The 243,793-nt window shown below is 41.5% G+C and overlaps 1 protein-coding gene across 11 annotated transcripts; it reads left to right on the forward strand.

Moving 5' to 3' along the window:
• The first annotated feature begins 14,230 nt into the window (after positions 1-14,230).
• On the forward strand, positions 14,231-239,077 carry HTR2C (5-hydroxytryptamine receptor 2C). 11 transcript variants are annotated; one of them, XM_085060269.1, is made up of 6 exons: positions 18,816-18,856; positions 20,564-20,618; positions 169,014-169,429; positions 200,173-200,813; positions 225,086-225,286; positions 235,433-239,077. In XM_085060269.1, exons 4-6 carry the CDS (start codon positions 200,429-200,431, stop codon positions 236,263-236,265), a joined length of 1,419 nt encoding a protein of 472 aa, XP_084916395.1. In that variant the 5' UTR covers positions 18,816-18,856; positions 20,564-20,618; positions 169,014-169,429; positions 200,173-200,428; the 3' UTR covers positions 236,266-239,077. The 11 variants fall into 11 exon arrangements, with proteins under 11 accessions (XP_084916399.1, XP_084916395.1, XP_084916396.1 ...); XM_085060267.1 differs by lacking the exons at positions 18,816-18,856; positions 20,564-20,618 and adding exons at positions 46,031-46,867; positions 60,585-60,740; XM_085060274.1 differs by lacking the exons at positions 18,816-18,856; positions 20,564-20,618 and adding exons at positions 98,657-98,837; positions 174,040-174,188.
• The last annotated feature ends 4,716 nt before the right edge of the window (positions 239,078-243,793 follow it).

The following is a 243,793-nucleotide window of genomic DNA, read 5'->3' on the forward strand; positions in this document are numbered from 1 at the left end:
TAATTCCCTGATTTGTTATGTTTTCTCACTTTTTTCTCATTCTCTGGTGAGTGAGCAAGTGGCTGTGTGGGGCTGAGTTGCAGGGCAGGGTTAAACCCCAACACCAGTGCACAGAGATCCAGGAATTTCTGTCTTCCATTGCTCCCAGTACAGGGAACAGCTGGAGCCAGAGCAGCTCCTGCACTGCCTGTGAGTCCTTTTTGGCCCCAAAGCACAGTGAGGGGCATGACCTCGAATTTGGGAAGGATATCTCACCCCCTCTCTGAGCTGTGGTCCATAATGCTTAAGAACAAATGGCCCTTGAAACATTTTGGTTTCACTGGGTTGACATTTTCTTCTGAAGACCAGAACATTTCTGGCTCACGGTAGTCCCTACTACAAGCTCAGTTTGCTAACTCTGTGCAAAACAAGTAAGAAACTTGATACCTGCTGCAAATTACTTACCCTCAAATGTAATACAGTGTGTAGTGACATGAATTCATCTCTTAATATGCTCTGCAGTGCTGAAAAATACTTTGGATGCCTGAATATAGCATTGCAGCAAGTTCTGCTGACAAAAACATATTGCTGTTCTCATATTTAATCTAATACTTGCTCTGTGACAGAAGGTTGCTTTTTCAAGCTGTGAATCTTCTTGGTCTGGAAGATACAAAAATAATACTTTTTCTGGTCTCCAAGACCTGCCAATAAATCAGTAATAATTGGATTTTTTTCCTGATACATTTGATCGATGAAGTGGAAAAATCCAAAAGTTTCTGTTTAGAATAAATAATCTTTTCAAAAGCCTGAAAATTCATGAAGTTTCTGTTAAGGATAAACCATCTTTCCAAAAGCCTGACCTTTCTGATGAGAAGATATTTTATCCTATCCAGATTTTCTGTGTAAATTCAGTCCAAGTGTTCTCAATCAATTGCAGTAGTTTTCTAATTTAATAGACCATCACTGTGTCAATGTCACATTTGTAACCATTGCCTGAAGATGTTTCTTCCTCTTGTCAGCAGAGGAAGAAGTTAACTTCATAATATTTACATGGTTTAATATTTTAATTTTTGTTGCAGTAACCCCAGACATTTTACTCCAGAAAAATCTGGGAACGTTATTTTCACTTCTGAGTATGGAGGTCAGGACTAGAGTTTATGAAGTGTTTGAAAATTCTCTGCCAATTGCTACAATATGCCTTGGGCTTTTCGTTTGTTCCAGCAGTCTCTTAGTTTTAATAAATTGGCTAAGACTTTTCACAGCATGACTGGTAGAGTAGCTCCATCTGCAATATATCTTGAAATACCATTGCCCTGGGAATCCCATGTATCCTAAACAACTCCCTTGCAAGCACCCTGGGATGCAGTGCTGCCAGCTGCTCTGGTTTTGCTCTCATGATTATAGGTTTATAATCAGGAGCTTCTCATGGATAGTCCAGGAACTTGGAATAGCAGCAGGAGAATTTCTAGCCCTGCCTAGTACAGATCATTTGTGGCTTACTAATACCAATGGATTTGTCCTTGGAAACAGAAACTTAATATCTATCTTTAATGCATGATTGCATTACTCTTCCAAATCTTATTATCTTATTTTTTTTCAAAAAAACCTCCAACCCAGAATGTGTCTAACAACCCCTCTTAGTGTTTTGTGCTGTTAATTATGGGCAGAGCCATGGTTTATGTAAGTCTCTAGAATGTTTTGATTTTGTGTTTTTGCTGAGAAGGGTCCAACAAAGCATGCCCCCAGATACCCTTTTGTGGCATTCCTTGTGCCACAAAGCCATGTGAATGTCATGTTTTGACACAGAGGAAATGCTGTGGCTATCACCAGGCTGGTTAGCTCAGGTTAGAGGGGCAAAATGTCTTCTAGCTTTGGAGCAGGCTCTTGTCCTGCTGACTCAAATAACTTCACTCTGTAATTGCCATCAAGAAATCCAATTGCAGATTTATTGTGGTCAGAAGACATGAGCGAACTTAAAAACAGGTAAAGATGTGCAACTTGCAGGCAGATGGTATGTGAACTATTTCTAACCCAGGCAGGGCAAAGCCATATTCTGGAGCATTTTAGGGTGTAGAAGAAAATCATGGGTATTCATTGCCACAAAACCAGACACTATTTGGAACTTTAAACCATTTCTTCCCTTCTATTCACCAGCCATGCAAATGCCATTGTCTGTCTGAGATGCCTCAGTGATGCAGATGGACAAATAAAACCAAATGAAGAGGAACAAATGTTCATGTAGCTGGAAGGTGTGGAAGGTCCTGACAGGTTGGAAGGAGGAGGAACAGTGTGATATGAAGTGGGGTATGATCAGACCTTTGGAGATGGAATCCATTTAAGGCAGAGGAATCATTTGCAGCAAGCTGCCACCTCAGTAACTGGGTTCTAAAAGTCTTCCAGTTAATACAAGGTGCCAGAGTGCTTTAAACTTTGGAAATTCAGAGTCCTGGTTAATTTATATTTTCTGTTTCTGAGGGCTGTGGGGTCAAAATACATTATTTTGACAGAAAGAGAGAAGAAAAAATAGTAAAATTAACGTTCAACACGCATATTCACAGTATCTGAGAGCAGATGCTAGATGCTGTGTATACATGTGAAAGCTGGCATCAAGAACTCAGGAATTTAAACTTGAGAAGGACAAGGCTTTATTCAAGCACACAAGTTTGGTTCAGCTTTTTCCTCTGTGCTGAAGTAGTTGGAAGCAGACAGCAGTTAGGATTAGTATCTCCTTTTTCAAAAAATGGAGTGAGAGCAGCTTCCTGTGCCCACCTCTCAAGTTTGCACTGAAAATATAAATAGTCCTGAAGCACTGTTGGGAAAGCACATAAATGAAAAATGCTTTTTCTAGTTGTTTCGCTATTTGGCTTTACGACAGAGAGTGATTTGTTTTGTTAGTAGTATGGATGGATTAGCTACTAATGCTAGAGTTTTGTGTAATTTATAATGAAGAATAATATGAAAATGCAGGCAGCCCTCAAAAAGAAGCAAATGTAATGCTGGGATTTGTAAGGAAAGAGAAAACAAATCAGAAAGCCCTGTGGTCTTAATGTACCTGTATCTTGCATACTGAGTCCTGTACTGATTCCATCTCTGTAAAAAGGATATAAAAAAGAATCTGTCAACAGAAGTTTTTCTCTAAAGAGGAAACTAAATAATGCCTTTCAGGAATGTGATAGGCCTGGGAAAAGACAAGGGAAGAGATATCATAGTTTAATTTTCCCAAGTGTTTTTCTTCTACATGGATCCATAATTTATATTACCATTGCAGGCATTCTCTTAGTGTCCTGTGGTTTTGTTTACTGATTACAGCATGCAAGGATAAACCAGTCTGATCTCAGTTTAAGTGTTCCAGGTTGTGTTCCTAAAGCAATTTACTCTGCTTCTCTTGTCCAGCCTCAGGATTCCCCTTAAAAATCTATTACCTCTTTAGAGTTTGTAATACATTACTTCAGTTCTGCTGTGCTGCATAAACAAATCTCACCCAGGACCTTGCCTAGAAAGAACTGACAGGATATACCAGTGTTAAATTCAATGTCTCATTATGTAACTAATTAGGACTTTTGAATTGGATTTATTGCTTTTACCAAATGTTAAACTTATAAGATATAGCATTTGTTACTTTGCATGAAGTTTTGAATTCAACGTGATATGGCATTAAAGTTCATAAAAATGCTTTGGTTTTATGAATTCCTTTCTTTAGATTGCTGTCCTGCATGTGAAAAGTGTGTATCTTTTTACTACCAAATGTATTATGAACTCCATTGCCTGTTTTATTGTTAGATCAATATAACCCTAAATATAGGTTTTAGGGCTTCTCCTACTATAAAAGAGGGAAATAAGGATATGGAAATATATGCAAGATATGCAAATACAGAGGAAGTGAAGAATGTTGGAGAGCTGTGCTAGCTCTCTGGTAGGCTCTAGAATCCTGTGGAGTTGGCACTGCCAGGGAGCCCATCTTTGTTCCTGAGATCTTGTTGGCAGCTGCCTTATGGGCTGTGGCATTGGTACCTTGCAATAACCTGAGCCATTTGAAAGAAGCTCTGTCTGTGAAAGTTTGGAGAAAAATCTGGGGACTCTTTTGGGCAGCTGATTTCTGAGCAGCAGACTGGTCTTCAAAGGACTGGCCAGCACAACAAAGTCACTGGGAGAGTTGTGGGCCATAAAAGCTCCCAGTCTGGAGGTTGCAAATATCTGATAAGCCAGGTTCTGCTTTCATGTATGCTACAGTAAGGAAGAGATTGCTGTTTATGCTATAAAATGGTGTGTATGCAATAGGAAACTTGTCAGCAGCCACTGCAGAATGCAGCTTCTCACCTCTACCAAGTGCACAGAGCTCTCTGCTCTCATGCTGCTTGTAGGGATGCTTTCATCCCTTCTCTAGGGGTTGTTTATTTGTCTGCCCCCTTATTTCTGCCTTTGAGGCTGTCTTTTTGGACCTACTTTGTGCCATATTTCAGAGCAGACCCAGCCAAAAAGCCTTCCTAGTAACCTGGAGTTGAGAAAAGTTAATTTTCAAAGTTGTAGACACATAGTTATAGAGTCATGTTGGTTGGAAAAAGCCTCCAAGATCATCAAGTCCAACAATTAACCTGGAACTGCCAAGCCCATGGCTAAACCAAGTGCCCAAGTGCCACATCTATGTGTTTTTTAAAGCCCTCCAGGGATGGTGACTCAACCACTTCCCTGGGCAGCCTGTGCCAGTGTTTGACAACTTTTCTGGTGAATACGTATCTTAGAAGCAAACAAATTGCAGTTTGTGATTCATTGGCAGCAGAGATAAGAAAGGAAGAAGCAGTAATAAATTGATAAAGCAGTAATAATTCTGGCTACCTCTGAAATAAGAAAAAGAAAAGTTAGATTTTTTTTTTGGTTGTTTTATTTTGTTCCATTATTGATGTTTTTGTCTGTCTGGCAGTAAATTGTCACTGCAGATCACACCTCTGACTGTGTTTCAGTTGTAAGAAACCTGCAGCTGAAAGAAGTGTGATTATCTGGAGTACTGGAGTGACCTGACTGCAGAATGTGATAGCACTCCCTGTTCTCATTGCTGCAGTCAGACTTTCTAGATTTGTGTGATGCCTTCAGCTATTACATGGACATTAAAGCATTTTCCACTATTTGATAACTTTCCTGGTGGCCAACAAGAAGGACAAGCAGAGCTAGTTCTGCCCACAGGACTGCTATAAAATGTTTGGAACTTTGCTGTACTCCTACTCTCTGTGCTTGAAAAAACTTCTTTGGAGACCTCTTTGCAGAATAAAGTTACAGGTTGGGCTCTGAGCTCAGAATTACTTACTGTTGAGTATTCCTGCACTTGCTTTCTCCTGCTAGAGGCACACAGCTCCTCTGTGTGCAAATGATCCTAGCCAAAATGGTTTTCTTGACTTCATCAAACTATCCCTTTTAATTTTTTTCCAATCTGGAAAGGGCAGTTACTGTTTTAGTGAAAGGAATCTAGAGATGACTCTTGGATTGAATCAGAGGAAGAGGAGAAGAGACTGGAAATGAGCTACAGCAAAAGACAAAAACCCATAGAAGATGTTTGTACTAGGGATGGGCCTGTCATATGCAGATATTTACATCTTCATAAATCCTAACAAATGCCTCTTGCCTGAGAAAGATTACCTATTTATTTCTTCAGTTAACAGGGAGGGAAAGCAGAGATATAAGAGCTTTTAAATACAAGGCAGTTGAGCCTGAGAACACCTCATCTCAAGGACAAATAAGGAATATTTTCTGCTGTTCATGAGGCCTCATCCTGGTAATGTGCCAGGGCTGCAAGAGGAACAACTTTATTGATTAAAGTGCAATTTTGCTGTAGTGAGTGCAAGCAAGAGGTGTCACTGTTGCAATAACAAGGTAAAGAACACAACCACAGCCCTGTTGAGGAACACTGTGGACACTCAGAGTAAATAGAGAGGTATTCAAGCATTGAAACAAAGGGGAAAAGGGAATGAGGAGAAGAAAACAACAGATTGTGCAAGATTCTCTTCTGGGCAAGAAGGGGAAGAAAGTGGGAAAGAAACATTAACTTCAAAAAGCATTTAATGTTAGATTCTGTTATCAAGGGGATTGATTGACTAAATGGACACTGATAGAGGAAAATGTCTCTGGACAAACGTTAGAGGTTTTTGAGCAGAAAGGCAGCTCTGGCATTCCTTGTCAGGACTGTGGCAAATGGTTTTCAGTGATTTGTTTCTGATAGAACTGCAATACATGGTTGATTAGTAGCTTCCTTTAGAGCAATTTTTGGTTCTGCAATATTTTAGAAAATCAAGATAGCTTTATATTGATCCAATCTGAATTCTCATTAGTTTTTCAAGAAAATGCTGTTTTAGGTTTCTTCATCCCTAAAGGTCTTTTGCAGAAAAATTCTTTTGCTTACACAAGCTTCCCATGAAACCCTGGCAGAGTTCCTTCAGCATGTCTGGTGGTGCTGTGGGTCACTGTTGAGACTGCTGTGCTCCAGGTCCAGATCCTGACTCAGTCAAATATAGCCAAAGCTCTGGACACAGCAGAACTGTGAGATGAAGGATGCACTTTTTCCTGGGAGAGCAAAGTGCTTCATTTACTTGAAAAAGCATCTAAGGTTTCCAGAAGATTATTACAATTTTGCTTCTACAGGAAATAAGGCATTTTTAAGCCTTTATTCTGATTCAGAAATCTTTTGAAATATCAGAATTGCTCTCAGAAGAAAGTTACCAGCTTTGTCTGGAAGCTGGTGATATTTATCTATATGCTTTATCTCTCTGCAATTGGTATAGCTTTGAGCTGGATGTATTACTTGATTTTAAATCTTACTATTATAAAAAATATTGCCTTAAAACCTGAAAAATTTCCAGCAGTTCTTTCCAATCAGTCCTTTGCTTAGGCTGGCTTTGTGCTTCTCACAGGACTTCAGCCCTGTACAAACTTAAGTTGCCATAAAAAAGCACCTTCATACTGTTTTGGCCTTGGAGAGGTAGGCTGGTTAGGATATGGTTTGTGGGAAAATCAGTGGAATAAAGGAAGGGTACAATCTGATGTACAATCCTTGAGAAAGGTCATTGGGGGGATGGAAGCACAAGAGGGGCTTTGTCCTGGAAATTTTCTGATTTGTTTTTCAAAAAGAAAAGCTCTAAATGCAAGAAATGCAGCTCCTTGTCACGAACACTTCCTTCCTTGGTAACTGTTTCCAAGCTGAATTGTTGATGAAAACCAAATCAAAACTCACTCTAGTCTTTGAAATCACTTGACAGTTTTTTCTCTTCTGTTTTGATGTCTCTATGGGTGGATCGAACCGGTCTGGTTAAACCTTTGTCTGTAATAACTCCAGGGGCGAGAGGTCTCATGCTGGGGTCAGTGGCTCAAACATGCTGGGGCTCCTTGAGCAGTAAACCTCTGTCAGAGCCCAGACCCCCAGGAGCATCAGGCTGTGGCCATTAATCCAAGAGTTTGCTTCTCGCTGCTGCCCTGTGCCAGTGTCAGCAGCTCCTGCACAGCAGCACCAGAGGAGGTGTTGCACAAATCCCCCAGCAGTGAGTGCAGGGAGATTGTCAGGGTTTTATTTTTGCCTTGCCTGCTTCAGCTCCATCTGTGTTTCCTGTTGGAGATCTGCAGCTGTATGGATGTTTGCAGAGAATTCCTTGGCAGCGTTCAGTCAAACACCAGCCAGGGAAACACACTTTGGATGGAGGAATGATCCCATCTCTCTGAAATTGCTTGTTTTCCTAATCTCATGGTGCTGAATCTGGAAGGACTCTCAGAAGGAGGAAAGATTGGTGGCTAGCAATGTTTCTGCTTTGGTTTAAGTGAAGTGGTTACTAAAAAAATTTTTGTTTGGTTCTGATGTTTTTTTGTATTCAAGTGCTTAAGTACATCTTTTATTTTTCCTATTTCCCAAGTGCATGGGGAAAGCATTTTGAATTTAGTGCAAAACTGTATCTTTTTCTGCTGACATGCAGACATGCACCTGAAAGTGAGGTTTTTGATGTTCCAGAAGGTAAGGTGAGAGCATGTTAAACAAAGAGAAATTGTATTTGACAGTGGATGAGAGAATTTTCCTCAAAGTTACTGTACTGTTTTTAAAACAAATTTCTCTTTTTCTGAAAGCTAGATTTTAGAAAGAACCTTTACCATCTTAGTCTAGTGATCCACATTTGCAGCCAACTCACAGTTATTCCCAAAACAGAGACTCATAGAACAGTCCAGAGACCTTTGCAAGAAGGAGTCAAGAACATGCTTCTGTCCAAATGCAGTTAATACTTGAACTTACTGTTATTAATGGCACAGACGCTGAGTGCCAGGGCTATATAGTAGCAGAATTCTCTGACAGTACCATGGCACAGCAGAAGTCACCACAACCTTCTTCAAAGCTGACTGCAATTTTAACTTCTGACCAATGATTTCTGATGGAAAGGGTGACCCTTGCATCTTGGGAAGTCTCCCATACAAAATGTTGGTTTTTTTTTTTTAGGAGAAATTAGTTTTAACATGATGTAAAGCTATAAATGAAAAAAAAAACCCCAAAACTCAAACAGCGGAATTTGATTAAAAGTGAATGAGGCAATCAAGGCTCAGTCCCTGTGTGCCCAGGGTCTTCTGAGAGCCAGGTTATGTGAATTTTACTGCACACAGAGGGGAAGCTGCTGGTGTTTGAGTTGTGCCATGGCCTCAGCTTTCAAGGAATGTGGGAGCAGGACTTGTGGCAAGCAGTGCCTGAGGCAGGGAGGTCTGACTGTGCTCCACAAAAACTACCTATTGCTCCTGCTGACTGCAAATTCCAGGCAACCACAATTCAAAATGCACATAGACCCCTGAAGCATAGCTGGTACCCACTCTGCAGCCCAAATGTTGTGTTGTTGGGCTCACTGGGAAATGAGTTGTTTGATGTGATGTTCTACTACCCCTGATAAAATCAAACATGGGGAATTCTGTGTTTATGGACTGTCCAGCTTCCCAGAGCTTAAACACTCAGCAGAGAAATCAGGTTAAAGTATTTGTCTCTAATTGTGTTTGTCTTCTGTGTAATTGTGAAGATTAATTCATAATCTGCAATCTCATTAGAGATACTTCATCTGCTGCCTCTGGGCAGCAGGAGTGGGTGATGGAACTTTTGAGTCCCCCCACAATTGTTTCCTATGGTAAGAGCATATGTGATGTCTGTTTTCCTTCTGTGAAAATCCACAAGTCTTTGAAGCTGTAGAGAACAAGGTATTCTGGGATGTCAGCAGTGGATTCAGGACACAGAGATGTGGGGAAATCTTTAACCAAACTGGAGTTTTGCTGGAAACTCCCTAGTGCTCCAAACTGAGGCTTAAACTGACACCAGCATTTTATTGTGGTATGCCATTTGTTTTCCTTGGTGTAGAAAATATATAAAACTGAGGAGGCAAAGCATGGAGAAACAAGTATGATCCTAAATATATTAATACCTACTATAGAAGCAGCTTTCCTTCCTCAGGATTAATTTTGCAGAGAAATGAATGTGAAACACTTGTGAAATGACTCATTCAATTTGTCAGTCCTAAATTAGTTGGCTTAACTTATGAAAGTACATTTTATGTTTACTAATGTAACTACAGCTATGCAGAATGTGGCTAAAGAAGCCTCTGTGATGTTACTGGTGGCTGATTTGGAAAAAAAATTTCTACATGTAACTTCCATCTCTGCTGGGGAGGGGAAATGAAAGCCTGATTGTGCAAACCCATTGTTGTTTTGGCACACTTTTAAGTGGATAGAGGAATATACTCAACTCTGAGAGAAAAATTTCCCAGCTGTGTTCACTAAGCCTAATGTGCTTCCAGTAGCTTCCAAAGTGTTATTTGTTTGGATTATTTAGAGGTACATCACTCATCTTGCTTCCCAGTCAAAAGTGGCCACTTGCACAGAAGTCAAATATGATTGTTTATATATAGTTTTATCTCTTCTGAGATAATCATCAGTGTTGAAGAGACCCTGGCAATAAAAGCTGACCATTGCTGCAGAAGGCCAAGGTCTTTTAGCTCTTTGCACTTTGGAACTGAAGAACTTGATAAAGAGGAAAGGGTGAAAGGGGGCAGTAATGCTGCTGTAGTTTCTCTTTTTCCTGCTCTGGAAGAAAGGGCATCCAAGGTGCTTTCCTTATGGCTTTGGAGTCACAGAGGAAGGGCAGTTTGAGCTGATAATTGATTTTTCTAGAGAACAGAAGGCCAAATAGTGACTCATGGGCTAAATCCTGTTTGCAAAGCAGTCTTCTGAACTGAGGAAATGACAAATGGCTGGTGGCTGTGTGACTTATAAGCTCCTTTGCATAGAGAAGTAGCATTGCTGCCAGTCCAGAATGGTTCACAGTGCTTCTACTCCTGAAATAGGTAAGGTCCAGACTTGGTTAAGCAACCTACTTTCTGGAATGATTGACAGCTACCATGGCATGGAAATAAACTCTTCTGGCATCACTGCAGGTTTTAGTGCAGGTCACAGGTCCTGTAAGGACCTTGTCAATCATTGCACTCAATTGTGCCACAAAGAAAAAATCAAAACAAAAAATTAATTCAGAGTATTATAATTTAAAATGATTGCATGTAACAATCACTTATGCATAGAAACAGAAGCAATAAATCTGCTTTGATATGTTTAAAATAAAACCAAAACCAATAACTGGTAAGAGCAGTGATGGACAGAGCAGGAAGCTGAAGACCAAAAGAGGCTGCAGGTACACCCCAAGCTGAGGAGCACAGTGCTGAGGGGAGGGAAACGTGCAGCAGCAGGCCCAGAATCAAAAACTTCTTGAAGTAAGCTGTCTGCATGTACCTGATTTTACAAGCTCAAGATGTAAGTAACAAAACCAAGATAAGCTCTGTTTGTTATGAATCATTATTGACTAAATGATTAATAGTGAAAGTAGCTTGTGCAAGTAACTGTAAATGCAGGTGATTTTTATATTGCCTTTCTCACTGATTGGAATAAGGTCACTTTGTCTCCATGTGACTTTGGTTTGGATTAATTACAAATTTTCCATATAGTCTTCCAGCCTTGAGACACAGCGTGGTAAGGCTTTTGGAGGTGGAATGATTGACACCAAAGAATAGCAAAGTTAAAGGCAGCTTTTTCATTTCCACCGACAAAATCACACCCTTCCTTGTTCTTCTGCTTGGTTAGTGCATGTGGGTGGCCTGGAGTTTGGGATAACTATTTTAGAATTGAGCAACATCTCAAATATTGATTCTAGACCAGGGTGCTGCTGCTGTGTATTGCTGTGTTTGTTGGGCAGGTGGCAGTGGTATTGCAGAATGGAACAGGAAATTAGAGGACTCAAAGGGCTGGTGCACCAGGTTGTCCATTCCTTCCCACATCTGAATAGCTCCTCTTTTCTTCAGGCCATCTCATCTCCCTACCACAGCAGTATTTAATGAATAGTGGAACTTGAGTCCCTTTAATTTTTTTTTTTCTTTCTAACAAGGGAAAGGAACAAGTCCTTATTTTTGTTCCTGACAACAGCTAAAAAAATTAGAACTTTGGAGATGACTAGAAAAATAGAACAATGCGCCATCATAAAGCACCTTTTTGCAATGCTTCTGTCAAGTCTTGTAGCATCACAATATTTCATCATGTTATTTCCAAAATCAAACTGTTACTTTTTCAGGTTTGGTTCACTGTTTGTTATATGAAAATTCTTTAGCATCAATACACCAAAAAAAAATCCGTGTAAGCCATTCAAGGTATCAGAACTTCTAGAAAGGAAAACTATTACTAATTGTGGACTTTTCCCAACCTACATAAATTCTATTTTTGAATATATTCAACATAATTGCTCATTATGTAAGTATGTTAAAATGTACAACACCCTTACCATGTCTTCCTTCATTGAATGTCACACTGTGAATTACAAATCTGTTAATGTAGAAGTGTAACTTGCACATTCCAAATGCAAAGATCTATTTTCTGTTCCAAGTCTGTTATGAGACCATCTGTGATTGCCAGTTTGTAAGAAGTGGATAGGAGCAATACGAGCTTGCATGCAGGTTGTACATAAACTCTGTACTCTTTTTAACTACTGTAGCATGCAGTTTGTCAGCTTTAGAGAACATCGACCAACTTTTTGTCTTAAGTTATGAAAATTTATGCAGTATTTATGTTCCAAAGCTTTTTCATAACTGCTTTCTGACTAAGAAACCATTAAGAGCCCAAATTATAGAAATCATAATTAACTGGGTATGTGGTATTGCTGTCTAGCAGTGATCTCTCTGTGCAAGAGATGTGGTCTGCCTTACAAATGAGGACTTAGTCATCATCTACACCAGGTTAATACAGAGGAGAGAACCTTTCATTGCAGGTTAATCAGGTGTGATGGGGGCTTTTTGGCACAGGAACTTTCTCAGCAGGCAGTGCAGAGCTGTGCTGCTGTGTGGATTCAGCCAGCACAAACCTGGTTGTGGAGCAGTGGGGTCCTGGGGTGATGGAGAGCTGTGTTCATCCCCTTCTGGGCCTGCAAGGGCTTTGTTGGCTGTCCTGGGACTGCTGCTTTGTGTAACCTACTTGTGCTGCAAGTGTTGTCAGCAGGCACTGCCATCAAACTGCTGAGCCAGCAGAACGTGCAGGGAAACTGGCATTTCTCCTTTGCAGGGCAGAATTACTCTTTTCAGAGTGACCATTGTGGAATGGTTCCCTGAGGTAATCCATGAGTACAAATGTGTTGCTTCTGTCAGTTGGTATTTATTTTATATTTTTTCCCCCTTTCACCAAATGACAAAGTTGCAATGATCCTATGGATTGGCTTGGATTTATGAAAGCCACATCCTTTGCATGTTTTAAAGCCAAGGGTGGTGCAGGCTGGGTCACTGCTGTTGCCCACAGACCAGCATGTGTGTTTCTCAGGGAAGACCAACCAGTTAACATCTTCAGTGCAGCTACACAGAAATATTTGAGTTAAAGTGCATTTTTGCAGAAAGATAAAGTCGGGTGACTGCAGAGCACTTGTTTGACCTGCCAGCTGGTAGAAGCACTGCGTTTCTCCCCAGCATCTCCATTCAGCTGCAAGAGGTCTCTTGTTGCCTATCAGAGTTCTAATTTTGCTGGGAAAAAAAATGAAAAATGTGCGTCAATGGTGCCATAGTCTAAACTATTATGAACTGCAGGGTTTTTTTAGCATTTCTTAGTCAGTGTGGGTTACCACAGATAATAATAGTATCCTCTGCACTGTGCAAGATTGCTCTCAAATTTTAATGGCTGTTTTGAGCTTATCGGGGATTAGTAATGAAACTCATTGGGGGCTAAGTGAGGTAAAGATGAGTTTAGGATGCATTTTATTTGAACATTTCATCAAAACTTCCATTCAACTTTTTTAAGGACTGAAATATCTGACTTACCACCCCCCTAACTATTCTGGACCTTGTCTCATCTGTCCATCCAGCAGTAGCTCTTCTCATCTGTGGCAGCAGTATTTGCTTTGCTGGCACCTCAACAATCCATCAATGTTTGAAGCATTGATACATTTCCCCTGATGTACTAATTTCTTTTTCTTTTTAATAATCAAATTGACTCCTGAGCTCTGCATTGTAGCCTGACAGTGGACCCATGATCAGAAGTAACTATAAATTATGCATCTATTTTAGCCTTGTTTCCTGAGGCAATTAAATTTTTTTTGAGACGTTGTCAGTCTGTCCCTCTGTGTTCACTCAATAACTTTTTAACCTGTTGTCAGATTACTGTAAAACCTGACAGAGAGATGGATATTCAGCTTACAAAATCTGGAGGAATTCCATGAAAGCAGATGGCTAATTAAAGGAAAGCAACTCAATTAGTGTCCATAAGGGAAATGTTTCATCGTGTGCTTAGCACTTGAGTTCTTCCTGGAATTTATATGAAATACAGATATCCCAAATATAACAAAGCTTTCAGTAGTGCCAGCAATGTGTTACACATTACAGAGTCGAACCACAAGGCACAAACCTACCAGTACTGTTAGTTCTGCAACTCAAATTTTCTTGTTGCCATTAACTATTTTAAGGAAAACGAACCAAAGTAGTTTGGAAGTTGATTTAAGATGTGTATTTCTAGACCAACTACTTCTTTTACACCATCATTTTTGTATTATTTTAGTAAAATATGAGGCACAGTGTGACCTGGCAGCCAGGAGCACCAACCGTGTCCAAGCCTATTCGTGATATGGATTATAGCTTGGTTTTTTTAAAATCATAATTAGTCATTATAATTTCTCCCATTTTGTTATATCTTGTTCTTTTTCTTTTTTTCCCCCTCTCCAGCACCTGTGCTTTTTCAGAATGCTTCAGTGAAACTTGTGCAGCAGGGCCACTGCATTTTAAAGGCCTTTGAAGCATCTGTAAAATTACACTTCTGGTGCAGCAGCAACGATCCATTTTGTGTTTGAACCAGTCTCGTGACAGTTCTCTGAGTGCTCCCACACTGATCAAGCTGCCCTCGGCCAGGTTCCAGGTAAGGAGATGTCAAAGATAAATTAGTTCCTCTAATTAGGATGCCCAACCTCGCTGGTGGAGCAGCAGCAGGTAATGCCTGAGGATTGTAAAAGTGTGTACCAGTCTAAGAAACAAGTTTCTTGCTATAACTACAAATTGTTCACATGGCAGGCAGTGAAGCAGAGCCCAGGGAGGATATTTTGGTTCACTTCTGGGCACTCATGGGTTGTTTTGACAAACCAACTCCTAAGACAAGGATGAGCTTTGAAGATGCTCTGTGGAGCTGGGATCACAGTTTTGCTGATCTGATTCATGTTTCTTTGATAATAGGAATAAAATGGTATCAGAAACTATAGTTTACTTCAGTTTTAGAATATATAATTGTATAAGATCATGATGATGCTCTTTATTGCCACTGAAACAAAATGAAGTCTTTTGCAGAATTATGCTTAGCAATTAAATCTCTCCGAGGAGGTTCCCAGAAACATTCACATGCCTGCCATTCATTTACTGGTGTGGATCTTGTTGGGTAAAGGAGGTCTTTGCTATGCTATAGAGAGCTCCATCTTTATATTGCCTTTTCTTTTCAGAAGGCAGGGTCCCAAAAGGCAAATTCTAGGTATTATCAGATCGTATCTCCTGAAATTCACCTGATAGAGTGTCTTTCTAGAACAGCAGTAGACAAAGAGGTCTTGAAGCCTGGGAGATGATATTTTACTGAGTTTACCAATACTCTCTGTTTTAAATCTTGCTGTTCTGGAGATCTTTGCAGTGTCCTGCATCTCTATTTTTAAGCTTCTCATCTAAACGATATCTTGTGATAATGAGTTTCACAATTAATTGCACTTTGAAAAGCAGGATTTTTGTTTATCAAGTTAATAATTCACTTTGAGTGAATGTCACATTTCTCTTGAGCCCTGGGACCTAAAGGAACAGAGGATAGAAGTCAAAAAATACTTTAAATTGGCTAAGGTGATCTAGAAGTCAGGAGGGCAAATCACCACAGGTACATGAATTATTCACCTTCTGAAGTGCTATTCAGGAAAATTTACTTTATTTGAAATTATGCAGATAATGCTTTAGCCAGCATCAGAATTCTTCTGATTATTTTGACTGATGATAACACAGTGATGCCTCTGGGCTAGAATAGGAAAAGCATCTTCCAGCATCCTGTACCTGTCCCTTTCTTCAAGAGCATCAATTGATCTTGACTGTTCTGGCATCAGTAGGATTGTAGATCCTGTGTAAAATCAGAGAGTGGGAAGTTGAAACGCTTTGTTTCTGCTTTGGTTCTTAATTTTTTTTTTTTTTTTAAATTTTCTTTTACCAGCCTGATTACTCAATGAACCAGGGCCAGTTCTCTGCTGTTTTCATGTCCCTGTGCCAAAGGAAAGAAGAAAGTATGAAAGTGGAAGCTGTTCTCTTTCAATTTATAATCCCTTAATTTACACTCTTTGCAAGTTTTGAAGACAAAAAGCTTTAGTGCATGAAAGTATCTTGTTCTAGGTTACTCTCCTTTTTGGGGATTTTATTAAGTAATTATGTTAATCGTCGGTCTCCCGACTTCTAGTTCTGGTTCTTTCTCTTTTGCATCTAGGTAACAATAGTGAAGGAACAAAAAATAAGCACAGGGATAAATTTATTACTCTATTGATCTCTGTTTACCCTGCCATAAACATGTGGAGATTTTTATGACAATTAATTATGGGGATTTTGTTTTTTGGTGATTTTTGTTTTGGTTTTTCATGTCCAATAGGTATTAGCACCCTTGAGTTTGATTCTTTTCTAGATTTTACACTGCCTGTTGCCATTCCCTTCTCTTCTGAAGTATGGTAGTGCAGAAGAATGGGTTAAATTAATCAGAGTTGTTTTTGTAGTTTGAAGTGAGCACACTCTCATGGAGTAATAGCAAGCTGTTATGATGGTGAGATTCTCCTGTCAGGGTGGTTATTTTAACAGAAGCCATGATGGCAAAGTGGACATCCAACAGGTTGGGGAAAAGAATTTCTTGTGAAGTTACTATTGTCATGTATTTTACTCCTAACCTGCCTGTAAAATGTGCTTATTTTTGGTGCTATCTGCAACATGAGCCTCATCAGCTCTGAAATCAGCTCTTCCTCCCTTCAGAAAGCCTGAAAGGCCATTCCCCCCCCCCAGTTAACAATTCTGTTACCTCAAACCATGGGTGCTAACCCCCCTGGCTGTCCCTAGCCCCAGGGCTTTGGGGGCAGTGAGACCTGGAGATGGCTTGGCACAGCTCCTGAGCTATGTGGAACCCCAAATGTGTTGCACCCAAAGCACTGCCTTGCGGGATGAGTGCTAAGGTCCTGAATCCAAGCACATAAAATTTGGCCAATGCCTCCCCCTTGTGCATGTGCATTCGGATACAGCCTGTGTGCTGTGGTCTCCTGCTGTGGCAGTGCCTCTCTCCTTGCTCAGGGACAAGGAACTCCATCTGGGGCTGAACTGGGCTTTTGCAGCACCTGTGGCTGCTGATCCTGACTTTGTGTTGTTGAAGAACTGGGAGGCATCAATGACTGGATTACAGGAGGAAAAGGGAGGATCTCAAACATCTTTTAATCTGAGCTGCAGTTCCACCCAACACCCCATGCTTGTGCTGTTTAACTGCACACTTCCAGTGCACATGTACTTGTGTCATAATGCAGTGGAATGTCTTTAACCAGAAAAGTACTTTGTGGTGCTTATTCCACAGCCACCATAAGAGCTCTCTCTCATGGTCTGGTCAGGTCTGTACACACATTTTTATTCCTTTCCCTTACTTGGTTTGACACCATCACTGATTCTTGATGACCTAGTGATTCAGTGGAATGTTGAATTGTCTATATCAATTCAGAAATCCCATTGTCAATAATCAACTGGCTGCATTCATGCCCAGAAGACGTGTTGCCATGTAGAAATGTGCATTGTCATTCTGACTAGCATAAAATAAGCTTATGAAACTTTAATGCAGACCTATTGCTCAGAGGAAAATCCCTCTGCTTGCATCAGGATGCTGAAATGACACAGCTGTTAGTTTATATAGTCACCTGCTTTCTCCTTTGCCTGATAGAATTGTTGAAATCATGGCTCTGCTCTTTATTCACTATTTCCACTAGTAAATCTTGTGTGACAGGAAAAAACCTAAATGTATTGTGTTGGTGTAGGGAATTAGAGTATTATTTTCTTTTTGTTGTTGTTATCTAGCTAGAGAAATGTATTTCCTGTCACAGCTGTTTCCAAGGAAAACCACATTCCCATTATTTGCTTATGATTTCTATTACTTTTATGTGAACTGTTTGCACTCCCAAATACTTAAAGGACAGTTGGAAATCTTTGGTTCTCAGGTCTGAAATTTCTACATACCTGTCACAAAATTGGAAACTTAGACGTGTTGATAGAAAAATGTGTTGTGAAATATAGATGTACTTTTTGCAGCAAGGCTTTCAGTCAGAGAGTATGCATTCAAGTGTTAAAGATACTTCCTTTTAAAAGCATATTTTATATACCTCTGAAGCACTTTTATCTGAAACTGTCACCACACTCAAAATGAACACAATTTAAATTCCAGAGTACTTAATGTCATTACATAAGTAGAAAGTTCCAAACATGATTGTGTTTATATTGATTCTGTTTTTGTAAGGATTGGATTCACTGCATTAAAACTTTACAGAAGAAATATTGTTTTTTCACTTACAGAGTCTTTTTTAATGACTTTGTTTGCAGTGTGATGTTAAGATGTACTTTCTTAGCTGCTTTTTAAAAGCTGGTTTGTTTTCTCACTCTGATTTCTTCACAAAGATCACTTGGGAAGGGCAAGAGTTAAACTGAAGTACTTGATTTTCAAAAATACAGGACAGACTGAAATAAATCCCTTTGAGCTGTCCCTATCCCTTGTGTGTACCAAAACCCTTCTTTCTTGGGCTGCATAAATCCAGAAAAACACATTACTTATCCCAAACCAGAGCACATGCATGCTCTGCTGTCATTTCTAGTGATGTATCTTATAACTTAAACATGAATTTTAGCTTTATATTTAGCCCATTAAGGGGAAAAGTAGCATTTCATGTAGCTATTAGCTTCTCTAATGCATGGTGACACTGTGGAATTTGCATGCTGAGATGATCAGGGGTATTTTGCAACAGATTTATCTATTCCTATTCCCTCCACTGAACTTTTTTTTTTTTAGATTCTGTTTGGTATTTAGTCTGTTCAGAGCTAAAGAATTGCATAATTTAGGAAAAAGGAACCTTTGTCAAAACTGCATTTCTGAGGCATATATCAGACAAGGTGTTGCTGCCAGATCTTGTCATTAGATAGGAGGAACATTGGCCCAAAAATAAGTCTTTGTACCCCTTGACATCCATGTTAAGAAATATTTATGCAAGAATTAAGCTTCTGCTGCAGTGAATGGAGCTGATGTCTGTGTCTCCATTTATTCAACAGTGGACTTGTGGTGATGCTCATGTCCTTGAGGAGGGCAGGTGAGACTCACCAGCAACTATTCTAACATTGGATTATTGATATCCTGGGGAAAAAATGTAAATGTCATGTAAATCATTCCAGATGGAGCTCAGTCCAGTTACAGTAAGAGGCCTGATTACTTTGTTCTGACCTTTGGTAGTCTCAAATGTGTACATATTTCCAGTAAAATAAAAGGATGCCCACTCAGGCTTTTGGCTGCTTAACATATATTTCCTACTTCAATAGAACTGAAGCGTTGCAAGGACTCTACCCTATTTTTCAAATAAATGGAATTGTCCTTTTTTGTGAGGTTTTTTTTTGTCCTCTAGGCTGAAAACTCATTAATAATAACCATCAGTACTGAGATTTCTTAACTCACCTTGACTAAGAACAAGAGACTCCACAGTCATTAGAAGGTCTGAAATGAAATAAAAATTTGCCAGAAAATGCTTTTTCTAAGCATTAAAAATTGGAGTACAGTTCCCTTTGAATGAAATCTTTCAAATATATAAAATAATATCTCAATGGTTCATGATGTAATTTGGTATTAAAATAGCAGAAATGAGTGAATGTCATTCTTCCTGGGAATTGCTCTTCTAGAACTCAGTAACTCACAGCTAGAAGAATAGCCTTTACACTTTCATTTTAATAATGGTCTACTGGCACTTTTAGCTTAGATGCTGCAAAATGTATTTTCCTGCAACTTGTTAAATGAATTTCTTAAACTGTTCTGGTAAATTTTAGATGTTGTCTGTATCTTGTTTTATGCTCAGGTCTATAGCTTTATTTAGAATCCCATTGTTTTCTGTGATTTTTAACACGTTGTGTCTTCTGTCTCTTATTTTGCCATTTCCAATGTTCTGCTTCCAATATATATCTTTTTCAGTGCTACAATCATATGTCTTCAGTTGATTTGCATTCAACACTTGCCCACTTCTTAACTTTTATAATATCCCTGGCAGTGTTAGGTTTGCAGTTGGACTCTATGGCCTTAAGGTTTTTTTCCAGCCTAAATGATTCTATGATTAATTCTTCATTGTAAGTAAAAGCTTGTTGCTGCTATAGAAAAATGTATTCTACAGAGTTGAAATAATTTAATTGCAGGCAAATTCTCTGATTGTTTGACCTTTTGAGTTTGCAGATACTGTCCTGATTTAACGTTCATTGTGTAGTGCAGGAGAATAAATTATCACATATTCCTCCCTGGCAAAGATATGTTATTTACCAAACCCTACTGAAATTTATGAGACTGAAATCACTTAAGGAATTCAGTGTAGCTACATTTTCAACATTTTTAAAATGAATTTTCATAATTAACTTCTCACCACAAGCTTGAAGGGTAGGAGTGAAATAATCTTGTTGTAACTGCTAGCATGTGCATTTTACAAATATTTTTGCCTTTCTGTGGACTCTCTTTGGAATAGATTCTCTTTTTGGTTGCTCTGATAGCCTCCAACTCTGCAATCATGGGTGTAATGTTAGAAATTCGGGGGTGTCTGTAACACGGCTGAGCTCTATTACCCAACTCCAGTGAGCCAAAATCTTCACGTGGGACTTATGGCAATTAGTTTCAGGTGAGCACCATCTTGTCCTTATGGAAAGCAGCTGGTGTGGAGATCAGAAGCAGCTTGTTTGATTTGTTGTATTTAGTCCTGATGCCCTGGAGATTAAGAAAGAAACCATTTCTGTGCCATAAGGCATCAAATCTTTCTCCTGTGCTTTCACAGACTGTCCCAGCCTGGCACTGCTGGCAGCAGGGAGAGCCTGCTTCACATTCACTGGGTAAGTGCTAGCAGAGATTTGCTCTTTCAGACATAACATATGTTTTGGGGGGTTCAGAGGCAGCCACCTGCATCTTCTTTACCAAGATATGAGTAATAGTGTGGGAATACCTGCCTTCTGCCTGGGTGTTATTAATATTTAGCTTCCTTTTGTGTGGGGATTTCATTTCCTGGGAAACATCCTAGTATGGAGTGACTAAATGGGTCTGAGTACAGGAAGATGCTGCCATACCTGTCCCCAAAGCCTGAGCCTTGGCAAAAACCCTTTGCTAACATGGTCCAGTGTTTCGCTGACTGGAAATCTATGTTGGCAGATGCAAGGGATGTTTCAACCAAGGGCACTTGATGCGACTTTTCTCTTTCCTTGTCTGTTGGCATTGACAGATATGACAGCTTTTGCACTCCTTGCCTATTCCCAGGGGCCTGGCCTGACACAGGGTGTGCTGAGGTGGCTCTCTGAGAGCTGACTCCCACCCAGTGTGGCAGTGTGCAGCCCTGTGTCACTGGAGTGTCACTGCTCCTGCCCAGCCTCCCTGATAATTAGCCCAAGCTGCTGAGCTTGGCCTTACTGAATGCTCCAGCACCTTCAGCAGCTGAGGAGAACAAGAGATCATTAGTGCACATTAGTGGTACTATCAGACCAGGCAGGTCTAGCCAGCCTGTTCATTAACCACCTCTGAGGTTTTCTAAGGGTCATGAGAATTTATCCCGGAAATAGAGGAAGTTAGAACTGAAGGGGAGCTCCCTTAGAGAACACAGTTGCTTTTCCTGAAGCTCATGAAGGTCATTTGGTTCCTGAGGTCTGACCCAGATATTCACAGAATGGTAAGCTTGCAAATCTTGCAAGTGTTTAGGGACAGACAGAGTATTTTTCATCAGAACAGTACATCCGCTTTTAATGAAATTACTTTCATTTATGTATGTGCATAAGTGTCTGCAAGAACTGAAGGTCCTGGGGACTGCATGTACTGCAGAATGCTTGCATCAGCATCTTGCATGTAGTCTCCATATAAAACTTGTGCTATAAAAACTGCCAAAAAAGATCTATAGTGTTTGCTTTGGGTGGGTTCCAGTTTCTGCTCTACCCTCAGAACAAGATTGCAAGAGAGGGAGGGGATAGCATAGCAAATTAGTCCTTGAAATGCAGTGATTTGTAGGTCAGTTTACCACCAGACCATCATAATAAAAAAACTTAGTCCTTTTAAACTATTTGTACCAAGGGATCCAAGCTGTGAGATGCATGTTTTACACAGTACCTCTAACAAAACTGTTTTCAGTGTACTTGACCTTTTCCATAGAAGAGTTCTTCACAGAGCATTTTGTTCTAATAACCATCCAAGTCATGATAATAAGTAAGTAAACTTTGTATGCTTTCTCTGATATTTCATTGTGGCACAAAATAAGCATTCACTGATAATTTTTTTTTCTGGCTATGGACAGAGATATTTAATATGTCTTGGAGAAGTTTAAAAAAAGTAATCTCAAACTGAAATTACAAATTTGTTAGAAGACTCTTTAGGGTTTTAGATACCTACTGGGTATGATATTCCATTTAATTTATAAACCAGAGTAAATGTTACAGCTGGTTAATACTCTTACACTTCTATTGAAACCATCAAATTACCATCTGTGCTTGGGGACAGCAGTGAAAATAATTTTGGTCAGCACAGAAATTTCTTGTTCTGTGTGCAAATAACCCTGTACTACTTTTTGAAAAGTTTGTAAGCAGCAGAGGTCCACATCCAGGAAAACCAGAGGCAGGAACTGTCTAAAGGAAGCTGGCAGTGCTCAGAGTTATACCCCAGCATGGAAATCCAACCTCGAATTTTTAGCCTGCTGGTGTGCCTTTATAACATGTCATAAAAGCCTCTTGACATGATGACTGCTCTCTTTGGTGCCTGTGACCTTTGAGTCTTGGGTTTGTGTTTTCTCAGACTTCCATGTTCTGGATGTTGGCTGTATGGGGTTCTAAGTCATCTGTGACTCTGGGATGCTCAGAATTCAGATTGGCCACAGCCCACAAACATGCTCAGACATCTAATGCCTGTGCTTAAAGCCAATCCACGGCTCTTTGCTTTTGGGAGTGCAGCAGAACAGTCAGAACTTCTTGCCCATGTCACATGTGGAAGGATGCAATTTCACCACTTGCTAGATTCACAGGGAGGAGCATCCTGGTTTTCCTTCAGATGGGGCTTTTCAAACTTATCAGGAGCTGTAGGTTATTTGTAAATCTACATGTGTACCCCAGAAGGCTGCAGTTTTTTGCCATCACATGAAACTTCATAGAGCCAGAGTGGCTGCTGCTGCTGCCAGTGGTTTTTTGCCAGCAAGGGCACCCAAGGAAGCTGAATTTGGGAATCAGTTCTGCAGAGATGTCTCCCCTGCTCCATGCCATAGCATGCTATGTCTTTGACATTGTCTTTTGACAACGGAAGTAAATTCTGACCTTACCTGTAAGTGTTGCTACTGCTGAGTGATTGAGATTGATAATAGGAGCCTGACATTTTTTCACGGTTAATTAGTTTAAAATGAGAATAGCTCTTGTATTCACTGCTGACTATCAGAGGCAATAATTACAAGAGTATGTTGTATGAACAATCCATATCCTGTTACCTTGGGTTGCTACTGCTACCCAGCTAAATGTTTCAGGAAAGAATATTTGCTTTTCATGATGATCAGTAAAAATAGATTAATGGGAGGGTTCTTTTCAAAGGGTAAAAGGAGGACAGGCTCCTCCATGCAGCACTTGTCATGTAAGTGCACGTGCTGAGTGGAGAATGCTGCACACAGACTGGGGGTCACTGCATTTTTGGCTTTGTGAGATGAAGGCTTCCTTTCCAGAAGTGTCTCAGCAATTCCTGGGTGAATCCTTGCCTGTAACAGAAAAAGCCCTTTTTCTCTTAATAAAGTAGATGTTAGACTAGGGCTGCCTTATTTCAGAATAAAACCAAACTTATTAACTGGGTGAAACAACAGATGTCAGACTCTTTACCTGGAAGGGAAAAGGAAATACAGCACAAAATCTAAACGAGAAGGATGCAATTTTCTGTCCAGTCATGCATGCTTCCTATTACCTAATTACTGAGCTATTAAAGCATGCAAATTAAATTAGCTTCATTATGTGCAATGATATACTTGTGAAAGAATGCATACCTTGGGAAGTTGCAATTAAGGTCTGTATAGCAGTGTATTTTAACCAGTTGCTAATAAGTGTCCCAGTGTTGGCATAAAATTAATGTAGATTAGCTAATAATAATAATAATAATATATTTTCTATTCCCTGAAGTGCTTCTGATTTGGTTCCTGTGAGTGGTGGTTCGATAGATAAGGCTGTTGAAGGACATTCTAAAATTAAGTATTCTGGAGGTTATATTTTGGTTCCAAGGGTTGTGAAAGTAACTTCTGATAGAAATGCCATTTTGCACTGGAATAAATATCTTATGTGAACAGCACCATGGAGAGTCAGAAGTTTTAGTTGTCTATATAACTGAAACAAAACTGTCAACTGCTTTTATAATTGTTTTGTTCTCCCAAGTATGGTCAAAAGGCAAAGGAAATGGATGAGGCTTTTTTTCATCGTTGAGTCAGTTTCATCCCTTTGCTGGAATTCATGGAAGAAATGCTCCTTAAACTGTACTTTGTCCTTAAAAAAACCCTGCATTTTGATTTAATCTAGCTTTGTGAGTCTCTGAAAAAAAGGAGGAGCTATTATATATTTGCATGAAATGGTTAGCTTGGAACCATTGACCTTTGAGAAAGGAAGAAAAGGAAATATTTGCTCTCAGTTGTCTTCCATATAATGAGAGCGCGGGGAAAAAGCCAGTGAATTGTAGTCATCAGAGGTGTTTTTCTCAGCACTTGTTGCCTCTCTGAAGAAGGTGTCAATTAGAGTAACTTTGAAAGGAGTCCAGCAGACATGAAATTGTTTTGCTCCAGTTGTGAATTACATCCACTGTTTTCTCAAATTCCCAGTTGCAGACCAAACTGGGATACAAGTTTGATGTAGTTCTGTTCACTTCACAATGATCCCATGGTTGGATTTGACTCATGTTTCAGTTTAAAACAAAAACAATTGTTTAGACTCTATCACTGTCAACTGTGATGATGAATGAGCCTTTCAAAATGTTAATAACCTAATAAATTAATATAGGGGAAGTCAATGCTTTGTTTTTTGTTTTTGGTTTTCTTTTTTTTTTTCTTAAGCACAGTCTTAAGAGAGTTCTCAATTTATTAATATCAGGAGTTGGCAAACAGAAAATTTGTCAGACATGTCTTTTTGGAAGGATCTAAGAATACTTAAATCAATTCGAGATACATTAAAATATACTTGTTCACAGCAGAGCATAATTGATTAGGAATGAAAGTTTGTTGTATTCTCAATTTTCCAGAATTTACATGAGCATTTTGTGGAAAAAAAAAAAAAAATTGATTCAATGTGATGTTGGGAGGTAGGATTGGCTTAGAATTTAAACAGAGCCTCGAAACATGTGTTCTGAAAACCTGTCCTCTGGTGCCCTTTCCACCCCTCAATCTTAGCTGTAGAGAGAAGAGAATCCTTTGGAAATATTATATCTCTCAGACTGTGAAGTGTCCTGTGTATATAATAAAAAACTTCTTAGGAGCTAAACTTCACTTAAAGATGGTGTCTCTGCTGATGAAGCTGGGATTTTTTTAAAGCATGGCAGCAGTTCATTGCATTAAGTAGCAATTTCTCCTTTTAGCCTCTTCATTGAGGTGTTTGATTTCACTCCTGAAAGCCAGAATTAGAGAACACTGACTAGTGGAGATAGGCAGTACCTTTTCTGCAGTGTCAGTTCCTTTTACAATGGGAACAGCTCAAGAATTCCTCTAAACTTTCAGTCTTGGTCATTTATACTTAGGTTTCCACTTCCAGAGCTAGAGAAACTCTGGTATTATGCACTTTAGGCAGTGCTGTATTCACACAGCAAATACATTCAACTGGATGTTATATCACTGCTGATTCTGTTGTCCTGGAGAGGAGCCTCAGTGTGCCTAAATTGCTTGGATTGGAGTAAAAGGTTAACATAAATTGGTCTTCCCCTTATTGGATCCAAAGTAATTATGTGGCAAATCCTCTGGCGAGTGACACATCCTCTTTAAAGGCAGCTGGATGTTTGTCTTGAACACAGCTCTGCTTTCCTGGGACCTGGCTAGTTTCTGAAAATGAGATCCTCCAGAATTTCTTCTTCCCTTTCATAATGAAAAACAGAGATGACTGTAGGGAACGGGGTTTTAAAAAGCTCTTACAGTATCATCTACAGCTGTATCAACAAAAACTCATAATGTACAAATCACATGAGCTTCAGTAGAATCTATTTATCACTCTTGGCTGTTCTGCATCCCCTCAGCTTGCACCCTTCATAATGAGCTGCCTAGATTTCCATGGTGATTTGCATTCTGACTATCTATAAGTAGTGAGGTCAAATCTTTCTCTTAGCTTTATCTTTCAGTTGGATATATTATTGTTGCCTGACTGTAAATGCAAAACCACACAGGTGTGTCTCTAGAGGGAGAATTCAGAATTGAAACACAGCTGTGGGTCAAGGTACATCTTGTTTTGTAATCACTACTGGACATGGAAGGTTTTCAAATGTGTTCTTTTTAATGCAATTTAGGAATCAATAGAATGGAAGAGCTAATTTCTTAGCTGGTGTCTGAAGAGGTAGGAATTTGTGGACAGTGTGACCTAAGGCACTGAGAGGCAGATATGAAAACTCATACTGCATCTGCCTCAAAGTTAATTTTCAGGCATGGAGAGAATCAACTCACCGTGTACCCACTTTGAACAATGCATAGGAAGCCACTTGAGGTGGGACTCATTATTCTGTGGGAAAGCCCTTAATGACACAGAGGGAGCACAGAACATCTCGAGTATTGCCTTTGGGCTAAGATAAACCTTTTCTTTTTGGAAGTCTGATGTTGGAAAGTCTCAAGAAGTATCACTATGTTTAGATGGGCAAATTCATCTCATGACTTCCCTTAATGCTGAGGAAATGCTCCTGATGGGAGCAGGGAGAGTGCCTTTACTGCAGACAAACATGGAATGAGATCATACAGCAGCTACTTGGTTGTTGATCAGCTCCAGACAGAACAAGTGGGTCTGCACCTGCTGAGCTCATGCTTGGCAAGTGTGTCCACGCCTAAGTGGGGGAATGCTTATTTTGTGAAGTCTAAACTTCCAGAATCGGGACTGCAGAGGGTTCACCTGTAGTTATTTTCCAGCTGATGCTTGCAGGGAGGGTTGAAAACGAGATGTGACTTACTGTGCATGACAAACAGCATTGCTTTGTAGGCACAGTATGCTTTGTGGGAATTCAAGCAACCTGACCGGGGTCTTTGGGAGATGAGATTTGGAATGGCTTGAGTGTGAAATTATTCCAATTGCTTATTATGCTTTTATTTTCTTTATTTCACACATGCCTGTTTAGGAGGAATGTATCTTGGAACCAATAAGCAGTGCACAGGTTTATTTAGGTGGCAGCCTGTCATCCTTATTGTCACTGAGAATGTCCATTCTGAGAATGGACAAATTTAATGTCTTTGCTGCTGGTCTGCTATGGAATTTTGTTCCTCATTTCTCAACTGAGACACGAGAAAATCACCTTCCCAAGTCCTGTTATTATCTCAGCCCTCTTGAATCAAGTCAGAGTCAAAGCTTCCCCCCTTTAAGCAGAGAAGGGCATAAATTCCAGCCTTGCTCCTTTGCTTTCTGTCAGTATGGGGGATTAATGTTACTTCTCAGTGACATTAATTACCAGGGACTAAGGAACACACACAGCTGTGCAACAACCATGATAGACAAGACATTTCAAAAGGTGAATATAGCAATTCTTGATTCTTCCCTAGCTAAGAACTTATCTGTCATGCTGGAAGTCCCTTGTCATTTTTAGCCAGCAGGTATGTTAATGAATGACAGGAATAAGTATACTTATTGAGAATTCTTCTAGGGATTTTTTTAAATGAAGTGATTCTGCAAAGTCCAACAGCCACTGCAGCACAAATATGATCGAGTTGGAGCCCAGTTTTGCACAGATTTGTAGTTTCTAGGTTGCTGTGTCCTAAAATTGTAAGGAGTGTTATATACTGCCCTCCCTGCAGTACTCATGTAAGACTTATGCCTGGATCTCCTGCCAATAAAAGTACCTCAGCAACCTCTCTTGGCAGCTGCAGATCTGCATTTCCTCCATCACTCCTCACAAAGGCAAAGTCAGTACTTATCCCCTTGGCAATAAAGAGACTTAAGTAATGAAAGTGTGGCAAGGACTTGAGTCCAGAGCATGTCCAAGCCAGGAGGGTTAATTGTGGACCCTAATGCTTCAGCACAGGTTTGCATATAACACCTGCTAAGCGATTTTAAAAGTATGCATAGAAAGTTTTGTTGGCAAAATACTTGTCTAAACATTATGCCAGCTCTGGAGGAAGATGACCCAGATGTTCAGCTCAGGCCTCCTGTGGCTTTCACTCCTGACACATGTCCTGGGGAGGCTGTAGGTCTTTTAGAGGTCTTGTTTCCTGCAAGCCCCATGCAAATGTCTTGAGTACTATAGGAAGTCTCTTCCAGCACTGGACAAGTGTTGACATTTGAGTTTTGCCTACAAGTTGAGCCAAGGATGTGGAAAGTGTTTCTGGAGCTGGTGGGCTCTCTGCCTTAGCTTTGGAAGCTGTTGGTGGCAGAGATTAGCTGGTGTCAACATTATCACTTGCTAAAAGGGCTTGGATTAAGATTTTTACTAAAACTTGGGTTAAATCCTGTGTCTAGATGATACTGCCAGGGTCTGAAATCTGCTCCCAAGCTGCACACATTCTGCCTCTGTCACAAAAAATCTCCCTTCTGCTCATCTCCTGTTCCTGTTTCACTGCACTGTGTCTCTTAAGATTTATTTGTGGTGCCTTTGGTGGTGACATGTTGTTCTAAGTGTGCATATCTTAGAACAGAATAAGTAGTCATTAAGTAGAAATATCTTTTTTGTATTAGCTAGGGCAGAATAAGCACTTTCATGTCTGGAATCTTGCAGAGAACCTGGCTACAAGGGAAGCAGGGTCAGGAGGGTATCAGTGCCACCTGCCCAGCAGCAAGTGGACAACCTTGACTGTCACCTCCATCATCCTAGCTCTGTGGTCCCTAAATGAGTTTAGTGTTCACACCATTCCTGGTGTCATCTCAGGAAGAATGTAGGATTTGAAAATTTGGGCAGATCAGTGTTGAGAATGATATACCTTCCTCTGCAAAGGCAAAGATTTATGTAAACACAATTATGAATAAATCTGGAAATTGATTACCACAGAAATAACTGAAAGGAAAATGAGGAGTTGGTTAGTTTGTTCATTAGGCTTTATCAGATAACTTTCAGTAAGGAAGTTGAGGAAGATCTCTAAGAAGCTTTAGAAAGATGATTTCAAATTTTAGTAACTGTCTGGAAAGTTAGAAGATCAAGGTTGTTATTTGAACTGCATTTGCAGTGACTATATTTGTGATATGAAAAATCTTTCAGTCTTATACATGTGTCTGGAATTCTGACTGTTACAGTGCTAGCAGTTTTAAAGATGAAAAATTCTTGAAATTTATGTGTATCAGAAAGATTAGATTTTTAGTTCTCACTGCTTCCTCACATACTTCTTTTTCAGTAGAAAGTTATTTTTCTCTAAATTAGGTACTGCTGCTCCTGTTACCTTCACGTATAAAGGATTATCAGATTGAATGTCCAGCAATTCTGTGCTGCACTACAAAAGTTCCTGTACAAAATCTTAACACAATGTATTTCTGATTAGGAAAGTTACTTCTCCTTGTTATCTAATCCTTCAAACTAAATAGCTCCAGCTAAAACCTGTTCTTTAATACCAGGCAGCAGGGTGGCCTGAGCATAAGTGAAATTAGAAAGTCACCTACTATGTATCATGGATCAAGTGCTCTGAAATATCATACCTGAGAATGAATGAGCTGTAGTCACCAAGCCAAATTCATTCTGGGTACAGTGTCACATTAGGCTACTCTCATTCCTAATGGAGCTGTGAATTTGGACCAAACCAAAATCCCCATAAATCAGAAGGAATGGAAAGGACAGATGCTGTGTCTTGAAAGATATACTCCTCTGGAAACTGTAGCTCCTTTTCCTGCCTTTTCATCCCAAGGAAGCAGATGGTTTCTCACTCACCCAGCTATGATGAAAGCACAACGGGTAAAAATAAAAGCAGAGGGTTGGATTCCTTCCTTGGCTGATCTGCCTGTGGTCCCATGAACCCTGGTGGGAATGCAAAAAATGGAAATGAGTGTGAAATGCAACCCAGAGGTCTACAGGAGAATTCCTATAGATTTTACTCTTAGAAGAGTGAGGGAATATGCATCTGCTCAAAAGGAGACACAAATGCACCCCACTCTTACCTTCTCCTGGCCCTGGGAGACTGCTGGCCATGATGAACAATCTTCAGGAAGCTATGATTCTCCAAGTGCTGTTGTTACTCCTCCTCATGAGTAAGCAGGAAGTTCAATAGCTCAGATTTTAATTAATGAGGGACTTAATTAACTTTTTTGGCTCTTTGATGTAATATTCCGGTATCTGTGTACATCCAGTTTGTAGAACAATAGGGGGGAAAAGTCTGCTTAGTCAAAAACCAAGCCAGCAAAGAAGGTCTCTTCTTCCCCATGTCCTTAATTTCTGAAAAGAAATATGAAAGGCATCTGGTAACTGATAGTTCAATGCCAACCAATGCTGAAGGGACCCATTTAATATTTGTAAAATTTGAAAATAAAGAACTATGGAGGCTTTCGTAAATGCTTTCTGTGAGGAAATAAGTTTCTTTTTAACTTAGGCTATTTTTGTTACACTTCTGTGAGAGAGGAAGTAAACATAAAGATCATCATCATCATCGTAATAGTAGAAATAGTAATAACAATAATAATAACAATGAAAATAATAATACAATGATTCATGTAAACTGCTGCCCAGTACATTTTTGCTTTCCTGTTCTTCCCCAAAGCTAAACTAATGAATTTGTTCACATCAAAGGGGGGTACATTATTCATGTCATCCTATGTCACATCACATGCAATCGGATGTGACAACTCAAGGTAATGCATCCATTAGGACGCGGCAGGAGCAGAGATATGTTGATGAAAGAGGAACACACATCCAGCTTTGGGCATGGCTGTTTGGTGTCTCGGGATGACAAGAAGTCTATTTGGAAACTTCAGAGCTGAATTTGGAGATCATGTGCTGTGATTTAGATTGTCTTGCAAAGCCTTCTGTTTGTAAGTATACTAACTGACATACCCTAGTACTCAGACACTCACTGATGTATGACTCAAAGCCTTTTAATGATGCTATCTGCCATTAGTCCTGTTCTGAATGCACTTGGTCACACGCAGGTGATGGGAGTGGGATGGGGCTGAAAGCTGATAAAAGGTGGTGATTTGAGGTTCAGTGTGGGCATGAAATGGGAGTTTGCTCTAGTCTTCATGCTTCTGTTGATCCAAAAAGGATCCAATTTGTTTTGAGCTGCTGGTGACACTCTGTGATATAGTGCCTTGTTTTCATCCTTTTATTAGCTGGTAGTAGTGAGCAAAATGTTAAATCAATAGGTTATTGCTTCCAGGAGGCTAAAGGTTTTTGTATGGCTTTTGTAAGTTATGAATATATGGAACCTTGCATTAAGAGTGAAGCATCAGCCTTCCTTTGGAAGATAGGGTATAAGTCTGGAGAGATTAGGGACCAAGACAAAACCCGACAGTCTGTAGGAATGAAGGGTTTCCAAGAAGAGAAGCTAAATTCTAGCTGAGACCTGGAGGAACAAGAGCAGGGTAAGGAGTGGGGGGCAAGTCCTTGAATGATTTGGAAGCACGGGGGCTCTGCATCTACAGAGATGGTTGAGTGCGCCCTGGGAACTGCATCCAACCTCCTCATTCCCCCTCTCTCCACTCTCTTGGGAGCTGATGTCCCTTTCAGAGGAAGCTGGGGGTCCTTTAGGGCATGGAAACAAGGATTTTTGCCCAAGCTCCCTTTAGCTCTGTTGGTGCTTGGAGCATTTGCTGCTGAGACAGCTGCCACAGCTGGACACACAGCTGGACACACCCTGTCCCTCAGACATACCAACAGCTGTGAGAAGAATGTGTGAATGGAGCGAGAGCTCTGCCTTTCACATCCCCCCATATAAGCCCAAAAGGCTCTCAGCAAGTCAGCACCTGAGCAGGGTCACATGTGATTATATTCTTTCAAACAGAAGTTTTGTTAGCCTAAGGACCTCCGGCAGGGAGTTTCCACAGGGTGCCTAATGGTACTAGATTATTCCTTGTGACAAGGAAGATAGAGTTGGGATGCTAGGTGAAGCTTAGGGAGCTGTAGTAAAGCATCAGAATTTATTGCCCAGGGAAATTTAGAGCCTTCACTGGTGAAGGTCGAGTTAAACACCTCTGGAAGGACAGAGGATTCCTGGGAAAGGGAGCAGCCCCTGACCCTCTGAGCAGTGCCTTCCAACCTGAATTTTGTGTGCTCTCTGTATCAAGCAAGGCCATTTTAGCATCTCCTCTTCCCAATTGTCTTCTCTCCCAGAGCAGCAGCCCACGATTTCCATTCTCTTCCTGGAAAGATAAATATTTTATGTTTCTGGCTGTTTCCTCTGAATTCCTTTCCCTTGGTTCTGGTTCTTTCCTAAGATGAGTAGAATGAAAGGATTTCTTTACACACCTGGTTTCTCTGCACATCTTGAAATCCTTGTCTGGATTTTTTTAAGTAGTATTGCAACACCACTTTGTGATGACCTTGTGCATGGCGATCTTGTGGTCTACACATGCAGAATATAAAATACAAATTTCAGAAATAGTAAGCAGCATACAAAAAGAATCTTATTTGGCTTTTGTGTTTGTGGATTTTTTTCCTTTTTCTGTTTATTTTTTATTACATTTTTTTAAATGCAACAGATGGTTTCTATGCAGGATTAAGTCTAGATAGCAAAGCAATTACACTGTATATGTCAGATTCCCCCCTGGGTATATTTATAGGGATATTTCTGAAGCAGAATGTCTCCAGTCAGAGACATACTTAAAACAAATGAAACAACTTCATTGAGAACTAAGCAGTAGGATTTGTGGACTCACGTGTGTGCAAGAAAATATACACAGAGTATTTTAAGAATGGTTCATATCTCATTTAGGGCTGTATTATCTTTCATGGAGTATCCTGTTGTTTGGCAGCAGTCAGATAAATAAGAAATTAAATAAAACTGCAATGTATGAAATATTCCAGTACTGGTATTGAGGGTTTTATTAGATTCATAGTGCATTTAAAGATCAGTAGAAAACCTCAGGCATTTGCCAATCAAATGAATTTGTGAGAGTGTCACTGCTCTGCTTGTCTCCTTGGAAAATAATGGGGACAAGCAAAGTCAGGTGAGTTACCAACTCCTTGGGAGACCTAAATTTATATTGTAATTCAGAGTTTGGTGCCTGAGGAGAGAAGGCATAAAATTATTTTCTTCAGAATGTTGGCTGGAGGAAGACAGATACAGAAGAGCAATGAAAGATGTGCTCCTATACTTTCAGGAGAAGTGTATTTGAGAGTGAGTGTATTGATTGGCAGACTTTAATAGCAGATTCAGTAATTTTTACTATGTGGCACTGGATTCACTGGATTTTTTCCCCCTTTTCTTTCCCTACTGAGTTACAGAAGCTGTCTGTGTCAGTAGTTAGGCACATTAATATTTCCCAAGACACTCATTTATGCTCTTCATGCCACTGCTTGGTATTCATTTTTCTGTAAGTTTTTCTTTGGGTGTCTTGCTGTGCAGCACAGTGTCTACCTCCCAAATGCTTTTTGGCTGTTTCCATGTTTTGGTTTTTTTTTTTCCTCTTCCCTCTTTCTTTTAGAATTGTGAACTTCTGATACATGTTCAGCCTTCCAAAAGTGGTTTCACTAGTGTGATGAAGGAACTGAATGTGTTCCTGGGCTTCCTTTGGAAGTTGTCTTTCCTCCCTGAGAAAGGAACTTCAGGCAGCCCATGCAGTTGAAGCTGTGAGTGCTCTGCCAGCCTCTTCCATGGTGTCCAGATCCAGCCTCCAGCTGTCTGTCTTGGAGAGAGGGAATGTGCAGTGATGAGCAGATCTGCCTGGTGGGCGGTGCTAATGATTTCAGTGCAGTCTCATATTTGCTCATGGCTTGGAAAGAAACTAAGATGAGAAAAAGAAAACTTTCAGCATTGGTGACAGAAGTTATTTCTGGAAATTCTCTGGTAGTTGAGGTGTCCTCAAGGTTCTGCTAGAGCTGTAGCAAAGGTGTGTGCCTCTTTTGAATATTAAAAAGAGAAAATCCTTTCAAAATACTTCCAACTACTTGGTTGTTATTACAGAAGAAAAGCACTTTTCCCCCAAATGCCATTGTAATTTTCAATTAATTGCATATGGTGCTGTCTGAGTAATAAAGTTATTAAATATTGACTGATTCCCTACTCTCCCACTGCTCGCAGTATATCTATGAAGAGTTTCCCAGAGGAGCTTTTGACAGGCTTTAAACAATCAACCGTGACAGCGTAGAGGAAAAAGTATTGTTTAGCTTGCTAATCTCTTCGCTCTTATGTTTTCAAGGCGATTTTAGTGCTTTTATCAGTGTGTCCTAGTTCCTGTTTCCCTTTTATAATCATTGTGCTAGCTTTGGAGGTTGACAGGCTTTGGCACCTCATGGCTGGATGGTCTGACTTAAAAGCCCTGAGACATCTTGCTCCCTAGACACTCCTCTTGCAGAGAGGTCCCTGCTAGTTTCCCAGGGCCATCCATATGTATGTATGTTTTTGGTTTTTTCCATTATTTTGGTTGGCTGATATTTTTCATGTTCTCATTCTCCTCCTCCTAACAAAAATCTGCCCACATTCCCTTGGAGGTTTGTCTGCCTTCTGTGGGAGGATTTGAATATTAGTTCTTCATCTTTTCTGTGTCCCTCTATTTTTATTGCTCTCTTCTTTCACTGATTTATGGCATATATGGAAGCCAAGATGCAGTAAAGGACATAAGTCATATAAAAAGAATGCACAAAGTTAATAATGTTATTTTTACCTGTCGCCTGTCTAATATTTTGAAATAAATGCAGATATTCCATTGGGTGTTTGACAATGGAAGTATCTGTCTGATCTTTGCAAAAGGTTGCCACATCTTAGCGGAAATAATTATCTTCTCCACATTTATGGTGACAATTATGCTGTTTCAATGAGTGCAATTTTCTTGAAGTTATTGTGCTTAGCAACAGACCTGTTTTCTCTGTTTTCCTAGATTCAGCTGATTCACATTGATCTATTTTTCTTGCAGGGATTAACTTTGGGTGGGAAAAAAAAATCTAACTTGAGATGTTCTACAAATCATGCAGTCAACTTCCGTGTGTGTGGGAAAGCTGCAAGGTCAGAACAGCTAGAGTGTAAGGGTTTGTTCTCACCCTGGGAAAAACAACTTTCTGGGCATGATGTCTGCCCTGCCAGACTGCTGGTTGAGTCAAAAAAGCAGCCATGGAAATATGTAATTCCAGCACTGCTTGTATGCAGTAGGAGTGCTTTATTTTCAGTGTCTTCCCTTCTTCCTGGCTTTAACTGAAAAAAGCCAAAGAAAAGCAAAGGGCACTTTTCTGTTCTTTATTACTTATAGCAACATACAAGAACTTTTTCTGTAGTAAGCTATTGAAATAGAATTTATTTCACAGTTATTTGCTAGCAAAATGTGCTGTTATCTTTAAAATAGCAAGCCTTGGAGGAAGGAGCAAGCCTAAGGAAAAAAAGCAGATCTAAAATATTAACTCTGAGGGTATTAGATAGATCACTGTATGAATGACTGAACAGTCATATGCTGTTCATGGTCAGCTGATCTCTGTTCCATCCATCCTTTTATTAAATGCCTTTTGCTTTGTGCTTCATTTGACAGTAGACGTCTGTGGATGGGATTAGGTAATTGACTGGATGCTGTGTAAACCTGGGCAGTTCAAAGCAAGCACTGCAGAAGGCCTCAAAAGTCTATTCTACCATTTCCATTAGCCTCTGTAAAGTGCTCTGATAAGATCAAGATGCATAAGATATTATATGTTAAATTATGCAGCCAGCTGGCTGACTGTGCTGCTGGAGCCTGGGGAACTGACAAAAGCTATTGTTAGGGCCAGCCAGAGGTGCTCCTTCCAAAACCCTGTTTTCTGTTGCTGCTGTTTGAACTTTGCATATTAAAAGTTTTTCTGTTCAGCCTCTCCCCAAAGGCTGGAATTTAATTTTTTTTTCCACAGGATGATTTCATTGACGGCACAAAACCAATTTAAAATAAAAGAAGCAGAGGCCTGCATTTCTTGAGAATTTTTTTTCTTGGGATTTATGCTTTTGTGGCATCAAACAAGCTGAGTTTTGAAACTCTGTCAGAAGACAGTAATTAACTGGGGCACTAGTTGATAGAATCTTGAAGGAAAAGAAAGAAAGTGCTTATTTGAAATCTGGGTGTTTTAGTAATTTAAGGATAATTGAGAATTTGTAGTGAAAACACCCTTTATCACAGCAGCTCTAAGTGGGTATTTACAAAGAAACTGGCAGTGGAGGAAGAGTATATTAACATGAATGCTGCAAGAAGCAAGGCAATGAGGTGCACGATGAGGTGCACCCTAACACAAATTTATTTTAAGCTGTATTTTGTCCGGTGCAAACTGAGTCCTGACTGCCCTAACATACAAAGGTCACTGACCACTCTTGTTTGGTGCACGGGTTCTTTGCAGCCACAGCCCAGGTCTGCAGCTTCTCTTTGGCACTGCCTCTGGAGAGGAAAGCTTTATTGTCTGGAAGCCACAGTTCCCTTTCTACCTCAATACTTTATTCAGTATCCCACTTGAATGAACCAGTCTGGGAAAAATAAGATTACTTTAATGTAATTTAGTAAAGAATGAGTTTCTAAGGCAGAGTGAACAGAGGGTATATTCAAGAATGTGATGTGGCAAAGGAAGAGCTAAAATTCTTTGAATGAATCTTACTAGTCTGGTCTCGGTGCTAAACCCAGTTCCCTTTGAAGCTTAACCGCATTTGTATTTTCTGCTCTGCTGCTGTTGTACAAAAAGCAATGAAGTCCACTGCTCAGGGTCCTACAGCTTCAGACTGATGCTTCTTTTCCTTGAGGACTGATGCTGTTGTTAGATGCAAATTCCTTCCTGTCCTGCCTGACTCTGTAACCTTGCAGCACATATTTTCCTTTGTTGGCTGCCTACTGGCACCTGGAAAGCAATTATCTGTTCCTGTCCCCTGAGTGCCTACAAGCCCCATGCTTCCCTGCCTCCCATGGTTGACTGCTTTTAAAAGGAGAGTGCTGTGCCCACCAACAGGTGTTAGCAGCATCTGCTATCGGCGTGGCATCGCCCTCCCAGCCGAGCAGCCTCCTGCCAAGGCACTGGCACTCGTTTCATCACTCCCCATCTGTGTGCAGAGTCACTCACCCAACATCTCCTGCCCTGGTGGAACTGGCACATGGCTTGGTGTGAGCTCAGAGCCACCCAGGCACATGGGCTTGGGCTGCCCCAGGTGTGTGCAGCAAAGCCATCCCTGTTTTGTAGAACAGGAGCAGGATTCTCACATAGGAAAGGCAGTGCAGCTTTCAGGCCTGGGCTCGCCTTTTGAATCCCTGTGGGTGGAGTATGCTTTCATCTGTGTTTCTCTGACTCTTTTTGCTGTTATACAGGGCTGTGGCTAAGGTCCATATCAGCTCCTTTTCTTATCTCTGCAGAAAGCCTAATCTTCAAAATGGTTTTTCTATTTTGTTAGGTTTTTTTGGAAATGACAGTATTAAAAGTCTGATTGCTAGGGTATATACAGAGGAGCCTGCTTCCTGAGGGTAATATACTATAAGTGTGAAGGCTTTTGTTGTGTTTCTTCCATGTCTTTGTTGCTGTGTAATTGTAAAAGGTGATGGAGAGATCTTCTTTAGATCCTTTTTCACAAATCCAAGCAACTTCTGCCCATCGTTCTCCCTTTGTCTGCAGGTTTCTCAACAAATTATGTGTTCCTAGAACCTCAGAATGGCCCCTAACCAGGAGTGTTTGAACCCAGAACTGGCCAGGTTTGAGATGTGAGTGTGGAGAGGCTCAGGTTGTTCTGGGAATTCCCCTACTCCACCTCTTACAAAGGGCCATTCCAATCCCACTCAAGTTCTGTGTGTTTGTCATTTAGTGCAGAGAAAGTGTAATGATCCTTCTGATGAGAAAGGCCCTTGGGATTGGACTAAAATCACTTGAATGACAAAGTCCGAAGTCCATGCAAGGATGCGCAAATCTTAAACTTTACACGATCCCTTCAAATCTTCACAGCCTTTTCTGACTTCAGGGAGAAGTCAAAAAAGAATATATCCCAGACAGCACAGTCTGGCCCATACAGCCATTTCAATGGCACTAAAGTTTCTCGTTAAACTTGTGGCCCAAACTTTGGAAAATATCCCCTGAATGATTTATCTTTTGGTTACTTGCATTGTTCAGAAGGGAAATTGTCCCATTAGATGGCACAGTAACCCCTCCTGGATTTCTGCAGGTAAATGCACATCTTACCTCAATGCTTGCCCTTCTCCAAAACCTTTCTGTTTTGTCTGTTGATAAAAATATTGTTTGTTGATTGCCGATTTCTTTTGTTAAGTTTACTGGAGAGCCAATCACAAAAAATTAGGTGGGCTGTAGTAGCATTATGTTTGATTATCTTCCTTTGGAATTAATATTCCAGAAATCCTATTTTAGTGGATTGTACTGCTTAGTGATTGAGCAGAAACTTCTAATGAGATAACAGCACTCCAGTTAGGACCAGCAGGACTTGGAAGGTGTGAGTTTTCAGGCAGATTTGCAAGGGGTGGCCTGAACACTTTTATTGTCCAGACAATTTTGGATGAGTCAGTCAGATTTCTGCACTGACCTGTAAAGTTTTACTTGCATTAAATACCCATCTGAGTTCTGGTAGCATGGTAAATCTGGAGGACTGTAATGGACTTTTAAAATATATGTGATGCATAGCAAAGTGTTGCCTTCCCCCTCAGTTATTTGTAAAATCTTTTGCATACTTAGTAAATGTACCCTTGAGAGATTAGCTGAAGCCCATATTTTTCCTGTGGGAGATGGTGAAAGGAATTAAATAGAAGCATTATTCTGAATTGCAAAAAATAACCAGTTGATCAAATTGAACAAAAGTGGCCATACTTAATCCTGAAGAATTCCCCAGTGCTAGTACAAGCATTCTGTGGGCTAGGTGGAGCTAGCACGACATTTTTAAGGCAGCAATAGAGAAACACAGTCCCACTATAAAAGGACAATGTGTATATATATTTTAGATCATTCACCACTAAAATTAATGATAGGTTTCACCCTTCTGCCAAAGCTTCTTTGTAATTTTCTTTTTAGCCCCAGTTCAGATAAACCTTTTTAGTGCTCCTGGGTTAATGTGCTCAGGCTGAGCAAGCACAATGCACCAGTGAGTGTCCTGCAAAGGAATGGGAGGTGCTGTACCTTCAGCCCACGGCTGGAGCAGCAGCTGTGGCATCCCAGCAGGCAGGGACAGGGTGGGTGTGTGTGCCTGGACAGCAGAGAGCTCAGGACACCGCGTGCTGCATCAGTGCATTGACTGCTGGACTCCTCTGCAGTGTTTCCCCCACCCTCCCTCTGTCACCCACTGGCTAAGGAGTGCGAAAGGGGAGCAGAAGGGAAGACAGGGGATCTCATAAGGTATCAGGGGTACAGAAAGGGACAGTGCCATCTCCCCGTGCTCCAGAAGGCCCCCTGGGGTCATGTGAGCTCTTGGAATTCCTGGGGAAGCTGCAGAGTGTGCAGAGCTGTCCCCAGCTGTCCAAGTTAGGACAATGCTGAGGCAAAGCTTACTGAGCCATTTCAGAACAAGGTTTTGACAGTTGCTGTATGAGAAACTTCCTCTTCAACCCAGCATGTGCAGGTTCTCCTTCTCTGCCGTAGTTTGTCACTTGTGATATCTCACTCCTCTCTCACTTTCTCAGCTGGGGTTTCTGGACCTCACAGGTTTAAATAGCTGACTCTTTTGTGCTCTGACTCCATCAGGTGCTGCCCAAAGCATGGATAACCTCATGCAGCAGCTGAGAAACAGAGGGATGCCTGCAGCATGCAGGTTTCCAAGGCAGTTTTGTGTGAAGAGAAGGCTCACTGCTTCCACAGTCTCCTCATAGCTTTTTGGGGCTTATATTGATTCCCTTTCCACAAGGTCCTCAATGCTAATATGGGAGCACATGGGAAGATCCTGGTATTTAGGACATTGGAGTCCCAGGGAAGGGATGCTGCATCTGGGAGCAGCAGGGCAGGCAACAGCAAGGCAAAGGAAAGGTGGGGATTGTCCTGTGGGTGTATATCAGAGAGATGGTCTCCAGAAGTGGAACAGGAAGGTGGAGGTGAGAATCTACTGGCCCCAGCATGGGCCTGACAGGATTGTTCTGTGTTGCTTCCTGTTGATCTTTGAACAGAAACAATATTATCAAATTCTGGCAAATGTATGGGGTAGAATTCTATTAGAATTCTTCCAAACCTGTATATAAATGACAAATATAAATAGAAAATTGAATTTGGCTATAAAATTAAACATGAAATTTTTGATGAAAGGAAGAATTTCATTACAAAAAAAATCCTCAGAAGGAACATGAGGTGGGGAGGGTGCCAGAAGGAGTCTAATGACTTTGGTGTGTCTCCCTGTGCCACTGGGTGCTCCCCTGGCTTTCCAAGTTCAAGCCTGTGCAGCTCTGGTCACTGCTGAGGCACATGAGGTCCTCATTTGACATTAACTAATTGCAGTGTTTCTTCAAGACCTTTTCTCATAATATTTCCCCAGTATTTGTGTATCCCTGTTGAACATAGAGCTTGCTTATCATGGTTGCCTGGAAAGTTTTTTCTGTTTTTGGAGTATTTTTTGTTGCAGGCAGAGGCTGATGGGGACTAAGCTGTACTGCCGTTTTTCAAAGCACCTCCCAAATATGTATGGAATCTTTAGGGTCACTTTAAAGAATGGGTTATGAACTTAAATAGCCCAAAATAACTCATCAGCCAGCACCAGAGGTGGAGGGAGAGCCCATGCTTCCCAGCTTCCCAGCAGCAATAAGCCTTAGTTCCGTGTTTGCTCAGCAGAGAAAGAAGGACCCTGGCACAGGAAAGTCAAGAGATCTAAAAGTAGCATGTTCTTCCTACGACTTATCAGCTGTTCACAGCACATATGGCCAGAAAGGAAGCTTAAATAATTCAGTCTCACTCCTTTTTATCCCAGCTCAATTTAACCTAGTTGTCCTACAGTAAAGCTATTACCAGTGCTCACCTTCCTAAAATACTTCTAGCTTCAGTTTGCCTGCACCAAGGAACAGAGGATCTACTTCTTGTAGTTTGGGCTCTGTATCGATGTTTAATCATTCTTGCTGCATCTGAATCTTAGGAGAGTTTGTCTTTTAATACCCAGGTGGTCACTTTGCTACAGCCTCTTTTCTCTTTGGCACCTTTTGGGGTTTTTTTTATTCATAGTTGCTACCTTTCTTCATTACTGAATCAGGAAGAAGCACCACCAGCCAGAACCATGGCCCCCAGTTTCTGAATGATGCCTTGGCTTCTTTGAGAGCTCCATTTTTGAATAGATTGATTTGTACTTGTAGATACCAGAGTTGATCGTGGCTGTAGGGTTTGGCCCAGATGTCTCTGACTACGAAGGACATTCAGTAGATATAAGATTATTGTCTGATGAGCTGTTCCTGTGGTCCTATTTCAATGTTCAACTTCTCAAATCCGTTTGAAAATTTCGGCGAAATCAAGGCTGCCTTCTCAGAAGTAGTTCAAGTCGGAAGCCTTGATAAAGGTGAAACAAGCTAACTTGTAAAGGCAGCTGGGGGGACCTTATACTCCCCAGGCTGTCCAAACATGCTCTTTTGACTCTTTGCCAACACATTCATTGAATTCTGCAAACCTCTCTCTCAGTGCAAATACTTCCATTTCTAAATCACAGATACGAGGAGGGCTATGGTATTCTAATGTCTAAATACAATAGAATTGTGGCCAGCACAGGTTTTTCCCACGAGAATTCTTCTTGTATTTTATAAATAAAGATAAAGTTTGGATGTTATTGGAACAGTGTCCCAGAACTTGGACAGTGCAGGCCTGGCCAATCAGGCCTGGGGGAAGGCTTCTGACTGACCAATCTGGGTGACTTTTGAGAACTCTATATATGTGATGAAATCAAAACAATAAAGGTCATTCCTTCTTGCCACTGAGAACTGGTGCCTTCATTACTCTGCTAGCTGCTCAACAGCGACATCGAATATTTTCATGGACAACATAAATACTGATTTTAAAAAAACTCACCAAAAAAACCCAAACAAACAACAGACCCCTCACAAAAAACCATAATACATGCTGGTGTTTTAAAGGTTCATAATCAGTAATATCTGCTTTTAAATAGGTCAAGTCAAAAGAGTGGGTTTTTGTCTTGCAAATAGGGTGTTTGAAAGGGCTTTTAGGCCTCTGATGTCCCTAGCTTTTCCCTGCAGTAAACTCCCATTCTAATCCCCATGCATCTCTTTGGGTAAACACTGCACACTGATCCTATGATGTTTCTCAGTGAAGTGCTGCAGCCTGGCAGTGTGGCTTGCTTGGATGCTAATGCCTCTTTTGAACTTCTGAAGTTTTTCCAATATGAATAAACCTCAGGACTGACGGCTCACCAGGCTAATGTGTGTATGAGTGTTTGAAACTGTATATGCTTTTGTTGCTCCTTTTGTTACTTTGGCTGGGAGGTAGTTTCTGGGCAAGCTGGATATTAAAGCTCAATGCTGTTGCTGTTGCTTCCCAAACTCTGTGCTCTGGCATCTGCTATTGCACCTCTCTTCTGGCTGGGCTCCTCACTGTCAACCCAGGGGTTCTGAACTGCAGACAGGTAAATGCTCAGTAGCTGGTTGTTGGTAGGGGCTGATAAGAAAAACTGGAAAGTGATTGGTGATACTAAATGTTGGGAGCTGCTCTGTGAGGCAGCCTGGAGAACAATTTCAGGGAACCCTGGGGTGGAAAGCTTGGCATATCCCAGAGACTCTGTAATTTATTTGTAGCCAAAGCTTGTGGGGAGTACAGAATCGGAGCTTCTAAAAGCAGGACTCACCATTTGCCACATTCTTTTTCTTGGTCAAAATTTTCAGTTCATGATCTGTGGAGGAGTTGTTCACTGGACTGAGTATGGCTCTTACTGCACGTATCAAAAGTGGATGCAAGGCTCAGAGTGTTCAATCTTCCTGCCCGTTGCTTATCCAGGGTGTCCTGGCTTCTTCCAGTGCTGCTCTTGCCATCGTTATCTGCAGCAGCTCAGGTGCTTGCCTGTGGCAGTGTATGGGTTGGCCCAATGCAGTTGCTTCAGTGCATGAAGTGCACAAGCGAAACTCCAGCCACACCCATCACCCTCCAGAAGGATGAAATGATTGTGCTGACATTGCTTTTCACACTGTACAGAAGCCCTCCCCTCTCACTTGTAAGGATTTTTTACAGGTGACCTGGAGGATGTGCTGACAATAGGTGTACGAATGGTTTACTTGATGTATGAATTGTTTACTTACCTGTTACAAATCAGTGATGATCCTTTGCAATTTGTAACAGCAGTGGACAAACAATTTCTTGGAAGATGGATTACTCTTCATGCACTATATGAATGTAGTAGCAGAATAATTATAAAGAGGTTGGATGTTGAATTTCGAGAGTAGAGCATGGGAATTTTGTAACATGAAGAAGGCTGAATATCCCAGGATTTCTCAGCAGAGATTGCCAGGACATTTACAGGACCCATGCAAGTGGGTACAGTTTCATCCTGCCAAGCCTCCAGCTCTCTTGCTCCTGCCTGGCTTTTTTTTTTTCCAAATTTGCCATTTAAACTAGTGCTGTTACTTTTCTAAGTCCCAGTAGGGTCAGCATGCTGGATGCTCTTGAATGTGCCTGCTGTCTGTTGCTTGTTTTCTGTTTTCTTGTTTTCTGTGCAGGGACACACCACCTGAGAGCTCTGAATTTCAAAACGTTTTAGAGTTGGCTTTGTTATTCCTCAGCTATCATGTAGCAATACATTTGAAAATATATTTCTGAAAGTTGTGAATAGTTATAGTCAAGTTTCTGACTTCCAAGGTTCTCTGTTTATTTCTTTAAAACTCCATTGTAATGGTGGCCATGTTTCTTACAGTTTACATTCATTTATTATGCATTTAAGGTCTTTGAGAAAGGTTGTTTTGCAGTGCTTTTTTTTGTGTGAAGACCTCTGTACTCTAATTAGAATACATATATTTGTTGCAACATGCAGTTTAGTACAATTGTGATGTGGATTTTGGGTCTTGCAGTTGTTTGCAAATATCTTTAATGATTCAGCTTTCTGTAGTATGACACTTCACAACCTGATGGCTTCCTCACACTCATATTTTTAAGAATAAAAAAAATTCTACTCTTGCAAATGTGCATAATTTTTGTGACAGATCTGGTATCCAACAGAAAGATATGACCCTGCTGACCTGAGTTTCTCACGCCAAAACACTCCGTTGTACATGATGGAATAACTCAAATAAGCATTTGATCTTATGAATTTAACAGGCAACCATTTTCCCTGAATTTAAAGTTGTTCCATCAGTCTTGCAGTTTAAAAAAGTAATACTGCCTGTACATAGAATATTCCTATTGAGTGTGTTGCAGAGGAGTGCCCTTTTCAGGACAGATACTTGTAGTCATGTGCTGGTAGTCACTGTGCTGTGTTTGCATACTAATCAATGAGCTCAGGAAGCATTAAACTCAAGAAATCCTCAGCTCTCTTCTGTAGAACAAATTTGATCTTTGATACTCAGGGGAGAAACTTCAGGAGTATAAAGCCTTAAGTGTCTCTGCCTAGCATTTTGATTATTACTTATACATGTTTTGTAGGTCTGGTGTTGAAAAGACTTTCTTTAAGATATGCAGTACTTAATAAAGACCATTTTGAACTAATTCACTATGGTATTTTTGCACAAAGCTGCATGGCCTGTAAGCAGTGAAACATGCATTACACTTGTTTCACAAGGAGAACATGTTTTAATAGCCCCTCTGTATTAGCACTAGAGGAAAGCAGGTATGTATTTTGCTGTGATGCATGCATCAGTGGCAACTCTTTGGTGGCATTGTGTTAATGGTATACAGTCTATACCTTCCCTTTCAGACTATTTTTCAGGAAAGCCTGAAGTTACAGGACGCTAAACTTCCTTTTCACCATAGTAATTTGTTTTGGCAGTGTGTGCTTGGGCTAAAATATCCACACTCCTAATAGCTTCCCTCGCAGTGATGGAGGCAGGTATTGATTGGGTTAATTTTGGTGTCTCCATGGGCCTGGACAATCAAAGGTGTTAACGGGTTGCTGTGTGACGCAGAGCGGCTTAACAAGGTTCAGGGCTTCACACCGCTTTGGCCTGCTCAGAAAAGCATGTTATCTATGGCAACAACCACTGCTGAGAGAAAAGTGAGGATTTTTAATAGGGTAAATCGCCTGTTCTGCAGAGTGTTTCAGATGCCAGCTGTTCGGAGGGCAAGGGAGGGAAAACTTGATGTGGGCTGGGCTTACTGGCATTGTTATTGTGTCTGTCCTGTGACATGGTGAAGGACGAACCAGAGCATCCCAAGGCACTCAGAAGAAGGTATGAGGAGAGACAAAGAGAGAACGTGGCATTCAGCTGCTGCACAGCCTGCTGGCCCAGCCCTGGGGCAGGAGAGAAGTGGCCATGGCACCAGATGCTACAGCCACTGAAGACCTGCTGAACTCATCACAGCTTTAGCATGTATGGCACACTGGATTTCAGTGCTTCTGGCTGTGCAGAAGGAATGTCCTTTCTGTGGAACACCAACGTGAAAAACTGCACCTGCTGCTGTGGTCCTGGCCAGTGTCTCCAGCGGGAACAGTGCCTCTAACCTGACTGTCCTGCCAAGACCAGGAGAGGGACATCATGCTCTGACGGTATACCAGGCCATCCTTGCTCGCTGGAAACAATGGCTGGTGCCGTGTGGGATTCGGTGCAGCACTGGCCAGTCTGGCCTATGTCTGGCTGGGATGCTGGCAGAGGGGCCAGTGACAGGGGTCAGCAGCCTGGCTGGGTGACAGTGGCTCGATCAGGCTCCCGGGACAGTGGTGAGGCTGTGCCAGGCCTCACTCTCAGCCCCTGATGTAGGGACTCCTGCTAGCTGCCCCTTCACTTCCTGACTCCTGGGCTTCTCTCCTTCCCCAGACCCGGCCAGGGCTTCTGCCTGGGCTCCTTGGCTGCCTGCAGGTGGGTGAGACGCTGCGACTGAAGCTGTGGGCGTCTGCATCCTCACCAGGCACATGTGAGCAATGTGCCTTTAAGACTAGCAGGAGAGCAGTAGTATCTCCCTCCCTCCTGTTAATTGTAGCATGTTTTCAGCCATGCTTTCCAGTCACATTCGCAGGCTGTGAGAGGGAGCAGCGCTGCCGCTCGCCAGCCGAGTGCCGCCCGGCCAGCGCTGCCCGCCCGCACAGTGGGTGCCCGCAGGTGATGGGGCAGCGCCCGGCACCGCAGAGCTCCGTGCCAGGAGCAGGAGCCCCGCGTGCCTGAGTTTGGGTGACACTGCTGGGCTTGCCACATCACTTGTGCTCCTCTCGTGTCCCTCGCCTGCTTGCCTGCCCGGCCGTGGCCTCCAGCCGCAGGGTCAGACCTCTGGCCACCCCACGCTGGCGGGGGCTCCCGCTTGAGCTGCGAGTGGTGCTTGGCTGGAGCCCGGGGATCTGCAGTGGGTGATGCAGTGGGAACCGTGTGGTGCCTGCCTGGGGATGCTGTGGGCTGCTGTGGGAATGCCTGGCTCCCTGAGCACAAAGTGACTGCAACTAACACGAGCTTGGGACTACTTCTCGGAAGATGCCCTGCGTGTCTTCGGTCATTCCTCTCTGGCCTCACCACAGAATATTTGGAGTTGCTGGCTTTCTTCTGCTGAAGGGGGACAAAGGCATAGGCCTCCAGAGGGTTAAGAGCATCTGCCTTTACGCCAAGTGTTTGAGCAGGAAATAATCTGCAGAGATACATGTGCAGCAATTCAACTGCTGCTGCTCTCTCAGGCTGCCGCTGCTGCAGTTCGGTGTGTGAGAGGAGCCGCGCTGCTCACAGAAGATGCTTTCTTGGTGTGTCCGAAGCTCCAGGCATGGCAGCAGAGCCCCGGCTGTCTGAGCTGGGGTAAATGTCTCCAGCCAAGAAGAATTATGTTGACTTGCTGGCTCTGTCGGCTCGCAGAGGTAGGTGCTGCTGCCTTGATCCCCATATGCCATGATCTTTGCCGGGGGGATACAGTCCTCGTCTCAGTCTGGGCTATAAAATTTTTCAAATTTTTCCATGGGAACAGGGTTTAATTTGCAGCCTGTAATGTCAGACAGAAAATATGTGTGTGATTTCTGTGCGTGCAGCAGGGAGGAGAGGGCAAAAGGTACCTGAGTGATACCTTTTGTGATTGGCAATAAAGTTGTTGCACTTAATTGAAACAAACTACCCTCTGTCTCAGTGAAATGCACCTGGGAGCTTTCACTTCTTCCTGGTATATGACCTTCCGATGGGGTTGGCTGCAGTATGCTGGGTTATGCTTCGGTTCGGAAACTGGAACACAGTGCACTCTACAGGTCCCTTCATTCTGCTCCTGTGGACGTGGGGAGGACAGAGGGCAGCCACACAGAGAGGAAAAATGCTGCTGACGGGGAGGTAGTGCTCTTTTTTGAGGAGTGGAATTGCACTAAGAGGAAGAAAACAGGTGCTTTTCCCTGAGGAAGAAGGAATGTTGAGTTTCCTAAGGGTTGATATTGGTGGTCCGAAATAGAGAAGGAAATTTGTTTTAGAAGCTGCCTGTGTATGAATCTGGGGTTTGTGTTTTGCTTTCCCAGCTTTGTGGAGAGGAGTTTTGTTCAACTCTAACTACTTTACCACCCAGAATCTTTGCCTGGGGATTTTTTGCACCAATACCTGGGAGAAAAAAAATCTGTCAGTGCCATCAAATTTACTTAGGCTTGTTTAGAAAGTTGCCTTCTTGACAAATACCTAACAAAATCAACAGCAGCTAATCCTGTTACCTTCTCACTATCAGGGCATGCTTTTTTGGTTTGTCTTGAGACCTCCAGTGGGAGCTTTATCTCATAAAGATTAAGCTGAAAGGAAAGTTTCCAGTTTCCCTGGAAAAGCTGAGTGGTGGGCATTGGATACCTTTTTGATTCTGTTGGCCTGGTTGACCCACAAATTCAGGTTTGCCTGTTGCCTCCTGAGCACAGACCCTGCCAAGGAACCCTGGGTGTGCAGAAGAGGAAGGTGCTGCCTGGATTACACACCTGCATCACACCGAGAGTGGTTTGTGTTTGTTTCTGGCATTGCAGAGCTATTGAGATAGCACAGCCAACAGTGCCATTGCTGTGTAACAGTTTCAGAAGTGTTTCTGTGGCATCCTGGTAGAACAAATGTGTCATTCATAACTGCACTCTTCAGGTAAAAGAGCAGCACTGTCATCTGCCCTGTAAATGTCTTTAGTCACTTGTGTTTTCTTTGCTCAGGTAGCAACACATTCTTAACCAGAACGTGTTGCTACCTGAGCGTTTTTGTCAGAGCATTTGTAATTGCCTCTTCAGTTTCCCCAGGGCTGTTGAGCTATGTTTGACTCAGCACTGACATATCTCATAGGCAAGTCTGGAGTAGAATCCCCCCCCCCCCCTTTTTTTTTTTTTTCTTTTTTTTTCTGTAGTTTGGGCCCAAATGTAGACAAGAAAACGTTTCCTTATTTTTTTGGAAGGACAGGACACTTGTGCATCCTCCTCTGGGATACTGTAGAGAAGACCTCTTCTGCTCTGCAGGACCTCTGTGTTGGAGGAGGAGAAGCAGCAGTGGGTCTGGTGGATTTGTTGTTGCGTATGAATCAAGGAGCCACAATCCCTGCCAGGGATGGAGGCTGTGGTGATGATACCTGGGAAGTAGATGCTCCTCTCTGTCCTGAGAAAGAGGATTCCTTCTTACCCACATACTAGGAAGATCTCCAGTGCTCCATAGCAACACTTATTTCTCCCACAAAGAGAAATCTCCTGGCTTCACTTGGAGTGGTGAAAACACAGATGTATGAACATTTGGTGGAGTCTCATCAGAGTAGAACTGGTGTGAGGTCGTCTGAATGACTTCTTTCTAGAACAGCACTCATAAAAGGTGGTGAGCGTTAAGTAACACCATTGTCTGTGCTGGAAACACATATATTAGTCATTCCCACTTACTGCTGTTTGCACACAGAATGGTGATTAGAACTGGCTGCATGAAAGCAAAATGGTTCTCAAACAAGATTTCAAAATTCAGAATTAGTTTGGACGCTTTCTGGCCAGCAACTATTTTGGTCATCTCTGTGCCTCTATTTCAGCAAGTGTCTTTTTCAAAAGGTTCTTTTACAAAACCAGCAAAGTGTTTGGGCATATTTCCACATGATGCATTCTGAAGAAGTGGATAGGAATATGTTCCTTACAGCCATACTCATGCCCGCTCAGGAAATCAAACCAGTACTTTCGAACCACTGACTATTCCTGAGCAGCCTTTCTGGGCAGTAATAAAGTTTTGCATTAAACTCTAAGGATGTGGAAGTTAAAAGCTATTTGTTAGAGTTAATAATAGTAATTTTTAAAATGGTAATTTATGAAATGGGGACTGGTCAGCATTTTGTGTCACACAGGCTATACTGATCACCTTCCTCTGCCTGGCAGTAACATTTTTCCCACCATGGAGAGTGAGGGCAAGAACTCCTTGCTGTGCCCCTCTGCAAAAATGGGCTAAACTTCATGTTCTTATGGGCCCAGGGGTGACCTGGCAGCGGTGATGCTGGGATCTCTGTGGGGTTTGCCCTTTTGGAGACAGATGCCTGGCCACATCCATTAGGTCCCGTGCCTGCTGAGCCATGCTGGGATAACTGGCCAGTCATGTGCTGCTCTTCAGCCACTGGTGGTGCAGGGGGTGGATAACAGACAGGGCAAAGGAAATAACTATTTGCTAGACAGTGATTTCCCTGGTTTCTGTAGGGACTTAAACAAGGGCCTGTTTTTATGTACCTGCACTCTTTCAGCAACCATTGCATTTTTATGGTTTGGATACTGCTTGTGAACAGCTACAGGTGAGTAAAGCCTGTGGTCCAGAAACTGTTGAGTTGGAGATAAAACTGTTCCTTTCTGATAGTGCCTTGAGTGTCTTTGACAGACTGTGCTACTGCACTTGAAATCTATCTGGCTTTTTACCACTTATAAAATGCATTCACAGTAGGTGGTGGCATCAGTCTCCTCTTAGTGAATGCAGATATTTATATTATGCAAAGGGTTTTTTCACTTTGCTGCATTCAGATGATGACTGGAGATACCATTCTTGTTAGATAAAAAACTGAGTCTGACTTTAGAGGTGAATTCAAAGAGCAATATCTATTTAATATATATAGCAACAAATAGGAACAAAGCTGCTTAAAGAGTACTTTAATGATGAATCATTATATTGCTCTCACCAGTCTGAAAGGCAATAAAAGTAAAAATGGAGTGCTAGGATTTAGTTGCTTAGAAAATGTACAGAAAGGGACCTGTATTGTAGAGTGGGTTTTACACCACCTCAAAGAAATGTTTTGAGGTGCAAAATTATCAAGTGATTTTCCACCCCAAAGATGAGGCAGCTGCTATCTATTGTTTATTGTTCCAGAAGGTCATCTTCTTTGGTTGTTAGTCACTTTTAATAATTTATTGCTTTTTTTTAAAACCCTGACTGATTCCCCCACCCCCGTATCAGGACAGATGCTGTCATAATGCTTCTTCAATGCTATAATTTTTATTACCAATCCTAATTAAATGCTGTAACTTCTGAAAATCAGATTAATTTGAACCATCAGCCCAGTGTAAATGCTGCTATCATCAGAGATCATAAAATGTTCCAGGCGCCATAATTCTACTACATAGCTGCAGTGGCAAGTGTCCAAGGATCTGGCTACCTTCGTTCAGCTGACATGGACTGAAATGTGAGCGCTTCTGAGCAGTGCAGCATGAATAGAAATGATACGTTCCTCAGCTGTTGAATTGCACATTCTAGCCATAAGTCAACAAACATTAGAGGAATGACATCACCTCCCCCATCACTATAATACTCCTTCCGTGCTATAAATATTGTATGAATTCTGTGGTTTCTGCACAGAAATCGATAAAGGGGAAAATAGAGGGGGGAGGTTGTTGCTCAGCAAAACTGGTGAGCCAGGATGTGATACAGGTTAGCCCCACTGTCAGCCAAGATTTTTCCACCATTGGGCCACAGTGCCTGAATTCAAGTTGCACAGTAACTACTTCAGCCAATTTGCTCTACAGCCAGGACACACGCTGATCATCACTTTGGTCTTCTGGACAGCAGGACTGGTTCTGGTAATTTGGTTCCTTTATGACCAATTTCTGTATTTCAATTATTTTTTTTCCCTCCAAAGATATTAAGTAGAAAGTAATAAATTTTGATTCCAACTCAGGCAGTGACAAAGTTGGTCTCCCTGCTCTGTCCCAGCTTTGTTTCTTAGGTGTGACAGTATGGAAGATCTCACTGGTCATTACAGATATAATTACCTGGCACTGACAGAGAACGGGGCATTAATCTGATACTGCAAACATTTATATGTTTAGATTTTCTTTGCAGCAGAGAAAAAAGCACTCTGAGGGCACAATTACCCTTGTCTACAGCAAGAGGAGATGAACTGCAGGCTAGAAATGCCTGGTCCTCTCTAGTGCCATGGATGGAGCCTGCCTGACTGGCTTGGGGCTGAGTGTGTGGGTGGTGGCAGCAGTGCTGGGTGAGATGAACCCCAGCCTGCAACAGCAGCTGGTCTCAGTCCACCTTCAGCAAACCACCAACCCCAGCTGGGGTGCTCCAGGCACCTTTGAGGGGTTTGGTGAAGGATCCAACCCTGCAGGTTGAACTCTGCCTTGCTGAACTTGCCATTTTGCCAGTCCATGTTATGGCGTGGGCTGTGAAGTGTGTGCTGCTGTTTGCTTCTGAGCATCCCGAGAGCAGATGCCATTTTGTTTCTGCTCACTGGGACCTGATATTGTCACTTGATTCCATAAACCATCTCTTTGATTGGCACTGCAACTCGTGCTTTCCCCTCTCCTGTTAAATAGCAGCTCTATCTACCAGACTTGTATGTTCCAGGCTTTATGGGGAAACTGAAGTGGGAAAATCTGTGTCAGTTTAGAGACTGATGTGGATCATGTTTGTGTCAGTGGGTGTTGTGGATCTTCTGCTCCTGCCCACTTCCCAACACCTTGATTGCATGCAGGCACTTACTGCTGCAGAGAGAAGACCAGCAGTGTGAGATTTGTCCCATAAGGGATTTTATATTTGAGATTTATCCAGGGGGCTCGTTTCAGCCAAAATGCAGACTTTTGAGCGTGTTTTCATGCCAAGAGTTGCAGCATTTGACCACAAATGCCTAGCTCCATTCTTTTTCAGCATATGTGACATTCAGGGAGCTCTGGGCAGACATGTATGATTTTAGAACAGCTATTGCTTGCAAACAAAAAAAAAAAATTAAAATGTTGAAGCATATTAATTATCCATACTTTAATATATATAGTGGTTTGTACACAGTTATTGTGGACATTGTTATCTGGAAGACTGTAATCTTAATGTTTCTAATGGGGGCTATTGTAGGTCTACTGAAACTCTTACAGTTATGGATTAAATTTAATATACACTCCCTTTGAAAAAGCTTGTATTTTTAGATTTTATGGTACCCACTGCTATGTGCTTGGCTTACGACAATAAAATAGCTGAATGCTGGAATAAATGTACCAAACAGCTCTCTTGTCTCAATAACTTACCTGTTTTTAAATGTTAATCTTCACATTCTGTATTTTCTACAACTGTGTGCAAATATAAAACCTCATGTAAGCAAGTCAGTCTGAGCATTGTAGTGTGAATATGGCAAATAATCTCTGGTAGTCCTCAGCTCTGAAATGCACACATGACCCTTGGGATCATCCTGATGACACAGGCTATAGAAAATTTCACCCAGCATTCTCCTTGCCTTTCAGAAGAATATTCAGGCTTATTTAAAGAGTGCAGATAACTGCATTTCAAAGGTGTCCTCAGGGTAGTTGTTTTGGTGAGTAATTATTTCTGGTGATTTATAAAAGAATAAATCAAATCTGTTTATTTTCTTGCTCCACAAGTTGAATCATCTTCGTCCTTTGTCTGCTTAATTAAGGAGCCTGCTGGTAATGCAAATAATGTCCCATGATGTGGACAAATCATCATTCAGCCTCCTTTTTGCTGAAGAGATCATATAATTTAAACTCTTTCCACACAATCTGTTTTCCAGCTCTTAAATTCTGTGCATTTCTCCCTGGTTTTCAGTATCTTTTTGAGTTGTGGACATTACAGGTGGCTACTCTGGGACAGCAGAATGCCAGATTTTACTAATGCTCTCACTAGCACTGTGCACAGAAACATCACCTTTCTAACCTTGCCTCTCCTGAAACATCTAAACGTGTCATTAGATCTTGTAGCTCCAACACAGCCCTGGGACCCTGTGTTCCATTTATCTGCCCTGACTCCCATATATATTTTTAATTATCCAACTTTCAACATAACAGTTCCCCCTTCTGTGAGTGGAGTAGATAATTCCCCACTGCATTCATTGATCCTAGCCAAGAATAATTATGTTTTTCTGTGTTACAGGGTCTGATCTTTGATAGGGCTGGGCATATGAAGGAGACTGAGTAGTTTGACTGTGCTTGTCTAAGTTTGGCAATATTTATCACTTAAGCCAGTTCTGAGTTGCATTGAGCTGCAAAACTTGTCTCTGTAGGCCCAGTTAAAAGCACTTCCATTCACTGATGGTTCCTCATTAAAATTACATCTTGTCAATTATCAGTGATTTTTTAAAGTGTGCTGTAGTAATTTCAGGTAATGATATTCTTACAGTCAGTGAATGGTGTGTCACCGAGCTGTTTGCAAAAACCAAGTTTACAGTGCTGGCACAGCTGCTATTCCCACCCTTTATTAAGTAGATTAAAAAAATTCGGGATTATTCAAAAGGTGGTTGAGGTTCCCATCACATGCAGGTACAGGGGGTGCAGTCACAATGATTTCTGTTGCTTTCAGGTTCAGCTTCCTGGTGGCCACTGGGTCAGGTTTCCCAGCAGAGACTGAACAGGTTTCTGTTGCTGTTGAGGTATTCATAAAATCCATGGCAAAGATGAAGCAAATTACAAATTTGGGTTTTGAGCACTTGTTTCCCCATACTTTTTGTTGGGGAAACCACCAGCAGTTCTGGGGTTTCTGCTGGTGTTTAATTACTTGTTTCTTTTATTCCTTAGGAGTTCAGTCCTCTAGCAATTGGTCTGCAGTGCTGCTTTGGGTCCCACATCCAGGTGACCACTTACAATTGCTGGGCTAATGTTTGTGGCCCATCCAAAACTCTCCTGTCTAGCTCCTTGCCTCATCTGTGCCTTTTCCTTAGCTTGATCATCTTTTTCTATTGTTCTGCCCTTGAGGTAGTTCCCTTCTAGCAGGAATACGGAGTAAAACCTTTCTTCTTTCAGTCACTGGGGTGTTGTTTTCTATATTTTATCCCCTCAGTGCTCACCCTAGTATTTATTTGGCACGCCTTGACCTCATCTCTGGGATTCTATGATTCCACCTTGATTACTTCTTTCTCTCTCTTTTTGCCACCTTCATTTTTTTTTTTTTCAGTTTTTTCTTGAACAGTCCATTTGTTTCCTTGACATTAACAATTACTGACAGCCTGGTATCCTGTCTCCAACAGTGGCAAATAGCAGATGCTTAGAGAATAATGTAAAAAGCAGGGTGAGAATATAATAATCCTAATATACCCTGGCAGCAGTGATCAACATCACGTCTGCCTGACTGTTGTGAATGTGTTTAAGCTCAGCCCAGTGGGAGCTATGCCTAACACCATGTGGGTGAGGAGAGGATAATTTTACAAGATGGCAAATTTTCTTGCATAACTGCCTCTTTCCAAAAGTGTTGGCCTTTCCTTGTGCCACTGCTTTTCTTAGCTTAGCACAAGTAGCCACATACTTGTTTCTGAGCCAGTCCTGAGGTTTATTTGCAGGACTCCTTGTGCCTGATTGAGTAGGAACTTGTGTTCTCTGCCTTGAGTCTCCTTGAGGTGGTTGCGGTGTGGCAAGATGAAGGCAGAAGTCCTTGTTTGGATATGAGCCCTTACAGGATTGTGCTGCTTGACAGATTCCTCTGGCTGTCAAGCTCTGAGTGGTTGCAATGCAATCTGAGAAGTGTGATGTTGAAAACCTCATGATGAAAATCACGGCCATGTAGGGAAGGGAGAGACCCAAAGCAGTAGGAGGAGGTATGTGGAGGGTCTGGGGGTTTTTCTCTCTGCATCTTTATGGTAACTTTGGGGTTCATTGTTTATTTGTAGATTGTTTGTTTTCTCCAGTATTTCTTCAAATCTGAAACAATGTCTGAGCTGTGTGAAGGAGGTAGAAAACCATATTTCAATTTTTTAAATGCTAGGTTTGAAGTTGCATTGAACAATACCTTTGTTAGCATGTAGAAGATATTATCCAGGGCACTGAGCAGCTAAACAAGATGAGTGAAGTTGCAAGTGTTAGGCCTCTAGCTCCTTGTCCTTCCTCTGTTACCGTCCCTGCGCTGGTATCCAACATCACAGTTTGATTTATCCTCGCCTCATGGTCAGCTTGACTGATAGAATTATTTTTTTCAGAGTTGTATTTTCTTTTGTGGTTGTTGCTTTGTACGTTATTATCTGCAAAATTGTTGGAGGAGTCCTTGGAACTTCCCTAGGACAGCACAGAAAGGACCAATGGGAAGACAGAAGCACTTTATTAGCATGACTGTCCATCAGCACCTGGTTGTCCACTGTTTATGTTTATGAGAAGGGTTTTCCCTTTTCATGTAGTGAGTCCGTAAGTCCTGACAGCTCTAACCACTCCAGTGCATGCCACGTGGGTGTTGAAGAGGACTGGACATGATTCTTCATGTCTGTTTTTCCCCTCTCCTCCCAGAAGCAGAGGAGGGCCTCTAGTGAGCTGTGCCAAGTGATGCCTGCGGTGGCTGTAGAGGATGTTCAGAACAGGGTGAGGCACAGAGTGTGCCTTTCCCAGATGGAGGATTCCAACTTTGCTCAAAGTTGTGCATGCCAGAGCTCAGGAGTGTGTGCATATGCAAATTATCTTGTTAGAAATTCAGGGCAGAAAGGCACAGAGCTCCTTTGCTGCCACAGGGAACTGTATCTAGAGACTCAGGGTGGAAATATGCCTCCTGATACATGTTTTAGTTCAGAATAAATCATCTGTAAGTATAGCTCACTCTATTCATTTAGCTGGTGACAGTGTTATTTAGGGGTGATACGAAACAGTCACAAAGTAATAAGGACTGTCTGAGAAGAAAATATGTGCTAAAGCTCTTAGGTGTAATGCTAATTTAAATAAAACATGGGCTCTATTGGGGCTGAAGAATATTTCTCCTAGAAATCTTAATAATATTTAAGCCATGGATGCTTAAAAGTTGGTTTTCTTCAAAATGAAGATGCCACGATTATTTAAGAATGTTTAGACTCCTTTTTAGGTTGAGTTGATTCATTCTGTTCTTAAAAGAATATTTTATGGGTATCTTAGCAGTAGGGACACCTGTGTTCATCTAATGTATGCAAATGCAGCCCAGCAGCCTATAGCCCTAAACAGGATGGAAAGCACAGAGAGGAGCTGCTCATCACACTGCCAAGTCAGACCATGCTTCGAGTTAGGCTGATAGTACTTTAATGATTGTTAATGCAGGTATGGTGCATGGGAAAAGAATGTGACTCTTTGCAAAAGCTGAATAAAAAGAAATGTTGCCAAAATTTACATAAAAGCAAATTATAAATATGCTGAAGGTGACAGCCATCCTACCTGGGAGATGTTTATTACCCCCTCTCTTTATTTCTCTGAAGGTTATTAACTGTGTGGATATTATGCTGTAAAATCCTTTGCTGAAGTGATAACCTTGTGCTACTTGCAAACAAAATTTAGTTAAATTGGAGTCATTACTGCTATCTTGCAGTGCAGATGCTTTCTAGGTATGGTGTAAAAATTAGAAGAAACAAGTCTTACTACCTTTAAGTACTCATTTATAAAAAAAGATAAGTGTGCATTTTTAATGTTATATTATTAAAATTTGTGTTGGAGCATAGTTACAAGAAAAGGTTGATTTCACTTTCCTGACAGAGTTGAAGCTGGAAGAAATGAAGTCGCCTGCCTGTAAGACAAACAAATACTTAAATTTTTGTGGAATGCTTTCCCATGGATCTCTTATTAAGCCTTTACAAGCTTGGCTAGCCATGTAGCTTTAATGCTCTGTTTGTCATCTGACTATTAGCTGTGGCTGAAGGAAGAACTAACTCCAGACTCTAAATGAAGGACTCTCAGTATATCTGTCATAAACAAGCAAAGAAACAACCTCCAATCTCTTCTTAATCTCTAAATAGTGTTGCTCTACAGCTGCATCAATGTTTTCTTGTATAGGCTACATCCTGGGCTATTCCAGAAGATAATTTTGATCAGGAAATGACTACCAGCCACATCACTGCCCCAAGCAATGATGAATTCACAACCCTTTATAGAGTTTGCAATGTCGTCTGACATTGATGCAGAAGACTGCATCTCCCAGAGCTGAGGAAAAAGCTCACTGAAAACACTTTGTGAATAATAATTATAGAGTTATATTCACCTCTGATTTCTTTCTTGAGACCTCTGTGAGAAAACTGGATACTGAGATATATAGAATTTTCTCTTTTGCTCTGTGTTGCTCAGGGACTTCTTTTTTTGCTTCTGGCTGACTGAGGAAAAATGAGAAAACGCTGAAATTGAACACTAGACTTCCTAATAGTATGAAAAGCATCCTAAGGGGCTTGGATGTATGCTGTAATGGCAGTGATTTCTTTGATGATGGGTAGCTAAGAGGTCAAGCTTGAAAATCTTGATATAATTTTCTAAGATAGTTCAGTTTTGTCAGGATGACAGATTTTTTGATTGGAGATGGAATATAAGAAATGAGGGTTGTGGTTTTTTTTCCTAAAGATGATAGGAACAGGTAGCTCTATTTGCACAATAGACCCTGTTATCCTTTTCTTGTTTTGCACAAATGTGGATGCTGAATCTAGAAAAGATGAAGATCCAAGGACAAAATATTGCCTGGAGCAGTCGATGCCATCTTTTATATTAGCTGTTGCTGTACTGCTATATAAAAATCCATTGCAATGGCAGTGTTGGAGCACATGTAATTCTGGAAACCCATTCAGCTTTTAGTGAGTTCTAAGGCAAAATTACTTGTTTGTTAGCAATTCCTTCACTATCAGAAAAGCTTTTGAGAGGACTCTGTTTACAGATTCAGTAATCTGTTTTCTGGGGTTTGGGGCAGTTACTGCTTGTGGTAAAGTTCTGCATGTGCAAAGGGTTGGCTTTTGGGTGATATGGTTAATTTCTGTGCAATCTCTGAGGCCTGACAACTCTAAATTAAACATTTTCTCAAGTTAGTGACTTTTATGTGGATGGTGATTCCAAGCAAACTGGGAAGGATATTAAAAAGAGAAGTTTTATGAGGATGTCATGAATAAAAACTACATATTTACATAGTACATTACATGGTAGCCACATCCTGTTAAATGCCTTTGAATATCGTGTAACAACATCTCTGAAAATACTGACTACTGTTTCACTGTACCTGCAGTGGTTGAGGTGAACTTTGAGTCTCAAAGTGCTGGAAGGTTCCTTAAATCAAGACATTGGGTCTTTCAGAATGAATATTTTACTGCTCAGGTTTACACTGAGTGATTATGAACAGCATTGAGTAAATGTGTGAAATCCTGGAAGCTGTGTGCAGTATCTTACCCAGAAAGGTCCCTGGTAGCTGTGAAAAGTGTGCTGGCAATCAGCAAGGGGTTACATCCTCAGGAGCCACAGTCTCCTACGCATTATGTGAAGAGGAGGAAGGAGAGAAGGGTGCTGACCCTCAGTGCAGGAACTTCTCAAGCTTGCAGTTGAATATCTGCCAGAACTGAATGGAGAAATATCGCTTTTGTCTCAATTTTACTGAAAATGTCCCTCAAAACAGCTTTAGCCCATACTGCCCTTCACCCAAAACAAAGATGATAACTTTGTTTTTTGTCTTCTCATTGCACTCAGTGAAACACACAAATGCTGCCAGAATGCGAATGGGTATCGTGCTCTGAATATGCAGTAGTCTTTTTTTTTCTCAGAGGCTTTATTTTATGATTTAATTATTGCATGACAAGGGTTTGTTTGAAGAATAAGAAGGCAATTTAATTGGATTTTCTATTTTATAGGTAGGATCTAAAGAATTACTAGAAGGTGCTTCTCATAATGTTTACAACTCTCCTTTTATAACATATTTACACGCATTTCAGGGCTGACACAGATGCACGTACAGAAATAGTACGTATTTATAGACTAAGCCTATAGTTTAAGGCAAATAAGCAGGCCTTGCCTTTAGTAGAATATTTTCCTGCATAAGGACTCTGATTTTAAATAGTGTGGATAATGGTGTCTTTGCTATCCGAGTAGTGTATGGTTATGACTCATGGTGTCATAAATACTATGGCTATTACAGTGAGCATCCAAGTGAAATTACACAAAATTATATATTTGCCAGGGTTCTTTTCTCTAACGGCCAAACTTCAAAATAGAAAGCTTTATTATTCATTTTGATGCGTCTGAACTACTGAATGTTCTTGCTGGCCCACTAGACAGTTTAATAGGGCTCCTGAACATCATCAATAATTCATGCGTCTCTTAAACAGGGATGTGGTACTTGTTGTTCAACTATAATCTGGGTGTACTAAATGGTGAGCTGCTCTAGAGTGATCAGAGACATGCTAAGTGCTGGGCCTAGACCTTATAGATGTGCAAGGCTCTTGGATGAGAACACCCTGTGTGTAGTGCCCCCAAACAGGGACCTGTCCTCTCTACTCTCCCCACAACTGTTGCTTTTCCTGAAAGGCAGAGAGGAGTTAGCCAAGGATGTCATGAATGCCCTTCAGTGTGATCTGCGTGATGGAAATAGTGTAAATCCTACCCAGTGTGTGACTGTCAGTGCTGGCTGGCTGGGAAGCTGATGGTCCTGGTGGAGGGGTGTGGGGGAAGCCTGGTTTAGGGTGTCTGAGGGTTCAGGTGGCATCAGCAAAAGTGAAAGTGAGTGTTAAACTGGAAGGGACTGTTCCAGTTCAAAACAGAGCTAAAAACCCAGTGATTGTTGTAGGATGTGTTAGCTGCTATTTATGAAGAAACCTAATGGAATGTGTTTTTCTTTCTTCTGAGCTATGTCTTTGATTTCATTGGTTTTTTTCTTATTTTATATGTCACTCACACTGTGACATCCCTTGTTGTGCTAAATACCATACCCAGATAGAAGGTTTTAGAATCAAAGAGGATGAGAAAGGCCAAGGGTGAGTACAAGCAAGGCTATCCCTGGGGGCCTCAGGGAGGTCTGCTGGTAACATTGGCTGTCTTTGATCTCCTTTTACCAGTGCAGAATCGAGACATGCACAGCACTGAGGCACAACACGTCTAGGATGGGCACCTCGGCAGAGCTGAGAAATCACTGAGTGCCCTGCATAGCAATCCAGGCTTTTTCTGCAAAAACCTTCCTCTTTTAGACTTGTCACACTTGAGCCATGCTCATGTCTCAACAGGCATTGAGTAAGAAGTTACAAAGAGCTCAGAAATCAAGGGTGTATTGTCTTGTGCAGGTATTTCTGAAAAACTGCAGGCAGTGTTATTTTTGAATAAGAATTTGTTGCACGAAGAGCAGTAACTTGTCAGATAAGTGCAAGAAAACAGTACATATAACCATTCAACTGAGAGTTTTACTGTAGGTGGAATGAGTCTAAAGTCAAGACCTTCTTCTTCTCTATTTGAGCTTTTTGTCCTTTATCAGGCTTCTAAGAAAAGTCTCATGCTGACTTGTTGAGTTCTGCTTTGCTATCTGGATAAGAGTCAAACTGTGCCCCATCTTTGTTCAGGATGCAGAAGACTGTGAAGGACTCCATATCTATGCAGCTTTCAGGAGCCAAGCTACAAACCCCAGGCAAATGTGAGTTGTGCTGGTTTGAAAATAGCTTCTCTGTAGCTAACTTGGGGGCTGGTAATGCAGCACAGAGTTGCACTCTGCCAGTGTGATGTCTGTGTTGAGCTGAGGAGCAGAAGGAGGCTCTGTCCCAGCCTGACATTACTTAAGGCTTGGGGAGATGAAATTTCACTGCACGCTGGCTCAGTGTGCCTTATGCATAGGATTTCTAGCAAAAATGGGCTGGAGCTCCCATTTTTCTATCCAGACTGCAATGAGGTTAATCCTAACATGCAGCTCCTCCTGGATATAGTTTTTAGGTTGTGGGTGTGTTTGAAAAGAAAGATGATGGTTCTTCACTTGCTTTTGGCTGTAATGAAGGCATGAAGATTTCAGCATTTCTCTCCTGACTGCTGCATTTCAGTGAACCTTTTGCTCTGTCTGGGTGCAGTGTTTGGGTCAAATGGAAATTCCGGCTCTGTGGTGAAAGAGCAGATGATGGCAGTGGCTGACAGCAATTATCAATCATCTTGGACTTCCACCTTGGAGTGCTGGCTGGTGGAAAAGGGCTGATTGTTCCACACCAGAGGTTACTGTGCTTGCTCATGTGGGAAAAACCCAGTTTCCCATGAGCTGTCAGCAGGGCATCTGAGATCGTAGCTCATGGACCATATTGGATAGGGGAAGCTGGAACTACCAGCATTTGAACCTGTTCCCAAGGCATTTGATTCTGACCTGGGAGGGCTCTGAGTCCCCACTGATGGTGCCTGAGCTTTGAGCACTGCTGCCTCCTTTGCCTATTGCACGCCTGGAGCTGCTGCTGATGCAGTGGTACAGGTTGTACTGCTTCTGCCCAAACTGCTCATCACCAATGAAATAGCTCTGAAATGTGACAGGATGAAACCATTTCATAAGGAATTATTTTATTCCTATTTTCCTCTCTCGTTGCTGTGACAAGCACTGGAGTTCCTCCAGACTGTCAGTGGGCTACAGCCTGGGACCCTCAATCCAAATCTGTTTTCTGCTTTATTTCTTAGTGTCATCTTTTGTTTCCATGGAAACTCTCCAACCTAACTCAAGTTATAATACTGTCAGGTGAATGAACAATGCTGTCATTAAAGAGCATCCTCAGCTCCGGATGTTTGCTTGTTGTGTGTCCTGCTAGGCAGGAATCTGGTGTCAGGAGAGGCTACATGGTCACCAAGACTTAATGGGAGGCTGGAGGCTTTGGAAGAGCTGGTGAAGCCAGCTGTTTCACCTCTGGAGAGGAGTTTCCTTTGGCTGCTGTTCCTTAAAGCTGTTAAGCCCACAGCAATTCTATTCATAGGAAAGGAGGAGTATTTTGCCATTTTCAAAAGAATGAGCTTGGGCTACGTGCAAAAGCCTGTCAGCGAAATTCATATTGAAAAGAACAGATTTACAACAGTAGCAAAGAAAGTTAAACAGAAAATGTGTTGTTTCTGGGAAAATCAGATTAACTCCAAACTGTACCTTAGAGTGAAGGGCTGACTTCTGTCACTGAGTTTGGAAGTATGCAAGGCAATTTTTGTGTGCTGTGATGAATAAGAGTGGCTGATTAGCATCAGTATTTCCCACTCTGCTTGCGCCCTGGAATCTGCTCATGGCAATATCTTCCTTCTTTCAGCCTCATCCCTACTGTTGTCACTGAAGAACATCAGTATGAGAAAAAAGCTTATTTGATTGAAGTGGAGGCAAAAGTACAGTACCTAAAAGAATAGTTTCCCCTTTCCCCTGCGAAGCTTTACAGATGCTGTTATATTGGTAACCACATTTTCTAAGTGCCACATTAGCAGGACAAAAAACCAGTACACAAGAAAATCTGCAACCCTTTAAGGAAGAGCCATTAGGCTGTGAGATAGAATGTGGCTCTGCATCTCTAAAAATACTATATTTGCATCTCTATAAGAACTTCAATTTTGGTAGCCAGGAATAGTCTAGGCATCTTCATTGTAATTATTAAGAATTACTAGCTTGCACAATTACTGCTTTGAGAGAGATGTGAATGTACATGGTATTTTAGAGGATGGGGAGAAGTGAAGAATTTATTGCTATTTAAAAAGCTGAAGTTTACTTGTTTGCTGTCAAACAGGGTAGGAATTAAAGAACTGTCAAGGTGGAGAAGGCTGTGGGTTCATCTTGTTTGTTGTCTCTGATAGACACTAAGATGTTCAGAGAAAGGAGGAAACCTTGTCTTATCAGAGGTGAGAGAATTTCTCCTGCCAGTGAAAACTAGGAGTTGGAAGAGGGATGACAGCAGAGATACAGAGAACAGCTTTTTTGTTTTTTTTAATGGCTGAGATTTTACATTTGAAAAACCCTAAAGGAAAATAATCAGTTTGGAAAGTGGTCAGTACCAGGAAGTTCTTTCACACAAATTTGCAGCTTCCCTGGTTTAGGAACACAACATTTTGGTGCTCAGAAACTCCTATCTACATTGTCAGTTATATCCGTAGCCTGAGGACTGCCACAGAGCCCCTGTACTCAAGGAGAAGGCATCTCATTATTCGTTGGATCTTGGATCATGTTCACACAGTGGAACTGGGCCTCCAAGGCCTGCACTGGACGGTAGGAACAGCAGGAGTTTCTGCAGTGTGGAGTGGGGTGATCAGGCCATGGACTTACTGATTGGCTGCTTATATGATGCACAAATAGTAACCTTTTCTAATTTCTAATAACCTTTTCTAATTCTGGAACTAGTGCAAAATGCCCACAGCTCTGCACCTTACAACGGGTTTCACATACCAAGTAAAACTATTTCCCATTTTTTATTCTTTAAAACTGTATCTGAGCACTGTTTCATAATGGGATGGAATCTTTCCATTCAGCGGTGTAGATCAGCTCTGCTGGCTTTTTGTTTCCCATTAGCTTATTGCATTGATTAAAATAGATGAGCTAGGATGTGCTTCTTGCATGAACACTGCCAGAGCTGGCAGCCCTCCACAGGGCTGTACTAGCAGGTGCAGGTACTCCTTGTCAACACATAGGTGTCACCTCACCATTCTTGACTGCTTCTCTCATGGGTTGGGGTGGGAATGCTCCTACATTCCTGGTGCAGACCAGCATTTGGATATTGTTTTGACCTCCATAAGTATCTCCTGCTGCAGTATACTGTTGTAATAAACTCTTAACATGCCTGTCTTCTGGTCCTCCAAAAGCCCCATTTTTCACAGCACATTTTCTTTTGAAGTCTGATTCAAAGCCCATTGTAATTGGTGTAGTCTCCTATGCATTCTAATGCTGCCAAATCAATGGTCAGGCATTTAGGAACGAAGAAAATTGCTTGCATCTGCAGGGTGGGAGGATTCAATCTTAGAGTGCCATGATGTTTGAAAGGGTCTTGGATGTCAGGCTGAAATCCAGCCACGTGTGAGCTCCAGCTTTGTGTGGCTGAATGCAGCCCTTGGCTGTACCTGTGGGGGACGGATTGTTGCTCCCATACACCCTGCTGATGACACGGGTCCTTAGACATTCAGCCCCTCTCTGATATCAACACGTGTTAAAAAAGGATTATAGAAATTCATCAAGGGCTCAGGAAAGTTCTGCAAAAATGACTGGGTGTCTGTAAAACATTCGTTTTTAATGAGAGGCTCAGTCTAGTTAAAATAAGGTTAAGAGGATACTTATCGGAACTGTATAAACACTGCAGCAGGAGATTTATGGTTGCAGGAGACTTTTTAAACTAATAGGCAAAAGTGGAACTGTATAAATCAGTGGATGGAAACGAAAATGAAGCTAATACATGTTGGAGGAAGCGTAACCCAAAAAAAATCTTGCCTAAGAACAGAGTGAGTCTTTATCACTACAAGTCCTTAGGAACATATCCATTTTGAAGGTCAGCACATTACTGACTTCCAGGGTAGCTGCAGGAGACTCTCATTAAAGATTTCTGGGTTATACTATGTGTAAGACACATTAAATATTTAGATTCCCTACTCTTGGCCTTAAAACCTAAGCATTTGGCAGTCCCTGAAGTGAGGGAGCTTTGGAGAAAATCCTTCCAAAGTTTTAGATTGAATGTTAGGAAAAAATCTCTAACAGAAAGGTTGTCAAGCACTCAAAAAGGCTGTCCAGGGAGGTGGTAGATTCACCATCACTGGAGGTACTTAGGTATGGCACCTGGGGGTGTGGTTTAGTGGTGGGCTTGGCAATGTTAGATTTACAGTTGGACTCGATGATTGTAGGGAGCTCATTGCACTGTTATTACTAATTTCCATAAGGATCCAGACTCCATTGGCCAGAATTTCTCCAGGTTCCAATGACTTAAAATAAAAAAATAATTCTTTTCTATTCTGATTTTTTTTTTTATTAGTAACTTCAAATTGATATTTCTTAGCATATAGTTTTTGCTGGAGAAGCTTTTAGATGTAATGTTTTTAGCTATATATAAAATTACCTCACTGATGCTTATGAATGTTTTATCCCAAGAGCAAAATCTGTAACTAAATATTCTGGGCAAGTAATGAAACTGTCTTTAAAGAAACCCTTTGAAATGTACATATTAAGTAAGTGAAGAAAGGAACAATCAATGATTTTTTTTTATTTTATTTGCAGCTTTAAGCTGTAGGGATCTTAGATGTTGCTCACAGATTTAATAGGTATAAAAAAACAAAGAGAGTTTCTTTTTCCCAGTTTTTATTTTCCTTTAAACAACTGTCATCATATTTACTGGTCACTATGTATGTTGCAAATAGGATTTTATACCAAGATCACAGTTTTGAGATTGCAGCTACTTTTTGTTTTTTTATAAAACATTTATTAAGGTAGAACTGAATAAATGTCCTGTGCATCAATGCCCTTTGAGAAGCACTCTCCATTTGTGAGTTATGTCAATACAAACTAATAATTTATTACTATAATAATTTATTATTTTAACAGTATTTTACATTTGATCTGCTTTAAAATGTTTCATTTGCCTTAATAAAGCCTTGGGATGCTCTTGTGTGGCTGATGCTATCAATATTGAAGACCAGTGCTTTTAACAGTAGTAAGGTTTTTTGAAGTGAAGCATATAGATATAATAGGAGTAAGAATAATATACATTTAACTAAACTGGCTTAATGTGCCCCATCCTGCTGGGGAAAAAAACCCAACAAGCCAAAAATGAGAAGGAGCCCAAGCTGTGTGAGTGAATGAACCAGTGAGCAGAACTTCCTGCACTTCTGTTGAGGGTGTTTGGCTATTTCCCTTTCCAGCTTCCATCCTTAAACTTTTCACTGTGTTTGGGTAAAACCTGCTCTTTCCTTGACAAATGTTTGTTCCTTAGGTTTGCCTTGACTTGTTTCATAGCTGTTATCACTCATGCTGTTCTCTCTCAAGTATTTGTTGCAGGTGCACTTCAGGGGTTGTGTTGTTTGGGAATTCTTTTGATGCTGAAGAGCTCTTTCTAATGTTTGCCTGCATTTAATGTGCTAAAATCTTGGGAGCTGTTTTTTCCCTGAGATTTTGGATGGAAACGGTAGCTTTTGCAAATATCATCTGCCATTTATCTGGTTCTGTTTAAAATCTGACTTTTTCAAGATTTTTATAATTTAAAATTGGAAGTTTCTAAAGTACAGAATTTTGGTGGCTGTTTTTCTTCACAAAATTCTACCTTTTTCTACTTTGCAAAGCTGGCATAGCCTTCTGGGAAGGTAATCTTTGTGTGCCTAGAATTGATAATATGTGATTCCTAGCAAATTTCAGCTCCACTTCAAACAGAAATCCCTTTGATTCGGGGTGCCTCTGTAGGGTTGTATGGTGCTTAATCTCTAGGGTTATCTGTATTGCAGACACTCTGCAAACATTTATTTAGTTTAGTACTAATGTGTATATTGTTCTTTTGCTGAAATCTTCGTGCACATCTTGTAACCAAAGCATCTGTGTGAAGCCTTTGCTGCAGGAGAGAGCAGTGTAACAGTTTGTGCAATATCCTTCCATTGTTCTGTTCTTACTGAGTCCACAGCTTTTATTTGTCCTTCATGTTTTGTTTTTACCAAAATATGAGGCATTTCTTAGCCTCCAGACTTAGTGCAGCTGTGGTTCTTTGACTGCTGTTTTGTCCAAGAGACTGTAACACAAAGTGTGTTTCTAGTGTTAAAAAATATGAATGTGTTTTTACCCTCATTCACTGATATAGTTTGCCTTGTTCCAGGAAGTATATAATACAGCAATTGGAGTCTTTACTTTGGGGTGACAGTTGCTGTGCTGAGTGTATTTTGACTTCAGGCAGTGCATTTTGCAATTGAGGAAGGAAAAGCTTCTTGATTATGAATGTTAATAAGTAAAGATATAGGATACCACAATTTTGAAAGCCTTTTCCTTAGAAAGAAAAGTTTTTTCAGGTGAAAAATCCATTGTGTGTAGCATTATTATCATTATACTGTATGCAATATTGTTGACTTGTGGGTTTCTAATTTTTTGGAAAAATATGAGAGCCAATGGTCAAACGGCCATTTCCTATAAATACAAATAAAATACATCTGAAGAGGGCTGTCCTAGACAGTACAGTCTGGACCTTAATCTGAAGTGAAGGAAAAATGTGATTTCCCAAACCATTACTGTTTTTCTGGCACTCTGTTTTATTCTTATTGAGATGTTCTTAAACTGATAATCTCTCAAATGATTCCTTATATTGATTCGAGCAAATCACTGCTGTTGTGGGACTTAATTGCTGGATAATCGATGTGTAACACTGCTCCTTGTTTTGTGTGTTGTCTTTAAATACCACAACCCCCACCTCCCTGTGAACAGCTGACTTTCTGGCTGTCCCCTGCCAGCCTGGCTGGGGCACAGGGGTGTGGTGGTCACCCTTGGAGCTGGACACTGCCTCCCTGGTGCTGCTGCACTCGCTGAGGCTCTGGCGACAACTCGCCAAGGACGCGGATTAACGGAAATGATTCCCGAGGTTTTGAGTCTATTTATAACTGGGGGGGAAAGTGCTTTTTAAAGGCAAAAGTTGCATGAAATGTCTCCTGTCAAAATCTCACTCATCAATGTCAAATTCTCATGACATTGACAAAATAGCTATTTCTGCATGGAAAATGTGACAAAACTGAGTTTTGAATTCGCTGCTGACTTTTGTGTTTGCTGCTTTCCTTGGAATTAGCTCGTTTCTCTGGGAAGGTGTTAATTTTAAGCTAGCAACTCTAAAAATGGGTGACTCTTCTGCTCAAAGTAGTCTTGATGTTGAGTTTTTATTATAAGTAGTTTACTCTTTATGAAATACACGTCTCGGGAGGCAGGAGAATTGTGCATAGCAAATTGTGCAGGCAGATATCAAAGCACTGCATTTATGGCTAGATCTGTGACTCTGAGCTGGAGCCCCTAAAGATGTTCTCACCACACCAATGCAGCAGAAGGGCAAAGCTGCTGCCCTATGCTCTTCTGAGGGGTAAGGCTCTCAGTTTGTCATGACAATGTTGCCCAACACATGATATGTTTGTACTTAATAGACTTATTACTCGTTAGATTCATTGGACTTATTATGTACTTAAAAATCTTATGAAAATTTTCATTCGTCTTGCTCGATGGTAGGTAAGAATGAGTGTGAAGGACAGTGGAAACCGAGTATGTATGAATGTTCTGTGGATGTGACCCCACTCTGGATTTATATTGACAAAAGAATATAAAGGTAGCTGATAATCCTGACAGACAGTAAATTACAGGTAGGCATTTGTTTCTGAGCCCAATGGCTTTTGCATTTCATTTCATATCCTAAGGGAACATCTCTACAGCAGATAAAAAATGTTTAGGAGTTAATGGCCCCTCATCTGCAACATCATTTCCCTTTTAACCACACACTGAAAGCTGCCCCTTTACTATGTTACTTCCTCAGCATCTGTTTCAGAAGTCACTAAGTCCAGGTCCGGTTTATTGGAAAAAGGAATATCTCACACAATTTTCTTCTCTGCTTCCCTCCCAGGTTTGCTGGAATCAGCTGCTCCTGGCTAGTGTTCCTCCCAGGAGAGGCTGGACCTGCCAGGAAGCTGTTTGGAGGCTTTCCCATGCTCTCTCTGAGGCTGACTTTTATCCTTCCTTTGCAGATGCCTGTCCTGCTTGCTTGTCTCTTAGGTCCTATTCAGAAGCCTGATTTATTTGCATTTATGTTTGGTTTTCTTTCAATGCAGTCCTTGCAGCCTGGATCAGTGGTGCTCTGGGTTTCTGTTTTATATTCTCCATCTCTTGGCAGCAAGCCCCTCTTTTGGTGAAAAGAGCGCTTGGTTAATATTTGTGATGTAGATTGAGCAGGCTGGGAGTTGAGAAAGGTGGCTAAACATCCCCTCTTCTCCCCAGGAAGTGTGCTGGTGTAGGCTTTGCAGGCTCAGTGTTGTGGGCTGATGTACGGCTCCAAATGGAGCTGTAGGTATGCCGCTGGGCCACCAAAATCCACTAAGGATCACAGTGATGATATAGGAGTAATAATTCAAAAATCTATGACCCTGAACATATTGTCAGGGTGTGGTGAAAGCCAAGGGAAGCTCCGTTTTGGTGCCAGCGTTGCTAAGTTGGCTTGTCTTGTCCTCCAGTCTGTGAGCAGAGTAGGATGGAGTGGGAAGGTGGTGGAGGAGCACGGAAAAGACTGCTGCTAGCATGGCATTAGCTGCTTCCAGAAGGAGATACATGGAAATTAATTCCTGGAGTGTAGGTTTGATAAGCATCTTGAATCCTCCTGGGCTTGACTGGGAGCTGGTGATATTTAAGTATACGACTGAGAGGTTCAAATAAAGGTTGTCCCTTACACAGCCTTGCTGCTACTCAGATATCTGTGGTTTTTGGCTATCAGTGGGAAGAAGCAAAGTAAGCAGATGATGCTGAATTATACAGGCAGTAATGCATTATCATATTTTTTCATTCATGGTGGAGGTGGATGACATGTCTGTAGAGATATATTTGAAGTCCTCCCTAAATATTTTTATTAAAATCATGACTTGCTGGTTTCAAAGCAATTGGTTTCTCAATCTGTTTGTTTACTTGTGGAAATCAGGATGTTTTCAACATAAAAGACTGATTACAAGTTTTGTATCTCCAAGCTTTATTGTAAGGAGCATAAAAACCATCAGACATCTTAGTATGGGAATTAAGATGCAATCCTTCTTTCTGCATACCATCCTTTACTTTTTAATTTCATTTAGATAAGAAAATCCAATCTGCTGCAGAACACTGAATCCCAGTAGTAATAAGTCTTGTACACATCTGTACATCCAGCATCAGTTGCAAAGCAACCTATAGATTTTTTTATGCTGTGATAAAAGCAACTTTAAAAAAAGAGGAAAAGCCAAATCCTGTAATCCTTTGTTCATCTTGAAGTGAAATTCTTGTGTGCTCTGTGCATGGGAGAGTGACAGCTGCTCCACAACACACTAAAGCTTCCTGTGTTTCAAAGGAAGAAACACAGAGTAAATATTTGTGGCTGTCAGTGCAGTCCTGTTGTTGGTGTGCAAACATTTGACCCCGGACCTTCCCTGCTCATTTTGAAACTTTTGGGCTGCGTGGATCCCATGTGCCTAGCTGAAATATTCCCTGAGAACAACATAAGCTAACCTCTCATTTTTGAGGTCCACCGTATTTGTTGTCAATTGAATACATTGTATATATAACTACTTTAAATCTCTTGTCATCTTCAAGATAACTGCTCTTTTTCTGCTATCACTTTTGATAGCTTTGTAATGTCAGGTTGTCCCCTCATTTGGGGTAACTCAGCTGCCACACAGAACTTATAGTGATGTTTGAAATATGTTTCCCCCCTGAGTCCCCAAACTAATTTGGTACAACCCGGACTCCAAAATAACTTCTCTGAATGCTGTGGACTTGAGCCTGTATAAGCCAAACTTTTATAACTGCTAGAGCAATAAAAAAACACAGCTAAAACCCTGTAATAGAAGTCATCCTCATGACAGAGTGGTAAAACTTGCTAGGACTTCTCCCACTGATGACTATATTTATCTGGTGTGCCAGTGCTGGGCACTGAAGTGCTGCCAGGGCTGGGTATGGAGGAGTTCAGCTCTAAGTATAAAGTTTCATCCACTCTGGTATTCAGTTATCCATTGAAAATCAGATTATAATTAATCTACATTGGGACTGATTTTTAGTTTGAGTTATGTTTCTAAGAAGGGAAATAATCACATCCAATATGTATCAGTGCAGTTCATCTGTTGCTGTTTCCATTTAAGCCCTAATCTTTTCAGCGCAGAAATATTTAGCTGCCTAAGAATGTGTCCATGCCTCCAGCACCAAAATCCTTTATTTTCCCATACTTACAGAGGATAAACATTTACAGATCCTCCTGAAAGATATTTCCATGTTGTAGAATGCTGTGATAATGCCTGTGAAAATGTGTGTTTGGATTCTTTGTGATGACCAGTTTGAAAATGAAATTACTCATCTCTTTAGGGAAGAAGCCTTGATAAATTATTTAAGCATTTTAAAAATCAGTGTGTAATAAATACTGGCATATTCTTTTATGAAGTTCATTCTCTTATCTAAGGTTAAACTATAAAAGGATATAAGCCTTGAACCAGAGTAGAACTGATGCATTCATAATGTCCACTTTAAATGCTAGCTCAAATTTGTTCAAGCTATTGTGCAAAATATGCTAATTTCCCATGAAAGTTGCTCTGAATTGGTAGCAGCAGCATTACAAAAGCTTGCAGACCCACAGGATTAATACCACCAGGGTAAAATGAACATTTAGCAATCAGCCCATAAAACTAGGTAGGGTCCACTCTCTATACTTGTATGGTTTCTTAAACTATTGGAGGCTATTGTGTCCTGTCTTTGAGCCAGGAATCCCTGTATTTGAAAATGTCAGCATTAGGAGAATTTGGTGCTTGTTTGAGAGTTGGTCTCTGACTGGTTATGAGATTTGTGTGGGAGGGAATTCCATCAGGCTGGAGGTGCATGTTTAAATCCATGTACTTGTCAATGCTTCAGTGCTGAGCCAGGCTCAGACTGCCCAACAGCAATGGAATAAATGGGAATAAATAGAATAAATAATAATAATAATGGAATAAATGGAATAAAATGAATAATAAATGGAATAAAATGGGTTTGGGCCAAAAAATGGAAATGAGGAAATGAATACAGGAGTGTGGAAGAGCAGGGCAGGGAGAGCTGCAGCATGTGTGGAAAACCAGGTCTCTGTCAAATCTGCATTCCCAGTCATGGGTAGCCAACAAATCTGCATAGCTGCAGGACAGGCTGGGCGTGAGAAAGATGAGATTGGGAGCACTCAGGAGTCAGGGGATGGAGCACAGCCCTGCCTTGGGCTCTGTCCCAAAGTGGCTTCAACCATCAGATTTTGGACTGAACATCTGGAAACAACAGACTCCAAACATGGTAAACTCAAGACTGAGGACTAAGAGACTGCTGACTCCAGTTCACTTATGTAACTCAAAGTCTTCATTCTCAGCGTATCATGTTCAATGTTTTGCCTTCTTAAATATCTGTGGAATAACTGGGCAAATACTGCCTGTGTGCTATTCTTTGTGTACTTCTCTACCAGGATTGGTTTTGTTCAGGTGTCCTTGCACTTCTGCTCCATAATTAACAACTGAGTGTGGACAATTGAAAGAAATAGATTCCAGTATGCTGGATGTAGAAGAGAAAGTATTTGCAATGGTTATGGGACTTGAATTGTATTAATATCCCCTTTCCATCCTTCCCTTTTCTTTGTTTAGATACTTTGTATGTGGACTGCCAGTCTTTGGGGAATACTTGTTCCCCATGCACAGTGAAAGGAACTGCCAGTGTGGTTTAGGGCATGAGCAGTTTTCCTGCAGCTACTGGCAGTGTCCTGCCTTCATCACACTGGAGACATGCTTTTGCTTTTGTTTTAGTAGCTGCACTGTGCCACACTGCTGACTCTCCTTCATGTGGATGTTCTGTCAGTCATGGCTCACCTGTGATCGATCTGACTGAAATAATGAAAATTCCTGATAATCTGGGATTGCAGTGTTTGGAATGGTTTCTGTTCCATGACTGGTGGCATCCCAATCATCAGAAGGTATAGTGCAGAATTTGTATGTATTTTGCTTTATTATTTTTCAGATCATTACCTTCTTATTAAATTCCTTGGTGAAGAGTCTCCTCTTCTTGATTTTAACATAAATTAGCAGACTAATAAAGGGAAAAAAATGCCAGCTTGGAATGTCTACCATCTATTTTAAATTGTATTTCATTCCTCCTTTCTTTCATAGGATTCTCTTTCTCTCCAACCATTGTAATACATTGAAAAATCCAATGAATATAAGCAACTGCATCCAGCACTGCACTGAATACATCCTGATAATAGAAATGCTGTTTTTCAGATGAAAAATAAAACAGTGAGCCACAGGCTTCTGTGAGGTATTAAATTCTTGAAATGCTTGATTTTTTTCTCTGTTTAAAATATGTCACTTTCTGTGGTATGCTGAGGAATCTCTTTCCATCTCATTCTGCAAAAGGAACTTGGGGAATAAAGTTAAGAGTTTATCAAATACTGATTTTTAGTTGCTTATGTTCTTCTGTTTAGTCTGCTACAAAAGTGCTTGGCCTTGCTAGCAAGAAACCTACATTTTGGGGAAGTTTTGTCAAGTTATAGTGATGCTGAGGTGTATGGCTATACACAGCAAAAGATGTTTGCTGAGGAGTTCATGATATCTTTGAAGTGGTGCAATAACTCTTAAACAACTACTAAGTTTGGTTTTTTTTTTGGATTGCTAATGAGGGTTGTATTGACATGACCTATAACTTATTAGCATTTTGTTTTATTGTTATGCATCTTGTTTACTAGACAAATTATTTTCGTTTTAGATTGCTCAGCAATAACTGTTTTTTATTTAATTAAATGGATTTTTTATTGTCTCTACTTATTGTGTTCAACTGGAAAATAGAACAGCTGAAATGTACTAATCAGATATTCTTTGAGAGCTGAAAATGTCTTTATTTTGGCTGAAAACAAGTTTTATAAAATCACTTAGGACTTCATCAGAGAAATATAGTAAGTGTGCACTTTCAATTTGTCCTCTTTACTCCGTTTGTGAGGGATAATATTAGCACAGAAAGAGTTTGTATATTTTTTTTTCCTCCTCAATCCTTCTGGCCTTTCCACTTCCATCTAGACCTCAAAGCTCTGAGGTTCAGACTCAATAGATGTTCTCAATAGCTATTGTTCCTTTATTTGCTGCTAAGTTTCCTTCTGATGTTTCTGACGTGTTTAGGTGGTGACTGTGCAAAATAAAGCTTCAGGGTAGGAGCAGCCTGTCAGGTGCTGCCAGTGGATCTGGGATCTCCACTCCACAAGGAGCAATGGGGGACACTGTAATTCTGCATAAAATGCTTTCCTCACTGCATCTTGAGGTTATTTACTGAAATAGAGATTATGCATAGATGTAGTAGGATCAGTAAGTTCATCTGAACAGGTTGTAGCAACCAAGTCCGCCCGGAGCCATCCCCATGTAAAATCAACTTGCTCATCTTTACAGTTATATTAGCTCTACAGCAGCCTTGCAGCTCTGTTGAGAAACAAACAAGGTAATGTGTCAGTGTCTGGAGTAGTGTGAGTGTTCCTGTAGTTTATCTGAAGCTGGATCATTAGGAATCAATTTATCTAGTGGAATAAATAGCCCCAGTGCTTCCTGGAGTATACCCTAGGCTCCTCTCCACAGGTTATTAAAAATAAAATGAAAGGTGGGAAAATATATTAATGCAGCATCTTGTTTGTGAAGGCAGAGAAATTCTTTAGAGGGACCTAAATCCTATATTGATGTGGCAGCCTTGCAGAAGACCTGGTTAAATGCAAATAAAAGGGACAATTTCCAAAAGAACAGGTAAGTACTGAGAGACTGATGCTATGAGTTTGGACATGTACTGCTTTGCCTTGATATATATTATGTTGATATATTTTAATAAAACCTCAGTTTTCCTCCACTCTTACCAGCAAAGATCCAACACCATCATGGTTTTAGTATCAGGACCAGAGTGATTTGACTCTTTCTGGGGCCAGGTGCCCACCTAAGCTGCTGTCACTTCCCTCTTCAGATGCACAGGGGAGAAAAAATATACCAAAAGGCTCTTGGGTCAGGGTAAAGACAGGGAGATCACTCAGCACTTACTGTCATGGGCAAAACACTCGGCTTGGGGACATTAGTTTAATTTATTCCAAATCAAACCAAACTAGGGTAATAAGCAGTGAGACAAAATGACACAACACCTCCACCCCAACCCTTCCCTTCCTCATGGGCTCTGCTTCACTCCCAGTTCTCTGTCCCTCCTCCCCTCCAGTGCTGCTGATGGGCTCAGCCTTGGTCAGGCGTTGGCTCTGTTGGACATGGGGGAAGCTTCTGGCAGCTTTCAGAGAAGCCACATTTATGGTCTCCTCCCCCTCCCCGCCACCTCCTGCTACTGAAATCTGACCACATAAACCCAATAATTCTGCCCCTCCTAAGTTTAATGTTAATTTATATGAATACTATACATTTTCTGAGACAGAGCCCTTGCTTACTCTTTCAATAATATCCCCTAGACACACCTGGACTAAGTCCTACAGTAGTTCTTGAATGTACTCATGCCTTGAATGAGGGAAGTATTCCCCCAGCATTGCTTGTACTTGGCAGAATTGTTCACCTCTTACTGCTTTGCCAACAGGCAATTGCCTTTCCTTAATTTAGGGAGGTGACTGAGCTGTGCCTGATCCTGAGTTTTCCACTGGAACAAAGGGGCTGCTGCTGGAGCAGTGCAAATGTGTTCGTTTGCTCTCTGTGCTTGTACAAATGAGAATGCACAGCAGCATTCCCAGGGGCAGGCAGATAATCCAGCTCTGATTCATCATCTGCAAGGAGGAGAATTCCCAGTTTGGTTTATTCTAAGGAAGATACATGAAAATAGTCTGGCTATACCGCCAGATACATTGCTACTGCCTCATCACAAGATCATTGTCTGTTTATGGAACTTCTAGAGAAAATATTAGCACAAAACAGAAATTTCCAATATGAGCTTCTACGTACCTGCAAAAATATGTAACTTTTACGTATTGTACCCCTCATTTATGTTTTCTAGGAGAAGTAACACATGAAGTAGATAAATTCCTGTGCAGTACAAATTTGCTTTCCTTCTCACTGAGCCTGTTATTTATTTAGCAATTTACCAGTTTTTGGTGACAATGAACACATTCTATAGTACGGATAATTTTACTGTCACTGTATTAAGTTTTAATAATACTTCAAAACGAACAGTTTTTATGACACATATAATTTCAGTGTCCCATAAAAACAGTCAGGAGAATAGAACAAATTAATGGTGCTTACCAATAATGGATCTTTTCAAAATTAATTTTAAAATAACAAAGATCATAGTAATTAATTGCAATGGGTTTCTTGAGTCAACCACTTTCTGTGCATTTTACATTTGATAAGAATGACAATTGTTCATCAGAACCTGTCTTGTGATCCTGACTAAATTTCAGCTTTATTTACCCAGATAAACATGAATGCAAGGCCATAAAACCAGTGGATAAAGCTTACAAAGTGCAATAGCTGCAATGCTTGTATAACAATTCAACCCACCTATTAACAGGAATATTTTTTAAAAATCAATTAAGAGTCATCCCAGGAGCAAAAAGCTGAGATTTACACTCTATTGATTATTGAGCTGAGATTTTGACATTGATTCTCAGACTCGCTTGCTTTGCCAAAAGCACAAGTTGTGAATGCAGTGTGTTGAAACCCAAGGGATATCTGTTCTTACTGTTATTGCTGCAGATGCCGCACTGGGCTCTGCAAACAGAGTGCAGGGGATGCAGGATGTGAGTGTGCAGGGTGACTGCTGGCTCTGGCAGCCCCTTGAATCCTGACTCTCAGGGCTCAGGACAGCTGCTGCGATGAGCAGCTAACGTGGTGTAAATCAGCAACTTGATTTATGTTGCACCAATTTACTACGTGCTTGCTGATTTATGCTCTAGGCACAAAAGAAATGCAGACTGTGTTGACCCAGTCTACAAGCCAAGCTCAGAATGTTACATCCTCCCCACTGCTGATCTCTTGTTCACTGTGTGTTGTTGGGCAGGTGCTTCCCAACTTGAGAAGGTATCTAAAAGGCCTATTTACAAACCCCTAGTTTCAAAGTTGTTGAGCATCTTTTTTTCTCCTTAATTAATTGCCTATAATAAGTAAATGCCAGAATCAAGCTTGCATTTCCTAAATCATACAGTCCCCACATTCTTTGTATTATGGACACTTCATTTTTTAGGGAGGAAGAGTGACTAATAACCAGCCCAGCACAGAGGCAGCTGTGCCCCATGGCACTGGAGGTCTGATGCTGTCATTCAGGGATGCTGCCTGACTTGGGGGCTTGCTTACATTTCCTCCTCCTAGGTACAGCACTGGAAGCTCAAGGGAAATTCCTCCTTCCCAGGAAATTCCTTTTATGCCAATCAAGCAATGCTTTGTTCTTTGTGCTTCCTGTAGAAGAAAAGGTGTTTAAATCTCGTATTTCATACAGCAGCTGGTTAGTAGTAAATAAACTTGCAGCATTTTGCATGGGGCATGTATTTCACTGTAAGTAGTAAGGATACTTCTCTACTGTAGATCCTGAAAGAGAAAAGTCTCTTGAATTAGGAAAAACAGGGTAGTTCTAATGGGAAGAAACTTGGGTGCTGCCCCACAGCACCTGGCATCCTCCTGGCATCACAGCATTGCTGGTCATGTCTCCAGAGCTTGTACAGGAAACTTGGAGAGTATCGAGCATGAGTGTGTTATTGAATGTTGGATATTTTTCATTACAGAGTTACCTGGACTGTAATTTTGATAAGGTGAGCAGGTGCTGTTGCCACCCAGCGTGCATTGACTGCGCCCAGAGCTCTGCTCCTCGGGGGCTCTGTGGGGAACTCCCCACTGGGGAGCTGCTGTGTAGGGAAAAGGATGTGATGGGAAGTTGGAGGCAGGTACTGGGAAAGGCTTGCACCTGCTGAGACATTCATTGTTGCTGATCCGTTGTTGCAATTATTGTTTTTTTGGCCGCAGATTAAAAATTACAGTTTGGAGTAACAGGAAACTAAATTCTTAGAGTGTTTGAGGCAGTGAGAACAAACCAACTGTATCACCTTGCAGAAATGCAGATATTTGTCCACATGTCACACTTTAAGACGTTTTAAACTGAATGCATTATGTCTTATAACTTCTGGAGGACTAATCTAACCACATCATCTATTTCATAAGGCTGGTGTTTAAACTTTAAATCACTGTTTTCAGGAGTTGTTTGTTTGGCCTTATAAATTCAAATACATCTGAAACTTGTCATGCAAAATTCTAGTCAGAAAGCAATTCTCTGCATTGAAGTCTCAAGAAAAAAAAAGAGGTAAGTAATTTTCTTGTGAGATGTTTACTATGAAGAGAACAGCTTGTTGCTATAGAATCAAAAATACGTTTTTCAGATTTGATTTTTGAATGTCTTATCTGTTGCACTTAAAACTGTGGAATGAATTATATTTGAGATTGGAATATGCTGGAGGAGCAATGAATCTGAACTACCTCTTTTGGAAATGAATAGGTAGTGTATTAATGCACGTATTGGGTCAATCTCTTCTTGTCTGCCACAGTAATTGGTACACATTACCTCCCCCTGAATGGCACAATTTCTGTGTACTGTGTGACACCCAGCAGGAAAATGAGCCTGTCTTCTTGCAGAGACCTGGTACATCCTGGCTGCAGGCTTGGAGTAAAAAAGGAGGCTTTGAGGAAGGCTGGAGGGTGCTGGAGCTCGTGGCTCAGCCTCAAGGAGCTGTGCCTGGGCTGCACTGATGATCTGGGGGAAGCAGCAAGGGCCCCCTGGCACAGAGGTGTCACATGCTGGAGGCAGAGCTCTCTCCTGTGGAAGACATCTAAACCTGAGACCCCAGCACTGGATAGTTGTCACAGCTTTTGTGATATTCTCTGGTGGTATTACCCAAGCTGTTATTTAAACCCTGATAGTAATGTGCTAATATGAGTACTCTTGCTAAGTTCTAGCCTGCTTCATTATATTCTTCTTAGCTGTTTTCCCAGTGATGGAGTTTTATTCTGCATTTCTTACACTATTTTGTTGTATTGCACAAGATCTTGTAGCAGACTCTGAGTATTCAACCTGTCTTGAGAAATATAATGTGAGATGAATAGGGATTCTTCTCCTGTAAGGAGATGCTGGACAGAAACATAAGGTTTTGCTGTAAGAAAATTCATGGAAATTTATGACAAAGCAACATTTTACTTCCTCTGATGCTCTGAAAATTCATTGTAGCAGATGGCCTCGTGCTCAGTGATTTCCACTGTTAGCTTTGATGCTGTTTACATATCTAATTACATCATGCTCAGTGCCTCCTACTCTTAGCTTTGTTGCTGTTTACATATACAATCTTTAATACCTACAGAAAACAAAAGTCCATGGCATTCTGTGCTAAGATGTAGAAGAATGCGTGAAGTATACTGATAAATGAGTTATTGGTGTGCCAGCTGATCCTAAAAGCATCATCACTTACATCTTCAAGATAGAAATCACAGTAAGAAAAGAGATGAATACTTGAGAAAATACTAAAAAAGAGCCTAGTGATCAATGAATGCTGTCAGAGCTCTTGAGAAGCTTAATAATTTGTCAAAAACATCTTAAAGGAAATTCTTTTCTAAGACTCTTTTATATCTACTCCATAATAAATGAACAAGGGGTTCATGAAACAAATAAGTCTATCTACAATAAACTAGTTTGTCTAGCCCTGTATATTTTGAAAAGATCTGAGCTGTCTGATGTAGGGCTTAGACACATGGAACAGCACCCTTTTAGCCCTGTTTTTGGATATGCAGGTGCTTTTCCCACTGGCTTTGCTATGAGAGGGTAGAGTTTAAACATTTGTATGGCTCTGCAAGGATAATATTCTTTTTCACCAGTTCTCTGCATCAGTACTCAGGTCCTGCCAGCAGTGAGCCCCTGCTGCAGTTTGCTTTCTGCAAGAGGTGGCACTGTGCCTTGGCCAGCACTGATAGCCCCAGGTTGCCACCCAGGCTGGCACTGATGGGAGGAATCCTGTGCCCAGAGATGGTGTGAACAGTCTGGGTCACCACTGTGCTGGGAAAGTCTTAGAGAGGAAGGTCCCATGATGTCTGCATTAGAGTTTTCTTGCAGAAGTGTTTAATAGAGGAGGAATGAAATAAAATAGCACTGTCTAGGTGGATCTTGACATTATAGATTCTGTTCCTGTTAGTGTTTCCAACTCTAAGTGTTGCTTTCCGATAATTAATTAATTATCTCATACTGGTAAAGCTGCAAACAAGGCAAATAACCCAGTGCAATTAAAGCACTGATGAGACCTGAATTTGTGGCTCTCTTTATGGGATCATGTTCTTTTTAGTTTGAATCTTTCAGACTGATTGTCTGAAATTCAGAAGGAGCTTAGCATTCCTGTGCAAGATGTCAGGGACACGGTGATCCTTCCTAAGGGCAAGAGCTGCCAAAGAGTTTGGCAGCTGGGCAGCTTTAGCCTGACAGCTGTGAGCAGATGTTAGGTGAGTCCAGAGAAGCCCATAGAGCTATTCAGAGGGCTGGAGCTCCTCTCCTGTGAGGACAAGCTGAGAATGGGGACTGTTCAGCCTGGAAAAGAGAAGACTCCAGGAAGACCTTACAGCACCTGCCAGTGCCTAATGGGGTTCTGAGTGAACTGGAGAGGGACTTTTGACAAGGGCATCGAGTGACAGCAAAGGGGGAATGGTTTTAAGCTGATAGAGAACAGGTTTAGATGTTAGGAATAAACTCCTCACTGTGAGGGTGGTGGGGCCAGGAACAGGCTGACCAAATAAAATGAGGATGTCCCACCTCTAGAAGTGTTCAAGCCCAGGTTGGATGGGGCCCTGAGAAACCTGGTCTACTAGAAGGTGTCCCTGCCCCACAGCAGGGGAGTTGACATGAGAGGATTTTTAAGGTTGCTGCCAACCCAAACCATGCTGTGACTCTGTGGTTCTGAGGGTTTCTACTTTTAGATATTTATTTAACAGCAGGCAGGAACTTGAATTATGAAGTAGCAAGCTGGATTTGGATAGGCATGGGAAGAAATTTAGTGGGGACTTTGCTGCACTTTGGGCCTTTGCAGGTCCTGGACCCACTGAATTTTTTGTAAAGCACATCCTGCAGCTCATACACTCCACGGTGTGTCTGCAGAGAGTAGGATTTGTTGCTTAAAGGAGTGGGTATGTAGTACTGTTAAGAAAGTTGGGGTGCCCCACCCTGTAGTGTCCCATGCCAGAGATCAGCAGGTGAGGCTCATTTGGAAGGGAAATCTGTCTGCACAGGCAGAGACTGGATTGATGCCCTGCTGCTGGCTCGGGAATTCACAGACTCCTAGAATCCTTAAGACTGGAAAAGACCTCTAACATCATCAAGTCCTGCTGTTGATGTCCTCTGGGGTCAGAGTCAGAAATGCCTGGCTTGAGGCACTGTGCCAAGGGGATAAAGCTTGCAAGAGAAGAAGCTTGTGATTAGTGAACTGTAAACTGGGAACAAGGACAGTTGTCGTGGCTTGTGTTTATAAACTGCTTTTTGAACTGGAGCCCTAGTACATGTTGGTGACTGAGGTGCTGTGGTGGTATAGATCTGTACTGAGAAACATGATGAATGTGGGAGTTCATGATTATGACTAATTATGGCAATATAACAGCATTTCCTATGACACTTTAAATGTTCTTGGATGAGTGTTTGGTTATGTATTTTAGTTTCTCCTTGGTTAAAGGGAGTCCTTGAATAAGTAGTGATATTTAAAGCATAATTTACAAGAAGGAAAAAAAACCCACCATCACTCTAGGGAATTTTACCCATTTAGCCCATTTACAGATTCAATTGTGCAGCAAAATAAGTGCCCTCAACTTAAAGATGCTGAAATGTGTGAGGAAGCTTTGCCACTGTGGAGTCGCAATGCGCAGAGCTGTGATCTCTCACCTGCAGGGCACTTGGGGCATACACAATTCCACTGAAATGTAAGGGTAACTTTTCCTCTTCTGAGTGAAGCTGTTGTTGGTGCTGCAATCTTTGGTGTTCCTGTTTTGCAGGCTAACACAATACAGGTGGTTTTTGTCTTTTGGGGGATAGAAGAATTCCCTTCAGTTGGAAGCCTGTTTGACTGAGCATCAGTCAGGACTATTGGAGAATTGTTTCCCACTACTCTAGAAAATGGTGGAGTGTATTGATAGTTTTTTCCACTTGTTCCTTTTCTAAGCCTTTCTTTCCTGCTTGTATGTACAAGAATACACTTTATTCTGTGTTTTGATCTTGCTGCTAGATCCAGTTTACTGTGTCCAAAATTTCCTGGGAGATACTGCATTTTTCTGAATACTGACAAACTTCTGACTTTCATTTGTGTTTTTATCCCCTAATGGAAAAACATGAAATACCTCAGTGAGACTTCATTGCTTTTCATTTTAAAAAACCTTTTTCAGTATGTTTCCTCTATGGGAATAAACAAAAAAAAAAACCATGAAACTACCTCAGCAATTGCTCATGATGTGCAAATGTATTTGCATGCTCTTTTTTAAACCTTGTTTTTAAGCCTATTCTTAAAACATCTAATTTCCACAGGAATGAAAGAAAAGTTTAAAAATATTGAAAGAGGAGGTAGAAATGCAGTTGCTTTTCTTTTTTGCCAAGGCAAGATTTCATTTCTCTGAAGACAGAGAGTAGGCGATGGTGAGGACAGCTGTGAATCATTCATCGTGTAGACCTTCAGCTGCTTGAGGAGATGCACATCTCAGCTCATGGCTGATCTTATGCCCCAAATCTCCAAGCTCTGGAGCAGTCTGTACCTTGGGAATGGGAAAAAGGAGTAGATTCTTGAGGGAGAAAAACAGCAAAAAAAAAAAAAGCATCTAGTGCAGGTTATCTGTGTCAGACCTGAGCCACCAAGCTCTCTGAGAGAAAGATAGCATCTAGCAGATTTCTTGTCTTAAAAAATGGAAAAAATAGGCCAAGACATTTATTTTTTTATTTTTAAAAGAGTACTTATGTGAGTTGGCAGAAACCCAGAGTGTCTGCCAGTTTGCACATAGCACGGAGAGTCCGGCATTTACCAAGTCTTTTTTTTTTTTTTTTTTTTTGGCAGTTTTCTGATTTGTATCTGAGTCTGATCTGCCTTAGTGTCTGAAATGGCAAAAATGCATCTGACTAATCGATGACATTGGGGTGACTTTCTTGTGCTTATAAGCATACCAAGGGACTTCATCTCCCTGGCCTTGAGATCTGCCTGTTCTCCACTGTGCTGGGAGCCTCACTGTTTCACCATATTGTGGAGCTGTTCCAGTGCCCACAGGAAGCATCAGAATTGTAAATTCTTCAGCTTGAAAGGTATCTTAAAAAATGCCACCAACCAACCAACTAAAGCACAAGAGTAACAATGTGATTTTTTTAACCAGGACAGAAGAAAGCAATCAGACCCTTTGACCCATTGCTTTTGCTGTTTGTGTTCTCCCATACTGTTCTCTCCACTGTGCTCTCCAAAGAGCCTGTCCAGGGGCAGCTGCAGAGGCTTTGTGCTGCCTCCTCACTCCTTGGGCTGCTGGAATTGGGAACATTTTGGACAGTGCTGTGCAGATCAGACCATCCATGTGGAGCATCCCAGGCACCATGAAGTGCTATTGCTGAAAGTGGGATAGCAGCATCTCTGCCTGGATGGCCCTTGCTCCTGCAGCTACTTGTGCTGCTGAGAGACTGAGGGGCAGAGCACTCCTTAGGGGGACAGTGCAGGCTCTCAGCATCTCCAGAGTCCATATTTACACTTCAGGAGTCTGACCACCTTTGTGGGAAATCCCCACCAAAGCCAATAATCAGTCTGCAAGGTGAGGCTGACAGTGATAGGCATTTATCCAGCACAGTGCTCCCCACTGCTCACACTTCCCAGCCTGGCTCTGTAATGGCAGCAAGCTGTCAGGTCTGCTGCTCAGAAACTCCCAGGAAATATTTCCTGATTAAGGCAAGAGGAGCCATGCAGGCTCACACGACCTGCAGCATATTTTGGGTGAACAGATAAAAATTCCTAAGGGGCTCATTCATCCGATGTTAACATTTTTTCCTGAGGTTGGCCTAACTTAAGTTATTGTGACCGTAAAGCAGCAAAACATTGCAATGCCCTGGAAATGTGACCCTGAACATGTATAAGATTGCTGTGTGTTTGGTTTTTTACATCTGAAAAATCCATTCTGTGCCAAATATGGGGGCTGCCATGTTGAAATGGAGCTCAAGTCTGGCCTGGTGACAGCTGTAGTTAGCTTTAAGGTATAAACCATCTGTATTTTACGTATTTCAGATAAAATTATCGCAGTTATATTTCTGTGTATGTGATCAAAGGCAGATTCCCATCATGTGGTGATGCAATTCCACTGACAGGTACAGAGTTACTGCTGCTGTAACTCCCAATGTAATGAGAGCAGGGCTGGGATCTAAGTGTTCAAGTGAGTGCATGAAAATAAACAAGTTGTGTGTGCCTGAAGTGGCAGGGAGTGGTTTTAATTAATCAAATGACTTCTCTTTTAGGCTGTGTCACCTACTACTGTAGTGTAGGATAAAGCACAGCTGCAAAGGTGTGAAAAAACATAAATCCAAATTTGTGTCTGTGTGGTTACAGGGCATAGCAGATAAGTTACAATATTAGATGTTACTGAGTGGAATATCTGCATCTCTATGAACGGATTACAATCTCCACCAGGCACCAGTGATATTATATGGAGGAGGATGTGCAGACAGGGAGATGACTAAATATAATGTTAAAAGACACATAGCATGAACCAAACTCATAGCGCTACTTACAATTTGAATTTTTGTGCACGATTACCATATGGATTAAACACTCATTCAAATAAGTGTATGATAGATACTTGATAAAAGAAATCATGAAAAGGAGTGCATGGCATCACATATAAACAGAACATTTAAATGTTATAGAGAGAAAGCCTTCTTTGGGTAACAATCTCGGTGGTTTTGCCTTTTGATTAATGGCATCCCAGTTTGATATTGCCCTAACAGGGAAAGCTGGAACCTGCAATGAAGGCAGCTATATATGGTGAGTCTGGAATCAGGATTTTGTAGAATTTAGATGAGCCACTTAAATACCAGCAGCCACTTTGCTACCCATCATGTGAAGGCATTGCACTCTGCTGCACATCACCAACACAGAGACCTGGGTGGGAGAGGGAGGTGGCAGCAGCCTGCTGGGGCAGAAAATCCTGGAAGTGCTGGCTGGCACAAGTCAGGGCTGCACTGATGATATCCCATGTTTTTGTTGCTGTATGTCATCACAAACTAGTTAGCTAGTATTTGCTCTTCCCCCCTCCCCCTTCCTTTTAAGGTCTGACCTAATTCACAGTTTAAGCACTTATGGATGACTGGAGTGTGCTCTGTAAAGTGTTTGTGTATCTGAATTACTTCAGCATTCAGGTCTAGTTTGTTTTATCCTACGCAGATCTCCAATGCTTCCTCACTAGATGTTGTTGGTACATTTTTCTCTTGAGCTGACACTGGAGAGAAAAAGCAGTTCTGGATCTTACTTGTAGCCCAACAGTTTCTTGTCTGCAGTAACCACAAATGCAAATCAGATGGTTTGTCAGTAGCTCACTTGCCATTCTTAATGTCATTGTGCAGATGGCTTCAGGAAAAGGGGGTTTGTATACAAGTGATGCCTACATCTTGATTAATTCTAGATGAGCTCAAACAAAAGCTGCTCACCCTTTAGTAACGCCATGTCTTTGAGCTCACTCAGCAGCACATGCAGGGCTGGGGATGATGTGTGTGTCAGATCTGTGTGTGGCAGCAGCATGAAATGTTTCCCTTCATGGTGGGAGCATATCTGTGCCCTGTAGGACTGTGTTCAGGCACTGGGAGAGTTCTGAACGATGAGATGGATGTGTGGGTGCAGCACAACTCCTGTGGGAGGGCAGAAGTCCCTGGGATAGCTCCTCAGTAAAGTGCATGGGGCAGGGTCCAGCAAGGAGGGGAAAGGGCTAAGAGAAGTCCTGATCCTGACCCTCACCTTGTGTCTCCCAACTCGCTGTGGGCTGATGTCCCATTCTGCCCTGAGCTCATCCCTGTTACCTCACAGGTGCCTGATGCCCTGGGCTGGTGCAGCCCCAAAGGCTGCACTGATCCCTGGCTGGGCTGGTGGGAAGTGCTCAGGCACCCAGGGCCCCCAGCCCTCGCTGCACCCAGACAGAAACTTATTTTAAGCTGTGTTTGTGTCTGTAATTAAAACTCTCAATGACTTCTGGCTCTTCATTAATGCCAGATTTGGAAAAGATGATAAAAACCACAACTTGAGTTTAGTGTGAAACTTTCAGGTCATCTTCCACTAAATGTAAGAGCAGATAGGTTTAAACCTGATTGGTAGCTTTGGAGAAGGAATAGATAAAAGCACCCACCGTTATTTGAAGAAAAAAATGTCATTAAGAAGTTAGATTATGGCCAAGACAAATAAAATTATGGACTGAAACTTTTGTAAGCCAGAGCAGGGGTTTGAATGCCAGAAGCAACCTGCAGTTATGTTTGAGATATTTCTGCAAAGCCATAAGGAAAATATAAAGAGGTGAACTCAAAACAGTGTCAACTGTGTCTGTGAAAACAGGCTTGAAAGAGTGAAAACATTCAAAGGAAAACAAAAACAAGTCAAAGCACTAACCAGTCTGGTATGTAGTGATTGACAAGAGCAGGACAGAAAACCCTATAAACATTTTTTATTTGGGATTATGCTTCATGTGTCCTAGCTGTTGCAAACAAGAATTATTACTGTTGTTTGACAGACTTGCCATGTAGCAAAATATTTCCCAGCATATGAATAAGAGCTAAGCAATATGTTTGTGAATGAACAAATCAAAGTTGATGTGGTGGTAGTTCTCCAGCAAAAGTAAAAAGAATGTTTCTGGAAAACCTATTTAGTTAAAAAAGACATCTTTCTATGTTTTAATTTCTAAAAAAAGCTACCCTAGCAACATGGTTCCCTCTTGTCAAACAGGAAAAATGAAAATAAAAACTCAGTCGCTTGAAAGGAGGAGGCAGGTTTGCTCTCAAGCCGAGGATATACAAGGGAGGGTCACAGCTTTGTGTGCAGGGACACCAGGCCAGATTTAAATGATTCTTTCACAGGACTTCAACTTATCCATTGGGATTGTGCTCCTGCTTCTTACAGCACAAATGTTCAGGTGCTAAATAATTTATGTAATAATAAAAACTGGAGATGAGAAAAGACCTTTTGGTCTTTCTCGTGCTGCATAAAAGGCATATCTGTATGTCAATGGGTTTTTTCCTGCTCTGATTAGGGAGATGATTTAATCATTTCCATTGAGTGGTTTTTCCAGGAATGGGAAGAGATAAACCCCTGTAGCTTGCCTGACATTCATCCCTCTATTCTTCTTTGATTAATTTTCTCCAGTTTTTCTTTGTCTTTTATATATTCTAATTCATTTCTGCAGTCCCCTTTAAACATTTAGCATCCACTGTGTGATTTCTGTGTCCTCACGCATGTGTTCTGCTCTCTTTGCACAGTAATCTCTGCAGCCCCATAATCTCTACGAATGCCTCAACTAAACAACTAATTGTGTTTATCTGCAAACTGCTCTGATGACTTGGTCCACTGAAAAAGAGCATTAAGAGCAGGTGGTGAGCTGTGATTGCTGTTTCTGATTGGAGAAGAATTATGCATGTCTTTATTTTTATTATCTCTTTCCTCTGTCTTCCCACCTGCTCTTGGCTCTGGTTTTAACCCTGCAGCAGGGCCTGCCTTTTTTTCCTTTCCCTGCACTCAGATATGGAGTTAATGCTACAGAGGGGCTCTGGTTCCCAGCTGCTGTATTAATAGCACAATTGACATTGAGGTACCAGGGCAAAATGTTGATTGAGAACCAGGGGAAGACATAATTGAATGAATTAATGATAGAGGGAAGGATTAAGATGATGCTCCTAGCTTGCAGACATGCCAAATATTTTTAAAGCAGTATTTTAACAAGGAGAATGAGAAAACAGCTGAGTAACTGAGATGCTTGAAGGGCTTTGTGGCTGTCTCAAGACTGGATATGCTCCTTCCCTTACAGGGAAACTCAGCTTTTTTGGGCTGGATTTCTAATGTCTTCTGTTCCGAGACTTGAGCAGACAGGGCTCACTGGTCCAGAGATTGCTTGCTGAGATACTCCAAATCCAGAGTGCAGAGTGAAAGCCCCATGCTGCTGAGGTCTGGCTCAGAAGAATCTGCTCCACAGGGCTTTGACCTGGCTGTGCCTGCAGCTCGAGAAAATCACAGCTATCTGTGCACCACCTACGAAGAGCAAGTGGGAATCCTCCAGAAACAGAGCTGTTAAAAGCGAGAAGTTCCTGATGTAGATATAATAGCTAATTGTTATTACATTTCCTTTGTTGTGGAAGCACTGCCTTGTGATCTGGCTCAGCTGGTGGGAGGAAGAGGTCATGGCTGAATTCCTATTGGGTTCCTTACATGGAGAAGGCCCAAAATGTAAAATCTGTGAAGGGCTTTGTACCATGTCCTTGCTTTTAGGCCTTGGTAATGTCACTTTTCTAAAGGCTCTCACCTTACTAGAGCAACTCCTCTGAGCATGTTACATTGTGTAACTGCTGTCACTTGCTAAGTCCCCGGTAAGCTGTGAGCCACAAAACAAAATGACACTTAAGGATTGAAATCTATCTGACTTTCCTTAGGGTTGAGGTGCATGAGGTGCAGCCTCAAGCTACAGTTTTAGCTAGGTCACCAAAATTGATGAACATTTGCATGCCCAAACAGGTTGCCCTGATCTGCACTGTGCATCCAAGTAAGCCCATGACGGCTGTCTGGCATTGTTATCCTCAAGCTTTTTTCTTTGCAAACAATCCAGCTCTGCCTCTGTTCCCAGTCTGAATGCCAAGGACCCAATTCTGGGTTGCTTTCAAATTTTCTCTCTTGTCTGATTTGGATGTAAGTGGAGCAGTTTCTTTTTGGGCAATGAAGCCAAAAATACAGGTGACTTGACTTCATTTTCTCTGCATTCTTTTTCTGAAGTACATTTTTATCTCCAGAAAGAGGGACACGTTGCTGTAAGAGCAATGCAGAACATAGATTCACAGAATAGTTTAGGTTGAAAGGGACCTTTAAACATCATCCTGTCCAAGTGTCCTGCGATGAGCAGGGCCATCAGTCCTGTCTAGTTACAGAACAGATGGCAAGCACTTCAGAGCTGTTTCCTGACTTTTTTTTTTTTTTTGCACAAATATGAAAAAGGAGTACTGAAGAGGATAACAGGTTTTTGTTTTTTTTTTAAAGTATAGAAAAGAATTCCTCTACTGTTTTAAGCTGAGTATTTAAACTCTTTAGTGAGCCCTGGGGAGAGGAAGAGCTTTCTGTTCATAACCACCTGCAGCCACCTTTGGGCTTTTTTCATGAGCTCAGGCAGCTGACAAAAATGCTTCAGTGCTTTCAAAAGGTGAGCCAGAATCCTCCACATTTTTTTGCAGTCTCAGCTTATTTTTGGCTTTCTTTTTTTTTAATAAAGACAAATGTATTCTAAATTAACATGCACTGTAGTGACTATGTTCTTTTGATGAGGGAACAATCAGAAAGTTGCAGATTAAGATAATAAAAAAAAAATAGTGTCTCTTACATACCTTGCAAATCTAATGAAATTAATTTTACTGGTTTCAGTTTAAAAAGGCAGTGAAAGAATAGCTGCAGCAAGGCTATGCTGCACATCAGGAGTAGAGGTGGTGCTAAATCTGAGCTTCAGAAGGGAGCTGCATGTGGCAAAGCATTGCCTTGAGTGGACCAGATATTTATTAAATAGCTGTTTATTCCTTGTACAGCCGTGAATGGGCAGTGATGGCTGGGGGTTGTGCCACAGCAATGGGCCAAGAGATGTCAGCTGGGAGTATTTTGGGAACAACCCAGGAAAAGGCAGGCAATGGGAGAAGAAGGAACTGAACCCCACACTGAGGCCAAGAGAGGGGCAGATTGAGCAGACTGGGAGATGAGATACAGGATAGCTTCTCCTTGAACTGGGAAAAGTCATAATTCCCTGGGATCCCACTGGAGAAAATGACCAAGTGAAAAGCTCCTGAGCAGGTGCAGCTGTTGCTGCTTCTGCTACCATGGTTTGGTTTGGGATGCTGGGTCTTGCCACTGTGTGTGCAGTCACTTTGTATGAATGGGAATCAGAGAAACAGAGGGGCTCTAGTTTCAGAGCCTTTTTTTCCCCACTGACTACCTTTGTTTCGCTCCTGTTTCCATTTGGAGTGTGCAGAGAATGACAGGCAGAGGCAAAGCAGTGACCCTGTGAGGAGTGGCACTGCAGGTGCCCTGGGGACACCCACAGCCCCCCCAGGGGAGTCAAGGGAAGCCTGCAAGTGCTCAGCACTCACAGCATCCAGGAACAGCAGCAGTGAAGGGGCTTTCTGAGTTGGATGATTGTGTGTAATCCTGGTTTGGGACAAAGGGTTGATGTGAGTGCTCTGGGACAGTGAGGTGCTGCTTTTGGGGCATGGGAGCTGCTGAGCTGGCCTGAGCCTTGTCCTGCTCAGTCTTGGAGACCTTTGCTTCAAGGGGAGCAGCAAGAAGCTTGCTGCAGGGAAGGGTGAAACAGGTCTGAACTAATGGTCCCCTGCAAGAAAATCAGGGGCTTGCAGTCACTGGCGAGTCTTGTTCATTGTACTGAAACCTAAATGGTCTTGTCAGCTGCTATCAGTGCTCCATCCTCTTTTAACCCCTGCTTCAGTCTTAGCCTCTTGTGTTTGGCACGAAGTTCCAGTGGATTAGCTGACATTTTATGTTCAGTTTTAAATTGCTGGCCCTTCATCCCTGTGGCTGTTCTCTCATTTCACAGCACAAGAAGAAGGACAAGCCTAGACATTTATGGCCTAGTGTCTGTAGGTTCCTTGCTGCTTTTGGTTTTTTTATTGCTGTAGTTTCTGACATAAAAGTGTCAAAAATGAGATGGACAGCCTGTGCAGATGGGAACAAGCCGAGAATGAAACTGGGCTGAGTAGCAGAATGGAAACCTGGCACCAGAGCTGCCCAAAGAAACCTTCCCAGACCTGCATTGGTGTGAGCTTGGTCCAGCCTCTGGTGCCTGGAATTTTCTCTGTCTAGAATAGTCGTGAGCAGGGAAGATCAGGATTTGAATTCTTGTGGTACCGCCTCTGTTTCCAGAAGGACTCTCAAGAAAAGGCCAGTGATGCTGGCTGTCCCATAAGCTTTTCATTAGTGACTCACTTAGCACTGGGAATAAACAGGGAACTGAATCAAGCTGGGCCTGTCGTGGACTTTTCCCCCGAATCCTATTTTTATCTACAGAAATGCAAATCAGAAGCACTTTGCTGAAAGTAAGGAGGTACTTTATAATTTATTTGTCAAATCGGTGGGAAATTTCTAAAACACATGGTTCCAAAAGTATCTGTTGCTGCTAAATATCCCCTCCCTCTGGACACAGAAGGCTATTCAGATGTGCCTGAGGATGTGATGAGCTGCTGGGAAGGGAATGTCAGTCAGTGAGGCAGGCATGAATGGTCTGGGCTTTCCACGAAATGTGAAGGCAGAAAATATTTAGTATCATTAAAAGAACAAAATTGACATATTAAATAATCAGATTAGTAAAATCCACTTTATAAAGGGTCTGTTTCTGGAAATTAGGTGTTAGCATTTGGTAAAAAAAGGATAAAGCATAAAACACTGCTGTGAATATTATGAAAGAAAATCAAGCAGTGTCTGTAAAGTCAGCTGCAGGCTCTAAGTCTGCTTTGATGCTGAGATAAAATCTTCACATTCTAAAGTTTTCACTTGTGTCCATACTCTATTCCATCCTGTGTGCTCACACAAGCAGCAAACTGAATTGACAAGCTCCTCAAAATCAAAAGTATCTTCCTTTCCCATGGGGGACTTGGTTGGTTTTAGCTTCCTGCTAAAGCTCAGAATGAACCTCATACACTTGGTGCATAACACTGTGTGTTTTCAGAATGCTCTTGGCTTTCTCCTTTCCTGCACAGGTGTACATCATTTTTCTTGGGTGTTTGGCAGCTGCCTGGCACTTGCCAGCAGTGCCTGTACCCAGTGCCCTGTGCTGTTCCTGCCTCCCCAGCTGTGATTCAGAAGCTTTCTCTGAATCTCCGATAGCTTCTCCTCTGGTGGTGAAACACAGCTTGCTCTGGAAAGCAAATTATGCCATGAAATAATACTTCCTAGCAGTCCTCAGTACTAAGCCTTTTACGAGCTGTCAATATTTAGGATTTGTCTCTATGTAGCGGCTTAGTTTTATCTGCGAGTGAGGCCAGATAAGAAGAGAATTTGTGAGCACAAGAGAATGAGTGGGCTGGCTCTGGTGCTCAGAAAGCTCCGCCGTGGCTGTCCCTGCTCCGCTTGCAGCACGTCACCAGGTAAGGCATGAGGCTTTCCCTCTGTCCAAGGTGGTTGGAAAGAGGTTTTGAGGTGGGAGTAGACTGAAAGAGGAGGAAAAACACAGGTTAGTGTGGTGGAGAGTGTAGCAATCACCTGCTCAGGATCTAAATCAGGCAGGGTGTTAGCTCTCTGCCTATGCCTGCATGGTTTTAACATAGGGAATAATTGCTTTTTGGCCTACTGACTCATCTGGGATTTTTGTGCTACATGGCTTGGATTAGGAACAAAGAAAGAGTATAGTGACACATCTCTGTTAGTAATTTCTTCTCTGCAACTGTTTTTATGTCTGTTGCTCTGGTCTTTGAGGTCTTCCATTTTGATGTGTAACCCAGCACAAGGATTACCCATTTTGAAGAGATGTGTGTAGGAATTACACCTCCTGAATTCTGCTCTGTACAGGAACTCAGTTTCTCTGTCTTCATCCCCTGCTGTGGTTTTACAGCCTGTTATAGCACTGTGAGAACCCTGAGCATCACTGGGCTCATGGGGTGGGACATTGCAGCCAGAGTGTGTAGCAGCAGCATCAGTTCTGCTTCCTTCTGAATTAGAAAAAGCCAGTGAAACAAATTCTCTGTGAAAGACTGTGCTCTTAATGTAACTGTTTGAGGGCTAAGACCTCTCCTTCAGAAGATCTATTTCCTTACCTTTGGTTGAGCTTTCTGATCTCTTTAAGGTCAGTCATTGTTTACTGAAGTGTATCTTCACTTCATAACCTTCTATCAGTTATGCTGTATCGTTTCATTCAGGTGCATTTCTGATGGTTATTGTGCTCAGCTGATGCCCTTGCAGTTATTAATTTGGCTCTGTATCTTTCAACATTTCACTGTTTGCTGAAATGCTGATAACTGCCCCCAGCCTGTCCTGTACTGTCCTCTCCTTGCTGCATCCTCAATGTTATTCTTTCTGCCTTTTATATGTATGCCAGTGGCCTTTTGCCAGCCATTGGTACTGTTGCCTGGTGAAACAGGAGAATATAATTACAGTTCTTTGAAATAATAATACCTCTTTTATAGTTCTGATTGTAAAGTACACTTATAGGCAAACATACTAGCACTTTGCTTGCTTATAATTGATAGCTGTACCAATTTTAGCTGGTTTTTATGTGAAAGGGAGAGATTAATTTCTTGTTTGTACAACACAGTTCTGGAGACAGTGGGAGTTACTGGGCTTTAGGGCAAAGCCCAAGCAGGATTAAGCCATGCAGGGTGAAATGTTTCCTGAGGATATATCAAGGGGAGTAAATGTGGAGGTGGGAGGGGTAGGTAAGAGTGGAAAGATGCACAAAAAGTTTCTCATGGATTGGTCATCTGCACACATCCTGTCTCCCCTTTTGGTTTGTCACTGAGGTGTGGGCTTAAGAAAGGACATGCTGTAGCAAAGAGCTGTGGGGCTGCATCTGCAAAACTCAGGGTGGAGAGAAATCCACTTAGAAGTGTAAAGGCATGGCTGTGTGTGCTGCACCTTGGGGAAAGGCTGTCAGTTTTGAGGTAAAGTATCTGTCAGAGGAAAAGCTGAAGCAAAACTAGAAAACTGTCCAACCTGTCTGGATGCAGCCCTACAGAAAAAACCAAAATAAGTGTGTACTGTTGTTAACAAGCACTTTTGTGACAGGAAGGGAAGGTTGATTAACAGCAGAACATCTGGACAAAGACCATAGACAGGAGTGCTGCTTCCCATGGTTTGCAGAGGACAGCTGAGGCCTGAAAATGCTTACAGAGGTCTGGAGATGCACAACAAGCTTGGCATGGTGGAGATATAAAAATGGATTAATTTATTTTCATAATAATAAGTCTTGCTTTATTGAAAAAAAAGTCTGAAATTTTGTTAATTGCAAGGTTACGTGTTATGAGATGTGCCAATGTTACATCAGGGGTGCAACATCTGCATTGACAGCTTTGACAGGTGACAAGGGCTGCCTACACTGATCTCCTGTCTGAATAGTTTGTGTTGGAGTGGGTAAAGCAGCACTGAGTGAGCTCAGGTAATAAAAGGGGGATTATCAGAGCTAAGCAAGCTCATTTTTGCTGGGACAGTTTAAGGACTATTCATGCAAACACCTCAAATGCATGGAGAGGAATATAATCTCTGGTGGGACACATGGTGACAAGCTGTTGAGGCAGTGCTGGGCCACAGCTTCAGGTGGAAAAGGCATCCCTGTCCATCAGAGAAACTGGATAATTGGTTACCCTTCCTTTATCCACCCACCCTGCCAACAGCAGTCCTGCTGCTGTTGAGATGACTGTTCATCACCATGCTGTTAGTGGGTCCTGGATGCAATTCTGGAGCTCCAGCAGAGATTGGAGTCTTTTTTTTGTATTGCACTTTTAAGTAGAAGCCCCTTGTAAGCCATATACCCCCATGACATTAATTTCATTGCTTTTTTTTAATGCTCCTTGAGAGTAGTCATTTTTATTTTGCATGGTGTGTTGTAGTTGGAGTATAAATATCTATATCAGTCTATGTGGTTGCAGGAAAAAAAGCTGAGCTGTAGTACCTCTGGGGGAACACAACTCCGTAGGGACTCAGGGTAAATATTTTTTGAAGCCCATTAAGGTTATTTCACTGCTTTTATGCTGGCTTGTGGAAGGAGGTAAGAGTCTGCTGATGCTGCTGGCTGATGGTTATTCCTTCTGTACAAGGGAGCCTACATCTGTTTCTGTGTTGAATGAGAAGAAACTGCTGCATGTGCACAGCTGAGGGTGGATAGAGTAAAACAATTTTAGTTAAACCTGCAGGTGTAAACCTGGGGCAGACAATGGGTATGGCCACTGTTTTCAGAGCTGCCACCGAAATAAGTTTCCTTCTTGGATTTCAACTGGATTTGCACAGCTGTCTGCAAGTGTGTCATGTTTGAACTGGGTGGGCTATGGCCACAAAACTTCATAATGCAGCTCTGTATGGCTGGATGAACTTTACATGGTTAGGACTGGCTTAGCTTTCTGTAGGAAGTGTTTTAGGAGTATCCTAGAGTTTACCATAGGTCACAATCTGATGTGGAAGCCATCTCCAGGGTGAGGTGCAATGTTTGTCTGAGGCTTCTGTGATGTTGTTTTGGAATAGAAAGACTCACGCTTTGGCTTATAGTACTGCATAAGCCACAAGGGGAAAGAAATAGAACATGTGGGGAGCTGCAGGAGAAAGTGAGAGAATCACATACTTGAGTAATTCATTAGGTGATTCATCCTGTGATAGTTCTTTGGATCTGTTATAAGAATTAGTGCTTCTCCTTATGCAGTGGAGGAAAAAAATAATTCAGACTTTCTAGAGCAGCCTAAGAAGTGACTTTGAAGCCCTGTAACTGTTCCTATGATTTAGGGATCCAGTACATGCGGACAGTTTATCAGCCTGGGCCAGCTGAGGGACTGCTTTCAGTGAAACCTTGATCAACACTAAAATCTGCTAGTGACCATCAGACAGAGCTGTGGCTCTGTCCTGTGATATGTATCCTTGTGCCTTTACACTCACATCTTCTCTGGAGAGATGCTGTGTCTCTGTTGGAGGATGGTTTACAGTGCATTATGTGCACCATTATGGTTTTATAATGAAGATGTTGAGATATTAAATACATTACCACTTGAAATGTGTTGTACCTGTTTAGTTTCTGACCTCAGGGAAATTTTCTGAAGATGTTAGCTGTTTGCATAATAAACTTATGATGATAACAATATTTTACCAAGGAGGGAACAGACCTAATATTTGCTGTCTGAGGTTGTAACTTTGAGTGTGACTTGCATGAGAGTTTGGTGCAATTTGATGAGTTTTATGGTGATTCACTTTGCATATGGAAGAGCTGAAAGCAATTCATGTCAACCTGAGTGTGCAGGATGTGAGTCATTGCCTGATGGTCAATGCTTGGTCTGGCTCAGAAGGATATTTTCTATGAACTGAGTCTGTGAATCTTTGAAAATTACCTTTTTACATATTCATGAAACTTTACCTAAATTCATAGCAGCTTTGCAGTGAAAATGAATTGTGTTCTAGGAAGTACCATATGGCCTGTGCTTTTGTATTTGAACAATTACTGCATCAGAAATGTAAAGCCCTGAAACATGTTCTCAAACCATTGGAAGGAAAAAACACTAAATTGCCAGGGTGGCCATGTGAGAGCTGTGTGTGATCCCCTGCAGGCTTCTTGACATCTCTCTTCAGGAGCACATCAGCATGTGGCCCTGAGCTGTTGTCTTTTTAAGGGTTTTTACCTATGTCTAGTGATCCTCCTTGAACACTGGTCTGGATGTAAGGAACAGAGTAGGTCAGCTTGACTTCTGTGGAGAGCCAGAAGGGTGTGTGTGGGGTGTGATATTTAATGATGAACCAATTCTTGGGATGACCTACTCGATGATACTGGAGCTGGTTATTGCACTGCAAACAGTGCCTGAATCTAACCCTTCTGCTTACTCCACACAGTTCTGCTCTACTGACAGGCAGAGATCAATTTTAGCACACCCAGGCCATGGGCAAGAGCCTCTCCAGCCTCTCCTGGCTGTTTGGAGGATTCTCTACAGAGCTTTTTGGAGTCACAGCTGGGTTAACCCTCAGAGAATATTCTGCCTCATGGATGGAGTTGGTCTCCTCCTGACAGGCAAACAGCAATATTTGATGGTAGTGTAACTATAAACCATATCAGTGCTTGGCTGAGAAGTCACCATGATAGATGCTGCTGTATATTCAAATGTGTTTGAATTTTGTCTGGGCCTTGCTGGGGAAATAAACATAATCATCCCTAAGGAGACACTAGACTAGGAAACCAGATTCCCTGAGTGGTTTTAAGGGAGCTAATTTCTTGTTGAATGTCTGTCCCTTTGGCTGACTGGCAGTGGTTGGCCATGGTGCCAGTCAGGGTTTTCAGGGAATAGTGTCTTCAGAGGAAGTGTGGAGCTGGAACAGACCTGCAGGTTCTAAAGTAGCATTCCTGTTCTGTGGTAAAGAAGTGAACATTTTGTAATTGCAGATCAGCATGAGATGGTGCATTTTTGGGGTTTTTTAACATTAAGGAAAAAAATCACATGCCTCTGTGTAAAGAGGATTAATTAGTCACTGGATGCAAGCCATTTGTGTAAGATGCTAAATATTGTTCTTCTGGAGAGTGTATCAGCAAGAACTGGCCAAGTATTGAAGTGTATGTTTGCCTTTTCTCCCATGGACTAATTCATTAAGGTAATTATGATTAGAAATCTCCTACAGAGATGTACATGGAGGAGGAAAAGAGGGCTTTGGCTAAAAATTAGCTTTATGGAAATCTTTTTTCCAGCTGACTCTATTTTCAGTTCTTCCTTCTACTCAGACTTGCTTCTTCCCTTTCACTACTGATACTGGTAAATTGTTCAGTGAAAGCACTAATGTTCTGTCACAGCACAGACAGAAGATAAGAAAAAGGATGTTTCTACCTCTCCCAGGTTATTTCTGCAGTTGTGAGCTAGATAGTTCCTTCCTTGCAGGCATGCAGGGAGCTGAGGGGAGGCAGGAAGGGGAAGCACCACCCGGCATTCCCACGGTGCCCACTCAGCACAGGGTAGGTGGTTTACAGCTCTGAGCAGGGTGTCTCGATGGTTTTTGTTTTCTCCTGTTCTGGCTGAGATGACTCACAGTCACGGCATGGCTCTCCCAGACTCCTGGGAAGCTCTTTCCTCCCCTTGAATTTTGGTAGCCAACTCCCTTTCTCTCCCATCCCTCCTCAGCTTCTGCAGATGTCTCCCCACTAGGTTTGGATGGAATCCTTCCATTCACTTTGAACTGCAGCTTAAAGGATAGAATGACCTTATCATCTCCTTTAAAGGACACAAGAAAACTTTGAGTCACTTTTAGATCCTAAAAACTTTCCACAGAAGGAGCCTGGATGTGGCAGTTGCAGCACTCAGAGGATGGATGGGATGAAGTGTTGTGGCATGAGCAGTGTGACACTGATCTCTGCCACGGGACAGCTGCTGCTGCTGCTGCTGCTGCTTTCTCCCAGGAGTTGCTTTCCCTGTGTGCCACTCAACTTGTGGTGCAGGCTGTGCTTAGAGATATTTAATAGGATCTCAGGCACCAGTTTTTGGTCTGGGCTGCCTCTTAGGCTCAGCTTTTTCACCATTCCTTTTCACACTCCTCCTCCCACCACCGTCCCTGTGCCTGCAGGCCAAGGCAGAGCAGGATCTCTGGTCCTCTCTTCCACATTCTGATTTCAAACCATGGTAAGGGCTGACTTCTGTGCTGTAGGTTTTGCTGTGTCTGTGTGTCTGAACAGCTTTCTGCCTCTCACTCGTCTGCCTCCTTACTCTCGCAGGCACACAGGAGGCTCTCTGCAGGAAGAATACAAAAAGATTATTGTTTCAGCTTAAAAAAACCCCAATTTTTTTTCCCTTCCTGCTTTCATCAGACTGCATCTTCTGTGGGATGCTTACACTGCTGCCTAGACTGCAGCTCGTGTCTGGATTTTCTCCCGCAGCAGCCCCAGCCTGTCCTGTTAGCCGGTCAGTTTGCAGCTTGCTGCTAAGGGTGCTCAGGTGTGAATGCCTTGGGAGGTGATTGGGCAGGTAATTGTATCAGCTGCGAGTTCGGGTTCACTCAAACCAGCTGCAGCTGTGCTGGAAATGCCACTGCTGTGGGACAGAGGGTTAGGAACCTAACGCTGCAAAACTCACAGCGAGACCTGGTTTAGAGCACTTTGGGCATAAGGATTTGTTAACAACCGGCAATTTAGGAAGAAGAGACCTGCAGTAACACTCTCAGTAGCTCAGACAATGGATTCTGAAAAGGTATTTTGATTTGTGTATTTTATTTTCGTGCAGGTGTGTGCATCCCTGGGTGTCTCATAGAGTTTAATATTTAGGGCTGGGGGAGGAAGAGGTTTTGGGTGTCAAGTGTGGGTTAGCAGTGATAACTGCAGCTTCTGTTGCTGCCCCAGCAGTGGTCAGATGTTCTGTGAACAGTTCTGAAATAGCTCTGTTCTGGATGAGCCCAGCTCTGCACTTGGCTCCTGTGTAAATGGTTTTTCTTGTGCAAAACCATATTTTTTTCTTTTTTTCTTCTGTGTGACCATTACTTATTGAGACCATACAGCCTAAACAAGCTAAATCTGTGTCCCACAGTGAATTAAAAAAGTTTAGGGCTTAATGAGTTGGAATAGTGCTAAGATAAGAAAAGCCTGTTGTTGGAGAGACTTGACAGGAATAGTAGCTAAAAATTTCAGTCCCTTCTCAGGTGAGGAATTTACATGAGTATTAATGTGACAGCACAGCAGGGAAGCAGCAAAATACACAAAAGTAAATTGTCATCTTTGCAGCAAGCCCTAGGCAAGAGGTTTTGGTGGTGTGAAGTGCTGGTCCTGTAGGCACCCCAGGCAGCAGCTCCATCAGAATCTGCTGCAGAAATGAGGCATCTCCCCTGACCTGCCATCAGGGTTTCCTGATGGACCTTCCTTGCCCCAGACTTCTGTGCTTGTGGACCCCACAGCATCGTTAAAAAAAAATTTAATCCTGCAGCTATTTTGTACCCTAATCAACTTCTCCTTGCTGCTTGGAGAACAGCAGCTGTGGGGGTTACTCACTGAATGAATCATAGGAAAAATTAGTAGTTGTCTTTATGAATTATCCCTTCACCCGCTTACCAGATTCCTGGTTGGGGTTTTTGTGTTTGTTTTTTCATTTTTTTGTTTTTTGGTTTGGTTTTTTTTCCCACTTTCTTTTAAAATTGTGTTTAACATTAGATTTTAGCTTAATGTGAATGTCTGGGAAGTCCTGGTGATTTAGATACTTGTGTAAATTGGCCCTCCTCTGTGGTACTTCAGCATTTTGTCGAGCTATTGCACAGTGTTTAAATGAAATGTGTTTGGGGGTTTTATGTATGTAATAGCATGTTCTGTGAAAAGAAACATGAGCGCTGCAAACCATTTTTCTTAGTAACACCTCTAATTTTTGCCAAACTGTGGCTGCATCTCTCCTTCACCCTCACTTTTTCCTGCCTGGCAGAGTTGCATTTAGACCTGAAGCATTTCTGTTCCCTCGGAGAGGAATCTCCAGGTGCTTCTCGTTCTGGTTGCAGACTATTCAGCTGCAACTTCCATTTCCTGTGTAGCCACAGGAATGGATATGCCTCCTTTTATTGAATGACAAAGAATTTTGCATTGCTACTGGATTGTTTTTGTTCTTTTTCTTGCTTCACATTTTTTAATGAAATTAATCTTTTTCATTGATTTAATTTTTAAAGTACATTTGAAAGTACTTTTGCCCTTGAATTTTGCTTGCTGAGTGTTGCTGCCCTCCCTTCCCAGATCCATTAGAGCAGTGGCATTTCTGGGTTGAGTTGAGCTGCTGCCATCCCTGTCCTCACTCCCTGCCTTCCCCTGGGATGGCTCAGGCCCTGGCAGAGCTGGGAGCCTGGATGCTGCTCCGTGCTCACTGCAAGAAGCTGACCTGAGGAGACAGCACACACCAGTGGGATTTCCTGGTCACCACCTGCACAGTCTCTTTCAGTGGGTCTTGCCAGTAATGGTTTTATCTGCTGCTGAAATGTTTTCGTTTTCCGATTGTTCTGAGATTCAGTAGGAGGGATGATGGCTCCTGGAAGATGTTAGAGTGTGCCATGCCAAGTTCTGTCCTGGCTGTGTTCAAGGATCAGTTTTGGTTGACCACAGTCTCTCTCAGAGCAAAAGGGATTAACTAAAACGAATTTTTTTTTTCAATATTTGAGCCATATAAATAAACAGTTAATGTAGCTTTTCTGAGAAGTGTGAAGGGATGTATTTACTTTTCCTTGCAATTTTTGAACGTCTGGGATGTGGGGTAGCTCCTTTCACTCAACCCTGAAGCAATACAAGTGCTGCAGGAAATGTTAAAACACTGTAATTGCGGTGAGCTGTGTGTTGCCATTATCCACTGTGGGGGTTTTAAAAAGTGGCTGTCAGAAGTGCTTGTCTTCGTTGCCAGCTGGAAAGATAAATGTAACCTCTTAAATGTTTCTTGGTTTCTTTTGAGTTGATGGATTTTTTTTTCTTCATTTTCTTGTTCCATCATTATTTATTTACTTTTAGCAAGGGAAAAATGATGATGCTAAACTAACTGGTGGTAAATGAATTAGGTTTTCAGGAAGAAACTACACTGCTTTGAATCTCATAATCTTGCAGTAGGATATGAAAGTTTTGTAGATTCTGTTGTACATTGTGCAGTAGGAGACAACTACAGGGAAAGAATATCCAAATGGGACCTAAAACAACACAATAACCAAGAGGGCTCCCTCAAGCCTCAGTGACAGCAATTCAGATTTCCTCTTCATTCTTATCCATGGGACTGCAAACTAGAGGAGCAGAACCGTAGTCTGGGAAACTTTCCAGAATAATTTGCAATCAAATGAGGGATGCAGCCCTGTCTCCTCTGGAGAGGCTCTTTGCCTTTATCCCATTCCCAGTCCTGTGTGTCTCCCAGAGGATGGGCCAGGGCAGTGTCTCAGTGGGGTTTCTCAGCTGTGCATAAAGCATCAAGTCCCTTGACAGATCTGCTGCCTTTTGTTAGGAAGATACTTTCCCCATTTGTCCAGATATTGAATACATTCTTATAGACAATGCTTCTGTATTAGGGCTTTAAATTTTTTTAAAAATTCAGACAAAACAGTGCAAGGTGATTTGTTGCTTCTCAGTGTCCCAGCAGATGGGCAGAGGACAGCACTGCCTCAATGTTTTCCTGGCCTCAGAAATTGTCCTGCCACTGCAGATGCTGTTGTAGATGCCTACATGGTGCACAAACCACAGACACTTATGTGATATTTTGCTTTTCACCTCTTGTCCTGGTCTTGAGTCAAACTAAGTCTATGCAAGAAAGCACTGGATAGGGATAACCATTGAATCTTAATTTTTCAGGTTAAATTTCCAGGCTATGAAGGTAAATAGCTAGGATTTTCTGGTTACACCATTTTCTTTTTTCTTTTTTTTTTCCTTTGAGTGCCTGAGGGCAGAAAAGAAGTGTTCACTGCCTTACAAAATCCTTCTTAAGTGTGAATCACAGTTATGATTTATTTTTAAACACACTGATATGCAGGTTAAGTCAGAATGGGCCTGCTGCTTTTGCCTTTAATGCAAATACTTCTATACTTTTTACAATTCACAATGAATTCTAGAGTAACTTCAAATTTTTGAGTATGGAATGAAATCCCAATGAAGCTTTAACAGAAAAAAAATTGTTTGATCACTTAAGTTTCAATAAAATTCAGATATTTTAAAAGTTTACACATTAAAAAAAAAATAAAAAAGAAGCAGACCTGCAGCGTTTTTAGCACTGGCTTTTCTACATTTGGTCCCACTTTACTTGCTGAATTCACAGAGAGCATAGGACACATCTACAAAGTCTCCAGTCCCAGTGGGTCAAAAAATGTCCAGTTATCTGGGCATAAACCCTTCCCCTGGAAGGACCAGATGCAGGGAGGTTTGGATGCCTGGGCAGCCTCCTTTATTTTTTTTTGTGCAAACCCATGTGCCTGACCTTGAAGAAGCAGCTGAGTCACCTGGTAGCTCATTTCCCATCTGGACACCAGGGATGATAAAAGCTCTGGCCACTAAACCGGGACAGATTGCAGAAGGATGAAAGCTGTTGCAGAAGGCAGGAGATCAGTGTGTTCCACCAGTTTGTGTCTTTGGAAAAATGTTACTAAACATCTTTTAAAACCCAACTGGACAGAGCTGTTGCTTGGGGAGGAACAAGCAGGAAGGCAGGAGACAGCAAGGCAGGCGTGGGGGTGTGAGTTACCCAGGGCTTGGTGTGCTTGGCTGGTTCAGCTGAAGGAGTAAGCAGGAGATGCCTTGGCTTCCTTCCCAAAGCTCTGGTGACCCCCAAATCCAGGTTTGCAAACTCGTGGGTAGGTCAGGGCTGTGCCCTAAGTGCCCTTGTCCCTCCTGCATTAGGGACATGGGGCTGTTGCTGCACATCCTGAGCCAATTTTGTTAGACTTCTCTTGTACTTTTTGCCCATCCTCTGTTTTTGTAATGTGGTACAAGTGTAACCACTCAAAATCCATACAGACAGATTTTGCAGCAATATTGGTCTTTTCTAGTGAAAAGACTGGAAATCATTATTCTTTTTGACAGCCAAACTTCTCCAGAGAGTGAACAGGAAGCATTATTCTTAAGTAATGAGGGGATTAAGTGAAATTTCTCAAAGCAGTAATATATTCAGCTTCAGATTTGAAATGTTCAAAACATTACTCTGTGACTGCAAAAAATTACTTTGGCCGATGTAAAATGCCAGGGAAATTCTACCCTAGATGGTTTTTGATTTGGGGAAAGAACATCTCATCTTATATTGATGCTGCTCTCTCAGAGATATAGATATTACAAAAAAAAAAAAGTGAAATGGAACTACTTTCAGTAGCTGGGAAAACCAAAGAGCTGCCTTGTGATCACTCTTTTTTTCTACAAGTAGCATAAAAAGCAAGCATTAGAGGTTGGTGTTAAAATAGTACTTTGCACCTCTCCTTAAGGATATCAGTCTTTTCTGCTATTCAGAAGAGAAGCAGAACAAAAACATTGTGGGCAATATTTTATAATAGAACAATGAGCCTGGATAGCTAGATTTAAAACCCCCTGTTTCATAAATATTTCAAAGAATCTTCACAGATTTAACCTTAGTTTTTTTATCATTGCTTTCCTTATTATGCATCAGCTTTTAAGTTCCACTATGAAAGAAAACTTCAGAGTGAAGGATGTTATTATCAGTGTGCAGTGGCACTTTTATATACTGATTATAATGAAGCCTCTCCACATCACTTTCCTTCATGATTTTCATTTCTACGCCTAAAGTGAAAAGGAATAAATGCACCTCTTGCTCGGCAAATATTTTTATAAGGTCAGCAATTGATTGCTGAGTGTCAGAGTGCTTCTTCAGGGTTTTTCTGGACATGCCCAGTGATGTGTGGTCACCAGTGGAGAGTCACATCCCTCGGGTTTCAAGCATAAGGGCACCTGTAAGGGCTTTTTGTGATCAAATGCTGCAATGCACAGCTTTCTATGTCACAACATTCCTCATCCTTTCCCATTCATCTTGTGGCAACAGCATTTGTTTCAATGTGGCTACAAGCTCTGATGGTCTGAGACTGCAGTGATCCTGGGAGTTCTTGAGTGGCAGCCTCTAACATTTGTTTAGATAATGCTGAGCAATGTTACAAAAAAAACGGTGAGAGAATATACTGCTGTATATTTTATATGTGTATATATATGTATAAAATAAATACTGTTGAATATCTTCAAAACAGCACACAGTGATCTGCCACTGAATCTTTTATGTGTGCCTTTGCAGAGGCAGTACAGAAATCTGTCTGAGTGGTAGGGGAAGGCTCTGCTGTAGAAAGCTTGCCCAGGTACCCCAGGGTGCAAATAATCCCTTTTGGCGACGTGCTGTAAATGAATGATCTAACCTTGCCTGCACTTGCAATCTGGTTATTTCCTGTTATTTACGATGTTTTTTTAATTGAGTTTTCCTATTAGTAATAAATAATAGCCATATGTTGGCTTTCACAGCTTTATTGTACAGTAGACATTAATGCAGTGTAGCTGGTCAGTGCTTTCACACCTCATGGCATGGAGAATGAAGCTGGAAGAGTTAAAACAGTGATAATTCAGCTCCCCATGCAGTCTTCTGTGTTATAGGAAGATCTCTTTAAAGCTAAAGTGGGGTATTTCTGCAGTTCTAAAACACACCAGGTATTTTCAGGCATCCGTTTTTGGTCTATTGCTAAGAAACAAACTTAATAAATATAAATGAAGTTGAGCTTCATGCTTTTAGCAGATCCAAAGTGCTCCCTCTATGACTATAAAGCTGGTGTTGCCATCCCATATACCCTCATTAGATGGACCAGAAAGGCTGCAGAGTCATCTAGCTTTCAGATTATGACATATCATGCTTCCCTTTGGCAGGCTGGAAATGATAATAAGATATGTTATTTACAGTTTTTATTCTTGGGACAGAGTTGTCCACTTGCCATCAGAACAACCATGAGCATAGGTGTACACTTATTTATCTTATTTTTTTTCTCCTGGTATAATATTTTAATACCAGGATTGTTGGTCCGGTGCGTGATATTTATTTCTCTATCAGTTTCTAATTCTCCTGGCCTGTTTTCTGGGTGGAAAGGGCAGTCTATCAGGCTGGCATGGAGTGTGCTCACAGCATCAGGCCCTGTACTAAAACATCCCAAAGGGACGAGTAGGGAAAGGGGAGTGAAGGGTTATCACCTCAATCCACCTTAGTTGTGCTGCTTTCTTACAGCCACTATAAATACAGCTTTGATTGGCACGGTGGAGGATCGTATTTTTGGTACTGCAGGTACATGCAGGCTGCAGTTTAACATAATCACGTGCTGCTGATTTCCAAGTGCACCATCCTCACCTTGACATTTCGGCTGCAGGAGTGCTGCAGGGCGGGCAGGTGACACCTGCACACTGTCCCCACCACAGGGACGGGCAGCAGCAGGGCAGGTGGGCTCCAGGGGAGGTGTGAACCTGAGAGAGGATGGAAGCCTGGCAGTGTGTGAGGTGGGTGCAGCTCTTGTGGACGGGTGCTTTCCCCACACCTCGCGGCAGATGAGCTCTGGGAACAGGTTCAGAAGTGCTGTTTGCTCAGCTTCACCTCTGTCTCACTCTGTGCCTCCATCTCCTCTCCCGTTTGGTTTGCTAATCTGATTTATCAGCCATCTTCCTGTGAAGTACAGGATTAACTTTGTGTGGTATTTCAAGCACTGTGCTCATATTCAGGATACTTTGTAAGGTAAATAAGGCTTACTCCAATATCAGGGATGCCTTATTAGCCCCTGATGCTTTCACCTCATACCCTTTTCTGTAAAAAATGTTTTCTACTGCAGTTTCAAAAAGACCCTTTATTTTGTACAGCTTTTTACTGTGGTGACTTTCAAGGTCATCTCCATGTGGTTCTGGATTTTATTTGTGGCCATTAAGCTGTGTCTTTGACAAGTTTCTATTGGTTACAATGAGAATGTATTTCTCCACAGACTGAATGGACTGAAACTGTTTCATGTTTCCAGTGGTGCAGATGTGTAACAGTCTGCAGATTGCTTGATAATTCCCTGGTGGGTAAAACTGGAAAGGAAAAAAATTGTGAAATTAAAAGATCATTTAAATGATAGCCCTTTGTTCTACCTTGTTAGTTAACATTCCAAACAATGATGTACAAACTGCATAATTTGTTGTGTGAAAAGTACCCAGTGTGGAGCCATCTGTGTACCAGTTGACACTATTTATATCAAAAGGGACATTGCAATAGCTGGAAGAGCCCCTATTCCCAGCTAACCATTTCCAGTGTGACTCTAAATTATTGATTTACATTCAGTCTGTATTAACCTATTATGAGTTCATCTGCTGCTTTCAGCTCTTGTATCATGTTGATGTACTTCTAATTTTCCAAACTGAATGGTGATTTGCTTCAAAGATGTTGGGATGAATTGTTCTCCAGTGAATATCTGAACGCCTCTTATGCCCCAGATAACCTCTTTGATTTGAAAATATCATTGAGAACTCTAACAAGGCCAGCAGCAATTCCTTGGTAATCCTGGAAATGTCCCTTTTCTTTCTGTTCTTCCCGATCTGCTGAGTACATGCTTGTATTTCCAAAAATAGCATTTATGGGATAATGTGCTCGGTGTCTTTGGATGGAATGACCATTCTGGACTTTGGGCTTTGCCCAAGGTGCTCATGGGCAGTGAGAGTTTGTTTTTATGTCTGTTTAGTAGGGATATTCCATCTGCAAAGTACTTTGAATTTACTGGGTACTGTATATGATGTAATTGCACTTGGTGGCTCTTTTAGTATTACTCTGCTTGAGTGGGTTTTGTTTTGTCCTATAATACATGTTTGCATATTGTGCAACCACTGGGGAAATCACAGAACCATACAGGAATGGAGTTATTGCTAAAAGAGCATTTTCCTGGTTAACTTACATGGTAAAATAAATTCAGAGAATGTTTGAATTGGAAGCTGTGACTTAGAAATAATTTTTGAGAAAATTATAACAGAACAGTTAAGTGGAAGGCAAAAAGTTATGAATTCTATAAGGGAGAGAAATTCTAAATTCTGAAATTTGACTGGTTTTGAAGACTTCTAGTTTGGTTAGTACTGAGTGCAATACAATATTTCACCTTTTCTCTGGAATTATAAAAGTATCACTGTGAGAGTTTGTGTTGTTGGCTCAGTAAAGATGGTTTTAGCAGCACCCATGAAGAATGCAATTAGCAGCTCACAGCGTCTTGTTTTGGACAGCTCTGCATTTCTTTTCCTGTGCTGCCACTGCTGAGTTGGACTCGAGGCTGGTTTAATTTGCTGGTGTGAGGAGACTGATCCAGATTCTCCTGTGCACCTGCACCAGAACTGAAAGTGTTCATATTAAAATGTGCTCCTTCTTTTCTTCCCTACTCCCCAGTCTTCACCCTGATCTCCAGGCTCACCATGTGATGTCCAGATGGTTTTGTGAGTAGTTAAATTGTGAGAAAAGGATCTCTTCCAAGTACTGTAACACCATGTAACCTAACTCAAAGATGTATTATAGCTCAGAGGCACCACCTCGGTTTATTCTATTAAAGTATAATTAATTACCATTCCAATAGGGCTACTAGGTGTATGTACTCATCCAGTGCATTGAAAAATAATAACAAAGCTTCTTATTATCTAATGGATGATGTTATACATTGTGGATGCAACCTATTAATATGGAAATACTGGCACATTCATCCAGGATAATTTGTGTGGTGTGTTTCCCGACCTAATAATGAAAAAAGTAGGTTAGCTTCCAAGTTTTCTGAGATGGGAATTAAAGCTTTGTAGCAAGAAGGTCTTTGATAGTTTTACACAAATGGCTGAAACTTGCAAACCTTGCATATTTAAAATGGTTTATTCCACAATGATGACTTGGAGATATTTCTAATTAATTGTAGTAGTACATCACTGCTGAATTTCCTTGGCTTTCCCATTATCTCACTGTTGTTTGCAATTTAATGGAATTAAAAAGCATTGAAAGATACAGCTTACCAAACATGGTGTAATCTGAGAAAATATGGGTTTATAAAGAGATTTTATAACATGTAGTTTACAGAAGCTTATGCAAAGCAGTTTTCTTCTTCAGGAAGCATTAAATCCGGCATTGAGCATTTCAGGTGCTTTATTGTTGCTGGAGAGTGTATAGTGTGGGGTGCTCATAAATACTGAGCTGTTAGGTGTGAGCCTGGTGAGCATTTTGCCCAAGGTGTATTTGTGAAGTAGCTGTTGTATTTACTGCCATCTCTAAGATGGTTTCAGTGTTTAATCAATATCTGCTCTAGCCGTCAAAATGACGACCTTCCTTTCGGAGCTTTGTTCCCCTGCTAGCATAAATGTGATCTGCTGAGCTGTGTTTCAGGAATACAAAGATTGCCATGTTGCATTAGAGCTGATGTCCATCAAATGGCAGGCTCTTGAGGTGCACCTGCACTGCAGGCAAAGGTGGGACTGCATCAGAGCAGCTCCATCTGCCTCAGCCAAAGGCCCTGGCAGCCACTGTCCATCTCCTCTTCCGTGACCTGTCCCAGTTCCATGCTGCTCTGGCTCTAGTGGGAGGCAGAGGCACCCTGGCAGTGAGGAGGCAGAATGAAAAGACTAAACTTGGCCCGTGTTGTAGGCTGTTTTATGACTCTCGCCCCCAGCCCTTGTGATGTTTGGGGAAAGACAGTGAGTATTTGAGCCTTCACCTCTGAGTGGTGCTTTATGATCTGAAGAAGTTCATTTTTAATGGACTTCTCTGTGTGTTGCTCACTGTCATTTTGTGTTGTTCAGTGAAAACACATCCTTGATCTGTCCTGCTGTGCAGGAATAAATTCTTTTAAAGATTTTGCACTTTTCCAATGCTTTCAGTATCTCTTCAGCTAAATCTCACAGCTGTGGTCTCTCACCCAGCAGGTATCCTGCCCCCAAATGCGTCGATAGTAACTTTTTTAATATAGCACACATTGGTAGTGGCTGGTTGTCAGAACAGTCATGTTCTGTAGAGTATTTTCTGAAAGAATGGTTATTGTGCATATAAAGCTTTCTTTTAGGTTTTCTTGCTGTTTTGCTTTGCCCGTTTGATATTTGACTGTCCTCTACCTGACAGCACACAGGTGTTCTGCTTGAAAAGCAGAGACTTTGCAGACTTTTTTCTGCTTCTGCTCTGTGAAAACTTTGCCTCCTATACTGAAAACAGAGAGTGTTGTATATGCTAAACCTTTTTGCTTTGCCTCATTAACACCTGTGGTCCCCAAGCTATGCTGAAACTGACAGATATATATTTTTTGAGACCAGTAACTTCTGATAGAATCAGAAGATGAGTTCAGAGAGGTGCTGAGCACATTCTACTTCTGCCCTTGTGCATGGTTGTGAAGATGGGAGAAACTCTTTATTGTGGGCCTGTTTGTATTTTAGAATCAGAAATGTTGTTGAAGAAAATTAAATCAGGGTGCGAAGAATATGCTGTTATTGGAAGGAGTGGCAGCTTGTATTTGCTTGGTGATTCTCTGAGGCTTTATAATGGTAATAGCAATGTTGGGGGCTGGATAGGCCTGGTATCTGAGTATTTTAAATATTTATTTTTAAAAGTGGACTCAAATAGATGCTTTGTAGTATGATGAAATTATTTATCTACAAATTACTTTGGTTTTGGTCTGATGAAATCCTAGTAAGAAGACAAAACCTATTAAAGACTTGGCTTGTGTGGAATTTCTAACAAGGCTTGATAGCACAGGAGTTTAAGGGGGAAAAAAAGTTATCTGAAATTCTGTTTACTCACAGTAGTCTGTTCAAATTCCATTGCAGGAATGAGAATTGTTTTAGCATTCCCAGTCCTTGTTTTTTTTAATGTTTGTTTGCAGAAATAAAATTAGATTGATCTCAACATAATCGGTTTTCCTTCTTTTTAATATGACATTATTTTCTATGTGAAATGACATGCTTTCATAAAAGTAAATGTTGGGCTACTCTGAGCCATCCCATCTGGGGGAGAACATGGAAACCTGCTAGGTGTAAGGGTAGGTAAGAGAGCTGCAGAAGGTGGAAAGAGTGCAGCTTCAGGACAAGCTAAATCCCCTCTTTTTTGGGGACAGGTGGCTTGCACTCTGTCCCCAAGCAGACGCCATGGCACAGCCCTCCAAGCAAATCTTGCATTGTTTCAAAGAGGAAAAAAATGCTACCTTAAGCTTTGGAGAGCAAGTGTGTCCACTGGAGTGAGTGACAGGCTGGGCATGACCTCCTCTTCAAAGCTTTGGATTTGGGGATTTCTGTTGCCAGAGTGCTTTAAAGGGTAAGGAGCGTTGCTGCTCATTAATTAGTAAAATTTGAGCTGACTTCAAGTGGTGCTTGGAAACATTAACTATCAGAGTTTGGATTCATGCCCTTGAAGAAAAACGAGTTTTATGTTAGCTTTCCAGTTTTCATTAATAATTCTCCTTCTCCTAAAATAATCCTTCAGTTCAGGAAGTATGAACAGCTTTGGGCAGATGGACCACTCTGAAGGCTGGGGATAAGCAGGAGCCTTTTGGGGACACATGAACATTTCTGGTGGAGGTGCTGGGTCTGGCATGGCCAGCTGGAAGGGAGGGTTTGGAAAACCCTGGGGAGCTCATGTCACTGTCATCGCTGCCCTAGGCAGGAGGTCAGAGTGACCAGCTCTTGATGCTTTTCAAATACACAACAAATACACGCTAACATCCAGCCCACAGTGGGCATCATCAGCTGTGATAACAGCATCCTTCAACACCTTTCTCTTGACCAGGCTGTGTCTTTCTCCCCACATCTCCTCTTTGACCACAGTGAAGAGAGCTCAGCCTTTGCCTGGCTGTCTGAACCCTCACCCTTTTTAGGGGTGCTGGAGCTTTGACTTTCACTCAGTGTTGAGATGTGGATCTGAGATAGCACTTTGGACCTGTCTGTAGCTCAAGGATGTCTCTCCAGTTGCTCAGGGTACAGTTCACTCCCTGACATCTGGAGTTTGAACACAGGAGCCTGACAATGTGCCCATCTCCAGTTTCAAGCTGGTAAGTCTCTGGACACATAGCAGGTGTGTATGGGCACATGTTGACATGCAAAGGGCTGGAAACCTCGCAGGATTTCCCTTGTTCTGTTGAAAAAATGGTCAGTGTCCCTGCACCATTGCTGAAGCTGTCCAGAGACAGAAATTGTGTCACTGCCAAATGCTTTTGTCAGTCTGATCATGTGTGATTGATGAACAGGTCTGAGAGTAACTGAATGGTTAATTTGCCCTGTAGATAGATATGCTTTTTAGATATAATAAGACCTGCCTCTTTTATAAAATTAGAACATGAATGTGCACAGGCATTATATAACTGAGAAGTGAATACTGTATATGGCAACATTTCGGATTAATATATATTGAAGGCTTTGATTGTTCTCCTTTCTGTCCTTCTGGTAGTTTATGGAGACGTGAAAAGTTTTCAAATTACCTTTGAAATTCGCTTGTAACCTACATAGTTTATCACCATTTTCCATTTCCTGAGCCTGTGGTGTTGAAGGATTCATAATTCGGTATTTCAAAAATTGTCAGTGGCTTCCCTATATGAAATTTTAAATATTCTGAATGTACTTCTGGCATTCAGTGGTTGTATTTGTTCATTCAAATGTAATGGATATTCAATAGCACCTATTATCAGCTTGATACAGAGAATATACTTGGTAATTACATATGCCTACACTTGATATAAATTTAAATCATTTTCTGCCAAGAGGTCTGGTAAAAAATAACACAATTTTTTCACATTTTATGAAGATTCAGTTCAGAATTTTTGAATTCATGAAAGAGAGGTTTGTGGGCGAAAGAAGGATCCACCTCCCTGGTACTGGTGCACAAAGCAGGGTGTCAATTCTCTACTTCTAGAAAACCTTTCTTGCTCTTTGAATCATCTTCTGTGTTTTACTGACATGCAGAGATTGCAGCCTCTGTTCATCATGAGCATGTGAGTGTTTTTCTGAAGTGGACACAGGAATGGATGATGTTGATAGTAATCCATTCTTTATGTTTTTTTAAATTTTAAGAGTACATATTTCACCTGCTTAACTGATCTAACATGAAACATTGGCTACCTTGTCCTGCAGAGTGCCATGTCAGTGTGGGGCTCTGGCATTCTGAAGGACGGGTGCTCCCTGGTGTGAGAGCTGAGCAGTGCTGACTGTGGGCTCTGCAGAGAGCTGCTTCTCTCACTCTGCTGACCAGGCAGGCAACTCTAAGGATCAGTAGCTGCTGAAAGGAGGCTCTGTTTGGGTTTTTCTATTTTCTGCAGCCCCAGCCTCTGAGCCAGGAGCGAGCACGGTTCACTGACCTGGTGAAGGATATCAGTGAAGGGAACAGTTTTGCTGAACTCACAGTACGTTTGAGATTGGTTGAAACTCCAGTGAACGTTTTTTTTCCAATGGCCAAGCAGTTCCTTTAGGTCAAGAATGGGAAACTGTGCTTGGTGTGAACAGAAGAATTTTAATCTGACTTTATTTATCATTCTATGAATTAATACCTGGAAAGAAGAATTGCATTTTGGAAACTGCATTCATAGGAACTGCTATAATATATCTTATGCTGCCATAGCAACATAGGAGTGCAATGAGTTAGAAATCTCCCAGTTATTAGAAAACCTGAATTAAGCCAAATATTGAACAAATTGTGTTTGCATAGCACCCAAGGTTCTGCCTTCTCTCATGAGGTTTTGACCTTGTTTCAGGCAAAGGGGTGGCTTTGATTCTCGAGAATCAGGCATGACTGCGAGAAACAGTTTATATTATGATGAAAAGTATGAGAATAGCTGTGCTGTGTTACTGTATGGCAAGTCAGATTTGTGAGCATATATTTAGGCTGCTGACTGTGCTCAAAGCTGTCTTGAAGAATATTTTTAAAGGTTGTGAAGAATGGTAAGGAAAGGAAAACTAAATTCTCTATGTTTCCTTTTTGTGAAACAAAGATGTTTATATTTACTTTTTCTCTGCATAATGACAGATGAAGCAAAAAATTCTATGAAAAAGGAGTTTTCTGGAAGGTGTGAAAATAGCAATCATGAAACATTAGCAAAGACTCTAATGAATTATTTGGTTTCCACCAAATATTTGAGGAGAGTACTGAGGCTGGTTATGAAAATATTCCAGAGGCCAAGGATGCTGTATCGGTATAAATAGATATATTCTCTATTCTATATAATTCTTTCTGTATGAAATACCTCTCCATTAGGATAAAAAAGGAGGATATTTCCTATGGAGTGTTAATGGGAAGAAATTTCTGGAAAATATTTGGGTCAGTTCATTTGGAAAATACCTTGCCATTACACTACTGCCAGGAAGAATCATTCTTTGAGCTCTCACTGCATGTGAAAAAACCTCATCTTTCTTGTGTTGTCAGTGACAAAGTGAGAGATGGAAGGAGGAAATGTGTTGTGGTATTGCTTTATTTTTAATCTTATTTTTGCTGTTGTTTTTTATTTTAAACTTTATTAATGTATCTATTGTAGTTTGATCTTTTGTCAGAGATTGCTAGTATGTCTCCATCCCGTCTTTTCTGCTGTGATTTTATAAGTACCTAGTTGCAATATCCATAAAAAACATCTGTGATGTTTAAAAAAGTTTTATTTGTTATAAACTTTTTTGCCTGAAGCACAAAGTTCTGAAAGTATACTTTTAGCGCTGTTTTTCAAAAGCTTTCGAAATACAGTTGAGGGGATCAGGAAATTTTTTTCCTAATTTTGCAGTGCTCCTAGCAGTTGTCAATAATGTGTTTTTAAAGATCTAGGTAATAGTACTTAAAAAAAAAAAAAAAAGTGGAAGTGCAGCTCTTTCTAAAACTTCTGCTGAAGCACTGATTAATCTGTTGGCTTCCAGTAACACCGCAGTGCCATTAGACTGAAATATTGATAATTGCAATTAAACTGAGATTATTTCCCGTACACTTTCCTCTTACAGTGCCTTGTGATGTGCTCCCTTTCCTTTAACTTACTAGACTTGAAGTAGTTACTCTCTTTCTGCAATTGACTCTTGGGGATTCCAGTTGTCTGCACCAACTCTCTCTCCAGTAGAGACCTTTTCCCAGCAGGGCTTGGGCACCAGACGCTGATTTTCCCTTCTGAAGCAACTCGTGACCTCTCCACTCTGGCTCTATAGTGTCCTCATTGTACATGCTGTGTGTATTTGTCACATACACAGCGCATGCAATGTGGACATAATGGAGCTCAATGGTCGCCTGATCATAGAAAAAATACCTGCAAGAAATGCTGTTGTGGGCTTGGGTATGTTTTGGTTTTTTTGGTTTTTTTTTTTTTTTTTGGTGTTGTAGGATTTTAAAACTTCCTTGGTATGCAAGTATGCTGTTCTTGTGTGAGAGATGGGGCCCAAAATATGTGTTGTAGATACAGGAAAATAAGGCAGGGGAAAGAACTCACAGGGTCATTGCAGCTCTCCAGACCACCATGAAAGAAATCTATTAGCAGCAGTTAAATAACGCAGGAATCTAATTTTGGCTCCTGATAGCAAGGTGATTCACTTTAGGCACATATATTCCATTAGTGTTTTTTTGTTGTGTTTAATTTTTTGCACATTCTGTGCTTTGTACTATCACTGAGAGTTTGGGGAAAAACCTGCCTTTTTCATGTAACAGGAGAATGTTGTATCCTCATCTCAGTGCCTGTCCTGAGCACACATGGATAGAAATGAAGACCTGACATGAGATGACAAAAATTAGCTTCTGATGTTTGGGGGGGACAAAAAAAAAGCGTACCCAGTGCAGAGAGTACCATAAAAGCAGTGCTTTGCTTCCAGGTATTTTTTCTAGAGGAGCTGGGATTTGATCCCTCAAAGCTCAGTCCTGCAGGTGGGAGCTGATGGAGCTCCTCTGACCTCACTCCTCGTGTCCCACTATAGCAAAATTCTCCTTGACGCCTGCGACTCTCCTCTGCCTGGGTAGTTTTGCTCTCACTGGATTATTTTTTATTCCTCCCTATAAATCACTATTTTTGTTAATCCAATTGCTGGAAAAGGATTATAGCCTCAGAATAAAATCCAGTCGTAATTAAAAATGCAAAAGCCGCTTATGTTTTTAGGCCAAAGTTATTAGAGGAAGGTATCAACCTACCAATATTAATACCCCAATCTCAGCTGGGAGGCTGTTATCATGATGAAAGGGCCTGATAATGACCTGGTTACTGAATATTTTATTGTAGATAACTTCTTGTGTTTGCCTCTCATCTATGTGCACCATAAACTATCCCCAGCAGCCTGATTCTCACATGCTTTGTGGGCATCCTGTTTCTTCCACATTTCACGAAAACATTGTTTTTTCTTTTTTTAAAGAAGAGCTAATTGAGCAATATTGCAAAAGCAAGAAGAGTTTGTGACAGACTGTTCAGGGCACAAGGGCTGTGGGAATCACCTCTGTAAGAGGATTGAGGCATATTCCAGTCTTCAACATCTGCATCTTAAGCCATCTTTTCATAATGAATACTCCCATATCAAATATCCTCTCTGTGTTTGTAGTTTCCATCAATGCCCTATCTGGATAAAGAAAAATGGCAAACTGGAACAGCTCTCAGCCATCCCATTATTCATGCCATGTGCCCAGCTTTCAGGCATGCAATTGTCTGGGTATTCAGTTTGCAAGCCTGCTTTGTCACTCTTTTAAAGCAGAGCACTTTTTAATTACCTCTTTATAATTAAATCAATGGAGAGGGCTAGAGTTACCTATTATTATTATTTTTAATCCAAAGATTGAAGCTTTCTTTGACCTTTGGTTTCTTCAAATGGGAGGTGTTTCATTTTGTCCCTGCTGTTTGGAATTAAATGAGTTTTCTGTGAAGGAAAGGATGCTGAAAGACTTATTCCCTGACGGAGGATTTAGATGAAAAATTACGGACCCGAGTGACTCTCAAACTGCATTATTCAGAATCTCCTCCACCCAGGCTGTGCTCAACTTTGCAGACTCAAACATCCTTCACCTGACAGTCCGTGGTGTTTGGTCCTCTGATGGTAAATGAGGTTTGCATCTGAAGCAGTGAATGGAATCGTTTAGAGCATCAGGGCTAAACTGCAAAAGGGATGGAAACAAATTACCTCCAAATGTCAATTTATCAGCCTCTGAGCTACAGCGAGTTTCAATGAAGAAAGCTCTTTCTGATGTTCCTTTCTGGTTTAGGTATGTTTTTTGATGGTTTTTCTTTTTCTTCTTTCCTTGATTTGCTTTCCCAGTTTATTTTCATGAAGACATTTTGATCTTTCCTTTCAGTAATGACATATTTATGATCTTTGTTCTCCTCCAAGTGGCCCCGTGTGGATTGCACCTCTTTTTTGAGGTGTCAGGAGCTTTCTGTTCTCTATCCAATGTTGTTGGTGTCCCAGGCAGGTGCTGAGGTCCTGATTCCTGTTTCCCTTGTCTCCTCTTTCTCTTGCTCCATGCTGGGGTTCGGCTGCTCATGTTCAGCCTGGCAGTGGTGGTTATATTCAGGGGTGCCTGATGGCAGCACCAGCTGCTTGCCCAAGTTATTTCAAAATGTTTATTTACAGAAAATAAATTTAGTCTCTAGGTTGCGCTGAGGAATTCTCTGTATCTCTAGTCTGTTCTAGCAAGAAAGATGCTGTGCCAGAAAAAGAGATTTTATAAGAGGCAGCATTAAAGGACTACATGTTTTTACTGCTGTGCACAGCTGAGGAATTCCAAATTTAGTATTGTCTGCATGTGGTGGAAAAATACAAACTCAAGAGGAAAAAGGGCTAAAAAAAGAGAAATGCAGAGATTCAGCAGAGTGTTCCTTCATGTGTTTCTACTGTAGAAGTCTTGAACCTCAGTGAGGTGCTGATTTTTCCTCTGCTAACAAACTTGCAGCTCTACTGGGTACAACATGAGATTTGTTTCTCGCTGTCAACAGCCTTGCTCAGCTCTTGTTTGTGAGAGCAGGAGTGTTTCACGTGTGCAGGGCTGGTGGAGGGGAACAAGTGCTGGAGACTGAAGCCCGGAGTACAGAGAGAGCTTGAAACTTTGCCTGCTGCCCTAAATAACCAGTTAAGAACAGGACTGCAAATCTGTACCTTCCACATGTTCTGGTGCCCTGCCCTAAAACTGGATGTGGAGAAGGAATCTGAGCTACCAAGCACCTTGTGTTTCCATTACTTGCTCCCCTTGTAAATCATTGTGGCAGGGAGTGAGGATTGCTGCCCTGTGCCCTGGCTCCTGGGCAGCTGCTGGGGCAGGCACAGCTCAACTGCAGCAGCAGGATCTCACTCTCTGGCTGCTCTGCTGCTGCCAGCAAACCCTCTGCAGAGAGGGGACTGCTTCAGCCTGTCTGGGTTTGCCATGCCGAGGGGTTTGGGAGTGTGCACTGGTGGTGGGAGTCCTTCATTCTGCACCCTTCTAATTGTTTTCTCTTGCTGAAGATCAGCTGGATCGGGAGTGCTGAGCAGAGGAAGGTGGGTGTGTGTGAGAAGAGTTTGGTGCTGGTGTGGTGCTGGTTCCTGCCCTGTTGGTGTTTGAGAGAACAACGGTGCTGTGGTGTGCCGGGAGGAGGGGATGCATTTCACCATCATAATGCTGGACCTCTTTTTTGACAAAGCCAAGCTCTGGAGTAGATGTAGAATCACAGAAGAATTTAAGGTGGAAAACTCCCTTAAGATCATCGAGTCCGACTGTGTGCTTTAAAACTGAATTCTGCACCACTTCCTGAGCAGTAACTCCTACCTCAGGTACTGCAAAGCCACACTCTGCTGCTGGGTCCTGTCTGCAGCAAGAGAAACATCTGCAGGTTCAGATGTGGCACAGGATCTGCCCAGGGGAATGGCCCTGGCTCCAGTTCTGCCTTCTTGGACCTCAGGCTATAAGGGTGGAAAGAAATGAGCTGCCTCTGGGCAGCTGCTGAGGCTGACCTCGTCTGGCAGTTCTCAACGTGGTCTCTCCTACAGCAATCCTTGCTGGCCCCTTTCCTGCCCTTGTGGGTTGGGATTGACTGGGGCTGCTTGTGAAGGCACATGGCTGAGGGACAGGGTCCAGGGAGAAAGTGCCTTCCAGGGCACATTCCTGCAGCTCTGTAGAGGGCAGAGCCCTGCATTTGTTTCATTCTTGTTTTCAGATACTTTCTTATTATTTTATGTATTTTTCTAACAATCCATGTTCCTTTTTCTGTTTTTCCCTTTCTCCATAATTTTCTTCTCACTCTATAGGATTATGCTTTGCATGAGAAATGTTGTGGTAGGACTACATGATATTTTTGTTCTGAGCTCTTTCCTATCCAGCAATTAGAAAAGCTGTAGGGCTTTTTAATTACTCTGACAATGAGGAACAAAGTTCCTTTTGGTATGTTTTTGTCATGCTTCCTTGAACAACTTTAAAATTGTTATATTCTGACTTTCACTGTGGGCTTTTTTGCATTATGCTGATAAGGTGGATTCGAAGTTGCATAGGTATATCCCCAAAGGCTGAACACAACTGAATTCACTGCTATTGATGAGCATTCAAACTGACAAAAACACTGACACTGAGAGTTACATGTTGAAAAAGGACCTAACACAAATAATTTAAATATTTTTCTCATGTTTGAGTATATTTGTGGTGTCTGATTGAGCTGGTTAGCAAAATAAAGACAGATGGCAATGAATTCATTCCAACACGTTTTCATTACGGTACAGCTATTCCGACTTCTCACAGCCCCTTGTGCAAATTATTTTCTTGTTTAAATTTCTCTTGCTGCTGCTGTCCATACCCTGACCAGGAAATTCAGAGGTTGCGTGATTAGAATATGTGTGGAGAATTGGTCTTTATTTGCAAAATAAAAATGAAAATAACTGAATGAGGAGCTGCCTTTAACCCATATATTCAGTGGTGTAGTGAATAAGAATTTAACTCCTTCTCCTTTAAAGTTCATATCAAAACTTTACCAGGATTAGAATAGAGTTTATCATAACTGAATTTTAGTCAGGCAGGCTTCAAATTTTGAAGATGGCATGGTAGTTTGCAGTCCTGTCTTCATGAAGAGTGAGAACATTGCTGTTAACAGAAGAAATGAGCAGCAGGAGGAGGCACCTGCCCTGTGCATCCCCAGCAGCTCACCTGTTTGTTTGGACACTGCAGGGTGATGGGACCATCATTTCTGTGTGCAGGAATGGTCAACCAATCTGTTCTGATGGAAGGTTTTAACAGTTGATAGGTCCCAGCAGAAAAAAGAAAAAGGGGAGGAAAGGTAATGCCCTGCAAGGACTGTAACCACTTGTAATTGTTGCTTTGTCCAATGGCTCCAGTGTGTTTGGAGTTTCTGCCCTAAATAAATATAATCTTTAGTGTTTTTATCTTAATGCAATAATTGTATTATCTAATAATTTAATCTATGGCTTTAAAGGAATACTTGAATTTCCAAGGATTACACTAACCAGTCAGCATCCCTCCTAATTCCTTTGACGTAATTCAAAAGTGCCCATTAACTTAGTATTTTCCATATGCAGAAGATACTAAAATCCATGAATATTGCTGGAAACACAGTACTTAAGGTCTATGTGAAAAAGCATTCAGAAGACACAATAGTAAAATAGCATTCACTGCAATATAAATGGTTGAGGGTTTTTTGAGACATCTGCACATTATTTGCAGAACTGCTCAATTGGTTTGGTTCTTCTACGTAAGATTTGCCACAGAACTTATAGATACAAGGAAATATATATCTTGAGTATAGATTCAACTTGCTTTCCTTTGCTATTGAGCATCCTGACAGTGACTGTAGTGTGGATGTGCTCTGCCATTATCCCTCCCAGGACACTCCTCTTTTCCCCCCTGCCTGTCATGGGTGTGTGCATGGGCAGAGTGAGGAGGGGACAGGTCGAGCTCAGCACTCCTCACCTTTCCCTCCCTCCTGGGGAAGCTGTGCTGTCTGCTGCTGACAGAAACTGCCAGCCCTGGAAGGGAACAATGCTCACAGGGTATAAACTGTACGAGTACTGCCTTAGTAGGGCTGCTCAAGATCAGGGGTATTGCCCTGTGCCCATCACAAGGCATTGGAGATGTGAGTGAGAAGGCTTTTAAGAAGAAGGATATTTATCTGTCTGTGCTGACAGCCTCCTGCAGCTCGGTGAGGCTGCAATCCTGGCAGGCAGGGTTGGTTTTGCCTGTTCTACTCCTGCTTGTTCCCCCCCTGGCATATCTCTGGGAATGCCTGGAATTTCTACAGCAGCTGCCCTGCAGCCAGGTCTGGCCTGTCACAGTCTGTCCTGAGCCAAAACAGTGCTCAGACTACTTCTGAGCAAAGCTGGCTGTGGGATTGTGGTCAGAAGGCTCCGACTGAGGCAGCTGCAAAATTTAACATTTTCTGACTCCAAATTGACACCATGTCCATTAATGGAAATGTTTTCTCCCTGGAAGTAACAGACCAAACAAAAAGAGAAGCATAAATAGTGAGGTTAAATGCTGCATGCTAAAATTGTAGTGCTGTTCTGTGCTGGAGGTGGTGAGAGGACCAGAAGTGCTTTGATAGAAGAAAAGAGGTGGAAATTTGAGGGAGGAAAAAAAAGTAAGGGCTTGTGCATATGCATCATTCTGTGGAGAGGGTAGGAGGGAGTATATTGACATCTGTAGATGCAAGCTAGGGTTACAAAAAGCCAAGAGAAGCATGCTCAGGCTCCAGCAGGTATTTTGGGAGCGAGGAGCAAAGTAATAGCAGTTCAGGGTGAGGCCAGCCCATCCAGCAGCCCTGTCTATGGGGGTTTCCAATGGGATAGGGTAGGAAAAGCCCCTTGTGACCCCCTTGGGGACAGGGACTGCCAGAGGAACCAACCCCCCTTCTGTGTCCCTTTGCGAATCTGGAGATCAGCCTGATTCTCCAAATGAAACTCTCAGGGAGAGCAGGAGGTAAAAACCACCAGTAAATTCCACCAGAAATCTAAGAGTATGTCAGCCCTTGGAGAGGTGGTGAGTTTGTCATATCTAAACATATTTTAGAGGGAAGAGCTCTTTTTGTGGGACTATGAGGGTCTTCTCAGGGGCTGTGGCTGCCCTGAGGGCTCTGTGGCAGGGCTGCATTGTTGGTTATGCACAGGCTCTGTCCTGAGGGCACTTTGTCCAGCTGTGTGCCTGCAGGCAGCTCCTGACCAGGTCACCCTCTTCACAAGTGCTGCTTGTTCAGCCTGTGCCTCTCCCAGTGCTGAGTGCTGGGAAAAGGCACTCATGGAACCAGCATGATGATGGCAGGCTGGAAATGTGCTCCCTGTTCCTCTGCAGAGCACTGCCATGGCTCAGGGGTGCCAACCCTTTTAACTCTGACAAAAGAAAGAGTTTATCACAATTTATTGCAAGCCCAGTTTATGGAAGAAGTGAGTTTTTCTTGTTTTGTTTGCCACCAAAATACTACGCAACTGAGGGGAACGCGCTGTATGGTTTGTGTCTGTCACATATTTTGGTATTTGCTGTAGTGCTGTAGCACGTTCAGGATGTGGTGTAGGCTCATTCAGTCCCATCTCCTTTGCATTTCCTACAGTGAAGTGCTATCCTTCCCTCTTTCTCTCTCTCTCTCTCTCTCTCTCTCTCTCTCTCCCCCTTCCTGTGTTCCTGCCTTGCTTTCCATTCCATACACCCATTCTTAGGACCTTTTGAGGGAAGGCTTTCACAGAGGTGTGTCCTGCATTTTGGTTTGAATTTATTTAGCTCTTGTCACATCCTGACTCACAGGAAGAAATTGCTAGGTCCTAGCACTGACAGCATGAGAGAACATTTTCTCAGGATCGAGATAGGAGTGTGTCTAAGGCAAATAAAACCTGCTTTAGACTTGTTCATATGTACTCAACAGAGTAGCAGAGCCACATTTTGCCATGTGAAGAAAACCAAGCCTGTGCTCCACCACTGTGCTCATGCAATAGCAAAAATCCAGGAGATTAGGCATCTCCCATTGCACTCTGTCACTACAGTGCTGCCTTTACCTGACATTTGCCCTGTTAAAGCTCATCTGGGGCTGCCAAAAAGTGCCACTCTCGTGATTCTCTTAGTGCAGGTGGCTCTGATTCCTGTGTCTCTTTGCTTATTGCCATTTTTGTAAATGGAGTGGGGATTCTCAAGTCGTTTAACCATGACCTCTGAAATGTCATTGCTAATTTATTCTCCCTCCATCACTGATAATGGAAAGACTTGGCCATGTGTTCTTTTAACTCATTTATTTGTAAGTTCACAGATCATGATATTTCTAGCTTCCCCTGAATACCATCTGCTTTTAGGGCAGTTTTATGTTAATATAACATTCCTAAGCTGGTATTGCCCTGGTTCATGTGACTCTGTTGTAATACTGTGAGTTAGTCTGAGAAATGTTCTTACAGCTTCATCTGGGGAGAAATATCAGATATTTCAAACTATCTTAGCTGTGCTGCATTATTTCCCTCACCAAGGTTATGTGTTTTAGTTGAGTGTTTGAGTGTTTACTTGGAACGTGTGCAAGATTTCAGAGAAGCACGACCTTGCTGTGCGGCAGATTTCTCAGTGGAAGTGCTTTCACACTGAACAGCACAGACAAGAACTTTGTCTGGGGGCCAAAAGTGTGATTCATACCATTAAGGTGAAGTTGGGCACTTCATATCATCATCTCATGTCTGAGAATGAGCTTATGCCTCTTCTTTAGAGACATGATTTACTTTTTTTCCTGGCCTTTTCATCGACCTGCTGGCCAAAGATTCCTGATGCTGCTGAGGGCTGATGGGGATGTACTGAGGAAAAAACCCCAGAGCTGTCATGTCACCCTCGGGTGGCTGTGGCCTTTGAGGGCAATAGGAACTAGAGCCAAAACTTGTGCCTGACAAGGTTTGCTTTTGCCTTCATTTCTTCCTCTCCCAGTCTTTCTATATTTGATCTTTTGAGGGGGTGGGCTGGAGCACGAGGAGAATGGGATGTCTGATTAGAAGTGTGATTTTAGAATATTATGTATGATAAAAGTAAAGGCTAGGGGATACAAATGCAAAGGGTGCAAAGGTATGTCCTACTGAGCTGCTTGTACAGGAGAGAGCCTGTAAAGGGTTATGCTCAAGATCTTGGGTCTTCAGCCACTTTTGAAGGGATGAAATCTTGGTGCCTTAAGGAAGCAAAGCGAATATTCTTTTTATACCCAATGATTGGAGCTGAGGGAAGCTGTAGCAAATTTGCCATCACTGGCATGTTTTCAATGAAATTTCACATTTTAATAGGTGGATGTTTCTGAGAAATCTTATTTTTCTTCATATTGATGCAACTCTGAACTAGAACAGACAAAAGAGTATTTTTGTAGAAATGCTTACAAAAATACTGCTCTGTGTCTGGACCAGATCTATGTAGCAGTTGCTAGGAGCCAAAAATGAGTGTGGCACTTCAGAATCTGACTTGATGTGTGGGAACTAATTTTTATTTAGAAAAAAATAAGATCACATGGATGCACAGATATTTTCTTCGCTTTTTTCCCCCAGTTCACCTTGCCAACTTGGGCTGAAATTAGAACCATGTAAGTCACTAAATAGCTTCAAGAAACCCTGTTTTTTAATAGCTCTGACTTAGCAACCTAGAATTAAAGTTCATGTGTATCAGATGGCATCTAAATTATTGAGGATAGTTTTTTTTTTTTCTTCAGCAAAACTAAAGTTCTCATTTTCAGGGCAGCCTGTTGCTCCCACTTGTGTGTGTGTTATTTTTGCTGGCTGGTGCTTGCCTGGAGTAGCAGACTTTTCAGCAGTTTTCTTTCCTGCTTTCCCTCTGAAGGTAACCGATTACACTTTGCTCCAAAATTGGGGAAATCAACTGCTCTGAATTTCAGGATTAAATTACAGAATGTGCAAACTGTTTATTCTTTATCACCAGATGTGGTATTGAGCGCTCACACTTTCCTTGTGCATGTCAGAACATGTAATTTTTTTATTATGGATTGCTTAATTAACCATGGTAATTGTTTTTCTGAGTTGTAAGAGACATTATGTTTTAGATTCTTCTGGAGAAGAGCTGTTGCTTGCTTGGAGAATTGTATTTTTGATGGGAATTTGTAATGACTGTGACTGCATGGGGGAGGCCCTGCTTTCCCCTTGATTCAGTGGGGTTATTTTGGGATGGCAGTGGGCACAGCAGCACTGAGGGATGCTGTGCTAGCAAGGTCATTTGGTCTGCTCTCTCTGGAGGTAGGGGGTGCAGATCCACGGGGCTGAAAAGGTTATTGATGTGTTAAAATCCACAGATACACCTGAGAATGTCACACTTATGTCTTCTCCCCCTCCCAAAAATGTGGCAGGATCAGGAGGCCAACTGAAGCTCCCCTGCACCAAGGCACACAGCATGGGCAACAAAGAGCAGGGTGTGAAAGCAGGAAAACTATGGAACTCAGGATAAAAAGAGAATTTATGGCTTTTGGAGGAAGAGGTGGGCAACTCAGGGGACTACAAGGATGTGATGGGCTGCTTGACTGAAAGCAGGCAACTGTGATGCCCATCTACAGGAAGGGCTGGAAGGAGCATCTGGAGAGCTACAAGCCCTTTGTAAGAGGGATTGTTCCATGAAATGATAAAAATTTTCTGTGTGATCCCAGTTTTGTTTTTCCTTCAAGAGTAATTTCTAGCTGCTGATCTTTGTTGAGCTCTCTGCCTCAAGGGTTTGTATTCCTGGGCTTCTCACATCTGTGCACCAAACTTCAGAGCACCAGAGGCCATTTCCAGAACTACAGCCGGGCAGTGGGATCCCAGAGAGGAAATGCTGGCCCATTAGGATTACAGTGGGACTATTTATCCCAGTCCACTCCAGCAGTGAGTGCTGAGGGCTGCATGTGTTGAGCTACACCCACATTACAACTTTTTGGCAGTGGATCCCCTCTAGCTGGCAGTGCTGCTGGTGCAGTAAGTTCACATCCCTTGAGGATTCATTCCTCCTTCTGGACTAAACAAACCCATGGCCCTCAGCCTCTTGTTACACCAAGAGCAGCACCCTGAGCTGGTTCAGACTCTCCAGGAGCTCCAGAATCTGTATCACTGAAAAGGTGTTTTGCAAGCTAAACGTTGTCAGAAATAGAAATATTTCTTCTAACATTTATACAGGGTTAAAGGATTAGATTTTACTTTTTTAAACTAAAGATGAAAATTCAATTTTCAGAATTTTGAGATGGATCCAGCAAGCCTTTGTGCAGAAGTAAAGTGTTTGGCTTCTCATGAGAAAGATGAGAAGCCTGGCTCAGGCAGGAATGGTAATTGGTAAAGTGATTCAGCATGGCTTTAGCATTTATTTTCATAATGCTTTTTGTATACAAGAGCTGACTGTTGTGTTTTGCCCAAATGGGATATGGAAAAACCCTGGTTTGTGCATTTTATTTCACTGTATCACTGAACCCACTAAGAGCAAGTGCACAAAATGAGTTTACAGGAGCATGCTGCTGATGCAATGACAGCCTCTTAAGTCCTTGTTCCCACAAGTCTGTGTTTTTCATCATGTTGGACCGTCTGGTGGTGTCTTCTGGTATGATGCTTCAATAAAATAAAATAACTTGCTTCTGTGTATTTCAGGCATGCTCAAATATTGTGGGTTTGTTATGAAATCCTTTATAAAGCTTTCAGTTCCACAGAGACTTACACTGGTGAGACCTGTATAAGCACACAGCTTTTGTAGCTCTAATCTTGTTAGTTAAAAGGTGGCATGCTGATAGTTTCATTTCACAGTTGAATTTTTTTAATTATCTCTGAAGATGGATTTTTGGCTTCTCAATTTTGGCCATGAGGTAGTGTAACCTACAACACAGTATGGAGAAAGAAAGCTCAAATTGAATGTGCTTCAGGTCGTTTTTTAGCTCTGAATCTATATTTATCTGCAAAAGAAAGTTTTAACTTGACCTAAGGAAAAAAGAACGAATCAATAAATCCAATGAGGGTTTGTAATGTAGCACTGATATAAAATATGATTTATTAAGTCTGTAATCGCAAGAATCTGTTATATACTGCTGCCACTGGGGGAATATAAGAGCTGAATAGTTAAACACCACTTGGTTTAAATGTTTTGTGTTTTGGCTCCACTATAGGTAAAGGATGACATTGGAATTGATATTGAACTGAAATATCCAAGCAGAAACTTTTGTAGATTGTTAAAATACACATACATAGAGACCAATGTCAATATATGCATATATATTTATATTTAAATATGTGATATATATTTTACCATCCACATATAAGTATATAAGTATATATGTATGCAAGTATGTATCCAGTGCTCCTTTTATACCTATCACTGGAGAATTCCTCAAAGACAGACCTTGTCTCCTGGATATTCAAGGCTCCACTCACATTATTTGAGATACTTTTCCATCCACAGATTAGCCCTTAGCAGGACTAAAAGGCTTTTAATTTGACTAATTAGTTTTGACCTCTAAGAACTAAATCATCCTGCAACATTGGAGAATTTCTGCTCTCCTTTGTGTCTTCCTTAGATAGAGATAAATTTTCGTTCTTTTTCATTCCTGCCTCCATAGCCAGCTTGGTCATTCTTGAGAAATTCCTTCTTGACCCTGAAATGGCCCTGGAATGACCCTGGAATTAAAAGCTCTGCACGACTGAGAATTAGTTCTTGTGTTTCTGGGCACAATAAATATGGTGTGCCTGTGCTCTGCCTGGGAAGGATCTGTTGCCAGGCACATTAGGTTATTAGAAATCATGGAAGGGAGAATGCTTTTGGATGGCAAGCTGTGTAGGAATTTTCCACCACACGTCTCTGTGCTTTGAACCAAGTTTCCAAATGGTTCAATAAATGGCTTTCCATGCCATATGTTAATTTAGAAGACCATGGATTTTCCAGAGTGTGCTACATGTTCTCTTTAGTGTTTAATGCCTGTGCACTGTATACAGTGTTTAGGGTTGAGTGCAGAGTTCATGTTGTTGAGTAAATGAGGCATTGAGAGCTCAGAAGAAGTTTCTATATGCTTTGCTGCCTGACCTGAAATGCAGAATATGCAATCCTGTGGCTTTTACATACACTTTGGCTGTTTTTCAACCCCAGGACTGAAACCCTTGCAGTGAAGTCACTTCCACCAATTTACCAGCACTGGCCAGGTACCTGATACCTTATCAGCCAAAGGTGTTCCTGTGCAGCTTTACCCCTATCCCTGCATTTCAGAAAGGGTTCATTCAGTTAAAGCCCCAGCTAAGGGATACAAACTCTTGGCTAAAATTGAATGAAGAAACAGTGTCATTGTTTTTCCTTCAGGATGTAAGGAAGTCTTATTCTAGGTGATATATATATATATATATGTATACATAACAAAGAGCTGTTCAAAGAGGTAGTATATGCCATTCCAGAAACGATGAATCAGGTTGTGATCTCTGGAAATGGCTGGTACCTACAATGTATTATAGAATCATCTAAATCTGAATTTTATGAAATTTTTAAAGACAGCGATCATATGGGTTAGGTTGAATGTGTGGATAAGAGAACATTGTTGAACACACAGTGAGAACAGGGCCATATTTCCAAACTGTTGGTGAGGTTTTTTAATTTTTTTTTTGGCTTTGCATTGTATTTGCCAAATTCTGGGACACTGCTGGGTTTTAGGAATATCTTCCCAGAACAGCAGCGTGACTTTATAGAGATAAGCTGTAAGAAAAGCTGAATAAAAAAATCTGTAGTGGAATGACAACTTGTTCTCTTTGCTGTTCTTCTGTCTGCTCTTTGTCATGTCTCCTTTTCTTCCCTGACTTCACGTCCCACTTACGCAATATGCTGCAGGGGGAAGTACTTGAGCAGCAAATGAACTGGGTAGGCAGAAGCCTGATTTTTCTAGATGTTTATTGCCTTACACCCTACTGGCACTTGACAGCTTGGACTTTCCAAGCTCATGAAAACCATGGCAGTTGCGTTCTCATATCTATTTTTACTGAAATGCTATTTTGCTCCTCATTGTCAGTGTCATGCATGCTTAGGTGAAGTGGGCTGAGAAGTGTGTCTGCTCTGGTTTCCAGACCGCCAGGCTTGGTGTGAGGAGTCAGTAAATAACATTTTCACCTATTAGCTAAACGAGCTTTTGAAGAATTGTGACTGTGCTCTGATTGGTAGGAAAATAATGAGCTGCGTAAATAATACTGAGGAAAGGGTAATGACTCTAAGATGGCAAATAACGAGGAGAAATGAAGTAAACATCAGCACTATGTAGTGCCTGTCATTTGGGATTGTGATTAAAAGAATAGTTTACTATTCAGTAGAACTGAAGTCCAAAATATTTTGGAAAAAATCTGGGAAAATGGCTTTTTGGTGGCTCTTGTAAAAGATGGAAGGCAAACCATGCACTCTGCTATTTCTGATACCTTGTCTGCTGACAGAGGTGTTTAGCTCTTGCTAAACTGGTTTGTCACCAGTACTGTGGGGAGATTTTTTTTGGGAGGGGGTCTTTTCCCCAGTTTTGAGGAGAGAACATAAAAATTCTTTCACATTTAGTTTGCACAAATCTAGTGGTTTCTGGAGTAGTTTGGGGAATCTGAACTTGCAGCATGGTAACATTTGGCTGCAGTTCCATAATCTGTTAATCACCATTCTGACCAGGTGAACAGTGAATGTTTTTAAAGTATTTTTGAGCCACTCTCAATTAGCCCAGATTATTCTAAGATTTTTGTGTGTGTTTGCACCTGCCTTGGTCTATCACTGAAAATAATTTATTATCTTGATGTTCTAATATTCAGAAAGATGTGTTCTGCTCTGTCAGTTATCTTGGATGGTTTCTTGGCTTTGGTTTTAATTTATATATTGTTTACAGTTGCAAGATACTCGCATCTTGGAAATTTTTCAGTTATCTCTGAAAATACATGGCTTTTCCCATCTTCTGGAGTGTCATTTCAAGATGCTCAGCATGTAATAACTACTGCACATTGAACACCATCTTATAGCTTGTGTTTCCTACTGTAATAGTTCATAACTGGTTAAATGGCAAACCTGGAGAATTCCTCAATTATTCCTAAGCAGTTCTAAATATCATTGATATGTACAGAATTAATGACTTAATTAATTAATGTATGCTCTTGAATACTTATGAAACTACCCTCTCGTGACTTACAGGACTGGGCTTTGATAACTGAAATTGATTTGATACAGAGTTATTGTTTTCAATCCTGATCTTACACTTTCCTAAGTTCTGTTTTTCTGTTATTCATTTTCTGGATCAGGGGAATTAAATGCAAAATCATACATCTGAATTTACTGGGAGGGTGTCTGGACAGCTGCCATGGAGTCTGTGAGCACACCTGTAGCTGGCACTAGTGGCCTCCTATGGATTAATATCTATAAAATGCTCCAGCAGCTTCAGCTGTGTGGAAAAGAGGATGTCCTGTTCACTCCTAAGGTGATTTGAAGGGAGTTCCAATAACATCATCTCTTTTTTTCTTTTTTCTTTTCCCCCTCCTGATGCTGCTATGTCCCTTGATGATCTAAAGGAGTGAACAAACAGTGCTGTATCAAAAGTGACAGATTATAGTAAATTAGATGACTCTCTAAATGCCAAGGAAAAAAAAAAATCAAAGGTATCTAGAGACATTCCAAGTGCAGCCAGAAAAACTCCTTTGAGATTCAATCCATGAAAGGACAAGCTAATGAATTTAGGGCTTGTAATCCAAGATAAATAAATCAGAGCTGAGAGGGGGAAGGCCAGTAAAGCTCCAGGAGATGTAAGGGTAATAAAGGACTGACAAATAGGCATGACTGTGTGACATGATGAAGCAGCAGAAATGACAACTATAATAATGTGTCAGTGCTGAGTCCTGGAAGAAAGAAGCAGAAACCACTGCTGTCTGTGATAGCAGGAGTGGATCTGGAATAGCAATTTCATTCAACATTAGAAAAGTGCTAGGGGAGCTATGGGAGTTAAGAGGAGCTGTGATTACTTTGGGACAGAGGCAGTCCTGGTGTTGGCAGGTGTGGGTGTAGGCACTGATAAAGGCAGAGCCAAGGGAAGTGACTTAAACAGCGAGGAAAATGCAGTTTAAAGGATGTAAAAACTATAGCTTGAAAAAAAGTCAATAAAAAATGAGTTGCTTACCAGAAGGCATTCTGACATTTGGAAATCCTTTCAGAAGGTGTAAGAGCAGCTATTTCCTGCCTCAGTACTCAGCTCTGGAAAAATGCTGCATGATAGGATACTCCAATTGGATTGGGATTTGGGAGAAGCATTGACTAGGTGCTCTCGTGGGACTCTTCAGTCCCAGCCAGTGTATCACATAAAAGGCAAGGAAGGAACAAGTGTGAGTGCTGTGGCAATGCGATAGAATTTGCTGTTACCATAGATACCTGGGACTGTACATAAGCACTCAACTGGTGTGGCTTCACTCGGTGTGAAAAGCTGCTGTGGCTTGATTCCCTCTTCATGCAAACCTATTGGAATATCTGGAAATTATTGCGGAGGTACATGTGGATAAGAAATTATCATAATAATCTCATGAAATTAAGGATTGCAGTTGAAAGCAGAATCCCAGAAGAGACAGAGAGCATTTATGCGCTAAAACTAAATATCAGATTTGCCAGGCACATGCAAGGAAAAAATTACTAAAGTAGGCAGCCCTGTGTTCTTGAAATTCCCTGTATTTTACCTCCTCTTGACAGACAAGTCTCTTCTTGTTGAAGAAGAGTTGAATCTATCATTATCTTGTTGATTTGGACCTTTTTTTGTAAACTGCTCTGAAATTAGCTAATGAAGAATGGTAGACAAGAGATTATGAGTTATGTCAAAAAATGTGTGTTACTCCACTTCAGAGCAGCCCAGAATTGCTGATTTTACTGGAGCAGGGTGAGCGGGAGAAAGGTGTCTGATTTAGACTCTGCAAACCATTTTTACAATCTAACCCTTTTTACAATCTAACCCTTTCGTATTTCTGTATTGCTTGTAATCATGGCAGCTTGTCCTCTTGTTCGAGTATGCTTTTGAGGAAAGCGAGCTTTTTCCTTTTCATAGCCATAGCAACGAGTCATTGAGACTGCTGTAATCTCTTTTGGGCCAGAAGATGGACCTGAACTGGCACTGCAAGTCACCTTCCTGACAGTCAGGCCATTTGGTGGCACCTCTGATATTATCTCTCTCTCTCCTCTCCTTAGGTCATTGCTTTTTATTTCTTTTATGTCCTCAGAGATGGCTGCTAATGAGTGGTAGCTGTGCATTATTATCCTCCTTTTCAAAGTACATACTTTGAAAACTGTGCTGCAATTTTAAGAATATAATAGAATATCTTGAGTTGGAAGGAACCCATAGGGATGATTGAAGTCCAGCTGCTGGCCCTGTACAGGACAGTCCCAAGAATCCCACCTGTGCCTGGGAGCATTGTCCTCATGCTGGAGCTCTGTCAGGCTGGTGCTGTGAGCACTGCCCTGGGGAGCTCTTCCAGTGCCCAACCAGCCTCTGGGGGAAGAACCTTTTCCTGATATCCAACCTAAACCTCTCCTCACACAACTTCAGGCCATTCCCTCAGATCCTCTTTCAGCAGCAGAATGTGGATGCTCATGATCATAACTTGGAGCTTCAGTCTAAACTGGCTAAGCACAGGGCAGGTACCAAATTTCTCCTGCCCTTTATTTTACTTATCTGATTCCTGGAGAAGTTATAATCTGATATGGTACATTAACTCTGTTCCAATGAAGAGAATTTTAAAAAAACATACTGGATTTACAGCAGGACAAAGCTTTGTTTCTCACAGCATGACATTTACACTCCTACTCTTCACAGGTTAAACAAGCAGTGCATATTCCCTGACTTTTTCATTGTTTTCTATTTTCTGCTCAGTCCCCTGGGGCTCCCCTTCAGAAGTTCAGACAGATCTGGGCTTTTGTCTTTGGTGATCTGGTGAGAGATGGAGCTTAGACCCCCAGTTTTTCCCTTGGGAAGCCAAACCTGGTTTGCTTTTTTCTAAACAGCTCCATGAAGTTTTACTCAGCTGTTAATAAACACTGATGTCACTAGCTAGAGCCTGTGGAGGAGAAAGGAGTTTGTGGGTTTATGGTTCCAAGTCAAAGAATCTGTTGGAATAATAAATCTAATTTGTGTTTCTGTGTAATAAATATTGAAATGTTCACTCACGCTCTTTATTTAGAAGTTTCACTATGCACACTAATTTTACACTTCAAAAGCTTTTGTTAATATTTCTAATGTCTTGTGAAAATAAGCCCTAAGAATAGAAGGATGGTTATGATACCTAATGTAATACCTGCACTTAAATAAAGAGCACCAAAGAACAACCCAAAACCCAGTAGTAATCAAACTGCAAAGTACAAGCTACTTAAAATTATCACCATTTTGACAAGCTGAAGGGAAACTCATTTAAAAGAAATACCATCTTCATGGCTGTATTTTGATTAGCTTCCAGCTCAGGTGAAATGTTGAGAGTTGCCTTCTCCTTCTCTTGATTCACTATTAGCCCCCCTTTAGCAAAAGAATATGTGTGACACTATTCTCCATGACATTTTTAATGACATTTTTGTAATTAATTTCCTCAGTTTCATGTCAGTTCTTCAACCATTTCATTTTTGCATCTCAACACCATTTGCTTTTCTCTTTTCTACTTCTCAGCCCCATTGGGAAATAGCTGACATGTCAAGGAATTTGCAGAAATTAAGGTGAAAAAGGTGAATGGAAACATGAACCAGTGAAACAAGAAATGGGTATTTTCATTCCCAGGACCATGAGGACCATGGTTCCTCAGCCACCATAAATCCATGAGCCCCACTGGGCTGGTTTTTCTTTCATCCTGCTGAGGCCCAGGTACAACAATTATCCTTTGCTTATTTGCTCAGTTTGGAAGGTAAAGCTTCTTTCAGGCTCCCTGAGACTATTTTCCTTTAGCTCTGAATCAGCCTTGATTTAGAGATGCCAAAAGGTGGCTTATCGCTCTGCACTGCCCATGGATAAGGCTGAGGGTGATGAGCTGCCCTTTTTCAGTGTGTGACTGAGCTTTCTGTGGTGTCTGCATGCTGACTCAATGCTGCAATGAAGAGCATTTCCATCCAGTCATCTCCCAAAATCATTAATCACGTGCTTCAGCTAAAGGAAAAATATGTCCAAAGAGATGCAGGAGCTATGTCAGAACACTCTTCTTGCTGAGCTCCCTGTACTTTATGTGGTTATGATTTTCAAGAAGAATACCCTCAAATCACTTTTGTAACTTTAAGAAGTGTAGAAAAGAGTGAGGTGAGATTTAAGAACTATCTGGCGTGCAGAGCAGCTACCTCTCATTTACTTCCTGCTCTACAGGCCTCAGAACTGTCAGCTGTGTTTAAGAGCTTATAATTTATTTCAGCTGGAAGGTAAGTAATTATATTTTTCGACATGCCACCTTTTACTTCTTCTTGTAACAAGAGGCAGAGTTGGCAGATTAAAGGCCTTTTCTTTAATTTATGTTCATCAACAAGTCTCTCATCAGCTTCTCTATAATTTTCTCCCTTGCACTGATAACTCTGAGCATGCATTGCCCCCTTGGTGAGCAGCAAGGGGACCTAAATCTCTGCAGCATGAGCAGTGCTGGCTCCCTGAGAAGCTCCAGAACTGCTCTGCAGAAATTTGGCCTCTCCTAAACCCAGCAGGTGTGCTTGGAGGGGAGCTGGCTGAAAACTGAGCTGACATTGAGGACAGTCCCATTTCCACTGAAATTTCAGCGTTTTTTCTGAAGGTGTCAAAACATGCACCATGTTTTAAGTACAGGTTTAAGAGGGAGAAGATGATTAGGAAGAGAAGTTGAGTTGGTGTTGACTAAGGAGAGGTAGCCCTGAACACCAATATGTTCAGTGTGCTTATTTTCCCAGACCTTGTTGGCTGCTTTCTTCCTTTGCCTTGTCCTTTGCTTCTGCTTTGTCCCTGGCATGTTTTCAGGTGTGATTTTGCTGTACATGTATGGGTGGTGCGATCTGTGTATATTTTTTAACTGCCAAATATAATCTTGGAAGTGCTTAAGTGCATTATTCAATTCCAGACTGTGGAACTTCTGGTGTGAAAGACAGGTGACACTACCTAATTTTATTGTTTAAAAAATATTGTCTTTCCATATCTTTCCATAAATAAAAGCTTCATAAAACTCACTTGTTGGAATCTCATGAAAAATGAAATCTTCCCAACTGTGCAAACTGCTGACATGAATTTGTTTAGCATGACATTTAAAAAAAATTTTTCCCCTGAAGCTGCCTGGTTTTGTAGCTGAATAATAACTTTAACTGTTTTTAAAGTGACACAGGACCATCTTTCTCCATCCTAGGAATGTCTGCTTTTTACTAGTGCTTCCCATTCCTTTGGATGCTATGGCAACTGTGGGTGTAAATTTTGTGTGTAAACCAGCAAATGAAGCTTCATATAGTCATGTGATGAGGGAACTGTTGTTTCTCCTGTATCTCTATGGATTTAGTGCTAGGATTTTACACCATGGAAATACCTTGTCCTGGGAAGCAAATAACAATGCAAACAGCTTTAATCTACTGAAGTTGTGTTAAAGAAATGTACAGTTTGGAACACCTTTTTATTTTTGCCTAAAATCCCTTAACCTCATTCATTTGAGGATATGTATGTCTGTCTTTGGGAACAGCTATGGCCAGTGGGACTTGGGACTAGTGTGTGCAGGTTGAAGAAGAAGACAATTTTTAACAGAGCTCTGGAATATATGTGTGCATATCTATATATACACAAATTTCTTTTGTGGTATTGTAGATGATCTTACAAATCTGTATCTTAAAATTTATTGAGGGAGAAGGTGCAGTGATGTAATTGGATTCACTGCACCTTAGGGGAGCATCTATAAAGATCTCTATCGTAGCACGCAAGGCTTGGAGTGTCATGAAAATTTTGTGTGCATTAAAAGGAGCTGTAGAAGCAGCAGGAACTCACAGTGGGGAATCTGCCAGTGGCAACCATATCGACTGCCCAGCATGGGGCTCCTCTAAGCAGGGACTGTACTGATTAGAGTGAAAAGCTTTTCGTTTTTAGGTCCATTGACATTATAAATGGTATGCAGACATAAATAAAGTGGCTCATGTTGCCGCTGAAAAGCTTAGAGTGGTGATGGCAAAGGTTTGGGTGTTATCCTAAAGAGGTATATTACATGCTTCATCTTTTGGGAATCTGCAGGCAAATGGAAGTGTTCAAAGGGTGAAAAGAATGGGATACACAATATGTGACTGGTGAGGACAGGCTGAGCAAACTGGGGTTTTTAGACTAAAAAGAGCTCCTGGGACTTTGCAATATATAAAAATTTGTTGTGAAGAAAATTTTCATGAATTATTATCTGGCTTGCAGAAAATAAGGGAAGTGAATAATGAATTTTGACTTAGGAAATACTCTCAAACTACAGACTGTGAAACTTTAGAGCTGGTTGCTTGTGGGAATCATGAAATCTGCTTCACTGATTAATTCACTGTGGGTTAAAGCCCAGTTGGATGATTTATAGTAAAGGCAGATTATATATGCTTTTTATCCTGCCTCAGAACAGGGCAAAGGGAAACAGCCACTTGAAGTCTCTCTCAGCTCTTTCAACTCATCTCCATCTGCATGTTAAGATGAGGAACAGATATTTACAGAGCTGCTGTAGGTTTCATTAACACTACACAGGGTATCATTTTCTTGCCCATCTGTGGGAGAGCACCCAAAGCTGACACCACTGCTGCTCCAGAAAAACAAGTCAGTGTTAAACTTGGTAGTGAATACAGGACAAAATGCCATTCTGCAAACAAGATAGCTGTACTATTATCAGTGATATCCTACAAAGGTTAATGTATTTCTTACCAATAAATGTTCAAAATAGGAGAAAATCAGAGGGTTTCAAGTATGAAGAGCCTGAGAAGTGTATATCAAGCTTCTTTTCTGAATGAAGGAAGAGGTAAATTGGACAGAAACATCCTAGGTGGTGTTGTCCAGTGTTTGGGGACCAGTGCATGTGGTCTCACTGCAAATGCCAATGCCAATGAGTAGATCAAGTTGGGAAGAAAGATTCCAGCTGAGAAGCAGGCTCCAGATATCTTAAGACTTGATATGTTTCCATACTTCCTGAAGGAGCTGGATTCTTAAAGGAGATTAACATTTCACTGTGTTGAATTGCATGGAAATTCTGGAATCCCAGAAGAGGTTGCTCATTTTATCCAGTCCAGACACTGTCCTTGTTGAGCCAGGAAAGGAACAGTGGTGTTGGTCCACCTTTGTCAGGAACTGAGCTGTGTCCCAATGGAGAAGTGTTTTCTGAACTGCTTAAGAGTCTAGAAAAACAAAAGTTATATATTGAACTTGTTTACAGTTTTACAGAAAAGGCAATTGAAATCACTGAGCACTTTAAAGATAATTATATCAACATGAAGAGAGGCTTTACTTTAGGACTTCTTGTTAGAAAAACAAACCAGAACCAACTCCCCAAAAGATTTTTGTTCTACAAATGTAGAATTGTGTATTGCAGCACCAGATAAAATTTTACAGCTGCATTTAAAGATAACCTATTATTTGTGCATTATGTAAGATTACTACAACACTAGTGGCAGGCCTCCAACTATAACACAGGTTGATTCTTTTATAACACACAGGTTAATTCTTCAACGTTTAGTCACGTAGCATGTACTACCCCAAACTGGGGATAATTTCAACAGAGCTGTGGCAGGCGTAAACCTGGTCTTCCTTATGTTGTCCCTGGGACATCTTTTTAAAACCTGAAAAAAAAGAATTAAATAATAAGCAAGGTCTCTTGTTAAAAAAACGACATGTAAGGTTTTATTTCATTTGGAATACCCCTTTCAATCTCACTTTCTCCTGCTAGGTTTGTTTTATATTTGATTAGTTCTAGGAGATGGATTTTGACATTTAAAGTATGTGTAATAGAAAGAGAATAATGACATAGCTGGGATTACAGAAAAATATTTGCCCTTGAAAATGGTAATGCATTGTTAAATACTGGTTGCATCATATCTGAGTATAATAAAATCGAAGTGGAAATGGAATGATTGTGTGGGGAATGAATAGTCTCAGTATGTGAGAGAAGAAGGCAGAAGAGGGGACCCTGGCAATTCTAGCAGTACAGCACAGCTGAAAATGGATTTTCATGAGCATGGACTCATTGGGTTTCCAAACCTGGTGGTCTGTATTTTGTTTTAAGCCCAGCATTAAAAAAAAACCAACATAAAACCAAACCTGTATTTAAAAGGTATTAAAAAGATACCTGTATTAAAAAGATACTTGAATTAAATATAACCAGTGATATTCTAGTCAGTTCAGACCTCACATAAATCCTTGGATAAGCTCCCCCAAATGCCGTGGTGTGTTGATTCCTTAAACGAGGAATGTATTTATCCTGGTGCTGCTGAGTGGTTAAAGGTCAAGTTTTGCTGGGGTTAGGGAATCCTGGAGATCCCCAAACACACATGGGCAGCTGCTTACCTTCCCACTGACTCCCAGACATGTCTGCTCTGCAGGGCTCTTTGTGATTTCCATGGGTGGCCTTTCAGATTTCCAAACATGGTGATCTTCTGGTGTGCTGTGTGCCAGCTCACTTGACTTTAACATACAGAAATGCCCCTTCTTCTTCACCTTTCTCTCCTGTAAAACTTGTGGCTGGTGTCATTCAGCTGTTGAGAATTCTTCAGCAGCTTTCAGTGCTCTTTAAATTCCTGTTTGCACAGGTCTGATATTGAAAAGTTTCTGTTATTTAAACATGCAGGTCTTTGCAGGAAAACTGGCGTTCCTGATTGATGTGAATATTCATTGTTCTGCTCAAGCAGTGTCTTTTTTCCTTGATGGAGAGGAAAAGTCCATAGTTTCAGACGCAATGATTCATTTGCTCCCCAAGTGATCCATCAGTAGTGTGCTGTTACTTGTTTCTGAGACATCTGTCTCAGAGACCTGTTCCAAGGTTGTTGCCTCAGAATTTCTGAGGGAGATTACTGGAGAACTTTAGGCACCTTTGTGGAAATAGTTAGGTTAATATAGATGTATGTGATATATATATATATATGTGCATGTACATGTAACATATTTTCATATGTAAATGTGTTATAAATGTGTGTATTATATACATATATATGTCATGAATACTTGAAGTTAACCTAAGTTAACCTAAGGAATCTGTGGTGGGGTGTGCTCCTAGGAGAGTCAAAAGAATAATCTTTAGAGAACAGGGAACTGGTTGGAAGGTTCTTGAGGGTGTTAGGAAATAAAGACAGTGGGATGGGCTGAGTGGGACAGGAAATTAAACCTCACAGCAACTGAGTGGATGTGATGCCAGAGAAAATCTGAACACTGGAATTAAGTGAATGTGGTCTGCGAGATGGATCTCTCAACAGACACCTTGGAAAACAATAAAGGACAGGTTTAGCATCAGGCAGGGCAAAGAATGCAAAGTGATAGCAACAGCTATATTGGCTAAATGTGGACAAAAAGTATTCTACAGCAGTAAAAGGTGGATTGGTAGAGTAATAAATGAAGGGAGACACCTATAATGGGTTGAATGTGTTAAATATGAATAAGCAAAACAATGTTGGCTCCAGTTTTGTAAATGTTCCAATTCCTCTGGACTGCTTATTTTTGTGTAAGGACTCACACTGGGATGTTAATCAGCATATCCAGCCATTAATCTATTTTATAGGTTCAACATCACTGTTGTTGATGTCAAAGAATACATCTCTAGAAGTGGTAATGAGTCATAGTTGGGATTAAACTGTTACCAGTGGATACTGTTCCATGAGTTCAAAAGACCTCCTGCAAAAAAATCAAATGTTCCTCTAAAGTTGCTGATGATGCTGATATTGGTTTAGAATATGGTGTGGTCAAAGTAATAAAATTGACAAATTTTGCAGGGAAAATACAGACAACTTATTCCCTCATTTCTCACCAGCATACATTCTGTGCTGTACCAAAAATTTATGCAGATGTCACTAATATAGAGAATAATCTGTCCAAAGTAGTTCTAGAATTTTTTTAGGTGAGGTTGGTTACTTTTTGTCCCTTATGGATTCATTTATGCTTGAAAATTCAGGGAAATGAACCACATGCAAGATGACTATAATGTATTTTCTAGATTTGTGCTTTCTTAATGGGTCACAAAGGAGCTGTTCTGCAGAAATCTTGTTCCTAAGAAGTGACTGTTTTTATAAGGCTCTTCAAAAGAAGTTGTGCATCAGAGAAAATATTTCCATTTTCATAATTCTCCCACTCCTGTCCCTTTTCCTCAGTTAATTAAACTTTATTAAATGTTTATAAAACCAAAACCATTTGACTATTTGGAAAATATTTGTTCAAACTATAAAGAGGAACTCGGGGAGGAGAGCTTGGCACAAGCATTAAAGCTGTAGTCCCTGAAACTTGTCCCACTTGTCTTTATCCAGCTTATGTGTTAAAGTGGGTCTGTGTAAGAGAGAGAGAGAGAAAGCAGAATGCAAAATGACAAAAAGGAATAAACTGGCAGTGAACCAGGCTGGATGCTCCAAGAGGGAATAGCTAATTGGGTATCATTAGTACCACTCAGATACCTGTATCCACACACCTGGCTGCCCTGTGCAGCAGTCCTGCCTTGTTCTGCCTCATGTCCTGGTGAAGTGCTTCCTTCTGTCTGAAGCCCAGGTTTGCTTTCAGGCCCATTTCCCACCCAGCAGGGCACTCTTGCTCAGTACTTTGCCATCAGGCACAGAGAGAGCCCTTGCCCTGGACAGTTTAGGTTTGTAAGCAGGCTCTCTGGTTTGCTTAGGTGATTAGTCTGGATTGCTGTAGTGAAAAAATGTCCCTGATACAGAAAATTAATAAAATAATCTTCTGCCATACCAGAGGAACTGTGGGAGAGAGACTGGAGCTAAGAGGAAGGCCTTTGAAGCCAACACTTAATATATTTGTGGCTTTTGAATGCAATGCTGTAGAGTGGGAAAGGGAAAACTGTTTCCCTCTTAGTTTTTCAATAATAAAGGAATAAAATGTCTCCTGTGTGCAGTGAGTATGCTCATATGGGAATCCTAGAGGCTTTGCTGGAGTCTTGCCTGAGTAAGAACAGCAGGCTGAGAGCCCTGAGGAGCAGCACTGATGTGCACTGAAAGAGATAATGGAAGAGTGGAAAGTACCATCAGTTAAAGGACACGTCATGAAGCAGTGTCAGGAGGTGTTTCTACAGATGAAGATAAATTGCCATATGCAGTCATCCCACCAGCCAAGAGGAAAAATAAATTTTACTTCTGAAAAATAATAGACCTGCCTTTGTAGGAATGGTGCAATGCAGAGTGCAATGTGGTCCTGATGGACTTTCCCCAAAGTAGAACATCACTGTGAGTTTTGAGTTTATTAAGGCGGCCAAAAAGATGTGTTGCAATTTCGGTTTCTGTTTTGCAGTTGTTTCACTTTGCTGTACAAAGCAGTCACAATTCAGAGTTGCTGTAAATTTACAAAAAGGGTTGGTCTTCGCTGTTTTTCAACTTCTAATTGTAGTTTTTAAACTTGTTTGTTGAAACGACTTGTTTTTCAACTACTAATTAATTGCCATTTTGGACTTGCAGCACTAAGGTTATTTTAACTGTTGAATATGGCATGATTTCAGCTCTGCCCTCAGCTGAACATCTTTGGGCTCCTGTGCCAGTGCACCTCAGTGGGGCTGGGAAATGAGGAAGATTTTAGAAGTACAGTGTTGCAGGTCTCACCTCCTTGTTTTCCCTTGGTTTTTCTCTGTCATTTCTCCACCTTGGCAGGCACTGCACTTTCTGCTACACCCCACTTCTTTTACTGGCACTGCGCTCTTGTTCTTTAGTCAGTCCTATGAAGAGGGAGTTTTAGAGATGTGGAGAAAGCTCAACTTGAATTTGTACTGGGTCTTAATTTGAATGTTTTTATTATGCCAATGAATGGAAATCTGGGAGCCATTAGAAAAGCAGTGGCACTGAAATGGCCTCAAATTCACCCTTGATCCTGTAATTATGCTTTCCAAGATACCGTCTCATTATCTAAAACTCAACTGTGTCATTAGTTATATCTCATTTTTGTAATTACAAGCTATATATTTGTCATATCTGTGGAAGCAGAAAACATTGCCATTATAAATCTATGGTTTATGCAGCCTCAGCAGGAATTGCTAATGAGCAAATCTTTCTTTCTGTCTCTAATTTTTTTTCCAAAAAGCTTTTCCAAAGCAAACTCCTGCAAATGGAGACTGAGCCTGAAAATTCAAATGGTGAAGTGCCTCCCTTAGGCCTTCTTCTTGCTTTGCTATGAAGATATCTGTCCATATTAATACACCATGATATTAAATTCCCTGAATTTGTGTTGTTTTTCTATTCTTAAAGATATCATCCTTCTTTGTTCCACCAATAATAATGTGAATGCAAATCTCAGAGAAGATTAGTGCAACTGTAAAAGCAGTAATTTTAGCAAGCATCTGTCATAGGAAAACTTTGCATTCTGGAGGAAAGCAAAATTTGAATTCACAGTCTCTCTTCTTGCCTTACAATGTCTGTGCATTTGTAGCCCAGAGAGTTTGCTGAGTGGTCACCAAGCTCAACTGTCCTGGCTGAGAAGTGAAAGCAGAGCATTTAGGATATGCTTTTTCCAGATCAACACCTTGAGTTTGGTGACTTGGTTATATTTCAATTGTGTTCTTCTTTCCCATCTGAATTATATATTATAAAACCACTGTAGGTGTCTCCATGAAACCATAACCAAACTTCAGTGACAAACTTCAGGGAAGTCTTATCATGGCAGATGGCCTTTCTTACCCTAAGAAGGGTTTCTCCATGCTTCTGGTGCTCTCCTAAATTATGTTTTCCCAGTCTTTCCTCTTATCCTATGTCCTCTCTGCGGATTGTTTTCTAGTTTGGCTTTTTTTCCCCCCTCATCTACCCATTGATCTTGATTTCTCTGCTGCTATTTTCAGTTCAATATAATTCTCACTGCTTGCCTGGGTCTCCATGCCCACGATATATTCCCAACTCCCTGCTGGACTTCCATGTAGGACTAATCTTTGTTTTCTACTAGGTCACAATTCTTGTTTAAATCACTTTTCCCTTCTTCCCTCTCAAATGCACAGTAGGACGTTTCTTGTTTATTTGCACTTTTTTCCTTGCTCCTGTTATTGCTAAAAAGCCAGCCAAACAAACAAATATTTGGAGTGGGGCAACTGTATGAAAAGTACTGTTTGAGCTCAGGATACAGTAATGAACTGAAGTACAACACTTCTTTTGCAATTGTGTCAAAACATTCAGCAAACATACACAATACTTTTAAACTACTGCTAAGTATCTATCAGTAGCATAAGAACTGAAATTCAAAATCCTTTTTCTCGAGTTCATGCTGTCTGTGAAGATTAATATTTAGATCACTTTTTATATAAATACAGCACCGACTTTCAAGACTTAGTAGATTTGTTTTTTATGGAAGTGATGATGTGTTTCATTTTTGCTTGGCAAAACAATGATGGCAATTTACTGGATTTGTTGCTTTTATGACCTGTAGATGCAGAGTGTGTGTGTGCCAGCATGCATAATCCCAATTTTATTCCTTTATGCAGTTAGAGTACGAAAAAAGATTTAATGCTGTGATGTCATTCACACTAGGAAGGCTTGCAATGAATGGTAGGAAACAGCTGCAGTCACCTTATGGAAACAAGAAACTTCAATGCAACAGCAATTGCACATGACTGTAGCTTTGTGCTGCTGCAGAGGAGCCTTTTGGGAATGTGCCAGTGGATATCACAGGTCCTGAAGCACAACTTGAGCAGTCATCTGTTGATTTCCTAAGGCACCGTGAAAATACATTGCATTTTGTGGGGGATTTCCATTTCAAGTATTGCCAGAGTCAGTTGGTTATTTCCCTTCCAATCAATCTTTTCTTCTGGCTGACTGAGTAATGACTTTCCATGTCATCATAATCAGTAATGCTGAAGTCAGTGATTTCATTTTGAGGTAATATTTTGTTGTTTTCCCAGCTTACCTTCCAATCTTATTCTGCAGTGTGCATTGTGTATGGAGGGAACACCAATATTATTCCAAGAGAGTTCTAATGAAATGGCAAAACATTTCAGCATTTCTGTTTGCCTGAGGGCAGACAGATTTTCTGTCTTCATAGCATTGCACTTAAGTTTGTATTTGTAGAATTGAACTTAAGTTTGTAGACTTAGACTTAAGTCTAAACCTAAAGTCCTATTCAAGTAATATATTAAATTGTTCCAGATGCACAGTGTTGCTTTGTTGACAACAGATGTCTGTTCTGGAAACAACAATATTGGTGTCTAATTAGAGCTTACATTGTGAAAATTGTGTCTAGACTTTATAGAAGATAATTGTGATTTCTGCAGAAATAGAAAAAAAGACCTAGAGGATTTTGGCACTGCTCCAGAGGGTAGAAAAAAACCCCAGACAGTGTTTTCATTTATAGAGTTATTGAGATTAGTAAAAAACTACAAAAATCATACATTTTATAGTCTGCAGACCCCCACTGGGCTGTGGGTTGTTGCCAGAGTCCTGCCATGCCATGCCAGCTCTCCTGGGGGTTCTTTGATGATGCTCTCACCAGTAGCCAAGGTCTTGGGCTGCTGTCATCTCTTCCCTGTCTTTGTCTTTGTGAAGAGCTGTCTCTCCACGAGGCAAAGGAAGAGCAGAGTCCACTTCCAGCGTGTTTGACCAGGGATGTGCCCTGGCAGATGATCTGTGCCAATGCTGGCACCATCCAGAGCGCTGCAAACCTGGTTTGCTGGTGCACATCCGGAGTGGTTCTCAATCAGAGCTGGTGCTCTGCTGCACGAGGGCTCTGGGGATGAGGATGGGAGCACTGTGCACATCTTCACACATGGGGCCTGAATGCAGAAAAACACGGCAGTCTGTCCATGCCCCTGGGAAAATCAGTGAAAGATTTACTTTGCCAGGCTCATTCACTTTCATTTCTCCCATCTCGTGACTTTTTAGAAAGAAATCTGCTAAAATAACTGTGTAGATCTATAGGGAACAAGGTCATTTTATGAAAATCTTTTTGTATATTTTAATTCAAATTAAATTCATATTTAAACTGTTCTGTTTAGCTAAAATGTAAATTCAGATGCTAAACTGAACCAATCTGTCTGCTGCATATGCTTTATCATTGAACTGACTTGACAACCCTTGTTAACATTTGCATAAACTGTACAGGCTAATAATAATGATGATGATGGAATTAGCCTGTTACTATCTTATTTTTATTGTATAATTTTAATCTCTGTAGGAAGGAAAACCACTATATCTTTTGAATTAGTCAATGATTCTGCTTTACTATTATTAGCTATTTGTATGTATTTGTCTCCCTAGATAGCACAGCAAAGCCTGCTGGTTTCCTTGTGGGGAATCTTGAAAGCTGTCTGTTGTGCTTGTCATCTCAATTATTATATCATTTAATAATAATATTTTAGCATGTTTAACTGACCTTTCTCTGAAATGTATTCAGTGCTGAGTCTGGTTGGCAGTAATTTGCAAAGTAATTGTGGACAACATGATCATGCATCTCATCTGCTCCATATGAATCCTTTAGAAGTCACGTCATGGACTTGTAGGGAGAAGTTGGTGAGTTGGAGTTGAGCTGCTGAGCATTAAGCAGGGCAAGGGAACAGGGACAACATGCATCCTACAGCCTTTGAGGTCCTGAGATTTTTCAATTCCACTAGTCTTGTTCTTTTATAAGATATTTAACTTTGGTGGTTAATATATTTCTTTGCTTTTCTATACTGGTATACAGGTTTCTCCTCCCCATCTGTTTCCTGTATCAGTAATGCATTAGGGCAAATACAGGTAATATTAATATTTTTTATTTTGAGTATGAACAGTTTGAGACCTATAGGATGCAATTGATGATAATTTTTAAAAAGAGATGTAACTGTGTTTGTTAACCGATGAACAAGAAAGAAAAAAAATTAATTTTAAGTGGTTATATGAAATATATACATATACTCAAGAACATACTTTCATCATGTAAAATGTTTTTTTAAGGTAGTTTAACTTTCTATTAGGATTCTCCCATGAGCAATAGCTGCATATAGTTTTGCCAAAACCCCCTCATTTGACTGGTTTGACTTCAGTTTTCATTTCTCTTCTAAACTGATCCTTTTTTAGATAATGTGAGGGAGCAAGACATGTGACTGACTGAAGTTTGAAATATCTGCTTTATAATTATAGCTTTTAAATTATGGGAAAAAGGAGAGATTCCCTTTGATTTTAAACTTTATTTTTATGTGTAGGGAGCAAAAGTTAGTGGTTCCAAAGCACAGAATTATAGCAATATATTACTAATACCAGGATATGGTATGGTCATAGAGAGATTTAAAAAAAGGAGGGCAAAAAAAAATGTTCAAAATGGCCAGTGGAATTTTTCAATGATGTGAAAGAGATTTTCATGCTGTAAATCCTTGCCTACCACCTGGCTGGTTTTGATTTGTGCTCTCAAGGTTGTGTTGGTCATGCTTACACTCATTCTTTTCATCTTTGCCTTTGTTGAGGACCTTCAAAGCAGTGAGCATCTCTCCAGGCAGGAGCTGCCCAACCCACTTCTCCTGCCCCGTGCCCCAGCCTCCAGCTGGCTCCTTTCTGCAAGGAAAGGTTCCTTCCTGCTCCCCTTTTCACATGCTCTGGCGCCAGCCTGTGCACCCAATCCAAAAGCATTGCATAAGGAGTGTGACTTGCACAGAGCACAAGTGGTGTGTGGGTGAAGGCACATCTTGGGGAGAGTGGAGCGATGGGCTGGGTAAAAATAGGCATTGCAGTGCGTGCCAAAATGAGTAAGTTACATTGTCGACTGAACAACGAAACCTAATCCCCCTTCTCCTGCCCACTTTCCTCCCCCAGCTTCTAATAACTGTAATCCAATAGAATAAATGACACGAGCTGAAAGGAAGTAGAAGCTGGCTTATTTTCTGTCACTTGTCAAATATTCAGTCACTTCACCTGATGTGAATTTTTTGAGTTTATAAAACATTTTAATAGGCAGATGGAAAGCACTGGTCAGTTCTCTCTGTGTGTGTATATATATGTATATATATATTTATATATATGTATATATATACATACACAAATTAAAATCTACATGAAAGACCATGTTTCACTGGCTTATTTAAGGATATCATGGAACTTCTTTTAAAAATATATTAAATAGCCAACAGGGTGGAAGTTGCATATAGATTGGTTATCTGTGATGAACTAGTGTCAGAATGTGAGTTTGATGAGTCATTTTATATTAGTTGTAATTATGCAACATTAGTGCAAATAAATCATGAACACTGGGATATACCAAAAGGTAATGTTATTGATTGCACCTGACATTTTGATAATAAGCTCCTGTTGAAATCATACAAAAGGTAATTTTCAATCTTATATCTTTGTCAGAGTTATGGCTTTATGGTCAAAACATTAATTAGTTTTGTCCTACAGCTGTGATGCAGTTTAATTTTGCAGTGTTGGAAAGACAGCTTTATGTATGAGAGGCTAAGTTAAAAATATTTCTCCTGGGCACTGATATGGAAAGTTGCCAAGCTGGACCTTCAGATCCTTCCAGGGCTTTCAGGTGCCAATAGCTACCTGCTAGAATTGGACTGATTGGCAAAATGCCTTTGAAAATCCAGTCATAGGGACTTCCATCTTGCACCAACCTCTAAACCACTGGTCTGTGCTTCAGCTTTGGGATTTGTGACACATTTTCTGTATGCATTTGACTTGGAGCCAAAGGAGAGCTGGGACTTTGCAAACCAGCTCTCGTGTTACCAGCCAGCTTTGGCTCAGCCTTGGAGTTTGTACAGAGAAAGAGGCTGTCGTGTGTCAGAAGTTACCAGAATGAATGTGGGTTGACTGGGAGAAGTTCACAGTGCTAACAACGGGGCAAGGAGTGGTTGTATCCTTAAAAAGGATTATTTGCTATGATGGGTAGCACCATCCCATTAAGGTGCCTGATGGTCCTTGAGTCCTGGGCAGCCCAGAGGAAATCTCTTACTGGATCTGTGATGGAAGAAGTTTATTCTGCCTGAGCAGCACTGATGGGCAGCTGGGCAACATCCTTTGTTTTATAGCTCTGCTTTGCTTTGCCTGTGCAGGGAAGGCTAGGAAGCTTGGAGACAACAAGGCAGCTGAGAGGTCTGAGCTTTCAGCAGCTTGTGAGATATCCCCACCAAAGGAACAATTCAGAGGCAGGTGATAAAGGGATGTGTGATGTGTCCACTTTGTGAAAACAGCTCTGTCAGGTCTGTGCAGTGCTGTTGTGCTGCCTGTGTTCCCTTGGGCTGCCGAACTGCAGGGCTGTTGCTGCGATGGGTGAGCTTTGTTTCTCCAGCAATTAGAGAAATCTGCTATTTACTAATTAGAAGTGCGATAGTAAAAGGTTTGATTTGTTGTTTTTTTTCTGAGACATTTAGCAGTGGAGGTTAATTGTGCTCAATAGACCTGTGTGTGATTATATAAATTATAAATTACTTAAAATGATGCCTATGATTCCATGAGCTTGACTACTGAGCATCTTGTGGGAGGGAGGAAAACTTTTAATTGTTTGCTTGGCACAAAAAAGCTTAACTTGAATGTTTTGCTGTTCATGTTTGTAATGCATTCGTCTTGGTCTCTGTTTGCAAAATCAGAGTCAGTGGGCCAACACTTCAAATCTTTGAGATCCAGGCAAGCTGTTTTTGACTTTCTGAAGTCTTAGCCTGGAAGGGATAAAAGGCTTCTTGTAAACAAATACAGGAGTTATTTAACTGCAGTTTACAGATGGATGGGCAGGCTGGCCAGAGCCCAGCACGCACCTAAAGGCATTAGAGAAAACATCTCATACTAACCTGAACCTGCCAGCAGAGGAGAAAACTCACATGGGGTGTTAGCTCACATGTGACTTCTCATTGTAAATATTGTGGTCATACTGGGATATTTTTTCTTAACTCCTCTCAATGCTGTCTCGGTTAGAAGCACACGACTGACTCATTCCTGCATCTGGGTATTGACGTCATTGTGATGCACTTTTCATTTCTAGCATGAGTGTTCCACTCTCTCCAGTATGGAATTTAAATGAATACATGATGCCCTTTATTATTACTGAGAAGTAAATGAACTAGAAAAATTACATTCATGGGCTCTCCAACTCATTCTCTATTGCACTGAACATATTGGACATCAGAGCCTGTCAACACAGTCATCTGAAACTGTCTCCTTCACTGTTTCACTCCTAAGAGCCTGAATTATTCATCAGAGATTTTACTATGTTAACATATTCTTATGATCACGTTGAATTTAATTCCAGTGCATGAAAAGGCAAGTTTTCTGTTTGCACAAAAACAGATAAATGTATTAGTGCTTTATCAGACACACTTCTAAATCCTTTGTAGCAAGTCAGAGCAGAATGAAGCACAAAGTAATGTCAGATCACATCAAATTAAAGGGTTTATAACAGCCAAGGTGAAATTGTGACGCTAGCTAGAACTACTGAAGAAGTTTCTAGATGTCTGGATGGAGAAAGTTAAAGTGTTTTATTCTGCAGGCTGGGGAGTCTGCAGCAGGATGCCTTCCATGATCAGGTCCTCATGTGCCATCCATGTCACAGCACTGTGACAATGCCCTGGGCAAATTGGAATATTATGAAGGTCTGTAGTTCTGATTGATTTACTGCTTGGTAAAAGGGTGAGAGATTTCTTTTTTCTTCCACCCCCACCTCCTTTGGAGACAAAAAAAAAAAGTATTCTAGAGAGTATCTCTGAGCTGGTGCTCAGGGGTTTCTTTATGAGCAGCACCATGACAAGGGATACAGCAAAAGCAAATTGATCTTTTGGGAGGAGAAATTACATTCTGTTGTGTCAGAGGACAAAAGGGCTCTGATGACTTTTTTGCTGAAACCTTATCAAAAGTATCATAGTTATAGGGCTATTTAGAAGCTTGAAAATAAGTTTTCAGAGTGAATATTTACATGTGTACATAACATGCATAATGAGGCCATGGATTTACTTTTGCCTATGTAAATAAAGGTCAGGATCCTGGAGCAGAGCTCTGAGACAGAGTCCATGCAATTCTGCTTTGAGTGCTCACTTGCAGAGAAAGACAATTGTGGTTTTATGTGTTCAAAATGTTTGTTTTCATGTAGACATAAAGCATCATGAGGGTCATTTCCTTGTCAGCTCAGAATGACAGCTCGTGTCAAGGGGAAGTGTGCTCCTGCTGTGGGAGCTCACAGGGTGATGACAGAGAACAGGAATTGTGTTCCTACTGTTCATGTGCTCTTACACTTGGGGAGAGACCCAGTGCTGTGGACAAAGCTAAATAAACTTAGCATTAACAGAATGCAGTACATGCATTTTGAGTTCCAAGTGCCTTTCAAACAACTGAACATTACTGCTTACCACAAAAAAAATCTGTTAAAAGTACTGGCATCGTTTAAATGCGGTTCTTAGATACTAAATTTAAGCATAAACATAAAGTACACCAAATAGCAGGATAGTGGGTTGTGGTTTTTTGGTTTGGGTTTTGGTTTTGGGTGGTTTCTTTTGTTTCCCTCCCTGATTTCTTTCTTTCTCTTGGGTTTTGGTCCAAGTCAGATTGAAACCTGTTTTTTTAAACTTCCATGATTTGGAATTGTTTAGAAAAGCTTGTTTAAGAAACCCTAGTCCACAGACCTTCTTGAATAAGTTATATACAGTGACTTTGTCACTGCCACTTGAGAAGATGCCACAGAGGGAAGATGGGATGTGTTGAGCACAAGTAGAGTGATGCCATCAGGAGCTTCCCTGGTCATTTTTAGGGGCAGTGATTGTGTGAATGCCACCCACAGACACCATAACCTGGGTAAATTCTGGGATTTTCAGTTCACACACAGCCAGAAGAGAATTTCCTTGGCTGCTGGCTGTCCAGGAGCCATGGGAAAGTAGTACCTGTGTTTCCCCATCTGAAGGCAATGGGGGAACCATGCAAGAGCCTCCAGAAGCTCAGCAAAACTGAACTGTCCATGTTCTCAGGGGGGAAACCCAGGAAGCAGAACAGTGTCTTTTCCCACAGACTTTTGCTAGATGAAGCAAATCAGCAGTCTGGTAATTATAATCTGTCTGTTTTGAAAACTATTACTCTCAAGCACTCAGCAAGCACAGGCTTTTGATATGTATATTGACAATACATGTCTAAAGCACTGCCATTTCATTTGGAATATTAAAGGAAGAACTGTTTTGAAATTCACTGCCTAGGGATATGTATTTTTTGGTATCAGGTACATTTATGTAAAACCAACTTAATTTCCAATAGTCATATTTTGTGAATGTGAATTCAACATATATATTTAACTGTAGTTGGAAAGGAGTCCTGTGTTGTGGTGGTTGGTATTGCATTTCATTGGTAACAAAATCATGACAGGAATGCATGCCTAAAAGTTTGTATGCTGCATATTTTCACCTGAGGTTTGAAAATACCATCCTATCAGATGTTTTGCATAGAAATTGGTAAGTACTGCTGAATTTGACACCCTTTTACTCTACTCCTACATATTTTGCAAGCAGAAAAAAAAGCTAAATTCGGTAACAAAATATTCATTGCTAATTGCTACTTAAACCTCTGTGACCTTAGATTTTCTCTGGTGTTTAGCTTTGAATAAATTACTTTTAAAAGCCCTCAATGCGTGCCTTAAGTTCCTGTTTTTAACACATTTCTGTGAAGTTTTGAGAGCCATGTACAGGCCATGAATGTCTCTGGTGTAGAATAGGTGGAGGGAAGGCGATAGCAGATTTCACAGCGCTGTTCTGGGAGGAAGGCAGGCAGCACTGAAACCTTCATGTCAAAGAGAAGCATCAAAGCTTTGAGCCCTGTGTAGTGTGACTGCTGGCAAAGGAAACATGACAATTCTCAAAACAAAGCAAATCCCCCACCCCCATATGCTCTGGATGTGAATATCACCTTCCTGGTGCATCATGATTTGTGAAGCTCGCTGAGAAACACTCTCTTTTTCATTTCATTGAATGTTGTTTGGCTTTGTGTTTTCTGGTTTTTCGTTTGGAAGTTGTCAGTGTTCAGCTCTGCCCTGTTCACACCTGACTCCTGGTTTGCTCACAGGCTTTCACAGCTTGAACTGCCCTGCCACTCGATCTTTCAGACAGTCAGTTTTCAGAGTGTGGTTTAAAGGCAATTGTTCAGATTAGATCTCGAGCATGAGGATTTGGTCCTTTCCTCTAGAATTTCACGTAGTATGTTCTTGGAAAAGGAGGAGAACCAGCAGTACCTCCCCTTGAGGTCTGCTCATGTTTGCAAGGTGAAGAAATGGGCATCAGCACCCATCCCCTTCCCAAGGGCCAGAGTTTTGCCTTGGGATGGGAAGAGCACTTCAAACAATCTGCATGTGGGGGCACTGAAGGGATGTAAAAGCAAAAAAAGATCAAATCCAGATTCAAAATAAATTAGCAAAATGTCTCCTGTTCTTATCTTTCTTATCAGCATTTTGCTTTCTAGGAACTTCATCTTCTGTACTTTGCTTTGTACAAGAATAAAAAAGTCGTGCAATAGTTTTCCATCATATATTGATTTAAACTGCAAGTTTAATATATAACTAGTGGATAAAATATTCTAGAAATATGGTGTTTTGCTAAAATAAGATTGAGAACTTTAGTTTGATGCATAACATCTATTTAAAGTAGTCACGTAATTTATTGGAGCTGAGCTTGTACTGAAATAGTTCTGCAGTTTCATTATCACTTTTGTAGGCAGACCTCTGATCTAGATAACCAGGGGAATGCTATTTTGGAAGAAAATATTCTGAATGCCTTCCCCTTTTTTGAATTACAAGGGGATAAAAGGAGAATACTTCCCTTGTGAATCAAAGGATGATATTTATTAAGAATTCCAGAGCTTGCTTTTCTTGAAACTTAAAATAGAACATTGAGAGTTCTTCACCTTAACAAAATGCTAGGTTTCTAAAAACTGAAAGGTTTCTGATCCATATATTCTGTCAGTTTTTAAAATGGGGTTATTTTTGCCCAAACCCTGAGCCAGGTTTAGCAGTTCTGAACAAAGTACATGTCTGTAGGCTCTGTGTTGTGGTAGCCCTTCAAATCATCTTGATGCCTTAAAAGCTGAGATCCGTCTCTGAAATACCAAATCATTGAGGTTTTTTTTATAGAGAGACTTTTAGAACTGATTCAAAGTACCATGATTTTGGTAGTTTTTCTTGATAGAGGTTAAAAAACCTTGAACCCTACTAGACCTCTCCTCCTCTTGGTAGCAAAAGGGCAGCTAACCTTTCACATCAGTAAATGCTTTAGCGAAAAATAGTTGGGGAACTTGCCTAGAGCTCCAAGCCATGAGAAAGCTTCATTGGGCAAAACCATCCAGTGTGCATGGGGAAGGAAATAGCTCAGAGAGACCAAGAACAGCTGCAAGTCCAATCCTGATTCTGAATGAAGAAAAAGCTTTCATTGCATGATTTTTTTTTTTTTTTCTCTAGAAAGAAAAGCCTGAATGGTGTTCTCTCTGGCATGCTTCATAAATACCCACTGCATTCATCTGATATGCTGATTTTGGGGAGATATATTCTTAAAAGCTTAATTTTTTTTGCTAACAAATTTTCTGATGAAGACTCTTCTACAGAAAGATTCTTCCTGGTAGTTTTTGCATTGGCGAAGAAGGGAATAATCACTGTATATGGTATTGAAATAAACTGAGAGGGAAAAACAAGCTTGCTGAGAGTTTAAGACCCTCACCATGTTATTGTGAGGACCACAGGGCACTGACCATGAAGCTTTCATGAATCATCACACCAAACCCTTACATCTGGGAATTAAACTAAATATATGTAGGTAGTGCTAGAATTTGCTTTTTTGTTTTTTTTTTTACAAAAAAGCTATTTCTTCATGGTACTGTGGGAGCATTTAATCCCCCCTTTTCTTTCGAGACTTTCCATGCAATAGATGACAATTTATCTATGGTACTTTGTCCAGTAAACTAAATGTTCATTTTGGCTAACTGCTCCAGTGCTGCTAGCTTTGTAGCCTGAGAGAAATTGAAAAGCTAGAGAAGGCTATTCATAACAACCCAGCAGTGCTCTAAATATTTTTATTTCAATAGTAAGATGGGATCTTTTGGACAGTTCTTAGGAAATAAGTCCTGGAGTTTATAGCTGGTTAAAAAGGAGCTAGGAAGGAGAGGGCAGGGAGCTGCAAGGCCATTTGATTGGGCTGTAGGCTTTAATATCTCCCAGGTCTTATTTCAGATACTCAGCGTCACTCTTTGCTTGCTCAGCTAATAGTACACAAAGTGATCATTAATCAAAGTAAATAATGTGGCTGTAGCAGGAAACATAAGGCACTGAATGCAGAGAGAGTTTGCATTGATTCCGGGGGATTTTGGACAGATGGGTATCATCACTGCCATGTAAATAGATGCGGTTTCAGGTTCATGGTTGGTTTTACAGATCACATGAGCTGTGGAAATGGTATATGAGCCATTAGCCTCTGGTAATGTTGCTGGTTTTTAAACATAACTTTAACTATCTTTTCACTTCACTGAAGGCCAAACTCAGGCATTACCACAGCTGGCAATGCTCAGCCCTGGTGGGCTGCAGGGTGTGAGGCTGCTGTGGGTTCAGTGCAGATGGGAAGTGTTCCCAGCAAGAGTCTGTAGAGCCAAGATTGGGAAAGGGAGGTGCTGCCATACAGAGTCTGCACTTGCCAATTTTGCCAGATCATCATCTAGTTTTGTGTCACACTCACGGAAAAATATTAATGAAGAACCTAATGAGATGATCATACATTTAGTATTTTGTACGTGATATGGAAATTTTACCTGTTGTCTTTGGAAGGCTGCAGCAGAAACAGGTGATTTGAAGGAGAGGCTGTGGTAATCAGCCAGCAGTATGAAAATATGTGTGCAGGAGGGCAAGCAGGCTTGCTGTGTGCTGGACCAGGGCAGGGATTGCAGTGCCAGCCACGGGGGAGGAGGAAGCCCTGCTATGCCAGCCTGTTCCACGCTTGAGCTGAGAGCATTGGCACCTTCACAAAGAAATCCTGTTTTACCTCAGTAGCAGCAGTTTTCACTTACCCACAGAGAGAGAGGGCTATGAGCTAGTTGCTTTAGCACTGGAGGAGGAATTTTTTGTTGTTCTGTGTCAACGTTTTGTCATTTCCTCTCTTTACAACTTTGGAAAAAAACAAGTTTGAAGTGATGTAATATTTTTTTTGTCTGGTGATGGAGTTGGTGGAAAATTGCAGCTGCCAGGCACTTCTACTCAAGGCTCTGATGATTCATAAACTTGGGATAGGTGGTCATCTTAACTCTGCAGCTCCTGAGGCAGGAAGCAGGTAGTGCAGTCAGACTGCATGGGCTGGCTCTGCAGCAAGGAGGGGAAGGCAGTGAATGCTGGTGATGGATTACAGGTAGGAAAGCTCTGCTTTGGTACCTGGAGTGGGAAACTCTTTCCCAAGCAAGTTTATAGCATACTTGGATTTAAACCCAGAATCAATAAAGTCCAAGCTCTTGGAGTCATAAACACTCATGAAGCAGCTTACACCAGAGAGGACCTCTGCAGAGCTCTGGTACAACCCCTCCTGCAAGCAGGGCATGACTAGCTGAGCTCTCTCAAGGCCTAATCACTTGAATTTTGGATTATGGCCAAGGCTAGAGGATCTCATCCTTCATGTTTTCATTTTAATATTGTGTAATTAAAGAATCTTCCCTTCCCCAATTGTGGAAGTCACAGAATGTGATTTTACACAAACATCAAAATAACATGGGCAGACTTTGATTATTAAGGAGCAGTTTAACTGGGAAGCTGCCCAAGTAAGTGTCATTTTATTGCCTCAGGATTAAACATCTAATAACTCTGGTATAACTGCCTCTGGTGAGCTGAGCTGCTGACCTGACTGAGGCCTGAGTAGGGCACAAAGTTTTCATTGAATTGCCATGTCTGGGTGCAACTGAAAGAGCACAAATACTGGACTAGATTTGCTTAAAACCATGAATATTTTCCCTTCTGTGAGAGCTCCTTTGGTTGTTGTGGTTTAAAATAAATCACGTTTCCATGCATTCTGACTTCCTCGAGTATTCTGGGAGATAATAAACTGCTTGGTTTGCAGGGTGATATTTCATATGTGGGTGTATGGGACCCTCACATCCATTTTGCAGCTATTTGCTTTATCACTTACTTCATCTGTGCCTGACCCATCTCCATCAGTGTAGCTTGACATGTTCTGTGGAGTTCCTGCTGGCTCTGGTTTGCCGGGAAGATGTATTTCTTCATTAAACTGTAAATATGTGGATGCTATCAGCTTCTCTGCAGTGCCTGTTAGTGCTATAAACACTTCTGGGCTCTTTGATCCCAAAGCACTTGGTGATTCTTGCATGTCTGATGGTGCTTTTAACCAACCCTCAAACCAAGAGGGCAGATGGGATTCCCTCCAAGGTCAGAGAACCTTAAGCATGAGCCCTGTAGAGGCATCCAAGAGGTTTTAGGGTACTTCTTAGTAAGAAGTTGTTTTCCTCAGGGTACGGTGAGAGATATTTCTTTGATATTGTTAACCTCGATGAAACTCTGCAAACTGGTAAATGAAAAGCTTTCTGGGACTTCTAGGGAAAGATACAATTTTAAAATAAAAATTGAAATATTGACAAAAAGACAGCTGATTACAGTTGATTACAATGAATGGTAGCTGCATGCTTTTGTTTGAAGAAGTTATTTATTTAGTTATGCACTCAAAACCAGCTCAATTATAAAAACAAGTCCTATCATAACTTGTTTTTTTTCCTCTGAGTGCTTCAAACTGGGGAACTGCCTGAGTAATTTTCTTCTGAGTACAAGTAATTACTCAGGTTTGCACTCGGTGACTTTCCTTTTATTAAGGTTTAGAAACAATACTGTATTTTGAATCCCATTATTCTTTTCATCCCTAGCATTAAACAGAACATTAGTGATCCAGCTAAGGGGCATAGGGTGAACACAAAGATATTTTCTTTGTTTGGGGAGGAAAATTGTGATTGACATTTATCAGTGGTTAATAAATTCTGTGGCTAAAGTCAGTTCGTAGCAGCAGCAAAGATTGTTTTATAATGCTATTTCCTCAGTAAATGACATTTTAAAATTTCCTTGATTATTCATCTTTCTGGCTTTGAAAATTTCTAATTTATTTTGGAAGCTGGGTCATAATGAGCTTGCAAGCAGCTTATCACATAATTTCCAAGAGGCACCCACACTGGTTTGTGGTTGTGTTTTTGCTTCTGATAGTGTGTGTTTGCTTTATGCTTTGCTAAGCATTAAGATAAAAAATACACTTCATGGTAATTGGGAGCCCTGCCTGTGCTCCTCTGGAGAGAAGATGATGTCAGGGCTATCTTATCTATCAATATGCCCCTGCAAACAGGTGTGGGTGCCTTTTGAAAGCCTTGCAGTGGGAGATGGCAGTGAGGCAGTGACTGTGCAGCTGCTGTGATGATGAATTCCTGTCGGTGGCAGAGGAGCCATCTCCATCCATCCTGCACAGTATTTCTTTTCCCATACCAAATGAGCTTAGAAAGCAACACATTCTCTGATCCTCCAGAGGCTGAGGCTCCATGACCTGAAGAACTGGATTTGGGCCATGAAAATTTGCCTTCTGGGGCACAGGGACTTTCCTTCCTGGGGCCTCAGGCTGATAAATCCAACTCAGCAAGGAAACTGTAGTGGAGACCCTGAGCCTGCACAGCAGGAAATGTGGCCAAGGCTCCCTCAGCTCCAGGAGTTTTCCTCCCTGGCTCTGGGGTTTTGCTGAAGGAAGCCATGGTCTGACCATGGCCGTTCCCTCGGTGCAATGCACTCCCTGTTGCAGCCAATTTGGGTCTCTGCAATTGAATACTTTCAAATGCGTCTCCAGCACCGTTCCCAAATGATGTGTGCTAAATGAAATGCATTGTTTTGTTAACTTGGCTTTTATCTTACAAGCAGGGTTTTCAAATAATCATCCATCAAAGCCCAACTTATTTTGGGAAGCATTGCGCTCAATAGAATAGGCAACTGAAATATCTCCTCTATTCTCACAGCAAGTACACTTAAAATTCAGTTTGTGTTGGGGGGCAAAACAGCAATGAATGCCCAGAGATAGGACTGAGAAAAGATTTTTCCAAGTCAGAAGGATTAATTCCAGCTCTCACAGAAGATTCAGCTCTTTCCATGTGGGATGCAAGCCTTGTGGCTCTGAAAGAATTAGCATGCAGAACACAAACTTAGCATGTGTTTAAGGTGAAACTGGACGTCCTTTAAAAATCGTGATGAATACAAAAATATTATCGTGATAACTTAAGACAAGTAGTGTAACAGCTTATACCCATTTGTTTATGAGCTCATAGAAGAGATACAAAGATGATTACACAGCTCTGCAATTTTAGAGTTGGGATCAGCTGTTAACTTGGCTTCCTTCTAACACAAAATTCTTTACTGTTAACAGCAGATAGCCAATAAATGGACTTTTCCATACACCTGCTTTTGCTGGGGATGAGAGGTGCCCATACAGAGTGGTATCATGCTGAAAGCCAAAGCAGGTGCATTTTTGCCAATATTGAAGCCTGAGGATGTTATGGGTTTCCTTAAGCTTTAAGTCACTGTAGATAAAGAAAAATTTGATTTATTTTTTCTGGATCTTTGCAGAGATTTATTTACATAAATTACATTGAATTACTCATAGCAAATGGACTCTTTTCTCCCCATCTCACCATTTGACGGCTCTGATTTAGGTGGTGAGGACAGCTGCCAGGACTACAGCATCTTCCAGCAGCTTTACAGGAATGGATGCAGTATTGTTCTCCTCTATTTCCCAACTGACAAATAACTTTGAAATAACGGCAAAGAGATCTTCCAGTTACAAAGAGATTAAGAAAGGGGGTCTTTATAGAAATATGCATCTCTATGTAATAAAATATTGAATGTGATGAAGTGAATTCAGCCTCATAAAAGGAATTCAGCCTCATTTTTAGTGCTCTAAAATGATAATGTAGAGGAAAACCTATTCCAGACATTTCTTCAGGCATTGCAGTTACTTCATTAGCCTTTATTTCTTCTCACTTCTGCTCTCTTGACAGCTTTTCAAGTCTCAGGTTCTTCCTTTTTGAAATGCTTTGATGTACTCATCTGTTTGACAAACTGTTTAAGGTCTTGATCTTAATTTAACTTTTGTAGATACCCACAGAGGGTTTTGTTAATGAAGTCTTTAAAATACTAAGTGAAGTTCTAGTTTTCTTCAGGAATAAAGTTTTCTCCTTGACATTATTTTTCCTTTGGAATGATATTCCTATTTAACATGTAGGAAATTTTTAGTCTTACAAAGCAGCAATGGGCTTGTGGGGCTAGGGATTTAATTAAATGAGGATTTTAAATTTCTTTGGGGTGCCTTTTGTTAAAAGAATACATCATAATTGAAAATGTCTGAAGCTTAATTTCGATGACTGAAGCCTTTGATGCCGTAGAGGCATGAGAGTAAGTGGTTGCCCTACCTCAGATCAGGAGTGCTCTTATACATTGATGGATAATACTCTGTTTTGGATGGAAGCCATGGTTTTTGCTAGTTCTTTTGGTGTAAGGTAATTAAATTGAACTGAGGATTACTCATAAACTATATTCATTAATTTTGGGACTACTGACAGTGACAGCAATCTGAGTTCCTAAGTCTGTAATGTGGACTGATGGGAATAATTCATTGCACTGTTGTAGCCGGATGTGGCATTTGAGATCTCCCATACAAGACACAGTGGCTGTAACAGCCTCCTTGAGGCAAAAGAAAGAGCTGGGTGTAAGAGGAAAATGTTGACATGAAGAGGAAGAAAAGGTTTCCAAGAGGTCTGTGAAACTTGCGTGTGTTTTATTGTTAAAATATCCAGGTCAATTTTGGGAGCCCCTCTGTGGTGCTCAGGGACCTGCTGCAGCCCAGAGGGACAGCATTGAGAGGAGCACATCCACACTGCCCTCTGGGACTTCACTGCCTCTGAAAGTGTGTTCTACTTGAATCACACAAAATGCTTCTTTGCTATAGTAATGTTTGCATTAAAAAAAAATTTACAAACTTGGGTAACAGTTTCCTGACCGTGTGAACAACATAAATGTACTGCTGGTTCTAAGGCATTGGCCATGACCTTGGTCACAGCAGAGTGGTCAAAATGTGATCTCTCTTTGAAAAGACAAAACAATCTTCTTGTTTTCAAGGGAAAACGTTAGGGGGAAATTACTTCTGAAATGTGGAATTTGCTAGTTTTTTTTAATCTGCCAACAACTAGCAGAGTTTTGGCTGGTTGGGGTTTTTTTTCCCTTTTCCTTAGTGCCTTCCCTCATAAGTGAAATAATGTAAATAAATTACATACATTATCTAAAATAATGTAAAATAATTCCATTAGCTAATTCCGTTTGGCTAATTTTTAAAAGAAAAATATTTTGCCTCTGGTAAGAGCTAAGGCTCACACAGCCCTGCTGCCTTTAAATGCTTATGCAGGCTCATTCTTTAGATAAGGACCAAGTGATCCTTAGAAGTGAGGAAGCTGCATCAAGAGGTTTGACAAGGCTCATTAAAGTTCAATTAGAAAATTCGTTTTAACACCAGGCATCCTGCCCCTTTTATTTCCCAAGAACAAACAATAAAATTTTCATCACATACAAGTACACACTTAAAATGTGCTAGGAAATAAATAATCTTCATGTTTAATTCATCTTATATCATAATTGATGTCCATTAGGGATTTGGATCAGGCATTAGGTATACAGCTACACAGTGGGGCATTGGACGTGTGATTCCCAGCTGTCCCTACTGGGAAGTTTGTCAAGTGATTTGAAAAATAAAAATTATTTTCAGAAGAGTTATGGTAGATCTTTTCTAAAGAGTTCATCTGTTTTCTGGGCAGTGCAGTCTTGCCACACACTCAGAAAACTTGACTCAGCACCTTTACATTGGGGGATTTCATGGTTCTTTTAACTACTTCTGTAAGTTTTATTCATTTAGCATCATACTATTTTCAGTTGCTGGTTCTCAGCCATGGGGAATAATCTTCTCCTCCTGCCGCCAATGTTACAAAAATTTAAATTTTCACTTGGCTGTTTGACTACAGGATATGAGTTTTGTGAGCCTCATGACGTGCACATTTACAACATCAGTAAATCCAGATGTGAAATTCAAGCATTAGGCAGCTCCCATGTGCTGTGGCTCTTAAGGCTGCTCTTAATTCCTTTTTTGCAGCGATAAACCTGCCAAGAATGCAGTGCTTGTTACGCCGTGATGGATGTCTCGTGGAGTCAGTCCTTGTCCCCAGCGCCTGCCCTTTCCCTGCCTTTGTTTCCTCTGCAGAACTGCTTATCTGTGAGACATTGTGCAGCCTTCTGAAATGGTGCAAACCTTGAAATAAATGTGGTATTTTGGGCTGAATGCAGACACGAGGAGTGGCGCGGTCGCTTTCTGAAGAGCTGGGTTGTGGCTGTTCAAACCCTGCCTTTGAGGAGCGTGTTCTACAGAGTGGGCACTGTCTGCATGTCAAATTGTTCGTTAGAAAATAACTGGGGAAAGGAAATGTGCTCTGTGATGCTTTTTCATTGTGTTTATCGCTTACTTGCATGAATGCAATTAATGTAAAAGTGTTTGGGGAATCTTAAAACACAGAAGGCAAATCACATAGAAGGTAATGACTCATGTCAGGGAAAGAGATGCCCTTTGTGCTGCCCCTGCAAATCTTGGCTGTAATAAGTTTAGGATAGTTTTTAATTCCCAAATTGGTGATCAAAACTTTGCTGACAGTTGCAGCTGTTTGGTTCTTAGTCCTGTGGCACAGGTCATTAGGGACTGCAGCATTTTGGCTGCCCCACAAGACATGTATTGCCATGAGTTTTAAATATTATTCAATGGTACTGACCTTGGAGGAACAGTATGTTCCAGAGGAAACTCAAATATTAAGTCTTCATAATTTTCACTGTAAATCACTTTGGAACCCTGTATTAAAAAGGAAAAACCCTCTTAAGATATTTATTTCCCCACTGTAGTTATAAAAATAATGTTCTAATCGAAAAAATTTAAAATACTCGTAAAAGGGAAAATCCACAGAGAACCCCTTAACATCTAAAGCCAAGCCAGCCGAGTGACTCAGATATTATTAATTGTTATTGCTTGGTGTTCTTAAAGAACCTTCCTTGGTTCTTTTTTGAAATACTAATAACTAATTTAAATAAGATGCACTTTTCCCATCCTAGGTAGGTTAGGTGTTAAAGCTGACAGTGCAAAGCCTAACTTTAGATTTGTTAAACATTAAACAGGCATTTTGCAAAGGCAGTGGCTCTAGCAGAGGCCCTGGTGTGTGTTTCTTCCCCACCTTGTGAGCACTTGGCAGATTATTTTGGTGAGCCCCCCCTTGAAGGGATAGAAAAAACCACACCCCTTTTAGTAGGAATGGCTCAGTAAATTTCAGGTGACAAAATTCACTTGTGACTGTCACCTCTTGGGTAAGCACGCTTGGTCATTCCTAAACACTTGTCTTAACTTCAACCCAAATGTTTCCTGCCGATAGAAATGCCACTTCCTTTGTTTTGCATATATCCAGAATCAGCACCTTATATGATGTCTGTAGCTTGGCCAGTGCATGTCATTCTGTGAGGACAGCAAGCTGACATGGAATTCATCCTTCCCAGCAATACTTTCTGGAGGATCAGCTCTCTTTTCGCTGCCTATACTGCTGTCACCCGGGATTAAAAGCCATAGATACCCCAGGGCTGCAGCGTGGGCTTTCAGTGACTTGGATGAGAAGTGCACAGATGCATCAGAACAGCATGGGCAGCCACTTCTGGGAAGATCATGAAAAACTAAAGTCTTGCTAATGGAGCCCAGTTCCTCTCCCTTCCCTTTTGGCAGTCGTTCATGGTAGCACAAAGTAAGTACAAAGCCTGGCGCCAAGACAAAACGCTACTGATTTGTGCTTTGAGTGTTCCTGAAGGCAAGAGAGATCTTTAAGGGTTTCCCTGAATTGATTCCTGTTTGAAGCAAAGCCAAAGCTTAAGCCAGACTTGGCAGAACTGCTGCTGCCTGCCCCATGGTCATGGCACTGGGGATCTGAGGTCTCAGCCCAGCTTTGTCATAGGCTCTGGGCTGATTTGGGGATGGGGTGAGCCTGCCAGAGGCTGTGTGGGGTGTTGGGCAAGCTCAGCCCTGAGCAGGGGCAGTGCTTTCCTGGCTGAAAAGACAGCCTGGTGTGGGGAGGAATCTTGCTGAGCACCTGCACCCTCTTGGGACCAGCATGGCTAAGGTTTGTGATGCTGAGTAAAGCTGACATGACGAGTTCAGCAGCACAAACAGCACACAGAGGGCTTTCCCACTTTGGCAAGGGGGTCAGTGGGATCCAGAGAAAAACAGAGACTGAAGAAGTGGGTGTCTGAGCCTTGTGATGAGCTGAGATGATGTACCTGACATCCAGCTCAGCCCAGGCGCTGTCTCCTATTTTGGATAAGACCCTTTTGCCCCTGTGAATGTCTTCTGTGGGGGTGCTGGACTACATTTCCTGTCCCATCTGCTTTGGTTCTGATGAGCATTAAGTTTATGAAGCTGCCCTCTGCTCTCTCTTGTTGATGGCATCCTTCAAATCAGTTCCATCTCCACGGAATGTGAAGTCCTGGGGGAAGGGGCAGGCTTGTTGGTGGTTTTGTTTGGGTTGGTTTTGTCTTTTTAACTTAAAATCTTATATGTCTATTTAAAATACACCCCTGCAGAATTAAAATGACATTGCGTAATTTCTATATTAAGATTTAAACCCATCATAATATCTCAAGTTCACATAACCCAAATATTTAATTCTAAGAGGTTTCCTATTAATATATAAAGCAAGCTACAACCCAGGGAATTCTCTGGCTAAACACATGAATTATGCTTAATTGCAAACCACTTTAGTTCATAAAAACAGCAGCTATCATCAATCCTTTCTTACGTAAAGGTGAGGTGAGGTCTTTTCTAATCTTTTGATCACATTATGATTAGCCACAATTGGCTCAACTCACTAATTATGTAGATAATTCTCTTCATGTGATGATTTTTTAAAATGCAAGCTCAATGGTTTCTTTTGTAGCCAGTGCACCTATTGAAATACTTTTCTGCATTGTGAATTGAATTCCAACTTTTATTCAAAAGCATTTTGACAGAAGTTGGAGGTAAAATTAATTATTTAAACAATAAGAAATGTGAAAAATAGGAAAAAGTATAGTTGTTAACATGCTGTGCTATTAGCATAAATAAATTTGAAGTTACTGTAATGCTACAACCAGTGGTAACTGTTACCAGGCAATCAAAATTAATATTTTTCTTTGGGGGAAGATAACTAGGATTACTGGGATAACTGGGACGGTAACTGGGATTATACAATAGGATTAACAACAATTACTTAAACTGAAGTATTTGGGCTACAGTCAGTGGCTCCTAGATCAAACCCCTATTTGGATCATCCTTCTTTTCATGTAGTGTTCCCTCTAATGTTTTCTGCTTTTTGAATACACAAGTTGGGTTTCACACGCATTGCTTTGGAGGTGAAGCAGGGACCTGACATTGCTGTCACCCCTCCTGGCTCCAGAGCAGCAGGAACCCTTCCCTCTGCCCACCCAGGCCCCAGGGCTGGGCTGGTGTGTGGCTCATAAATATCTGCTGGAGGAGAAAGGAGAAGACACCCCCAGCAGTGCACCCCTGCAAGGAGCTTTGTCTTTGGGGCATTTGGCTCCATTCTCAAGGACAGCTTTTTGCTCTGTTAGAGAAGGATCTAGGCTAAGGACACTTGGGGTTCTTAGCTGGCCACAGGGTACAAAAGTGTCAGGGCAGGAAGCACCTCCTGGCTTTGTAAAACGTGGGCAGCCCAGCTCAAAGTCAGTGATGGAAAAGGAACATCTGCTCGGAGGCTTTACAGGACAGGAATGTTGTCTCCTGTTGTTTGAGAAATCCACTCCCTTTCTTATGCAAAGCGTATAGTAACAGTAACAGGAAGCATCATTAACCTTCCTCTCATTTGGGGAGGAGCTGTTTGACTGCACTAAAATTATTATGAGTGATACACTGGATATAAAACAGGAATGCTAATTGGAAATTAAGTCAGAAGAGAGGTGTCTGAGGGACAGAGAGAAAGCTGATGCTAGTACGTGTCTTGTTCTCTGTGTGAAGGGCTGCAGGAAAAAGGAGAATGACAGAGGGCAAAGCTGAAGTCATTAAGAATTGCTTAATGTGTTTGCTGTACCCTACCTTGGTGGCAGAGACCCTGCTGCTATGCACCCAGTGCCAAACTTCCATGAAATGAAAATTCTGCTGTGGTGGAAAAGATTATTGCTGTTTTTTTCTGGCTGCCAAAATTGTGCGCTCTTTGCTTTGCTCTATTCCATTTTCTCTCCTAAGAGTGTTCTAAAATACCTAAATATCCAATATTGTCTATGCTGACTCTTTAGCAGGGAAGGAGCAATGTGCTCATGCCTTGGGGCTTTGGATGTCACCAGCTGAATTGGTAGAACAGATTGAAGTTGGATGGATGGCAGTTTGAAAATCCTCTCTTGGTCTGTGCTGCTCTGAGTTGTTTGGTGTCCACTGGAGAAAATGCAGTTTTGTGTCAACACTGTGCTCTTTCTCATCAAAAGATCAAAACGACAGTTAATCTTCTGCCCTCTTGTGATTGTGTCTGTGGGTGTTGCTCTTTTCTGGGGTGCTGAGTTGGGGTTTTGTGGTGGGAGGTTTATTTCTAGATCAGCAAGTGGCTGTTGGTTATGAGTTAGAGATTTTAAATCAGGTCTCCAGAGAGATGCAGCTATCTTCTTTCATGCCATGGAGCCATTCAAAAGAAAACTGAATGCCATTCTCTGCAAAATACCAACATTCCTTTGCTTTAGGTAGTAATGTTCAGAGTTACTGAAACTGGGTTCAAATGTGATTTTCTTCTGGGGTTTTTTGGGGTTCTATTTGATGGTTCCCAGTTCCATCCCATTTAAGCAGTTGGGGAGCAAGGGGCAGACACAGCCTGTGCCCCTACCTCTGACTCTGTCCCTTAAACCAATCTGCAGAGAAAAACTTGTCCAATACAGCGTCCATGTTGTGGTAAAAATGCAGCTACAATCTATTCAGGCATAATTTCAGAGATTAGAACAAACAGAAGGAATATTTTTACTTGTTGGTGGATTATGAGAGAAAAAGACTTGCAGCTGACTGTGAGATTTATAACCTGAGTGGGTTCCCTGTGCTGGGGATGTGCTCTGAGGTGGGTGTGATACCCTTTGGTCTTCTTGGATTTATTTAGTAGGAGGAGAGCCCATGATGCAGATATTGTAACCCTCACGCAAGGAACAAATCTTTTTCTTAAATAGGATTGTAACTCTCTTGTTTGAAAAGAATAGTGTGAAGTCAGCACAGGTGGCTTTTCTTCCTAAAGCCTTACAAATCTCTGTGAGGCTCCTTTGTTACACCCAGTGGGGTCAGGAAGGGAGTCCTGAAGAAACTGAACTTGAAATAAAAATGGGGGAAAAAACTGAGTAAAACACTCTTCTGTGTCTCAATCACAGCAGTTCAAAATTAAGTTTTCAAATCCTTTGTAGTTTTTTTTTATTTCTTAAAGCGTAAGTCTGAGTAGGTGTGTTGCAGCATCAACTAAATTCAGACTGCAATACACTGAAAAATGTATTAATAATGGTACAGGATCTTAAATGCCCTATCATTATTCTTCTATTGTACTGGCTTTAAACACACTTTCCAAGGGAACAGCAACTTAATTCTAATTAAAATCACTAAGCAAGTGCAGATTATATTTAATTTAAATATTTATTGAATTTGTTTAAGCTTTCAAAATAGATTAGACTTTGAAAAGTGAACCTGCTAATATCTGAATGATAATTTTACTTCTGGCCCAATCAAGAAACTAGTCAGGAATACAGTGAAGAAGTTGATGTGTTTGAAGAAATAATTTAATAAAGTATGCACAGAGCATCTCTAAAAATAAGTGCACTCCAGTAAAGAAAAGTTTTGTTGCACCTGATAGTATTTTAAAATCTTGCATTGTCTCTTTGCTTTCTGGGAGTTGCAGTTCTTCCTGCTGTCCTAAGTACAACTACAAAAAATACAAAATGCACCAAAGACAGCTAAAAATATACCAACATGCCAATCCACTTGCCTTTTATAACACTAAGCATATTAAATTCAAGCCCATGATTATCCCAATTGATATTAACTAGTCAACACATATAAAGTTAAGCATCTATGTAAATGTTTCCAGAGTAGAAATATAAGCCTCACACGAAGAAAATTTTCACTGTTTTATCTGTAAGAAAGATATTTGCATTAAAATATTCCCCCCAGCAGTATTGGGTAAACCAGTCCATCCTTTGGCACAACATTTTCTCCAGCATGGCTCAGCCACAGTTCCAGACCACCAAGGCTTTTTCAGGGACCAGTTCAAATTCTTGGCTTCTCATTCCTGTTTGCCTCTAAGGCAGTTTTATTCCCTGCTATACCCTTTCATTTTGAGAAACAGCATCTCTATTGCATTTATCTCTCACATGCCTAAAGGCCATCAGATCCTTCAAGCTTTACGATGATTTAATGTAACTTGTAGGTTTAATTTTGCAAAAATGCTCACATTGCCCAAATAACACGGTATCTATGAAGTCTTTCAGGACTGAGTTTGAACCTTCTGGAATTCTGTTTGGCAGCGTCTCACATTTTTAAGCATGGCAAAAAGTGCTCCTGAGATTGACAGGCTCATTGTGCATTTCATACAGAGGTTTCAGACTCCCTCACGGTCTTCCCTTGCTTTTTTTTCTCTGTATTATGAAGTCTGTAAGATCTTTTCTGCTTTTTCTTTATAGTGCTTCAAAACATTATGTGAATTGTTTTAGTCTGTGTTTCCTGTCTAATTGTACACTGCTGTTTAGGTTGGAATAGAGCATGTGTTTAATTTTTTCTTGGCCTCATTACATTTCATTCCCTGCTTCATGCATCGTCTGTCTTGTTAGTCCATAAATCTGATCTATTCTAATCACTGTAAATTCTCTGTTTCCCCTAGCTCTGTGTCACCATCAACACCAGTCACTTTGGAAATTGCTTTCCTGAGAGGTCATTTTATAAAAGATAAAGGAGAAGGCATGGTGCAGTGCTGGTGTGTAAGGCTGGGGATTTCACACTCGTTTAAGCCTCAGAGCAGCTGCTGCAGTCTGTCCTCTGTTCCCAGGCTCATCTTAGCAGCTGTCACAAGCTGAGATGGTCACCAAGGGCAGTGCCTTGGGCCTCAAGCAGTAGCATGGCAAAGTCTTCACTGGGGTTTGTGATCTGTGGGCAGTATGAATTGCATCATATTGGCTGAGTGGCCTGGTAAAGGACAGTTACCTGTTCAGAGTCACTTTTGTTGTAAAAAGGACTTTTTAAAGACAGAAATTTTGTGGTACTTAAAACCAGACAGATTCAGAGCCAAAAACCTGCACTGGATGGTCCATCACAGGAACACATTGTGCAAATGTTCTGTGCCTCCTCTTGGCTTCCTCTCCCCTTTGGAGAGCACTCATGGGTTGATATTTGGTATGATATATGACAGTAGGTCTGTGGGTTAGCTGAGATAGGTTACATCAGTAATTTTCCCCTGTTTTTCATGCTTATAGATGTCAGTGCCCCCCCTGTGCTCTTGTTTCTGTGCTGACCCTGCCTTGGGGCTGGTTTGGTGGTGCAGACACTGCTGCAGCCAACACATATCCCATGGTCTTCTTTGTGCTGCTGCTGCTTTTTGTGCTCCTTCCCCTCTCATTTAACACTTCTGTGCTGTGCTGGATATCCCAGGAAACTCTTGGGAAAAGATTTTGATCTTTCTTGGATTCCTGCACAGCCTCTGCATGGAGACTTCCCCAGTGCTGCTCCAAGCTCTGGGGTCTGTGTGAGTGTGTAGGGAGCACTGGGGAATTTGGCCATTTCATTTTCTTAGGCTGTGCAGTAGAGAGGTTTTGGAGCAGGAGCTGTTGAGTTCCCCAAAGTGTCAGGCTTTTCCCTGACCTGAGCTCCTGTGCTGGATGACTGCCCATGCCAGTGATGCTGTGTTTCATGATTTGTGCAGTGGTTTGTGGCTGCAATTCACTTTTGCAGAAGGATGCCATCCACTCTCTTGGATAGATGAGTTTAAGATTCCTGAATTAAAAGAACATGATGACTTTTAAATACTAGTACTTATTTTTCCTGAATCCCCCCAGCTTGTTTTTATTTCCTTCTGAAGTTTCATATAATCAGGGAGAATAAGTGGGGATGGGAACATGCCAACTTTTGGTTGGATTACTGAAGAGCAGATTCCATAGCCACGTGACATTACTACAGCAAAATTCAATTAGGATATTTCATAGAGGTTTTAATTGATTAATGTATTTATTTAATTTTGTGAGGTTTAGTAGCTTTTTAATGACCTTTTGAATGTTTGTGTTTTTTGAGTGACTCACATTACTTGCTTTTCTAGCCCAGGGGTGCTGCAACATCATCTGTCATGCTATACTGGCTTTTTTTATTCCACTGGTGACTGCAGAAGGTATAAATTCTCCCTGTTGCACAGAAATATGCCAATATATTCCCTTCTGCTAATTTTTCAGATATGCTACTTTAATTAACAAAGCTAATGCTTAGGGATCTGATTGCTGAAAAGCTTTGGTGACAGATTAAACCTTCCTGTATAGAGCTGGTTTGTTCTGTTTGCAGAGGAGCCATTCAAACCAGTGCAAGTTTGCATCAGTGGAATCCTGAGAAGGAATTCAGCTGTAAACCAGACTAAATAAACAAGAAAAGTAGAGTGGAGGAGAGTGGCATGAGCTTTTGCTGCTGTTTGTGTGATGAAAGCTGCCTGAATTTGAAGATGTTAATTATGGGCAATTTTTGCTTAGTGTTGTGAGGTTGGAATTACTCAGAACTATGTTTAATGATAAAACACTACAACCAGAACAAATTCTGAGTAAGCCACAGCTGACCAAGCTGTCCAATTAAGAGGATTTTATCTAATGGACTAATTTAATTGGGATGTTTCAAATGTACTCTAGAAAAGCCACAGACATTTAAATTTCAAGGATAAACATTGTTTTTAATTCGTCTCTCTCTCCATCTCTCTTCCCCAAAGGTCTCCCTGGTGTGTTTGAGCCTCCTCCTCAGTGAGCAGCTCAGCTCAGTGCCATCTGCAGGTTCAGAGTGCTTTGAGAACTCCTGAAGACCTGCTGGGAGAGCCCTGAGCCACAGGCACAGAAACCTGCCCAGCTCATCATCCAACACAAGCCTCAAATCTTTGGAGCAGCTACCAGCGGGGCTGAACTTCCCTGTTTCCTGCTGTGCTGCCCAGATCCTGATCCATGTCAGCCCAGGCTGGGGCAAACCTGCATCTTGGTGGTTCTGTGTGAGTGTGGGATCCTCGCCCTGCTGCCCCACAGCCTTGCCCTGCTCCAGCCCCTGCCAGCAGCACTGCAGCACCACCCACCAGATGTGCAAGTGGCTGCAAAGAGCTTCCCTCCCTGAGCACAGGTGCTCTCCTTCAAGAAAAAAGTAAGTGTTGGTCATTGAGTGCTGGGCAAATGTATTGCTGCATGTTCAAATAAAGAAACTGCTACTCCCTGGGGGTGGGCAAGGGGCACAGGGCACTCCAGAAGCCTGGCAGTGCCTGGGGTGGAAAAGTGCCAGTTGCAGCTCAGTGCTCTCAGTTTGCCTGGCAAGGCAGCTCTCCCAGATGAGGTGAGATGTGGTGAAGCCAAAATTCTCTTGAGGAAGGTTTCTTTGGTCTAAAATGCTTTGTTAGCAAATACTGCTTCTGATTTCTTCTAACTTTTAACTAGACTCAGTTCACCTTTGTCTTTATTTTAAATTCAGTGGCACTTTACACAAAGTGTTCTCATCAGCCAAGCCACTGCTGGGCTCGTACACAGAATAGTTTAGTGTTCATCTGTCTCATTTCTTTACTGTCCAAGATGAATCTCAGGGGACTGAAGCTCTGAACCAAGTGGCTTCAGGCTATTCATCTGGAAAACAGAGCCACTTAGACCTTTGTAAAGAAAATAATTTAGTAATCATTGCAAGAGACCTGTCTCTAAGCCAACCCATTTGGAAAAATTGCCAGTGTGGTAACTACAGACATTTCATGACAATAATTCTGATGATGTCCTTGCCATTATTGCCAGAATTTCTTCTTCCCTACAGGTTCAGGGCTGAGTTGGTTTTGCATCATCTTCTATGACCCTCTGCATTAGAAATGCTTTGTAATTTGAGATTGATGCTGCAGAGCTGGACATTGAGATACTGCTTTCCATTTTGAAAATCTTTCTGGCAAACATGAAATCTGGGGTGAAATACTGCATAGAACAAAGCGAAGGGTAGAGTGGTCTGTAGATATAATGTTAATGCAAGGGTTTGGCTGTGTGGATTTTAGTTTTGCTTTTGATTTGATTGCCCAGCTCCCTATCAACAGTTACATGTCATTTGTGGAAAAATTCTGCAGGGATTTGCTATCCTGACTTTTTTTTTTTTTTGCTGTGGGCTTCTATGTGGAAAAGATGTGGGGAAAAACTTGCCACAAAGTGGGAGCAGGGGGACAGACAACATGGGCTCTCCCACTGCAAACCCAGGGAATCTCCAGGCACCACTTCCCCCAGCAGGGCAGTCCAGACTCAGTGCACAGATCAAATCCACTGTTTTGCCATCTTGGTCTCACGTGATAAAGGTTACTGCTGAGTTCAATTAAATACATGGAAAAATAAAGGAAGGAGCAGAAGTGATGTGCCTTGAGGCACAGAAGGCACAGAAGCCTTTATGGTGCCTTTCACAGGCTCAATTACATTGCTGGCAACTCTTTTCAGCAATGTTTTTGAGCAATGTTGGTGAGGAGGGAACAGAAATAAAATAATTCTAAATTGATGTGCCCTAAAGGCTCATCTAGAAGATTTTCACTAGCTTCATAAATGCTCTGTACACTTAATCTAAAAAATTATAGCAAAATTGTTTATCTCCTTTGCATGGTCTTGTCTTTTAACCTCTGGCTTTTTATTGTACTATCCTTGTCCCTTAAAATTCAGAGAAGTGTTTTGAAGTTTACATTCTATAAATTGGTAGTTAGAGGTCTCGAAGGATGTTTTAAGCAGCAGTTCAGCAGGAAGACAAGGTCAAGACCCCAGGGATGTCCCATTGGTGACTGGAGATTCGTGAAGTCTCAGACTGCTGCAGCACATCCTCCTCTGATGGGCTGGAATGATTTGTTGGAATTTGACAAGAAAAAATAACTGAAAACCCATCCTCCTCTGATGGGTTGGAATGATTTGTTGGAATTTGACAAGAAAAAATAACTGAAAATTGAAGAGAAAATAACTTGCTGGTTGGGAGACAGAAAAGCTTTAATATCACTAACCCATCATTGCTTGTGGATTTTAATAGTGAAGAATTCTACTTTTGGAGAGGGTAACGATTCCCATGAAAAATCCATGGTTGCTGTCCAGCAGTAAAAACACTGTGAAAAACCACACAAGTTGTTTGTGGGGGGAGGATTTCTCAGTGACAGCTGCAGAAGACTTGCTCTGTGCTTTTCTCAGGAGAGAATACCTGTGTGCTCCATGTGCAGGATTCACTGACTGCCCTGCTCATCACCTGGGGGATGGAGGTGAGGATGTTGTGCTGTCAGTGTTCAGGGACCAAGGGGAGGGGAAGGCAGCTCCAGCTGGATTTTATACAGAGCTATTTGTTTCTGAAAGTGCCAGCAGATTTAAATTACTGCTGCGGTTGTCAACAAGTTCTCCCTGAATATTCTGCAATGATTAAGGTCCTTGGAGGTTTTGGATTGCTTATGTTTTTCAGTGTAGCTGCAGATTGTGAACATAAGGGTTGCATCAAGTAATTTAAATAATTAATTGAAAGACAGAGGTTCCTTTCCTTCTGTGCACTTTGGGTAGGAACATTCCTGCTGACTCCGCATTTGAATCATGGAATATTCTGAGCTGGAAGGGACCCACAAGGATTGAGTCCAACACTAAAGTGAATGGCCCATACAGGGATCAAACCCTGCCCTGGGTGTTATCAGCACCAGGCTCTGACCAGCTGAGCTGTGCCTGTGTCCTCTTGCTCCTGGAAAGGATAACCTGGGCAGGTAGCTAAATGTTCACTCAAAACCTCCCAGCGACTGCACTTGACACACAGTGGCTCTCAGGAACAGCTGGTGCCTTGCTGCTACCAGCACCAGACTGTTTTGTTTGATGACTAAACCAACATGTTGTTCTATTAGGAATCATTTGTGGATTTGAATACAGATGTAGGATGATAATTTTTGTAATTTAAAATATAAAGTTCATTTCCTCAAATTCAAAACATGCTCATGATGAAACAGCACATGTCCTACTCCTGATTTGCTGTGAAGCCAAGTCCAAGCAGGTTGTGCACCTTCTCTGAGCAATGCAGGGCAGTGAGTTTGCTGTTATTTGACCAAGTCATTCAGAGCATCCAGAAGGTTCAGATTGATAATATACCCAGTGCTCACAGAGCTATATTTCTAAAAAAGAGAGAAAAGGCTGAGTCCTTCTGCTCCATTACAAAGATTGTTGATTTTTATGCTGAGCAGAGATGGGCTTGTTTATTCCACCCCCTGCCCCACTGAATTAATTGAAACTCTTTATTGCTGCATTGAATTAAAATCTTCTTCACCCTATATTTTTATAATATTGCAGGAAGCCATTATCTGGTACATTCCAGAAGAGACTTTTCATCCAGATTTATAATTTGTCTTGTGCTGTTCTTGATTCTAGCTGGTATTAGACACTTCAACAGATCCAGCATATTCAGGTTTTTTGGAAAATATAAAAATGTACATTTAATGTTATTGACCTTTGATTTGGGAGTGCATGTGGGTTAGGTTAAATCTTACAATTTTTTTTCAAAAGGGATCGCAACTTTTTATTTTTGCAAAAATTCAGTTGCAACAAAGTGAAGGTCAGCTTTTCATGTGGTATGACCTTTTATACCTTGGACTTCCTTCTAACCTTGCTATCTGTGGTTTTATATCGCTGCAATTTCACTGTGCTTAGAGTGCATGAGGACTATTATGCTTATTCTGAAGACACTGAGAGCAAGCTTGCTTTGCATGTCTCAAGAGAGTCAACAGTTGGTTTTAAATCCTGCATGTAGAGTTTAAGTATTCATTTAGCTGCTAGACTGCCCTAAAGCTTCAACATTAATCAGGAGATAATCAGTAATCCTGGCTATAACAAACTTTCATAAGTTTACAGAGTTATAGAGCTTTCTCTGGCAAGGAAAGTTCTTGATCTTGTTAACAAGGAAAATAAGAAGCTTAAAGCTGACAAAAACACAGAGTTGTTGTTTGGATTTTGGTTTTTTGTTGTTTTTTTTTTATTTCTGGGGTGTGATCATAGCATGCTTCTTCAGTTTGCAGGCAAGGACATGAAATGTATCTCATCCACAACAACAGATTTGCCACAGCCTCTGCTAGGGAGACTTGATATTCTTAGTCATATTCCTTATCTCCTATCTTTTCTCCCTAGTATCTTCCTGACTAGGACTGCCCAATTGCATCTTAATTGGCTTCTTTTTTTTAATTGACCATCTCTCCTTCTGAATGGCAGTCAGTGCTGACCTGCTTTCTCTGCTGGAGATGCACATTATTGGAGCTCATTTGAGATGGGCTGTTAAAAAAAAAAAAAAAAGAAATTCTAATTTACCTAGCTTGTGGGTAAGCAGGATTTTAAATGCTGCAATTTGCTTCTTAACTCCCTTTAATGAGCAGGAGGGGGCACTTACCTATTTTCTTAAGCATAGCAACTCTTATGTATCCCATATGAATGGGGATGTAACTATTTTTTCTAACATTTTCTGTGCTGGTTTTAACACTTCATGGACAGGTAAATCAGTCACTTTAAGTGCAGTGTGTGATTATCACCTGTGATCATGCACTAGAGGTCACCTAAGGCTGTGTTTTAAGCTGAAGCCAGGCCATGCTCGCTGTACCTTGAGAGATGTTCCTTGCAGCTCACTGCTTAGCAGACCTTTCCAGAGGCTTTTCCTGGTTTATTCTTAGCTTCTCCTGACACCCACAAATGACTGGGGGAAGATGGGTTATCTGCATTGCATAACAGCTGTCAGCAAGCAGGACTCCTTCCCTTCCCCAGGCCAATCCCAGCAGAGCTGACCCGCGCCCGGGTTTATTCCGAGGGATGACGCTGACTCACGGCGCTCTGCAAACTTGTGGGGGACTCTTCCGGAAAAGCAGCAATGGATTAAGAGTAGATGTCATCCCAGAAATAAAGCTGCTGCTCCTGTGAGTTATTTCTGTCCCTTTGGCAGTCTGCTCTCTTCCTCAATCAAACACCACATCGCCCTGGTGTTCCAGCAGATTCATTGCTCCTCAAACCAGGCGTGGAATAAAAACTGCTGTGTTAAAGGAGATGTGTGGCCACGCAATAGGACTGAGGTGCTTATGGAGATGGCTGCTGCAACCTGTTCTTAAACACACTGATTTTATAACTGGTGCTTTGAACAGCCTGGAGAGGCTGGGAACATATTCACCCTGCCTGGCCTCTTCCTAGGTTTGGGAGACTCTTTGACTGAGTGTCTTCAGGGTTCATGCCTTGCTGTTTCCACATGGTAGGAGGAGACATGAGGAGATCATCACTGCTTGATGCCAACGCAGCTGGTAGCTACAAAAGGAATGGCATTAGAAAGCAGCTTGCTATTGTAATGGGAAAGTAGGAAAGGCCCAACCTTCAGACCTTGTAAAACGTCCTTATGTTGGAGTTGTGGAAATAATGAGGTGATATCTGCAGTGATTTTCACTCGGTGATTTGGGCTTTGTATTGCCACTCAGCAGAGAAGTGCTGAGGGCGCCAAGCCAGATCAAGCATATTGTCACTGTGGCCTGGCCAGTGGCTCAGGGACCATCACAGACCAGAGATTTGGCTGAAACTGTGCAGGTAAAACAGCAGTATTTTTGTAGCTTTCCATCCCCCATCACCCTTCTTTGGCTCGCTGTCAGGCCAGTGAGATTTTATGAAAATCTCTGTTGCTATTGTTGTATTTTAGTAGGAAGTAAGATAGGGCTCCTGGGCTAGGGATAGACAACTTTCTATAATATTTGCCATGAGAAGAACACCTCTACTGGAAGTAAAGGGTGCTCAGTACTTAAGGTTGTGTTTAATATCCTGCTCAATGACCTTTTTAAGAGAGCTGAGCGCTAATGGACAGGGTAGTCTGTGAAAGGATATGTGCTTTTAATCAGCTTCCCAATAGTAAGATAATAAAAGCAATAATCCTTTTAGGATTCTGCTTCTATGATCTCTATCTATATTTTCCAAGGTCACTGAAGGAGTAAGTAGAAGGGAAGATAAGCTTCCAAGCAGTTGAACTGTAGAGAAGTGAAAAACATCACACCCACCACATTGTTCTGCTTCCAACTCCCAGCGAGGGAGTCAAACCATGTAGAGAACAGATTGAGTGATCACAACAAATTCCCAGTGTAGCGTGAGCTTCATCTTGCGGTCCCAAGCACTATTTGCTACATTTAGACTGAGGATTTGGACTTCTTCTTCTTAACAAACTATTTGGCTTGGAGGAGGGAAAGAAATTGTTTTTCTACTTGATGACTCCTCTTGGTGGACAGGGTGTGCAGGAGGACAGCCTTGATGTGTTCATGTGTGTGTGCAGAGGTGAGGCAGAAATGAAGAGCAGTGGTAACAGGTTATGGACAGCAGGATTAAATGGTACTTCCTCATGCCAGAAGAACACTTAGGGTCTAATTGGAACTTTTCACATCAAATAAAGTACAAAATTTAATCATTTACTATTCCAGCCTGGGAAACTTTTTCTTTGAGGTGCTGGCCATGTATCTTTTCTCTCTATAGCTTTACTGTCTGTGTTAAAGACCAGTTTTATTGCATACTGTGGCACAGTAATGATTTTTTTTTGGAGTACCATGCTGTGAACCTCCAAGCCAAATTGTTGACAGTCTTAATGTGTTTTGGAGCAAATGCATTTCCTGAGGTACAATGTGTTCCACCTCATCCTTCGGTTAATATATCAATTCTTCTGCCTCTGGCAGAGATAGTTAGGCTCATGTCTCTTGGTTGTTGCTTTTAATTTGAATTCAGTTATGGGCATTGAAGAAACTGTCTCAGACATTACAATTGCTTTAAATTCACAACAGAAATGGCCCATGAGCCATCAGACTGTTTTCAGATGTTCACACTGAGCACTGAAATTCAGGCATCTAATTTAGATGTGTCAGGCATAGGACAGCAATGATATTCAAGTTACATTGTAGTTGAATAAGATGGGTTGAGCTCCTCTGCTCGATTAACTGCTGAGCATTTAGCTGCTCTTAAAAGGAAGGGTCCTGTCCAGGTTTCCCCACCCTGCCTCCACTCGTGGCTCTATGCTCCCAGCACTTCTCTTGCATTAGTTTTTGCCTTCACTGAATCCATTAGTGACTATTTCAATTCATTAATTAGCTGGGATGTTTCCCAGCTGAGAAAAAAGAATAAAATAAAGGCAAAAAAGAAAAAAAACCCCACCCCTGGGCTAGTGAGCTGATACAGCTCACTTCAAAGTGCTGAATTTCAGGCATGATGAATAGCCAGTCCAAAACATGCCCAGAGTCATGTTTTCCCTCAGGTGTCTGATGGAACAGCACTGAAGCATGAAAGTTCTGTGAAATATAGTTGTGACTATCTTAATTTTGTCATCTCCCACTATTCTCTTTCTTTCTGTTACTGCTTCTAGTCTGACAAGCAGAGTGGTTATCAAAGAGTTCCAGTTTGATAGAAGGGCGTGCTTTGCTCTCATGGCTAAGCTAAAAGCTTGAGAACTTTGAGTGTGCACAGTCCAGGATTTCTGGAGTGAGAATCCAGTGATGAACCTGGCAGGGACACAGTGTTTGCTCTACTGCCTCTCCCAAATTTTATTTCCAAGATAGCAGGTCTTGATTTATCTGCTTGTAAATTGGACATAACTGTGTTTATGTGTTGTACAGATACTGTGTGACTGAAAGGCTGTCTGAGAGCCTGAGATAATAGAGAAGCTGTGTAAGAACTTGTAATGAAGGAGTCCTGCTAAATTAGCTGTTAGACTTTCTGTAAAAGTTTTCCTGTGAAGATGGACCAATATATTAGTGTTATAAGGATGCTTTGAAATATTGCCAGGTGAACGAGTTCACCTAAAGAAAGAACATGTCTAAATTGTAGTCCCATTTCTCTCTGTATCTAACACAAGCTGATTTCTGAGATGCAAAGTCAAAAGGAAGTCAGGTTGTAGTGTTTTCCATTTTGCTATTTCTTCCCCATTCATGTTGACAGCTTGCATGGCTTCTGCCACTGGCCAGGTGTGAAAGTAGAAAGCTGGCTGTGCTAGTCACAGGACACCTTCAAGCCTGGCTTAAAGCAAGGCTTGCTGAGGATCTTGTGGGGAGGCTTCTTCACCATGACCCTGCACCCTCTGCACAGGTCACCAGAGCTGCCCTGGTCCTGTTGGGCAGGTCCTGGGGCTGGTGAAAATCCATCAGTGTCATTAAGATGTGGAGCTGAGCTGATTAGTCATGCTGATTTATGGCGATGACTAATGGTTAGTGAACTTCTGGGTGCAATCTGAGTTTTGGGGAAGGCTGTTTGCTCTGTGACACTTCCCTGGTTTTGCTAATGATTGAAAGAGAGTGGCGTTTTATCTGTAGGTGAGGCAATTTTGGCTGCCCTCTGACAGCTTCTCACAAGGATGCTGGGACTTGAGACAAACATGAATCAATTGGCTTCTCAGAAAGATTCTCAGAACTGGCTCTCTGCCACTTTGCCTGGAAATGGGACAAGAGTAATGTCATTGCTTCATTCTCTTTCACTTTTCCGAAAAATTTTCTAGCCAAAATCCTCAGGCTAGAAAAACAGTCCACAAAACAACCACAAAAAAACCCCTCAGCAATGTGTTTTTGCTGTCAACGACGGGATTTAGGGTGACTGAAAAATCCAAAGTACTTGGCTTTCCTTGGTGAACTGAAGCCCAGAAATATGGGTTGAACAGTCAAGTGCTGATCTGCAAAGAGCAAATGGTGTGATTTTGCCTGGGGAAGGAATGAGGGCTGGGTGTGAGGGATGTGCAGCAGGGGGACAGGGCTGGGCACTCTGGAACCAATGGCACCAGCAGCTCCTTCTCACCCCCAGGAGCTTCACTCCCCATCCCTCCCCACAGAAATTCCTCTCTTAGGAAACCTGTGCTTCAAGGAACGTATTTCTTCAAAGACTTGGTTTCAGGTTATTTGTTCTGCCTTACTCTGCACGTGTGAGGGACAGGAAAAGGTCAGGGCAGTGACAAATGCAGCAGGAGCTGTTTGGGAAAACACTCCCAGGGGGTTTAGGGCTGGCACCACACCTGTGGGCAGCAGAGGTTATTCTTTATCAGGGGAGATGATTTACTTTCAGTAATACAAACACACTTTTCAAAAATTTTATGAAGTTCTCAGAATCTGATTAAGAAAGTTTGTGCAATCAGGAGTGGAGCTGGTGTGGCACTTGGTGCAGTGTCACCTGCTGGACTCTAGTGTCAAAGCTGTGACATTCCCAGAGCTGGAGTTAACCTCTGGAAGCTGAAGGTTTGTGTATCTTTCAGCACATTAAATTTTGTCTAATCTATTGGCAGGATTAATATGTTCATATTTCATAACATTTTTGAAGATACAAAACCAGGCTGGTTTCAGCGTTATCGCTGGAATGCAAAAATGCACTCCTGTGATTTTGCAGGATCTTTTATACTCAGTATCAGCATTTAATTTTTCCATTCTTGTTTAATTAATTTTGGATTAAAAGGATATCTCTAAAATGAAATATGTTCTTGCCAGTTAAAAATCACTTATTAATATATTTGGACCTTGAACACAGATTAAATTTTATTTTATAATTTATTTTTAGGTGCTTAACATTTTTAATAGTGACAAAATTCTGCCTTGTGTAACTAAGTCTATAATTCTAAATGAAAGTGATTTAGCTGATCTCATAAATAATTAGTGAAATGGGAAATTAGATAAATGCTGATTCATTAGCATCTGGTTTTAGATTGTGATTGCAAGAAAACATGAATGGGAAGAGGATGCTGGAAGTGTATCTGTTGGTAAGTAATAATTAGAGAGAGTAAAAGTAATTTGTTCAAGATTTAAGATGGCCTTAGCTGACAGTATTCAATTTTTTCCCACAGTGAAACAGTGCTAAGGAAAGATTTCCATTGTAATATAGTGAAAGGCTCACCAAAACTGCTCTGAGGACCATGAACATATTGAATAAACTTAGATGAATCAGAAACTTGTATTGAATAAGAAATAACAAATTTATTTAATCAATTATTCCCTGGATTTTCATCTGGGATTTTGGGGATTGCATTGTAGAAATGGTGAGAGCAAGATGAGGCAAATGAATTGAAACACAGTAAAAACCAAAGGCAAAGCTTGTCCCACCCACTGCAGAGAAGAAACCTCAAAAGTGAGCATTAATTTCTCTTATTTTGGTATCTCTAGTCCAACACACACTGTGGTTGTGTAGCTGTTTGGTATGAGCTGTCATTGGATGCTGCTACACTTTTTCCACATGCAGGGCTTTCTTCAGCTTCTTTGTGGGCAGCTGGTTGCCTGTGAATGATTGGCTGTTGATGTGGCTTCTGATCCTCATTCCTAATCCTGAAAATATTTTAAATACTCCCTTCATCTTACTCTTCTGCGTAGCAAAATTGCCTCAAGGCTAGGATCTCTCTCTGTCCTTAACTCCTGAACCCTTTGTTATATTTTCTCTCCCCTGTCCAGCTGTGGAGGGGAGCAATTGGCCCTGGAGGGTGTCTGGCATCCAGCCAGGGTGAACCCACTGCAGCTCCATCTGTGGAGTGTGGGGATGACAGGATCTATAGCACTGTGCCTGGCAGGGGTCAGTCTGTGCTGCGGAAATGTCTGGGAATCTTACCTGAAACACCAGAAGGAATCCCATTGCTAAAATGATTTTTTAAAAGTTTTGGATTTGCGAGAGGCTCTCTGCAAAGCAGCACCTCTGCTGTTTTTACAGTGCCTCTTTCCCACCCATTGCTGTGTCTTAGCAGAAAAAAGACATTGCTCTCATCAGTTTGGAAACTTCATTCTCATTGCTGGCAGTGGGGTAGATCCCCAGTTATTTCACGTGAGTCTGCCCCACCCTCTCTGTACCCCTAAAAGGTTTTACCTGCACAGTGATTATTCTGTTCTCTGGCTTGTGTTTTGGTGAGCCAACCGAGTTTGTGTTCATGTGGAAGAACTGAGCTTTAGGTACCAAAACAGACTTTGGACAAGCTGAGATGAGTGCACTGCATTGCAGGAGTCTCTGAGCCCAAGCTGTGGGTGAGGGATTGCTGGGTGTTGAGGTGAGAACTCAGCAAGGCATCCTGGAAGTCCTTGAGAAAAGGTGTCAGAGACACCATTGACCCAAGATCTGAGAGTAGTTGTTTTTAGCTCTTGCTCATGATGTTGGCATAAGCTACAGGTGGCTGATTTTTTTGTCCTCTGCTTTGTTCCTAGCACACAATGAGTAGTTTCCTCCATCTGTAGGGAGACAGTGTGCTGTCATTGCAATGATTCATCACCTCACTATTGTTCTCTTCACAATTTGTCAGCCCAAACCCAAATTTTAGAAAATGCCCAGTATGTTTACAGGATGGGAAAAATACTCAATGAAGGAATAAGCTCTGTAGATAATTAAAAACTGTAGTCAGGGCCATAGCTAATACATTAAGGAAATGGCCAGTTCTGTAAATATGTGGGTAAAGTTCAAAAGTACTGAAAAGTAAATTAACAAATCATAATGGTCTAACCATTCAACTGGCCCCAGAGTAGCTCCTAAATCTCTGTGAGCAAATGTTTGTGAGCAGAATTAGCCCATTTGGCTATAGAGGTGATGCATTGTGTACTTGCTCCCATTTGCAGTAAATATGCACAAATCCTAGATATTACAGCACTATATATGCAAATCCAAGCACTAGGACTACAGACTCTTTGGTGATGCAAATGTACCTTGGTGCAGAGGCCAAACTTTAGACTACTTCTTGAAAATGTGACCCAACAAGTGAACTACAAAGCTGTGCTCAAGTTCCACAGTTCTGGTTTTAAAAAGCAAAGTCCCAGCTTTCTCCTTCTCATACCTACTCACTTTTTCAGTGTCCTCATTGCAAAACTGGAAATGTTTGGAAAAACCCAGAACATGCTTTCTTCTTTTATTTTTTTTTATTGGTCCCTTTAAGAGTAACTAAGTACATCATAATGTACTTTCAATGGCCCTCTGGCAGAAGTCATTATTTTTCCTTTCTTGCAAGGCAGGTGGCCTTTATCATGTTTTTCAATATACTCAGGGGAAAAAAAAATTACAAAGTTTCAAAAATCTGAAGCGATGTTGGTTTTCATTTTGCTGATTCCTTCCTGCTCCCATCCTATCTGAAAACCAAGAGAGAGATGAAAAAACCCACGCTTTCCAATTTCAGAAATTTATTTTCTGGATACCAGAAAATGGACCCTACCAGGTCATATTTTCTTCATGTGATTCACACAAGTCAGGTTCCCCAGCTGAGTGTTCTTGAGGATGATCTCTCTGTAGCAGAAAAATCTCAATTATTGCTTTCAGCAAAGGTTAAACAAGTTGCCATCTTGAGCAGCTTGGAGGTAGTAAACTGTTCTGAACTGAGCTCAGCTCCAGGCATGCATCCCACGCAAGGCTCTGGCCCTGGATGCATGCAAACTGTGAGCTAGATTCTTATTGCTCCAGGGACTATTAAGTTAAGAAACATTTCTCTTTGTACAAAAACTTTGTGAGTGATATATGCCAGAATGACACATGGATTGTCACATTTTTGGGCTCTGATGTGTTCTGTTTGCCAGGGAAAGCATCAGAGGCAGAGCGACAGCCTGTGCACCTTGGGAACCAGGGAGTGCAATCCCAGTGCCACCACAGAATGAGGCTCACAGAAAAGCAGCCCCAAATCTGTGCAAGTTAAATAAACTTTTGGGAAGTTCAGAGGACTCTTAGTTGAACCATAACTAACAGCAACACACTGAAAAAAAAATTATCAGGTAATTATTAGAGAACAATAACATTGTTAGGCTGATTGGGCTATGCACCAAAGGGCTGTCAATCATGGTTGTTATGAAAAGCAGAGCATTTAGAGGCTGTCAATCATACCTGTTTGTAAAAGCCGGAGGACTTCAGAAATTGTTACGCCTGAATTTACCAAATGCAGGAATAACAAAAGCACCAGAGTCTCACGCAGACTGATATTACAGTTTATGTAGAAGCTCTTGCGTAAGTTTATGCCTTTATTCATCTGAAAATATCTTATGGCACTGGGAATTGGGAAAGGTTTATTTTTTCAGCTATCTCCTTTATGGCACTGATTGTTGCTTTTTTTAACGGCTGCTTAAGTGTGTCAAATCTGGTAACAAAAAGTAACTTTTGTTACATTTCTCTTCTGTGAAGCAAAAATGTCTGAGTTACTATCCACATAGCAGAGAGCTGGTGCTGAAGTCCTTCAGCTTCATGAGCAGGTTCACACATTACTGTCTATCCAAAACACTGTAGCAAATGACTGCTGGAGAACTTAAAAGGATTCAGGAAATCCTTAACATGAGGTACTCACCCAAAAATGCTATGGGAAATAACCAAAAAAACCCCTATGGAACCTTGCATCTTTACTTTTGAGAAACGTATTGAATGCACAAACTCACCTGGTTTGAACCAAAAGCAGAAGTTAGTTATTTTTTCTCTGTGTTCCCTTCCCTTCCCTTCCCTTCCCTTCCCTTCCCTTCCCTTCCCTTCCCTTCCCTTCCCTTCCCTTCCCTTCCCTTCCCTTCCCTTCCCTTCCCTTCCCTTCCCTTCCCTTTCCCTTCCTTTTCCCTTCCCTTTCCCTTCCCTTTCCCTTCCCTTTTTTCCTTTCCTTTTCCTTCCTTTCCCCTTCCCTTCCCCTCCTTTCCCTTCCCTTCCTTCCCTTCCTTCCCTTCCCTTCCCTTCCCTTCCCTTCCCTTCCCTTCCCTTCCCCTCCCCTTTTAAATTCAAATTGTTGGCCTTTTGTGAGGAAATAGCTTTCTGATGATACATTTCTACATTTGACAACCTGCACTGTGCATCACCCCACTGTGCCCTGGATTTGTAAGTCATCTCATTTTATAACTGAGGCCGGGTGCAAGCATGGTGTCTGCATGTTCAGTGTTCACGACACTGCTTGAAAACCTGTTTCTTACTGAATAAATCATGGGTTCCTACTTCTATGAAACGTTTCCATCAAGGAATCATTGTAATTTGGGTTTATCTCAGAACAGCCAGGGCTTTCAGCAGGTTTCTTGCTGCTCTAGGCCCTGTGGGAGCCCCAGCATGAGTAACTGTGGCATTAAACACTACCTGGGTGGGAATTTATTTATTTTTTCTCATTTTGGGAGCTTCATGTTATCACACCCAGCACCAGGAGCTGAATACTGGTGCCTTCCACCCTTGCCAGCAGTTCTTATTGCAGTGATGACCTCAGTGTCCTTGTGTTGGGCATTTTATTAGGCCTGGAGGGAGTGAGGGAGGAGAACGAGAAGTCACTGCTCGTGGCTTGATTGCCTCAAACAGACGTAGAAAGGAGAAGAGGATAACCTGCCCAAAGCCATCCAGGGAGCTGATGGCAGACCCAGAGGCAGGAACTGCATCTCTGTAACATTCAGAGGAGTTTCTCAGGTGGACATGGCCCACGTCACCTCCCCGGTGGAATGCCCACAGAGCATTGTCCTGCCAAAGCAGTAGCTGCACTCACTCAATGTGTAGTTATTTCAGTGAGTTATTAATGCAAATGTTAACAATTAAACTCAAGTGGTTAATGAGTTTCTAGAGAAAAGATCAAATTATACTCTTCAGATGCAGAGTTAAAATTTTGCCTAATTAGAAGAAATATGTTTTTCCCGTGAGGGGCAGTTGCTGAAGTGACAGTTTGGAGTCTGTTGTGACAGCATTTGCAGAGATGGGTGCCAGCCAAAGAACAGAGCTTTTTTAGTATCTCTGATAGCATAGTAGTTTCTTTCGGAGGCATAATTATGCTGCATTCTTTGCACAGTTCATTAGGGAAAGAAAAACAAAGAACTTGTGTTCCATGTGGTCGATGTTCACACGTTTTTATCTTAGTGTGATAGAAGAAGCTGTTGGATCCAGAGAGTAACATGGTGTCTCTCTCTTTCACTGCTAGCCTAATAACACAACCAGTGCTAGATGGAAAGAGCTCTTCTAGCCCACATCTGTTCTCCACGAGTCCATCTATTTTTTCTCTGAGTGAAATTTCAGAATGTGTAAAAATGTTTAAAGGCTTATGTAAAACATAAATCTCAACAAGAAATAAGTTTTGTGAAACTATTCCCAACCAGCTATGGCAATAATTATTTTCTCCCTTACATCTTACCATTTGCAAGCAAATGTGGTGAGGAAATCTGTGAGCAAGATGCCAGCGTGGTGCTGGCACCCTAAAACACAGCCTGTGTTAGAGGAAAGGTATGTACAAGAGATGCTCCTTTACTGACTCTTGTTTTATGAAATCCTCTGAACCTGTGACATATACTGCAGGGATTTTACGAGGTAATTTCTTAGAAAAGCCCAACCAAACCTTCCTGCAGCTCTCTGTTGGTTTATTCACACTTGCAGAAGCCTTTTCCTGTGCCTAGGGCGAAAAGAAACTCTTCCTGCTGCAGAAGCTGGAGAACTCACCAAAACTAAATATATTCCCCCAAATTTTGTAGAGAAACATATTGTGGGTCTAGTCACTTGCTCCAACCTTTTCAGGCAATTTGCAGCATCCTCCTGCAGCCGAGGAAACTCTTCCAGCATTCAGGAACACATAAGACATCTTCCCTTGTTAAATGTATTTTCTGTCTGTAACTGTAAGCTATGAGCTGTGAAGATAAATCATAGCAGCTGTGCCACATTTGTTTTGGAAAGAACCTAGTGTTACCCCAGGATACAGCTGTCACTGGGAAAAGGAAGGGTTGAAGACACTTTTTTTTACTTTTTTACACATAGGAAAATGGTGCTCAACATTGAATCATTGAATTCTTCCCAAGCCCTATTCCAGGTGGAAAGGTTCTTACACAGATAATGGGGATTTGAGTCAGAGGTTGTGATAAGAAAAATACCCAAACCCAGAAGTGTACTGTTATTCTCATTCCTTTTTTTTTTTTCCTGGGATTTTTTAGGAAAAAAAATATTTATTAATTATTTATTAGTTATTTATTAATGACAAGTGGATTTTATTTATATATATATATTTGTGCACATATATTTACATACCTGTACAGAAAATCTTATTACCTTCTAGCCAGGGCTGGATATTGATAAAGAAATCTTAGTTTCACATGGCAAGGTGTTCTGGGCAAGCAGCGTCTGTTCTTAGATCACAAAAAGCAGTGCAGAGCTTGGTATTCTATGGAGAACCTCAAAAGCACCAAAGCAAAAAGAAACCAAAACCCCAAAAATCAACAACTCATAAAATAATGGATATCCTGGCAGGAGTAATGGAAGAATTCAGGAATTCCCTGATGGTTTGTTGTTATCACTGCATCAGCTCTGCAAGTGAGGCACTCTGAAGCATGGCAGGAAGGGAGGAAGATGGTTAAGTGCACAGCTGTTGTCACTCAGAAATCAGGCTAAAGCTTGTAAAAATCAGCACACCAGGCACACAGGAGTGTATATGGCTTTGCTTTTGATGGCTCTGTGTGAAGTATCACAGAGTAAACATGCTTCTTTTTATCTGTATTGAGAAAGAGATTTTGTAAATAACATCTGAGTAAGAAAATAGGTAAGAAAATGTTTATTAAATTCTTTCAAGTCTTTGGAATTGTTTAGGATTACAGCTTTGCTCATGTATTCTTGGTGTACAGTTTGTATTATTGAGGGCCTTTATTTTCTAACTTCACAAAAAATGTCAGAAAAATAATAATGCAATCAGTAAAGTGTGATGAGGGAGGTGCATGCTGGGATAAAATAGTGCAGTGCTGTTATTTTTCAGTGCAGTATTGGTGGTCCTAAAGTACAGGTGAGGGTCTGGGGGGTTGCCTTTTTTCTGTGTGTACAAATATAATAGTTTTTATTTTGGCTTCTTAAATTCCTGTTTTTGATGCTGACAACAGAGATTAATTTCTTCTCGAGAATGGTTCCAATCTGAGGTCATCTCACTACTAAGGAAACATGTTCAGCTGACTGCTGACACAACATCTGTAGGCAAAAGGCTGGTGAAAGCCAAACACACTCCTCTTTTAGGGGGTATGACCTGTGGGTGTACTCAGGCTGGATGAACTTTGGCTCATATAATGTTTCTGCTATGCTCTGTAAATTTATATATATATATATATATATATAAATAAAAAGTGTTCTGGATGGGGAGCTTTTTAAAAATCTCTCACTGAAGTTGTTGAGTGCAAAGTCACTGGCCTTAAGATAACTTTTAAGAACATGACTCAAGTGCCCAAGAGCAGAAAATTCAGAAGATAACACACCTTGCTTTTATATCTGTATTTTGCTTTCTGTTTCTGAAGCCTTTAGGAGGTGTATTTTTCTTGTTTTGTCTACAGACCTGAGACCTTCTGTCTCTAAGGACTGGGATTTAAAAACCCAAGACACAAGACATGAAAAGACTTGTGAAGAAAACCTATGGCAGTTTGCAGTACTAGACTAGTTTCATTTTTCCCAAAGTAATAGGAACGCAGGAATGGAATAACTCACACTGCTATTAACTCTCATAGCTGGTCTGTGTTTTTGCAGCTTAAAAGGAAGTAAAAAGAATTCATTTGATATTAAATAGTACCAAGTAGGAGCAAGGAATGCTTTAAGTTGTTTACAAGAATTCTTTTTAATCTTTAAAAAATAAATCTATGATTGAAATTCAGCCTTGTCCTGTATTTCAATCATTCCTATAAAAAAGCTTATTCTGTATTTTTCCTGTTATAAAACTCAGATCTGTGAGAGGCTATCTCCATTTCTCTCCTGGGACCAAGCAACATAGAGTATTTGGCTTTGATGTCAGCTTTTGCTTTTCCTTGGTATTTTTTCATATATTTTTAAGTCAGAGTATTATTGTAACAAGCAAGCCACCAAAATAGCTCCAGTTCTCAAGAGCTAGGCCTTGTTTTTCCATGCTGTTCCAGCCTGCCCTCCCAGCTCCACTCCTAGGTGTTGCTGTGAAGCCTCACAGCTCCTCTGGGGCTGGGTGAGAAGTGCCTGTTCCATGAGCTGCCAGGCAGGGTGGTTTTGTCTCCCATCTCTCTGCTGGCAGAGGAGCTGGGGCAGCTCTGATGGGAAGAGCAGCACCTCTGTTTCTGAATGAACCCTGTTTCTGATTCAGAACTGGCTCTCATGTTTCAGGGCTCTGCGCTGCAGCACGAGGAGGGTATTTTTGGCAGAATAAAGTCCTTCTGCATCCAAATGACTACAATGGTGCTTTTATCTGCAAAGCACAAAGTATAATCTACTTCAGTTTTCTAAATGAATTTAATGCTATAGAAGCATCAAAGGGAAAAACTTTTGTTTGGTATTGTGCCTTATGAATCCTCAATGAAGTTACAATCTCTAGGTTTTGGTGGTTGGTTTTTTTGGCTTTCCTCCTCGGTTCTGTGCTTGAACAAATGTCTGTCCTCCCACACAGCTTTGCTGGGGAAGTGAAAGCAGGATTAAGTTAATGTTTCTTTACTTTCAGAGCTCTTCTCTGCCCAGGGCAGAGTTGTCTGTGGGTTTTATGGGGCTCAGGTCCCTGCATTTGGTGAAGTTGCTGTGCCTTAGGTCAGTGTATGCAATGGTAATAATACTTATACCATCCCTTGGTCTTCAGCAAGTGTGAAGTCTCACAACTTGGCAGTAATGAAAGATTTAAGTTAACATGCCGTAATTTGTGCTTGCCATCAGCTCAAACAGGGTCTTCTTGTGTTCTATGTTTATTTTTGATTGATAAAAACTGCTTCAAGAGGATTTCTTGGTTTGCTTCAGCTGTGCATGTGTGACTTTCTCCAGTGTTTCAGAGATGTTTGCTTTCTAACATCATCCATCTCAACAGCTCTCCCAGCCACAGATAAACACTGAGGCTGTAACTAGGTTCAAAACCCTCAGCTTTGCTTAGAAGCTGTAAACTGATATTTTTGCTGTGTTTAATGACTGCTGGCTGCCTGATGCATCCCTGAGGTTTTTAACAGCTTATATGGTGAATGTGTCTGCCTTCATCCAGTCCTCCTTTCTGGTGCAGTGATGGGTGTTGCCAGGTTTTGGTAGTCTTGGTCTGTAAAAATGATCAGGTGTCTGTATTGCCAGATCTTGCTTTCTTTAAAGCTCTTGTGAAGTGTTGTGCAGTAGCTCATCACCACCAGCAGTTTTTGCCATCCACCACTTACTGACAGTGTTCTTGTCCAAAGGGGTTTTCCATCATAAAAAATCATCCTGTTTTCTGTCAGTATCTGTACTGAACTCCTTGGTTTTCTGACAGCTCAGACTTGCAGAACAAAGTGCTCGAGTGAGATCCTATTTTTAAGGCCACTGAGATGTCTGCAGCAGAGCATAAAGCCTAGTTCAGCTTAGGGCAAACTCATGGAAACTTTGACTCTGTACCTGGCTTGTGTCACACTCTGCACAGGAATATTCCTTCAGGAAGGGACAGATGATCAAGTAACCCTGTGTTATGGGCTTCTGCATACCTCCTTCTTCAGCCTCAAGTAAGGGGCACATAGCAAAGGAGTGGATTTGTTCTTACTTTTGGGAGTTCCTGAAACAGTTCAGTAAAGGCCCTGTAAGTCCCAAGTTCCAAACTCTGCACCTCACATCAGCCACAGCACTGGGCCAGTGGCTCTTCCTCCCAGTGGTTAAGGAGACAGCAAGCAGTGGTGGCAGCAGGGCCTTGTGCCATGTCCCCTTGACTGAAGGGTGACATTTCAGCCCCACAGACTGATTCCCACCATCAGCAGGCTGGCACATGTTCCTGCTGACCCATGTGGATGGAGCTGATTTCAGCCTCACTGAGTACTTACTACTTCTAATTTCTATTTGGGCTGCTTTGGCTTAATAAAACTGGGAACTGAGAAATGTTTCTGTATACCTTTTTGCCCTTTATATCCAAATCTTCCCTGAGGGTCAGATGGATGTGGGAGAAAAACAATGCCAGTGTTATTTTTAAATTACATGATGATATTTGTTAGGTCACTGCACAGGGCAGTCTATTATTGCCTGGTAATTAATGGAAGTAATATAACTGTTTCAATTTTAGACTACTACTATTTATCAAAGCATGTTTGTAATGGTTACACTGACTGGTGTAAAGTTGCTTAAAATGTTGTTCCTTGTCTTTAGATATTCTCATGATCATTTGTTTGGAATGGTAGTGGTTTTAGAAAATGAAAATGTGAGATACAGTTTTACTGTCACAGAACTCGAGAGGTGTTAGTGTTATTGCACAAATATATCCAGGCCCTGTTTCTGCAACTCTTCCAAATCTGCTGAAACAGGGGACAAGACCTCCCTTCAGCTGGGATGTGCAGGAAATGTGGCAAAAAGAAAAGGCAACAATACAGGAATAAGGGCTTTGGGCTTTCACCTCTTGGCTTTCCTGTTTGCTGTTAGGTCAACAGGCCAGCATAATTAATTAATCCAGCCTGCAGAGAGGTTGTATTTATTTGTCACAATGCATGTGTGCACTGGAAATCCCAAACTCCCACTGGTGGAGCTCAGCACTGACAGAGCTGACTCCCAGTCACAGCCTGGCTGTGGTGGTGTTATCCTCATCCCCATGCTGACCAGCAAGGTAATTAATGGGCTCAGAGTCCAAAGAGTTTTCTCTGCTGCTGATTCCCTGACTCCCTAACCTCATTTGATATCTCTCCATGCAGTGCTATGTGCTGTAGTTGTACTTATGAACTAAAGCAATTTCTGCCTCAAACTGTCTGAGTGTTTGAACTTTGGCAAGAAAGGGACTCACTCCTTGCTCAAAGACTGCAGATGTTGCCTCCAAACACATTTTTGCTGGACTTACTGGACACAGCAGAACTCTCATTTACTTGTAATCAGTGGTGCCAGCACCCAAATTATTTTGGTTTGGGTGATACTGAAGCTGTTGGAGATGAGAAGCCAGGAATGATGGACTTGCCCTGTTGTTTCTGATGGAGCCTTTCCCTCCTGTGAAGAGCTTGTTGTCAGAGGAACAGAAGCATTTCTCTTTCAATCCTACTTTAAGTGTGTGTGTATGTGTGTTGTTTTTCTCCACTTGACAATTGGTGGTTTGTTACTTCCTCAACTCTGAGCTGTTCACAGAGATATTACGTTGCTGACAAAGTGGGAGCAATTTAGTAATCACTTGCAAGAGAAAATTGACACCATTAGAGTTCAGCTGTCTTTGTTTCAACCATTAAAATGCAGTCACTACCTGATTCATCTATAAATTGCTAGGATAGTTTCATGATCTTTCCTCAGTAGGGTTGAATAAAAGTGTATTTGATGTCCTTCCTTTGATGTAGCCATGCTGGTGTGACGTCTAGAAGGAGGGCATGGTCCCTTTGGGTGTCTGACCCACAACAGCAGCCATCCACAGCCTGTCTGGAAAACACTGCTGATGCACCTGACAGATTTCACCCACATTTTTGGTAAATGTAGGAATGCTCCTTTAGAAAAGGAAGTGGCTGCTTTGGATCCTGTTTGAATTATGTCATTTCTAAATACCAGGACTTTTTTCATTTCTAAATGCAAATTTTCCTTCTTAGACTTTCACTGAGACCAGAGGTGGTTGTTTACAATTTTTTGTTAGCTTTTAGCCTTCAGCCTTCATATTTTCTGCATTTTTATGTTGTTGATTTTGTCTATAGTTTCTCTCCTATTCTTCTCAGTGGCCCTAACCATTTTGTTAAATGCAGTCTGGCACTTGCCTGCTCTTGTCAACACCTCAGGACTGCTCCCTCTGCTGCAGGTTCAGCATGCCTTAGTTGGGATAGAATCCAAATTGTACAAAATCCTTGTTCCATGTGCACACTCCTAAAGAGAAGCAGGTTAATCCAAATCACATCATCTTTTACAGACCTCCTTTGCCTTTCATGTCATGCTGGAAACTGAAGTATTTTCCATTATGTTTTGTCTCCTTCATTTGATTTTCCCTGACTCACGTATTGATGTCAGAGCTGACAGTTTGTGTCAGTGCAATTTGCTCCCATGGAAATGCCTCCTGCACACATGCGCCTGGCGTCCGACTCCTCACTCCTCTGCTCACAGAGTTTGGGAGCTGTCAGAGCTCCACCCCAGCACTGCCCATCTGTCTATTCCCTCAAACTTAATGAGCCTTTTCTTTCTTGCTCCAGGCATATTACGCACCCTGACTTATTCATAGATGATGCCTATTAAAATTGTCAAATGCTTTGAAAATGGAATTATTTCCCTAAATAAAGAGCCTGCTTCTAATCACATTGAAGGTGTTTCAACACAATTGGCCTGTTTTCTAGTGCAAATCAGGAGTAACTATACTGAGCTCTGTCTGGCCCCTAGGCAATTGGGCGTTCTCATTTAATTGAAAATACTCATGATTTACTGTAGTGTAAGAGCTCAGGATATGTTCCCTAAGTTGGTCTGGGAGCAGCATCACAATGCAGAATTTATGTGGAATAAGGCATCCAGATTAAAGTGACCTCTTATGGCATGAAACAGTCAACATGTGATGGGGGTGGAGGCAGGTATTGTTTGCTTTTAGAATGATGGATCATACAGAAATTCCTCATTTGCTATATATAGATTGGATTATATTTGTCTCTTTCATGTCCCACTTGTGCCTACATATGGCTCAGATGCCAAAGTAATTATCTTTGTTTCCAACTGATAAACTCATAGTTTACATCCAAATACTTTTAGTTCATTAATATGAAATAATTATTATATAATAATATATAATATAATTGTTCTAGAAAGATAATATTTCATTATTATTTCATTCATTCAGTCCTCAGTCATTCAGATTTTCCTGTCTTATGTTCCAGCCTTTCCTGATGTGGGTGCTGCATCTTGTATTTAATTATCAATATATTTTATACCCAAAGTATGTTTTGCTTAGGCAGCATTTAAAAAACAAACAAATAAACCAAAACCCCAATTTACTATCAAGATCAAACCTTGCCAACCTCAACAGACACCTTACTTCCAGACCAGGATTTGTTTTTTCAGTCTAATCCATTTTCATCTCCTTTGCAGCCAATACTGTGGCAGTTTCACAATTGCTCTGTTCATCTTCGCTGGAGTTTACATAATAACTTCCCTGGTGACACCATATCAAATGGTTTAATGAAGTGTGAGTAAGTTGGAGACACTGCCTGTTTGTTTTTTTCTCCTAAAGAATGGGGTGTTACAGAACAAATGAGCAAAATCCCAAGACACCAATCCAAGACTTGCAATGTACATCTGGGAAACTCATGTTGCCTTTCATAGCACTTTCCACGCATTTTCTTGTCTCAAATTTTCCTGTTAAATCTGTTCTGAATTTTTGCCTGGTTAGGGTCAAACTAAAAGTTTTATAATTGTGTGGATCATTTTCTATCTTTTAATGAAGGTGTCACAGAGACCCATTGTTTTAACTTTTCCAGTCTTATCTTCTTTGTCCTTTTCCTTTTTTTTTTTATTACCAGTTTTTAAGAGTTTTCTACCTACTTTTATCATTAGAATTTCCCTTAGTTCAGATTTACCACAATATCCAGTTATGATAGATCAGAAAAGTGTTGCCTTTTACAATTTTTACTGTCAGTCATCCCCTTTTGGGTCCATATGGGTCAGTTTTCCAAGAAAAAAAAAAAGAAAAAAATTAAAAGAAAAAAACCCCTGTGAGTAGCTACATTTTCTATGTAATTATTGTATCAACTGTTGCTATGTGAGACATAAAGATAAGTCAATTAACTTATGAATGTTTCAATAATCCCTTCTCTGACACTGTACAGGTAAGTGAAAACACATATTTAATTAAGCTATTCTATTAAAAGCCCTGAGCCATTTTTCAGTCCATTAGGCACACTTTTTATTGTGCTTTGACCGTTGTTTTGCTTTTCCTTGGCTTATTTGATGCTCTGATTTATTCTTTTTAAAGACACTCAGACAGCAAAGACAACAGGAGAGGCACTCTGTAACCTATATTAAGAGTACACAGCCACAATAGGGAGGAGACCTCTATTAAACATCTTATAATTTAAAAATTCAACTCCCTGAGCTTTGAATTAGAGAGTTCTGCAGGTTAAGGTGCATACTGGGAAAATAGATTTAGGGGAGAAGCTGTTTCAGCCATGGGAACCGCACGGTGAGCAGGCACCTCCTGGTGATGTTGCAGGCTGTGCAAGGGCTCAGACTGCCTGAGCTGAGGCTCCAGTGCACACAAAGGGGAGATCTTTCCCTGGATCTCATGTGGGATGTGGTGCAGGACAAGCACCCTGTCTCTGCACCATAAATCTCAGCCTCTTCGCCAGAAAACAAGGGATCCAGTGGCGTGATTTCAGAAGGCACAGAGAGCTGGAACAAAAAGAAAGCTAGGAGGGAAACATCAAGTGATTTCTTGCTTGATTAGGAAGTTTGACTTATTAAGTAATGAATGAGTCAGCAGCGTTGCCCCAAACATGGCACACGTGTTGTGTGTGTGTGGATGCTGCACTGTGACTCAACAGCTGCTCAGTGCTCAAGTTCTTCCTCTCCATGCTGCTCTCTGTTACTATTGCAAAGTGTGCACAGTCATTAAAGAATGTCAGGCTCATTGATACTGGATGTGATATTTCCCCTAAAACATGAATTGAAAATAAGTCACTTAATGATTATTGTGTTTCCCTGTGGTTGCACTTGCAGCTATGAAGTTGTTCAACCACACGTGGGATAGAGCACTGTACGTCAAAAACTGCTGGAAATTGTGGAGTCTTATGGTTTTTCAATAGGCTTGGCTTTAAAACTTGCAAAAAAGTTAGCTAGAGAAAGTAGCAAGTGTTTTTCTTGCTTTGGTTTATTATGTTTAATTATGGGGTAAGTGCTCACTTCCAGACTTTCATGTTGTAAACAAAGAGCTGTTCTGCAAAACATTTGAGAGAAGAGGAAAAATTTCTTTTCTAGTGAACAAGAAAGTTTAGAAAGAGTAAGAAGTTTAACAGTAGTTTACTACAACAGCCCTGAAAAGCTGAGTGTGAAAAAGCTACCACAGATTTTCCCATCAATGTTACACTTGATGTTTACCACATTGTACAGCTGAATTGAAAAGGGACTGAGGGAATGTCACTGCAGTGGAGGCAGAAGTTGGGTCTTTATAACCACAAGAGCTGCCTTCGGAATCCTGCAAACTCTCAAACCTCCAAATCCCAGGGAGCAAATACCCCTGACCGCATTAAGGTTATAAAAGTTTGGCAGGAGATAAATGTCTGTTGTGTTCCAGCTGGTCCTCAGAAATCAGAGGCAGAGCTTGAAGTCAGGTTATAGCAAATTCAGCACTATGGGGCTGGTCAAGCCCAGTAAGAGCTTTCAGGAGCACAAATAGTGCAGTTACCAATGCAGGAAATATGGGTCTCATTGCATTCAATAGGACTTTGCATGATCCAGATTCGTGAATAATGTGATTTATTGAAGCAACAGGAAAGCAGGGTGAGGATTGCCATGATAAAAAAGAAAAAGAAACAAAAAACCAGAGAGACAGTTTGAAATTATATCTACCCATAGAAAATATGAACAACTAGGGTGTAATCATTCCAAGAAGTTAGGATGGTATGTGATGAGATTCAGATTTATTCTGTTACAGCATTTCTGCACGTCTGAGCCAAGAGAGTAAGTTTATCATTGCAGGGAGTGGCAGAGTATCTACATCTTCTTGTGAGGTTCCCAGGTGCTCTTCCACAAAGGGAAAATAAAAAGGATGCTGGTCTTACAGCCAGAAGGTAGATTAAGATCTCTCTGTGTGTTTGTATTGCCTTGAAATGTCAGAAAAAGAAATTAATGCCTTTCTGACTCAGTATGAGGGAAGATACAGAGAGGGAAATTGATGCTATTTGCTTTTGGACAGAATGGAAGTGATTCATTATTATGACCCTACAAAATATCATTACTTCAGCTTGTATCTCAGAAAATCCATTTTCCTCTTGCTAAGAAAAAATGAAATACTCTTTTATTTTAGTTTGCAAGTAATTAAATAGTTATTTTATGTGTCAGAATTAAAAAACAGTGGTGAAAAGCTGTGTTTGTGGAGGTTTCCCTAAGGTTTTATTAAGTGGTTTAACACTGATTTATCTCCAATGCCTTTTGGGAAAACTTCCAGAATTTCTTGCAAAACTAAAGAGGAAGTATCAAATACTTCCTTGGAAAGAAAATCTCTAAACAAAGTGCTAATAATATATTCCCAAGTTCAAGAGTAGCTCAGGAAAATATTGAAATTAGGTATAACCACTTCTCTGGATTGCAACTTCAGTTAACTTTGCAGTGGATGTCTGCAGAATAATCGTTGGGGTTTGATTTTTCTCTCCCCACTGCAGTGACTGTGAAAACGTTGTCTCTGTGTAACAGTGCAGGCATTGCTTTCTAAAGACAAGGAGATTTCCTGGTGCTGAGGAGTGACTACTATGAGTTGGAGCTTTCCAAAATTGCCACTTTTCAGAATATGCTTGAGCTGTCAGACCCTTAGGCACAGGTGACCTCAGCAGGTGTCCACAGGTGAGGAGCTGGCATGGCTGTGTGCATCTCCCTGGTGGGACAGGGCAGGAGTTGGTGCAGCTGCTCCCATCCCATACAGACTGAAGTCTTCACAGCTGCTTTTCCCCACCTGGGCATGCACTTTTATTTCTGGCCTTGAGGAAACCAAAGCTTGTGCTGGTCTGATCCTGAGCAGCAGTAGGGACAAGCATAGGGTATCTATCCAAGGATAGGAGCTCAAAAACATCCCCATGCTGGACAGCTTTGCTCAGAAGCACATTTCTGATCCAATCATCGAATAATTTCAGCTGGAAGGGACCTTTTGAAGGTCTCCAGTCCAACCTCAAGGTGCTCAAGGCAGAACTAACTTCAAGCTAGATGGGATGTTTGAGGGTAGATCCCAGCTGTGTTCTGAACATCTGAAAGCATGGAGATCCCACAGTCTGTGTCCCACTTACCTTGTCTGACCACCTGCACTGAGATTTGTTTGATCTATTTTTTTTTCCTACTTGATACAGGATTTCCTTAGATCTATCACTGTCGCAATTGTTTCTTGTTTTGCTCCCCAGCTTTTTGAAGAGTCTCCCTGTTTCCTCTCTAGGTACCTGCAGGTAGATGTAGGCAGCAAATACATCCCTGCTCCATTTTTTTCCTCTGGGCTGGACCAAACCTGGTGCTGAACCAAGCCCAGTATTTCATGTGCTTCCTCCCACATCACCCTGGTCATCTCCGTTGGGCTTGCTGCATTCTCACACACTGTTTAAAAATAGAACTGCACAGAAATAGAGATGTTTCCTAGTGCTGCTACAAAAAGGAGAAAGATGAGTTCCAAGTGCCCAAAATATAGAACTCTCCTAATATAAAAATATTACTTTATTCAATCACTAAAATGAAGGTGGCCTTTGCAAGTTTGCCATGAAAATCTGTATTTTAAAGCAACCTTCTGTTCCAAAGGAAAATGAAAATTAATTTGGCAATGGATTAAAAAAAATAGAGAAGATGCAAATAGTAAGAAATGCAGGGTTTAGAGTGAAGAATGAAGCCTTAAATCTGCATTTTTGAGCATAAGTTGTGTATTCCATTATATAATTTTAAATTATTTGCCATTTTGAAAAGGGCTTCACGGAGCTATAAAAATTTATGTCATCTGACTATCTGGCTCAGATAGTTGTGAACTATCTGCAACTGTTTTCCTATCAAAAATTGCAGTACTTGCAGTTCAGTTTAGTTGGCTTCAGATTTATTTTTTCCCTGATGTAGGTCTACCATCAACGTCAACGCTGAAGGAAAATTTTTTATTTAAAAATGTTTGTTCTTTAGCAGCTTGTTGGCTTTCCATCTGGTTTTTGGGGTGATGGGAATGTGACTTGGAGAACTGGACACTGCCAATAGTGTGGAAGGGAAAAATCTCTCTTGCACATGGCCTTTTTACCTGTGGTATCACTGGATATTTCTAGTTTTCTCTTGTGGGGAGAGAATTGCTGAAAGTTGTTGCTTTTGATCATTAAGTACTTCTGGGGGTTTTTTACAGCAAGACTCACCATGAATTAATGTATTATTCTCAGTCTGCCTGAAACTTGGATTCTTTTTTTGGGCTAAACTGACAATCCTTGATTTCTTACCCAATCTCAAATGCATGTTGTTAACATTCAGGGTGTGAGTCCCAGAGATTTATTAAATGATTTAGAAGAGCACAGGAGCTCTGCAGTCTGTCCAGGAGAGGCAGGATCCTGGCTGGGGGCCGGGCAATGTCTCAAGTTCTCAGCAGGCAGCTGCTTTTCTCCAGGAAAAAGCGTTCTGAGCTTTGAAGGGTAAAACAACTGAAGATGAATGCATTTAATTCAAAGGAAAAAATAATTGTGTTTATTCCAAGAAAGGGTTTGGGTTTTTTCATTTTAGCAATTGTAATGGTGGTAAATACTCCCAAAGGCATGTGAGCCCCACCAGTGCCCCACCAATACAGACTTGTTAACCATGGTAGCTTTTGTTTCCCTTCAACTTAACCTTCTGGAATATGCAAAAACTTCAGCGTACTTACCTCTGCTTTAAATAATTCATTTGTTTCTTGATAGACAAAAATGTTTTGCTGCCTTCAGTTTATTTTAAACTGGATTTAAAGACTGAAGGGAAAGAATGTGCCAAAAGAACTCATTATTTTGCTTTATCAAAAAGCAGGAGTGGCATAGAAAAGAATTTGGTTTTGCTGAATGTTTAAATTATAATTTTAAGGATTGTCAGTAGTAGACTGAACTGGAATTGATGAATGACCACAAAATTCAGTATGTGTACTTTGACATTAGCTATTGGAAAAAAATTGTGATAGGTACATGTTTCAATTTAAAATTATGGAGATGGTTCTTAAATAAATGCAGAATCCATGAATAAATTGTGAATTACTTTTCTGGTACAGTGGTGTGCTTAGAAGACTGTAGCTGAAGGAATTAGTCATAAAGTTTTACCTTGTGGAGACTGAGGGATGCAGTGAAAAGGAAAACTGAGGACTTTAAGCCAGGATCTGTGTAAAATAATAAGAACAAGAGTATTAGCAAAACAATAGAACAGTTAATTCTGAAGGTGGAGCCCAATCTTGAGAATTCCTGTAGTCAAATTCCCACATATGATTTTTCAAACTGAAAACGCACAATTACTCTACTCACCATTTCAGAATTCAGTCCTGAGCAGTTATATAAAAAATAGACACTTTTAATTCAGAACCCTGATCTTGGAGATGTTTTTTGTGGTGTGGTTTTGTTTGGAGGTTGTTGGTTATTTTTCATGGTTGGTATATTTTCATGTCCTGCCTGTCATCCTTTGCCTGCCCAGTGTCTCCTTCACTGTGGAAAGGTGATTTGGAAAAATTGTCATCACAGCTTTAAAATAAAAGCTGTGTTTTGGAATAATTATTCTGAAGTACTGAGAAACTTTCTAGAGACTTTTTTTTTTTTTTTGAGATCAGCTAAGTTGGAAAAAATAAATGGTCCAGTGGCCACTTGCTCATTCATCTGCATGTGCAGCTGCAAAATTATTTTCTGTGTACATCATGCAAAACTTCTTCCTAAATATGAGGTTTAGAGACCCTCTGGGAGTAATTAACTACAATGCAGAAGCAAATCTGGGTTCGTTGTATGCACTGCTCATTTAAGAAATACTTTTGTGCACAAAGCCCATTAGCAAGTTTCCAAAACCTCCATGAATGCTAAACATTTTATTATGGGACTCTGAGCACTTCCTATTTTACATAAAATCTAATGTAAACTCATGAATTACATCTAGCTTTTGATTCCTGGACAGCAAAGTGCTGTGTCAGATGTGCGCCACAGGGTATTCAAGGGCTAAAATCTGGCTTTTATTTAGTTATTTATTTAACAGTGATAGAACAGCTCTTTCCTGTGGGCTACACAAAAAGGTGAGGATAAGCTCAAAAGAAGTTTCCTGCTATTGATTTTATTCTACTTACTGGACAACTTCCATGTCACTGCTTGACTCAGTGCTTTCCTTCCATGAGTTTAGCCCTGTGCTGCACGTGGTTGTTGGGAGCTTCACTCCAGTTCAGTGGACAAGCAAAGCTAAACTGCTGGTTTTCTTCAGTTGTATTAGATTGGCAATCAAAATTATTGAGTTCCTGAGGACATGACTTAACCAGGATTGGGAATACATTCCCTTAGCTTCAGTGGGTGTAGGCATGTGCCTGAAGTCAAGAGTACATTTAATTTATCAAATTAGCTCAATGCATGAGGCTAAAGGACTTAATGATGTTCTCTGGCCTGGGTAACATGGGCAGTCAGGGGTTGCAATCAGATTTGCACTCACTGTCAGCTGCTTGATGAAGAAGCACAAATCACATGAGACACTCTGAACAAATCTGTCCCTGCACTGTGGTGGGATGAGGGTTTTGGGGCAGGAGTCCTGAGCAGCAGCCTGGTGGGGTTTGGCTTACTGGCCTGGCTGTGTGCTTGTGATCAGCAAGAAGCAGTGGCACCAAAAGAGATGAAGAGCAGAAATAAGTGCTAAGCTTTCATGAAAGTTTGTTGTTTCTTTTCTATTAACTCATTGTTGTCTGTTTGTTCCAGAAGGATCCTGTAATGTTGCCTAGTTGATACTGCACCTTATCCACCATTCATTTCCCAACAGAAACCAAACTACAGCATTTCTTTTTGTAGGGGAGATAATCATTAAGATCTGAGGGTTTTTACCTTAGAATATGTAAAATATATCCAAACCCTTCCATTTAAGGTGATGGATTACCCTGTGCTCAGCTGCACTGTCTGGATTGGTTGGAATTTTGTGCAATTACTATTTTACACAGCAGCAGAGGATCTGTGAAGTAGATATCAATTGAAACATATTTTGCTCTTCAGACTTGCTTTTGCAGGTTTCACAAAACATTTAATTAGTGATAATCAGCTTTTAACCAGCCAGAGCACACTGATGTGATTCTCTCCCTCTCTACCCCATGATTGTAGGCAGAGCCTGTACCCTTCAGATAAATCTCTTGCAGTCTGGAGAACATCCTAGCCAGCAGGAAGGGGAAGAAGATTGTCGGTTGCATGGGGAATAAAGAAGGTGTTGTGAGTACTGTGGTTTCAGTGAAGAATATCCTTTTTCTTTACTTTTTAGAATGGTGAACTTGGAAACCAGTTGGAGATTGCAAAGTCTCCTTTCCCTCGAGGTCGCTGGTCAATGGTCATCATCTACCCCACCCAAGGAAACTAGAAGAGCTCCACGCTAACTTCTGCAAGGTTTACTTCACTATGGAAGATCAAATGATTTTCTGGCTCAGGTTTTCTGATGTTCGGCATCTGCCTTGGACCTGGAATTTGGAAAAGGGATTGTCTCTGAGGCACGGTTAAGAGACAGAAACCAGCCCCAGACAATGAGCACTTTAAGTAGCACTGGAATATTACTCAGCTTAACGACAGTGTCTGTTACACTGGATTTTAGCTTGCATGGTGGTCTGATGGCTTGGTCCTTAAGCAGCAATTTGACTCTGAACCAGAGTTTGCCTACATCTGATCCTCTCAATGCCTCTGAGAAGAGCGAAGTCTCTCGGATGTCCGTGAGGGAGAAGAATTGGCCAGCCCTCCTGATCTTGGTTGTCATCCTGCTGACCATTGGGGGGAACATATTGGTAATTATGGCTGTGTCCTTGGAGAAAAAGTTGCAGAATGCCACAAACTTCTTCCTGATGTCTCTGGCAGTAGCAGACATGCTGGTGGGTATCCTGGTCATGCCCGTGTCGCTCATTGCAGTTCTGTACGGTAAGTGCCTTCCCTCCTTGTTCCAATATTTGCTTTTGCAGGGAGTCCCCAAGGCTGCAGCAATCTGTTGTGCCTGATTTTTCCCTGTGCTGGTAGCTTGGGGAGTGTCAGTGTGTGCTTGGTCATGGCTCTGTGCTGAGGTTCAGCCTCTGCTGGGAGCTGAGGTTGTGTTCATGCTGCCAGGACTGACCTGTGAATATTGTCACACTGTGGGTTCTTACTGCTCAGGCCACCAAGAGGATTTCTGACGGCCAGTCAGCTTTTTACCTGTTGGTTGGACTTCCCCAAAACTGAGCCAAGACACAAGAGATTACAGAAAGGCTGAGCAGTGTGTCCATGATTGACCCAGCTCCAAGCCAGGTCGGGATCTGTCCTTGAGCTCCCACTAATGCAATCAGTGGGATTTGAACAATAATGTGGATAAGAAAGGAGGTTTGCATTAGTAGATTTGGCCTTCAAGTAAAAGCCTTCACTCCTGGCATTTATACCTCAGCTTGCCTTGTGCCCTTCAGGGGGTTGTTTTGCCTTGCTGTGCCTCAGTTTCCCTATCTCTAACCTGAGAATGTACTCTGTCCTAAAGCACCCAGAGACCTGCCTGGTTAGCTGTAAGCATTTATTTCTCCCCATGTTAGAGTCAGTGAGTTCACAGTGAAGTGGGGCATTGCTCCTGCACTCAGGTGTGGAATCACTGTTAGCACTTCAAAGAAGCAAAATATCAAATACATCTAACTTTCATCTGGCTGAGACTCCAAATCCCTTTGTTCAGAGGGGTATTTCATTCTCCTCTGTATTTCGGATCATCTTGTTTGTGTACTCACGTATCAATTTTATAATGTGTGTATTTCATAGATAAAACTTATTAATTTTTGAAGTCTGTTTTCAGATTTTCTTAGAAAGATATTTTAATATTGATATTTCGTGGAAACAAATAATGCTGTTTACTTACAAATTTGATTAGAAATTGGTTTACTGTCCTAGAAAGTAAAATGTAGGGATATTTATTTGACTCCTTCACTTGCCTAAATGATTAAGTCTGGCAGAGATTAATTTCTAAAACACATTGATCAAGCATACATCATTCCAAAGCTTATATAACTTGTCTCCAGTGAGTTAAATCAATATGTGATTTAGGTACAGACCTAGCTATGGAGATCTTATGCACAAAGATCTTTTATTTTGAACTGTCAGGATAGTTCCATCTCTAAATCTTGTGTGTATTACAACATGTGTATTTTATTTTTAGCATTTTACTCTAGCTCCCTGGAGCATATAAATACTGACTTATGTGACTGACTTGCACTTGCATAAATTTGTGTTAGCCAGTGACTCTAAAAAGGTGAATTTATGGAAGTGGTCTTCCTACATACATACTTTCAAGGTCTTTGGAAACGAATAGAAATGGATTTTCTGTTCTGCCTAGAAAATGATTACTTAAGGTAGTTTAAGGGTGTAAAGCATGCCACACTTTTAGCAGCAAGGAAATATCACTGATTTGAAGAGGCATTGTAATTATCCCCCTTTTCTACCAGACAACCAGTATTAGCTGTTGATAGCCCAAACTTCTCCACAGATGAACAGTATTAAATAGATTTTTCAGTAAAAAATTGTAATTTCAGGACAGACCTGGAAGATGTTTGGAAATACTTTGAGAAAGGAGGAGGCTGCTAGGGCAATGGCAGGTGCAGGCACTGCTCCCTTGGGCTGGACCAAAGCAGGCATCTTGCCTTCAGGCTTTGTGAGAGGAGGAGGAGAAGTTCCATTTGGGGAAAAATGAGCCTCAGAGGAACTTGTAGATTGATTTAAGTAGGACCCCAGTGAAATATTTGTTTATATTATTTAAGCTACAAATTGTGGAAGTAAGAAGGGGGAAAATATTCTTACACCAGCAGAATTCTTGTGAGAGTAACTAGGGTGCATGGCCATGGACTGAGCAGGCAAAGTGTTACTGCTTGGAAGCATAACTGTGAATGTTCAGTCATTTTCACTCTGTCTATTTTACCTTGTGCATTCTGTATCCTCTACATAATCTTACACTGGGCTGTTTCAAAAGCTGCCATATGCTGTACTGAGAAGTGTATGCAGCACACCTCTTCCAGATTTGCAGAAGTCACTTTTAATTTATGTAATCAGAGAGGAGCCTTTAAAAGTACATACAACAAATAGAAGAGTGAAGAAATTACTTTTAAGTTTCCACATCAGCTCTCTCAGCCCCAGTGATAAATTCTAGTTGACAGAGTAGGCTCATTTCCTTACTTTTCGGTTAATAAGGTAGATGAAGTAGATTTCACTTCAAGCATAACTAGAAAATTGAATAGACACCCTCCACAAATACTTCTGGTTTTCAGTGTTTTTTTTAATTAAAAGAAGGAAAAATCAAGTTGTAAGTTAATTCAAGAGTCTTATTATAAAAGAAGGGACAGCAGGGTGCAGCATAATGGGTTTTTCACCAATTAATCAGTGCTCGGATATATTTATCAATTAGTCTTTCCTAAGTGTCTTACAGTAATCGATGAGTTGCATTTGACAACTGAGAACATTTTCCCTGGCATGCAGTTCCTAAAGAACTAAGGAAATTTGTATGTTAATTAATGAACATGTGTTGGGGAGAGTAAATGAGAAATGTACACAGCATTTCATCTAAATGGAGAAATTGTCTGATTAATTAAAAATACTGGTGTGATAGGGCATCAAGTATTTTACACGATGGAGCTTCTGACAACAGATGGAGGTTGTCTGCTCACCTCTGAGCACTTTAGGGACAAGCAGCTGTGGGTTCACATCGTGTTTTGTGTTTATGAGCAAGAAAGGGCTGCTCCTCCTCTGGTGAAGGAATGCAAGAGAATCTCATCAGCTGATCTGAGTGGACATTGCAGAAAATATTAATCTCTCTTGGCTCTGTTGCAGAAGGTTCACAGCAGCCCACAAGCTGCCAGTGTGGCCAGCAGAGCCCTCTGTCACCCCCAGTGCAGGCTCTCTCTTCCCTATGTGCTGCTGGGGGCTGATGCAGCTTTCAGGGGTGTTGGATGCTGTGGGATGCAGCATTCATCAGCCCCAGCTGCCAGAGCAGCTTTACAACCACATTATTGTTATTATTGATAATTACCATCATTACGTGTGGTGACAGAGATGTGCTGAGCGCTTGGGCAGACTTTGGTGATGTCTTCCCTGCAGAGGGGGAAGCAGTGCAGTTCAGCACTTTGATATGACATTTGTGTGTCTAGAAACGATCAGGTGTTTTAAAGATCATACAGGTCATGGGCTTAAATGCATCTTGACTACACCAAGTTCCAGCTGACAGTTGCATTACTTTCAGAAATTATTATTTATTCCTGTTAGTTTTAAATTCATAATGTGCTAAGTAACCAGCACATTTTATTCTTCTGCTAGTGTGTGAGTGAATGGAAACGCCTACACTGCTTGCACTATCTATGCCATAAATTCAGAGATGGGATTATTTTTTTTACACTCTGGTGACACCTTGTACCTGGGATGTGTGTAGTGAAACTTATATCCAACAGGACATATTAGTTTGTTATCTTTTGCCATCAGTGGAATCCATAGGCTGCTACACTATGTGCTTACCCAGCAGCATTTATTCTCTTTCCAAGACTCTAAGCTTTCTGGTAACCTCAGCTAACCTAAATACATCTGTGAAATCTAAAAACCCACTACGTCATTATTCACCCTTGTTCCAGATTATGAGATACACAGAAAACTTTAGTTGAGATATTGAGTATCTTGCTACTGAATTTTCTCCACATGAGCAACTGCCTGTTTACCTGATGTGACAAATGGGATTAAGTTGTGGCTGTATCTGTGTTGCTGTTGGGAAAGAAAGCTCTGTGTGATGTGCCCTGAATCCATGGAGCAGCTTCTTTTCTGCTACCCAAAGTTTAAATTGTGCTTAGAGTGAGAGTAGGGGGGGAATACTAAACAGATACTCTCTGTATCTCATTGAATATGGGTGCCTGGTTGTAAAATATCTTGAGGCAGCTAAATGTTAACTTGCAGGATTTTCCAGAGCTACTGAAAATGTAGCACCCTGTGATGATTATCTGCTTGATCACGTTTGGAAACAACATTAGGAACCTACACAGCTTTGGTCTGCATTGATGGAAAACTGGAGGTTTCTGGTCGAGTGAGAGTCAAAGGCCAGCTGCTCTGGGAAGGACACAGTGAAAATTTTCCCGGTTAAGCTTATATCTTGGCTTGCTTTCTGCTGAATTGCTCCTTTTGGGAATGGATTTTGGTTACAAAACTTGCAACCAATGGAACAGTCCATAAATAAATTTTATAAATTCAAGGAAGCAAATCAGGGTAGTCTCTGCTGCCTGCAAACAGACTGTTGTCAATTTGGAGGTTTATTTTAATTACGTTAAAGTATTAATTGGACCCAAATCTGTCTTTTGAACAGTGTCTCAACCTAAATTTGGGTAGAGCAGAAAGAGCTACAGAGTGTACTTGAATGTTCTGGAAAGCAGTTTTTCCTCATTTCTAACACCTGCAGGTGTTAGATCTGTCTGTCTTCAAGCAGATTAAATTATAACAGTGTTCAACACTTGACCTGCCATCACTTCTTTGGGCAGATGGTCATGTACTTATTGGTAACTGAGCTGTTTTTTCTCCTTATGCTGCACCTGCACAGACAGATTTAGAAAGCTTGTCACTTCTAATGTAATAAGAACCAGCCCCATAAAAATTCAGATTTTACTAAAACCTTGGCTTGCACTGTAAATTCCTCCTAAAAAATTCCATGGGACCTGCTGTAAATCTTCTGTGTGGATGCTCTTTCCTCTCCCTCAGGACAAGTCTGTCCCTTCCTTAGTGGGCCTCAGTGCTGCAACAGCAGCTGGTAAATTTGCAGTATTATCATGGGTTTTTGCAGTATTATCAGGGTTTTACCTCAGTATTTTAATAGGATCCAAGGTGCACAGCTCTTCAAAGGTGGAACATGCCAAGATGCATGCCCTGTACAGCACGTATACGATTTTTATGGACTTTGAAAATTAGCATATTTGTCTAGAATTCCCCAATAAGAAACTTAATAAACAAAGTTATATGTCTCTTTATTTGAAAAGATCCCCCTCCAAATGAGGCTACAGCCCAGTTTACAAAATGTTTCAGAGAGAAAGTTTCAACCAAGGTTGAAAACTCGAGTTTTTGATAGCACAGAGTTCTTTGGCCTCCTGCTGTGAATGTTTGATTTTTCTGCCTTGCAGAACCCGAAAACTAAGCTAGAATATCAGACTACAAAAATGACAAGCATGTAGGTTAAGGGTATAGAGGATACGCAGGATGTATAAAAGGTATAAAAGGGTATATAAAAATACAAAAAGGGTATATAACAAAGAAAAGGCAAAAATCATTGGGCATCACCTGCACTGCCATGTGTTACCTGAGGCAGCATGAGCGACCTGGGGATTGATAACTGCATATAATGAGTGCACGTGTCCCTCCAAGGCTCTGTCCTGTCCAGCTATGGACAGCAAGGTGACATGCCACAAGGTGTCCTGCTCTGCTCTTTCCTTCTGGAAATGGATGCTGTTATTCCTCATTAACATGCTCTGGAAGCGACTGCTTTCCCCAGTGCAGCCCTCTGTCCCCTGCAGCTGCTCTGCTGCAGCTCCTGGGAGCCTGGGCTCTGTTTTGCCACACAACACTTGATGTCTTGTGGGAAAGTGGCAAATAAGGGTCTCTCTCTGGCTACTGTTCTGGGGGCGTGCAGCATCTTGAGGAGCATGCCATGGCAAGTAAAGCTGTTGAGAGTGCTTTTGTCTAATTGCGGTTTGGTTGAAGCTGTGCCAGTGTGTCCATGTCTGCAGCACCTCTCCTGGGATGCTGGAAGAGGAATGGGGTTGTTCTCAATGCTGGTGGAGTACTTTGCAGCATGTGGAGTCCAAGTCCCCATTCTGCCAGCTTTATGGTGATCTGTTGCAAAAAATTAAAAATTTAGCCAATAGCACAATAACCACTACGGTGTATCAGACTATATTTTAAGCCATAAACTAGGACTTCTGTCTTGAAAATAAGTATTTTTTAATAGAACTCTCTTCTTGTAAAATCAGATAACTTTCCCATTTATTCTAATGCTGAATGAAAATGAATTTCCAACCCTGCAGCACTGCTGGGAAGCTCAGATTCTGTCCAGCATGTTCAAACAGCAAAACCACTCCAGGGCCGTGAAGCTGTGAGATCCAATCTACAGTTTGCTGGTGTGTGCCACGAACTGGGCAGCTCTCTGGAGCTTCTGTGGTTAGAAAACACCTTCCTGCAAGGGAAGGGCTCTGTGTGTCCATCTGGCAGGGCTGCCAACAGCTCTGCCTGAGCTCCCAGTGTGCACCATCTCATACAGGAGCTGTTCCAACAGCTTCTTGCCTGTTTCTTCAGATTGCTCAGGGTCATTTGCACGTGGCAAGCCTTTTCTTATTTCCAGGAGGAAAGCAGAGGACCCCTTGCCTTAGGGCTCTAATCTTGCTTCCTGTCCTGCTGAGCTCTGGATGATGCAGCAGAGGGTTTGTGGTGCAAAGATAATTTTCACCAGAATAAATCAATGCCAGGCTTCAGAGAGAGTTTCAATGGCACCTTGCTTACTGCTGTGGGCAGGGCCTGGTGGTTTTGTGCCAGGTCCTTGTGACTCATTTGAGCTCAGCTATAATCCACATTGTGGACCATTAGTTTATAGGACTCTGAAGATCAAATTCTGCTGTCAGACAAGGCAGAACAGGTACTATTTAAATTTTTTACCACCTGCCTCTTTCTTTTTATTTCTTCCCTCTGTGCCACCCAGCTCTGACTTTGGTTCTTTTCTTGGAACAGTCAGAGGTATTCTTTACTGCCCTCTCTGTGTTTGCTCTTGTTGACAAGAGGATCTTGTCAATCTGCCAGCATTAGGAGAAAACATGAGAGAACAATATACATTTCAGATTTGTAAACATATTTTTCTGCTCATCTAAGCAGCCTTCTCCTTCACCTGCTGGGGGTTAATGGGGCTTTTGGCCTGATCTGCCAGGGATGATGCTGCTCCCCATGGAGCTCAGGCTGCCCAGGCCAGCACAGATGAGCAGAGCACAAACACTTCCAGCAGCTTCTGCTTCTGGTAGCTTCCACCGTGAGGGCTGGCTGTGGAGAAGGTGGTGTGACTGCTTTCTGTTGGCTGTGTAAATTTACTGATTACATGCATTTTGAATCAGATCGTGCATTAGATTGAACTAAACGCTGCTCCAGAGAGGTGCAGAGGATCCCAAAGGTCCTGGGTGTGCCCTCCAGAGCAGGGTGCCCCTCAGGGAGCAAACAAGGAGTCTGTGCCAGCAGCCTGGCACTGGGCAGGTCAGGTGTGTGTGAGCCACAGCCTTGGCATGTGAGCTGATCCTGCCCTTTGTCAGGAAAATGTGCTTTTAGCCCAGATTTTCACAGCTGGCCAAGGAATATTGCAGAGACTCACTGTTTGCCCCAGGGGTCTGACAGGTTTTTTAGCAGACAGAGGCTCTTGCAGAAAGGCCTGAACAAAACCAGTTATTCTGACCTGCATGGAAGCATGAGACCATATTTCTGAGATTAAAAGTGACATACCAAGTACTTTCTTCCTGCCCACCCAGTATGGAAGAATAAAACACAGGGATGCTACAGAGCATGTTATATTTTATTTTCTATATGGATTGCTCTGCCTTTTTTTGCTCAGTCGCAGCAGGCTACAGGTAAATAACTGACCATGGGGGACCTGGGGAATGGTTCCCTAAAAAATGCATGAGGGGAGATTCTGCCTATGTAAAAGTCAGTGGAAACATTGACAGGACATTCAGAGAGGCTAGGACTTTTGCCAGAGCAATTTTCTGTCTTCTCCAACCTCTTTACTCTCTTCCTGCCTGGTCATGACTGTAGCTCTTGGCATGACTGTGGCAGCGTCCCTCAGCTAGGAGGTTCTGAGATGTTTTGCTGCTCTTCTCTGAGTCTGAGGAAATCTCTTCTGCCACTGCAATGCAGCTCCTTTCATGCCACTGCTCTTCATTAGGTTTCAACACCATCATCCAAAGCACAAGCCAGTCTCCTGTTAGAGCTTTATGGAACATAGAGGTAAGAGAAATGAGCTGGCATTTGTCCAGACAAGGTGACCCAGTGTTGCACAGTGTGGAACATTCAGCTCAGTACTGAAATGTGCTCCTGGTCTGAGCAGGGCCTGATTCTAAAGTGGGTGTCTTTAGATGTGGACATCTATTTGCTTAATGTGGTTTGGCATGAAAAGCTTCTTGTGATTGCCTTTGCATTGGCTTGGTGAGGCTGGTGCTCCCTAAGGCACTTGTGTTTTGCTTTTCCTGCCGCAAAAGGAGTGAACTCCTTCCTGTGTTGGCTGAGACTGTTGAGGTTTTTCTGTTCATTTCGTTGGTTTTTGTTAAATACCAAAAGAAAAAATTCATACAGGAATCAAACTCAACTTAGAGAAACACTGTGCTGAGCTACATAATTCAAACAGGAAAATGAAATCACAAAGATCACAAGAGGAGTTTCCTGATCCCCCAGGAATGCAGGATTGACAAGAACTTTCTGACTTGCTGTGTCCTGTTGTTTGCTACCAAGTATTAGTAGGACACTGAGCTGCTGCAGTCATGTTTTCCATCTTCCAGAGCCTTTTTCCTTTCAGTAGCCTTCTTTTGGGATGTTGAGGACAAAATATGTGTGTTTCAGTGTGTAGCAACAGAAAGCCAGGACATATCTCTGAGCAACTTCTTATGAAATCAAAACCTTTAACTTTCTTGCAAGAAGTGGGTTTTAAATAGAAAATCCTAACACTGCAGTGTGAAGAAAGCAGAGCCTCCAATCACCTTCATACTTCCTAAGAGGCAAATGTGCTTTGAAACTTTCCTTCAAAAGCTGATAAATGGGGCTGCTTTCCCTTTACAGATTTATCCAATGCAACCTGCTATCAGAATGTCCTCTCTTGCAGCTCTGTCAGTGCTCAAGAAATCATCCCTGGGTCAGTTGGGCCACCAGCTCTACACTGTTTGAGGCTGGGGTCTGAAATAAAGCCAGAAGCTCACTGGCAATGAGAGCAGGCTGCAGAGCAGGTTAGGTAACAAAGCTTTGATGTGCTCTTGTGAAGTGAGGATAGGTTTTTTGCAGCTCTCCTAGCTCCACAGCTCAACTGGAGGTGTGGTGTCACCCAAAAACACATCACAGAAGCAGTTCTAGGTAAGCACAAGCCATGAAAACTATCACCCAGGCATCTCAGAGAGGATGTTTCCTTGGGTGCTCTACAAATGTGGCAGAAGAGGCTGGCCAGAGTCCACCTTTGCCCTGCCTGTTCCTGAAAGGTGAAGGGAACTGTTAAAATACTTCAGATTATTTCAGTGAAGTAATTCCTGTTATACTAGTTGAAACATATGGCCTTATATTTTTCTAGTTTACCCACAGCTTGTGTGCTGCATCCAATCAGGGAGCTATTTTTCATATTTTAGACATTAAATTGGATGGGTCTGTCTTGCCTGCTTGGTGAAATTGAGAATTGCCCATCCAAAATAAATCTTTTATGTGCAAGATGACTCATTAGAATAATTTTGAATGGCACTCATTTAGTTGTTGTTATTTAATGCAAATAAAGTTTTAGTCCCAATTATAGTTTTTATTTCATCCTTTTGCTCAAAATTTTTGGAAGATGCAACAGGTTTTAAAACTCACAGGAGCGTAAAGTCCCCAAAATCTGGAGTGTGTATAGTTACATTTCTGTTTTATAAATCCCTGTTTTACTGATGTCAATTTAAATACAGCAGCACTTTTAATGCCGTCAGTGCAATCTTCTCATGCCCAATTTGCTTCTAGATCAGTGAAGCTAAATGTGCTTTAAAATGCATGAATCTTTATTTACTTTTTATGACAATAGCCTGTTAGATCCTGTGGTAGCTGTGTAAGTGCATTGCCTCCTTGTAATTAACTTTTATGAGTTTTGTTGAAAAGAAATATAAACTTACATGCTTTGTAGCAAACCAGAAATTGATACAAGATAATGAGAAAGCCGGAATTATTATGTATAAAAAGAAAGACCCTGCGATGGTAAACTGTTCCAGCAGTAAATTTGGTGCTTTATAAAGGCACCAGGCAGATCGTGGAGATACCAAGAAAATTGAAGACAGGTTATGTGTTTCCCACAGATGGTTTAGCCTTATCTGAAAGGAAGAACAGCACCAGCTCCAGGCACCCAGAGTCCTCCTTGGGAGTGGTTCATCCCCATTCTAAAAGTTTTAAAATCAAGAGAAAGGATTTAACTAGAATTGCAGAAATTTTACTGAGATTGAGTTAATTTTAGTCTGTGTCATTGTACATCCAGATTTACCTGCCTGTTGCCCATCTGGAGAAGGACCCAGTTAAAGTGTTCACTGCCTCCCCAGCCACACCACAAAGCCTCAGCGAGCAAGGGAGCTGCCTGTGCCTGACTGAAAGGGCAGCAACTCCTCTTAATCTTTACCCAAACATTAGTGAAGTGAGGAATGAAATATTCTCCACCTAGAAGCATCATATTTGTGACCCAAAATTTAAAACACAGCTGTGATCACAGGTGAGCTGTGACAGGAGTGCATCTCAATGGCTTCATCCACTCTGCGCATCCTGAACACCCCATGCCAGTTATTGCTTTTACTTCTGTTTTCTCTTACCCACAAATCACTTGTTTTCTTTCCTAGAAGGTGACTGCAGCTAAATCTAGCAACACTTCCATGCACCAAATATCTAAATGTATTATCTCATGCTGAGAACTTGCTCTCCCTTCTTGCTAACCTCAGCAGAGTGAAACTGGGCTGAGGGAATAGTCAGTAGAATGTGTTTCTCCACACTTGTCAAGGAGCAGTTACAATTTCCAGGAAAGGCCCTGCTTGCAGTCTGCTGTAAAGGTTAACTTAGGGCTCATTTTCCTGTGCTGGCTGCTGCTGTAGATAGCAGAGAACTTGAGGGAAAGCCCAGAACTCCAAGGCTGGTCAGCTGTGTTCCTGTTCTGTGTCTGGACTTAACACTGAAAAGCTCTTTCATCCTAGTTCAGTTTGTGCTCTGTTTCCACAGAACCATTCAGGTTGGGAAAAACCTCTGAGATCATCACATCAAACCATTAACCTGATCCTACCAGGGGCACCACTGAACCATGTCCCCAGGCACCTCATCTACAGATCCTCTGAGCTGTTCCAGGGACAGTGACCCCATCACTTCCCTGGCAGCCTTTTGCAATGCTTGACCATCTTTTCAGTGAAGAGATTTTTCCTCTTATCCAATCTAAACCTCCCATGGCACACCTTGATGTTGGTTCCTCTCATCACTCAGGAAATTTGTTGTTGGATGCCTCATCTGCATTTTGCCTTTTGGTGTAGCTGTGTACATCCTACCATATTTAGTGTTACTGTATTGTGTTATGGGAAGTATTTTGTGAAAAGATTTCTTTTTAGTGTGTGATAACTTTATGTGATCAATATAATAATATCATAATTTCTTGCCTTAATGGCTCTACCTGAATGCTGGTGACATGCCAAGGCCTCCTCAAGACACTGCTGTATTTTCACAGGGGATGCACATAGTGGGGCAGCTCAGCCTTTGTGCTCAAAAGTATGGGAGAAAATCACTGCCATTAGGCAGACTAACACATATATAGACAACTGCTTTACACAAGATGGAAAGAAATACAGAGAAGTGAGGTGAAATCTCTAAAAAGCCCTTGAATATGTTGTAAGACAAATATCCCAGTGTAATACATTAGTTTAAATTATGAATGTTTCCAGGATTAGGTCAATTAACTCAGAATTAACTTTTTTGTTCTACTTCCTTTCCCATCCATCAGTTGAATTGATATCATTAAATTCTACTCAGCAAATTATGATTTTACTGTCTCTATCCAATTCACATGACATATTCCTTGAAATTCTGGTTCTAGAGTTGTCTATTATTCATTAAAATACCCTCATAGGTTAGTTCACTTCCCTGAGACATAACAATAAGTGTAGCAATAAGTTCCTACTTCGCGTTTTGTCAGCTTGTGCTGGGAAACAGGCTCTGATGTGATTCATCTGCTTGCATAGAAATTAAATGAAAATTACATAGATGGAAGAGGGGCCACATGCCAATTGCTCTGCCTTGCACTATTTTGCACACTGCCTCATTGAAAAAATACAATGTTTTCCTGAATGGACAATTTACAAGAGAATCAGAATGGATCCTTACTGACTATTCTGCCAAAATTTTCATTAAAGATGCTAATGGCATGAGGGGAAACTGTACATGAGCCTGTCATGGAGCCTAGGCTCTGATTAAAAATACGTGCTATAGCAAAATGTTGATTTCATGCATTAGTTTCAAATATATATTCCATTTTTCCAATCTCCATGTTTTCTTGTTGTAATAAGTTTTACTGTTGGAAAACTTTGCTATTCCTGCAGGCAGTCTGATAAGCACAGTGACAGCAGTGGGTTCAGTGAGTGAATCTCTCCTCCAAGATGCTGTCTTGCTTCCTAGATGAAAAAGGTTCAGGACTAGAAAGTTCAATGAGTAATAAACAAACATGAAGTGCTCCTCTATCAGCTCTTAGGTGTGAGATTTGATGGGTGAGGCAGGATGGTTGATAAGACTCTGTCAATTCATAGTTGTTTTTTGGGTGGTTTGATTTCCATTCCTGGAGCCTCCCTTCTCCAGGTGCGCTGCACTTATCAGGACAGACCAGTTGTTATTCTGACCAATACCTCTCCATCTTCTGATGTGTAATTTGTTTTGCAGAGTGTTTATTTTTGGTAAGTTTTGGGTGTTTCGCTTGTTTTTATAAACGTCTATTTCCATCTTCAATCAGAGGCAGCAGCTGTATGAAAAGGTCTTGGTGTTGTTGAGATATGGAAATTGTGTGACAGGCTTTTACCGTACCTATTTGGCACCCACTGGGATGCAGGAGACTGTAAATGCGTGTCTGACACCCATGAATATTGATGGCTTGTTTTGGGAGGCAGCGGAGCTCTGCCCTTCTGTCTGCACATTTGTTCTGAATGGTAATCACTTCTCACTCCGCTCTTTAAATTTCAGATTTGTTGGGGAAAATTTTGAATTTGCAGTTGGACTTTTGTTGATTCCTTCTGATCAGTCCGTTTGAAATTAACAGAGATTGCCTTTTAACACAGGAGAAGCCAAGAGCAGTGAGTCTACTTGTTCAGATCTGTCTAGCTGTGTCCATCCAAGATGCACAGCAGCAGAACAAGGTTAATTGATTGATGTAACACAGCAAGTTGATGTTGATAAGCATGAAAACAGGGGAAACAACTTTCAAGATTAAGTACTTCAAATATACCTTTTACATTTTACTTCATCTGCTTCCCATAATGACTTTTCCAAGCTTTTTCTAGTCCATATTGGGATAGGTGCCTCTGGTATCTTGGGAGTAGCTAGTTATAGTACAGCACCCATATTATCCATTTGTATTTGTCAAATTTAAGACAACACTTAGCATTTTAGAATCGTAGAATATGCTATGTTGTTGAGTTGGAAAGGACACACAAGGATCATCAAGTCCAACTCCTGGCCCTGCACAGGACACCCCAGAAATCCCACCATGTGCCTGAGAGTGTTGTTCAAATGCTCCTTGAGCTCTCTCAGGTTTGGGGCTGATTACTTCCCTGGGCAGCCTCTTCCAGAGAGTGCCCAACCACCCTCTGTGAGTAGAATTTTCTCCTAACAGCCAACCTAACCCTGCCCTGACTCAGCTTCAGGCCCTTTCCTTGGGTCCTGTCACTGTCACCTCAGAGGAGAGATCATTGTCTGCCCTCCTCTTCCCCTCATGAGGAAGCTGCAGATCTCAGCGAGGGCTGTCCTCAATCTCCTTCTTCTTGTGGCACCCAAAAATGTCCCCAGCACTCGAGGTGAGGCCACCCCGGTGAGAGCAGAGTGGGACAGTCCCTTGACTGGCTGGCAATGCTGTGCCTGATGCACAGCACCCATTTTATTATGTTTTGCTGGATTATTACATTAACACATTATTTTATTATTGTAGTTATCACTGGGTTTGATTTGTAATCAACTGCAAGATTACACTGTAATAATAGTATAACCATGATAATAAAATAATGTTGCACTTGATTACAAAGCAAAAACAAGCCTATCAAAACCCCCAATGGTATAACTTGACTAAATATAATTTCTTTAGTTTCCTTTACCACCTCATGAGACCACTATAATTTTCTGGGTAATAGTATTCTTTCTAATATATCAGTACGCCCACGCTTCATTTATCCATGTTAAATTAAACTTCTACTTCATGTTAATGGAACTTACAATAGGCCTACAATTTCTGCAAAACTCAAAGGAGTACAACTGTACCCAGAGGGTGGTCATGTGTTAAGTTTCACTTTGTCTCTGATGTTACCCACCAGGAATAGGGTCCAAATGCCAAAACCTTGTTATGGGAAATGGAAATGGGATCATCTTATCTTGCACTGCTGTTTTCAACACAGACCTTCTCAGGATTCAAAACTGTGTGTTTGCATCATTTGTCAGTGAGAGACAGAAAAGCAGGAGTGATTCTGCTGCCTGATTGTTTTCTTTTTGTCTGAGGAATGTCACCTGAGTTTCAGGATGCGAGGATGGAGGTACATGTGTTAGCTCAGTCTGAAATGTTTCTAAATTTTGGGATCTGTAGAGAAGAGCTGTGCTGGGTTGACTCTTGTGTATCCTCATGCAACAGTTTGGCAACAATCAGGCATTTTATAGGCTGTAAACACTGCAGTAGGAAAGCACTGTAATCTCAGGTTAAATCACATTCCACCTTCAAGTCTTTTATAGTAGACTCAGGGAAGTGAGCAGTTTTAATTAGTAACAAGTTGTGCACAAAATCACATTATTGCATTTGCAATAATGCAAATCCTTAACATCGTATTATGTGGTTTTACAAGTTTGATTGTCACACCAAATGACATATCTCTTGCTTGGAGTAAAGGGGTGATTTAAAATCACATTTCATTTCTTGTGGAAAATTATTTTTCAGGCCTGTGAGAGCAGCCTCCATGGTTTCCATGGTGTGGCAAAATGAGGAAACATCTAAGTACTATGGGAAAACAGAGGAAGAAGTGAGGAAGGACAGCTGGGTAACTGAGGTTGACTTCAGACTTTGAAACATTGTGTTGGAAGATAAAGGCTACTGAAATAATATTTTTCCAGTATTGTGCACGATTTGAGAAGAGGTCAAGTTGTTAAATAACTTGGTCTAGTTTAGACACACTTGTTTACTGCCTCTCATTTCTACATCTTATTCCTCAGTTAAAAGACAGTTATCAACAAAATCCCCTATAAGTTTTATTCTGGATAACAACACACATCAAGAATCCTAGTGGATACCTGTGTATTTCTGGGTACAAACTAGGCCTATTTTGCACACTTCCATGGCTCAGCAAGTTATTCCTGCAGAGTATAGAACTGATTAGCAATACATGCATTTTCTAGATTGCTATTAGAGTTCTTTAATTAAATGTCTGTCTCTTGTTTACATAGGGGATGAATTGTCCACCACTCCTGTTTCAGAGAATGACAGTGATTCATTCATTCCTTATGTTGCCTTTTAACTGGGGCAGGTTGCACACACACAGATTTCTGTGCTGATTTGGCACATGGTGGTTAACAAACTCCTGGAGAAGTGGTACTTGCTCACATGCTCACACATTTCCTTGGGATTACTGCACATGTAAAGGTGTTCAGGGACTTTCTCAAAGGAAAATTTTGCTAATGAAGGTGCTGTTTCCAGTGTGCTGAGCTCCAGTCTGATGTTTCTGCTGTAACGATGTCTGTTCTTGGTCAGGAGCAGTCTGGGCAGAGGGCAGAAATGCTTTGTAAGTGGGAGGTGTGCATCTAAGATATGCAGGACAGTAGATGGCACTCAAGAACGGGGACCAGAATTTCTAGGCTTCTTAGCAACCCCCAAATAATTGCTTTTGGCAGTGATTTCTGTGGAACACTCTCACACTGGCATTTCTACCTGTATAATCACATAGAATCAGAGATGCCCATTGCCTTGGAGGAACCTAAACATGGAATGTGTTTTGCAAATCCTGCTCTAAGATCAGAAATGAAAATAATTCTCGCTAAGCATGGCCAAAATATGGCTTACTTCCTTTGGTTGAAGTGGTATCTAGCCCATATCAGTCTCACCAAGTGCTTGTGCTGGCTTTTGACCTCATCAGACAAGCAAACCTTGACTCACACTGGCAGGAAGTGCAGCCAGAGCATTAACCCACTGCCCCTAACAGGAAAGCTGATCCACTGAACCACTTCAATATCCCTAAATTCCCTGAAGCACCTGAGTGTGAGTTTCACTGTGCTTTGGCATGGGACTGGTGCAGGTGCAGGGCTGTGCTGGATGGGAGCCAAAATGAGGATCACATCCTGGGCACACCAAGCAGCCTGCAGCAAAAGGGAGGCAAAACCATTGACACTTTTCAAACAGCAGATCTCACATCATGCTTTATATCCCAAGACACAGGAGAAAAACTACTGAGTGGACATGCCAAATATAGCAGACCAAACATCTGCATCTGTATGCTCCAAGCCAGCACTGCTGGTTTGCCAGAAGATGGTTTACAATGAGGATGGAAATTCCTATCAAATTTGTCATCTTCCCGGAATATTTAGTAAAAGCATTGGCTGGTTAAAGATGACAGACCTGTGTTCTCTGAATATGGAACTCCTTATATCAAAAGAAGACAATCCTTATTTTATTGTGAACTCAGGTATTTGATCATGATTTGGTGGCCAGTTTGTCCAGCTGCACTGTCAGGAGGGAGCCCAAGTTGAGAAAGAGGATTAATCCCATGTAGGCTCCAAGGCAGCTGTCAGCATAACACAGACATCTGAATTGCCACCAAGCCAAAAAAACCAAAACCAAAAAAAACCCCCACAAACACAAACAACCACCAAATTCTGCTGAAATAAAACCAAATACCTAAAAAAATGTCCTCTCTATAGTTCTGTGTCCTCTCACTAGCCCCAGAGGCAATCCTAGGATAGAGGCATAGTCTAAGCTTTATTTGATATTAGCAACTCTGGGTTCAAGCAGATGGCTTCTTTGTTCCAGCTAAGGTAACTGCTCAGCTGTCAGCTGTAATTGAATAATGCCACATCATTTTCAGTTCTGAATTTCAGTTCCCTCAAATGATCTGCAGGCTTTGGCAGCTATTTCTTGTGATAATGGATCTTTCTCAATTTCATCAAAACTGGGGGAAAACCACCTGTTGCTGACACGTTTGTGCAATTTGTTACGAGACAGATTTTTTGAAAATATTTATATACTTATGTTTAGAAGTTATTCATGTGAGGTCTGTATTTGCTTGTGGGCTTACTTTCCAGTGTGGTGTTCATTCAACTGTTGCTTTATTAGTTGCTTAAATAACAGGTAAAGGCTGATTTATGAGCTGCATGAAGGAAATTGAAGGAGAGGATGCTGTCCTGATGCTGTGCTGACATACAGAATATCAGTAAATAGAAAATGTTTACTGCTATAAATATTTTATTAGACTGTGGTTTCATTTAGATAAATTATTATGAAGAACATGTAGCTCAGAAGTGTGTGACGAGATCATAGCTCTCTTGGAGTTAAAATGCTGGAAGGAACCCTTTAGATGAACTTGCTGAAACAATTCAATTAATTGTACCATTGCTCCGTTAACTGCCCATATCACTCAATGTAAAAATTCCAGATGCAACTGCAGATGCTTAAACTGAAAGAAGAGAACATCATTGAGTCTGGAAATTTTTCCTCTGGCTTCAAACATAATTTTAGTCTCTGCCAATGAATGAAAAAATCAATATAACACATGGATTTATGGAATGACAAATTGCACCAGAATAGTTTTATATTTCCATAAGAGAAGAGATGCTGACACTGGAATGCAAACAACATTCACTATGTTTACTTCTAAGAAAACATCCCATTTTATTAACAGCGTTGTTTTAAGTATAGTATGTGGAGAGCTGGCTCCTAGCATTTAAAATATTACTTAAAAGGTATTCAAGCAACCTTTCCCTAGCTCAGATAATTATATCTGTTCTAGCTTTAATTTTCCTTCTTTCTTACACATCCTGTCAAGACTGCAAGTCATTGCAGTACTGGATAGAAAGGAGAATCTAAGTTATTTAAAATTCTTATAACAGCATAGTGAGTGCAGTTGTTTTATTCGCAATAAAATACAGTCACATCAATTAATCACTGTAACTTGTGAGACAAGAACTGAAACATCTTTGGAGGCAGATTCAGCTCCTCTGGAGTTTCCCTCAGTGGTTGGGGTTTCCAAAGGCTGCTCCATGCCCATTTCCTGCTGCTCCCTGCATGAGGGACACTTGTGCCACACTGACAGCTCCAGGAGTAGAAAAACAAATACCTCAGAGGAAAACCGAAGCTCAGGAACAGTGTCACAGCCCAGCTGGATTTGAGCAGTGGCACAGACTCAAGTAAATCCGAAAAGTCACTGTCCCACTTTGTATGTAGATTATGTCCCTGTTCTTGGCCAAGCTAGAACATGTGCTGTTAGAGGGATCCAGATAGCTTTAGGACACCCTTTTTTTCCTCTAGAAAAATGAGACTAGAAACTGAAAGATAAGCCTAATTTCTCATGTAACTTGGAGCCCAGGAGTCCAATATGTTGGAGAAAACATTAAATTCCACTCTGTTTATGATAAAATCAAAAGGATTGGCAGTGCTGCCCTTGAGACCAGCTGTTCATTTAGCCAGGGGTCTTGGCTGCATGTGCATGAGCCCTTCTGTGGATGTGCTGGAAACCACTGAGGACTGTGGGGGGTAAAGCAAGACATTCTGTACTTCCTGGGCACGATGGAGATTTTCAGCACCCTTGGGTGTGTGACTCTCAGAGTGATATGGACATCTCTGAGTCATTTGTCTATGTAAATCTGAGAAAAACAAACTAACAGAAAAGAGATAACATAGCTATACACTTCCTGATGTGGTATTTCAGACTAAGAAACTCTTTACTTCCTAGATAAGAGAGAGAGAGAAGGGAATGATTTAAATTCTTTCATTCCCTTGGGAATAATGCAATGCAGTAATGTTAAAACTGTATGTAATTGCTTTCTATTTTTGCAAAGCCTGTGGCAGCTATGAAACTTTAAAGTGAGCACTGGAAAGTCTGGTTTGTACAAAATTCTTCAGTTTCATCAATGGTGCAGTGGGGGGTAAAAAGCAGTGGGAAAGAGTAGGCTTTATTCTACAGCCCACAACAGCGGGTTTTCCTGGAATCTGTGAAAGGATCTTCAAAGGCTGCAAAACCAACCTGCAAGTGGCAGGTTTGGGGTGTGTTTTCGGGTTGCTGTTTGCCTTGTCTGCTGCTGCTCTCAGTGACAGCAAGGAGAAACCCAAATGAGTGCTGTCAGTGCACAGTGCACTCTGCTCCTCTGGGAATTCTCAGGGAATTAGCTGAGCCATCTCCTGGGTCTTTGTCACTGACCTATCCAGGTGTCAGAGCACTGCACAGGGCAGTGGGTCAGTGCATGGCCTGCAACAGATCTGTGGATGATCAAAAGGTGCTTCAAACACACACAGTGTTGCCATTTTAAATTGTGCTTTGTACTGGGATTAAGATTCACTCAAATATAATGATAATATCCTTCCTTTTTTCATTCAAGTCATTCAAGTAGTTAAAAGTGAATTTACTGAATACGCTAAATATCAGAACCCTAAAATGAGAAATATTACATGTATTTTAGTTTTTAGCCAAACCAATGGACAATGTTAAAGGAGGCTTTTGAACACATAAGCATCTTTGGTACTTATTCTGCACCTTTTAGCTTGTTTCTCTATATAAAGAATATATATAGTGTGCATATATATATATGTAAAGGTCATAGTATATATATATATATATATATGTAAAGGTCACAATGAGACAAAATATACCCTTTTTCTTCCTGTGTCATTTTGAAGGATGGTTTTTATCCTTTTATCCATCCCAACAGATACAAAGCACTGGCTCAACACAACAAATTTGTTCTGAATCCTTTTCCAAATTCCTGTTCATGACTGGAAAAGAAATGATTGATGCAGATTGCTGTGAGTTTCCCATTAAAATCTCTGGAAAATACAGAGATGAATTTTACATAATTCTTCGTTTTATTGTGCTGTAAGCAGGTATTTTGTTGCTGTTATTCTAGATTTGTCCTAGGTGTTATACTAGATATTCCCATGAGATATCCTGAAGCAGATTGCACTGTAGAGGTACTGAATATGTACAAGAAACAGATTTTTTTTTTTTCCCCAACACAGCCATTCTCCTAAAATCTGGAGTAATTTTGTTTTGCCATTTGACATAATTAATTTTGTTTCCATTTGCTGTGTTTTGGATTATTCAGTCACCTCCTGCTACAGTAGCTGGTAATTCTGAACAGTACAATGCCTATAACAATGCTAAGCAACACCTTTTACCCATATGCATAAAAACTCTGACAAAAGTGACTCAGTTTCAGAGCTGCCATCTTTCTTGATGGAAAACACAAAAAAAAGTAAGGAACTCTTATCCGACAGCAAATTAACTACACACAGAGATGGTCTGTGACTGTGCCAAAATGCTTTTGAGTTTCTTTATTTTGCTGCCAGCAGTCTGTGCTCATCTCAGCTGTTCAGTGACACACAGGAACTGTGGTTTGCTTTTTCATCCCGGGGCAGGACATGAAATCCCACCTAGGGACCATGGCTGCTGGTTAAATATGAGTGTTTGTCCCATGGGTCCTGCGAGGAATCACAGCATCTCAGATTCCATGAGATGCTATTCAGTGCTGGAAGGTGAAGCAATATTCTGCAGAAGTTTCCCTCCTGGATTTTTTACATGGTTGTTTTATTCTGACCAGAGCTAGAAGATAACACTGATTTCAGAGTAATATCACTGCAGTAGTCTTCTCTATGCTTTTCTCTGTGAATTTGCCCAGTGTAAACTTCTACCACGCACAAAATATCTGGAGGCAAAAAAATCGGCAGTTTGATTACATGCTGAGTGAAGAAATACCAACTTTTGCTCTGATCTGCTACATTCATCTAATTCCCTTCAGCACTCCCTCTCTGGTCTACCAGCCAGTGCATTAAATAATGTGATTTTAAGGGCTCAGATTATTCAAGGTACAAAAATCAGAGTTTCTTACAAAGAATTTGTTTTTTTGCTTACGCAGATGTTTAGCACTGTTTCGTTCTTGGAGCCAGATTTGGACTGAGATGAATGTTTTCCATTGGAAATGCAATTACTACATCTTAGAGGTGCTTGGGTCCAAGAATTCATTTCAGTCATCTGCTCTTCTAAATATAGGGTAATTACTATGCTTTGTAAATGAAATAAGAGGAAAAAAAGAACAAATTAGAGAAATGTTACCTTCTGTAATTAGTGTGTTTCTGAGAATAAAATTGTTTTAAAGGTATAACATCATTAACAGGTTTTTTAATCCTTGTCTGCATCTTGGCACAGTCACAGGGCACATTTCCTATGTTTTGTACATTTATTCAAAACAGAATTAGAATAAAGCTGTTTTTCTTTTTTTACAAATTCCTGGCATTGTGTGCAGGTGTTTCTCAAAGGCACGTGCCATGCTTACTTAAAAATAATTACATTTTGAGATAGAATATGTATTATGCCCTTTCTATCGAGCTACAGTGATGTGTTACAAGCTGCCATTCTACAAATTTCCAGAGTGACATTTTCTGATTGCAGATCATTTTAGGAAACTTCCTGAGAAAGTAAAATGCCTATTCTTACAACTGGCTTTTCAGCTAGAAGCATAATGGAGTGCCGTGGGACAGCAAAGACTAACAGGATTTGGCATTAGGAGAACTCTCATATCACCTTTATCTTCACAAACATGCTGACAGTTCACCTGGGCAGTAGTTCTGGGCAGCATGGCTTGGATCTGTTGGTATCTGTGCTTCCTGCAGTGCCAGGGCTGACAGCAGGTGATATCTGCTCTCCTCACACCACTTTTGCTGCTGATCATTTTTTGGTTGCGATGCTGTGCTGGTTCACATCAATAGCAGGAGTCGTTCCGGGGGGAGTCACTCACTGGAAGTGTTTGGATAGCTTCAAGGAAGAAGTAAGAGAGGCTATTCATCATTCAATAACACTGAAAAGGTGGTTGCTGTAGAAACCTCTCCCAGGTCTAGCAAATGTCAGGAATCAGACTGTACCCACTGCAGCACCACAGATCAGCTTGGAGATGCTCCCACGCACAGGAAGCCTGGAGGGCGGCTGTCTTTTCCTGGAGACACTGGAGGTTTCCTGGCCATCTGCCCGATGTGGGGAGCAGCCATGGATGTCCCTGTTCCCCTCTGCAGAGGCTGCTGCACAGTCATGATCATGCTGCACACATTCCCAGGGACCACTTCCTCCAGCAGGGCACACTCTGGGTCTCTGTGCTCATGGCTCATCTCAGCCTGCAGCACAAAGCTGGCTCTGGCACCTCAGAGGAGAAGGAGTGAGGGATAAAGTGTGCTGAATGTGTTTAGCGTGGGTTGGCAGCCAAAGACTGGGGCTGTACAGGGAGCTCGGCTACCACTTGTGGGATTTCAGACTTGTTCTTCTCCAGAGCATTCACTGAGGCATCATTAAATGCCCAGCAGATCCAAGGTGTGCTTAGCTGCAGCTCTGAGCTCAGTTGCAGGTCGATGGCAGTGATGTCCTCAGTGTTGCAGAGTGTGGAGGGGAGCAGGAGGCACAGAGTTTGATCGCAGTGTCACAAAGGAGCTGAGTCACATTTAATCAACCTCTATTCATTTGTACAGCAGAGGTGCCTTTTAAAGTAAAGATGCTCCAGTCACAAAGTGCTTTACTTAGTTGCCTTTGACAGGGACCTCCTAAACGCTTGCTGCTGTGGATTTCAGTCCACTTACAGCCCATTTAATAGACGTGGTGCAAACCTGCTGAAATGAGTGGCTTATCTCCCCGGAGCTGAGGTCTGGCTGGGTGGGTTTGGTGAGTACTTAGCACTTCATCTGTGGGTTTCCTACTGGTAAAATGAATTAATGTGTCCATCTCGTTCCGCTGTGCTCTTTGTGAAAGGTTCCTGGGCTTCTCTGGGACATTTTATAATAATTTACTCTGGTTCAGTTAATCTCAGGTTTCTGCATGAAGGTATCCTGGGTCTCTCTTGGCTGGGTAATTTGTTTCAAACTATGGTTTCTGGGACTAATGTTTCATGCTTTCCATTTGAGATCAGTAGGATGGAGCTGCACCATTCTTAATATAACATTGATTCTGCAGAGTGATGATTCTGATCCTTGGGGTAAACTTCAAGATTGCTTTAGATATTCACGTTCTGAATGAAGACACAAGAATATCTCATTATACAACTATTAGGAAGCCTCTCATGTTTTTGGCTGCTATAGATACTCTTGATTTGTTTTGATAAGAAGCCCAGAGCTTGGCAGGACATGTTATTGATCTCACACAATCCATTCTGGACATTGACTAGGGGATATCACTCACAAATCGATTTTCTCTGAGCTTTGATTTAAGTATCAGTGGACCTTGAGGATCTTTCTGGGTCGCTCTTATTCTCAAACTGTACTTCAGCACTGAGTGAACAGTTTACTAAGTGCAGACACCCAAATGAGCTGCGTGCCAGCTGCTGTCAGATGTAGCTATCTAGTCTGTTCTGTTTGCTAACATAGTTTCTCTAAAAAATAACATTCTGCTCTACCTTCAAAACAGTTTTTGAATTTCAGCCACTCAATCCCAGCTGCTCTGTATGGAGGCAAGTACTCCTTTGATAACAAGGCACACTGCCTGGGGACAAAAGGTGAAGTAGTGTCGTTTAGCTATGTGTTAGACTGTGCAGAAAAACTGTCTGCTCCCTTTCTCCTCAGCAGACAGAAACTGAGGTGGGCATATCAAGGGAGCTTCAGAAAGGATCTGAGTGAAGTTCATGCAACGAGGTGCTTTGCAATGCATGAAAACAATGTGATGAGCAAGTTATAAAGGAATGCAATATTTGATTTTGTAAAGATATGGAAGAAAGGTTAAGAGTGGGGAACAGAGTTAAAATGGTCACTTGGAGGCAGCGCCACTGGCCACAGAAATCAGATGTGTGATAACTGACTATGGGTGTATGGAGTGTCCAGAGCCAGTAACTGCCTACAGAGAGGTCCCATGAGAGGTTTCTTGTCCACTCCCCATGCACGTGCCCCTTACTGGTGTCACAGAGCTAAAATATCCCAATGGTTTCTCAGAAATGATGGCCTACCTTCCCAAATTATTTCCTTTTCTTTTTTTCCTTTCATTTCTTTTCTCTCTATGTTTCAGATTATGCTTGGCCTTTGCCTAAACAGTTGTGCCCTATATGGATTTCCCTAGATGTGCTCTTTTCAACTGCATCTATTATGCATCTCTGTGCCATCTCTCTTGATCGGTACGTAGCAATTCGCAATCCCATTGAGCACAGCCGCTTCAATTCCCGCACCAAGGCCATTATGAAAATTGCTGCAGTTTGGACCATATCCATAGGTAAGCAACGTGGCTCACGATCTTGACTGTGTCTGAATGAATAATAGTGTTACTCCAATTTTCGTTTAGGATTTTTTTTTTTTCTAAGAGGATACTCAAATTAATTTACCTGGCCTGCATGCCTGAATGGAATAACCGATTGCTGGGAAATGGAAGCCTTTCCTTGCAGCTGGTCGGTGACCAGAGCGAGCAGTGATTTTTCAGAGCAGCACCACTCTCCAGGCTGAAGCAGTGCTGCTGTGTCTGTATCAATATGCAGATAACCACGATAACACAGACAAATGGTGCTGTAAAAACGCTGTGTAAACAAAGCAGAAAACAGCATTGGCTCAGGGAAGAAAACCCGGCCAGCCCAGAGACACGGCTGCACTGCGGGCACTGCAGTTAAACTCTCCCAAGTTCTGGTGATGGTTTAGCTGAAGCAGGACAGGATTGAAGGCAGGAGATCAGCGAGGTATTTACTGCTCTCTGCTGCAGCTGGATTGCTGCTAGGACTGAGCTAGCAGGTTTGAAGCGGTAGTAAATGAGGAGTAAAAGTAAAACAGGACATGTTTGTATTGCTTTGATTAAACACGATAAAGCAGCAGTAAAATAAGGAAGAAAATGCAAAATGATAACAAGATGACTCTGTAATATTGGGAATTACATGAAGAAAACCAGGGTTTTTTTGTGGAACTCTTTCAATGTCCTTTAGAAAAGAGACTTTTGAGGCAGGGGAAGAATTGAATGACCGCTTCCATCTGCTGTATTGCCTTTCGTGCTTGATTAAAATGTAGTCTTACAGATATTTAACATTTAACTTCTATTTTTTAAAGCAGTTTTTGCTTTCAATGCTGTACTGCAAGAAAAAGCATGTTCCAGGTATTTGAATTTCTCTTGAGTTTTTGCGTGTTTTGGAAGTGGAATACAATTCTGGATGTCTGAATGCTACAGGGACTGATTTTGAAGAAGCTTGCCTTGGAAAAAGGCTATGGAAAAAAACAAAAGCTAAAAAAATAAGGGAAATGTACCTTCTCTCCTCATGAATATAACAAGAATATCTATTAGAAACAAATTTTCATGTGTCACAGGCCTGCTACATTTCCCCTGTGTAATACAATCCACAGTGAAATTGGATTTGGTTTAATCAATTCATTTACGATTTAAGTATTGTTATTTTAAACTCTCTGTGCTCTCTCTTTGGCACGGGAAAGAGAGCTGCTGAATTTGATACATAAGCACTCACATGAGAACAACTCCATGTGGGCTTGATTTGCCCAGAGTCAGCCCAGAATTTGTGCTCCACCTTGCCCTGGAAAGCAGAAGGAGCAACTGATAGACACCCCCCAGCAGAGATGTATAAATCCCATTGCAAAACCTGGGCAACAAGACTGTTCTGCTTCCATTTTTGGAGCTAACTTGCAGATCTCTGCCTGTGCTGCCTTAGATGTTGCAGACACATCCTTAGGAATTTTGGCTAGTGCTGAAGGTGGCTGCCTGCCCTAGTGCCTTGAGGACCAAGCTGTGGTTGGGACTCTGGGTCCAAGGGATAAAGTGAGTGCTTCATACATGCTTCTGATGGTTGCAGAGTGCTAAGAAAATCTGCTGCCTGACCAAGCAGGTGTAAAGACACAGGCCTGTCTCTTCATGGAGCTGTTTGGTGGAGATTGGGCTCAGGACAATGGAAAATAGGCACATTGTGACCTCTGCTGTATGCCAAGGAAAAAGGTTTCTGGGCCAGAAGAGGTGACTTTGTGCTGCAAACACCTCACCCCCACCCTTCCTCAGGAGGTCTTTAACCACTCTGTGCCTATGATAGGATATTAAAGAGGTGAAATGATGAAGGTTAAAAGACATAGTTTGGAAAGGAGATGGAATGGCACTTGTCTTTTGCACAAGGCACATGGTTTGTCAGACCTCCACAAGGCAATGGATGTTGCAGTTATTCCCCAGCATCCCAAAGTCTTTCAGGAGAAGCTGTGAACAGTTGCTCAGTGGGATGTCTGCAGTGCTCAGTATTTTGGGGCATTGCCCAGGGCAACACTCCCCTCCCCAGGCTGGGGAGGGACACGAGGAGCAGCTGAGCTGTGTGCCCTCCTGTGCCGAGATCACAGCTGGGAGGTGTGCAGCATGTCTGGGCTGTTTATCTTTTGTTCATTCTCTTTGATGCACATACAGCTGGTCCAGGAGAGTTTTTGCTTGCATCTCTTTGTTTGAAGATGCAGGCAGAATCAATACTCCCCAGAGAGTTTGTTCAGGGCACTGAAATGCTCTTGGATTTCCACCCTCCCCAGTACATATGACAGGGCTTACCCATTTACTTGGGCTTTCTCCAGAAGGCTGCATTAAATGGAGAAAGGAAAGTGCTCTTGGTATGTATCTAGCTTATTGTAGTGTAACTATTTGTACTTAATAAATTAATTTAGAAATGTAGAAAACACAGGAATAAACAGAACATGGAATGAAAGAGAACTCACGCAAAGTGTATTGTTGCTGTTTTCTGGCTCTTAACTACCAGTCACTTGGAAAGGCCTGGTGAAATCTTGTACTAATTTCAAGGGGAGGAAACAGGTTAAGTAAATTCATCCACATTTTGGTATTAAGTGTCATGGAAGAATTTGTGCATTTCTGTTTGTGATTAAGTATCAAATTCAAAGCAGCACTTAAGTACAGACTGCTCAGTTTGCCTTTCCTAAATCCTGTTTCAGTTGAAGAGACTTTCAAATGCATTCCATGCAAAGAATCCTGAATTCAGTTTCTGAATTAGAATTCAAAATAAGAAGTTAAAAAGCATGTAATTTATCTTAATTAACTGTTTTTTCATTCCATTTTTCTGAAATGTTAACAGTGACTGCAAAATATAAAAGAGGTTCTTTGCTCATTGAGCTACAAATTTGTCAAGTTGCACAAGGCTAAACTTATGATTAGGTTTTTAAGTAGGGGAACATAACAGAGTCCTCCTGTCTCTTGACAATTTCTTTGTCAATGAGTCTTCTCCAAAGTCCTCTTTCTTCCAGAGTAAAGTACATCACAGCCCATTGTCCTGCACTCCAGCAAATGTAACTCGAGTAAGACTTTTGTGTTCAGTTAGAGAAAAAGTGGCTGATGTGAAGGGCTGGGCTTGTAAAAACGAGTTTTGTGATAGATAGCACTGTGCTGAGGCTGGAGATAAAAATGCAGGCCACAGAAATATCCTCACAATTGAAAATGAAAATCAATTTTAGGTGTGAGCCTGCTGGCAGAATCTTGGTATTGTTTCAAGATTTCAGACTTTGTGTTGTTTCAAAGTTTTCACAAGTGGACTTGACCATCTCACAGATTCCCTTTTTCCTGCTCAGAGGAAGGTGGCCTTGGGCCACTGTGGCATTGAGTGGAGATCCCCATCAGTGCTCAGCAGCAGTGATGAGGAGCCAGCCAAGCCCTGAGTGCACACTGTGTCATACAGGGGGAAGTGTGAACTGGGTTGTGTTAAAATAAACACAATAGCCCTTTGGACATCTGAATGAAAGAACTTCATTGATGTGGAGGCATACACATGTCACTTCTGATATGGAAATAACTGAAACATTTTGATTCTGAAGCTCCTGGTGACCCAGATATATGCCTGGAAGGGCTTTTCCTCTGCTTCCCAGAATGGTCAAGATTTGGTCATTTACTGTAAAGTACTGAAATTACACATGCTACCAATTTTTCAGCTCACAGTTTTACATCCTCGGTAGCAGTGCAAATTCAATTTAGTCCATAAGTGACTGAGATAAGGCCATCCTTTAAATGTTGCTCTGTGTATCAGTGTCATAGGCAGATGCCACAAATTGTGTGTATGTGCGTGTGTTTGTTTGAAAACATTTTCATTCTTTCTCTGACTCACTAATGAAATTACCATTTTGATTTCAGGTATGTACCTGATGTTTGTGTATATGATAAACCATTCAGATTTAAAAAGGAAATTTAAATCCTCATTTAACTTTCACAGTACTTCATTGTTTCAGTGAGGATATCTATTTATAGAAATATGGAAGAGTATGAAAAGTATAAATGTGTGCTGCAAGGATCAGTAAACAGTCATCTGAGATTAAGTGAATTTAGGCCTAACAGATTCCTGACTACAAGCACTGCTTTGGTAGAAGGACAGTAACAACACACTTTGCTGAGAAAAATGGTTGCATACCAGTAAAGCCAAAGGGTGGGTAGAATTAATATCACTCTATATTTGGGAGAAAATCATATTAATGTATTTTAAATAATTTTTTGCCTTTTTATATTTGAAATTGAATGTCTGACAGTGTATGCTTGACTAAAATTCTCTCATGAGCATGGGGGTGTAGCTGATTGGCATGTAGGCAGAGATGCTGTGGTGGTGGTGATCCTGATAACTTTTATTTGCCACAGTTTTGAGAGCAGAGGTGGCATTAGCATTGCAAGCTGAGCTGCAAGTTGTTTCTGGTGGAGCAGTAGAGCTGGCTTCTGCTCATAAAACTTTTTCAGGCATGTCTTCTGTGGGTGACAGAAACCCTTGCTTTATGAGCTGGAGCAAAACACTAAGGCATCATCTGCCTGTTTCCTGCTGTTTGAGTTGGCTACAAGATAGTTTTATCTAAAGACATTTTTTTGATTGTTTGTTCCATGATTCCCAAGAGAGTCATTATCTCCCTAGAGCAGCAGGAGTTACCCAGGTGAGGAAGACCATATCAGCTGATAACAAGCTGAGTTCATAGCAAGGAAACTAGCTTGGGATTTCAGGTGATGTCAGGGTGCTTGGATTGGTTTGATCTTGTCATTAGACACCAGTGAAAGGTTTCACCCAGGGCAGCAGCAGATGGTGACAGCCTGTGAAGCATTTTGCACAGAAATCAGATTGACCATGCCACCACATCTGTTCCCAAGAGCAAGGGGGATGCTGATGTCTTGTGTCTGAAGTTCTGCTACTGAGCATCAGTCCAGCCACCACTGTTTGATTGCTGGGGAAGCCCAGCCCTGGGTGCAGGTATGGTGTGAGCAGGATCCCACCAGCTTCCTTCAAATGCACAGTTGGAAACACTGGGCAAACCAAGAGAAGTAATTTAGCGAAATAGAAGAGTAGGTGGGAAAATAATTTATTTCTTCTGTCTTACACTGTCATTTGCTGGTATTCCATCTGGGCTCAGGCTGCTCAGCATTCTCCCAAGATTTGAGTAAAGGTCAGCAGCAGCTCGTTCAGCACAGTCAGTAATGACTTTCATCTGTTTGCAGTTGTGCTTCTTGTGGGCAGGGAGATCCTTCAAAGTTCAACTCCTTTTATCTTTGACTTTAAACCAATACAAGGCTGGAACAGTTGTTTTATTGGAATGGTTAGATAAAACTAGACCTAATCCAGCCCTGGAGGTGCATTGTTGCAATATTAGTACATGAAAGGCACTGCAGTTATTCTGCTGAAATATGGGGACAATACGGAATTTTAGTGATTTTGAACACTTCAGAAGACCACATGCTTCAATTTTCCTCTGAAGAGCTTTGCTTCCTGAACCCAGTGCTTTTTCTGCACTCTGTGAGTCAGGAGGTTGCTGGCTGTTGGGGTTTGCTTCTTAATGTCTGAGTTAGAGAACTGTGCAGGCACTTTGTGAGACCTTTCAGTTGAGAAACCAAACAGATTTATTTTAGTTTAAGTATGAGGCTTATTTTTGTTTCTATTTGTTTAAATATGAGGTTAAAGACATGGATTTGAGCGTGTAGTGTTCAGCAGTGTTCTTGGTTTTGCAGAGCTGTATTTGTGGCAGCCACAGACTTGTTTGGCACACAGCTTTCTCTTTGATTTTTTCTTTTCCATTGTCTGTAAATGTCAGGAGGGTGGCAGTGAGGTCCAAAGCCATCTGCGTCAGCAGAGCTCTTGCCATGGACGCAGCAGACTTTGAATTCAGTGCTGACACCAGGAGAGGTGGTCCCTGCCCTTGCCAACCTCATGTACCTGCAGCAAAATGTGACCCCTTTTGTATTCAGCCCTGAGAATTCCACCCATGGAAAAACAGAGAAAACCCAAATGCAGGCCTCTGTTTTCTTCAGTTAGGTGGTTGTCCTTGGAGAAAATATCTTCTTGTAGAAGATTGGAAATTACTCCCTTTTTTTAGTGGAAATAACCATCAAAGACACAGCTATTCAGTGGTCTCTATAATCTCTATCAGTCTCATGGGTTTTCACGGAAGAAAACAAGGTATTAAACACAAAAACTATATTGTTTTTCATTTAAGTCTATATATCTGTGAATGTCAATTTGGACTTTTTAACCAATTTTTCTCTAGTAAATGTCATATAAACCTATATTTGTAGTCATTTGGGTTTTGTTTTATTAATTGAGAATCTGTGAAGAGCATCTGTTACTCTGTGTCCACAGCATAACTTCAGCTCCATTTGGTGAACATTTCTTCTGGCTTAAGAACATTTTTAAAGCTGAAAAGCAGCAGTTAGGACAACACTTGTAATTGGATTTGTAATCCAGAGGATCTCTCTCTGTGTGGCTTCCTGCTGCTCTGTCAAACAGAAGCTAAAGGAAGGCAGAGGAGAAAAATATCACATTCTTCTTCTCTGGTGTGGTGAAAATGAATGTCCTGCTCAGGCTGCTGCCTGGCAGAAGGGTGCTGAGAGCTCCCAGTACTGAGTCCAGCAGGGACTGGTTTGTGGCTTACTGACTGCTAGTGGCTGGTGGTCTCTTCTTGCTGGGGCAAAACCAGCTGCCCCAGGCACTGCTCAGGCTTCAGACAAGAGCACCAGGTTTGCTCTGAAGGGCACTGTGACATGCAATAAGTTTGCAAAACTTTAACCTTGCAACTTTTTGGAGCGGCGCTGCCTCTTTTGGGGAATTTGCTGCCACCTGAGTTAGAAAGGGTTATTTGACACAGCTGGAAAATGCCTCTGAGGCTGGAAACTTCAGTTCACTATGTCAGCCTGATGTTTGTTGATGAAGAGGGTGTCAGGCAGAAGCTCACAGAATGCTCTGCACTGGGGCTCAGAGAGCTGCACTGACAAAAGGCTGTGGAGAGCAGTTGGCTTCAGAGTTGGCTTTCCTGGTTTGAGACTCACCCTCCTTGCACAGCTGTAGGGAGTTCAATATTCTGTGACCAACTGACCTTTGCTCTTAAATTATGGACAGTTAAAACTGCATTGTTAGTGCTGTGGGCTGCTTGAGTCAAGTGGAGCTGAATGCCTTCTCCATTCTTGTTCAAACAGCAGATCTCGAGTCAGGCAGGCACGTATGTTCATCCGTGTTCATCTGTGTTCATCTGTGTTCATCCATCTTCATCCACATTCATCCATGTTCATCCACGTCCAGGAGCCTTGGGAATGCTTAGGGGTGATCAAGGCAGCTCTGCTGAAACAAGAGCCAGGCTGTGAGCTGTGTGGGCAAGCAGGTATTAGTGCATTTGGGATTGTGGTAGCAGCAATTTTGCAGTAATCCCCCACAAAAGAAGCCCCTATGAGGTGTCTGAGACCTTCTACACTTCTCACTGTGAGTTAGTCCCTGTTGCCCAAGGTATGTACAGAATTAGTTCCCTTTCAGACTCAATTGTGCAGTGGATTGGTGATAAATCCTGTATTAAAGAAGGAGTTTCAAAGGAGAGGTGTGAGGTGAAAGGAGGCATTTGAGATGAGGGTGGTGCCGCCCCTTCAGCAGTGCTGAATCCAGCTGACAGCTGAATCAAAGTGTGTTGGCAGCTTATCTGAGGGCATCTTTCTTCCTACTGCTGTTAATGATGGGATTTTCCTAGACTGGAGGAAAGTGCAAATAAAGACTTAGTGCTCTGTCTCTTCTGTGCTGCCTCAGTTTGAAATCCCACTTTGTTATGTGAGAGCTGAGGGACGCTTTTCCATTACAGCAGCTACCCCCTCATTCCCTGTCATTAATGCTGAGCTATCTCGTGCTCATGCAGAGTTTTAGGCTGCCATCAGTGCTCTTGATTTGTATATCCATCATATCCCAGAACTAGGTTATTCTTCATACTTTATGTGTGTCACATAAATGTCAGTTTATGTGTGAAGATATCCCAAAACCTCATCTCATTTCCCTTGGCTAAAGCAATAACACCAACTTAAATCACGACTACTTCATGAGTGAACTTTCATTCATTTTGGAGTTTTATTTCAAAGGATAGGTGTGTTATAGAGGGCACTAAAGCATAAAATTATCCATGTAAATATAATCCCAGTATAAAGCCATTGATCTAATTCAGATTTCTTCTTTGTGTGAAGAGTGCTCAGTCTAACTTCCATCATTTCCCAGCTGTCTGTGGTTTGATGGGGCCAAGGCATTAGGATGATGTCTTTAATGATGGATCTATGGGATGAAGGTTTTTGCAGTTGCAGGGAATTGGCACAAGCAAGATCACAGGTAACATATTGGAAAGGAGGCAACTGCCTTGCCAAGGGTAAACTTATGATCATGTAGAGGGAAAGAAGAGCAAATCCTGGAACTAATCCTGGAGCTAAGAAAACATGTGTTACAGTCACAGAAGGCATTTATAATCGTTAATTTTCAGAAGAAATTCCTTCACTTGATTACTGCCAAATGGTAATCTTCTGGTAATGAGAAATTGCAGATGAATTCTCCAGAATCCTGGAAAACACATAGCTGGAATGGGAAAAATGCCCTGTTTAATCTCTTTAGCATGTTATTCTCCCTGTTTAGAAATTCAGAGTCCCACAGGATTAGCTCTACGACCTGTGATGTTCACAGCAACTCCAAAAAAAGCAATCCAGGCACAACAGTGGCCTCAGTGTTGGCTATTTCTCAGGTGAAGGAGCTAAAGGATGGCATGGCCAGCCACAGACATGTCTGAGGAGTGGTGCTCCATGACAGCCAGATGGCCAGAAGGGAGCACAGAATTCATTCTATTGCTCTCCAACTGCTCAAATGTGCAGGGTTTTTTTTTTTTTCATTTCTTTAAAAGAGCAGAAAGGAACTTTAAAAGAAAGGAAAAAATATAATCAAAGGCATAGAATGAGTTTGGCACGAGGAGAGAGAATGAATAGAGTAGCATTCTTCAGCTCCAAAAGAGATGTCAGACAGGAGAGATGATAACAGGTCTAGAAAATCACTAAGAAGGTGGAAAAGGTGACCAGATAGTGATTATTCACTGCTTCTCACAGTAGAGGAACTGAGGGGAGTCAAAAGAAATTATCAGGCAGCAAATTTAAATGAGCAAGAAACACTTTGTTCAGATGACAAACAGATAGGTTGAGGATCTAAATGCCACTGAGTATTATGGAGTTAGAAATGAGATCAAGGATTCACAGAAGATAAAACTCTCAAATGTTATTTTAAAAATGAGATCTGGATGCAAATTCTTGCTTGGGAATTTTCTAAGATATAATGCTTAAAGCTGCTCCATTTTATACCATGGCCCTAAACTTCTGGTACCTGCCAAAGACACGAGACAGGACAGATGAACCCACAATGCTCTGACTAGATCTGGCCCACCACATGTTTTCTGCATTCTCCTGTACACACAGGTTGTGGTATTCCAAAATATGTTGTTGATTTTGGAAGGTTTTGTGTCTCTCCTGGTGTGGGACTGAGCTTCACAGATCATGGGACGAAGTCTGGATCTCAGTGCACGTGAAAAATATTTGAGTGAGATCTTGCAGAGACTCCTGTCTGTCTGCACTGAGATTGTCCACAAGGGCCCAGACAGCCAGAACTTTACTTCCATGTGTCTGTGATGCCATGGCAAAAGTGGGCATTTTTCTATCAGGATTATTTTAATTACTGTAAGAAACTTGCTTTTAAATCTTCATAGCTGTAATTCTTATATATTTGGAAAATTTTTCTCTTTAAAATTTGCTCCTATCTACCCTGTGTCAGTGATTTCAATCCCACCACAAATTGACAGGTCTGGAGTGGTCAGCTGGAATGCAGCAGAGTGGTGACTGCCTTTTCTACACCCCCAAATTGCAATTAATGCTAAAGTCAGCTGTTGAGCACAGCAAAGCTGCTGTTGTTCCTGGAGGAGGGTGTCACATGCTGGAGCTGTGCTCCCAGGAGTGTTTAATGTTTTGCCTTTCACATGGAAGCAGTGATTGCTCTTTCAAACAAGCTTTAGGCAGTGGGCTGAATGCATGCAGGACCTGCGTCATCTCTGCTGCCTCTTTGGAGCCCCATCTGTCCAGGTAACAGTCTCCTTTTTGGTCTCATTTTTCTAGGGATATCTATGCCTATTCCAGTCATTGGTTTGCAGGATGACTCCAGGGTGTTTGTAAACGGGACCTGCGTCCTTAATGATGAGAACTTCGTCCTCATTGGATCCTTCATGGCTTTCTTCATCCCTCTCATCATCATGGTGATCACGTACTGCCTGACTGTCCAGGTGCTGCAGAGACAGGCAACGGTGTTCATGTGTGGAGAGGTGCCCAAGCAGAGGAGGAGCAGCGTAAACTGCCTCAAGAAGGAAAACAACACTGAGAACATTTCAATGCTTCACAATCACGAGGGGGCATCCCACTTGAACTCCCCTGTAAACAAGGAGGCAGTGCTTTTCCGGAAAGGAACGATGCAGTCCATCAACAACGAGCGAAGAGCCTCCAAGGTCCTGGGCATCGTCTTCTTTTTGTTCCTCATCATGTGGTGCCCGTTCTTCATCACTAATGTCATGTCTGTCCTTTGCAAGGAAGCCTGTGACAAAGACCTGCTGAGTGAGCTCCTGGATGTGTTTGTCTGGGTGGGCTATGTGTGCTCAGGGGTGAACCCCCTGGTGTACACCCTCTTCAATAAAACCTACCGCAGGGCTTTTTCCAATTACATCCGCTGCCAGTACAAGCCCAGTAAAAAATCAGCACTGCGGCAGAATCAGTGTCTGAATGTTGCTTCAACAGCTTTATATGGGAAAGATCTGACTTTAACTAGTTATCGAAATGGCAATGAATTCAATAGCATGGAACTAGATGAAGCTGAGGAGGGCCTCGAAATGCAACCAGGGACTTCAGAGCTCTCCATAAACAGCTGTAATGTTGTAAGTGAAAGAGTGAGCTGTGTGTAAAAGTGACTCACACAGACCTTTGCTACTGTGTATCTGTAGCCAAAATATATTGTGTAAAAATGTAAGTGTCGGTCAAAGGACAATGTAAATATTGCATTCTGAACAAAGCTTTTTTTTTTTTTAAGAGAAAAAGGAGTTGTCTTTCCAGTCCAGTACATAAAATAATATATATTAATATACTGCAGTGAAGTTTAAGGTTCTATATTTACTGTTAATACTAGATCAGAACTATTAGTTACTTTGCATATGTCATGGACAAAATGTTTGAATTCTTCTTCCAGTGCATGAACAAAAATGCTGAATATTTATCTCAGGTGGAATTTGCTGGAGTCCAGAATGGCACGTTAATAGTTATATATCAAATACATGCTATTAGACTTGGTCAGTATAACTTTCTTTTTCAAGTTGACAGTAAATATATACTTTAAATCCTCACCCTTATCTGTGCCGTGTAAAGACTTTACAGAAACCTGGCAGAGAGACATCACGGAAGCATAGTGGCCATGCAGGCACCTGGCCAGACATGTCCTGTTACACATAGTGGCTTCTGCCATGCTGGGTCAGTCGTGCACTTCAAGGGACCTTTGTTAGATTCTGGCTCCCTCTCCAATCCTGCTGTTTTCTTTCCATTCCTCAGAAGGCTCTGGCTCCCCTAAGGAGGGCAGGGAATGCAGTTCCAGGGTGGTTTTGCAGTCCTGGCTGGGATCACTTTCAGACGTGGAGGAGAAGCGTGAGAAACAGAGCGATCCGCAGTTATCTATTTCAAACAGTCAATAAATGGAAGGCCTGAGGCTCATTAAAAGCCCTCCTTTGATGGTGCAGATAACCATCAGCTCTGGGATGCAGCAGGCTGTGCTCAGTGTGGCCAGCACTGCCTTCACACATTGCTGGAGGATCAGGGGCTTTGGCCTGCCTGAAGAGGAGCACTCTGGCTTTGGAGGAGCCAAAACCTCTGGTCTTCTTGCCATCACATGTTGTTATTCTTTAGCTGGTTTAGCATTTGCTTTTATTGTTCAGCACAGTGCTGGTGATAGAACACTACTCTGGGTGTAGACCACTGTAGAACACTACTCTTCTGGGTGCAGAGCAGAAGGCTCTCTGTGTGCACTGCTGGCCAGGGTCGAGCTGTGAGGAGCAGGATGTGCCTCCCTGGGGATGTTGGGAGAGAAGTGAAGGTCCCTGCTGCTGTCTCAGGACAGGGTGGGCAGAGCTGAACAGAGCACGTGATTGGAATCATTTGCTGGTGACATCATTCCAAAGCAAATGGTGACCAGGGACAGCAAGGAAGCAGACCTGGAGCTAGTCTACATGCGATATTCATCTGGAGTAACTTTTAAATTTGATTTATTCCATTTTACTCCCAGAGTAAATTATAGTATATCATATTAACACCACTTACATCTTTAATGGAAGCATCCACATTGGGATTGAATGCAGTTTAAGTAATCTGCTTTTAATACACACCATGGATAATTTGAATTAATTTTTGTCTGCATTCCTGTGTACACAAACCCTCCAAGGCACCATGCCTTTGCTGGCACTGTGCCTCTGGGGTGATGCCTCTCACACTGATTTCCTTATGTGGAGTATTGTCTAATGCCAGAAATCACCCATAAGGTTTTTATATCTTCATTAACTACTACACAGATGCTGCAGTGCCCATCTAACATGGATGCATTTAGCATCACTGACAGCCTCTGGCTAAGATAATTGTCAGAACAGAGAAGCTTACACTAGGCATGGATAAATCACATTTTATTTACATGAGTTGCTTGTACTCTAAGCTTGAGGTGTTCATTCTGTTAAAATTAACTTGCAGAAGAGCTGGAAAATTCTGCTAGTGCTTCAGGTGGTGTTGTGCTCTTGCACTGCTGTGTGCAGCAACAGCTTTGCTGAGGCCACTACTAAAACACCACATATGGGTTGTATCTGCTGCTGGGTTGATCCCAGACCAATGCACTGAAGTTGATCTTTCCTCCATCATCCCCTTCTGGGATAAATCCATAGTACTTATTGCAGGCAGACAAGGATGCTTGGGAATCCACTTGCCTCTCCAAAAAGGTTGGGTAATCAGTAGGAAAATGACTGGCCAGAGACACCAACTTGCACCTTCAGTGACTGCCCTTTACCCTGAGTCAGAATTTATTATTTCAAATGGTACAGAAAAATCACATTGCATTTTAAATTCTTTTTTTTTCCCCTTTGGGTGAATTTATAGCACATCTCTTCCAAACACGTATATGTGTGTATGTATATATACTCATGTGAGTTTGTACTTATGTATACACACACATATATATATTTAAGAACCAACCACAGACTTTGAAAGCATTTAGCAATAAGGTGAATTACAGTAGCTTCTAGCACATGTGTAAGTCATGTGAATAGCTCTTTTTCCACAGCATCCCCGAGCTCAGTGTAAGTTTACACACAGGCATTGTCTTTGCATGGGAGCCTTCATGTCTCACCCTTGCCAGTTCTGTTGTATGGGCAAAAAGGGAACCTGCTATATTTGGATGTATATAATGAGAATTGAACAGAGAATTTTCAGAATTTTTATAAACGTTTTTAAAAAATTCAGCGCCAGAACTGTACATATGCCAACCTCAGCTGGACCCGTTCTGATGTCCATCTCTCGTTTGGATGAAGAGCCAAGGGGACTGCCTTACAGCGCCTGCGTTCCTCCCAGCCAGCAGGGAGAACACCTTTGGGAATGGTTAAATACTGTCACGTACCCAACTTTCTTTGGGTCATCCACATCAGGGTTTTGTGATGCTGCTATTAATTTATTAAAGAAAGTTTGTTGGTTTAATCATTCTTAATTTTTTTTTTCATGGTCTGTCAGAAAATAAATAAGTGAACATGCCCTCTCTTTCTTTCATCTGTCCCCATTTAAAATATGTCCTGAACAAAAAACCAAACAAACAACAAAAAACAAGGATAAGGATTATACTTCAAGTATGGCCCACAGTTGCTGAATCACAGGAATTAGTGTCAGCAGATGCCACAACACTCCTAAAACTTTTTCCCTCCAGGAATAACTGTTAAAATTTACATTTTTTTAAACTATGTGAATTTGAAGAATTTATGTAGTTCTCTGAAACTTAACCAAAGTCAAGTTGTCCCCACAGCTCCTTTGCTTCTCCTGAGATGTAGCCATCAACTGTGCTGGTGCCTCCAGAAACCCTGCCTGCAGCTGTCTTGTGGGAACATCTGAGGGAAGCTTTGTGAGTCCTCAAATCTCAGCTCAGGTATGGCTTTGTCTTACAAATAGTGTCTGGTAGTGTTTTGCTTTGATTTGGACTCTAGAAGTGAAAATAATTCCTTGGAAGTGGTTGGAACAGCACACACAGAGAGGCTCTGACACAGCAAACAGACATCCCCCTTTGACTTGCACTGCGGAATCTGCTCCTGGGGGCAGCCCAGGGTGGAATTGGTGTTTTCCTGAGCTGTAGGGGTTTGCAGTGTTCCCTGCCTGAGGTCAGGAGTAAGGCTGGCCGTGGTGTTCAGGCACAAACCGTCATGGCTGGGCAGCCTGGTTTCCAGACCTGAGCTGGCTCATCTACATCTGCTCCATGTTGCCCCACACAGCCAGGTCTGGGGTGTAGCACCCATGGGATCAGCTGTGGTGGCTTTGGGGACCCTGTGTGCCTCACAGGCTGTGCCTTGAGGAGAAGGAAACTGCTCCTTTCATCCTGTGCTTGCTGAATATAAGAGCAGCTACCCAGAGGCTGCAGCACTGGGAGGTGATGTCGTTCAGACCCAATGCTGAGGAGTCTCAAGGCATCCCACCTCAGCATGGCTCTTTATTGTCTGAACAACTGTGAGTCTGCAATACTTTTATCTGAGTGATAATTTAAAGATGTAAATGTTGGGTGATGTGTGAGTAATCACTGTGAACAGTGTGGTTCTTGCTGTTTTCTCTGCAGACACACTCATGTCAGTCCTTGGAGCCTTTCTTCTGGAGAGCCCTGTGAAGAGTTTCATCACTGCTGTGGAGTGCACTCAGTGCTCTTCCCAGTCTGCATCCAATGTGCTGGAGCCATGAGTGCCCTGGATATGGAGACCCAAATTCCAAAGAACATCTTTTAAGGAAGAAAAGCAAACCACAAGCAGCCCTTCAGAAAAATCATTTAACTTTGAGCTACTGAAGGGTGTCTGATGCTGTGGCAGACAAATTATGCATTCCAAAAGCAGAGCCCATCATGTGATAAAGGAGCAGATGTCTCTTGGATGGCTTTCCTCCCTGTGTCACAGTATCATTAGGACAGCTACATGCCAAGAACTGCACTTGGCTTTGTCTCCATTTCGGGGGTGGAAAAGGCATTAGAAGCTTTTTCCTAGGAAAAGGCACACAAAGACCACCAAGCCTTGTGCAGGTGAAGCAGAAGGACAGACACAGACATATCTGTGCACACACATCCCAGAGACCCCAGAGAGCCACAGGAGATATCATCACACTTTAGCTTTGCCTTGAAAAAAAGGGAGTATATGAAAATCTTGGGAGGAAACCTGTGATGGGGAGATCAAATGTAACTGCTGGTTTCACTGTGAAATGGGGGCTGTTCCAGTGATAATGTAGTTTGTGGGGGTGCATGTATCAAAAAAGCTTTTGTTTTTATTTTTAACTATGAAGCTGTTATTGTCTGTTCTGTCTCTCCCTATTTTTTCTGAAAGTCTCAGGTCTTCTGCTTGTTTGCTTTTACCCACACTGCAGCCTGTGCTCTGGAGCTGTCTGAAGAGATCCACGGGATGAGCCATTCCCTCTCAGCTGTGCAGGGATGCTGCAATCCCACAGCAAGTGGAGATGGAGAGGCTTCAGGTGAGGGACTTTGGATCAACACAAGACAGACAATCAATGCAACGAGGCACACTTGCTGATTAAAGAGCCACACCAGAACGTATTTAGTGAGCTGTCCTCCTGGGTCACAGATCCAAGGGTCTGTGGAGGGGCCTGGCAAGTGGGTAAATGTCTCACTAGAGGCCAAATAAGTCTGGTCGCTCTGGGGTGGTGACAACAAGAGAATTATACAGACTGCTCACAGCAGGCAATGGGTGATAAATTATTGTGGAAAATTGAGACTCTGGAGCAAGCCTTCTGAAGTATTACATCTCTCATGAATGTTGTCTTATGTTCTGCTCCCCCAAAACCCAAAGGATCTCTTAGTAGATAAATGCAATTTCCCCAGTAGTTTCCTGGGACGATGGTGGCTGCTTTGTGACTCTAGTGGGTGCCAGCACTTAGGTGACTTGAAAAATGAATCATGCAACACCACAGAGGGGCATGGTAAATCCACTGTTCTGAATTTTCCTGTGCTTGAGTTGTATAATTTGGATAAATCAATGTTTAATTAAAATACAGCCAAATAATCCGATGCATATTTTTAATAGGATCTAGCTGTAGCATTTTGAATGATTTAAATTTCTGATACACTAAAAAAAAATTCTGTAAACTAGTGCCTATTAGACCACTGCCTGGTTGCATTTGTTAAAACTGAGAGCAGATTTACATCTCTGTGCTGCTGATGTTGGTGTCTCCTCCTGCAGAAGGACAGGTGGTGCCAGTGATGATGCTCATCAAAGATACTGAAGATTTTAATCAGGGTCCTTTCCCTGACTGAGAACAGCTCTTCAGCTTTTCTGGGGAGGAAGATTTCAGTGCCCCTCCTGTGGAGCCCACGCTTCCAAGATCATGGCTGCTCAAAGCAACAGGTAAGTGCACTTGCCCAGCAGAGATCTCGGCTGTGCTGGGGGTTCCTTCCCTAGAGGCACCAGCAGTTTGTGTCCCAAAGTGTACCCAGAGAGGATCCACAGGTCACAGTGACTCACCAGTGAAGCCACAGCAAGGTCTGCCCTCCCCAGCTAAGTACTGCCCTCCCCTTGTTTTTTCAGCACAGCCACAGGGCTGGAGTATGGGGTGGGATAACCATCAGAAATGAGCATTTGTTCTCTCTTGTACTTTCTCTAGGTGTACAGAAGAGAAAACTGCCTGGATGCTCCACCAGGCTGTCCGGGGATGGCATTAGCAAAGTGCTGGGATGAGTTCCTGACTCCACACCACAGCAGGGGATGCAGCAGGGGTGGTTTTCCTTTGCCTTTACCCCTTGAGGGTAAATGAATGTGATTCCCTGCTGGTCTGTAGTTAGTTGACACTTCTGCTTTAAAAACTGGGTGGGACCGTGTGTTGGGCCTGAGCAATAGCCACGGTGGGGGACACAAGTCCAGGCAGGGGCTTTTATGAGAAGAGAGCAGAAACCTTGGCTTTTTCCTCCTAGCAGCAAAGATGGGCAAAGAAAGCTCTCCATCAGGATATCAGGGAGTGCTTGTTCTGACTAAGGAGAGAGAGGACCTATTTGGGCTAGAGGAAAATGCTGATATACAGAAAGAGCAGAAATACAGTAGGAATTAAAAGCAGGCTTCTAACAAGTCCAGGTCTGGGACTGTCCTTCCTGGTAAGGCAGCAGTAAAAGCAACTGAAATGCCTGTTGAGGGCTCAGCCCTTGCATTCAGACAGGAATTCATCCCAGAGGCACAGCAGGAGAGCCCAGGTTAGCCCATTTTTCCTCAGCCTCTGGTTTGGCAGAGCTCAGGCACCAAGCCAGCCATCTGCACAGCAGCACTTCCCCAGTGACATTGCCCAAACTGGGAGAGGAACAAACATCTTGAAGAAAGAACACTATTTTTGGGCCATGGTCCTTCCAAGTCCTAGCAAAGCCCTGAAAAATGCCACAATTTTGGAGGAAGACAGACGAGGCCATGCCGGGTCAGTGCATCTCCCACACACAGGACAAGATGAAGTCATGGCATTGTGAAGGCTGCGTGCTCCCAGCCCTGAGCCAGCCCCAAACTGCATGAAGCAATATTTCACTTGCTTTCTCAGAAGCATCCAGAATCAACCAGCTTGGCTAGCCCAGGCCTGATTGCATGCAGTCACATAAGTATTTTTTGATTATACAACATCATTTTCATGGACATTCAGTGTTGCTGGAGATAGTCTGCCCAGGAGAGCCACAGAACTGAGGTAATGTCCTGTAATGTCAATGCCTTCAGCTGTTCAGAAAACACTGGTGAGACACTTCCAGGGCTGAGCCTGCTTTGTGCTCGCGCTGCCTGACTTTTTAAAGGCTTTTCTTTGTTGCTGTAGCCAGGAACTTCATTGTTTTGCTTCTGTGAAGTAAATTGTGCTGTTGGCCTTTAAAGCTCTCTGTTGTTAAAAGTGAACTTTGCTGAACCTGGCAGGAAACAAGGTTATTGTTTTCTCAGCGTGAGTGATGCTAAATCAATTGGCATCATGGGCACAAACTTCTGGGCAGCTACCAGCCAAGATCAATTTGAGAGTCCCAAAGGTTGGGACTTATTTCCATTCCTTTTGGTTAAGAGCTGGATCATCAGATAAAAGGCAGCAAATCTTCTCTTCTGGGCTTCATGAACCCCTGATACTACTTCTTTTTCCTCCATATGAAAATAACTCCTGCAAGTCGCTGGTGCTTTGGCCAGCTGGGACATCCAAGCACACCAAAGGTGTGAC

The sequence above is a fragment of the Lichenostomus cassidix genome, chromosome 4A (assembly GCF_008360975.1).
Source record: "Lichenostomus cassidix isolate B80296 chromosome 4A, HeHo_3.0, whole genome shotgun sequence".
NCBI classification, from domain to species: Eukaryota; Metazoa; Chordata; class Aves; order Passeriformes; family Meliphagidae; genus Lichenostomus; species Lichenostomus cassidix.

What these genes read in the sequence shown, in the direction of transcription:
- HTR2C (XM_085060273.1), top strand. Translation starts at nt 200,429, where the DNA reads ATGAGCACTTTAAGTAGCACTGGAATATTACTCAGCTTAACGACAGTG. An exon ending in GCTCATTGCAGTTCTGTACG is followed by an intron (nt 200,814 to 225,085) that starts GTAAGTGCCTTC and finishes TCTATGTTTCAG; the next exon opens with ATTATGCTTGGCCTTTGCCT. An exon ending in AGTTTGGACCATATCCATAG is followed by an intron (nt 225,287 to 235,432) that starts GTAAGCAACGTG and finishes TCATTTTTCTAG; the next exon opens with GGATATCTATGCCTATTCCA.